Raw genomic sequence first — 234,275 nt, 5'->3', positions numbered from 1 at the left:
AAAGTGGAGTGAGTGCATTTAAGATAATCCCCTGGTGGTAAAGTCAGGATCATGATGGCATGAGACATTCCTCTTTCTTCCCCTTTGATTTAACAACCCATTGGACATCCATAACTGAATATAAGCGCCTCTGCACATCACACGGGGACATCCATCTGTGCACTTGGAAGTCAAAGGAAGCTATGGAGCCAAGGGAGTTATGTGGCGGTGACCTCTCTAGCGGTAGAGAGAGAAGGGGGTAACTGAAAGTGCTCAGCTGCATTGGCTGCAGCTAGAGGGTTCTGTTGCTTTTCAGGAACACCTAGATTTCTGAGGAGACACCTCCATGACTGGGTAGAGGGGAAGAAAAAACCGCCAAAGAGAGCTGAAGGGACATGTTTCCTGCCATATGCCCTGGGATTCCAGCAAGAGGCCCATCCACGGGCCTTTGGGAATCCCCCAGTCTGGGACTGCCCTACCAGACCCTGGGCACACCTAAAGCCCCAAGTGCCAAGCACACATCCTCCCCCCACCCTGCTTCTAGTCTTTAAAAAACAAAACCAAACCAAAGATTTTATTTGAGAGAGAAGATGGGCGTGCATGCATGGGGTGAGGGGCAGAGGGAGAGGGAGTCTCAGGCTGACTGCACTGTGCACCTCCCATGGAGCAGAGGTGGGGCTGGATCTCAAGACCCTTGAGATCATCACCTGAGCTGAGACCAGGAGACGCCCAACCCACTGAGCCACACAGGCGCCCCCCCCCCCCCCCGTGTGTTTTTTTAACACCATCTTCTTTAAGCACACGTCAAACTTTAGCAGGGAGTCACTTCCAGTAAGAAAACCCAAAAGCTAGTGCTATAGCACCACCTTCTGGAAAACAAAAGAAAGGCTTCTAACTGCCAACCTGATGAATTATTAAAATCAAAGCCTTCGGTAAATAAGAAAGGTGTTGCTACTTTAAATGTGGCAGCACAGGCGCATTTCATTGAACACTATGAAAAATCATGGTAACACAGGATCACAAAAAGGCAATGACAATTCTCCAGCAATGGTACCCAAAGACATGGAATACTACAATTTAACTGATAAAGAATTCAAAACAGGACAAAATTCAACAAGCTATAAGGAAATCCAGAAAGGCAATTCAATGAACTTAGGAATAAAATTAATGAACATTAAGAAGTACTTTCCCAAAGAGATTGAAATTCTAAAAAAGAACCAAAATGAAAATCTGAAGCTGACAAACTCATTGAAATGAAGAATGTATTAGAGAGCATTGGAAATGGAGATCAGATGGAAGAGAGAATAAGCAAGCTGGAAGATAAGGGTTTAGAAATGATTCAGGAGGAAGAGGCGAGAGAACTAAGATATTTAAAAGGTGGACACAACCTATAACAATTACCAGACTCCATTAGAAAAGCTAACATAAGATTAATGGTTATACCAGAAAGAGAAGAGGAGGCACAGTTTATAGAAATAACGGTTGAAAACTTCCTAAACCGGGGGAAGGAACTGGATATACAAGAATACAAAGCTTAATAGACTTTCTCCAAGACACATTGTAATGAAACTGTCAAAAGTCAATGATAAAGCCAGGGGAAAAAATCTACAAGGGAACCTCCCCCCCCCCCCCCCACCAACCCCCATTAGGCTATCAGATTTCTCAGCACAAATTCTACAGGCTAGGAGAGAATGGAATGACCTATTCAAACAATCGAAAAGATAAAAATTGCCAGGCAAAAATACTCTTAAGTGGCAAAGTTATCCTTGATATGAAAGAGAAACAAAGGATTTCCCAAACCAGTAAAATGTGAGAGTTCACCACCACTAACACTGCCTTACAAGAAACATCAGAAGTAGATCTTCCAGCTGAAAAGATCTCAATACACAACCTTCTTAAGGTGATCAACAGAAAACTATTTTAGAATAAAAAATAACTGCAGCATAAAGGTTAAAGAGCATTAAAAATGATAGCTATTAAAATCTGGTAACAATTCACAGCATAATGAGATCATTTGTGACATCTAATAAAGTATAAAAGGATGAAATTAGTAAATGAAGATAAACTTTTATCAGCATAAAATGACTCTCCCCCCCACCCCCCCAATGAGATGTTTTATTTAGTAAAACTTCTGGTAACCATAAAGCAAAAATTTAGAGCAAAGACCCAAAACAAAAAAAGGAGACTGAGCAAATCACCAAGGACAAACACCAGCTTACAAAGGTAGACAGAAACAGAAGGAAAAAGAAACAACGGAGAGAGAAACTAGAAGGCAAAAGATAAAATGGCCGTAGTAATTCCTCACATATCAATAATCCCCCTCCATGTAAAATGGATTGAGTTTACCAAAAGGCACAGAGTGGCTGGATAGGTAAAAAACAAAAAAACAAAACAGGGCCCATCTATATGCTCTCTACAGAATACTCATTTCAGCTCTAAAGACATACATAGGCTCAAGGTGAAAGGATGGAAAATGACATTCAAAACAAGTAGAAACCAAAACAAGACAGGCATTGCCTACTTACACAAAATAGACTTCAAGCCAAAAATCCTAAAACTGGCAAAGGTCATATGATGATAAAGAGGTCCATATACCACGGAAGTTTAACAATTGTAAATATATATGCTAACAACTGAGCACCAAAATACATTAAGCAAATACTAACAGATCTTAAGGGAGAAATAGACAATAACATAAGAGTAGGGGATTTCAATATCCCACTATCACCAATGGGAAGATCATCCAGACAGAGAGTCAACAAGGAAGATGTGCAGAAGAGTGGCCTAGTGATCTAAGGCTCTGGGTTAAGAAAATCAACAAGGTGAACAGTGGAATGCAATCATACTTTAGAGCAAATGAACTTAATTAGACATACACAGAATTCATCAAACAACAGAATACACATTGTTCTTAAGTGCACACGAACATTCTCCAGAACAGATCATATGACAGGACACCGAACAAATCTCAGCAAATTTAGATTGAAATCATACTATCTTTTCTGACCACCATGGTATGAAACTAGAAATCAACAAGGGAGAAATGAGAAAATCTATAAATATGTGGAACCTAAACAACATATTCCTCAAAAACACATAGGTCAAAGAAATCAAAAGGGAAAGAAGGTAAGTTTATAGTAATAAACACGGATGTTAAGAAATTAGATCTCAATCTAACTTTATATCTCAAGAAAGTAGAAAAAACAGATTAAGCCTAAAGTTAGCAGAACAAGAAAATAATAAAGACCAGAACAGAAATAAATGAGACCAGAGAAACAAAAGAGAAATGGTCAACTGAACTAAGAGCTGGTTCTTTGAAAAGGTAAAATTGACAGACTTTTAGCTAGATTAAGAAAAAGAAAACTCAAAATTAGAGAGATTACAACTGATACCACAGAATAAGAAACTAATATGAACAAATTATGTGCCAAAAATTTACAGAACACAATACCCATCAAAATATCAAAGGCGTTCTTCACAGAAATAGAACAATCCAAAATTTTTTGTGGAACCACAAATGACCCCAAATATCCAAAGCCATCTCAAGAAAAAAGACCAGCACCAGAGGTATCCTCGAACAACATGGCAGTTAGGGGTGCAGACCCTTCATGCAGTTTAAAATCCTAGTATAACTTTTGACTCCCTTAATACTTAGCCTACTGTTGACCAGAAGCCTTACCAGTAACAGAGTCAAAAACATTTTGGGGCGCCTGGGTGGTTCAGTCGGTTAAGCATCTGCCTTCAGCTCAGGTCATGATCCCGGGGTCCTGGGATTGAGCCCCGCATCGGGCTCCCTGCTCATCGGGAAGCCTGCTTCTTCCTCTCCCTCTGCCTACCGCTTCCCCTGCTTGTGCTCTTTCTGTAATAAATAAATAAAATCTTAAAAAAAAAAACATATTTTGTATATATAGTGTATTCTTTATTTTTTATTTTTAAAGATTTTATTTATTTATTTGACAGAAAGAGAGATAGTGAGAGAGGGAACACAAGCAGGGGGAGTGGGAGAGGGAGAAGCAGGCTTCCTGCTAAGCAGAGAGCCCGAGGTGGGGCTCGATCCCAGGACCCTGGGATCATGACCCGAGCTGAAGGCAGACGCTTAACGACTGAGCCACCCAGGCGCCCTATAGTGTATTCTTAAAGTAAGCTAGAAAAAAAAAGGTTAAGATCGTAAGGAACATACATTTACAATACTGTAAAAAATCCACGTGTAAGCCGTCCTACACAGTTCAAACTCATGTTGTTCGAGAGTCAGTGTATACTAGTAAAGCCATAGTAATAAGAACAGTATGGTACTGGCACAGAAATAGAACAGGAGAGAGGCCAGAATCAAATCCTGGCGTATGTGGTTCACTAATACTCGACAAGGGAGCCAAGAACACCGGATGGGGAGAGGATAGTCTCTTCAACAAGTGGTTCTGGGAAAACTGGAGAAATACATGCAGAGAACAATGGAATTGGACCCCTACCTCACACCACTCACAAAACTTAACTCAAAATCTACCAAAGACTTAAACATAAGACAAGATGCTATAAAATTCCTAGAGGAAACATAGGAGGAAGCTCCCTGATGTTTTTTGGGACATAATGCCAAAAGCACAAAAAAGAAAAGGAAAAATTAACCAGTGGGACTACGTCCAAGTCAGCAGCTTATACAACCTTCATATTTGCATTGACAGATGTTTTGTAACTTTGTATCTATGACTAGCGGTTGTGCAGGTGCACTTCTTCCTTTATGATCCGGGATACAAAATTGAGACCCGTGTGGTTATGTCAAAGCTCTTTAGCCCCCTGTAACTCGTCGGCTCACCCTTCTAGTCTCACGTGCGTACCTCGACTCCTACACACCGGTACCACTCAGCTGCTCGCAGCTCTCCCACGTCAACTGCAGAATCTGGCCTCTTACCTTTATTTTATCCTGCTGACCTGGAACTCTTCTCCCTTATGACTAATTCCAGTTCTCCAGAGTCTAGCATCACTTCCTCCTCCAGGATGTCAACCTCCTCTTCTGCATCCTCACAGCCCTGTGCTCATGCTGTCTCCACTGCATTCACCACACAAGTGTTAGAATAATTCAGACGTCTACCACCTACCTTGGATCATACCCTTCTTACTTAGCCTGGTATTCGTATCGGCATCTTCCACGTAGAAGATCCTTGTATTTGAAATGCACTGCAATAGCACTCTTAGAACAGCATACTCCTCCGCTGTAAACTCTCAGACAAGGAGACTGAGGTATTGGTATCTTCTTGTTTTCAACTCTCACCTGAAGGTATTAAAAGCTGCAGTTGAGAGTCTGACTCCTACCTGTGGGATGGGGTAGGTTTTTAACACCATTAAACTTCTGCTAATTAGGACTGAGAACCACTACAATGAAAAATGAGTGTCACACAGTTTAATGACCTGAAATTCCAACAGCGGTAACAAAAGTTTAATAGTTGAGATGGTGGTTGAGACACAAGAAAATATTTTCCATGTCACTAGAGCAGTGATTCCTTGGGTCTCTGCACTCAATGTTGTGAATTCAATGAAGATACAAAACTGCACACGCAAGCAGAAGTTTACATAAAATTTTAGAACATTCACAAACAGATCCAAATCGAAGGAACCTAAATCAAGAACTCTGTAAAAAAATCAATTCAATTAAGAGGCCTAACAAGCTTAGTGCCCAGACAGGCACCACATTTCATGCTGATTATACCCAGATAAAATCCCAGAACGCCCATTTGGATCCCAGGGGAGGCATAAAAAGGAATCTCTTTAACATGTGGTTAATGTGTTCATTAGTACTCTTTAGAGTATCTTATCATATGCCATGAGACAGTTCAGTCTTGTTGGCTTTAGTTTCTGTGTAAGCATGAGATAGGCAAATTATGTAATACCATATATTCTTCTTGTTTCTCAAAATATGTTAATGTCCTATTTAGAAATGCATTTTTTGGAGAGCTTATAACAAATAAAGCCTTTATTAACAGGCTGTTAAGGAAAATTTCAGTGTTTCCTTAAAAAAGCTGCTTTATTGACTTCAGTGGCAAATTTATAAAAAGTTCACGTCTTGATCTAAGCAGAATTATGATTCACATTATTAACATAATGACAGTTGCACGTGTACAGTTAATGCACTCATACTGTACACCGAGAACATGTCCAAGGGGCAAGTTTCAAGATTAACAACCATAATGCCTTGAACTCAACAGCATGATTACAAACAGGTATTATTTAAAAAGGACAAATGTGTATGCTCTACAACATTTCCTCTTCTCTCTTCATTCTAAAAGCTCATTTACTTCATTAATAATTTATACTTTAAAAAATGCTTTTATAATTTTTGCAGTGAATGGACTTAAAATGAATGTTTGAGTCTTTAAAAATTTTTTAATGACTGATAACATCAATACAAGTGTACTTAATACTGATCAATGTCTGAAATGTCAAAAAGAAAAACAAAACAATCCTCTTAAATATGTATAAATACTTTTAAATATAGAAAACCTCCATCAATAGTCGAGACAAAGTATATTTAATGGTTGTGCTGGAAAGGAGAAAGGGGCGATTTGTGCCAGGGGAAGATTTAAAGATTTTGTTGATTTTGATAATTTAAACCTAATTTTACTTAGATATGTAAGGAACTATTAAAAATCACACCCACAAGTAAACAACTGGTAATTTGTTTACAAAGTGCAGTATTTCAGTACAGCAAATTCATCTCAAAGAAGCAGAGCATGTGGCTTCCTGGCCTTTAAACTCCCCTGGTTTCCATGTAGATGGTTTAACATTCAGTCATGATGCATAACACAAGAAGCCTGTGTAGTGAAGCTTGGGCCCCTTAACACCGGCCATTCATTAATTCCAACATAAGAGAGTATGAGACCTGGAGAGTAAATTGTCAAAATCTGATTGATGAGGTACAGATTATCTGAATAAAATTTATAACCTGGTACCAGTCAGTAATCCCAACATAAACTATTGCTTTGTAATGAACTCTGTATGGTTTGCATGTCCTTCAATAACTGAAGATTTTTCCTGCTTTTTTCACCAGGTCTCGGTTTGGCAATGTCCTTCTTGTTTGTGGTCCCTGTGATTCCAGAAGAACGACTGCTGCTGTTCCCTTCTTCATCAAGAGTCTTTCTGGTGGTTCGCAAGTCCCTCCTCGGCTTCTCTACCTTCTGTTTCTCCAGCTACAACAAATAACCAAGCCAGGGAAAAAGGAGCATTCAATGAAAACATTCTCTTCTGACAACTGGTATTTTTAACTCTCGTACAAACTAAAATGCAAATAATATATTCTGGGTTTATTGTTTTAAAGCCTTCCAAAAACCTATTGTACCAGTCATTGAACACTCAGTGTGTAAAAATACAATGTGACATACAGACAAATGAACAAGAGTAAACACATCAATCCTGGTGCTGTTTCAGAAGGCAAGGCAGTGTTGCCAAAGTGCAGAATAGAGTGAGAAACAAGAGGGTTTGGGGGAAGATGTCACAGAAAAGACAAAAAATCTGACATGGTAAGTGAAGGATAGGATAGATACTAAAGGTGAAGAACAGGAGAAGAGTGGGTCTAGAAACTAGTCTGAGGGGTAACGAAACATACTCTAGATGGATGAAGAGATGTAATGGTAATGTATTAATACAAAAGATTTTTAATTATTTTACTATTTTAGAATAATTTAAACCAGAGAATTTATTTTTAGAGAGCGTAATACTTGTACTTTAAGCTGCTGCCAAGTTGGTGTTCCATTAGAGAGAATAAAGTTAAGTCTAATGTACAAGAAACAAATTAGACCATTACTCCTACAGCAATCATTTGCTTATATTTATTCCTCTTTTTTAAACGTGAACTTTACAAAAAATACTTAAAAGCTCAGGTTCTGGAGTCGAGAAGACCCACGTTTGCATGCCAGCTCTGCATTTACCAGGGGGCTAGTATGTCCTTGCACAGAAGTTACCTAATTTCATTTTAGCATATGCCTACCTCCCAAAAACTTAGCCCAGTTTCCCTATCTATAGAGTAAGATAATGCACCCAGTTCACAAGGGTTCCATGAAAATTAAATAAGAGGACATATTCAAAAGCACTTAGCATCGTGCCTATTACACAGCCACCAATCAGTAAATGTTAGTAAGCCTGTTCTGCTCCCAGTCCTTCTCCATTTCCATCAGTGGTACGGCCACACTCTCCATCCAAATGATATTCAGCAGCAAGTCGCCCTGATCTTTCTACTTCTAAAACACACCTCCAATCTGTCGCTTCTCCCCCACTGCAGTCACTGATGACCTCTGACAGAGAAGAGCTTCACCCTGCCCAGCTGGTCTCCAGCCCACTCCCAGCAGTCACAGCAATGTCTTAAGCCACGAATCATTACGTTTCTCTCCAGACGAAAACCCTGGAGTGTGCCTTCCCACTGCACTTAGTAGGTATTAAATGGCTGCAACATAAATATAACTGAAAATTTTTTTCACATATTTATATCTGACTTATTCCTTTGGAAATCAAGAATTTCCAAGTGCTTTCACAAGACTTAGGTAAATTTAGAACCATTTAAATTCATCACGGAAGTTAAGGTTTGTTCATATAAAGATAAGAATATTAAATATATTCAGTATTTGAAAGACATATCCTCGATGATAAAATCTACTCTCACAGATTACAAGATGACGTCTTCCTTCCTAGCCCATTGAACACCAATTCTTAATAATGAAGGGACCGAATTAGTGTCTACAGTAACGAAATGCTCCCTGTAGCTCCCTAACTGTGATACCCTTCTGTGTCATCAAGGAAAAGGGTTTTTTGTTCTGCCTTGTTCTTGTTTTTTAATCATTAGAAACAGGAAAAGGGAAATTGAGCTGGAGTTACCTGGGCTTGGTATTTTCGAACTTTAGTTATTTGGTTGGCTTTGGCCTCCATCCTCCCCACCAACGCCTCCAGTTCACACTCTAAGTTGTCTTTCAGTTCAACAGTTGGGGATTCTTGGATAAGTTTCGCAAGCTGCTGGTGATCACTATACAAAAAATAAAAGCAGGGCTTGGTTAAGTTTCTGGTTTCATGGTTAGATCCACCACAACCCACTCACCATGGGACCACTGCTCTGTGCAATAAAAAATGACTCAATTTCTTAAACAGAGCAACAAGATGGTTTAAAGGTTCAAGAAAGGCACTGGAGGCAAACGCAAAAGGACTCCTTAATTTCAAAGACCTAATTATTTATATTCCTACCTCCCCCAGAATAGTATGCATGTAAAAAGGAAAGCCCGGAAAGAAAGGATCTTGTTCCTCAGATACATCCAAACTTATCATTTAACTAAACTCAATGTATATCAAGCTCCTGAATAAGGAAATAAAACTTAAATGTAAACCTTGGTCTTGAAAACATTTAACAGTATTAGAAAAGGGAGAGATTTCCCCCAGAACAGTTGTATTTGTTAAGGTCCTAGTAACTTACTCAGTGGTTGGTGCAAGGACTGTGCTCAGGTATTTGCTGAACAAATTAGCAATTAATGAAGTCACTGAGAAGTTAAAATGAAGTTTTAGAACTATAATTTTTTTAAAAAAAGATTTTATTTATTTGAGAGGCAGAGAATACAAGCAGCGGGGAGGAGCAGAGGGAGAAGCAGATTCCCCGCTGAGCACGGAGGCCAACGTGGGGCTCAATCCCAGGACCCCGGATGACCTGAGTCAAAGGCAGACGCTTAACTGACTGAGCCACCCAGGTGCCCCTAGAACTAAATATAATTAAAAAAAAAAACCCAAAACTAAAACTCACAAGCTCATTTGCCCAAATTCATCTTGTAAAGTCTGTAAGACTTCTGATAACTCTTCATTAATGCTGTTGGAGGAGGAAGGCGTTACTGACAACTTCTTACTTTTACCACTTCGTGAAGAACCTTGCTTTGTCAAAGGAACATTGTTGACCACTCGATCATTGCACAGGGCTTTACTGTGTTGCTTCATTAGATGCAAGACATGCTGAACATTGGCTACCACAGCATGGCTAGGACTGGTGGACTGAAGAAAAATGAGAATTAACTGAAGCCACATCGTCTGAATCTGTTTTCCTGTTTACTCCCTAAGCGGAGTAAAAAGACCCCCACCAATAGAGAGGCTACGATCTAAATCTCCTAGAGTAAATCCAGATACCAAGTCCCATTTAACCTCTGAAATATCCCCAATCCACCTCTTAGTCTCCACCCTACTGTCTTTCCCTTGCAACCACTTCTATTTGCTACAGGAAGATTCCATTTGGCCTCCCTGCCCCCAGTGTGTTCAGTCTTTAACTCCATAGTGCTATCGGCTCTCCTCCTAAAATATTACTCTAATAGGAGTATCAGGTTGTTCTGCTACTTGAAATATTTGATGTTAAGCCCACTAACTCTAATGTCCAAACTCCTTAGCATAGAAAAAAGTCTTCTATCATTGAGCTGCAACTGATACTCCCTGGCCTTATGTCCCACCATCCCCTAATTTCTCTGCTTGCTTATTTTAATTTTATTAACATATAACAACGTGGATGGAACTAGAGGGTATTATGCTAAGTGAAATAAGTGAGTCAGAGAAAGACAAATACCATATGATTTCACTGATATGTGGAATTTAAGAAACAAAACAGATGAACACAGAGGAAGGGAAGGAAAAATAAAGTAAGATGAAAACAGAGAGGGAGGCAAACCATGACAGATTCTTAATTCTAGGAAACAGAGTTGCTGGAGGGGAGGGGAGTGGGGGTAACTGGGTGATGGGCATTAAGGAAGGCACGTGGAAGTAATGACCACTGGGTGTTGTATGCAACTGATGAATCACTGAACTCTCTCTGAAAATCTGCATTATTTAAATAAACTGTATTTGCACATACCATTTCTTTTGTGTGGCCAACACTTTTACCATTCCTTAAAACCCAGTTCAAGTATATTAACTTTTAAAGACTTCCTTAAAACCTCCAGGTAACGAAATGGTCCAATTAAGGAGTCCATTCTCAGATCAACTACAGCATTTATCTCTATCATAGTGTTTATCACAATATATTACAATTGTGTTTGCATATTTATTTCACCTACTAAATAGTGTATGTACTTCCAGGTGGTAGGGACTGTTATCACATTCATTTCTCTATCCTTAAATAATAAGATGCACTAAGTTCATCCTTGTCACATAAACAACCATAGGAAAAACCTGGTATCCTTCTCAAAATTTCCAGTTTTGAATATTAAACAATAATCTCCATAAGCTATTTCAATTTACAAACAGATGGCTGGACTAACTTGGCTCCATGAGCATCATCTTGTTTAAAATGCAGATTCCTAGGTAGCACTCCAAACTCAATCAGTGTGGGGTCAAGGCTTGGAAATGTGTATTTTTAAGTTTGCCACTTGACTCTGACCAGCAGGTTTGAAAACCACTATGCTAACGGATACTCTCTTTTATCCTACTTTCTATTGTTAGGTAGCAAACTGAATCCAGCATTATATATGAAGAAGTATGTATACCATATCCAAGTCAGGTTTGTTCCAGGAATTCAAGACTAGTCCAATTATTTTAAAAAATCGATCAATGTAATGTAGCATATCAACAGTAAAAAGGAAAAATCACATAACCATATCATTTAATGAAGAAAAGCATTTGAAAATATCCAGCACCCAATCAGGTACTCTCAGCAAAGTAGAAACAGAAGGAAATTTCCTCTTTAAATAAAGAGCATTGACAAAGAACCTACAGCTAACACCCTATTTACTGGTGAGACTGAATGCTAACGTTCTCCCCCCACTTAAGATCAGAAAAAAAGGCAAGGATGTCCACTCTCATCACTCTTGCCTAATGTAATACTGGAAATCCTAGCTAGTGCATTAAGGCAGAGAAAGAAATAAAAGGCATGCAAATTAAAAAGAAATAAAACTGTCCCTATTTACAGATGACATGCTTCTCTACATAGAAAATCCAAACCAATCCAAAATATAATTCCCAGGACTAGTAAATAATTCAGTGAAATCACAGAATGTAAGTTCAACATACAAAAACTATACTAGCAATGATCACATAGAAACTAAATTAAAACTAAATACAACTTACACTTGCTCCAAAAAAAAAATAATGTGAGTATAAATCTAATAAAACAGGCATGGAACCAATATGCCGGAAACCACAAAATACTGATGAAAGAAATCAAAGATCTAAATAAATAAATAAATAAAAGCTATACTGTACTCATGGTCTGGAAGACTCAACATAATAAGGACATCAATTCTCCTAAGCTGATCTATAGGTATAATGTAATTCCAATCAAAATTATAACAAGACTTTTTTTTTTGTAGACAGACAGGTTTATTCTAGAATTCATATGAAGAGTCAAAGAAACTAGAAGAGCTAAAACAATTGTGAAAAAGAATAGAGAAAAGAATCACTCTGCCTGATGTTAAGACTTATTATAAAAAGCCACAGTGATCGAGGCAGTGTGGTATGGGCAAAGAGGTAAACACCTATATGGATGGAACAGAATCAAAAATAAACCTTGACCTAACAAGCCTCTTACAGTATACAAAAATCATTTCAAGTAGACCACAAATTGAGATGTAAAATATAAAACTATAAAATATATATGAAACATAAGTGAAAACCTACAGGATGTCGGTCCTGGCCAAGAGTTCTTAGACTTGACAGCAAAAGCATGATCCATAAAAAAGCAAAAATCAATTAACTGGATTTCATCAAAACAAAAAGCTGCTCTGTGAAACTCTGTAAGAGAAGAAAGACTGGGAGAATATACTTGCAAACTATCTATCTGACATATGACTTGTATCAAAATACAGAACTCTCAAAACCTAACAGTAAAAAAAAACAAACAAAATAACCAACCCAATTAAAAAAGGGCAAGAAATGTAGATAGATATTTCATTAGAGGATATATGGATGGTAAATAAGCACATGAAAAGAACAGGACTACCATCATTAGTGTAATATAAATTAAAAGCACAATGAGATATCATACTCAGCAAGCAGCTAAAATAAAAAGTGACAATATTAAATGCTGGTAAGGATGGGGAAAAACTTCATCTCTTGGGCATTGCTACTAGGAATGAAAAATGGTACAATCACTCAAAAATAATTGGGGAGTTTAAAAACAAAATATACACTTACCATACAATCCAGCAATCACGTTCCCGGACATTTATCCCACAGAAATGAGTACTTATGTCCACACAAAAACCTGTACACAATGTTTATACTGGTTTTGTTTGTGAACACCAAAAACTTGGAGCAACCCAAAGGGCCTTCAATGGGTGAATCATTAAACTGCGGTACATTCACACCATGGGATATTCAGCCAAGAGAAAGGAAGGAACTATGGATACACACAACAATTTGATGAATCTTGGGATTTATATTGAGTGAAAGGTCAATCTCAAAAAGGTAACATCCTGCATGAGTCCCATTTTTGAAATGGCAAAACTAGGTATGGAGTGGTGGTTGCACGAATATAAATGTGATAAAATCACACTGACCTAAACCCACACATGTGTATACACACGTACACACCAACAAGGACATGTGAAACTAGAGAAATGTGAGTCAGGTCTGTGGATTGTACCAGTGCTAATCTCCTGGTTGTGAAACTACACTACGTTACGTAATGTACCTCCGCTATGGTACACCAGATGAAGGTACATGGGACCCTTTACTATTTTTGCAACTTCCTATAAATCTAGAATCATTTCAAAATTAAAAAGTTAGTCTATGTTTTTATCAAGATGATTAAAATTCACCTACAATTAAAATGGTTTAGATACATATTCTGCCTTGCAACTCTGCAGTCATCAATACAACCTTGATTATCAAGAACCAAATTCATTTGTCTCATTCACAATTTAAATGCTGATACACCTGGTATTCATTTAAAGTGTGAAAATATGTATGTGAAATCACTATTCTGCTTGTAACTTGTAATATGTATTGGCTATACTAATTGCCTATGTATACTTTCAATAAGCAGTATATAGTTTTTAAAATTCCTTTTCCTGTTATTTTTCTGGTTATATTTATTAATGTAATTTTTTATCTGTTCAATCTATAATTTAAAACTCAGGATGGGTATTTTATGTCTTTTTAATTTCATTTTTCTAGTAATTCATTTTTATTGCATTTTACAAGTGTACTGGTCTACGACAACATATAATTAAAAATAAAAACTGATCCTTCACAATAGAGAATTTGAGGAACACTTGGCTAGGTGACAGCACATTCTTAGCTATTTGAATAATTATTTTTTTATTTTTTTTTTTAAAGATTTTTAAAAATTTATTTATTTGACAGAGAGATAGCACAAGTAGGCAGAGCGGCAGGCAGAGGGAAAGGGAGAAGCAGGCTCTCTGCTGAGCAGGGAGCCTGATGTGGTGCTCGATCCCAGGACCCTGGGACCATGACCTGAGCTGAAGGCAGACGCTTAACGACTGAGCCACCCAGGTGCCCCAATTTGAATAATTATTTTTTTAAAGGTTTTATTTATTTGAGAGCGTGAGCAAGTGAGAGAGCATAAGGAGCAGAGGGAGAGGGAGAAGCGGATTCCCGCTAAGCAGGAAGCCCGATGAGGGGCTCAGTACAAATAACTTCAGAAGGAGTTTAGTTGAAAAGCCTGGTCTTTGAGCCTGTCCTGTTTAACCTTTGTATTAATGAATTCAATGAGAATTATCGAAGACAGGCAGTTAAATTTGGAGATAACACAAATAATGAACTAGATTCTAATGTAATGTGGGATAGGGTGAATCTATTCCTATAGAATTTCATTTACTTACAAATTCTGTATAAAATAATTAAATCTACAAGTATAGGGCCTACAATACAGAGGCTAATGCAAAGATTCAGGAAAACACCCGTTATTTCAGTTGACTGTAAAACTAATGAGAGGGAGCGACGATGTGGCTTCCCCCAGAACATTAATATGATGCTAGGTTGAGCTGACAGACTCTCAAAGATGACAAAGTCTCTATTTTGTGCTAGTCACACCACATTTAGAAAGGAAGAGAGTGATGAGGAGGTAAAGAAACTCATAAAACACATCTGGAATAGCTGACGAAAATGGAAGTGTTTATAACCTAGAATAGAATAAGGAGATGAGAATAAAGTTATTTTCACATAACAATTTAAATAAATATTTAAAATTTCCCTAGTCAAGGGCTCATTTGTTCTATGTGGATCTCTGAGAGCAGAAAAAGAACAATGAGAACTTACAGTGAAAGATTTTAACTTACTTAGGAACTTTCAAATAAAGTGGTCTAGAATTAATGAGGTCTCATCAGATGTATTGAAAAAAAAGTATTTATTTTAGAGAGCAAGTGGGGAGAAGGGAAGGGGGAGAGAGAATCTCAAGTAAACTCCCTGCTGAGTGCAAAGCAGGACTTGGGGCTTGATCCCAGGACCCTGAGATCATGACCTGAGCTGAAATCAAGAGTCGGCCGTTCAACCAACTGAGCCACCCAGGTGCCCCTAAACCAACACAGTGTGAAGCATTTATTCGAAATGACCCAGTACTTGCTGATATTTGACAAAATTACCATCTCTACATTTAAACACTCAAGGAACAGAGGATTCAAGTCTATTTCTGACTGCCTCTTGGAGAATGAGTTCCGTAAGTAATATGCATGTGAGGACAAACAGTATGTGATTTCTATTTATTTAAATATCTACCTATATTTAAATATAAATGAACAAGATTGATACTAAAAACCCAATGCTACAAATTACTATTTCCTATTTCATTTACTCCTATCTGCAAACACCCCTTCTCCAAACCAGGGTGTCGGATTTTGTTCATAACCTTCCTTGCACATATGCTTTACCTGCTTTAAAGTCCCCCTTGTCTCTTCTCTGCTCCCCCAATCCCATAAAACCTTCTTCTATCTCTTCTCACATCACTATGATCCATATGGCAAAGGGACAGAAAAATGTTTTCAACATTTATAGGCATACAGGTCTAAGAGTTGATTCAATTCAAAGAGCTAGGTTGTAAAGAAAACAAAAAATCCAGACTTTGACCAACTCACCTTTCCAGCTACAAAAGGCATATCCCCCAAGCATAATCTATAATGTGGTTGTGCAGCAAAATAGTTCCTAGAACCTTTCTGAATGGAAAGGAAAGAAAAACAAGTTTACTCACATGATGATAAAAGCTGACCATACACAACTAACCTGAAATTTCAGCTTACTGCTGGGCTACTACTTGCTTTATCGATACTGGAATGTTCTCGAGCTCCTAATAATACTTGACAACTTGCATCCTAGCCTACGAAAGGCTAGGAAGGAAAAAATAGTACCTGCCAAAACAGCAATTACAGTCTCAGTAAAGAAACAGAGTGTGTATGTATGTGATGTATGTATAGTTACATACACCTAAAAACATTTTAAGAGTAAAAAGTCGTTAAAGCAATACTGAATAATAATTAAGATTTGTGTAGTGTTTTGCAGTTCTAAAATGCTTGCATATATATTATCCATCAAGGTAAAAATTTATATGTAGTTATTACTTATCCCCATCTTCCCAATGAAGAAACTGAATGAAAGAGATCTCCTTATCCAAGGTTGATGTACCATACTGTTTTAGGAGTATTTTCACATAAATTACGCTAAGTAATAATCAGCACTTTTACTTATTGGTCCCGTTTTTGTACCTTTTCTGGTGGTTTTGACTTCTTTTTTTTAACTCTTCTTGCATTGGGAACACATGGAGTTGTCTTATCTTCAAAGATAATTCTATTTGTTTCTAGACCAGTCTGCAACTAAGAAAAACAGGACAACATAAAGTTAATGCTATAGAAATAAAAGCTCTTATTTAAATTTGAGATTTGCCATGTAAAGACCTGTAAAAACCTTATAGTAGTATCTGACTGAAAAACACATCATAGCTGTGTAACCTGTCTTGAATCAATCTGTGAATCAATCTGTCAACATTTGCCAAATATTTTAAATCAATACAAGTCTCTCATTTTATCTTTCAGTGCTATGTTATTTTTTTTTTTTTTAATTTTGGAACTCTTTAGCTCCATTATTTGCAGTTGTTCCATAAAATACAGACCTAATGAGATAAATGCAATATATCTAACTCCAAACCAGTGCTTCAATATTTTCTTCTTTTTTACACATGGCAACCACATCAGTGCCAGACACAAAGCAGTTGGAGAGCAAAATACATTTCTTCCTCTTTAAAAAACTCATACTCTTACAATTTAAGACAAAGAAATCCGAAATTTATGTCCAAAAGAACTGAAAGGTATGTCACAGCAAATGCTATTATGCCCTTTTCTCTAGAAGCTTAGTGACTACATTAATTTAAAAATAGTTTCCTATGCATATGGTAGAAATTCCATAACTAATTACTAGGGATATCAAACAAGAACTGGTGCCTTCCCTAAACCAACTTACAGATTTCCTTAAAACAAAAAACAAAAAACAGTTGTGTGTATTTGTCTACAATAGTGGTTTTCAAACCAGCCTGTGTATCAAAATCATTTGGAGTTTATGAGAATCATTCAGAATGTCACGATTTTCTCTGCACCTCATTGTTTTTTTTTAAAGATTTTATTTATTTTTTAGAGAGCGAGTGAGAGAGAAATAGCATGAGAGGGGAGAGGGTCAGAGGGAGAAGCAGGCTACCCACTGAGCCGGGAGCCCGATGTGCGACTCGATCCCAGGACCCTGGGACCATGACCTGAGCCGAAGGCAGACGCTTAACCATCTGAGCCACCCAGGCGCCCTGCACCTCATTGTTTCAAAAAGTACTTTAAAGTTCCCCAGGAAATTATGATGGAGCTGGAACAAACACTCAGAATCAATGGATTAAAGAAATAGAATACTAATAATTCCTACAATGACTGCATTCATTAGGCAGATGCCTACCTCAGGAGCATCTACATTCCCACACATCTAACAATGCTTTATATATAATAAACTGAATAGATAGAATTCATTGAACATAAAATTACTACTCTGGAATACCTATTAAGCCAAATGAGTTTGACTAGCATAAAAAAAACAATTTTTTTGAAAATTAACTTCTAGTTTATTTAGTTCTTCCTGGTAGTGGTTATCTATTTTGTGTGGCAGAATTTTACCATTTTAAAGTACTTTTGTTGTCTTTTCTCTTGTTTGATCTCTCTAATACTAGGAAGATATAATATGAAGACCACTTAATCAATGTTAAAATCCAAGCTCTGAATCGTTAAATATCTTGCCTGAGACTGCGAAAGTTAAGGTTAACTTAACTTGGGGGTGCCTGGGAGGCTCAGTCGGTTAAGCGTCTGCCTTCGGCTCAGGGTCATGATCTCAGGGTCCTGAGATGGAGCCCGGCATCCGGTTCCCTGCTCACTGGGAGTCTGCTTCTCCCTATCTCCCTCCTCTACACCTTCCCCCAACCATGTGCTCACACTCTCTCAAATAAATAAAATCTTAAAAAAAAAAAAGCTTGACTTGGAACCATGTACAATCCCTGGTCATTGTTATTCCACTATAATAGTTTTCACTATCAGAACTCAAAATCTTTACTGAAACAGAATTCAAAACCTTTACTATATTATCAGTAATAACTATTTGGTCCCTTCTTTATGCCTGAGAAATGAAAAAAGAAAGCGAAAATACTGTAAATTAAAATTTAAGTTAATAAAATAATGAACTTGCTTAATTTTTATTTCATGTACAACAGAGCTCACCACCACAATGTATATAAAGCACAATCCATGAGTTTGCATGTTACAAGTGAGGAAATGGAGACACAGTAAAGTGGCCTACCCTAAAGTGGAATGGGCAGAGAAACCAAGTAATTTCAAAATTTGTTCGTTATCGAAAATAAAGTCACATGACTATGTATCTCAGCACACTGAAGCAAAAAATAAAATAATAAAAACAAAAATATACAAATTGATCAGAAGGTAAATATTTGAGAAAGAAAATACATCAGGTTTAATAGAGATTATGTTAACTCAGTGAGCTCTGGGAAGTAATGGAAGAAGTAGACAAGACGACAAAGATAACAGAATGTTTACAGTCCTGCGAGCCCATACATGAACTGAGCTCAGGAATCCGCTGGCATCAGACCACAGCCTGAACTGCAGAGCCGCCACTCCTAACTGTTTTGGAATCAAGACCTGCTTCTTGTGTTAATATGATGAGAAAAGATACATACACATTTATAAAACTTAAAGACTTTGAAGTGGGAGGGCAATATATGAGAGGTATTTGAATAAATAAGCTCTTAAGAGAGTCGTCAGTTACAAACAAGGTGTTTATTTGTAAGACTTACTGGGTACAAAAGTATTACTGTATCTTTTAGAAAGGCAGTTCTGGTTGGTATACATAAACTCAGTGTTTCCGTGACTTCAAACTGCCTCACCTATTCCATCCGGTAGCCAGTGCATGGGATAAAATCAAAGACTAGGAGCAAACAGAGCTCGCTTTCCTTATATGGTAGCTTTTGTGAATTAGTATGGGTCACTAGCTATTGGGATAGCCCATTACCTCAATTTCTGTCCTGGTGTTTTGAGGCCACCAAGAAAAAGGAAAATGTGTAAGAAGAAAATTACATGATGGTTTTCAAACATTTCCGGTAGTGTCCCATGTGAGAAATTTTACATGATTAAGTATCACCTTATTATATGTACTATATCTTTGATGTTTGTTAGTCTGTTAATTTTTTTAAAACGCTGATTGAAACCCCACAATTTGAACAACTCTAAAAACTGCTCAACTTTTACTCTGTAAAAATATAGGTTTGCAATTTTCCATACCAGGCTATGTCTGACAATTTATATATTGGGCTATTCCAAAATATAAATAATCTAAGAAGCCCACATTTAATCTTTTGTTTATATATAAAGAAAAGTATGAAATATGAGGAGCCTACCTGCTGACACTGCAACTTACCTGAGCTGCCTTAGCTTGCATACGTTTCCTTTCCTGTTCTTCTTCATGGAGTTTTGCTTCCAACTCTTGCATTTTTTTCTAGTGATAAAAATATTAAAAGTGGTTAGTGAAAAGACTTAGTGTCTTTATGTAAAATTTTAATACAGCAACATAGTAATCCGCTATAAAATTTTAGCACAGCAAATATATGCTTGTTATTTCACTCCAGTAATGACACTGTGCTTGCCAATAACCACGACATTCTCCTTTGTGATTCATTATTAGTCATTTGTGAAGTAGCTGTGAGGCAGTTGAACAGAATTATGGGTAAAATCTATGGCCAAAGAACACAGCTCTGTATGAAGGAATATAGGATACATGGAAGCTAAATTGGGAACTTAATCTCAGTGGTATTAAATACTTCCCAAGTGAATCAATTAAAACTAAAGAGAACAACTTAAACCAAGTAATTCAAGCCTTAAGGATGATCAAAAACATTTAAGCTTCCAACATTTTCAAAAAGAACTACTTCCTTATGTACATCAAGATTATAAAATGTGAACACTTTCTCCAAATTTACATTTTTGTCCTTTAAAAATTCCTGTTTCTTTGCTACAAGGTCACTTTTCTTCCTATGAATATCCAGTATTTTAAAATGATCAATTTTACAAAAGAACCAATATCATGCACTGATGAGTAAAAGAAACATTCACTGACTTCTGCCAGAGCCTGCATTGTGGTAAGTTTGTTATACTCCTGTTCCAGAAGATCCAACTTTTCAAGCTGGCTCTGCACATGTGTTTGATCATGTTGTCGTTCTCTTTCGAGGGAAACCTGGGGAACAGTATTAAACACAGCATGATAATTTGACAAAACAAAAAGTAACTGACACTGGGCATATACTATATTTGTCTGGCCTTTCATAGAAGTACTTAGATACTACAGAGATTCTAGGAGAACAATATTAAGATGAAACCACAGGGAGAAAACAAAAAAATACAAGTGGAATCCTGTTCTTACCATATACTATTATAATATTTGGGTCCATGTACTGAGACTTTCATTACACTCTGAGATAGCAGGGATTTATTAGATACATATAGACTAATACTTTCAATGAGTCTGGTTCTCTTACACAGTTAATCTCTTAATTAAGGTAATAATTATGTTTTTTGTATCTATCATTTATACTTCCTCTGAATTCTATGCAAAACATCATTATTTTTTTATGTTTAGTGTCAAGGCTTTGAAAAGACTACCATCCGACAGTCACAGAGTAAACCATTAAACTAGGCTAAATTGAGGTCTATTAGTAAAAAAAAAAAGCCAAAACACTAAGTACCTAAATTTTTAAACAGTATATCTTCATCTGTAAGACTATGGCAATAAGTGTCATACTAATAGAAATTTGAGTAAGATAAAGTAAAACTGTAATTTTCCCAGGAATTTGTGTGAACTATCAATTCCCTCCAATCCACCTTAGTGGATAGTTACTGCCCTAAAAAATACACTGTTAAAAATTGGCATAAATCATATTTTATTTCCAGTATTGGAACCATTCTTAGGAAATGGGCTATTTCCAATCATGTGGCAGATTGAATGGACTACCCCCTTCCCCACCTATAAATGATTCAAGTAATTTCAGTCTTGGGCTGTTATACTGTTCAAAAGCCAGAAGCTGTCAAAGCTATATGCAGAGGATATGGCAGGGTGTGTGAAGGTCAGCCAAAAAGGAAACCTCTTTATAGCTATGCTGAAGAAAGAAATCACATTTTCCCTCAAAGCTTACACTAGTTGTTTCTCAAGATGAACTACTGGTACCGCTATCAGTGATCATGATAAAAGGAGAAATGATTACAACAGAACCAAGTCTTTACTGAGAAAAAAGATCTTTAGGTCAGTCTAATTTTCCCCATAACTAACTGTTCCTGAAAACGAATCTGTGATGTACCATACCTGTTTTTCTAAGACAGATGTCCTTTCCATTTCTGCATGCTTTATCATATTGCGCATGTATTCCAACTGTTTTTCTAAAAGATTACACTTACTTTCTGCAGCTAACAACTGAGAGGTCAGTTCTAAAAAGAATACGTAAGAAAAGCAGAAATTAGCTCACTCATGGAACAGCTGTAACAAGCTATTTAATGGGAATTAACTCTACTGTGTATACAACAAACACTTTCCAGTAGCTCTAGAAGCCTATTCAGGTGACCTAAGTCATTCTCTTCCTATATGCTAGGTCCAATCTGTCTTGAATTCGGTCAGTAAATATAATGCAGGACCATCAGGATGTGCTCTTCAAAATGCATTTGAGTATAATGCAATTCTGGAGTGCCCAAAATTCTGACTACTAGAAAATACGAACATGAAATTGCTTTTAGAATAATTTTACAATACTTATTTTGTGTATTTCATTTTGTATTTTGTGTTATTTGTAGGTTTCATTTCCTTCATAATTAAACAAACCTTGATTGTGCTTTGACTCCTCATTCTTTGAATTCTCTCTTTCTTGTATCTGTTCATCCAATACTTTCTTATATTCAATTGTTTCTCTAGACAAGGTTTTCACACTTTCTTCTGCCTGAATCCTTTCAAGTTCTAAGCGTCGAATCTTATCTTGAAGATTCTTCAGAGCAGAAAATATAGCTGCCAAATCCAAACATGAATAATATAAATATATGGAGAAGGTTCAATGAAAAAAAAAAGAACTGATCTAAATAAAAAATAAAACATGGGTGGGCCCAGGGGAGAATCACTCTTTGGGAAAAATGAAATGCTAATTACTGCCACATAATTGTTTTTTTAAAAAAATCCATTTAAAGACATATTCTGAGTCTCCGAAACACGTTAGAGACTCAAAAACCAAATTACGGTAAAGATTTTATAAAATGGTAAAAATATTTAGCTAATCATACAAAATTCCTAACTGTCCAAGAGTACATTAACTACCAATCCTTCTTCTGTTTCATTAATAGGATCACATGCAGAATCCAACTGTAGAGTGAAAGATCTCAAGCACAAAAAGGACTATTTTTTTAAATCTCAATTTTTCATTATATAGGAAAAATTCTAATTATTCTTTAAACTGCCCCCCCCACCCAAAGTTTCTGATTATAAAAGTAATACACATTCACTATAGAAAGCACAGGAAAATACAACAAAAAGAACTTACACTCCTACTACCAAGAGATAATGACTATCACTTTTGGCTACTGCTTTCAACCTTTTTTGATATGCATAAAATAAATTGAGATCAAAATTTATCTAAGTTTTCTTTTTCACATTAGCACTATCAAACTGAGCATTCCCTCATACAATCAGATAATCTTAAAAGATTACTTCCTCATAATCAATAATTAAAAACTGAAAAATTAAGTTGCTGGATCAAAAAATACCCATATTTGAAAGGTGCTTGAAACAAAGTACCTTCATAAAAGGCTGTATCAATTCATACTTTCACCAGATGTATGTGTCTTTGGCAACATATACCACTATTAATTACAGTATTTCTGTTATGATTAAGAAACAAAAGCTACTTCTGGTTATTTCATTTTGCATTTCTATTAAAAGTTTATATATATAATTGGTCAATTTTCTTTTGAATTCCTTAAGAAAAAGTCCCCCCCATCACTTTATTATTGGTCTTTAATTCCAGAAAACATAGCTGCCAATTTAGATGTTGTCAGTTTTGATATAAAGATGTTCTCATTTTTCATATCATCATAACAATATTTCACATCAAGTTCTTTATTTCTTTATATAGGTAGAACATTCTTCTATAACTTCAAGAAATATAAACTTTATATTTTCCTTTATTGTACTTAAAGTTTCACATATGTTTACATTTAATTCTTTAAGTGAAATAAAAGTTACTTTGGTATTGAAGGAAGAACTTTAAATGGCATCTGTATCATATACCAAATTCACACAGGTATCAATACATACAGATGTAATTATTACACACACATACCTGAAACCACAGTTTCAGGACTTTTATTCTGATTTATTATTATTGTTCTAGTGTTTTAACTATTAAAACCTTATAAACATCGATACAGCCAGTCTCCCACATTACAGAAATCTTTAAAACATTTAAAATTTGTTCTTACCAATTAAATATTCAGAAACATTTCACCTAAACAATGACTTACATGAAACGTCATATAAACCATATAATATGCAGGAAGAACTGTCATCTTGTAAAAATCGAGGCTGCTTACTCAAAACAAGGTATACTTTTCCGTTTATTAATGTAATTCATTCATTCACCAAATTTTTAGGGCCTAGAATGTTATAGGCCCCAAACAGGAGACTGATACATTTTATAATATAGCCAGCTTATTCTATTATGCAATGAGACTACAGTGTAATTAGAAAGAACACAGACGGGTGCCTGGGTGGCTCAGTCGGTTAAGCGACTGCCTTCGGCTCAGGTCATGATCCTGGAGTCCCGGGATCGAGTCCCGCATCGGGCTCCCTGCTCGGCAGGGAGTCTGCTTCTCCCTCTGACCCTCCTCCCTCTCATGCTCTCTGTCTCAAATAAATAAATAAAATCTTTAAAAAAAAAAAAAAAACACGGACATGAAACACATACAATGTAGAAACCTGAAAAATCAATGGAAAAGACTATGAGAAGAGGAAAACAGTCCAGATTTAAGATTAGTATTTAGGCTAGCTCAGTTGGTAGAGCATGTGACTCTTGATCTTGGGGTTGTAAATTCAAGCCCTGTGTGGGGTATAGAGATTACTTTAAAAATAAAAGATTAGTATTTAAAGGAACTATTCTCTAAAAAACCTGGAGAAATTAGATAACAAATGTAATAGGAGATGGGAAAATTAATATACGCCTTTAAATGTCAGTTCAGGTCTTTTTTTTTTCAAGATCTATTTATTTATTCCAGAGAGAGAGAACATGGTGGGGAGGGCAGAGGGAGAAGGAGAAAGAAACTCAAGCAGACTCTGCTCTGAGCACAGAGCCTGATGTGGAGCTCGATCCCACCACAAGATCATGACCTGAGCTGAAACCAAGGGTCAGACACCCGACCAACTGTGCCACCTAGGCGCCCCATCAATTCAGGTTTTTTTTAAACCTCTTCTGAACTACTAAAACTTTGTAATACCAAACATTCCTTGCATTCCTTAGATTATACCTCATAGTGAATGCTTTTGCTAGTATTTTATTTCTGCATTTACAGTTATTAGAGCAATGAGCTGGAACATACCATTTTATTTCTGTATGTCAGCAAATGTAGTATCAAAGATGTGCTGGATTAACAAAAAGACCCAATATGAGGTATATGCTCTCCTTTTCTACATTCTGGAATGGCTTTTATATCATCAAATTATTTCAATGTTTCTCAACAACACAAAAAAATGGAAAGATATACCATGCTCATGGATTCAAAGAATTGTTAAAATGTCCCTACTGCCAAAAGCAATCTACAGATTAAATGTAATCTTTATCAAAATACCAATTGGTATTACTCACAGAACTAGAACAAATGATCCTACAATTTATATGGAACCATAAAAGACCCTAAATAGCCAAAGCCATCTTGAGAAAGATAAACAAAGCTGGAGGTATCACAATCCCAGATTTCAAGATATACAACAAAGCTATAGTAATCAAAATAGTATGGTACTGGCACAAAAATAAACACACAGATCAATGGAATAGGATGGAGAGCCCAGAAATAAACTTAAACTTATATGATCAGTTAATCTGTGATAAAGGAGGCGGGAAAAGACAGACTCTTTAGTAAGTGGTACTGGGAAAACTGGACAGCTATATGCAAAAGAATGAAACCGGACCACTTTCTTACACCATACATAAAAATAAACTCAAAATGGATTAAAGACCTAAATGTGAGACCTGAAACTATAAAACTCCTAAAAGAAAATATAAGCAGTAATCTCTCGACACTGGCCTTAGCAACACTTTTATGGATATGTCTCCTTATGTCAGGGAAACAAAAGCAGAAACAAACTACTGAGACTATATCAAACTAAAAAGTTTTTACACAGCAAAGGAATCCATCAACAAAACGAAAAGGCAACCCACTGAATGGCAGAAAATATTTGCAAATCATGTATGCTGATAAGGGGTTAATGTCCAAAACAGACAAAGAACTCCTAAAACATAACACAACAAAATCCACAAATAATCCAATCAAAAATGAGCAGAAGACATGAATAGACATTTTTCCAAAGAAGACATACAGATGGCCAATAGACACATGAACAGATAGATGTTCAACATCACTAATCAGCATGGAAATGTAAGTCAAAACCACTATATCGCTTCACACTTGTCAGAACAGCTAGTACCAAAAAGACAAGAAATGACAAGTGTTGACAAGGATGTGAAGAGGGATCCCTTATGCACTGCTGATAAGAATAAACTGGGGAAGCCACTGTAGAAACATTAAGGAGGTTCCTTAAAAAAAAAAAAAAGAAATACCATATGATCCAGTAATTCCACTACTGATTACCCCAAAAAAAACCACACTAATTTGAAAAGACACATGCACTCCTATGTTTATTGCAGCATTATTTATAATAGCTAGTCTAAGCGTCCATCCACAGATGAATAAAGATGTGGTATACACAATGGAGTATTACATATTCCACATATATATACATAATGGAATATTACTCAGCCATAAAAAAGAACGAAATCTTGCCATAGGTGACAACATGGGTCAACTTAGAGGGTTTTATGCTAAATGAAATAAGCCAGAAAGACAAATACTGTATGATTTCACTTGTATGTAGAGTCAAAACAAAAACAAAAACAAAACCCTAACCAACCAACCAACCAACCAACCAACCAGAAACAGACTCATAAATACAGAGAACTGGTGGTTGCCAGAAGGGAGGGGAGTGGGAGATAAGGCAGAATAGGTGAAGGGGATTAAAAGATACAAACTCCAGTTATAGTAAGTCACAGGGATGAAAACTACAGCATAGGCAGCACACCCAATAATACTGCAATAACACTGTATGGTGACAGTAAACTACACTTATTGTGGTGAGAAGAATATAATATATAGGACTGTCAAATCACTATGTTGTATATGTGTAACTAACGTAACACATATGTCAATTCTTCTTCAATTAAAAAATAAATTCTTACAAAAAAAATTATACAGCAGACCTGAACCTTGGTTACCCTCTGGAAACTAGGCTCTTGGAATGTTCCCAAAGTTACTAATTAATAAGGTTTTGTATGTCTAAGGCACTAAATCCTGCTGCACAAGTCTGCCTCGATTGCGTAAACAAAAGTGTTTTATGGTGAATATCATGACTGTTTGTGTAGGCGCCAAGTGTTTGTGTAACTAGCTCCAAATAAAAGCCGTAATGTCTGAGCCTTAAGTGGGCTTTTCTGGGCAGAAACACTACACATGTCATGCAGTTTATTGCTAGAAGAAGAAGTGTTTTTCTCTGTGACCCCCATGAGGGAGAAATTTGGAAGCCTGCATCTCGGTAAGCCTCAGCCATAATTACAACCACTTCTGAAACCTGTGAGTCTTCTGAGTTAATCTCCCACCATATAGGTGGTCCTGAGGTTCCAGAATATGAAAAAAAATCAATGTTGTTTTCAGATTCCACAATGCAACTAAATTTTAAGAAACCACTTGCCAAGTTTTGGTATAATATCAAATAAAAATATCCACAAATTGTTGGGAAGGCTATTAAAGTATTACTTCTTTTCTACCTACATATCCGTGTAAGGCCAGATTTTTTTCACATACTTCAATTAAAACAATTTATTAACACAAATGGAATGCAAAAATAAATGAGAATCAAGCAGTTTTCTATTAAGCCAGAAATAAGAGATTTACAAAGTATAAAACAATGTCACTCTTAGCAGTATATTTTTTAAATTTGGAAAACAGTTATTCTATTTATGTAAACATGCAGTGGGTTAATTAGGGTTTCCTGAATTAAAAAATTGGAGAACCAGTGCTTTAGAAGAACAGATGGGCAGTAAATTGTTATCAATACCTAGCACACTAGCTATAACTTGACTTCTCTCACTGGTCACAATAATGCTGAGCTTTTTCCAACAGGTATGACACAAATTTGTAATAGATAGGTCAAGATGTTTTCTCTCTCAGCTCTTACAGGGGCCACGAGTGGCCTGGCACAGTGGAAGACCCCAGACTAGTTCCCATCAACCCCATCAGTTTATCTCCATGTGTTGTACATGTGTTACCATTTCATTTTCCACGTGGACTAGGATAAGTGAAAGGTTTAGAAAGCACTGGCCTAGCAGAATTGCCTCATAGTTATCTTGCTTCAAATGTTCACATTCTGCACAATACTGTCACTTGAAATATATTAAATAACATGAACAACGGGTTAAACTTTTTTGGATTGACATTAGTTACCATTTTTTTAAAGGGTTCCAAGGGGGAGGGGAAAAATGGGGTCCCAAGGACAATACATTTTTTGAAGGCAGTAATAACTTCCAATTTCTTGCTCATCTCTTTTCTAAAACTCAAAATGAATATGAAAATGAGAATTACAAGAAACATAGTTTAATTATCTCTTTCCATGGCATTAATCAAACTATATTTTCAAAGTGATTATTAGATAGCAAAGTGAAACGGTAATTTATCAAATGAAAATATATTAAACTAGAACTAAAGAATAACAAGTTTTTTTTTACTGTATTCGTGCAATAAAAGCATTTATTACATGTAAAGAAAAAAAGTTTATCATACAGAGTATCTATTCCAATTAAGACTTCACTCATTCAAATGGAAGTCTGGTGTTTTGCACAAATATCTATATTCAGTGCTCAACTTACTAACTAGAAACCGCTTATTTACAGGATAGAGTGTCTCAAAGATAATGATAATAAAGAAAATACTAATTAATTCAATTGTTAATAAATCAAGTAATAAAATGCTACTCATCTGAACACAGCAGCTAAAGACTTTGGCAATTCAGAAAAATAAAAGTTGTATAACATACAAACAACATATGGTAAAGAAGCAAAGAACAAATAACTGAAGCTCACTGAATAAAAATCTGTTAAGATTTAGTAATAATTTATTTAAAAAATAAGCACACACACAAAAATAATCATGCAACAAAGTTCTAGCAGGAATACAAGATCTAGGAATTAAGGTATCAATCCTTCCACTACAATATTATATCTAGGTCTGATCTTTCCTTCTATCTAAAGAAACTTAAAAAAAAAAAGTTCAGAGAAAATTACTAAAGAACGAAAAGAGTAAGTTAAATGGGGCGGATTTATTCATAAAGCAGAAAGTCAGCAAATGTCTACCCCAGCGTGTTAGTGATAATGCTACATTCTGCTTGTGTGTCACTACTGGTTTTAAAGAACATGTGAGAAAAGAGGGAAAAAGGAGATGAAGAGGAAAGTAAACAAAAGAAAAAATAATGTGGAAAGAGTAAATCAGCATCTCTTATCCCTTCAGAGCATGGTGTTGTGAACCATTTAAGCAATGCCTCCAGATATTCATTATGATCCATTATGCTTTTATAGTACTTTCTGTATCAGTCCAATGATATCTACCTTCAGTATGGGATGGGCAGACAAGGAAACCACTACTCGCTTTACCCTGACAAAAAATGAAGGCCCAAGTGAGTTTAGAAGAGACATCTGAGGAGAGCAGGAAGAGGTATGTTGGGGAAGCTGGTAGAGAGGAAGACTTCTCAAAATAAATAATACATAATGTGGATTTTAAAGAGTACAATTCTACAACAGCAAGATTTCAATAGGAGCGCACTGCATGAGAAAGACTTATAAGCTTGACATGGCTGGTGTGGCAGCCAGAATGGACACCCAAGGATACCTATGTCCTAATCCTTCAAACCCTGAATACCTGCTATATGGCGAAAGGACTTTGGGAAAGGACCCTAAACAGAGAGATATGAAGCATGAAAGACACGTGACCCACCATTCCTAAAGGGGGCCATAAAGAAAGCAAAGGAAGGAATGTAGACAGCCTCTAGGAGGAAAGACTGGCCCTGACTAAAAGTCAGCAGGACAATGGAACCTCAGCTCTATAACCACAAGCCAAAAATCTGAATGTGCTGAGAGCAGACTCCTCCCTAGACTCTCTAGTAAGGAACACAGCCCAGTCAACACCTTGATTTCAGCCTCATAGGACCCTAAACAGAAGACTCTGCTAAGTCCATCCAGATTTCTGACCTACAGAAACTGTGTGATGACACATCTGTGTTAAAGTTGCTGAGCTGTGGTACTTTGCTAAGGCAGCAAGAAAGCTAATACAGATGGCAAGTTTTGGGAACAAATATATTTCAAAGTAGCCAGGGCAAAGGATGTGTGGGTAAGGAAGAACAGAAGAGAAGATAGGGATGAAGTTGGTAAGGCAGGTGGAGTCCAGATTTAAAAAAAAAAAAAAAATCTAGGACTTTGTTATGTAAGCCATGGAGAGGTGTTAAAATTTGTTTAAAGTAGGGGAGATGATAGCAGGAATGTTGTTTAAATGGGGATGAGAGGGAGACCACAGGCTAAGCAATTACTTAGGAGTATATCACAATTATCTATGCAATAGATGATGAAAGTCTGAACCAAAGCAATGAGAATGAAGAGAAAGAACTAATACATCTTTGGGATAATTCAGAGGCAAAAATACTGATTTTTGGTTCCTGACTGATATTGCATATGACAGAGCAGTTATAGATTTCTCAAAGTATTTAGTCTTGATGATTTGGTGAACAATACTGTTTAACAATCAGTGAACAAAAGAAAAGTGCTGTATTTTGATGAGGTTAAAAATAGATAAGGGGAAATAGATACTCTTCTTTTTTTTTTGAGAGAGAGAGTGAGCATGTGTGTGAGCAGGGGGGGTGGGTATGGTAGGGGCAGGAGACAGGGAGAGAGAGAGAATCACGACCCTGAGATCATGACCTGAGCCGAAATCAAGAGTTGAATGCTTAACTGACTGAGCCACCCAGGTGCCACTCCATTTTAAAATACATGAAAGACACAGGAGTTTTCAAGTAGTGGATAAACAAACAAACAAAAAACATCTATTTTGTTAGGCTCTATTACCTCTGCTGTTACTTTCCGGATAGGCAAATGTAGGCTTATTTGGGGAGCGTCGTAGATCACTATTAAGGAAAGGCTTATCAGGTGGATATACTACATATGGAGATGAGGAATGGCGAACCATACTTCCATTAGACCTTGAGGGTTCGACTAAGATGTTCTGAAAAATAAAAATATAGAAATTACCTTTCAAAATTTTAAACTGCAAATAGGATGTAAATACACACACACACACACAATTTGTTCCTGACTGAAAATTGTACTGCTTATGTTCCACTGATAGAGACAACATAAAAAACAAAGCCCACTGACCATACACAACAGAATTCAATCATTATTTTAAAATTTTCAAGTGTTTCTTATGTGTCTAAATATAGCCATATGCCAGACACTATAAAAAGGAAATAATGTTCAAACAACTTGAATAGAAATGCTGCACAGAAATACTTAAATATGATACTCATAATAAATTTAATGTTTTACCTAAAAATATGTAGTGTAAAATATACATTCAGAAAAGTAAATATTATCTTTTTACAGTATCTGAAACTGCTACAAAATGACTGAATTAATCTCTCTCCAATCAACTAATTCCTGAATATTTATCAAATGTCCAAGAGTCTGTGGTATACAGAAAGGTATAGTTCTTGCTTCAAAAAATTCATACTTAGGAAAAAGAGGTAGGAGGGGGGCAATTAGAAATATCAAATACCCAAATACAAAATTTTATTTCCACACAAACACCATTCTATTATGAATGAGATTCTGTTCAATTAGGGATTATGTTCCACATGATTTCAGTTGCAGGGTATCCTAACTGTGGCATTTTTTTAGTTGTAGATGACTTCCTATCGGTAGATAGACACCTGGAGTGGGGGAAGTAATGGAGAAACTGAAAGCTAAGGTGAAAGATACAACTGGCTCGCTGTTCAAAATTCTCATTTATTTTTCTTATTCAAATAACCACAGCAAAATAAGTTCTCGACTCTTACCTTTGGAGAACTATACTATACAGCACAGAATAATCTGTGCCCAGAAAAGTACAAAGGGACAAAGAATATTTACAATAATGGTAAACAAGCTCCTGGAATAAACAAAGGCAATCAAGAAAACCACACTGTATCTAAATCTTATTAAAAATCAAAGACTGTTTCCATGTAAAACCACGCAATTTTCCAATTGATTTAAGAAAGCAAATACAAAACACAAACTATGGCTATGAAAACTAAAGAAGAGAGAAAAGACTTGGAAAAGATAGGGGTAAGTCTGAAAGTGGTACTCAAGTAAATCAATGTTAAGTCAAAAGTCAAAAGTATGTTCACATGCAACCGGACTAAGAGTTGGCATTTTTCAAACTTTTTGACAAGCTGACATCAGGTTTTTGGAGGTGGCTGGAAAACAGGGTGAGTTTTCAATTCTTAAAATATATTATACTGCCAAAGCTCTTACAAAGCACCATGAATTATCACTTAGCTTAATTTCAAATATGATTCTTCACAGAGAACCTTAGGTCTTCATACAACCTCCTAGAATCCTATCATTTAACAACTACCATTCAAAGTAACTGGCTAGGAAGTATTCCTTATCAACATATACGTATGAACAAAAAACACCTGCAAATTTACGTAAGATTTTCAAAACAATTTTTATTAGAATTACTGAATACTGCACAGATATTAACAGGACTATGCATAAATAATTTACTTTCAAAAAACACAAACCAAAACAAAATGAAAATAAACCATCTTCATTAAATTCACTGCCTGCTAGCTCTTGTGTAACAGTTCAAAATTTGTCCTTTTCGAAACATTTCTCCAAAGCCAACAGATACATGAAAAGATGCTCAACATTCTTTAGTCATTAGGGAAATGCAAATTAAAACCACAATGAGGGGCGCCTGGGTGACTCAGCTGGTTAAGCGTCTACCTTCTGGCTCAGGTCCTGATCCCAGGATCGTGCCCCACACTGGGCTCTCCTGCTCAACAGGGAGCCTGCTTCTCCCTCTCCCTGCTGTTCCCCCTGCTGTGGGTGCGCGCTCTCGCTCTCTCTCTCTGTTAAACAGGTAAATTTTTAAAAATTGCTTTAAAGCCACAATGAGAGATCATCTCACACCTGTTAAGACTAACCATCATCCAAAAGACAAGAGATTACAAAAGCTGGCATGGATGCAGAGAAAAGGGAATCCTTTGTGCACTGTTCGTGGAATTGTAAATTGATACAGCCACTATAGAAAACAGTATGGAGGATCCTCAAAAAATTAAAAATAGAACTACGATATAATCCAGAAATTCTACTTCTGGGTATATATCCAAAAGAAATGAGAACACTAACCTGAAGAGATATCTGCACCTCCACGTTCAGATCATAGCAGCATTACTTACAAGAGCCAAGACATGGAAGCAATGTGTGTCCACTGATGGATGAATGGGTAAAGAAGTTGTGGCATATACAATGGAATATTATTCAGCCATTAAAAAAAAAAAAACAAAAAACACAAGAAAACCTTACCATTTGCAAAAGTGTAACTGGACCTTGAAGGCATTATGCTAAATGAAGTCAGACAGAGAAAGACAAACACTGTATGAACTCACTTATATGTGGAAACTCTCCAATTTCTCATTAATTCCACTGCTAATGCCCTGGTTTAACACCACTGTGATCTGTTGTCTAGACTGCATTAATAGCCTCCTAATCACTCTTGTCCACATCCCCTTAGCCTGTCTCCAAGTATTAATCGTTATGATTGTTTTAAAAAAAAAAGCATATTAGAGTAATACCCCTAATTAAAACCCTATTTTACAGTGCCAGACACTGTAAAAAGGAATAGATTTCCATCACAAAATAAAATCCAAAATTCTCACCATGACTTGCTTATTTGAGAGAGAGTGAGCATACGAGTGCATGTGCATGCACATGAGCAGGGGGAAGGGCAGAGAGAGAGAGGGAGAATCTCTAGCAGATTCTGCGCTAAGCGCACAGCCTGACGTGAGGCTTGATCTCACCACCTGAGATCATGACCTGAGCTGAAATCAAGAGTTGGAAGCTCAGCTGACTGAGCCACCCAGGTGTCTCCTTACCATGGCTTTCATGGCGCCACATATCTGACCTCAGACTAATCTGACTTCATTCCCTCCCACTCTTTCTCCACACCCCTCTGCCCCCTCATTATTTCCCAGCTATACTGACCTACTTTTGGATTTCTAAAATGCACAGTACACTGTTTTCTTTTCCTACGTTTATCTGCCTGGAAAGCTCCCTTTCTCACACCACTCAGTCATCTGCTCAGAAGTCTTGTCAGTAAGACTTTCTCGGACTATTCTACCTAAAGTAGCACCTTTCTGTCACTCTGTCGCCTTTATTCTTTTTTAAAAATGCTTATTCCTACTTGATATATTTAGTATCTCTATGCCCTGTGGAATAAAAAAAAAAAAAATGTTTTTGTCCTTGGTTCCTGACACAGAGATTCAAAAATTCTGGGAATTTCTTAAGTGACAGATGTCTTTGTTATACCAAGAGTGGGACCCCCTAGATAGCTTCAGGATGAAGGCTGGTAGCCAGAAAAACCAACCAAGTTATCAGCATTAGAAATTTCAGCCCCACACCCTGACCTCAGGAGAAGGGAGGCGCTGGAGACTGAGTTCATTTACTAATGGCCAATGACTGAATAAATCATAAGTACATGATGAAACCTTCATAAAAACTCTTGAACAATGAGGTTCCAGGAGCATCCAGAGTGGTCATGGAAGCCCCTTTATATCTTGCCCTATGTGTCTCTTCCATTAGGCTGTTTCTGAGTTGTATCCTCTATTAAAAAACAGAAACAAAAACAACTAACTGTAAGCATAGCTCACTTCCCTGAGTTTTGTGAGTCATTCTAGCAAATTAATAAATGTGAGGAGAAAGGGTCATGGGAACTCCTTCATTTATAGTTGACTGGGCAGAAGTGCAAAAACCTACCTTCAGGACACCTGGGATTAAGGTGGGGGCCGTCATGTGGGAGCCAGCCCCTTAAAGTGTGGGGCCTGCACTATCTCCAGCTAGTCAGCAGCAGAACTGCATTGATTGTAGGACACCCAGTTGACACAGGAAAATTGAGTTTAAGTTCCAATAAAAACACTTGATAAAGATATTTAATAAATCTGTTGAATGTCTAATACAAAGCTATAATCATCAAGACAGCATGGTACTGGCACAAAAACAGACACATAGATCAATGGAACAGAAAACCCAGAAATGGACCCTCAACTCTGGTCAACTAATCTTCGACAAAGCAGGAATGTCCAATGGAAATAACGCAGTCTCTTCAGCAAATGGTGCTGGGATAATTGGACAACCACATGCAGAAGAATGAAACTGGATCATTTCCTTACACCACACACAAAAATAGACTCAAAATGGATGAAAGACCTAAATGTGAGACAGGAATCCATCAAAATCCTTGAGGAGAACACAGGCAGCAACCTCTTCAACCTCTCAGCTGCAGCAATTTCTTCCTAGACACATCGCCAAAGGCAAGGCCCTTGCAAGGGCAAAAATGAGCTATCGGGACTTCATCAAGATAAAAAGCTCTTGCACAGCAAAAGAAACAGTCAACAAAACCAAAAGACAACCGACAAAATGGGAGAAGATATTTTCAAATGACCTATCAGATAAAGGGCTAGTATCCAAAATCTATAAAGAACTTATCAAACTCAACACCCAAAGAACAAATAATCCAATCAAGAAATGGGCAGAAGACATGAACAGACATTTCTGCAAAGAAGACATCCAAATGGCCAACAGACACATGAAAAAGTGCTCAACATCTCTCGGCATCAGGGAAAGACAAATCAAAACCACAATGAGATACCACCTCACACCAGTCAGAATGGCTAAAATTAACAAGTCAGGAAACGACAGATGTTGGCGGGGATGCGGAGAAAAAGGAACCCTCCTACACTGTTGGTGGGAATGCAAGCTGGTGCAGCCATTCTGGAAAACAGTATGGAGGTTCCTCAAAAAGTTGCAAATAGAGCTACCGACGACCCAGCAATTGCACTACTGGGTATTTACCCCAAAGATACAAATGTAGTGAACCGAAGGGGTATGTGCACCCCAATGTTTATAGCAGCAATGTCCACAATAACCAAACTATGGAAAGAGCCTAGATGTCCACCGACAGATGAGTGGATAAAGAAAATGTGGTGTGTGTGTGTGTATATATACAGACACACACACACACACACAATGACTAATACGCAGCCATCAAAAAATTGAAATCTTGCCATTTGCAACGACCATAGGGAAAGAGAGGAAAAAATGAAACAAGACGAAACCAGAGAGGGAGACAAACCATAAGAGACTCTTAATCTCAGGAAACAAACTGAAGGTTGCTGGAGTGGAGGGGGGTGGGAGGGAGGAGGGGGGTGGGAGGGAGGGATGGGGTGGCTGGGTGATGGACACTGGGGAGGATATGTGCTATGGTGAGCGCTGTGAATTGTGTAAGACTGATGAATCACAGACCTGTACCCCTGAAACAAATAATACATTATATGTTAATAAAAATAAATAAATCTGTTGAATGAATTAATTATATAATTCCTCTGCAAAACAGGAAAAACTGCACATTGTCTACAAAATTGAATTATTCCATTCAAGTATATAAATTATAAAATTACATATATTTATAAAATATAAATTACAAAATATAATTTCCTTTATATCAAACAACAACAAAGAGCACAAATGTCATAGAGAGACTGTGCAGAAAGGATTAATATAGCAGACATGCGACTGCTATACTTAGAGATGTCTGCTTTCAAGGCTGGTTCTTGGCTGGCATCTGGTAACTTGAATTTTGGGAATGTTCCAACTACTGTCATCGTGACTGTCAGCAGTCCTCCGGACCAGCCCAAGGTTCGATGATTTGCTAGAAGGACTGATAGGACTGAGCATATAGTTATACTCATCTCTGGGATTTATTACAGCAAAGGGATACAAAGCAAAATAGCAAAAGCAAAAGACCCATGGAGGTGAAGTCTGTAAGGTATCAGGCACAAGCTTTCAAAATTCCTCTCTAGCTGCTTACAGGATATGCTTAATTCCTCCAGCAACTAATAGCCACAACTGTTGTGAAGTGTTTTTATCAAGGCTCCTTAGACTCAGTGGCCAAGGTTTTCACTGGGGACTGGTTACATTCCTGACTCCCAGAAAGAAAGCTGGTGTTCAGCATAAACCACACTTTACACACAGTTTAGGCAGAGTGAGGTACTCATCATTTAAAGTTTTATATTAGTGTATGAAATTGTTTACCATTTAAGTCCACAGCTGCCTATCAAGAGCTAACCCTGCCAACAGACCTTTCTCAAGATAGCAGCCATCTCGGGTGCCTGGGTGGCTCAGTTGGTTAAGCGACTGCCTTCGGCTCAGGTCATGATCCTGGAGTCCCTGGATCGAGTCCCGCATCGGGCTCCCTGCTCGGCGGGGGGTCTGCTTCTCCCTCTGACCCTCCCCCCTCTCATGTGCTTGCTCTCTCTCATTCTCTCTCTCTCAAATAAATAAATAAAATCTTAAAAAAAAAAAAAAAAAGATAGCAGCCATCTGAGATGACGAAAGATTTCTTCTTTTGTCAAGTGAATTCTTCTTGCTTTCAGTGCCACATGCCATTCAATCATGGGTACCTGAGAACTACTGAAGGGCAAAGGATCTTTCAAGCAGAATTAGGCCCCCCCCCATATACATGCAATATATACATATGCAAAATAAAAACCACCACAAACCTCAAATTTGCATGGTACTTTACAATTTACATTTCCTTTATCTTAGTTGATCCTCACAACAATCCTGACAAGTAAGAAAGTATCTTCACTTTAGAGTTCAGAAAAATGTATTTGGGATTTTTCAGAACACTGAACTCAGATTTGTCAACATATTTTTTCCAAGCATACTCATATTCTCCTTTAGTTATTACAAGAACCACTGAAGGAAGCATAGCAAATATTATTGTCTCCATTTTGTAGGTGAAAAAAACAGGCTAAGAAAACTTAAACCATTTGCTTAAGGTCTCACAGCTATTAAGGGGCCTGAGTATAACTCCTAATTAGTATGCTTTCCAAGACCCCAAGCATTCAATAAATATTTTTCCAACTAAAATGATATGATTCTAAGAGAGACTTTCAGGATTGAAGGCAAAATGTTTTACGTGACCACTTTCTTCCCTGGTAACTTTAGTTCCTTCTTAGGAACACTTATGATTCAAGTATTTATTGAACATATCTGTGTATGGCACTGCATTAAGTATGAAGGATGATAAGAAATGTGTATTATTTGCCTTCTTTTCAAATGGGATGAGCAACATGGCTTGAAGAAATCCGGTATATAAAAACTTAAATACAATTTAGCAAACCATACATACTCAACTATATAGAAAAAATAATACAGTATGTTCAAAATGGGGTTATTCCAGGAATGTTTAAAACTGAATGAACATTAGAACACCCATTTCACTTTAATGTGAAAATCCATATGATCAACAAATGCAAAAAAGTAATCAATAAAATTCAGTATCCAGCCATTATTAAAGAACTATTTTCTTACAGTAATAAGAAAATTTACCAAAAAACATGACAACATATTTAATGGTACAAATTTAAAACATTCCTTTTAAATTCAGGAACAAGGCAAAGAAATCTGCAAGGCAACTTCTAGTCAAAGTTGTGCGGCATTTCATAGCCTGCATATTAAGATAATGAAAGGAAGTAATAAATGCTAAGATTGTAAAATTTCACAGGTTATGATCATCTAAATAGAAAATACCAAAGAATCCTCAATTATTAGAATTAGAGTTTAGGACAAATTGCTGAGTAAAATTAATATGAAAGAATGTATAACAGTTCTGTATAACAGTTAGAAAACACAACTTATGAAAATACATAAAAAATAAACTAAAAATAAATTTAATAAATGATATACAAGACCTGAAATTATAAAATTTTACTGAAAAATGTTAAAGTTAAAAAAAACTGGAATAACAAGACACAAGACTCAATATCTTAAAGGCATTGGTTATTACCAAACTGAACTGGAAATTCAATGCAGTTTGAGTTGAAATTCCGACAGCAGATTTTATAATTTCTATTAAAGAACAGCAAAGGATCGAGAATAGCTAACACTTTTCTTGAAGGAACAAGGAACAGGCAGGTACTCTCTTAGAAATGTAAGGGAGAATCCTTAATACAGTGAGTATAGATACAAGGAAAGACAAATACAACCATGGAACAAAGAGCCCAGTAAAACAAACATACACATACAGAAATATATTGATAGCTAAAAATGCAAACCACTGGGGAAAGATAAATTTAACAAGTAATGTTGGAGAAATTGCGTATCTTAAGTAGAAACATTAAACTAGATCCCTACCTCACAGCACACAAATTAACTTCACGCATATTAAGGACTTAAGAGGCCCCAACTTTAAAACTTGTAGGAAAAATACATAAGAATTTCATTAATGGCCTTTGCTACAAGAATTTCTTAGCCAAAAGCACTAAACAGAAAAAGGAAAGACTAATAAATTTTACCCCATGAACATTAGGAGCTCCCAACAAAAGAGATCTTAGACAAGTGAAAGACAAGCCAAAGAGTAATTAGAATACAGCATTAACATCCAGAATACATAATGACTACAAATCAGCAGGAAAAGACACACCGATTAAAGACAGGCAAAAGACACAAGTATCCCACAGAAGAAAAAAACTATGAGTAAAGTTATGAAAAAGTGAAAGGTGCATCTTCTCCACTGATCAGGGGCTGTTTCTAGCTTACACCCAAGAACTGCTAACCATTCACGCCTAGGTTATTCTACCACAGCAGCATTTATCAAACTGAACTGCGTAACAGCCTCATTACACGCAGTTTCTCCCCAGTGTCTGCTCCTTCAGCGCAAGGATCCTGTCTCATTCACCGGCATAATCTTGGCGCCTCCAATATGCCAGGCACTCCGCTTTAGCTAAATGAAGATATAACGGCTCTCACTTGAGCCTCCCCCCATTTTCTGCCTATTCCCAATGTGGCGGATCCCCAAACACTATGCGCTGACATTCCAATTCGACAAATAGTAGTGACTGAACTGGCTGGTAGCCCCCGAGAGGCGAAAACAATGTTTAGGTTCAGCTCTCCTTGTCGCCTCTCTAGAACGGCATGTACACGCTGCACAGTGACACCGGAGGCGGAAAGCGCGCGCTCTGGGTACAAGCAAGAACAAAGTCACTGGGCATATGCGACGGGAGCCACTGCAGGCACAAGCAGCAACGAGTAAGCACTCGATACGGAGGACTCTTCAACAGCTGCCAATTAAGTCAACTTGTGAGCCTACCTGGTCTCGGCGAGTTTCCAAGAGGGGCCGTTACACCCACGTGACCAGAGCTGCACTGTTTTCTCAAGGGCAGGGCGTGGGTAGACACCCTAGCGAATCCTGGCAAAGTTCGGCAACCTGCGCCGCTAGGCCGGAAGGTGAAGGGAGCAGAGGGGATGGACGGGCCAGGCCTGTTTCGAGGTGAGGGTGCAGCCTCCACAGAGGAGCAGTGAGCGTCCGGGAAGCAAGGGGCATTCCCGGCCGTTCCCCAGGATCGGGTGAGGCTCTGGGCCCCTGCTTTGAAGGGTGAGGAAAAGCAAAGAGGCGCCAGGACCGAGCCTATGTGAACGTCAGCCGCTTCTTACCGAGATCTGAGAACCAGAAGTCGCGGAGACCGATGCCGCCATCTTCCTGCCTACCCAGAGGGCCTCCGCAGCCCTGGGGGGGTCCGGGTTCTCGAGCTCCTCCTCAAGATTCGAGAGCCGCCCACTAGGGGCGACCCTAAGCCGAACCCCTGATGGAAGGGGGTTGGGGTATTGGTGCCGGGTCTAGAAACCCCTGCACACCCCCCCACAGGGGCGCCCACGCTCACAGTGCACTCGGAAAAGGCAACACGTCCTAACGGACGTCTTGAGTAGCCAATCAAAAAAGCGGACGTCTTCCGGTAGTAGGAGAGAATCCGCCTCTTCCCTCGCTGATGTCACAAGGTAGCGCATCGCTGAAACTGCGGGGGCTGCTAACGCTGCCGACTACCGCACGGCTCTGAGGGGGACTCTACAAAGGGGCGGGCCACATCGAGGAGGAAATGTTGGCCATGGGTTGTGATGTCTCCAGTGGCAATGGAATAGAATGACTGAAACAATAAAAGCAAGTGCGAAGTTCAAACACTCCATCGGTTCCCTTGGACTAAACGCCGGAGAGAGCGTGAGCTCGAGTCGGAGACGCCTCTCTAGGTGAAGTACTTAGCTTTTGACCAATAACAAATAGAATGTGGAGGGGCTTTGGTGACTTGGTCCAATAGAAGTCAAGGGAAAAAAGAGCGGAGGCAGAGAGTAAACCTTCACGAACACTTGCCCAATTGCATTGGGGCCTTCTCACTCAAACCTGGGACTGGCTGCTACATACAGGCTCTACGGGGGCCTTTGGGCGGGGCGAGTTTGAAGCGGATTTCGCGCGCTGAAAGCGTCGGGCCGTCATTGGCCAGCAACTTCCTCCCTTTGTGGGAGCTCCCAGCGTAGCCGGGGTTAGGGGTTGGGAGGAGCGACCGAGTGACGCAGTAGCCTTCCCAGCCAATCAGAGATGGGGAAGGGAGGCCGAGAAGGAAGCGGATCCACTGCCGCGCAGCTAAACCGCATCGAACTATCCTCATCGTCTTCCTCCGCCGCTATAGGGGCCTAAGCGGGAGCGGCCTGGACGGCGTCACTGAGAGGGCTGGGGGCGGAAGTGGAGGCGGAGGGAGACGGTACAGACCGCAGGGCCGCGGACCTTCGCGGCGAGGCTCTGGTGGGCGCGAGGCAGGGGAGGGGGGAGGAGGAGGAGCCCGCGGCCCGGGCGGCGGCGGCGGCGGCGGCGCCCGAGTTCCCCGTAGGGCCCCGCCTCGGAGCGGGCGGCGGTGGAGGAGGAGCAGGATGGCGGCCTCGGCCCTGTACGCCTGCACCAAGTGTACCCAGCGCTATCCCTTCGAGGAGCTCTCCCAGGGCCAGCAGCTCTGCAAGGTCCGTGGGTGCTGGGCGGCGGGCGGGCGGGTTTCCTCGGCCAGAGCCCGAGGGAGCTGGGTGTCCTCTGCACTGCAGCCCGGCTCTCTTCGCCGGCGCCTTGGGGGCTCTGAGCTCTTTCTTGCCTCCTCACTCGGGACCCCTTTATCCGAGGACGTGGGCATCAGGTGGGAGGGGCCCCTGAGGAAGACAAAATTCTGTTCTCTTCCAGGCGCCCAGGAGGGGGCCGGGCCCCACCGACATTCAGGGGTCTCAGGGGTGGGGCTGAGTGAGGCGGCACCTGTCTATGCCGCAGAGACCCTGGGGTGGAGATGTTTTCATCTCGGTTTTCTGCCTGGACTGTTCTCTCCTTCCACCGGGAGGCAGGGGACGGTTTTTGCACTTTCTTGCTAGGAACCTGAAGCCGCAAAGCTGATGGCATCTTTCTTCCCTGTCCAGGAAAGCGAAGCGACTGGTTTGGGGACAGAATGCTCTATGATTTGGAGCTCCTCCCATCCCATTAAAGCCGGGATGCTGTCTGTGAGCAACGGTGCAAAATATTAAGTAGTTTCACATTTAACCAACCCTTGAAATCGGCCCTGACAGCTTTCTTATTTGTAGCATACCCCCCACATCAAATAAAGACAAAGACACCTATACCTTCCCTAAGAAAATATGCTGTAATTGGCCACTTATATGATAAATTACTCAATTGTTTACGTTGAGGACAGGTATTATTGATGTTTTAGGAATTTGACTAGGTTGTGTAATAATTTTCTACCAGTAAAGTGAAATTTGGGACTTTGAGATAGATACTAATATATTGTCTTATTACAGGAATGTCGGATTGCGCATCCTATTGTAAAATGTACTTACTGCAGATCAGAATTTCAACAAGAGAGGTTTGTATACTAAATAGTTTTTGATTGTTAAAGACACAGTTGTCTGTAAGGAAAAACGGGGGGGGGGGGGGCGTTGTAATCCTGTATTTGTGGTAAAGTATTCTTAAGTATGGTTTAGTGTCTTAAATTTTAAGTTGTAAACCTTTTATATGTGGTGGGAGAGACCATGTTGACAAATAATTAATGGCTGTTTTACAGCTAGACTTCAGTTTACACATGAGGAAATGGAGAATAAATTATTGCATGGAAAATACGCAGCCTCGCTGACTAAAAATGCAAATATAAAGTTACTATTAAGCTGTAAAAAATGACAAAACATTAGTGCTGACATAATGTTACCAACTATCTTCCAAGTGAAATCTAGTAACTTGTTACCAGTGGAAGAACAGCACATACTTTTTAACAGGCTGATTCTTGTTAAAAGATCAGGGCATGTTTAAGTGAGTAGTAGCCTAAGGAGAAGAACAAATAATTTCTTCATAAGTAGATAACTGGCATCATAATAGTGGAGAAGGTCCAGAGGAAGGTTAGGTAAGCACTGAGATGTAAAGCTGTGAATAAAGAGTGGCAAATGTGAAGATTTTGGAACTAAATAGGAAACATTAGGATTTTTGTTTTGTTTTGTTTACCAAAAGATACACAATAAAAATGTATAAAAACATTTATCATTTATCTAAAGTTAATGAAAGAAGAGAAAATGTGTATAAGAGACATCCCTAAAAAGATCCTTGGTCTATATTAGAGGAAATTTTAAGAACCACTAAATAGTCAAATATAAACTGTATTTGCTTTAGTTCGACAGTGTGCTAATTACCTCAGAAAGCTATGTAAATTTGATCATCTATATTCAATTTCCTTTTCAGCAAAACTAATACAATTTGTAAGAAGTGTGCTCAAAATGTGAAGCAATTTGGCACAGTAAGTATGTCTTACATTTTTATTTCATGTTATTGTTACTAGTCAGTGTTTTTCACAAAATGGACTTTTAAAAAAATCTCTATTGTTATGTCCTTAAATATTCAACATGTTAAGATATTCCGGGAAAGGAATTTTCTGTAGACAGACAGAGGATGACAGCATTTAAAAACAGTCATATTATGTGCATGTTTTGTGTATATTGAATTTCAGTGTGAAATGTATGATTTTATTCTTTAAAGGCTCAAATATAACAAACTAACTCCTGGTTATGGAGAACCCACTTATCTATAAAGTTTGCATAATCACACTCCCCTCCACCCCCCATAAAGTTTGCATAATCACACTCTCTCCCACCCCCCAGGACCTCTAACAGTTTTTATATAGTAGTACAGTTCAGGCATTTATTCACAAAAGTCATGACATTATGCTAGTATAAATTTTTTCTCACATGTATATGACAGTCATTATTGGTATAGTACAGTCATGATTAGTTAAAGTGCTGGCCTTAAGGTTCTGTAAAATCCTGAATTGTCTTTTGAGTATCAAAGAAAATCAAGCTATGTTTGTTATAGTTTAGGTTGAATATGCTTGTGCCAATTCTTAAGTTGAAAGCTCATGTGTAATGTATATTCTTTTCATCACCTATACCTGTATATGATAAAAAGTTAAATTTTTTTTAATGAAACAGTAATAAAAGTAATTAGGATGTTAAATTATTTCATGCTCCTAAATACTGGATACATGAAACTTTTCTATCAGTGTGTACCTTTATTTTCATTCTTTGAGACCTTTTTCACATGTAGCTTTTATATAACATACTATCCAATCATAAATACATTTCTCATGATCTTATTTATTTAATAGAGTTAACAAAAAGTTGCGTGACTCTAGAAATAAATGTTAGTAAATGAATAAGAACATGATGAATGTCATTAAATATGACAGGGTAACATACTTGACAGAAAATTTTTTTTTTCTGTTTCCTTAATTAGTTCCAGAAATATGTCTGTATACAGGTGTATATTTTATGCGGCAAATTTTTATTTTTAAATGTCTCAGTTAAAATGTATATCTGCTTTTCAGCCTAAGCCTTGTCAGTACTGTAACATAATTGCAGCATTTATTGGTACAAAGTGTCAGCGTTGTACAAATTCAGAAAAAAAATATGGACCACCTCAGACCTGTGAACAGTGCAAACAACAATGTGCTTTTGATCGAAAGGAGGAAGGAAGAAGAAAGGTATTTATATTATGATATCTTCTGGAAATTGAAACACACAGATTGGGAGTTATTTTAATGAATACACTACTGCTACATGATGTATCCTTTGGATCCCTGAAAATGGTTAGATGGAAGTGCAGGAACAGTGCATTTTCTCTGTTTGCATCACACATTTATGTTGATCAGCTGAGATTACTGTATTTTAAAAAAATATTCTGTGATAGCTGTTCTGTACTATTTGGTTATCTAACATTTTGTTCGGGAGAATTACTAACTGCTTTTAAATCCTTTCAGCTACTTACCCTTTTGCTGGTTACTTGAAGTTGCTGGTGTGAAAAAATACCTGATGGCACATTAACGTGTATAATTCAAAGTTAATCTTGTGCCTTTTGACTTGGGGCTCATGTTTTCAACCATTGTTTGTTTTTCTCTACGTACAGTGACTTAAAAAGTGTGTGTGTGCCTGTGGCATTCCTCTGCTGATCAGCATTCACTTCACATAGGCCTCCTGTTGTCTGTCAGTTTCAGTTGAGTTGGAGGATGACTCTCTCTTTGAGAAGCTCCCCCAGGTTCTTCCACAGCAGTATATGTCCCCTAGTTGTAAGACCTGTCCCTCCAGCACTTCTTGTGTGAACAAGTAGAAGAAAGAAATTTAATTTCATTTTTATAGGGTTTTGTCTTAATTTTGGAAAGAAGTCTCCTTTCCTCACCCTTGACACATGTACAGTTGATCCTCATTATTCGTGGTAGATAGGTTCTGTAAAGTTGCTGCGAACACTGAATTAGTGAATATTGAACTATTGCTTCTAAGAGGGCAGTATAGGATTAGATTCTTGCCTCTGTTCACAACATGGTAATCTTTCGATCAATACTTAATCTTGTTTTGTGGATGTTTCTCTTCAGAGACATCTTTTTTTTTCTTTTTTTTCAAATTTTTTATTGTTACGTTAATCACCATACCATACCACCATTAGTTTTAGATGTAGTGTTCCATGATTCATTGTTTGTGCATAACACCCAGTGCTCCTTGCAGAACATGCCCTCTTTAATACCCATCACCAGGCTAACCCATCCTCCCACCCCCCTCCCCTCTAGAACCCTCAGTTTGTTTCTTAGAGTCCATAGTCTCTCATGGTTTGTCTCCCCCTCCGATTTCCCCGCCTTCATTCTTCCCCTCCTGCTATCTTCTTTTTTTTTTTTTTCTTAACATATATTGCATTATTTGTTTCAGAGGTACAAATCTGAGATTCAACAGTCTTGCACAATTCACAGCGCTTACCAGAGCACATACCCCCCCTAGTGTCTATCACCCAGTCACCCCATCCCTCCCACCCCACCCCCTACTCCAGCAACCCTCAGTTTGTTTCCTGAGATTAAGAATTCCTCATATCAGTGAGGTCATATGATACATGTCTTTCTCTGCTTGACTTATTTCACTCAGCATAATATCCTCCAGTTCCATCCACGTCGTTGCAAATGGCAAGATCTCATTCCTTTTGATCAGAGACATCTTAATATAAATTGTTGTTTGATCACATTGAAGTCATGGCTGACAGCACTATATGCCTGACGGAACTTATCCGAGATACGTATTTTTTACATAAGGCATATCACAGCCTTCTTGCGCTAAAGAACACTATACATCACTTCAGCACTACACTTGGGGACCATTATAAGCAGTGGAATCATCAATAGAAAGCACAGATGCAGAAAACATGCCACTAAATAGACCGTGAAAAGGACACTTGTTTGTGGTGTAAGAGTGGAAAGAAGACGACCGCGGAGTGTCACCTTGTTAAACTTCTGCAGGGATTGTTTGCTCTCCGGCTACAGAAATTTTTTGCTACTGTGTGCGTGTTCGTGAATGATCATGAAAGCACTGCAAGTTGATTTGGGGGTTATAGATAAATTTTAGCAAGTAGGTGGTGAATTTGCAAATGGGCAACCTGCCAATAATGAGAATCAAATGTATATGTCATTCAAGGTCTCCTTGTTTCTATAAACTAACAGTTTTCACTGTAGTGGGAATTACTTTGTGATTTTAGTAATTGCACAGTGACTTAAGAATTCAGGCTGGTGCTTAGTAAGATTCTTTGAAGTATGTCAATTTAGGCTTATTTCCCAGTAATAAGAAAACAAACTTTTCTCTCCAAATTAAAAAATGCCTCAAAACTAATGGCAGTCCATAGATCATCCTCACCAATTTCATGACATACCAAATGAGCATTTTCCCAGGTTTCATAATAGTCTAATTTTATTACCATTTTGCAACGATCTGTGTATGTGTGCATGTGTGTGAGAGAGAGCGCACATGTGTGTGTGCGCCTACGCTAGAAGTTGAATAGTTTATTTTTCACTTAAACTCAGTTTATAGGTACATTTAATTTAATACAAATATTTTCTTTAAAAAGGTTGATGGAAAGTTGTTATGCTGGCTCTGTACTTTATCATACAAGAGAGTTTTACAGAAGACAAAAGAACAAAGGAAGAGCCTGGGATCTTCACATTCAAACTCATCTTCTTCATCTCTTACCGAGAAAGACCAGCATCATTCAAAACATCACCACCACCATCATCACCATCACCATCGTCACAGCAGTAGTCACCACAAGTAAGTACTTTGAAAGCAGGGTTTCTAAAATCCTCTTGGCAATTTAATGCCAAGTATTGCTGTTTAACTTTTTGCAAATACTATTTTTGTGCAAGTCTAGTTTCTGTTGTACATGGTAAGCTTCTTGAGTGTTTAGGGCCTTTTCCCTACTTTATTCAGTATATAGAACACCTTGTTTTATCACATTTTTGCTTTATTATGCTTCACAGATACTGCATTTTTTTACAAATTGAGGGGTTGGGGTAACCCCGCGTTGAGCAAGTCTGTAGGCACCATTTCCAACAGCATTTACTCATGTTTCTGTGTCACATTTTGGATTCTCACAGTATTTCAGACTTTTTCCTTATTAAATCTGTTATGGTGATCTGTGATCAGTGATTCATGACTTGCTGAAAGGTCAGATGACATTAGCATTTTTAAGCAATTTTTTAATTACTTTTTTAAGGTATGTAATGCTCTTGCACACTTAATAGACCATAGTATGGTATACACATAAGTTAGGTGCACTGGGAAACAAAAAATGTATTTGACTTGCTTTATTGCAGTATTTATTGCATGGTCTAGAACCCAACCCACAGTATCTTTGAGGTAAGCCTGTATAAAATTATATACCTGGAGTGTGTTAAGCTGTTTACCATAAAAATAAAGAATAGTACATTTAGGGAATTACATAAAATTTTGATCATATGAAGTAAAAATACAGGTACACCAGCATTAATACTTCATAGGTTTATGTTATCAGAGTCCTCAATATTCTTTTTTTGTTTAAATAATTGTTAGGATTTTACGTGTAAAAATTGTATTTACAGTTATAAATACAAATTATAGTCCTATGCAGTTATATTTATCAGTGACTAGGATATGTACATTCAGTGTTTTTGTAGAACAGATTGTGAGATTATCATTTGTGATCATGATAGAAGCATTCTAAATCTTGAAGTTTCCAAAAGTGTGAAAATAATCTTTTTTTTTTTAAGATTTTATTTATTTATTTGAGACAGAGAGAATGAGAGAGACAGAGAGCACATGAGAGGGGGGAGGGTCAGAGGGAGAAGCAGGCTCCCTGCAGAGCAGGGAGCCCGATGCGGGACTCGATCCCAGGACTCCAGGATCATGACCTGAGCCGAAGGCAGTCGCTTAACCAACTGAGCCACCCAGGCGCCCCTGAAAATAATCTTTTAAATTAGCAGTACTTTGCTGCTTTTTTAAAAACACATAGGCAGGAATTCTATTCAAATATAAACAACTACTTGATTTTTAAAGTGCCTTGGGAGGAGAAAGTTATATAGTGGTAATATGTGTGTAGCATAAAGTTTTTTGAACTGTGGTTTTAGTCTTCATGGAAAAATCAAGAATATTAAAGCACAAATTAAACACAAAATGGACAAAACAGGGACATGATAACCAGTTTTCAGAAGAACTTGTTTTTCTCCTGAATTTCTCTATGAGTCTTTAAAGTTCTAGGTAGATAAAACATAATTTCATTTATAGAAAATTGATGCCTACAACATTTAAGAACACATTTTTAGAATATAATGTAGTACTAATTAACAAAATTTGATTCTAAATTGTAGGCAAGCACATATTATGAAGTTTTATCGAGGTACTGATGTTTACTTAGCAATTTTTTCACTTGCCTTACCCTGGTGTTGTACTTTCTGCATGTCACAGTGGTGGAGTGCATTGTGACTTCTAATCTGTCTCTTTTGAAGAAATCTTGTGGTGCCTCTGTCAGAATATCCCAAGGAACAAAGGAACATAAATCTTTCTTGATTTTGCCTTTTTAAGAAAAACTGTGACAAAGTAACTATAACAGACCTACTCCTGAAACTCAACTGAAGTGTCCCTTTCCCCTGTTCTTTATAGATAAATTTTTCTTAGTGTGTGATAGGACACAGGGTATGTTTATAAAGATCAAATTCTATGACAGTAACTTAATCTGTAGAAAGAAAAACAGGTGTCAAAAGTAAAAGGAATAAGGATGGTATTGACCTTTAATTTTTTTTCCTTTTTGTTGCTTAAGAAATAGAAATACTGTTTTGTATTTGATGGATATAGACCGTTTAATGAGTAGGCAACCAGTTTGTGAGGTTCTATTGTAAGTTTAGTAGGTTAGAACAGTTATGAGGATGTACATATTGTGATATGTAGTGATGGGTGGAGATAGAGGAGAGCAAAAGCAGGTCAATCGGGATCCGGGAATGGCCACCTCAGAAAGCAAGGATGTGAATTCCAGGTGTTTTTGTTAAGCCATTACTAATGTGATTGTTCTTACTTTGAGATCTGGATAGTGCTGTTAATTCATGTGTGATTATATGGTTTGCTAATTCTTATGATGAAATTTGTAAAAAGAAAGGGCAACTGAATTCCTCAGTAGTGTTGCCATTTATGGCCACAAATAAATAATAACTCCGGTTTATGGAATTACAGCATTTTTCCCCAACTTAGTATTTTATTTACAGCTGATTTTTAAGAACATGGTCTGATTTTTTTTTTCTTGCTTGAAAAACTTATACAGCTGCAATAGTAAATTTTATACTCAAATATATGTACATGTTTTTATTTATTGTATATACACTAGTAATGTATGAAGTGTTTTTATATAAACTCATTTAAGTCTGATATCCCTATAAGGTATAAATTATACCCATTTCACAGATGAGGGAACTAAGGCTCAGGAATTTTAAGTAACTGGCAAAAGGTCACACAGCCTAGGTTTTTTTAACATCTTACATTGTAAAAATATGTGGCGTCTGGTATGCTCTATACATGTTGAGTCAATAAACTAGGGGTTAATGCAGGATTGGCTGATATGCAACTGCAAGAAAACTTGATTCATAGTGAATTATAAAGTCATTATTAGTGTTATGGCATAATAGAAAAGAATTAGTAATACAGCATTTAATTATAAATAAAAGTAAAATCAGTTCTTAATATGAAATTTCCCAGTATTTTCGGTATGTCTGTTCCACAGTACTAACTGAAGAAACATCTAGGGACTTTGGAGAGGGTTCTTAGGAAAACTAGGAATGAAACAAATTAAGATATTTCCTGGTTGAACTTGACACACTATTCTGAGCAACTTGAGTTGCTCTAAAGGAGGAATCTCCAGATAGGATTAATTATTAGGAAGGCCTTAACTTTAAAGATAGAACATTTTTTGTCTGAAATAGTAAGGGCACCCTAAGTATGATGATTGTCATACTTTCATGCTTATATACCCCAACTTTTAGTATGATATTAAATTGACTTTTGGAAAATGATTAAAAAAAGAATTTAATCCCTGTCACTGTACCTTTGTTAGAGAACTTAGTAGCAATTGACTACCAGTTATTAGAATCGAACTTAACAGAATGTGATTAGCTTTAGTTCAAAAACTTAATTGAATATGCATTCTCTGAACAAAAGATTCTAAACATACGTAATTTGAGTCCATTAGGAAGAATGTTGTTAAGCATAGATGTATTAAATAAATGTTGTTGTTAGATGTCATTTATATATTTTTCAGAATCAGCAATCTGAGTCCAGAACAAGAGCAGGGACTGTGGAAACAGAGGTAAATATGTTAACATATTTTCTGAAGCATTTTGAGGCATATTTTTTTTTTAACGTGACATCCCTTTAACTTTGTTACTTATGCTTTTAAAAAATCAATGATATTCGGTAATATTTTAGGGGAAGAAGAATAACATCACTTGGTGCCTCTGCCCTTTTTACTCTAATTATTCTTATTAATGTTTGGTTTCAGCCATAAATCCTCTGCAGCAATTCAGAATGAAACTCCAAAGAAAAAGCCCAAATTGGAATCTAAGCCATCTAATGGAGATAGGTAAAAATGAATTCCTTTAGCGCTACGAAAATTCAAGTTAGTTGAACAGTTACAGTTGATTGCCAGTTATTACTAGGTAAAAGAATAGAAACATGTATCTTCTTCATTGACTTTTTTGAGTCACCTAGAAAAGTAACCATAATTAGTTAAAATTTTTAACTTAATTTTGGCAATAAGCAAGTGGCACTGAACTGTTGTTCTATTTGGGGAATACATTGGGTTTTGAAAAAAGGAGAACAAATCTGAATAGAACATTCTCTTGATCTTAATTATTCTTCAGTGAAACACAGATCTAAAAATCTAATTGTGATGTTTTAAATTGACCTGCTTGGAAAATGTATTTAAATTTAAAGTATTATGAGCGTGAGTTTGTTTTTAGTTCATTAGCCAAAAGTTTGCTGATGTTACTGTACAAATTGGCTGCCTATTGCTTTACACTAGAAGTATTGACCCCCTAAAAGCTAATACTGAATTATATTTCTGCAGGTGTATGTAATGTGTGCCATTAGTAAGGTAATTTGCCAGTTGCATCCATTTCTGTCAGGTACATATTTTTTTGCATTAGCCTTAAGGATGTTTGTGGAATTGTCTAATTTATGCAATTTGAACACCTGCTAATTTTCCTTCTACTTCATTTAACTGTGTTTTACTTTTTTCTTTTTAGTAGCTCTATAAATCAGTCAGCAGATAGTGGGGGAACAGACAATTTTGTCCTTATAAGTCAACTGAAAGAAGAAGTGATGTCACTTAAACGTCTCTTACAGCAGAGAGACCAGACCATTTTAGAAAAAGATAAAAAGGTAAGAACATGGTTCACTGAAGCCTGGTAAGATTTACATCTTGAGTTCTGCTTGAAAATGCAAATTTTATTAGACTTTAATAATTTGGTAATGTTGTGCATGATTCTTACAAGACACATTACAAAAACCAAATTGGAACATAAGCCGTCTAAAGAAGTTAGGTGAAAATGGTGAATTCAAGCACCACTATGGATATTCAGAGATAGAGATAATTCATACACATATTTATAATCAAGTCTTACTCATAATTTTATGAATTATGGCTGAAATAGGTCTTTCAGAATTTTAGTTCTAAGAATTAACTGAGAGCTAGTTAGAATTATAAGTTTTGAACATTAGCTTCCAGTAACCTGTAGCTTAAAAGTAAGCCTAATGTCTTAATTTGGAAATGACATGTAAATGGAATATTATGTAAATTCTTGTGATCTGAGAAAGTAGTTGAGTGTAGTCCTTGACATACCAATCGTGTATTTCAATCCAGATCAAATAACTGGTGAAAAGTAGTGCTATGGAAATGTCCTGTGTGGTGATTAGCAGTAGGTGTCTAAGATCATTTTGTAGGAACTAAGTGTACTTCTGAGGACTTTGTCAGTTAGATTAGGAGTATCAAATATATTGTCAATTTAGTGAAAAGTTCCAACACTTTCTATGTGAACTTGAGCAGAATGGTTTCACATCTTTGGTCCTCAGTTTTTTAAAAATGAGAGTATTAATACCATCTCAGGAGATGGTTGTTAGGATTAAATGGAAATATAAAGTACTTACTACAGCTCCTGCCATGTATAAATGCTCATAGCTGCTATTACTCGTGTTGGGTCATCTTTGAGCGTAGAACCAACTTTTGTACTTGTTTATAGTTGTAGACTATTCTGTAAGTTTGACTTACTTCAAATGCCTTATGCAATAGGAGAACATTAAAAACATTCCTTTTAAAATTATGAATAAGACTTAATTATAAATATGTGTATGAATTATTTGTATTTCTGAGTATCTGTAGTGGTGCTTGAATCTGAGCTTGGCATTTAACAACTTTTGTGTTAAATTTTCCTGTGCCTTGATGGTTAGTGGATTTAAATTTAATATATTTGTATCTTAGTTTAAGCAAATTCAGTATATGAAATTTAGGATTGACATAAGAATAGGTTAGTTAGGAGTGTCTTTTTATGGTTCTTTTTGATTAACAGAATTTTTTGAATTAATGAACTTTTATGGAAATTTGTTTTATGCACAAAATTTTAAAGACATTTCTGTGCACAAAGATTTATCTATATTAACCTAAGTAATCTAGGTAAAAGTTGAATAAAATAGTAAATTTGCTATAAAGTAACAATTCCAAAAACAAGTAGTAATGCATTGTGGAATTTTGACTTTTCTATTAGATTTTTTTTTTTCATAGCATGACTCTTCTGTGTTAGTGCAGTTTGTGAAAGTTTTCTGCTTTTGTTAGTGTTCCTTTAAAAAAAAAATAATGGGAATGGAAATAGGCAGTGTTGTAAGGAAAATAATAATTCTGAGCCTAAAATATTTTGCTACGTATTTGCTCTTTTTTCTTATAATGTAAATCTAAGGCAACCAAGATATTTTCTTAAATTTATTTCACTTTATTCAATGACTTCTAGAGCCAGCCATGTATCCTCTAGTGATCATGAGGATACAAAAATGAATAAATAAATTGGACATGATCCTTATCTTCCAGAAATTCATAATCTGAAGGCAACACACAGTGGAGTGACAAGAATAATTATCTTAGCTGATCTGATGTGAATTGACATTTCAGAACAGGAATTCCTTTGTAATTTAGTAAACAGAGAATTCAGTTATTCTTTGAATTTGGCAAAAGCAAGGGCTTTTATTCAGACAGTAAGAATATAATACACCATGACTTCCTTTCTCTCTTTGCTGTTATATATCTATACAAAAAAAAAAGAACGTGCAAACCTTTAAAGTTTATATATAATGGAAACCATTTAAAAATAACCAGAAGCTTTCTTCTTCATGGTTCTGATAATGAAATTATATAATACCAACTTATTTTTTAGGTCAAGGTCATAAGGATTATGTATTTTTATGTATGTCATTGATATTTAAGAAGAAAATGTAGCTTCCTCAAACCACTGATTTTTTTTTCTTACATTTGTCTAAGTTAGCAAAAATTTTAAATTAACTTTCTTATTCCATGTTGTATTTCTGTGCTTTGTTCTCCATTTTACCTCAAGCCTTAGGTGGTATTAGATACATAATTCCGGATGTAAATTTTAAAGTAAAAGGCAGTATAGCTCATAGTTGATAAAACCACTCCTTTTTGTACTTGTCCAGTGTGAAATTTTCTTCTTTTGTCATTGAAAGATTATTTTAACCTGACACCATTTTTAACATTTACTTTGTTTATATATAATGTGAAGTATGTTGTAATTGAAGCATTTTTCCCCAATATGAGCCATTAAACTTTCCTGTTGGCATTCCAGTTGCCAAACTCTGTGTCCAGTGAAGCCATCTTTAAATTGAAACAGAAAAAGGCATCTTCTCAAAAGTTTTACTGACAGTTCAGTGTTATCTTAACTTTAAAATATACTATAATAAAATAGAATTTCATTTCACAAAACAAATTCTAAATAAGTTATAAAACTTAGGAAACTGCTGACATCTTCCACTTCTATAACGTGTTGTGAATTTACAATGAATGTTTAAAATGATGTGTGCATATATATATTTTTACACATGAGCATATATAAATTTATATGCTTGTTTATCTGTTTCTCAGTTAACTGAACTAAAGGCAGACTTTCAGTACCAAGAGTCAAATTTGAGAACAAAGATGAACAGTATGGAAAAAGCTCACAAAGAAACTGTGGAACAACTTCAGGTAAATGACATTATTTATATGAACTGTTAGGCAAGGAGGGCTGACCTTGCTTAATTGTTAATAATACTGTCTTAGACTGGTATTGGTATCCCTAAATTTTATGTGTATTTGGTGCATTTTCAGCTTCAATTTTGACTTTTTAAAGATTTTTATTTATTCATTTGAGAGAGAGAGTGAGCAAGAGCAGGAGTAGAGGGGAGGGTGAGAAGCAGACGCTCTGCTTAGTGGGGAGCCTGTCACAGGATCCCAGGACCCTGAGATCATGACCTGAGCTGGAGGCAGACACTTAACCGACCGAGCCACCCAGGCGCCCCTGATTTTGACTTTCTACCAGTTCTTAATCCTGCTCCCATTAAAAGTTACTGCTTGAAATCACTTGATAAGGGGATTCAGTATATTAATTCTGAAAACTTTTGCTTAGACTCGTTACGGGGTTTTTAGAGGAGGATACCAGTGGAGTATGTTCAATTGATCATTGCGTGAAAAACAAAAAATTAAAGATCGGATTCATGAAACTAAGGTGAAAATAAGGTCTTTAGTACATTGTGCAATCATTCTTCGTGTTTCTGCCCAGATAATGGGAAGGGAGGTGGGTGTACAAAACCAATTCTTAGGGGCCTCAAGTGGAGGAAATTTATGCTACGTGCAGTGATGAAAGGCAAAGGAGTGCACTTTAACCTTTGTACTGTGATTTTTAAGGTGCCAAATAGGATTCTGTGTGCTGCAGCAGGGAGCCTCTAGTGATCAAGGCCAAGGCCAGCCTCCCAAGATTACTGCAAGGTATATTCAGGAGGATTTCAATATACAGAACAACTGAATGGTGAAGCCAAGAGTCACCATAGTGACAGAGAGGGTAGTATCTGATGTCCGGCATGCGGAGATGGAGAGCATCCAGCAGGGATAGACATTACTCCCTTATTTAAGCCTTTTCTCACCTCAGTTTCATAAATTTAGAAATCAGACCACATTAAATTAATTACATGTTCTGTCGATTTATACATTCTGACATCTGAGGAATTAATCTTTGGGTAACAGGGTTTTTAAACTTTAGTAGTTTTAAGTCTTAAAAGCAAAGAGGATGCATGTCAGCACATAGAGTTTAGACTTCATGGGAGGGTGCAGCTTGGAAAGGAAGAGAGTAATACTGCCCTGAGGTTTTTTTTGTTTTTGTTTTTTTCATTGTAAAACCAGGGTATATGTGCTAGTCCTGCCTTTTGGTTTGTATTCCTCATACTTCTTTGAAGGTGGCTTAAATTGCATGAAATTGTAAAATGAATTTAGGAACCTGAATTTCAGTTACAGCCCTAGTCTTAACATTAGTCTTACAAAGAGTTTTAAAGAGAAACTTTGTGTAGAACCTGGCACATGGTAGGCACTCAAATAATTTGTTGAATGAATGATTTATGGAAATGTCCATCTGCCTTCTGTTGAGAAATTGCCCATATAATTGGGTTTTTGGACATTATCCACCAGTATACATTTGGTTTATGATTTTCTTATTTTTCTCATTCAGTTATTACTGCTGAATGATTACCTGGCAACAGAATCTTCTGCATGATGATCTCTGATTTAAAGTGGTGTAACCAAAACTCTGGAGTAAATCCAGAATTGAGGTAACAGAAAAACTGTGAGCAATACTTAAATTTATGATAAAATTTAGTACAACTCACTGTCCAAAAGAGCAGTTTGTTGTTTTATTTTGTTGTTGTAAACAGAGGGGACCTTCTCTTTGACATCTTAGCCTGATTGGTATCTTAAGCCTAGTAACTCTTCTTGGTCAGTAGCTGAACTGTAATAGAATAGCAACTAATGTTTAGATAGAAGTATGACATTTCTAACATGATTTTACATAGGCTGTCTTACTTGCTTTTTATAATAACTGAGTTCCCACTTTACAGATGAAATGGTGGTCACATAATTAATTAGAACTGACATAGAAACCTACATCTTGTGACTCAGATTAAACTGTACTTTCTCTTGTGTTCCCACCACCTCAGGTCACTCAGGTTTCTGTTCCTTGTTATCTGACCACTTCCTATATCTTTTGTGTTAATTGCTAGAAACATTCTGTTACAGTTGTGTACTCTCTTTTAACTGTAGTCCCTACAGCAGCCATGTACTAGTAGGGTTTTCCATTTAGTTGAGTAAACAGAATTAACTATTTTTCTTACCTTTTTGTTGTAACAATCCTGTAGCAGAAAATTTACTATGTTCTAATAGTTCTCAAAACATTTTAAACTATTAAACCTGGGAAATAAGCAGGGAGCATCACAAGAAAAAATTGTGCAAAATACCAAAGTAAACAAACAACCTAAGTTGTCCTAGCAGAATACCAAATAAAAAATCTACTTTTTGTTTAGGAGTGAAGTTAATGAAGGGGGAAAGGGGATTAAGGTTTGAGTGCCTCTGTGTATCAGCCTCTGTGTTAGGCTAAGTGTTTTATATATTTGATTAGTTCTTTCAACTCCTCTTGAGGTGGTGGTGAGGTTTCTGTCTTACGTATGAGAAAATAGACTCCAGGTTACACAGCAGGATCTGTGTTACTCCAGATAGTCTTTCCTTTAGGCCACTATTTCTAAACATTTTTAGCTTAACTTGTTAAGAATTTTAAATTTTTTGATTTTTTTTGCAGGGTACATAATAAAGAAGTAACATTAGGATAAAAATTTTAAATGCATACATATTTAAGTATTGCATTGTAAAATACATTTTTAATGTACCTAAATTAGAATAAGACACATTTGGACTTATCTGCATTTAACAACTGATAAATTGTTAATTTTTCTTAAGGGTTTTTTCTTACATAATTTATCAGTAAATAGATTTATTAGTGTTGCAATTAGGAGACCGAATATATAAATGCAAATTGAAAATTAGCTGCTAAAAAATTAAAAGGGAAAACTGCTTTCAACACCTAATGTTTGAATTCTTGTGTTTCGTATTTAGAATGTGAAAATTACAAACTCTTTGATTTTTGTGTTTGCTTCTTATTGATGACTAAGAAAAGATAATTTGAATATTGTCAGTACATAAAAGGTTTTGGATAAATATAACTTAGAGATCTGATGGCAAGCTCTTTGAGGCACATTTGCAAACATACCATTTTTTTATGCCCTTCATTAATCTGTATTTTAAAAATTCTGTTAAGATTTCTGTTTTTGGCAAAGAGAATCTATTGTATTTACAAATTAAATAATGTGGCTAACAATAAAAAGAAAACAATTTAAAACTATTACACTGACTAGGACTGGTCAGCTGAGAAATAAACCAGTTGATCATTAAGTGTACTCACTTGACTTACTGCTAACTACCCGGAATTCTCCTTATTTGTCTTCTGAGTTTCTCAAGCTGTTTAATTTTAAAGGGAAAACAAAATCCTATGAAATTCTTCGTGATTTTTCTAGATTTAAAATTGAAATTGGATTTGAAATTAAAACTTTTTTTTTTTTAGAGGGCTGAGGGCAGAGGAATGGAGGGAGAGGGAAAGAACCTTAAGCAGGCTCCATGCCCAGTGCAGAGTCCATCATGGGGCTCGATCTCACGACCCTGAGATCATGACCTGAGCTGAAATTAAGAGTCAGACACTTAACCAACTGAGCCATCCAAGCGCCCCTGAAATTGAAACTTTTAATTACCACCTTATTTAACAACTATTGAATAGAGAGAAATTCTGTCAGGCATTCGAACATAAAAATGGTTAGGTTTGCAAATATGAAATCGTTCTAAGAATATTTGCATTTAGGAGGTAATGGGTATTAATTGGGGAGAGTTTGGTTTAAGAAAGGTGGAGTGGAAATACAAAGCTTTGGAAAAGGTTATGTTTCACGAAACTGGTTTAAGATGGTGTACAGAGAAGGCAGGGTGTTATCTTGCCATACAAAGGCCAAAATTAGAGTAGAAGATGAAGCCCTGAGGTTAAAAAAAAAAGTATTATCTAGATAATAAAAAATCTTGAGACTTGTGAAGGAAAATAAATGGTTTTCCTACGTAAACCAGAGGAAAAATTTTGTTGCTTTTAGGGCAGCACTCAGATTCTAGTCTGTTGTCAACACTCTCCTCATTTTGGCTCAAAAACTCCAAAAGTGTTTGATCATTAATGTATTTGTATATATGGAGGGTTCTTATTACCTGTGTTTCCACAGTTAAGAGATCACATAGGGAGACAAAGGCAGTCAAAATATGAGAGTATTCACTTGAAGGTCCCTCTTTACACATTCCTCTTCACTAAACACTGGTGATTGTTATAGTGCTTTGGCTCAAGGACAGTGTCTTTGGCGGGTAGAACATTTGAATGAAGGGCACATTCAGTTCAGAGCAATGGCAAAGTGAAATTTGGAGTCTTTGAAAAATAATTTCATCCTTTCACAGATCTGAAAACGATGATGTATAGATGTTCAAATTACATCAAAGCCAGTACCTAATTACTGTTATGGCAATTAAAGAAACAAAAATGAGATCAGAGAGGGCATTTCTGATGGATACTTCAAAAAAAATTAGTTGAATAGCATTAAGTTGAGAGAGGGTCCCTTTGGCAAAGTGATAAAGTGTGAATATTTTTGCAAAACGGACCTCTTTTGCTTATTCTATAAATAGGTAAACATCAAATGGAACACTTTGTACAGTTTGTTGGGCAGTATTCCTCCCAAATCATTACTTGAGTCATTAATTATAAAATTTATTTTCATAGTTTTCATTTTATGTTTTTAAGTTAAAGAGCCAGACCTTTTTTCCTTATTTAAAATTTGACCCTCTCAAATGGATTGCCTAAGTTGCCTTTTTTCTAACTGATTGTATCTTTGAACAATAGTTAAATTATATCAACATTTACAAAAGGGGCTGATAAACCAATCTAGAATATTCCTTCTCCAATATCCAGCATTAAAGAGATGAACCTTAATATACCAACTCTTTGATCTGGTCTTAGTGTTTCAATGAAATCTTGTTGTACAAGTGAAAAGAACAGCATTAAATAAGTAGTATTCTTCAACATGACTTAATATTTCAAGCATTTTTCACCTTAAATGTTTTTGTCTCCCACAGGCCAAAAACAGAGAACTACTCAAACAGGTCGCAGCATTGTCAAAGGGTAAAAAGTTTGACAAAAGTGGAAGCATACTAACGTCCCCTTGAGAAAGTAGTTATTCATGTAGTGTTTCTGCTGAAAATGTAAATTTGAGAAAAATTCTGTGAAGCCCTTAAATTCTGTGTAGTGGAGAAATATTTTTGCACACCAGATGAATTGGCGTGTTTCCTATTCACTTTTGTAACTGATATACAGCATTTTTTAAGTTGTAAAACGTTCAAATAAAACTTCAACTGGCTTGAAGTTACTTTTTAATGATTTGCTATCCAGGAACTTTTTTGCCAGCAATAGTATTAAACACTTGTAAAGGAGTGCATGAGTCGTGCTCTTTATAAAATGCAACATGCAATAATAGAGTAGGTGACGGTGTTCAGAAGTCAGAGCAGCAGGGCTTTCGGTTTGTTTTGTTTTTTGTTTTACACTATGTTGATTTCAGATAAACAGTTTTCACTTTAGAAATACAAAAACTTTTAAACAAAGAAAATGGTAAACACTGGTTTTTTTGGTAATTGTGTTTTTACTTTGCATCAACATGAATTTAGGAGAAAATCATGGTGCTTTTATTAAATGAACTTCAGAGTATATGTAAATATGTTTTTAAAAGTTACATCATTAACATTAGTTAGTAAACTAGTATTTTCATTATTGGTATAAGAATTAATGTTTATTGTACAGTATCCAAGGTAAAATGTGTTCTGTTTTGTACAAACTACTGTAGATTTTTACTTACAAGTGCCTTTTTGCCACCTAATGTTTTTATTTATAGGAATGCTGATCTTTTGTACATACAGTTTGTTTTAAAATCATGTTTAATAAATGTTTGTATATAAATGCATATGTACAGAAGCCTATTTCAAAAGGAAATCAGAGTTGTTAGTAAAATGTTTGAGATCGCATTAAGAACTGATGATGCATATAGACTCTAGATGATTTTGTGGTTTGTTTCTGTGTGATATGAGAAGCTGTTGGTCACTGAATTCATTGAATTATGTAAAAATACACCCCCCAAAGATTTAATTTTAAATCATTTCTGATAGAGTAATTTTATTTTTTATGTCATATGGCTTCATGTTCATATTTCTTGAGTTACATGTTCTGCTTTATTTTTCTTTTATAAAAGCTTTTGAAAATTTATAATTTCCTGCAGTGGTCCATATATCTGCCTTTTATCTAAGTTAATATTTATGTACACCATATTTGATTTGTAAGTTTAAAGCAAATCTGGAAAAATTTAAATAACTTAAATCAATCCATGAGTATCTTTGAATAAATTGGAATCTACTATAAGATACAGGCACTATTTATAAGAAAATTATATCAGAGTCTTTAAAATTGTCTATAAAGGTTAAGGTAGGTTGGGATAGGTTATGTAAAGTTATTGACTAATTATTTTCTGATCCAGTGGTTTTTCAGCCTTTAATGGAATTAATCTCCTTAATAAATGCCAGTTCAGACTATTAGTTCAGTTGTAAAGCATCAGGCATTGCTAGATATACTGGAGAGAGTGGAAGAGAGTTCCTTCTCTTAGGAATTTATGGGCAAGGATAAATTTGTTTTAAGTAAACTGTTATTAAATGTATTAGTTTTTAAGTTTTTAAACAATGTTTATGAATGTCAGGTCAAAGATCATCTTTCCTCAGAACACAGGATGATTACAATAATTGTTTTTAACATAACCGATGTTTCAGGAGATGATTCCTGCAGCTTTTCATTATATGTTGATATCAAATAATTCTTTGTCCAATTTGAGAACATTATCTAGGGTAATTTTGAAGTAATATAGCAAAAGATTGAATCAGTCAGACTTGACTTGGAAAAATTAAACCAGTTTATTTTTATGAGCTCTTCATGCAATAATCTTCCTAAATTTAGTACTCTCAACAATGAGAGATAATGCCTTCTTAACACAGATTTTAATGTTTGTGGGATTTGCTAAATTCGTAAGATAGTCATTATCTTTCTTTAAAATTTATAATGTTTTATATTCTGGTTTCATAGCCATTTATCAATCCACAGTGCTCATTATGGTTTTAAAATAAACTGTGTAATAGTTCTTATAACATGTTGGAGCTGCTACTAAAAACCAAGGTGCCCCTTCCCCCTTTTTTAGGAAACAGATTAAAAATTGAAAATCAGTCTCAGTAATTAAGCTTTGTAAATTCCAAGGCTAAAACTTTTTAGGGGCTTCACAGTATTTAGTCCTAATTAAATGCCCTCTCTTTATTCCATGACCTTATTTTATAACTTAATTTTTTTGCAATTGTATAAACTAGTACTTGAGTCCCAGTCCTGGATCTGTAGTGTATTGACAAAATGAGCTGATATTCTTTAAATGTGGACCTGTAAGGAGATACTATGGTGTGCCGTATTGTGCTTTTTAGCCCGTTTTCAGCTATTAATTAGCATTTACCAGTGAGGGTCATTTTGGCCCAAGTTATTTATGTATTAATAGCCTGTGAATATTGCAGTTCTCTTTAGATTGTATTGGTCTAAATATGCATTCTCTGGTGAACCTGATAAGCTGTTCACATGTATAGACTATTGAAATACTGTACTTGTACACATCTGACTGTTGACATTTTGTACTTTTTTCTAAATCCAATATTTCACAATAAAAACTTGTCAAAAGTTTTGTATTAGTTTCCTGTTGCTTCTGCAACAAATTACCACAAGCTTAGTGGCTTAAAACAGCAAAGATTAATTCCCTGACAGTTCTGGAGGCCAGAAGTCCAAAATCAGTATTACTAGACTAATGTCAAGTGTCAGCAGAGCTGGTTCCTTCTGGATGCACTAGGGGAGAATATGTTTTCATGCCTTTTTCAGCTTGTGGAGCTGCATTCCTTGCATTCGTTAGCTCTGCCCCTTCCTCCATCTTCAGAGCTAAAAAATGTAGCATCTTCAAATCTCTAGCTCTGTTATCATGTGGTCTTCTCTCTTTGGTCATGGTATTTCCTTCTGCTCCCATCACTGGGCCAACCTGGATCATCAGGAGTCTTCATATCTCAAATTCTTAGTCACATCTGCAAACTCCCTATTGTCACATAAGGTAACCTCTTCACAGAGATAAGAACGTGGACTTGTTGGGGGACCATTACTGAGCCTACCATAAGCTTCATCTACATTTTCCCAGTATGAGGCTTTAAAATTAACAGATTGAAGAGAACTGGCTGAGGCAAACACATTCAGTTTTGTGACATGTTCATTAAGACTGCTTTCATGAAACAGGTTATTGAGCTATTGAGATATTTCAAAGCAACAGTAAAGCAAATCAAGCTAGATGTAGTTATGTTTTTGCGAACTTTGGAACGTGACTAAAACCATGTTGTTTGATAAAATAAAGACCTGATTCATAGGCCTTTATAGTCTAGTTGGGGAGACCATATACGTGAAAAGATATCTGGAGCTTTGGTATTAGGAAGTGCAATAAGAAGCTAATAGCTTTTAGCAAGGGAATTCTAAGAATTGTGGGAAAGGTTAGTCTAAGTCATTGCTTTCTCAAACTTGAGCATGCATCAGTCACAGGGCAGGATGGGGGACCTCGTGAGGCACATGTGGCTGGGCCTCTGCCCTAATTTCTTGAGTCCATGAATCTGGGATGGTCCCAAGAATTTGCATTTCTAAGTTCCCAGGTAATGCTAATGCATCTGGCCCAGAGGGCACACACTGAGAACAAGTGGAATATAAAAAAAGGCACGAAATATTGAAGGGCTAATGAGTAGAGGATATTTTGAGGAGAACTGGGGAGTGAACTTAGAAAAATTATTTGGAGCTACATTTTAAAGGCAGTTTGGGTAGTCTCCTGGAGTTTTGAAAAGGAAATGACGTAAGACCAGATAATTGAACATGTCAAGAAGATCGTTACGTATCATTTTCTCCAACTGCTTTATTTTGTAGCCAAGGAAATGGAGTGGGAAGTGGCAAATGACTTGAGTATTGACTTTTATTAATGCCCTGCCATTTTCCAAAAGGAAATTGAGGTAGCTTGGTTGAAGTGACTTGTACCTAGACAATTTGCCACACAAAATCAGTATTAAGGAGGTGTGTGTATAGTTGTCCTCTCAGACATAGCCAAGAAGTTGAGGACGATGAGAATCATCAGTTGGATGTCAGTTGGATAGGACAAGCGTATGGGCAGAGAAAAACTTCACTTCTGAACAATGTCTTGGCATAGAAGGTGCAGAATTTGTTTTTTAATTGACAGAGGGATAGTGGATGACAAGCCCACTGGTCTGATGCTCATGTTTGTTACTGCTATGACTGAATTTGGAATTGTTGTGCTAGTCACCACTTTTCAAGAAAAATGTGGTCTGAGAAGTTATATGATTAGAGGGTTGAAAACTGTATTTTGACTAAAATGATTGAATTGTTTCTAAAATAAGGAAAAAAACCAACAACTGTATAGAAACTGGGCTGAGGAATGAGTAGACCGTTCACAGGGAAAATGCAGATGATTTTTACGTGAAAAAATGACCTTACTCGTAATAAAAAAGAAAATTAAAAAATTAAGTATATGGAGTTAACCATTTCTCACCTATAGGTTTTCAGTATTCCAAATCTGACAACATAAAGACACCGTTGTGAGGAAACAGACACTCTCTGACATTCCTGGTGGCCATTGCAAAATAGTCCTATTTTAATCCTGAGTTTTAATAACTGGCAGCATTACATATACATTTATGCTTTGATCTAGCAATCCAATTTCTAGGAATCTGTCTCAAACACACTCTTAGAAAAATGAAAAGACATACGCACAACTCAAAATTACCTGCAATAGCAGAAACAGAAGAGTCGAAATTAAGGGGTTGGTCAAAAAACTTTGGGACAGCTACAGTGGAATCTGTGTAGCCGTAGAATTTACTCAGCCAGCACTCACACTACGTTGTTGAAGCGAGAAAAGCGAAGGAGAAGAAAGTATGCTGTAGCATGTTAAGGGTAGGGCTAACACCCACATACATACACAAAAAGTATCTGCTTATATTTTTTAAAAACTGAAGGCTTAACCCTAATTGTTTAAAAATGGTTACCAATAAGGGGTGGGGGAGAAAATATGTTGGAGGGGACACTGTTAGAAATCAGAGTTTTTTGAACACATGTTTTATTGATTTGACTTTGGAGTCATTGAGATATTTTTACAAAATTATGAAAGTCTTTTAATTTTTTTTACTTGAGTAGACACAATGTTACGTTAGTTTCAGGTATATGGCATAGTGACTTGACAAGTTTATGCATCATGCTGTCTATCCTCACCGCAAGTGTAGCTACCATCTGTCACCATACAACACTGTTACAGTATCATTGACTATATTCCTTATGCTGTGACTTATTCACATAACTTACTCATTCCATAACTGGAAACTCTTATCTCCCACTCCCCTTCACTCATGAAGCAAAAGTCTTAAAAAAAAAAAAAAATGAAACGCATATACTTAAGTATATAGCCAATTGGTGCCATAACCACACAGAGGGTTCTTCGAATTGCCATAAAAAGCAGTAACTTGTACCTCCTTAGTGGGATATGTTCTAAGGTAAAAAAAAAAAAAAACACTGCAAAAATAATTTTATACTGTTGACAACAGTCATAGTGTTGGTGGCAGTGTCAGTATTGTTATTCTGAAATTATGGTGTGGGATAAAATTTTGTGGGATAAAGCAAGTAAATAATTACGTGATATTCTATTATTCCATTTGTCTCTCAGGCCTGGGATTCTTGGCTAAAGAGAAAAGAGATAGGTTTAGCAAAATCTGTGTCCTGTTTTTAATTAGAATTATCAGTATAAACTCGAGATATTTTATCTAAGAAATAAATAGACCTATTTAGCGGGAAAAGTATGCACCATGTTATCATGCCATATAGTAAGAAAGCTATCAAGGACTATTGAGTATGCTCTCAAAAAGACTCATAAGGCAATTGGAAGATTGCACAACTGGAACATCAGTATAGAAAATCGTAACTGCAATGGGTTGAAACATTGAATATGTTATAAATACATGAGTTCAAAATGATACTAAATAGTCATATACACCACATGAGAAACAAAGCACTAATTGCTCACCATTAGAGGATGCTAGTGAGCTAACTCATTGTTTTAAAAATTGGTAAATAGAAAAGAATCAATATTTCCTATGGTTCTCATACAAACTATCGCTGGGTAGGTAAGTAGTAAATGAGGGATACATTCTCTCTGAAAAAGCATTCCAGCTAATAAGTGAAAAAGGAGCGGCAAAATTACAATATCTCCGTTTTGCAACTTCTAATGAATTGATGGGAGTAATAGGCATTATTCATGCCTAGGTCAGCTGCTAAAAATACACAGACACATTCTTAACATCACATGCTTTCTGATTGAGGAACATACCATATTTTTTTCCAGAAAAGAACCAAACCTAGATCTGATCGAACATGTACCAATTTACAGGAAATGGAACAGAGATCATGATGCATGACACCGAAGGCATGCGATTTGGCATATTGTTCTTTCAGTAAGTTGCAAGGGGGAAAAGTGATGGAATGAGGGGGACTTAGGAGATACCAGCCAATCACAATGTGTGGCCCTTGAATCAAAGAAATTTAAAAATGGAAGAAAAATGTTTTTACTCATTTATGATACAACTGGAAATTTAAATGCTTTCTTTAGTGGCATTAAGAAATTACTAACTTTTGAAGTGTGATAATGGTGTAGCCATGTATAATTTTTTATTGAGATATAATTAGCATATAACACCAGTTTCCAGTACACAACATGATAATTTGATATTTGTATAATTTACAAATATGTTTAATTTTTTAAACAGTCCTAGAGACACTTAACTAAAATACAGTGAAATATCGTGATGTTCGGTATTCTTCAAAATAATATAGGGAGGAAGGTGGATGGGACTATAAATCAAAAAGGACTGGCTGTGTGTTGTTATTGGAACTGAGGAATCGGTATATGGCAGTTCATTACACTATTCAGTTCAACTTTATGTAAGTTCTTTCCATAATGAAAAGTAAGAACATCACCACCACCATCACCCCTGCCAAATTATAGCTCACCTTAAAAATACAGGCTCACTATGGGTGCCTGGGTGGCTCAGTCAGTTAAGCATCTGCCTTCTGCTCAGGTTATGATCCAAGGGTCCTGGGATGGAGCCTAGGGTCCTGGGGTCGAGCCCCGCATCAGGTTCCCTGCTCAGTGGGAAGCTTGCTTCTCTCTCTCCCTCTGCCTGCCACACTCCCTGCTTGTTCTCTTTCTCTCTCTCAAATAAATGAATAAAATCTTAAAAAAAAATACAGGTTCACTAAAAAGAAGGAAAAAAACAGGGACAATACAAAAAAAGAGTAGAAATAAAGGGGAAAAAAGACCACCTGCTCATAAATTCTACCGAATTCTCTTTTGTACATTTTCTTCTGACATTATCCATTTATAATGGCTATGATCATGTTATAATATAATTTTGATTCCTGTTTCCACCCTTCACTTCCTAGATAAGCTCATTAAATATTACCTATAAGCCAATGACTCCCAAATTTATATGAACAGCCTGGATTTCTCTCCTAATTTCCCAGACTATATATCCAATGCAGCTTAGCATCTCCATTCAGGTGTCTAAAAAGCCTCTCAAAAACGTAACATGCCAGGGTGCCTGGGTGGCTCAGTTGTTAAGCACCTGCCTTCGGCTCGGGTCATGATCCCAGGGTCCTGGGGTCAAGACCTGCATTGGGCTCCCTGCTCAGCGGGAAGCCTGCTTCTCCCTCTCCTACTCCCCCTGCTTGTGTTCCCTCTTTAGCTATCTCTCTCTATCAAATAAAAATCTAAAAAAAAAAAAAAAAAAGAATTAACATGCCCACAACTGCATGTTCCTGATCTACAACATATTCCCAGCCAGCTCCTCTTGCTGTCTTCCCACCTCTGTTCATGGCAACTTGATTCTAGTTTGTTCAGGCTAAAATCCTTGGTGTCGCCTCTGACTCTCCTCTCTCTCACTCCGTATCTGTAACTTCAACTTCAGCTTTTAACTTCAAAGTATATCCAGAATTTGACCACTTTTCACTATCTCCATCCCTACCTGGTGTCTCTGTTGCCCGCAGGCTGTTCTCAACAGAGAAGCAGAGAGCGAGCTTAGTAAACGATGTCATGTCATGTCGTCCCTCTATTCCAATGGTTCTCAACTGGGTGCTGTTTTGCTTCCTTGGAGACATTTAGCAATGTCTGTAGACATTTTTCATCATCAGGACCTGTGGTTAGTGGTTGGGGGTTGGGGGCTGCTACTGATGTCAACTAAATGGAGGTCAGAGATGCTGCAATACATCCTAAAATGCAAAGAACATCACCCCCCGCCCCCCCAAAAAGAATTACCTAGTCCAAAATGCCAATGGTGCTGAGGTCGAGAAAACGTGGGCCACTCGAAACCCTAAAATGGTTTTTACATCTCTACTCTTACAATGGCCTAAAAAGCTTTGACCTTAACACAAGTCTTTCTGCTACAACAGCTTTTATGGCCCATCAGTGAAGGGGCTATTAATTCCATGAGTTAAATATTAAAGAGGAAATGAAATGTATTGGAAGATTTTACCGTTTTTTACTTAAATTCCTACTTATGCCCACTAGGTGGAGCACTTCGCTGCTAAATAATACCACAGTGCCTTTGCGGAAAGGCTTTGGGAGTCACTGATAGGAGCAAGCATTTCTGTAGCTACCCTTTGTGACAAGTTTTGCTATATACGATAAGAAGCAATTGTTTTTCACAATTCCACCGTACCATTCTTTAGTTCAGTCAGTGGAGTAGCTCTCACACACACACACAAGAGTTCAAAAATGTCTTAAGACAGGTTGTTTTTGAATTCAGAAATATTTTTAAAAGAGTTGCCTAGAGATTTCTGTCTTGAATTTTCACGCACATTTCTCTTTCTCTCTAAAGCCAGTCCCACTTTTGCACTAAGCACAACATTTGTTTGGCCCTTCCCTCTCCTAGTTGTGCAGGAGTTCCTGCACCCAGTATAGGGCAACATAACTTCTAAGTCAGAAGCCCACCGTTTCCACCTGAGCTGTGTCTCTCAGAGAGGTTTGACAGGGACACGCCAGAGATGGACTTGGCTATGTCAACAGCTTGCTGGAGTCCTGGGGTTATTAATACATAGCCTGTGCAACCGTGAATGATGGCCTGGGATTCGGAGTACCCACTGGGCTGGAATGGTAAGCTCTAAGTCAAGCTATTGCATGTATTGCGTGGCTCCGAAATGATCATTTCTTTGTAGATTTTGCTCATTTTTGCACATTTCATGTGACATGGATTTTTCTTTGAGAGGGTGATTAAAGTCTCCCTTATTCCTTAGTAGTGGCACAGATTCTGCCAGGTGTCAGGAACCTATATGAGCTGGGCCATTCAGCTTCTATTGAAAGCTCCTCTTATTATACTCTTAATTGTCAATACGGCTAGAAAAATCATTTCTCCTTTGCCTACAGAACAACCAACCAAACTGCTAATAGAATCTACATTCTTATTACTTTACATCATTTTCAAATTATCGTAAGTTCTTTTCTAATATAAATTTCATTAGTACAAGTTGATGGTTCAAAAATGGCTGTAAGGAATTCAGATACTTCTTTTAGAAATCATTCCCAAGTACTTCTTAAAAGGACTGAAAGGCATTTTATATGTTTTCTTTATATCACCTTGTGATTCCTTGGAACATCATAGCACTGAGCAAACAGGAGCCACATACAAGCCTCTGTTGTCATTGGCTGCCTGCTCCTATGGTTACCAAGATGGGCCCACGATGCCTGATCATCTATGTCAGGAAAGTGGCCTGGTTCCTACACTATAAATATCTGTGTGGCTGTACAGAGTAAAGGGAGGAAAGGGCATTTGTCAGTATTTAGTCTCTCCTTTAAGTAAAGAAATCCGAGGATGTTGTGATACAAATTAGTTTTAAAACATAAAGCACTATATGTTTTGTGTGTTTTTTAAATAACTGTGTTCTCAATCCACCTGTCTCAAAGTACCTTTTGGGAGCATTTGAAAAGGAGTGCAAAGCAAACATTTGAATTAGGAATTGGGTGATGAATTCAGCTGTGCACGCAGATCATTTGTGACAGGACATGAGATTGAAAGTCACAACTGAGACGCCAAGACTCGATAGATAGCAGATTCCAGAGTGAGATGGGCCACCCTTGGGGCCTGGTGAAAAGGAGGTAACTGGAAACCCAGGACACAATTCTTAAACCCCTCACCAACACTGAGGGTCTAAAAAGGTTGAGGATGGTATGTAGGAGAAGGTTTGTTTGGGGACAGCTGAGCTACAAGCCTTTCGTCTCCATCCAAGGAAGGACATTTGGTGTGTAATCCCCCGCAAAAGAGGATCTTCAGTGAGTTCACTTGAAGAGCTTGATATGTTCCCTGCCACTGTGGGGACAAAATGGACTGGTGCCTGACTTCTCCTGCGAATATCTAATACCTGGTAGATATGGTTGGCTTGGCTAGCTTCTCTGATGGCACCAACAAAGGAAATGTTGCTATATCAAGATTAATTTCCATTCTCAGAGATTATTGGGTCAAGGATGTATGAGTAGGATTTTCAGTTGTGGGAAATGTGATTCAGCCAGCTTGGAGCTGTTCCAAATTTTGCCCAAGAGAGCTGCTTTGGGTGTGTAGAAGATGAACAGCGAGGGGAGTCCAGCAAAGATTCTTCATTGAATAGTCAAAGAAAAACCTGGGCTTTAAGGACACACAGTGAGCCATAGGAAAATACCTTGCCCAGGTCGTGGAAAGTACAATGAAAAGTTCCCAGTGGCATGGAAGGAGATCTCAAAAGAACTTTAATGAAAGCACCAACTTGGCCACAGCTACCTGTCCCATCACAAGAGAAGACATCAGCTCTAAACATTTGCCAAAGCCAGAGAGTGAGACCGTCTTATAATAATGACACTAAAAACTCCCACTTTGCTTACTGCCTTTGCATTTCCCAGCTTTGATACTGGCTGGGTCAGAAACATTGGCAAGCTGCAGGAGAGGACAAATGCTAAGGAGGGGGAAAGAAGGATCATGATCTCTCTACCAACTGCAGATGGCTAGCCCACAGCAGTCCTCAGTTGGAGAAGAAAAGACATGTTAACTTTTTTTTTATTATTATTCTTATGTTAATCCCCATACATTACATCATTAGTTTTAGATGAAGTGTTCCATGATTCATCGTTTGTGCATAACACCCAGTGCTCCATGCAGAACGTGCCCTCTTTAATACCCATCACCAGGCTAACCCATCCTCCCACCCCCCTCCCGTCTAGAACCCTCAGTTTGTTTTTCAGAGTCCATCATCTCTCATGGTTTGTCTCCCCCTCTGATTTCCACCCCCTTCATTATTCCCCTCCTGCTATCTTCTTCTTTCTTTTCTTTTTTTCTTAACATATATTGCATTATTTGTTTCAGAGGTACAGATCTGAGATTCAACAGTCTTGCACAATTCACAGCACTTCCCAGAGCACATACCCTCCCCAGTGTCTATCACCCAGCCACCCCATCCCTCCCACCCCCCACCACTCCAGCAACCCTCAGTTTGTTTCCTGCGATTAAGAATTCCTCATATCAGTGAGGTCATATGATACAAGGACATGTTAACTTTAAACTTGTGAAGTTTTCATTAATATACAGGTGGGATAGCTGCCTCCAAAAGTCAGCCCATGAATCACGTTTTCCAGTATTCACATCCTTGGGTAGTCCCCTCCTACACTGACTCTGGGATGGCTCCGTGTCTCCCTGTAGGTAATACAATGAAATGATGCTGTGCCAGGGTTCTGGGCTAGGCTATAAGAAGTTCTGGAAGTTTCCACAGCTGTGTTCTCAGGGAGTCCTTTCTGTAAGAAGGCCATTTGTGCTGGTAAGGCCACATGGAAAGGAAAAGTCTGGAGAAGGAAGGAAGCCACCCATTTCACTCAAGTTTAAGGTCAATCTTACTTCATCTATATCTATACCCAATTCCCCCTAATTATGTTGAAGTGAATCCTAATCATGTAATTTCATTCAAAAATATTTTAGTATGTTATCTCTCAATGAAAAAGATTTGAAAAACATAACTCCTAATCCCATTATCATTGAAAAGTTATAATTTCTTAGTGTGATTAGTATCAGTCTTCAAATTTTCCCAATCATTTTCCATTTGTTAAAATTAAAATCTATGTAAGATCTGTATAAAATTTTACCAGAGTCGAGTATGCAAAAGAAGAGACTTGCCGGGGCGCCTGGGTGGCTCAGTTGGTTAAGCGACTGCCTTCGGCTCAGGTCATGATCCTGGAGTCCCGGGATCGAGTCCCGCATCTGGCTCCCTGCTCAGCGAGGAGCCTGCTTCTCCCTCTGACCCTTCCCCCTCTCATGCTCTCTCTCTATCTCATTCTGTCTCTCAAATAAATAAATAAAATCTTAAAAAAAAAAAAAAAGAAGAAGAGACTTGCCAATAGAGAGCAGTCCACCCCACAGAGATCTTACAAGGCTCAGAGCTTGGAGGTGTCAAGTACTGGGGAGGTTGGGAATGAGGCACAGGGCTGAAAATAAGAAGACTGTTTGAAGGACTCTAGCAAAGAAAAGAAAGTTTGAGTTCAGAACTCAGCCGTATCTGGCATCATGTGTGGCTAGGGTCAGAGGCAGACAAGAAAGCAGGGAGGGAGGGAAGGTCAACATTCAGAAAATCCAGCCACTCCCCTGGTCCTGCTTCTAGGATATCAGAAGCCTGAGAATGAATAAAACAAGATACAAATATACAAGAGTGGAGAAAAGGGGCAAGGAAACCACAGCAGGTATGATATGCCAACAGATACTCTAGAAGGGAGAAAACTGGTTTAGCCAAGTGCCAACAGCTGAAAAGGAAGTGCCTGCAAACAGGGTGCCAACAATGAAGCTTCACTGTGGAGGACCCAGGAAAGGCTGAGGAACTGGAGGCAGGGTGGGGATGGCTTAATGAAGATAGACTGAAATTTAGGTTACTTGAACCCTTCTCCCATCACCACAAAGCCTGGCATCTAGAGGTTTATTTTCCAGAAAAATTGGAACCAAGACACTCTGGACTTTGAGATGACAGGTATAGCCTGGGGTCAGAGTGAGTCACTTTTCTAGCAATAGGGATTCCATTAAATTCTGCACAACGAATGGTAAGATCTCTCAGTCTGTTTCTTTAGCTGGTCTCCCGAATCATGGACAGTCAGTGTACGGCACTGAGGTAGGAGTTTGGGAGGATTTAACTCTCTAAAGGAAACAGGCATGACAAGACCTGGGGTGATTATTAATGTTCCATATAACAAACCACTACAAAATTTAGTGGCATAAAACAAGCTGTTTGTTATGCTAATGATTCTGTGGTCAGGATTTCAGACAGGGTTTTCTCTAATAAAACTTAAGTGGGGGTGTTTGTCTCTGCTTTATACCACCTCAGAGTCTCAACTGGGAACACTCAAACATCTGGAGTGACTCCAATGACTAGGGACTGGAATCACCTAGAAATGTCTTCAACCATGGGTACAAGTGCTTGGTGGGATGGTGTAAAGACTGGGCTCAACTGGGATGGTCAACTAGAACGCCTACACGTAGTCTCCATGCTGATTGAGCTTCCTAACAGCATGGTGGACTGGTCCAGCAAAAACGACACAACCTCCCTGGCCATTTAAGACCCAGCTTTGTAAGTCACATCGTATCAGTTCTGCTGTACTTTATTAGTCAAAGCAGTCAAAACTCACCCAGACTCAAGTGGGCATAGACATCATTTCTCAAGAGAAGGGGTGTCAAAGAATTTGTAGCCAAGTTTTAAAACCAGCACAGATAATCGTGAAAGCAGTAGACAAGTAGTCAGTAGCTTGCCAGGGAAATCAAAACAGAAGCCCAAATTAAAATCAGACTGAGCCCTGGTTAATAAGGGTGTGGCAACAAAAATAATTTTCTGATCCACCTGCTGGTGCCTGAAGCTGCTGCTACCATTACTGGCTTGATCAGCTCTGGCTCAGGAGCTTCAAGGGAAGGGCATCCAGGGCCCTGGAGAGGAGGATCAGGGAAGGTGGGTATGCGGTGAATCTCTGGAGCCCTATCAACCAAAGGCTCAGTGTGGACCTTGTTTGGACCCTGACTCAGGAAGATAACCAGGGAAATTTGAACATTGTTGATACTGAAGGTTTACTCTAATTTTGGGGTATGATAATAATATTATTGTTATGTTAAAATGATGTCTTTTTTTTTAAAAAAAAAAAGAGGCTTTATTTTTTAACAAATGTGCTAAACTAAATACAGATAAAATAATATGATGTATTGGATTTACTTCAAAATAACCCAGTGAAGGAAGGTGGGGGAGATGGGAGTATAAATTAAACAAGATTGGCTAAATAATTACAGAAATGAGCACATGGAAGTTTGTTACACTATTTTCTTTTCTTTTGCATATGGTTGAAAACTTTCGCCATGAAAAATTTTTAAAAATGTACACACGTACATACACATACAAATAGGAATTAACCTCTAGGATGGATTTGCCATATTTATTTATTTAAAAAATTTTGCTTTATTTATTTTTAAAAATATTTTATTTACTTATTTGAGAGAGAGAGAGAACGAGCAGGGAGAGGGGCAGAGGGAGAAGAAGAAGCAGACTCCCCTGCTGATCATGACCTGATCTGAAGGTAGACACTTAACCGGCTGAGTCACCCAGGTGCCCCTAAAAGATTTTACTTTTAAGCAATCTCCACAGCCAACATGTGGCTTGAAATTACAACCCTGAGATCAAGAGTTACATGCTTCACTGACTGAGCCAGCCAGGCACCCCTGGGTTTGTCATATTTAAAAGAGCAACGAAGAACTTCTAATAAACCAAATTTGCATTTACTTATGTTAATTTTTATTTTTATAGATAACAATAGTGTAGCACTTTATATTTTATGAAACCCTTTGACTTTCACACAATTCCACAAGGTAGGCGGATGGTGAACTTAGGCATAGAGAGATAAAGGGATATATTTAAGGTCGTACAGGTAGTGTACGGGGGACCCAAGTCTCAAACTTGAGGTTCTAGCTTCATAACTTGTTGTCATTACATGATAATTTACTATGCAGCAATGGTTCATAACATTTAGAGGTTATGTGATACTTTCATAACCCGATCATATTTAAAAAAAAACCCTCTTCTCAGAAAAATGTGTATGTGCACACATCCAGAAATGTAAGAATTTTCAGGGATGGAGAGATTCGTGGCTCCTAAGAAGAACATGCTTGTTAGTCAGTTATTTGCTGTCATTACCCAGCCTTTGAACAGAGTTCTGGCTTCTTTTTTCATGCAATTAGCTGTATCAGACCTGGTCTCTTGCTTTCTCTCCTTTTCTCTGATAATGATCTATGCACTAAACATGAGGATATCCTCACTCAGCCCAAAATCAGCAGCCCCAGAAAAAGCTATTTTGTTTGGTAATATTTAGCTTAATGCTCCGTGTATTTCTAGGGTATTTCTAGTTCAAAACTCTCTTGATTCTGAGATGCTCTACTATTGAAATGGCACCTGCTCTGGGTAGCTTTTCTCAAGGCATGGAGAATCACACCCTCTTCTGTGTTCCTACAGCACTCAGAGCATGTCTCTATCTATGTTATATCTATATTATAATCTGTATTATATCTATATTATAATCATCTAGTTACACATCTTGCTCCTCCCGGAGACTGTGAGCTCCTTAGGAATGGTAACCATATCCACTCACCCCTAGGGAATAGCTAACACAGGGCCTAGATGTTTCTGAATTAATAGGTAAATTACTCCAAACATACTATTTAACAAATTACTTAAAAGAGTAAAAAATAATAATTAAAAATAAAACAAAATAAAATAACAACAAACTAACCTATAAATACTTACCAGGTGTAACTGTATTATCCCTTGGAAGTCAATTAAGTAGGAAGTGTTTTGAATGCTTCTGTCTATTGCTCTTCTGGAGACTAGAAGTTGAGAGATATATTTTGATTTAGTGTTATTAAAAGTTCCCCAGTTTTATTAACTATCTACCTGGAGATTATTTAAAGACCTGATCTAATTAAGATGTTCACTCCCGAAGACTGGCCAAGAAGCCTTTGTTCCTGCCTAGGCTGATTAGATGTACTCTTTTGAGTTAAACAACAAAGGCAGAACTGTTGTCTCCAGAAGGGGTCTGCTAAAAAGAACAGATGTTACCTTGGTCAAAAGCAATAAACCTTGAGCTAGTCTCCCACCACCACTGAAGTGTGGCCCACAAATATGGTCCCTGAATGGGGAGTTGGACTCTGAACAGATGGCTAATTAGGCAGGAAATTCTGTTGAGAGACATTTTGGAAAGAATGAGGAGCATGATGTACTGCATGGGAAATCCAGAACCAAGAAGGTAGGTGAGGAAAAGTGGAAAGGCAGAGAGATGTTGCTAAAAAAGTGCTAACCTTTTTAATGGAAGTCCTGCCAACATAACCAATGGAGGTTTTCTTTGACCTTTTATTCTTTGCTTTTCCTTAAATCTGTTTAATGATGAAAAGGGATTACTGTGGTCTTTGAAGGGGAAGGTTAAGTCTTTTGTAGATTAATGTGAATTTTACTTAAATCAGAAAACCATTTTGGCTACAGTGTAACAGCAATTAAAATGCAATGTTTGACTTCCACTTCCAAATATGATGCAGTCAAATGCTCTACCCCTGAGCTATACCCCTTCACTTCCAAATATGATGAAGTAACTGAAACTGGACTCACTCTCCCACCATAAACACTAGCAAATTGGACAAAAATACAATAAACCATCTTCAAACTTTGGACAACAGACAGTGCAGAATTGTGATTCTTGAGAGAAAGTAAAAAAAGCAATGTGAGGTCACTGTTTCTTCCAGTTTTCTGTACTTTCTGGATGGAAGCTCATAGAGGGAGAACCCAAGCAGAACTCAGTGGTCTTGTGTTGATGACACAGAATCCTGAAGTTGAGGAGGCTAAGGTAGTTGAGATTTGTAGGTCAGTGAACTGGACAGTAGGAAGCCATGCAGAGAAAGAGCACCAGAAACTTGCATAGAGGTCCACTTGAGTCCATTACTAAATACTAATCCATGCAGAGCATTAAAACTCCTCCCAGCCAAGTAAAGAACCACTAGGGAGCTGTAAAATCAGCAATTTTCAGAGATCATACTTGACTGAAAGCTATTTGAGTTCCAACTAACCAAAGTAGTGAGGTTTCATTTAACATTAAAAAGGAACCCCAGGATGTTCACACTTTAGTCATAGGGCTAAACTAGCCCTAGAGTAAAGACTACTCTAGACATTCCTAAACACTTAAAAATAAACCTCAAAATAATCAAGTTCATCTTTGATTGCTTGCCAAAATGAACAAAACACACTTTCATGGAAGACAACAAAATCATGCAGAGTGTAACAAATCACAGTTCCCAGCATCCAACAAAAATTACTAGACATGTAAAGAAGCAAGAAAACATGAGGCATAACCAGGACAAAGAAAAGTTAGTAGTAATACACCTAACGACAAAGAAGATAGGAATTGACATATAATAGCTTTAAAATTGCTTTAACAAATATGCTGTAGGAATTACAGAAAAAACATGAAGTTAGTGAGGAGAGAAGTAAAAAATATTTCAAAGAAAACAAGTGGGATTTCCAAGAATGAAAAATCAATGTCTAAAATAAATATGTTGGGCACCTGGGTGGCTCAGTAAGTGAAGTGTCTGCCTTTGGCTCAGGTCATGATCCTGGGGTCCTGGGATCGAGTCCCGCATGGGGCTCCCCGCTGAGCAGAGAAGGGAGTCTACGTCTCCCTCTACCCATCCTCCCTGCTCATGCTCTCTCTCTCTTTCTCTGTCTCTGTCAAAAAAATTTTAAAAAATCTTAAAAAAATAATAAAATAAACATGTTACATGTTGAAGGTAACAGAAGACTAGATAGTGTAGAAGGAAAGATTAGTAAAGTTGAAGATGTAGGAATAGAAACTGTCCAAATGGAAACAGAAAGAAAAAAGACTAAAATAAATGAATACAGCCTCTTGCAATCTTTGCAAGTAGTCTACACACATATAATTGGAATCCAAGAAGAAAGGAAGGCAGTAGGGTAAGTCTTTGATGAAATAAAGGGAAAACATTTCCAGCTTTGATAAAATCCATAAAATTATAAATCCAAGAAACCCAACAAATCCCAACCAAAATTAACAATCAGATAAACAATTAAAAAAACCCCACCAAGGCCTCTCTTAATCAAATTGCTGAAAATCAATGATACAGAGAAGATCCTAAAACAGCTAAAGGAAAAGAAAATTATTCCATAAAAGAGAACACAGATAAAAATGTCAAACTTCTTTCCAGAAACAATACAAGCCAATACATAATGGGAAAACAGATTTAAGCTACTGAAAAAAGAAAAAACAAAACAAAACAAAACAAAAAAAATGCTGTTAACCTAGAATTCTATATTAAGCACAAATATTTTCAGAAATGAAGGTGAGAAAAAGATTTATTCAGACAAACATAAACAGCACATTGCAGATTGTGTATTTTAACCCAACTGTGTCAATAATTCATGAAATGTAGTTGGACTAAAGGCACTAAATAAAAGACCAAGACAGTCAAATTGGATTAAAAAAAGCAATACTCAACTCTACAAGAAACCCACTTTAACTATCAAGACCTAAGTTATAAGTAAAAGATGAAAAACTAATAAGAAAAAAAAAAATCAAAAGAAAGAGAGAGAGGGTCTACTAGACTGAGAACAAGGAATACTATCAGGATGAACAAGGACATTATCTAGGCTTTCACTTTAAGAAGATGCTATTGAATACCACAGAGGAAATAACCCCAACATAAACAAAAGAAAATAATAGATAAAGTAATTTTTTATGGCTGATTAATATTCCATTGTATATATATACCACATCATCTTTATCCATTCATCTGTTGATGGACATCTGGGGTCTACCTCTGAAACAAATAATACATTGTATGTTAATTAATTGATTTTTAAAAAGAAGGAAACGGAAGTAATTAAATAGCAGACCAGCAGAAAATCAATAAAACCAAAAGCTGATTTTTTTGAAAAGGTGGCTAAAATTGGTAATCCTGTAGCCAGCCGATCAGAAAAAAAAGAACATACAACTTAAAAATATCAAGAATAAAACAGGATTTATTACTGTAAATTAAAAGGAAAAAAGGAAATATTATGAGCAACTGTATGCTAAAAAAATTGAGAACTTGGATGAAATAAGCATTTCTTGAATAGCACAAATTACCAAAACTAATGTAGATAAAAGTAGAATATTTAAATAGCCTTGTATCTATAGAAAATAAAGTTAAAGTGTAAAGTTAAAAGATGTCCCACAAAGAAAACTACAGATTTGCTAGATTGCTTCATTGGTGAGTTCCACTGAACACTTATGAAAGAAATAATACAAATTCTACATGAACTTTTTTTGAAAACTGTAGAGAAGGAAATACTTCTCACTCTCATTTTATGAAGCCAGTCTTACTCTGATGACAAAACCAGACTAAGACATTACAAGAAACTGGGTGCCTATCCTAAACACATAAAGAACTCTCAAAATTCAATAATAAGATAAAGAAAGCCAAGCTGAAAATAGGCAAAAGATTTGAACAGCTATTCCACCAAAGAAGACATACAAACAACCAATAAGCACAGGAACAGATGCTCAACATCACTAATCATCAGGGAGTGAAAATTAAAATACAATGAGATATAATCACACACCCACTAGCATTACTAAAATTAGAAAGATTAGCAATATCAAATATTGGCAAGAATGTGAAATAACTGGAACTCTTGTAAATTACTTATGGGGATATAAAATGGTAAAACACTTTGGAAAACAGTCTGGCAGATTCTTACAGAGTTAAACACAAAATTCCCATAGGACTGGCAATCATGCCCAGGGATCTACCTAAAAGAAATAAAAGCATATGTCCACATGAAAAGCTGTCCATAAATGTTCATATAAGCTTTATTCATAATAGTAAAAAAAGTGCAAACAATTCAAATGTCCATCAACAGATGAATGGATAAACCAATTATCCACACATTGGAATTACTACTTAGCACACACACAAAAATACCCACTGGAACATGTAACAGTATGGATAACCCTTAAAAATATGTTGTATACAAGAAAAGACACAGCAAATTTATAGAAAGTTCTTGCAATGGCAAAACTCACCTACAGTGGTAGACGAGTTGTTGCTTAGGACTGGGGTAGGGATAAATTACTACCATCCGGCACAAGGGAGCTTTTTGGGGTGATGCAAATGTATTGAAGATGTTGGTATTTGTATAGGTGTATCCATTTGTCAAATCTTACTAAACTGAACACTTAAAAATGGGAGCATTTTATTATATGTAATTTATACCTCAATATAGTTGATTTTCAAAAAGCCATTTTTCATTGGGGAAAAAGGAAGGCCGCTATGACTGGTCAGCCGGTGATAATCATCCTGCTAATGATATGAATTTGTGTTATACTGACTCGCTATCCAAGCCAGGATGTGGCTATAGTTCTCTTGGTACAGCTGTGGGAGGTTTACGTGGCTAAAATTTATCATGACATCTGGATGGTGGAAGGTAGGAGTGAAAGACACCAAGACAAAAGAACAGGGAAGACCAAAGTGCTCAGGTCTGCCATATGGTTAATGGTGTCCTTGACATCACTTCAACTAGGTACCAGAGAGATCTGAGTAGGAAGCAAGGCCAAAGGAAAATATACTATTCCTTGCCAGGCTGCTGGGCCCTCAAGCTTTATCAGCCTTGTGAGAAGTGGATACTAAGAGGTGCAGAAAAGGGAACAGCATTAAGGGAGGGCAATTTACATGGGAGCAAGTGTTCATGAACTTGTTACTACTCTACTACTTGTCCTTCACATAGAATTCCTTTTGTTTTTAGAGAGGGAGAGGGAGGGGGAGAGGGGAGAGGTAGAGGGAGAAGGAGAGAGAGAATCTTAAGTAGGCTCCAAGCCCAGCATGGAGCCTGAGGCTGGGCTCGATCTCATGACCCTGAGATCATGACCTGAGCAGAAATCAAGAGTCAGATGTTTAACTGACTGAGTCACCCTGGCACCCCCACATAGTAATGGTGCAAGTTTGCATTGTGTTTACTGTGTACCAGACATTCAATAGATAAGTAGGTAGATAGATAGATAGAGATACAGAGATAGGTAGGTATAGGTATATAAAATCTATTTACTCATGACAACCCTCATTATTATCCTTGTCTGATAATTCAGTAATGAAGATACAGAGAGGCTAGCTAACTTGCCTAAAGTCACACAGCTACTAAGAGGCAGATCCAAGATTGAATCCTATACAGTATGGTGCAGAGTCTGTGCTTTCAATTGTTATATTATTCTACCAGTTGTACTCTGAAGTTATCAGCATTTCAGAACTATTCCTCACAGATAGACTCAAGCAAAGAGGGCCTTCACCTCCACCTTCAGACTGAGAAGTGTAAAAAAAACCCAACCAACCAACCAAAAAAAACCTTTCTCCGTCTTTCTCGGTCTCTCTCTTTCGTCTTCACTGAGGGTAACTGCCAATCACTTTATCTTTTGTTTAACAGATATATGTCAAGCGACCTCTATGTACCTGGTATTATGCCCATCCCTGGGGATTCAGAAATAAGCACAAGGTAATCCTTACTTTGGAAAGACTGGACATCTTTCCAAGATAAGTTGGTGAAAGACACCTGCCAGACTAGTGTGTCTATGTTATCAGGAGACTGTCTGCACTTGACTAACTGAAGGTCACACCTGGGCATCCCTGGGGGTCCTCTTAGCTTTACCATTAAGAAATCTGAAGCCATAAAATGATTAGGGTTGGCCCACTTTTAGAGGATTAATGTTCTAACAAATTAGGTGATTTTGCTCAGCTTGGCTGTTGAGGATAACATATTGTGAATTTACTGAGCTCATCTGTGACCAGATTCCTCTGCAGGGTAATTGAAAGTGAATGGAAATGGCTATTTATGTATTCTCAGCCATTAGATGTCGCTTTCATCTCTGATTTCGGTGGCTGATGAGTCAAAATATATACTGAGATCACTGCTTGCGGGTGGCTCTTTGCATGTTCGATTAACAAAAGCCTGTGCGCAGCACTGGTCGTGAGAAGGCAGATGGAGAAGAGAAGCTACACTGTTAGGCTTCGGAAATGACTCACTGGTCAAATGGGGGCTATATCGGAATTAGATCTCATTTTTTTAGGGTTTGATGGTCACCAGGGGTGTGTGTGGCCATCGGCTAGATTCACAGTCTGATGGCAAAGTTGCCTAAAGTTTTTGCATGGGATGTTAAGAATAACTTTAAAACCCACCACAAAAAGAGTTCACGGTGAAATAGATTTAGGAATTCCTGTATTGAACAAATTTCATGTGTGTCTTTAGTGCAGAGCCCCAAGGGTACATATGTGCATTGCAAATTTCAAAGAGCAGGAGGTAATACAACTGTCAAATGTTTAGAAGGAAGCCAGCATTCATCAAGCACCTATGTATCTATTATGTTAAATGTAATACACACTAAATGTTGTACATAGATTACTTCAATTAATCCATATATCTATGTATCTTTATTTTCTGGAATGATGGCCCTGAGGTGTGGCGTGCTCAATAAACTTTCCTAAGATCATAATGAGCAAGTGGCTTTGCCGGGATTTGAACCCAAGCAGTTTGGCTGCAGAACCCATACTCTTGATAATCATGTTCTATTTTCTTCCTTTTTCTAAAGAATATCTTGCTCAGGCAGAATCCCAGAGATCACACTTTGAGAAGGGCATCTCTAGGATAAAGATACCAGTTATTCCTGGGATGTGCCCCAGCTCAGGGTCAACACACTAATGATAGAGTGGAGACAAGGAAACACAGAGCCAACGTTAGACACTTTTCAACTCACCCTAGCTTGATCCTATTCCCTAGAGTTCTAAGTAAAGTAATGACTCCTGGACTTTTCAGTGAGAGCTGACTCCCCATTTTCCTGAGCATTAGAATTGCCTCTAGGTCATTCTTCACATTTCTATTCAAGCATCACAAAATCCCTGACAATATTAGTTCATTAAGCTTACTCACTTTTGAGTGCATATCATGAGCCAGGCCCTCTGCTTAGCTGTGGCATTCAGAGCCAATTCAGGCATAAATGCAGGAATCTAACAGACATGCAAAGCTGGCTTTGTTGGGAAGGCTGACTACGCACTGTGGTTTAGAAATGGCATCTGCAATGGGCCATCTAAGACTTTACTTCTGAATTAGGCAGACTTACTCACCCAGGCCCTGGAAGAGTATTAAAACTCCCTTACTCTGCAGCCTACCCCATACACTTATACCCCATGATGGTGACAGTACATCTGGGCGTCCTGAGGGCAGGCTGGCCTGAAAGGGCTGTGTGATTTCTTCTCCCACATTCCCAATGAAGTAAGCAGCCCAGGAAGGGGTGGAAGAGGGTTTTGAGAGACATTAGAAGTTCTGAGGAGGGAGGGAAAGAAGGCTCAGGAGTCAAGCTGACCAAAGTAAAGCTGTTTTGGTCTTAGGCTGACCCTTAACCTAAAAGTCAGCAGGTCCTAAAAGGAGTCACAAGACCTAACTGTGACTCAACTCATGGACCACCACAAGACCCAACTCCTTCCCATAGTAAAAGTCATAAAGCCTGAATGCTCTTAAAATTGCTCCCTGTGGGTAATTCTACAACCCTAAGACAAAGGAAAAACTAACCTTCCAATGTAAGTGACATGCCCAAAGTTCAAGAGTAAGCCCCTCCCTATATGGTTAAATTAAAAAAAAAAAAAGAAAGAAAGAAACTTATAGAACCCTTTGCTAGAGGCAAAGAGGGGTCCTCTTCCTTACCCGAGAGGAGAGACCGCTACTTTTTCTATGAAGTGGTTCCCTTCTTACTTCTATACTTAATAAATCTTTGTCCCTTTTCCTTTCTTTTTTTTTTTTTTTAAGATTTTACTTATTCGAGAGAGCATGAACAGGAGGAGGGGCAGAGGGACAAGCAGACTCCCCGCTGAGCAGGCTTGATCCCAAGATCCGGAAATCATGACCTGAGCCGAAGTCAGATACTTAACCAACTGAGCCACCCAGGGGCCTTGTGTCCCTTTTTCTAAATGGCTTGCTCTTGAATTCATTCTTGCACAAAGCTAAGAACCTTCTCGGTGATGGGCCTAAGGCCCCCTCCCTCTCAGGGCCTCAGCCCGTCCAGCATCAGTTCCTCCATGTTTTTCTCTTCTGAGGAGGGGAGCAGACATTCCTGTTCTTCTCTGGCTGGAAACAAGTGGGAGAATAAATGTTCTCCCAACCTGGATGTTAGTGACAGGAGATAAAACAGCTAAACACATCTCTTGAGGAGCTCAGGGCTCAGGGGAAAAGACAGGCAGACTCACAGACACATGAAACACTGTGAAATGAAAGTATGTATGCATGAGGAGGGGATAAAGCAGAAGGTTTATAAACCACTGGTTTATCTGTTATGTGAAAGTCTTCAAGGTAATGCCACACAGGAGGTATGCTTTGGGCAGGGGAGATATGCACAGGTCAGGGGCCCCATCAGAGCCTTGTACATTGCAGGGGAAGAGAAGAAGAGAAGTGTGGTAATAAATGGGTTAAGAGTCTCAGAAATGAGTTGTGGAGGGGCTCCCTCCCAGTCTTTCCTTGCTTCACTATTTTGCCCAGAGTGAGTATGTCTTTTATTAAGATAGGCTTGTATCCATGGAAGTTCACATGAGGTCCAGGGAGTCAAATGAAAGTTTTAGAATTGAATTGGTAGAGCTCTGACAGTGGTTGGACTATTTTGACGTCAAAAGACACGAACCAGTAATTATTCTATTTGTGAAGGGAAGATGGAAAGATCGAGTACTTAGAGATAGAGAAAGCCAAATTAGTTCTAATGAAATATAATGGATATAGAAACCAGGGTATCTTAATATGTCGTTCTGCTAAATCAGATCTGGAAATTAAAAGAGTCAAAATCACTATGCAAAATTCTATTACTTGCTCGAATGGGAAGGGAACAAAGCTATTACTTGCCAGTATGAAACCCCATTCCAGAGGAAAAGACGTATGTCTTCACCAACTGTTCCGAGGACAGGGGACATTTTCTACCCTTCTCCTCAACCCCAACTCAGCAGCTTCATCCTACTGACTCTGTGTTACAGTGCATTTTTAAAAAAAGATTTTATTTATTATTTGAGAGAGAGAGCATGAGCAGGGGGAGGGACAGAGGGAGAGAGAGAAGCAGGCTCCCTGCTGAGTGGCAAGCCAGATGTGGGGCTCCACCCCAGGACCCCAAGATCATGACCCAAGCCGAAGTCAGACACTTAACCGACTGAGCCACCCAGGTGCCCCTCTACAGTGCATTTTTAAATCTCTAATAGTTGTCACTTAACACACAATATGGTTTGCTTCTTTATTGTATTTCTTATTTGTTGTCTGTCTCCCTCACAAGGACAGAGATCTTTGTTTATTCCTTAATGTATCCCAAGTGCCTAGAAGAGTGCATGGCAACTATGGGTCTTTAAACACTTCTTGAATGATGAATTCTTTGCCAGGTTCCTCCGAGGGACCAAAATGGTAGCTCTATGAAAACAAGGGAAAGTGGTTCTTGACAAAAAGTGTCATTTGAGAGGAAGAGTGGGCAGTGATAGATCATACTGGGGTTCTGAACCAGAGAGGAAGACAAAGCACTGAAAGGGAAACCAGAGCTTGGTCATTTGGTGAGAAAAACCGCCTCTCAGGAGGTACTTAAATAAGAAAACTACTACCAGAAAGTTGGACTTACAGAACTAAATTTTCCCCATCCTTTCTGGCAATTATTTTAAGATAAAGATGTTCAGGTAACCTCTGTTTCTTCTGATAAAGATTTAGTCCACTTTTAGTATGGAAAATATTGGTTTGCCTGTTTAGAGGCTTGCCAGACCCAGGTGAGCCCTACACATCTGGAATATTCTGGGCGGTAAAGATTCAGTAACATAGCTGGGTGTGGTAAGTGAGTTTGAGGGTTGTCGTTGAGCTGCAGCAGCTGGGAAGGGATTGAAAATCGTCTGTGTTTCTCCTCCTCTAATCCTGTAATTGTTTTCTCTTCTGAAGACTGGGTTAATTATACAGTGGCTGTTTTAGGTTGCTTCTGACTACATAATATTTGTGGCCATGTTTTTTCTTCTGATAAAAGGAAGGCTCATTCTTGGGTCCCTGAAATAAAAAGGAAAACAGTAGTCAACATCTGTACAGTAATGATCACAAACTTTATTCCATTAGATTGTCACAATGACCTTGTGGAGTGATACCATGACTGTAATGATTTTATTTCAACTAACCTGGGGCTCAGAGTTGCCAAGTTCTTTGTCCAAAGATGCACAGCTAGGAAAGTGCTCCAAGGCGTACTCGGACCCATGTCTTGGAACTCAAAATCCTGGGCACTCTCTACTGCTTTTAAGTTATCAAAGTACTTTTGCAACAATGGCCTAATTGTTAGTCTTGTCATAGCATCCTGCCTAGAAAATTACAGACTTAAGAAGTATATGAACACTTGACCTTTAGGGTCACAATCTTTTTTCAGACATAAATTTTTTTTATTGTTGAAATAACTTCACAATGTCAAAAAGAAAAAAAAGCCATATCTTCTGATTTTATTTACTAGTTTCATTTCTCTAAAAATATACAAAGCTTTGAGATTAATGTCAAGATAAGACCTGAAACATTACTGTCTTTTTTTTTCCCCCGATGCTGCAACTGGAGTCCAGAAATAAAATGAAAACTTCTAACCTCCCTTTTTTGGCTCATTTCCACCGATCTCTATGCCATAAGAAACCAAAAGAATAGGGCTGCTGTGTGATGGAAACTGAGACCCCCATTTGTAAGTTCTCCTTGAATACTGATCTAGTCTAGTAATGTTTCATCATTAGGTAGTCTTTCCTCCTCCCTCCCTCCTTCTCTTCCTTCCTTCCTTCTCTTCCTTCCTTCCTTCTTTCCTTCCTTCCTCTCTTTTTCTTTCTTTCTTTCTTTCTTTCTTTCTTTCTTTCTTTCTTTCTTTCTTTCTTTCTTTCTTTCTTTCTTTCTTCCTTTCTTTCTTTCTTTCTTTCTTTCTTTCTTTCTTTCTTTCTTTCTTTCTTTCTTCTTTCCTTCCTTCCTCTCTTTTCTTTCTTTCTTTCTTCCTTCCTTCCTTCCTTTCTTTTTCTTTCTTCTTTCTTTTCTTTTTCTTTCTTTCTTTCCTTCCTTCCTTCCTTCCTTCCTCTCTTTCTTTTCTTTTCTTTCTTTCTTTCTTTCTTTCTTTCTTTCTTTCTTTCTTTCTTTCTTTCTTTCTTTCTTTCTTTCTTTCTTCTTCTTCTTCTTCTTCTTCTTCTTCTTCTTCTTCTTCTTCTTCTTCTTCTTCTTCTTCTTCCTTCCTTCCTTCCTTCCTTCCTTCCTTCCTTCCTTCCTTTCTTTCTTTCTTTCTTTCTTTCTTTCTTTCTTTCTTTCTTTCTTTCTTTCTTTCTTTCTTTCTTTCTTTCTTTCTTTCTTTCTTTCTTTCTTTCTTTCTTTCCTTCTGGAGGGCATAAGCCCCTTCCCCTTGCTTATGTTAGTACATGCATATACTGTTCTAGAATAACACCATATAGAGAATCATTCACTCTGACCGAAATTTTTGAATGTTTTCCAAATTCTGCAATATCTGTTTATTCTAGCTTTGGCCCAAAGCTGATTGCTGGCCTCAGATCTATTCCTTGCACTTCCCCTGCTTGACTGGGCTGATCCCTGTGGGCTGTTTCCCAGGTTCATGTGGCAGCTGGCTTCTGGGTCAGTGTGGCCAACAGGAAGCTGTGCAGGAGAGTGGAGGGTAAGAGAAATGAAGATGCCAGGGTATCTCTCTTTATTCCTCTCTTTCTTGTGGGTATCTCTGGCTGAGCTATATATTTTCCATGGAACTAATTCCTGTTTGACAGGCCTGCCTTGAAACCAGCTTCTGCTGGACAACCCTGACATCAGGGCTCTGGTAACTTTGCTTCTTCCCTTTATCTTTTCAGCCTAAGGATAGTAGTGGTTCCATGACAGTGGTAATTTCCGGATTCCCTCTCACGATTCCATTTGGCTTCTCAGCTCTTTCACCACCTGTACAAACAACTGTTTCAAATACTTTAAGTGAATTGTATTTTCCTGGTTGTACCCTGACCAAAACAGGCACTGATAATCACGTGAAGATTTCTGAGACAAGCAGCTTTGTTAAACTATAATAGTAACAAACACTGACTTACTTGATGACAGAATTTGCTTACATTCTGAATGAGTTCACATTTACTGGATCAGTAAAAATTGAATGGGTGGTGATTCTTACATAAATTCACTGTTATTTGTAGGGCAAAGTAATCACTTCTTTTTTTTAATTAATAAACTTTATTTTTTAGAAAAGTCCTATGTTCATGGCAAAATTGAGTAGGAAGTAGAGAGTTCCCATATATCTCCTGTCCCCACACATGACCATTAGTTTTTTCCTCGAAAGAACCCTAAATTTATTTATTTATTATTTATTTTTTAATTTAAATTCAATTGAAAAAGCTTAAATTAAAAAAAATCTTACTACTGTTGTTCTATTTGTGAGGGCTTATATTGAAAGGGCAAAATAAATGTAGTTTTCTAGAAATTTCTGCCTGGTAATATGGTAAATAATAGCTACTTCCATGTAGTGAATGCTCTGAAGAGAAACACAAGCCATGAATCTATTCAGCTGAAGGAATTCTGGAAATGGACTATATGAGTGATTTCTGGGTTGTAGAGAATGGAGAAGAGAGTGGAGATGAGGTTAGGTGCTGCTCATAAGAGAGGGCAAAGAAGTCTGAGACTTCCCTCACAATCAGGGGGTATATGCTTGGGGCAAGGGATGAGGAGAGAACCAATACAGATACATCTAGACACATACAGCAGAACCCAAGCAGATTAACTCCTGATGGGTGAAACATTTTAGTAACTCCACCTGAAGACATTGAGGTTTTGGCACAAGAGAACACCTTGCATGTGCTGAAGAAAAAGGTTGGGAATTCCATGAAGAGCTCAGATGGGATGGAAGTGAGCACTGAAATTCACTGGGAATAATTCGGCACTGTCTCAGCAGCTTGGGAGACCTTAGAAGTCACATAGAGTAGAGATGTCCTGACAATTTGAGAGACACCTCAGACATTGTCCCCTTCTTTCTGAGTCCTTCCTTTCTTCCTTCCCTCTAACAGTTATTTATGAGTGTCAACTTAAGTATCAAGCCCTGTTCTAGGCAATGGTGACATATTAATAAATAAAAGAGACCAAAAAAAAAAATCCCTTGTCTTTAAAAGAAAACAAAGCAGTCAGTCAATATGGTAAGTTATAATTACATAGTATGCTAAAGGGGAAAAGTGCTATGGAGATATTTACAGCTAGTGAGAGTGTTAAGGTGGGGTAGAGGATAAGGTGGGACTGGTTAGTGTAGAGTTCATTGAGAAGGTGACTTCTGGTGAAGAGTTGAGGAAGTGAAGGAGTGAGTCATTAGATACCTGGAGGAAGAGCATTCTAGGTAAAGGGAACAACAAGAGCAAAGGCCAGAAGGCAAGAGTTGCTTCAATAAAGTTAAATATATATCTAGCTTATGACCCAGTAATACTACTCCTAGGTATTCACTCAAAAGAAACAAAAACAAATGTCCAGACAAAACTGTATACTAATGTTTATGTTTATATCAGCTTTATTCATATTACCCCCAAATGGAAAACATCCCTTATATCCAAGAGGAGAATGGGTATATGAATTGTGGTATATTCATACAATGGATACAATGCAATACTACTCATCAATTAAAAAGAAAGAACTATGAATACATGCTACAACAGGAATGAATCTCAAAAACATTGTGTTGAATCAAAGAAGCCAGACACAAAAGAATATATTGTATTTGATTCTATTTATATTAAGTCTAAGAACAGGTAAAACTAAATCTATGGTGGACAGAAATTAAAGTGTTTCTTAAGGGCATGGGTAAGAATTGACTGGAAAAAGATGTGAGGAAATTTTATAGGAGATAGAAATGTTCTAGATCTTGATTTGTGTGGTGTTTACGTGGGTATATATAACTGTCAAAACCTCATGAACTGGACACTTAAGATTTACACATTCTATAGTATGTAAACTATACTTCAATTAAAAAAAAAAATGTGCCAAGAGTGTTTGTTAAGGACAAGCAGGGAATCAGGGTGTTTGGTGTGGAGTGAGTGAAGAGGAATGTAGCAGCAGAGGAGGCCAAAGTAGAATGGGGGATGAAGCTGATCATATAAGGCCAGCTAGGCCATGGTAAGGCCCCTGGCTTTCATTCTGAATGAAATAGGGACCATCTGTCAGATTTTGAGCAGAGGCATGAAACGATCTGATATAGGTTTTAACAGGATCACTCTGGTTGCTGTGTTGAGAAAGACCGGAAAGCAGGCAGATCCATTTGAAGAGCATTGTAATGATCTGGGTTAGAGCTCATGATGGCTTGGATGGGGGGCAGCAGTGGAAATGGTGAGATGGATTTGGATCTTCGATACAATTTTGAAGGTAGAGGTGATGGAACTTGTGGAAAGACTGGATATGGGATTAGAGAGGAAGCAAGGAATAATTTGATTTCAAATTTTGGCTTGAGCAATGAGAAAGATGAAGTTGCATTAGTTGAGATGGGGAAGACTGGAGCAGGTTTTGTGGACATGTGAAGTTTGGGATGATGATGGACCACCCAAGGAGAGACAATGATTAGGCAGTTGGATATTGGGAGTTCTTAACATACAAAAGTTACTAAAAGTTACCAGACTGGGTGAGGTCAATAAGGAATCAAGTGTGAATAGAAAAAAGAGGTCCAATGTTATTTGGATGTCAACCACACTGAAGGGGTTGCTGACCCATGTTTGGCTGGAAAGGATATGCCACCATAGGAAAGGGATGGGAACCTCATCAAGGGCAGGTACAGAAGAAGACACAGTTTCTTCTCCCTTTCCCTCCTCCTTGCCTCAACATTACAGGAGAATTAGGAGATAGGATGGGGAAGGGTGAAGAGGGGAGGAGTCAATAACCCTGTTATCCTCAGCCTCCTCTCAAGCTTCTAGGGTCATGAGTTTAGCCTGTGCTGGGGAAAAGAGGAGGAGAGCTTTGAATCAAATTTGAGATTGAAGCTAAGTGAATAGCACTGTTTTAAGATCCAAAATGTGACTTTTTTTTATAAATGCCTGAAAGTGGCTACAAAGCTATGGAACCAGAATAAATTACCTTAAGGGAGCCTGCTACCCAGCCTGGGAAATGGCCTGGATTGGAAAATTGTGTGGGGTGTTCATGAGAGCATAACTAGTATTGGTTATTTGGGTTAAAAAAAACCTTTGATGTTGATATCCTGTGAGTTGAGACTGCTCACAAAACTGGGTATGTCAGCATTTGATACTATGAGATCTGTGAGAGAGTTCTGGGCATTAATTGCTCATCTGTAAAATACGAGGTTGGACAATATGATAATCTACAAGGTCATTTCCAAATCTCAAATTTTATTACTTGATTTAAAGCACTTAAGATCAGTCGTAGCAGACTGGCTGGTGCTAAGCCAACATTTTGCCAAATAGTGATTTCTTTCTCTTTGAAACTACATTTGTGATAGCAGAGTTTGACCAAGTGAGTTACAGTGAAACTAAAGAGCTTTTTTTTTTTTTTTTAAGATTTTATTTATTTATTTGAGAGAGAGAGAATGAGAGAGAGAGAACACATGAGAGGGGATAGGGTCAGAGGATGAAGCAGACTCCCTGACGAGCAGGGAGCCCGATGCGGGACTTGATCCAGGGACTCCAGGATCATGACCTGAGCCGAAGGCAGTCGCTTAACCAACTGAGCCACCCAGGCGCCCCGAAACTAAAGAGCTTTTTAAATCCACTTATTAAAATACTTTTAAGATTCTGCTTTTAAGGCAAGCATTACCAATAATAAGGAGCAATGTAATTTCTATCTATATGCAGAGCAAGCATATCAATGAAATTTCAGTTTATGCAGACACCTGCTTTACTGGGTTTAATGAGAATCTAAAAATAAGAACTAATGTCCTATGTGGAAATAAACACACTGACAGATTTGTTTGACACAAAGAATTCCCAACATTGAGGCACATATAATTCCAACTCATGTTTTGGCCTCTGTAAGCCCTCAAACAGCTATCTTCCAGCAAACTTAATGATGGATGTGTTGCAGAAATGATTCCTATAATTCTTCCACATTAGCGTAGAAATCAGCTAAGGTTGCAGAATGCAAAGCAGTGATTTTAACATAAAAAATTTATTCTAATTTTCCTCTTGGGAAAACCTTGCAATTGAAACACATTGGTTTTGAACATATTTGAGGCCTGTTTTGCAACTGTAATATACAAATATTGAAAATTAAACAGCAACTAAGGATCATGGTATCTCTGTGACTATGTCTGTTACAAAAGAAGAAAAACCATCTGAAGTTGACTCTTGGAATTCATTGCTAATTTTCCAAAATTTAAAGGATCAATGGAATTATCAAAAATAAGATTTTGGGGAAGCCAGGTGCATCATTCCAATGGAAAAAGAGCACTTAGTAAGATCTTATCTGGACAGGTACTGACTGACCAGTTGACTGGGGTTTTCATACAGATGGAGGCATCAAATATAGAAAAGGTCGTCTCATTCACTTATTTTTTCATTTAGTAGGAACTGAGGTGAAACTGTCAACTTTATCTAGGCAGTAGTAAAGTAGTATACCAACATGTTAATTTCAGTAAAATGAAAAAAACAGTTAAAAGTGTAAATTTAATAGTCCTTATCCAGAACATTGAGGAGTTGTTATTGTTTACCTGTGTTACAAATTTTTCTAACTTTTGTTTTTCTATATATACTTTAAAAATTCTAGAAATACTATTTTCTCCAGAAACAAAAAATGTGGGTATCATACATATATATGTATAGTATATAAGTTTAGTACTATGTGTGTATGTGTATGTATGTATACATATATATGTATGTATATACATACACACACATAATATAAAGCATACCATATTGCATATGAGCAACTGCTATGTACAAGTTCTTCACATGGTTCCTCAGAGTAAGTTGTGAGATCAGTAATAGCCTTACTTTACAGATAGGAAACTAAGGCTCAACAAATCTAAGAAAACATTTTAAGGTCATGCAGGTAGTTAATGGAGGTAAAGATCGATTCTTAGTCTTTTTTATTTTGTTTTATTTATTTATTTATTTATTTATTTATTTATTTATTTATTTATTTATATTTTTGATTTTAAACCCATACTTTTCACTCTGCTGTGCTATCCTCTTTCTGCAAACTTGCTAAAGAGGCACTGCAAATCTACAAAGAGATGAATGAGAGGTGATTATTTCCTTTACCAATGAATTTACTCTAGAATTTTTTCAATGATCAGTGTTTAAAAGATCATTTGCCTTTATATGCGGTTCATTGCAACATACAGACTTTTCCAGAATGTATTATGTAATATAGACATGTCTTTTAAAATGAATATAATAGGTGTGTCTGGTTTCAAAAGATTTTTGTTGCTATAGTCCATATGTATTACTTCCTGATATCCTGCCTAATATCACAGGTAGAAGTTCTTGCTGAGGATAGAAATGATACTGAAAGGATCCCATGTATGTGAGGCATCAGGATTGTCACCAACGACAAAGGTTTATTGAGTTCTTACAGAATGTCAGGAAGTGGGCAAGGGCAAACAAATGTACAGAATAACTTCTATACCATCAAGTACCATGAAATAGTCTGGTTCAGAGGCAGTACTCAGAGAACTCTATAGATATGGAGATAGAGAGATATTCACACAATTATAGTGATGTATGCACGATGTTTCCCAAGCCACACTAAGTGAGAGGTAAAATGAGAGGGTCAGAATAGCAGTGCAAATGCCGTATTTCTATGGTTCTGTCTCATTCACTCCAGACTCCTTTAAAAACATTTACAGATTCCTTCTGAGTTATCCTTAGAGTGTTTCACCATAATGCATATACCCAAACACCACCATTTTACTTCTTTCCGGCCCCAGCTTGACTGCCTAGGGTAAGGTCCATTACCAGATTTCCCAATGCCAAAGAGCAGATGCTGCTGCCCAGGGCGCTTGCCTTGGTTCCTCCCTACCTCCCACTCCCTGCTTTCCTCAGTCCTAAAGCTATTTGACTGTGCCAAAGCCACTGATGGGGGAAGCTTTAGTGCAGAAATCTCACATTGTGTTCTCCACTGGCCTGTGGAGAATCCCTCTCTCCCTCTCTGTATCGCACCCCCGGTATACATGTGACTCATGTCCTCTGCCTTCTCCAGTCTGTGGGCAGCAGTGCAATCACGTTAGCATAATGCCCAGAATTCGCTGGCTTCTTTGCCCTCATTTATAAAACTGTAGGAATTTGCCAATCCCCAGCCCTGCCTGAGTCTTTCCACTTAAGTGAGGGAATCCTTGGTGAGCATCTTGGAGCATGCAGAAAGAGGTCAGTTCAGATTTCTCTACCCACTGTGTTCTCTGTGGAGATGTCTCCTCTACTCCAGTCTCTTGCTCTTTCCTTCAGACAAAAAAGAAAGCCTCCGTGCAAAGAGTGTTTAAAAAGAGTCTTTGTGATCATGAGCCCTACACATGTGATCTTGGATTCTCAGCAGCACAATGTCCTTGTAATAAATTCCTATGTCTTGCTTTAAGCAGGCTGAAGTTAGTGTCTGTCATTTCTGACAGAAAGAATTGCAAATGATCCAGGTGTCGAAGGAAAGGTGATATGTTTGTCTCTGAACATAGTTATTTTTTCTGTTCTAAATCATCCCAGTTCTTGGGCGCCTGGGTGGCTCAGTCGTTAAGCGTCTGCCTTCAGCTCAGGTCATGATCCCAGGGTCCTGGGATCGAGTCCCACATTGGGCTCCCTGCTCGGCAGGAAGCATGCTTCTCCCTCTCCCACTCCCCCTGCTTGTGTTCCTGCTCTCTCGCTATCTCTCTCTCTCTGTCAAATAAATAAATAAAATCTTAAAAAAAAAAAAAATTCTAGTTCTTTAGAATTCCCACAATTGTCCAAAATACTCCATCACTAATTATATGCCATGGAGTGAATGAGGCTCTGTCCAATTAATTACTTTTGTGGGCTTGACTCTTTTTTTCTGATGTGATTTGTTGTCTGCATTGATTAATTGAACAGATTGTTAGGTAATTTCATTTTCCTCTGATATTGCAAAGTTTAACATTCTCGGTCTCATTTATTTATGTTTATAAACAACTAAATTGAGAAATATTCTTTTTATTGAGGTAAAATTGGTATATACTATTATATTAGTTTCATGTGTACAACATAATAATTCGATATTTGCATATACTACAAAGTGATCACCATAATAAGTTCTTTTGATAAACAACTCTCACTGCAGCTGTACTTCAAATAACATGGGGCCTAGAAAGGACTTACAAAGCCTTGGCTGTAAGTCAGGAAACCTGCAGTTTGGTGCTGGGTCCACCACTTATTTGCTGTATGACTTTAATTCAGGTCCTCAGTATCTTTTAAAGTATTTCAGCATTTATGAAACAGACCAATGACATAAGTTTTATAAAAAGGCATTGAAAAATATAGAGGCTATAAAATGTGGAGTATTAATAATAAAAATAGTAAGCAAAAGGATATTGAGAGTTTTATCTCAGTTTCTCTATAGAAGATAGGTATGCAACATTTTCTTATTTGAACTCATTTCATAATACTTTTGGAAGTACTATAAGAAAAATATTTCATATAGTATTCAAGCTAAAATTGCTAGAGAAATAATGATGTATTTGAATGAGTTAAGATTTTTGGTAGGATAAAGTATATATTTATGAATTCATAGAATGAGATAAAAATATGTATTTACATATATTTACATCAGAATCTTCTTTGTAGTATTTTTAATGTTTGGTACAGTGATATCTTCTTCTCTAGATATACTACCATCAACCTCATTAAACAGTCATTAACGCTTCCAGATTTTAGGATGGGGTGAGGGGAGGCAAGGACAATATTTAATCCTATGTTTGCTTCAGGGCTGGTAAAGTTGTTAAGATACCCAATTCCTCAGTAGGTGCTAGACATCATCATCTGAAACAGACAATGAATTTGGTTTTAAATATATTTGTATGACTTCTGATGAGAGCTCCCCCAAGGACATCCTCTGATTTGAAGTTCCAAATTGTTTTCTACTTTCATTTCCATCCTAACATTTGCAGCATTATGTTATGAACAGCTATTTGTATGTTTGTTGAGCCCTTGGGTTCAGTTACAGTAGCTGTGGTAATACTAATACAATACAACATCACATATCCTGAATGAGTGTGACTAAATTATCCAATATATAGAAACATCTAAAAGAGTGTGTTTCCATATGTTTAATATAACTTAACACGGATTTGTTTATATCAGGTCAGTTAATGTAAATAGAATATACCACAAAATATATTACACTGCAGCTGCCAGGTTTCATTTTTAGTCAGTAGAAGCACATGAATCCTGTATGAATTGTCGAAAATTCTGAATTAGTGATATACAAATTAATAAGATCGCATCACCTAGATTTTAAGTTCAAATGTACTGTCTAGTTTTTCCTTTCTCTATAGCATATTCCCTGCTTCCAGAAATAAAGCAGCTTCCTTTCGCCCTCTGCAAGATAAATCGAGTTTCCTTGTGTGAAAGCAAAGCAACTAGAAAAACAATTTTTTCCATTTTGGGCAGCTCTGTTGAACTATAGCGTCATTGCACAGCAGGATTTTACAGATCAAAAAGTCAGGTGTGGAGAGACAAGAGTTCTCAAGAAGAGAGGGGCAAATTAGGGGAGAAAGGGGAAACTGTACCTAACAAGCCTATAGTTTGTGATCTAAGAAAAGTGAAGATGTGTTAGACTGGTGTGAGGTTCCAGCTAAGCTGCTGGAAGTAGACAGTAAATGTGGTTGGCAATTTATACAATCACATTTAACCTTCACATCAACTCTGAAGAGTAAGTATTATTATCTAAATTTTACTGGTTAAAAATTGTAGGTCAAGGAATTGAAATGACTGATGAGAGACAGAATGTGGAATGCGATCCCCGATCTTCTGATTCTGATAGATCCATTCATGCCCTGCTTACCCCCACCCTCTACAGAGTCCCCTTTGTCATCAACGAAGTGCTTGTCGGCTGCGTTAAAACTGAGGATTCTAGAGGGGAGGGGAGGTGGGAGGATGGGTTAGCCTGGTGATGGGTATTGAGGAGGGCACGTTCTGCATGGAGCACTGGGTGTTATGCACGAACAATGAATCATGGAACACTACATCTAAAACTAATGATGTAATGTATGGGGATTAACATAACAATAAAAAAATAAAAAAAAAAAGGCAGCCTGTGGTTGAGGTCCAGAGTAAAGGATATGATGCTTCTCTCTTTGGGATCTGTCTCAGGACATCTTTACAGACTCTGTAGCCATTCTACTTAATAAAATCCTCACAACGTAGGTGCTGTCTCTCCCTGTGTATTTGCTGAATGTCATTGCTTCAAATTAGACTATAAGCTCCCTGAAGGCATGGGCCAGTTTTGTTTTGCTCACTGTTGATACACAGTGTAACACAGTACAATGCAAGAGTATAGCAACATTTGCTCAAGGTAGAATGGATAATTTTTAAAATAAAGCTTTAGAATAAAGTGTTTAGATTTACATAATTGTAAATATAGCAGTCTTCCCATATACTTCACATCCAGTTTCCCCTCTTATTAATATTTACGTTAATATGGAACATTTGCCCAATTATGAACCAATATTGATAAGTTGTCATTAACTAGACGCCATATTTTATGCAGATTTCCTGTGAAATCGTTACTTTTTTTTGCCTTGTTTTTACCAAGTGTCCTTTTTCTGTTTCAGAATCCCACCTACATTACATTAGTAGTCATGTCTCCTTTTATCTGTGGCAATTTCTCAGATTTTCCTCGTTTTGAGGACCCTGATGATTTTGTGGAGCGCTAGTCAGATATTTTGTAGAATGTCCTTCAGTTGGGATTTGTCTGATTTTTTTCTCATGGTTAGACTGAGTAATATATCTGAGAGGATGACCACAGAAGTAAAGTGCCATTCTCACTGCATTATCTCAAGGGCACGCATTATCAAAATGACCCCTCACTGCTGATATTAACCTTGATCACCTGGCATGAGGTGGTATTTGTCAGGTTTCTCCGCTGTAAAATTACTCTTCTCCTTTCCAGTGTACTCTTTGGAAGAAAGTCACTGCATGCCCCACACATAAGCAGTGGAGCATTGTGCTGTAAAGGTGGACTAGCTACATAAATTATTTGGAGTTCTCTTGTACAGGAGATTTGTTTATTCATCCCCATTGAGATATTCAATCATTTATATCAGTGTGAACTCATGGATATTTATGCTTTAAGTTAGAATCCGATGCTACATTATTTTGCTTACTCAAATCAGTCCAAACTTTGCCATTGGGAGCTCATTCAGTTGGCTCCTTTATGCCTTTGACATATCCCCATCTGTTTGGTTTTAAACAGTTTCTTACATTCTGGCATTACAAGATGCTTCAACGGTATCTTGTATATTTTCTGCCCCAAGTCCCAGAATCAGCTGTTTCTCCAAGGGGACATAGTTTTTTTTGTTTGTTTGTTTGTTTGTTTTTAATTGGAGAATGATATTAGAAACCAAAATCTGGACAGTAGATGTGCTCATTGGGATTGGCTATCATTGCTTCAAAGTCATCTCCGATGACAGAGCAAGGAGATATATGTGTGTACTCTTACTGGAATTTATACACATATCTATAAACATTTCTATAGGTAGTCATCTGTATCTATATTAAACTAAACATTAGTTTATACTGATGCCTCCAACGCTAACTCATAGATCATTCTAGGCTCCTCCTACTGCTTACTTGTAATCTCCGACTCCAGTAGTGAGAAACCTGGCTACCACCCTCTGCTATCCATTTACTTAATTGTTGAATTCCAAAATGCATGTACAGTGGTTTTAGAATTGTTAACCCAGACTTTGTGGGAAACAACTTTATCAACTGGAGTACATGTACAGTCCCTTTTGCCTTTAGAGTTGAAGACTCCACTGATTTCCAAAGTTATTTAGGTCAGCACCCTAATTCCTCACAATATTCAGTGAGGTTGTTCATACATTATAATATGTTTTGATTCCTTTGTCGCATTCTGTTTTCAATACAGATCCCTTGACCTCCAAAATGATTTTTAAACATTTGCATACATTAAGATTGCACTTTGTGTTGTACTATTCTATATGCTTTGACAAAGGTATCCTGTCATGCATCCACCATTACAGTATCATACAGAATAGTTTCACCACCCTAAAAATCCCCTGCAGTTCACCTGTTCAACCTATGATCCACCCTACCCCTTACCTGAACATCTAGCAACCACTGATCTGTTTACCATTTTCATAGTTTTGTTTTCTCCAGAATGTTATATAATTGGAATCATACAGTGTAGCTTTTTCAGACTGGCTGTTTTCACTTAGCAATATGTATTTAAGATTCATTCATGTCCTTTTGTGGCTTGATAGCTCATTCCTTTTTATCACTGAATAATATTCCATTGTATGGATATACCAAGGTTTGTTTATCCATTCACCTGTTGAAGGGCATCTTGGTTGCTTCCAGTTTTTGGCAATTTTGAATAAAGCTGCTACAAATATTCATGTAAAGGTTTTTGTGTGTATATGTGTTGGGGCCCAACATGGGGCTTGAAATCAGGATCCTGAGATCAAGACCTCAGCTGAGATCAAGAGTCAGATGCTTAACAAGTTGAGCCACTCAGGCACCCCTGGATATGTATTTTCAAATCAGTTGGGTAAATACCTATGAGCACAATTGCTGCTAAGACTATATTAGTTTTATAAGAAACTGCCAAACCGCCTTTCAAAGTAGCAATACCATTTTGCATTCTCACCAACAATGAATGAGAGTCCTCTTGCTCTACATACTAGGCATTTAGTATTCTTAGTGTTTTGAATTCAATAGTTGTGTAGTACTCTGCCTTTGTTGTTAAATGGATGTATTTTTCACAGAGAGGTTATCATTCACTCACATCTCCCCTGAATGCACAATTTACAGATCATCTTCTGGACCACACCCTTGTTTTAAGCTAGTAAGTTGAGGGCCAGTGACTTGGCAAAGTCCCAGTGAAGTTTGGCAGAAGAGAAATCATACCAAGGCTATCCGTGTGATCATTGCTCTTCTTCTTCTTTTTTTTTTTTTTTTTACAAGAATGAAGCTAGCTTTGTTGGGTAGAATTTGAAGAACTCCCACCGGCAAGAGATATTCTTTACTAAGTTATGAGACTTCAGAAATACAGGCAGGAACTACAGGCACGAGCAAATCTTTGTGGCCAGGCACTTAGGAGAGCTCAGGTAATATGGGGCCATGTTATAAGGCTGAGGCAAACAGTCATTCTATGTCCTGTTAGCTTTGTACGAAGAAAAATGCAACTTCCTGATCCTGTGCCTGTATCTTTTCAAAAACCTTCAAGGATTAAAGCAAATCTTTGGGACACTGGAAGGAGAAATATACCCTCCTATCTATTACTTTTGCTGTTTATACAACAAAAAAATGGAATAAGAACATTTGCAGTTTACCTAAACTTTTTGTCTGGATATTAGAATCTTGACTGCAAAACCCAGTAAAGTTTCATCCCAGTCTAGAAATCTTTTTTTTTACCAATATCTGGGGGGAATTCTCTATCTTGTATTTTATTAAGAAAATAAAAGAATTAGGGCGCCTGGGTGGCTCAGTTGGTTAAGCGACTGCCTTCGGCTCAGGTCATGATCCTGGAGTCCCGGGATCGAGTCCCGCATCGGGCTCCCTGCTCGGCAGGGAGTCTGCTTCTCCCTCTGACCCTCCTCCCTCTCATGCTCTCTGTCTCTCATTCTCTCTCTCTCAAATAAATAAATAAAAAATCTTAAAAAAAAATCAAGAAAATAAAAGAATTAATTGAGAGTTAACAAATCCATATCATGAAATTAAATGATTTGAACTTTACAGTTAGTTGAGCACAATAATTATAATATATAACAAACGAAAAATCCTGTTCCAAGGAACCGGTGAAACCCTCTGCCAGATGTGACCAAGGAAACAATGCTGTTTTAGGTCTTTTTCCAGGGCTTTACTTGCTATTCTGCTGTGCCTCACAATGCTCACACCCCAGACTCTCTGTGCAGATAGATTACTTTCTTCATGGGTTTTACATTGAATTGCATCAATTTTTTTTTTTTTTTGTATTTCTATTTGCAATTGCCCAAAGTTCAGATGCAATGTCTGGAGTGCAAAGATGTTTATTATCTCTAGCCATCTTTGTCATGTAGTTGCCCAGCTACAATCAAAGCTCTGAAAGATACTGGATTCATCTCTCTCTATTTCTCTACACCATGATCTATTCTGTCATGATGGCCAGGACATTGGATTTTTGCTTTGTGAGGGGATGAGAGTTTTGCCCAAATAGATATGACCTGAAAATGTTCCCCCAGAGGCACAGAACGTGTGGATTCTTTAGATTGATCAGTTTCCTGGTGTGGCACTTGGAGTGGGTGCTGCCAGTGTTATTTCTGTCTGTCTAGAATTGGCGGGGGGAAGACCCTGGGAGCCAGCCTCTTAAGAGCAATACTTTCCAAAAGTAAAGTAGGCTAACTCTGTTAAATTACTTTGGGATCTGTAATTTCTGTGTACTTGTGTGACCTGAAGACATGAGATAGATCTCGGAAGCTTGGCTACAGGATTTTCTGATTTTATTCTATTCCCTTTTAACAGATGGGGGGCTGAGATGGTAACAGTTGCAAGGGGTTCTCCTCCAAGAATCTCACTCTGCTTCAAGGTTCTCAGGTCCTTTCTCTTCAGCTTCCCTTTCTATGTTATTCCTCTGAAGACCCTCAGACCCAGGTGATCTAGAGTCCCACTCATATCACCACACAGAAGCCGTGATGTGGATGCAGGAAGTAGGATCAGTAGAAAGCGTCAAGAAGAAAGTTCTTGGAGGAGGAGGAAGTGCTTACTTATAAGATGTGTTTTAAGAGGCTCTAAAAATCCTTTTGACTCCTTTACCCAAATATTTCCCTTCCTGATTCTGCTGAAGTGCTTGGAATTCCGCAAATTTATCTAATCCCTTGGGCTTAGGCACTAAAGTCTTTGTAAAATGCAGGTGCTGTTTAGGTTCAGGAGCCATAAAGAAATTTAACTCAGATTAATTTATTGGTTAAACTGTAGTAATTTAGCAAGGGAATGGGATATTCTTGAAGGAACAGAACATGAAGATGGGGAATCTGTTGTGGGAAGAGGAGTGTTTCTTACCTTTGGTGGTTATAGACTCCTCAGAGAATGTTTCAAAAACTGTAGAACTTCTCCCCAGAAACATGTACATACTGTGGAAGGGACTTCTGTAGCCAGGAATGTTCAAAAGTCAAAACTAGAGACAAAATTTTGCTTGCAAAACCATTAAATAGCCTAAGAGGTATGGTGTAAGTGGTTTTAAAATATTTTGCTATTCACTAATTGTTACACATATTGAAATTTGATTACCATTGATGTAGACCAAAGGTGGAACAAAAAGAATACATATATTCCGCTGTCTCGCCTTTCACAACATTCTGCCTTTGAAGAACCTCTTAATCTCTGGAGGAGAAGGGGGGACAGGTGTAAATTCTAAAGCTTGCCTAGGAGGCATAGTCCATTCTGATTTTTACTCTTCAGCCACTGTAACCTTAATACATGATAATAAATTGGTTTGTGGTTGAAGATTTAAAAAAATTAGTGGCAAGCTTAGGTTCTAAAGTCAGAATAGAAATTACATTTGTACAAAATGGCTCCACTGTACACAGAAAACTAACACAGAAAATTTGGAGCATTTGTTATTTCAGGTGGTTGAGAGGGCAGGTCGCAGAGCAGCTGGGAAGGGGTGGGGACTGAAGGCGAAGAGAACACTGTAGAGAAGAGAGAGATGGAGAGGACTGTGTTAAAGCCCCTCTACTGACCTCCGATTTGTCCTTCGACCAGCCCCAGCCGGATACCTTTCTCTTTTTTAAGATTCCCTTTGCTCCCTCTTCTGTATGCTCCTCTCCACACTCCTTTCTTTCTTTCTCCTATATGTTCCAGCACTCTCCTCTGGCCTTTTAGCACTCAGCAATGAGGCCCTCAGGAAGTTGGCAGTTGGATAGGGGAAAGCATAAAGCAGCCTTACCACTACATCCCTGATTCCTCTGGGATTTATTGTTATTAATTTTCTTATGCAGTTTTTCTGTGAGGCAGCTGTATTTTCAGCTGGAGAAAAGTTTGTGACCTTAAGGACAGAAAAAAAAAAAAGATGCCATAGGGCGCCTGGGTAGCCCAGTCGTTAAGCGTCTGCCTTCGGCTCAGGTCATGATCCCAGGGTCCTGGGATCGAGCCCCGCATCGGGCTCCCTGCTCCGTGGGAAGCCTGCTTCTCCCTCTCCCACTCCCCCTGCTTGTGTTCCCTCTCTCGCTGTCTCTCTCTCTGTGTCAAACAAATAAATAAAAATCTTTAAAAAAAAAAAGATGCCATTTAGAAAGGGAGTGGAGAATTTTGAAAGTCAGGATTTCTTTAAATAGCATCAATCTGTAGCCAGTTGCCATCTTTTTTATAAAATCTTGCCTGGCTGAATAGAAGGTAGATAGCCATTCTCTCTGGTCTGATGATTTCCCATTTCTTTTTTGGCACAGGGTAATGAACAACAAAATTCCTTAGTGTCTGGCAAGACCATTCATTTATTCCCCCTTTAAGCAAGTCCAGAAATCTGTTAGTTGGGAAGTTAATTTGTGGTTTAGGAACTCTGACCTTTGCAAAACTACAATTTCTATTGGTATATGGAAGGACATCTCTACCTCTGGTCTATTTCCTCATTTGATAGAAAATAAAATAGAGGTCATACGATTTAGTTTATTTTTTGTTTATTACCAAGATCAAATGAGGTAGTATATATGAAAATCCCAATCATAACTTAGCACATGCAAACAGCTCTGTACATGTTAGTTATACTTTCCTTCTCTAGATGAATACTCCCATACTCCACATGTTTCTATTTCTATCAGAACCCAGTGCCCACTACCCAGAATCCTGGTAGGTGGCAATAAAAAATAAGACACATGTATTCATGTTCAAGCTCCTGGGAGCTTCTAAAGGTGGGCATGGAGTAGTATGCAGCTAGCTTGTTATTCATTATGGTAGATTCCTCCACCTTTAAGTTATATTTCTCAGGTTAAAACTTGACCGGTGTTACAGAAATATAACCCCACCTGATTGAGATAGAAAATTTGTGCAATCCATAGCAATGTTATCTAATCTGAAAACGACATTATTTTGTAGTCAAGCAGCTAGATTTTTAAATTTCTTTTTCAAGTGTAGTTATGCTGACACGCAAGCTCCATGAGGCCAAACATTTTTGTCTGTTCTTTTCATTGTAAAATCCCAATCACTCAGTGCCTGACAGTGCCTCACACATAATGCGAACTCAAAAATATTTGCTTTTTTAAAAAAAAATTTATTTGTCAGAGAGAGGGAGTGAGTGAGTGAGCACCACAAGCAGGGGGAGGCAGGCAGAGGGAGAAGCAGGCTCCCCACCGAGCAAGGGGCCCGATGTGGGACACTACCCCAGGACCCTGGGATCATGACCTGAGCCGAACGCAGATGCTTAACTGACTAAGCCACCCAGGTGATCCTCAAAAATACTTGTTGAATAAATGAATGAATAAATAAATGAATGATCTTGTTCAAGCAGTTTAATGAAAGAGCCAATCTAGGCTCTGCCACTCTAGAATATCTGAGAATCTCTATTCTTAGGAGTACTTAGAAAAACATGTTTTTGAGAGCTTAGTATGTATCTGGCATTGTGTTGGGCCTTTGGAATTTGATGGTTAACAAGATAGTCATGCTGCTTGCAATGAAATGAGCATATACTTAAGCAAAGAAGAAATATTGTATTACAGAGTGAATACTAGAGGATTGATTTCATGAAAAAGAAGGTGCAGAGTGTCTTGGTGCACTGCAGGGGGGCCCAGCATGAGAACCAAGGCAATATTCTCAAAGCAGGTGTTATAGAACATGAAAACATCTTGAAAAGTTAAAAAAAAAAAAAGTATTTCAAATGGCAGGCAGAATTAGTAAAGGCCCTGTGATTAATTAGCTGGATCTTTCCTGGTGCCCGGTCTCTTTGGTCTCTATCTTGGGATACAGAGGGAGAAGCGTAGTTACTGCTGCAGCATTTCCCTTGTGGATATGACCTTGAGATGCAGCTGAAGAACCGAGCCCAAACAGGACAGCAAACAACTTGTTCTAAAATTCTTCTTTTGAGGAAACATCTGTCTCTCTTTCAGGATGCCAACCATCACATGGGTCTTCCAGCTTTAGCATATTTTTCAGCCATCTGCCATGTTTCCTCCCACACACATGGGCTTAGTCACTGCACACAAACACACACCTCTGCCCAAACTTCAGTATCAAGCTTTACTATGAAAGACTGAAAAATCTCCTTGGAACCACCTTAAAGAGTCATAACCCATGCAGATTTTTTTCAAGAGTATTGAGTAGCTACTTTATTTGTAATATATTTATCAATTTTAAGCTCTTTTGAATGTAAAGGAAAACACAGGAGAGAGACTGTTTTGGTTTTTTGGTTATTACGGTTTTCCCTTAGAGTCACAGGATGGAAGAAAGCCTGAGATGTCCTTTGGTTTCACTTCCTACTACGCAATCAGGGAGCCCACTCTTACATGAAACCTCTAATTTAGTATCTCCTCACTTTTAAGTCAACTGGGGGTGGAGGTAGATGAAATTCTGTAGGTTCCTATGGTAAATTATTCCAGAGTTAATAAACCTATTTTCAAAAATTCCTTTTACCTTTAGCTAAAGTATCTCCCATTGCCTCTGTGAATAAGTGTTAAGTTTCTGTTGTAGGACTCAGTATAGTTAAGAACTAAGATCTGGGTTCAAATTTGACCTCTGCTTTAGATGAATTGTGGGATTTGAGACCATTATGTGACTATTTTGTATCCTAGCTGTAAACTGAGGAACATAGCACTCATCTCTGGAGGATATATGACCTTGGCGCATTGGTCTAATTTTTCTTACATGATGAATTTTGATAAATAGTGATTATTATTATTACTTTGTATAAAATATCTAATAAGAATAACTTTGGGAACAGGAACTATTTCTCATTTGGGTTTGTATCATTCACAGCTCTTTGATAATATTGTGGATATGATAGAATTATATATAAATGATTAACAAAAAAGTAAGGTAGTAAGTGTAGGAAACAACTCGCTTTTCTATTAACTAGCTCCATGACAGAGCAAATCATTTGCACTTCTGAACCTTGGTTTCTTCATTTGTAAAATGGTTGTTTTATAAACAACACTTTGTAACTGAATATTTATGAGTATCTATTCTGTTCTATCCGAACTCCAGAAAAGGAAGTTCTTTAGGCAAAATTTCTGGACCTATGAATTATTTCTTATTAATAACCTGATTTAAAAAAAAAAAACCTCTCAGATGTTTCACATAAGTACATTTAAGAGCATCTTTGAGAAGAGGTATTAGAAACATGGTCATCTTTTCTTGGTTAGATTGAAGAGAAAAGAGGTAAATACTGAGTTCCTGTTCATTTTGGTTTTACTTCATGGACATCACAGGACCAGTACTTAATGGTTTTTTCACTGGTTACCAAGTGAAAGTGGAGGTGGGGGAAAGAGGTGAAGGGCAAACTCTAGAATGATTTCATTTCATTTGTTGTTCCAGTGACTAATGGCTTCAGCTTTCTCCCTGGAGTGTTTCCAAAGCTCTTTGCTAGATGTTCACCTTGACTCTGCCCAATATTCTCAACCTCAGCTAAATGAAACTGCATTTTATGACAGCATAGAAGCTGAAGAAATGCAGCTTGTAAAGCCTGGGCATAATTCTACTTAGAAAGATAATGATAAACCCATACTTACATTAATTTAGCTCCACTGATTTCTTTCCTCAGAATTTTAGGTAGATCAGGGATAGAGGTTTGTGATGGGGAAAAAGGGGATAATTCCTTGGTGGGGGATCTTAAATACTCTTTGGAGTTTCCTTTTACACCTGGCTCTTTTCTGGGGTTCTAAAGGTTCCAACATGAATATTAATTTTAAGAAAATGAATTTTTTTTGTCGGTTTCACCAAAGGCCCCTATGAATTCCCGAAGAGCACAGTAACCTTCAGTTAGGTTAATAAACCATGAGGTGGAGTATGTCAATCTCAGCATAATCTTCTCATCTGATCCACTAAACTGCAAATTTTATGCTGTTCCCAGTATATATGCCAATGTTGACTATTATACATATTAATAGTACATAAATATTAGTGATACATAAATAGAAAAATGTAAGAAAGACTATATTCCTAAGAGTATAGACTTACAGAAGCCTAGTTATGTGGTGGTATTTTACATTGGAATTATGCAATATTTATTTATTTTGATGGATAAGTGACATTCCTTAGATTTTGGGTAGACTACCTCATAATATGAGAAAATTATTTGTCCAACTTCAAGTTAATTGATAACATCAATGAGAATAAAATTCAGGTTAGTTGGTACAGTTTCATACTTTGCTCTATTAGTTCTAGATTCATACTTTTATATTCAGCAGTTTATTTTGTGCCAGTGACATCAACAAAAAGAAAACCAAACCCAAAGGAAATTTCCATGTTAAATCAAATAATTGTAAAAGAGTTATTTCTTCTTAGCTTTCTAAATTCTATGCCAGTGATTCCATCAGATATAGAGCAAAGAGTCTTTCCTTTGAGAACTTCCTTTCCCACAAACTGATTAAAATTATACAAGCCAGGAAATCCTTTTAGCACAAACCAGGGCAAATTGATATGAATAAAAATAAGGTAAAATGAAAACAGTGGGTAGAGCCTGATATATTTATTTGATAAAATATCATAGTTATAAATAGCACAATACAATTCAGATTCCACCAACATTTATTTAATAACATTATCATATATCTCATTTAATGTTTATATTAAACTTGTAAGGTAGCTCTTACTATTCTCTCCTTTTCCCGAAGAAAAGGAAATAGATGCAGAGAGAAATTAAATAATAGCCCCAAACAAGTACTTAGTATGTGTGGGAATCCAAATTTGATTCTCGTTTTATCTGACTGTAGGCCAGTGGTTTTTCTCATTTTGCTCATTTCTCATCCTTTTCTCACTTAGCGAATCTGATGATTCCTGCCCATCAACAGCAGTGTTCCTCTCTGGGGTGAGAAGGAGGAAGATTTTCCCTGGGGGCCCATCAGAATCTATGTGTGGGATCATATATGTAGTTTGGAAAAGATGCCAGAGATAATTCTACTTCCTTATCACCTGCCTGGATTGACATACTGTACATTAACCCACATTGCACCATGATGGTTTGATTTTAGTCTATTGACTTTAGAACTTCTTTCAGCTTTTCTATTTAATAGCTCTGTAGAAAGGGTTCCCCACCCCCCAGATTTACCAGGCAATTACTTTCATGGAATATTTCTGGGTTAGCATATTTCCTTCTCCCAGTAATAAATCTTGGATTATATGGGTCAAGGAACTCTTACCATAGAGTTAGATTAAGGTTTCATTAGGATAAAACATCAATTCAGAGGTTACTGCATGAAGCTAGAAATCTCTCTTCTGTCACATCTTTGCGTTTCTCATGTAATCAAAGTCTTTGACTTTGCCTATGGTGGCTTAATGAATAGGAATCATTCCACTTAAGCTCACTCTGATACCCAAGGCTCAAATGCTCCCTAACATACTTCCAGGATGGGGATTTAATTCCTTTCACCACCTCCTACCTGCAGGTCCTTTATTTCCTGGCCAGAATTGTATCTAGTTTTCCTTGAGGCTCTTCTTCACCCCTCCTCTATGGTACTCTGGCATCTCAGCCAAGCTACATCCATTCTTTATATCCTATTGTGTGTTGTACTGGTTGATTTTTTCTTTCTTCACAGTCTCCTCCAAGGTATACTTGTAAAAACAAAGCAAAACCTAATAGCAAAATGAAGTGGTGAGTTTTGTGATATTGGAATTGGGCATAGGGACAACACAATATTCGAGCATTAGGGCCGTGGCACTCACTAAATGGTGTCCTTAGCCCTCTGGAAATAATATCAAGTTGGCTGAGTTTAATGTTCAGTCTTTAGGACTGAAGCTGTATGTTCATAGTTTCAGTCTTTTGGACTCACTCTGCTTGCTAAAGGGGACGTTTCTTCTTTCTCTCTGTGTTGGTGGTTTCAGTATCAAAATGATAATCTTTCAAAATTATTGGAACAGCCTTTGCAGGTTTTACCTGAGGGAAAGGAGCTGTTACTTTTCATACAAAGGCAGCTGCAGAAGCCAAACCATGGGAGGACTTTTCACAGCTGGCCTTGGTTGTTCTAAAACTCTTATTGGAGCACCTGGGAGCTAATGAATCTGCTTCTAACCTCAGAAATTAAGTGAAAAGAGAAAGCTGCCTATTTTACATATTAATCTCCATCTTTCTATTACTTTCAGTCTGTGCTGTCTGGGCTCTAACATTTGTGGACGGTGGAGTAAGTGAGCCCCAAAATGATATAATTTCAGGAGCAGATGTAATTTTCAACCTCTGTCAAGATATCTGACATCTTACCCTGAGAGATTCATGCTTGTGGGACTCTCTTCCAGAGTCCCACATAGAAGTGTAAACACCATTGGGAGATACAGTATTTTAAGCCTAATGCTTTTTTGCACTTAAAACACCTTAAGGCAATGTCAGTCCACACCTGAGGGATTATTCATTGACAACTGGCTGAAAGCAAAATAATAGGAAAAACAGAATCAGTATGCCAGGAAATGGTGCTAAAAAACAAAACAAAACCAAAAAAACCACCTAAACAAAACAAAGCAGGGACAAACTTTGACAAGCTCACACCTTTCTTTGTTCTCCATATGTGGGTAATCAGCATTCCATTGCAAGAGGCTTTGGCACATCCAATTGTAGGACATATATTATAGGTCGTGTTAGAAATTAACAATAGTGAACATTAGTCTCTAATAGTGGACAGACTAGTGTACATATTAGAATGTGGAATACTTTATTTCTCAGCAACCAGTGAAAATATAATCACAAAGTTGGATGTGTATTTGTCTCTTGAGTAGATGACTGGTATTTTTGTTTTTGTTAACTAGTTACTCGTTTGGATATTTGTGGCCCATCTCCCTTCCTTGGAGAGATCAGAAGGGCTTCCCTGGACAGGATGGGAAGGAGAGAAAAACCTTCTCTCAGTGTAGAGAGTATGTGGACCTAGACTGTGACTGCTCAATTGGGTCTAAGAGCACGCTGGCCAGACTATTGGGGGATGTCCTACTGTGTCATCAAATCAGAAGTGACCAGAAGTAGAAGTTGGGAGAAGAGTTCAAACAGAGAAGGTGAGAGCAGGGGGAGCAGATTGTCATCAATGAGTTTTTGGGACAAACGATATACATTGAGGAATGAGGCCTAGAGTTGAATTTTTACACATTCCTGCTACCCATTGCTTGGTTGGCTGGATCTGTTCCTTGGGCCTGGTATGGGATGGATCTATTCTTGTCAATTTTCCATGAGTGTGTGTGTGTGTGTGCGTGCGGGTGTGTTTGTGTGTGTGTGTGTTGAGTACTTCCTGTGGTCTCCCTGCTAGGCCTTGTGAATATAAATACCACCACCAATTATGCTTACTATTAAAGACTGTGATAAATGCTTTGCACATATTACTCATTTTGTCCTCACAAATATCCCATTAGGGGAATGTTATCTTTATTTTACATATGAAGAAACAAGTCTAATGATGTCAGGAAACATGTCCAAGGCTACATGGGACTTAAATGGTAGAGACGGAAATTAAACTCAGGTTTTTTCTTTCTCTAAAATTTACGGTTTTAGCTACTATAGTTTAGAGCTGGCTATATCCTTAACATTAATGAAAACAAAGAATTCAAGAATTTCCATAGCATGGCTGGGTAATTAAAATTAAGCTCTTTGGCTTATAGGATAGTGAGGAACCCTCAGAAGCAAAGAAAAAATTACTCATTCTTTGGTTTTACTTATACTCACCCCCATCCTCCTGTCTACTGTGCTGTGTGGATAAGGGAATACAGGGTATGTGGTTAAAGACTAAATTCAGAGCTCTTTCACAAAGATAAACTCCTATGAAGAATTACACAGGGGGCGCCTGGGTGCCTCAGTCGTTAAGCGTCTGCCTTCAGCTCAGGTCATGATCCCAGGGTCCTGGGATTGAGCCCCCGCATCGGGCTCCCTGCTCAGTGGGAAGCCTGCTTCTCCCTCTCCCACTCCCGCTGCTTCTGTTCCCGCTCTCGCTGTCTCTCTCTCTCTGTCAAGTAAATAAATAAAATCTTAAAAAAAAAAAAAAGAATTACACAGAATATAATGAAAGAAGTTTTGGAGAAGAAATGATGCAATAAAGAAAAAGTTCCTGTCAGGGTCAAGGCCCTATTCTTGGTGCCATGTGACATGGATAAATCTCATGTCACTGCTGTCCCCAGGAACTTAAAAACCTGCTGGCAATGTCATCCCAAAGCATGAGACTACTTATAGGACCAGGAAAGAATTACATAACAAAACTTGTAAGAGGTGCTACTAGGTAGTTTCATTGATAAATAATTGGTATTGACCATGTGTGGCATGAAGAACTGCAAAGACTGACAAGAAAGCTTTCATGGAGAGAGAAAAACACTCTTAACTAGTCCTTGAAACATAGACAGCTTTGGGCTAAGTGGTGAGGCCAAGGTAATGGGAGTGGAATGGGCAAAGCCATGGGAAACAATATAGGACATGGTGAGGAATCCAGTCTGAGGACTGGTGGCAGATAAGGCTGAGAAAGTGTACTGAAGCAGAATGTGTCAGACCATGTATCTGGGTAGTAAGAAGTAATCTAAAACCCTCCTTCTGAATCTCCAATATACTCCTCTTTCCAAGCTTCAAAGCTGACCCTTCCTTCTTCTTTCTTTATCCTACAGTCCAAGACACACTTGTCCAATTGATGCGTATACATACTGGAAGTGGCCCTGGGCTTTCAAAGTCGTGGGCATTTGGGATGCTTGGCCTCGAGGAAGTAATGGTTGTGAGGAGAGAAGTGGGGCAGATACAGTAGGTGGCGCTCTCTGACCAAGACAGGAAGAGCCAGCACCCTGAGACCAGGCAAGTGGTCTGGTATGGTCTGGTATTTAAGCTCCACCCTTCCTTAAATCTGGAGTGAGGAGCTTCCCAACCAGATAAAGGTATCACTATGCCTTGGTTACTATTATTTCTTACAGCTCTTAAAGACATTTTTAAAGCTCATTTTGGCAGATGAAACTGAGAGTTGCATTAAGAGCTCTTGATATTCTGCTCAGATGTCAAGTAGATGGTAGTCTTTCAAAGAAAAACAACTTGCATGCCCATCGAAGGTCTACTTTCTTTCTTTTCTAGCGCTTAGGTTTTGTATGGTATTACTAAACTTTATGGCAATAGATAAATAAATAATCAGTAATTACAGCCCTTTCTCAGAAGTGTGAAGAAAGGTCTGTTTCTATTGGAGATGGATCTTGGCAATATTTAGAATAGAAGGTTCAGTGTAGGTGGGGCATGAGGTGTTTTCATTGGTATGTTGCTAGGGTAACATGTATTCTGCGGCCTATTCTTTGGCCCAGTGGAAGGAGAGTGCTGGGCTCAGGGCTTGACACTGAAAAGGGACTCAGAAAATAGTAAATTAAACATCTGCTCTCTCCATATTTTGTGTTCAAGAAAGTAGGATATTTTATATTTGTCCACTTTTCCTTCACTTTTTATCCCCCTGAAGCTTGCAGCAAAAATATCAAGGGTTAAGTGGAAGCATTAGGGCCACCTAGGGCGGCCTTGTGACATTCTGTTTTTCAGCATCAGCTGATTTCCTTTCCTTTCCTGTTTTCCTATTCTTCTTGTAAATGTGATGCTCTCGGGCGATGATGACCCCACGCTCTTCCATTCTACTGCTTCTGTGGCCTCATCATTGTCCACCACCATTAAAACAACCCTGTTTCATGCCTGTGATAACCTAATATTTCAATTCTTCTTCACTGTTGTGACCTCAAAGGTTTTTGAAGTTCATAATTACATTTGTACTTATACAACTACTTGACCCAATTCTAGATTTGGGTCAAGTTTAAAATATGTTCACTGTATTCAAGACCCCTTACTTGTTGACACACAGATGTTTGCATAGACTCTAAGAGCTAAAAGTAGTAATCATCCCTTTCCCCCAATTACTTTTTAATATTATGCTCACTTTAACAAAGGGAGTGAAGAATTTCAAGCCTATGTCAGGTTGGTGAAGGAGATGATTTGGGGGTAGGTAGGTCATTTAGTTCTGTCAAATCACACTGTCTTTGAGGAGACTTATATATGGCAACCAGATCTCTTAGGGCCCTTTTTCTGCAGCCCTGTGATCTGCCAGTATGTAGAGTGGCGTACCCGGATAGAAATAATCCTGCGGAAGCAACATTCCCCAGTGGTTGTTGCTAATGTTTGTTTACTCTAATCACCCGAATCTTGGTTTCGATTGTCCATTGGGCACATTCAGTCCAGCTCATTTATTCATCACAGAACTTGCTGTGGAGTTTCACACTGGTTCTTATAATGAACGCAAAAAGGATTAAATGAGGATAATTAAACCCATATCAAAGAATGTGCTACGTCCAAGTTCTGAGTGGTTAACAGCAAATGCGCACAGGCACATGCACACGTGAAACTACAAATAGTATATACTCAAGCAATCACAGGGTCTTAACTCATTAGAGAACTGGTCATAGACTTAGCCTAAGGGAAATGTCTATGCTCGATCCATGTATAGGTCTCCATCTTTCCTCCTACTTTTCATCTAATTCTAGGACATGATTTTATTATCTTCTATGTGGCATGCTAGTCCATGTTTCTCAGAGGTCTGCATTGGGATGGTTACTTCTTGAATCAGAGTTCTTAAACTATTGAGGATTCTTAGGTTCTGGCTGCAACAGCTTCAAGTTCACACTTTAAGATGAGTTTCTGTCAGCTGTGTTTCTTCGGTTCTAATTACTCCTCTCCCTAAGTACTGCTGCTGGGTCTGTGTAAGGCTGGAACTTCTGCAGATTTTTTTTTTTTTTCCAGTCTGTTCATAGCACTGGACACCTGGGAATGACTTAACTCTCTCTTATGCCTCGCTTCATTTTTTTCGGCCCTCTCACATAGTGGAAACAGTGTGTATGGTTAGATACATAACTTTGGCTTTTATTTGAGGAAAAAACAACATCCAAGTCAAGAGCTACCCGGAAGGGCGCCTGGGTGACTCAGTCGGTTAAGCGTCTGCCTTTGGCTCAGGTCATGATCCCAGGGTTCTGGGATCAAGTCCTGCATTGGGCTCCTTGCTCAGCGGGGAGTCTGCTTCTCCCTCTGCTCCTCCTCCCTGCTGGTGATCTCTCTCTCTCAAATAAATAAATAAAATCTTTGAAAGAAAAAAAAAAAAGAACTACCCAGAAGTCTTTGCCATCATGAACGTGTCATTAACTTTAGGCTAATTCCTCCATCTTTTTAGTGTGTATGGAGGTCTTTAACCATTTTTTGCCCATTCAGTTATGCAACCTGAGATCTTTCTTCGTCCTTGGGTACTCATCCTCATTCTTGTCTTAGGGCCAAGACAGCAAGCAGTGGAGACTGGCGCACTCTGCTGAATGCTGTGGCCCTTTTTCCAAAGGGAAAACAGTACAAAGAAAACAGGCAGTGTTGCTAAAAGCAACAAGCTGTGGATAGTGGGGCAGGTCAGAGAGAGAAGAGCTTTTTCCCACAGAAAGAACACAAGTCCTGAGAATAGCCCATCCCTTACAAACTCTTCTCTACCTTAGTGGCTGGTTGCTGAGTACCCGGGTAATAGAAGCCAGTGAGGTTTCAGACTTAGCCTGTCGCCACCCATGACCAAACTGCACCAGTCTTCCTACTTTCTCTCTCTGAAGGCTGTGGTTGAAACTAAGGTGGTCACTACTGTTTGGGGTTGGGGTTTAATTTCTGAACTGAATTGGGGATCACAGAGTCGCAGAAGGACTAAGGACAGGTTATAGTTTTTGTTGAACTGTAAAATGTGTTTATCATTTATCTCCATTGTTTAAGAAATGCCATGATTCACATTGAGGTGAAGATGTGTGTGTTTGAGTGTGGGTTTGTCTGTGTATGTAAGTCTGTGTATCTGCGCCTGTGCATGTCTGTGTGCATGTCTGTATTCACACGACTCCTTTCTCAGCTATTAAAGCCTTACCGTGATTCACTGCTTTCTCCCCCCCAACAACAACAGTCATTATGTATTGAATTAACTGGAAATAACAGATAGCAAGGCTTTATTTTATTAATACTATAAATCAGTAGTACCAGAAAGATGTTGGCTTGGTAGGTCTGAGCATTTTAGTCTTCACGTTTCCTAAAAGTCGGAGGTTTTTAAAAATTGAAAGGGTATTGACTCTGGAACCTGCGATGGCTTTTCTGTTTAGGAGCAGGATAGATGAGGGGGGATATTTTTAAAAGCCCTCTTATAAACATGTTTCTCCTGGTTACTGCCTGAATGAGTGGCTTGAACCTTTGGTTTTTTATGGGGAAGTTTTTCTTTATTGGAGTGAAGGAAGTTAAATGCCCTGAGAACGGAGACTACTTTGTGCAGCACTTAACCCAGCAGCACCAAGGTGCTCAGGATGCATTTGCTGACGAAGTGATTGAAAAGTCAGCCCTAATCTGCTGCTCAACTCCTTCCTCTATTAATAAGAACAAATGTAATCCTGGCACACAAACTGTAATCTGGAAATGGGTTTTAAAAATCCACTCTACTGAATAAATGGGCCATTAAAGCCCATCATTATCAAGGTTAAGAAAGAACATTAGATGAGGTCGAGGTGGGAGCTGAAGGGGAGGGGGAGATGTATTTAACTATTTCAAGATATTGATAGAGGAAAAAAAAATGTTTGCCTCTAAGTTTTGATCTGTCTAATATTCTTAACGGCAGCCTAAAATATCATAATGTCTGGAAATTGTCAAGAACTGTGAAGGGTTGAGATTCTACCCTACTTGTAATCTAATACATTAGCCTGCTACGGCTTCATAGATACTGGCAGAAGACACAAGACTTCTGGGTCAGAGACAGATAACTTTATTACTCAGAGAAATAGCAGAGCATCAGAATTTTCTTGTGGCAGTTTGCTGAGCCCCAATTCCTACAAAGGGACACAGAGAGGCCCAGGTGCCACCTACATATGCAGTAGGTTGGATGGCAAGAGAGGAACCCTGAATTGGGGAACCCAAAGCCTTACAATGGATAGTAAGTTGGCCTGTCCTTTGCTTTGGAAGGAACACTATATATTCCAAAGCTACTTTCTATACAAACTTCCTTGATAAGATAGTCCAAAACAAAGGGAGTCATTGCCTCTGCTCGTGAGATGTGCAGAAACATGAGAGTCCCATGGAGAAATCGTCTTGAAAGAATGTGGTATCCATGCCCAACGTGTGTTCTCTCTTTTCTACTGCTATTTCTAGGCCACCATCTTAATTGGAATGCAATGGTTCTCACTGCCTCCAGTCTCTACTCTGAAGCTGGGCTTGGAATTCCCTGGATATCTTTATTTTCCTTGAGACTGAACCATTAAGGAGTCTCAGGGATCTTTGCAATCAAGAAAGTTGACAAATGAAATAGGTCTCTGGTAGGAGGAAATAACTTATTCTGGGGCCAATAGTGACACATGATGGACCTAGACACAAGGAGGAGAGAATAAATAGGAGAGGAGAGAATACAATGTGGGAATGATGAGCAAATGAAGGATAAGAAAAAAAAGGGAGAAGACATTTCCCTTCGTAATGAAAGGGCTCTGTATTGTGGGGAAGGAGAAATAAAGTGAACAGTTATATGACAGAGATTGACAAGCACTGTTTATGACAAGCAGACTGGAGAGCAGAAAACAAGAGAGAAAGAGAAGGAGAGAAAAAAAGGAGAAGAGGAATATCTAACTGCATTAATTAAGATTTTTCCTTGTGTATATTCCATTCCAGTAGAATCAAGGACAATTATTTAGCTTCTGTTTATGAAAAGTAAAGCAATGAGTCATAGCATACTGGTGAGGCTAAGGCCCCAGAGGAAACTGTGTGGGTAGCAAAGAAATCAAGCTTTCATATATTGAACTAGCTGCAAAAGATAAAGATGCTTGAAAAAAAAAGTCACTCTATTTAGTATAGTGAACAATTTAAGGAAACTTGAAGAAAACACATTATATAAGTAAAAGGCGAATGTTTGATGGCTTCAATTTACCAAGAAACTTAAAATAATCCAGAATTTTCTATAGGTGAGAGTGGGGACTCTACCAGCACGAGATGACTTTGATTGTGAGTGGTGCCTATATCCACAAGGCATCATCTTGACTGAACTTCTTAATCTTCTCAACACACATCCAAGTAAACCTCTTTAACAGCAGAGGAATCACCGGCACAAAAGATAAACAACTTGCTCATCAGTGGACCAAAACATGAACCAAGTCACCTGACTCTGAGCCCAGATTTTGACCAATAATGTTAAACTGTAATGGAAAATAATGAAGTAGAAAAGCGAGGAAGAATACAAGTCAGTTCTTTCTCTCTTTGCTCCTCTCTAAGGTAGTGGGAGATCATGTAACACGTAGCTGTTTTCCCACTGACTCACAGAACTGCTTCATACAAGGAATGACAGCAAAGGCAAACAGATGTTTGAGTGAAGGGATTGTGTTCTTCAAATGGGCAGATGAGCAGCCTACCCTTGGGATCTTTCTTCCAAAAGGACCTTGGTTTGTAAAAGACAGAGAAAAAGAGCTTTCTAAAGAAGTTACCCTTAACAATATTTTTGGGTTCTTACATTCTAAATTGTTTTAAAGCAGCTGGAATTCTTCATGAAATACTGTGGTCTTTCTTATCATCATTCAAATGATTCAACCTGCCATACTGGAAATTTGTTGAGCTTTAGGCTCAGCTTTCCTGAAGAATAGCTACATGGTCTTGTACAAGTCCTGGAATCCATGGAGAGGATGAGATAATGGGAAGAGAGTCAAGTCCTAGACAAATGAAAGCAGCATCCCCAATCCATCTTTCTTTCCTAAGGAGATGATGACTTATATTAACCCTGTCCAGAAAAGAAACTCTAGCCAATTTTCTTTTTTCTCCAACCACCAACATCCTACCACTGGTCTTATCTAGCATAATGCCATTCTTCTTCTCTTTTTTTCCCTTCTTCTTCCTTCCCCCTACTCCTCCCCCCTCCTCCTCTTTCCTATTCTCCTCCTCCTCCTCCTTCTTATTCTCCTCCTCCTCCTCCTTCTTCTTCTTCTGTTTCCTCCTGTAGAGTGTAAATATTACTTTTAATCTTATGTATTGTTCAGTGATTATCATTCTATTCTGTGTGCTTTCCATGTATTGATCCTATAAATATTGGCTGTCACAGAGTGTAAACTCTCAAGGGCATGGAATCTGTTACTATGAGCACTGTCTACATAAGTGACAAACACAAATAGGTGTTGGAAAACACTTTGTGTTACCTTGAAGACAAGGTTGATGGTGATAATGATGGTAGACTCCTTCACAGTTTACTAAAACTTACTAAAGAAAGTGGTAAATTTATTCCCAAAAGCCTTAGAAAAAAAGCCTCAGATACAGTCAAAATTATGGAGAGAGAGCAAAAATAGGGGGAAAAAAAGGAAGAAAGAAAAAAGAAAATGGAGAATGCCCTAGACTTGCCCTTTTTAGTGTACGGAGAGCATTTCCACTTACACATTGCATCATTATGCGAAATTCAACATGCTTAAACCAAACTCTCTATTTTCCCTCTCAAAGCAACCCTCCTGATTAGCGTCCCTATTTCAGATTTATTCTTACAGCTTTCTAAGCTCAAAACCCCTGAGTCATTTATTACTGCCGCCTCTTCCATACACTCATATCCAATCAGTAATCAAGTCCTGTTGTTTCTGCCTTCAAAATAATTTCCATATCTTTCCCTTTCTGTTACCATGGATACCATTGAATCTCTCTCTCTTTCTCTCTCTCTCTCTTTTTTTTTGCTTCATGCCTGGACAACTGCAGTAACTTCCTGAGTTTCTTGGCTCCAATCTACCCTGCATACAGCTGCTGTGGAATAATTTCTTTTGTCATGTCACACTGCTGTCCAAAAACCTTCAGTGTCTGCTCACTGTTGTCCTTTAAAGTCCAAATTCTTTAAAGTAGCTTGCAAGGTCTTCAGTAGTCTGACCATATGTAAATGATCCCTGTTAATGTGCATCATGCCTTTGTGCAAAATTGAGAAGGCAACCCCTTGTGGGCTGCTTGGAGAGCGAAGCAAGACTTTGTGTGAACTATAAAGGGTGGTTGCATACTCAGGGTGCATCCTCTCGGCTGTAGGGCACAGTGCCCTTGGAGAACAGGGTGCAGGCTGTTCTTCAGCCCCCAACCACTCAGAAGCCCTTGCCAGTCACAACCTCTACGGCATTGGCAGGGTCCTGCAGCCTACCTGTTCAACCTGCTTTGTCTGAGCTCCTAGGCTCAGGCCTCCTCTCAGACAACTTTGTTTTCCTTGAACATGTTGTTCTTAATTTTACCAGCGTACCTTGACTCATGTTTTTTGCATTTCCTGAAATATAATTCTGCTTCCTCATAGCTGGATAACACCTGATTACCTCTCAAAAATTACCTTCCATGTTACTCCTCTGGGAAGTTATTTCTAAGTCCACAGTTGAAAAAACTGACCTTCTTTGTTTCCATCACACTATGCATATTCAGTCATAGTACGAACAGGTCAAATTTGGTAACCCACAACTGAGATGGGCCAAAGTCTGTACTTTTCGGTTTTTAGTAACTGATTTCATCTTGCTCTGGAGTTTTCATATCTGGCAGTGCTGGAAGACCTTAAACTTGCCCATTTCAAGGTAGCTCTGTCTCTTTTGGATAATCAGACACTGCAAATGCTCTAACTTCTCTCTCAAGGGAGTTGATGGAGTCTGAGCAGGGGAATATTTGCATGAAGTAATGGTGTCCAGGAAGAGGTGATTTACATATTGTCCTCCTTTGCTTCCTTCTGGGCCTGTGCTTTAGCATCTCTCACCTGGTCTCTGGAAGTCAGCCTCTAATCACATTAAAGCTGCCATGGATCAGCAGCTGTTATAACTTGGTTCTGCTCTCTAGAATGGGTGCCACATAGTGATTGTTCCCAAAGAGCTTGGCCATTGCCTCCTGTTGATTAGGCCCCATATTGGCTCTTGTTACCGCTTCAGATCCCCAGTGACTCTGTTCCATCCCCTGTTTGGCCTATCTTTGCCTCTAACAAGTTCACAGCCAGCATTTATGGTCCACATCCCATGAGGCCTCCAGAAGTTTCTGAATTCTTCCTACATCATATAAGCACCATACCAGCTGTGCCATTCCGGAGTCAGGTGTGCCATCGTAGGCTCATCTCTGCAGATGCCTCCTCCACTCTTCGCTGCAAGGCCAGCTTGGACAGCCTGGGAAAACAGAGCACTGGCATGGATGCTCTTGATTTCTGCATCAACATGTTGAGGGGTTCTGTGACAATCTCTACTACTGCAAAATATTCCTGTCTCCACACACACCTGGCTGCTGTACTGGGGATATATTCAGGAGCCCATGATCGTTCTCTCCATTATCTGGTCTTCTTTAGATCTCCATGTCTGACCACTGTCCCTCAAGTCAGAAGTTCTTTCCACTTCCTTCTTACCACTTAAGTGGGTGGCAACTTCCTTCAAATTGTAATCCTTGTATTTCTCTCTATCTAGTGCTTATAATAAAATTTTAGGTTTCAAATTTTCAAGTTTTGCTCCTCGTATGAAAAGGCAAGCTGATGAACTTTATGAATACCTTTATTTCTGAGTAAATTCTGACTTTCATTACTACAGTTTTGCCGTGGGCTTCAAGATCCCCTCTCATTAACCAAAAACTGAACAGTGGCTCCTTCTTTGCATTCTAGTTAAAGCAAGAAAATCCTCCCAGAGGTGACAGTGTATCTGGTTCCACATCCCCAGGCAGGGAGTAGCACACAAATGGTGGAGAAGATGGATGAGCATCATTTTGGAAGCTTCTGGGTTCCCAAGCAACTAGGTCCTACATTGAGTGGTAGATTTCTCAGACTTGTCAATGGGTCTTCATAAGTGTGAGGACTAGTTAAAAGCTATGTTGCTTTAGGCTGCCTTTAAGTGAGAGCCATAGTGTCATTTTTATGGAGCTGGCCAGGAGTAGTGCTGGTATGCAGAATGACTAGGTATTCAAGGATTAGGAAGAGAACAGTATAAAAATGATCAGTTATTGAACTCATACTGTATGCCAGGCTCTTTGAACAACTTTGTATATGTTAACTCATTTAATCCTTACAACAGCACTATAAAGTGGCTTCTATTATTAACTTCATTTTACAGATAAAGACATGGAGGTGCAGAGAGGCTAAATGGTTTGTCTAAGGTCACACAACTAAAAGTAGCAGAGCTAGGATGTGAACCCAAGGAGTGTAGCTGAGAATTACACTTGACAATCTTACTCCTGCAATTCAAGCAAAACATCTGTGCCTAAATTCAAACTGTTGTATTATAATCAAATGGAATAAGTCTATTTTTTATTTCAGGCTTATAGTCTTCAAATCTAGAGGAGAATCTATTGACCAAAAGGAGAAAAAGCTTGTTTCAAGTAGCAGATGTGCAAGGAGGGTCCAAAAGGAAATCCCCCCCCCCTTTTCCCCCCTGGGAAAAATGCACTACTACACCGTCATAGAAAGATTGCTTTCATAATCTAAATGATTTTCAAGTTTTATTCAAAATAAATTTTTTTTCCCAAATGAAATCTTATAAAGCAGTCTAATAAGTAAGATAGATCAAAATGAAGCCACAAAGCTTGAAGCTGCAATGAGGACTCAGAATCTCATCAGTCTACCGTGTCTCCCAGCCCGCTCTTCACCTGCATCCATGTCACTGAGGAACAGATGGGCTCTATAAAGCATTTGACAATTTCATCATACCCCTTCTATATATCAGGAACTTTGTCACATTTTATTATAAAATTTAAAAAGAAAACATACAAATGGCTAATAGACACATGAAAAAATGTTCATCATCATTAGCCATCAGGGAAATCCAAATCAAAACCACATTGAGATACCAACTTACACCAGTTAGAATGGCAAAAATTGACAAGGCAGGAAACAACAAATGTTGGAAAGGTTGTGGAGAAAGAGGAACCCTCTTACACTGTTGGTGGGAATGCAAGTTGGTACAGCCACTTTGAAAAACAGTGTGGAGGTTCCTCAAAAAATTACAAATAGAGCTACCCTATGACCCAGCAATTGCACTACTGGGTATTTACCCCAAAGATACAGATGTAGTGAAAAGAAAGGCCATATGCACCCCAATGTTCATAGCAGCAATGTCCACAATAACCAAACTGTGGAAAGAGCCGAGATGCCCTTCAACAGATGAATGGATAAAGAAGATGTGGTCCATATATACAATGGAATATTACTCAGCCATCAGAAAGGATGAATATCCAACTTTTATATCAATATGGTTGGGACTGGAGGAGATTACGCTAAGTGAAATAAGTCAAGCAAAGAAAGTCAATTATCATATGGTTTCACTTATTTGTGGAACATAAAGAATAGCATGGAGGACATTAGGAGAAGGAAGGGAAAAATGAATGAGGGGAAATCGGAGGGTGAGATGAACCATGAGAGACTATGGACTCTGAGAAACAAACTGAAGGTTTTAGAGGGGAGGGGGGAGGGGGCATGGGTTAGCTCAGTTGATGGGTATTAAGGAGGGCACATATTGCATGGAGCACTGGGTGTTATACCCTAACAATGAATCATGGAACACTACATCAAAAGCTAATGATGTACTGTATGGGGACTAACATAACATAATAAAATAAAATAAAATTAAAAAAATTAAAAAGTTGAAGTATTATTAAAAGAAAGGGCTACTTTTCAAAATATAGTCAGTCTGAGACTCACTCTATGGTGAGTTGTTTGAACATATATACACACACACACTTGGTAGATAAACAGCTATGAGGATAGGATACTTGACCAGGTATTCAGATCAGTTTTCGTTGAGAAAAAAAGAAAGAAAAAAAGAGAGAAAAAACATTGGTTTTTATCTCTTGTTATGATTTCATTTTCTTATATTCATGGTATACTGAAACATTCAACTTTCTGAACAAAAATTTTGGTCTCCTACGTTGTCTAATAATGGGAAAGAGTATTTTAAAACCTAAACTGTCTATATATCCTATTGCATATGGTTGGCAGTTTATATATCAAGTCAGAAAGATTGAGTTTTGAATCTTTTTTTTTTTTTAAGAGACAGAGAGTGTGTGCTAAAGTGAGCAGAGAGGGGAGGGACAGAGGGAGAGAGAATCTTAAGCTGGCTCCATGCCCAGTGGGGAGCCCAACTCGGAGCTTGATCTCATGACCCTGAGATCATGACATGAGATGAAATAAAGAGTCAGATGCTTAACCAACTCAGCCACCCAGGCGCCCCAAGTTTTGAATCTTTATTTCATATCTGTGGATTTGGGGCAAATTATTTGACTTCCTTATGCCTCAGTTTTCCCATTTAAAATACGGGATAACTATAGTATTTACATCTCTTAAGAAGGTTCTAAGTAAAATTACACAAAGGAAAAGTGGCATAGGACCCAACCCATAGTATTAGCTATTATTATTATTATTACTAGGCTGGCAAAAATAACATCCTTGTCTTGGTATCACTTTTCAACTATGGCCAGCTCTCAATGGGCAATGAATAAAGGACAATTCGTACATGCATGCATGTATTCAAGTATACTTGTTGCACTGATTGGTGCTAGACACTGTGTTAGATACTAGGTGTACAAGGTCAGTAAGGCCCATCATCTATTCTCAAGGAGTGTATTCTAATGGTGGAGGGAGAATAGACCACTATCTACGGTAACTGTGAAGAAGGTAGTGCCATCAGTTTACACATGGTGAAATGTTAATGGATAAAAGGAGGATACCTAAATGCAACCATCATTAGAACAGGTTTTTAAGAGGCTAAGATTTGAAGAATGAGTTGGTGAACTATGGACAAAAGGAACTACATGTCCAAAGGAATAAAGATAAGAAACAGCTTGACATATTACTGAATTTGTAGTAATTTAATACGTCCCAAGCAAGAGGTACATAGAGAGAGGATGATTTGGGGAGTGTGGCAAGTGCCAGATCTTGTAGGGTGTTGCATGCTAAGAAAAAGATTTGAGCTTTATCTTGAAAAAAATGAAGGACTATTATAGAAGTTTAATCAAGGGAAATTATATTATCAGCTTTGCCTTTTAGAAAGATCACTCTGGTGTGGAGAATAAATTGTAGTGGGACAAAATGAAAATAGGGTGACCAGTTAGGAAATAGTTAAGAAAAGAGTTAGGAAACTATTATTATAATCAAGTATGAAGTGAAAGAGCATAAACTAAGGAATGACAGTACATATAGATAAGGACAGATGTAAGAGATATTTAGGAGGAAGAAACTATTAGGATTGGCTACACTGTTAGATTGTGGCAGGGATGAAGGGGAGTATGGACAACACTTATTTTCTTCTACTTTGGGTGACTGAGTTAGAAAGACTGATATTTATCAAGATAACAACTGTAAGAAAATGTGCAAATCTGGTAAGGAGAGAATGATTGGATGTAATCACTTGGAAGTCCTTTGGGGTTTCTAAGAGTAACTGTCCCCTAAGACATTGTATATATAGATCTCAAACTTAGCCAAGAGGTATAAGCCAAAGAATTATGTTTGGAGTTAATAATACGTATATAATTAAGAATTGAAATTGTGAATATAGGTGATAGTCTTCAAGGAGAATATATAAAGTAGAAAAGCTAGGGTAATAACAGAGCCCTGGAGGACAAAAAATTTAAGAATTAATTAGTGATTGTAGAATCTACAAAGGAGACTGGGAAGAAGCAGCAGGAAAGGTAAGAGGGAAACCAGATGAGGACTGGGTTACAGAATCCAAGGGGAAAGTAGTTTCATAAAAAATAAAGTAGCCTGGAGCATCAAATGCCACGAAGGTCAAGGAAGAGAAAACTTTTGGAATGTCCATTAGAACTGGGAACTAAAGGAAGTTGCTGGTATTTTGGGGGGAGGTAAAATCAATGGAAGAACCAAAGTAGACATTCGTTGAATATCTGTAACAAAAGAAGAAATGGAATGGGAGCTTATGGAAAAGAGGGCCTGAGGTTAAGGAAGGGATTTTTTTTTTTTTAGCAGCTTAAACATCCATTTATTATCTCAGATTTATTATACAGATTTGTATATGAGAAGTGTGTCATAACTCAACTGGGCTTCCTCCTTGGGATCTCCCAAGGCTAAAGTAAGGTGTCAGTTAGGCTGGTTTTATGTGGACAATCTGAGGAAGAATTTCCTTCCAAGTTCTTTTAGGAGTGTTGGCAGAATTAAGTTTCTTATGGCTATAGCACTTGGGTTCCTATTTCCTGGTTGAGCCCATCCTCCAGAGGACATCTGAATTCCTCACCATGTGGTCCCCTCCATCTTCAAAGCAATGGTGAAATGAATTCTTTCATGCTGCAAATCTCTTTGTCTTGTTTTTTTTCTCTTTTCTTTTTCTTTTTTTTTTTTTGCTACTAACTTGTATTAAAAAAAATTTTTTTTAATGGTGGGAAAACACACATAACACAAAATTTGCCATCTTAACCATTTTTAAGTATACAATTCAGTAGTGTTAAGTATATTCACACTGTTGTGCAACCAATCTCCAGAACTTTTTCATCTTGCAAAACTGAAACTCTGTACCTTCTTAAAAACAACTCTCCATTTCTCTCTCTTAGTCCCTGGAAACCACCATTCTACTTTCTGTTTCTATGAATTTGACTACTCTAGATACCTCACATAAGCAGAATCATACAGCATTTGTCTTTTTGTAATGGCTTATTTCACTTACCATAATGCCGTCCATGTTCATCCATGTTAGAGCATATGTCCGAATTTCATGGGGAAGGGAATTTTCCAGGTGGAAAATGTGAGCAAACAATGTACAGAGTAGGCCACAGGAGAGGAACCTGCTTGTTTGTTAAGACTGGAGGAATTCTGCTTAAATTCCTACTATCTGAGAGCCATTTATTTGATCCTCAAGGTCTTTTGTTCTTTCAATCTCTCAGGGAAAAAGCAAATATACCTGGAGATAAGTACAGCTTTAAACATCCAAGGATTGATTAGTTGCAATTGGTCAAAATCTAGGCCCTCCAAGGAATGAGAAGCAGGTAGTGACCTGGAAAGGGGAACAAAGAGTTTCAGGAGAGGATGAAGAAGAGGTGAAGACTGGTGAAAGGGACAAAGGTCAGACTGGTGGTCGGAAGCCATCCTTAAGAACCCTACAAAAGTCATATAGATTGTCTTAGAAGGCAAGTTACAACCTTACTGAAGAAGATTGTCAATTTCATTTCGTTTAGTTTAGATGGGTATCGATACTGCCTGTGTTTTAAGAAGACACGGATGACAAAGGGAGAGAGCCCAGAAAGAGCCCCGGTGAGTGGGAAATCAGACTGAAACTAATACTTCCGTGGACAAGTTTTTCTCAGGGTAGGTCAGTGACACATGGAGAACTGGGAAGGACTGTGTTGGAAAGCTGGGATAGCACTTTGCAAAGGGCCCCTCAGGGCCTCATGAGATTCTTTATATCTCCAGCTATGACCTTTTGTATACCCAGTTGCCTCCTTGACAGCTCTATGAGCTGACTAGAAGGGATCTCCAAGTTAACATGTGCAAATGCACGCGGCATTTTCTATCTCTCCCTTAAACTCATGCCTCTCCTACTCTTTCCCAGTTCCGAAAGTGTCACCAGGATCAACCCAGCTGTTTAGGTAAGGTTCTAGAAATCCTTGTTACCTTCCTCATGCAATCTATCAGCAAATTCTGGCAGCTCTATCCTGAGAGCCATTTACTTCTTCCCATCTTCACTGGACTACCCAGTCCAAGCTTTATTATTTCTCACCTGAACTATGCAATTGGCCTAACTGGTCTTTTTTTTAAAGTTTTTATTTAAATTCCAGTTAGTTAACATAAAGTGTAATATTAGTTTCAGGCATACAACATAGTGATTCAACAATTCTGTACATCATCTGGTGCTCATCATGACAAGTGCCCTCCTTCATCCCCATCACCTATTTCACCCAGCCCCCCACCTTCCTCCCTTCTGGTAACCACCAGTTAGTTCTCTAGAGTTAAGAGTCTGTTTCTTGGTTTGCCTCTCTCTCTCTCTCACTCTTTTCCCCCTTTGCTTGTTTGTTTTGTTTCTTAAATTCCACATATGAGTGGAATCATATGGTATTTATCTTTCTCTTGACTGACTTATTTCACTTAGCATAATACACTATCTCCATTCACATTGTTGCAAATGGCAAGATTTATTCTTTTTTATGGCTGAGTAATATCCCATTGTATATATACCACATCTTCTTTATCCATTCATTAGTTGATGGACACTTGGGCTGTTTCCATAATTTGGCTATTGTAGATAATGCTGCAATAAACATCAGGGTGCATACATCCCTTTGAATCAGTATTTTTGTATCCTTTGGGTAAATATCCAGTAATGCAACTGCTGAGTTATAGAGTAGTTCTATTTTTAACTTTTTGAGGAACATCTATACTATTTTCTAGAGTGGCTGCCCCAGTTTGTATTCCTACCAACAATGCAAGAGGGTTCCTCTTTCTCTACATCCTCACCAACACCTGTTGTTTCTTGTGTTGTTGATTTCAGTCATTCTGACAGGTGTGAGGTGACATTTCACTGTGGTTTTGATTTGCATTTCCCTGCTGATGAGTGATGTTGAGCATCTTCTCACGTGTCTGTGGCCTGACTGGATTTGCTGCTCCAGTTTTTCAGCGTTAGAATCAATAATTCAGCCTCAAATCCTTTAATGTCTTCTCACTGCACTTGGGATGAAATCCAACTTCTCTGCCATGAGCTCTGCACCCTGTTAACCTTTCTGATCTCACCTACTATTTTTCTCTTCTCTCACCACTTTCCAGGAGCACCTGACTCCTTTGTATTTCTCGAACTCCCAAATTTGATTCTTCTCTTAAGGCTTTTCTTCCCACGTGTAACTCTCTTCCTCCAAATCACATCATCTCTGTTTCATTGTCATTCTGATCTCGGCCTTCGAGAGGCTGCCTGAATCTAAAGAAAGCTTTCACCTCAGACCTACTGTGGTACACCACCCTCTTTTAGTTCCTTCATAACCCTTTCACTATCTGGAAGGGTCATGTTTCTCTGTATGCTTCTCATTAGAGTGTAAACCCCAAAGAGAAAAGATCTCGTCTATCTCGCTACTGCACTCCCATAATGCAGAACAATGTTTGGTACAAAGTAGGTGTTCAGTAAATATGTGTTGACTGAGTAGGTGAATCCTTTACGTTGCTGGTGGATGAAACAGATGGCAAGCAGGGCACCCTGTTTTCAGAATGGATTTCTGCTCTTGTGAAAAGATGAAAGAAGAACATATTATTCAACGAATTAACAATAACAGTTCTGGATCCTTCCGGTTACAGGGTAAATGTGTTTGAAGGTGAAAACAATGTGATGTTGATCTCTCTTCCTGGCTTTGCAAAGAACCAGGAAGATGAAATCAGTGATTTCAAAATGAGTCACTGGAAACAAGTGGGTTTCAAAGAACACACCTTGAAGTTAAACCAGGTGCCACTGAGGGAGGAAGAAAAACATGATAATCTTTTAGCCTTTGTAAACTTTTAGCAGTTCTGTGTAGGTTCATCAGTTAAAATATGTGCATTGAAACATGGGCTATAGCATCCTCAAGGAGTCAGTGATCCTGGGTAATCATGATGGCTGTTTTCCTGATAGCTAATGGCTGACTTGTAATTGCTGTGGCTGATTGTTTTAAAAATGGAAAACGTACTAAAATGTTCCCTTAATTAAGGGAGGTGATGGAAAAAACATGGGCTTCAGCGCAGGATAGACCCGGGCTGAGTCCAAGTTTTACAACTAAAAAATTCTGTGACGTTTGGCACATCACAAGCCTAGGCTGCAGGCTCTTTAGGTGTAAGATAGGACCAATGGTAGCTCATGAGTGTATTCTGTGGATGAAATGAAGCAATGATTATAAAAACATTCTTATACAAAATAAGAATTTCAGAAATGATAAAGATTATCAATACTACTTGTGAAACATACTCTTTAGGGATATCAAACCACACATATCATTTTTGAAGGCCTCATTGTCAACATTATAAATAGATAATTTCTGTGTTGTCTTGTTAAAATAGCTATAGGTGCATACACATGAAGTGTGGGCTGAAATCGTGTCAGGACCACTGGCAGCATTCAAATCATGCTTCCCTGAAAATGACTCTGATATCAGATGGATTTGACTCCTTTGTTTCCCTTCTCATGAAATTCAAGTGAATGTGGCAAATTTATGACTTCCAGGGAAGCCTGCTTTGGCCACCTCCCTGCAAAATGAATGAGTTCAGTAAGGGCTGTTTTTCCACATGTGGACTTCGGATCCTCCAGAAAGGCCTCCTTTCTTTCTGATGATGTGTTCTTTTGACAGGCTATAAGGCAGTGTTTTCTAAGTTTCTTCCATGAAAAGCTGGACTTAAGAAATGTCCTGGTGAAGAAGGATTCTGTGATGAAATACATTTGGGAGTTAAATTCATAGAGCACAGTGACATCTTCAGGAAATGTCACTAGAAATGTCTTAGAGCTGGAAAAAACCATTCTGATGTGCTTAAACTAATGTCTGTTAAACTATTAGACTATATATCTTTAAACATAACACCTATTAATAAGAAATTTGCTTGCTACAGGACACATTTGAAGTAATACTGCTATAAGAAAATGCTACATTTCTTAACAAAATAATAAAATAAAATAAATAAACTTAATACAATAAAACCATCAATACCTTCAGGGTTGTCCCTGGAAGGAGAAGTTCCTATGGGGATGAATGAGACATCATTCTGACCCCAAAGTTTCATCACCTTTGGGAACATTCTGAAATGTGGGGGCACTTTTTTTTCCTACTGTGATCTTATGTGCACATTTACATAGAAAAAAGCATTCCTTTATTATTTTATTTTTCTTTTATATTATAGTTTGGGAATTATGTTGATTTCTTTGTTTATACATGTAGATCAGTTATATTATCTCTGAATTTTATTTTAGGGTAGCAAAGGAAGGGTTACAAAATATTTGTTCTAGAAAGATGTTGCTGGTTTGGTGGGGTGGAACCACTCATTTAGGTGTTTCTTACTTATTTTGATTGACCTTCCACACAGGTATGAGGTGTCAGGAGGTCCTCCTTCTTTACATTTTGTCTAAACATGGATAAAGCTACTTTCCTCAATTCCACTCAGGCCTGACTCAGGCTTGAGTAAAAAGAAATAAAAACAAAACAAAACTCTGTTACCTGATAAAGGAGAAAAGCAGGGAAATAATTATGGAGAGTTGGAAGGATCCCAAGTAGGAAGAATCTAAACAATCTGGCCTATAAGGTATAATGCTACAGTGTCTTGCACGATCTACCCCATCCCATGTATGCCCCAGAGACAGAGAAAGGACAGACCCCAGTCTGTAACTTTCTAGGATGTGGCTCAACTCCATGTTGATTATTAGTTTTTAAATGTGTCACCCAATAAACACTTTCTTAGAAATCTACATCCTCCAAAGCCCAGGCCAGGAAAGAGACACAGTGGTTTACTTTCCCCCTCATATTTGTTAGAACTGGGTTCAGTGTTTGGGGGCAGAAAACTCAAATATGGTGGCTTAACTTAGAACATTTCATTATTTCATATAAAAACTCTGGAGGTCAACATCCAGAGTTGGTATAAATTTGTTAGACCCTCTGGCTTCCTCTGGTTTACTTCTCTGCTATCCCCTAGGGATATTGTGTGTATTCCAAGAGGTCTGCTGAAGCCTCAGTTGTTACATCCATATAACAGAAACAGAACAGAGCAGCCTACAGAAAGGAGAAAAGAGAAGAGAAAATCATGCCTTTTCCCTTGGAGGACGCTTTTCGGATTAGTTTGCATCCCATTGGCCAAAATTTGATCATATGGTTGTAGCCGCAAAGGTGACTGGGAAATGTAGTCTTCATTCCAGGAACCCATAGCTCTGCTAAAAATCAATGGGTTCTTTCATAAGTTTGTTTTGTTTTGTTTTGTTTTTAAACGCAAAATCTCTGCCATCTTGTTCTAGAAGAGTCTCCAGATTTGTTCTGGATTCCATGTTTCCAGACTTGCCTCTTCCTTATGTGACCGACTTTAGGAATGACATCATACACTCAGGTGTGACCAGCCACTCTTACAAGTCTAACTGGTCATGCAATGCCTTATTTTAACACAATAACATTCATATGGTAGAAAATCATCAAATACTTTAATGGGGTAGGAAGAAATGCTTTCTCATGTGAGCACAATTAATTTTTTTCTCTGCTTTCTGTGTCACTAATAGCGAAAACATCTTTGAAATGCTTTATTTTGTTCCTCCACTTGCAGTTTTTCTGATAAGATGTGATTTGATGAATCTTTTCCTCCAACTTTTATTTAGCCTTTGGATGCCATACTTTGGTTTGAGACATCAAAGTTAGTCCTTATATAAATGTACATGAGGGGCATCTGGGAGGCTCAATTGGTTAAGTGTCCGACTCTTGATTTTGGCTCAGTTCATGATCTCAGGGTTATGAGATCAAGCCCCATGTTGGGCTCCATGCTCAGAAGGGAGTCTGCTTGAGATTCTCTCTCTCCCTCTCTCTGCCCCTTGCCACAGCTTCCCCTTTCCTGCTCACTCTTGTCCTCATAAATAAATAAATAAATAAATAAATAAATGCACATGATTATGTCAGCTTCAATTATTCATAAAACATTATGATTTTTTATTGAGCACTCAACCAGAAATAGGGTAATTAGGATGTTGTATGGCTGGAAACTAGAGAAAGTAGTGTAAATTCCTTGCTTTATGAAAGGTGCATCTTACCGTATTTCTGCAGTCTTAGATGAATCACTGTAGTTTCTTCTTCTGAGCATCAGCATCACAGCAGGTAAACAGTTTTGTCTTGATTAACTTGTGTATTTTATAGTGTTCTTCTTGCTTTTCAATGTAAACTTTAGGTCCTCAAGTTCTCCAGCCTTTAACAGTCCCTTACTCTGAAAAATTAATGATGATGATGATGATGTAAGCATCCTTTCCATAGGCACAGAAAATGCAGGATTTTATCATCACTCCTCCCCACATATTTCTGAAAAATCCCCAAAGAATGCCTATATGCCCCACGAATCTGTCCTTGTTGTGGCTTTCCCCCTCAGCTGATCATTCTGTTCCAGATGACTTCTCTGTTCTCTATCTTTTGCTGTCTTGCAACAAAGTCTCAGGGTTGCTGCTGCTTTCTTTGCACTGATTTGTCCCTGTATGGACACAGGCCCTGTCCTTAATTCCCCAAAGCATCGATGAGGTTAACAAAGAGTGACTGATGGCTTGGGAAATACAAAGAGAAGGGAGAAAGGGGAAGATTAAAGTTTTTCACCAGATATTGCTATTCCTGGACCACCCCCTGCTCATTGCCCATCAGAGGGGAAATCCTGTCTTGAGTAACTTTCTCATCAGGCCTTTAGAAGTTACCTCTTTCTCACAATAGTGCCTTTGCCCATGCCCCTGATCCCCACCCCATCCTCCCCCGCCCCTAACAGCTGTGCAGACAACCGAACAAGCAAACATTATGGTCCAGTATAAGTTAGAGCAGCTGGGAACATAGTCTATTTTCTCTTTTAAGATCATCAAATACATTGCAGATTTGTGCACTTTGCTTTTCATTAAAAAATAATGAAATTTAAATCAAGGAATGGCTTCACTGAGATGCTAAACTTTTGTTTACAATATGGTGCCAGCAAAGTTACCATTAAGTCTTAGTTCCTTCTTGATGCAGTGAACAGAAAACACCTTCACTGACTACTGAGTCATGTACTGGGTGTCATGCCTTTGATGAGGACCCTGGATGTTTCAGTGAGTATGGGGTACAGGGCAGGTGACTGTGGCTTCTCGTCTTTTCCAACCCCATCTCCTATGATCTCCTATGTTCTGCTGGCACTCTCCTTTGACCCCCTTCCCCTTGCCCAGGTTCTTACCTATCCTCTCCCAGCGGGCCTTCCCATGGTGCCAGCAAAGCTGCTCCTCATCTGTGTTGGCACTGCCCCCACAGTCCGTCTTCCACTGCCGGTGCACAAGGACATTGTGATTTGGTTAACAATGATTCAGGATATAAAGCTAGCTATAGGGGCACCTGGGTGGCTCAGTGTTTAAGCGTCTGCCTTCGGCTCAGGTCATGATCCCAGGGTCCTGGGATGGAGTCCTGGGTCGGGCTCCCTGCTCTGTGGGGAGTCTGCTTCTCCCTCTCCCTCTGCTTCTTCCCCCCCACTCGTGCTCTCTCTCTCTGAAAGAAATAAATACAATCTTTAAAAAAAATAAGTAAAATTAGCTGTAAAGAAGAAATAAAGTTTTTCTCTGGAAAAGAGAAAACAAGAAGGAGTGGAAAAAAGATTGTATTAGTTGGGAACTTTTTGATTGTAAGTAATGAAACCCTAACTAAAATTAACTTAAAGAAACAAGAGATTCATTGGTTCATACAGCTAGAAAGAATGAGGTACAACTGGCTTTCAGGTCAGCTGGATACCAGGATTCTCTCTTTGCATCTCTTTTGTCTCTGCTCCCCTTTGCCTGGTTGGTTCTCTTCTCTCCTATGGTAGATAGATTTTCTCCATGCAAATGGCCAAGGTAGTTCACATGATTTATTCATTGTTCCAGGCCCTTGGCTTAAGGAGAATTTTCCCAGCTCAGTGACCATAGAGGAACAGAGGGACCGTTCTCTGACTGCTTCAGTGCATATAAATCACAGCGAAAGAAGCAGATTTGCTCAGCTAAGGTCATGAGCTTATCACATTGCTATAACTGGACTATACCTGGCCTGGCCCGTGTCACTTGCCCACTCCTGTGACAAGTGGTGTGTGTATGTGTGTGTGTGCACGTGTGTGTGAAACTATAATTGGCAGCCCCCCAGAATCACATTGTTTTTTGAGGGAGGTAAAAGCAGTTACACCCCCCCTCCAAACAGTTCCCTTTAAAGGGAAAAATAGATGTTTAGCAGGCAAAATAACCGACATTCACTATAGAGGTGAAAAAAATAATTAAATCTTTCAACTTTGGGAACAAGGTAGATGCAAAGTAGAATATTAATACAAGAAATGCAGGAGGAAAAAGGACAAATTTGTAGAGAGGATATGAAATTAAAAACAATGATCACAATGGCAAAAGTATTTGAAGATCATCCTGAACATTTGAAGTTTTTAGGCATTGGAGAATAGTTAATAGAATATGCTATTAAAAGTAGGATAAACTAAAGTTTGGAAATGATTTGAGGGCTAGAGTAAAGTTTACGGATAGAAAAATAAGTGGTCTCAGGTGCCTGGTTTAAATTTCACCTACTTGTTGGTATAGAATGGCATTGAATGGATTTCCTGGAAGACTCAAACTTCAAAGTGGATTTGCAGTGAAAAGAAAGAAGGAGCAAAGGTGGGAGTTTTGTCTGGGAAGATATGCGGACATGCCTTCAAAGCTTTAAAGAGCTGGAACGTGCAATGGTGACCTCAGCCAGAATTCCTGCCTGTGACCCAGCACAGCCAACCACAGGAGCCTGAGTGCCAGAGGAAATTTCCAGAGAGGACATAAAGCAGCCTCATCTGGATGGAGGCTTGTACCAATGTCAGGAATTACACAAACAGTACAATACAGGGAAGTGTGGCCTATGTTTCGCACCAGAAGGTCCAAAAGGTCATGGATTATTCTTTCCTTAGGAAAATAAACAGTTGGAAATCAAATGAGGTAAAAGGAAAATTACTCAGTAAGAACAAAGCATAACTTCTTTAGGGTTCCTGATTCAGTAAATCCAACGTGCATAACCTCTGGAAAATTCAAGACTGTTACAAATACCACCCCCTCTAACCCCCTTTAACTGGTGGAAGGTGCTGGTCAGGACCTTGACCTGCCTTCACAGTATAGTCAAGCAACCTGCATCTAGGCTGATAAAACAGTGCACAAAGATGACAAGAGAGTGGGTTTCAAATCCTAGACTTAACCACTTGGCTATGACCTAGTAATCTAATGGTCTGAGCCTCAGTTTGCCCATTTGGAAATGGGGATCCTGGGATAATGACCTAGATCTCTTATTTCTAATCTAGCGTACTTTCCCCTAAATAACAACATTTTTCCCTTTAGTAGGGTAACTGTGCAAACCAAATAAAAGAATACTTGAGAGCAGTGTATAAAGAGTAGACAGAAAAGAGGATGGACATTGATTGAGCATATACTGTTATCCAGGTATTTGGGATACAGGACCTGCCCCGAAGGGTGTGGTAGACAGTAAGGGCCCCCCAAAATTCCGCATCCTCATCCTCCCAATCTGTGACATCCTCCCAATCCCATCCCAATCCTCCCAAAAGAGATTTTGTAGATGTGGTTACGTTAAGGAGCTTAAGATGGGAAGGTTTTTCTGGATTATCTGGTGGGTCTACTGTAATCACAAGGGTCCTTATAAGAGAAAGAGGGAGGCAGTAAAATCAGAGTCAGCGAGAAGGGGATGTGAGAATGGAAGCAGAGGTCTGAGTGATTTGAGGAAAGGGCCATGACTCAAGAAATGTGAGCAGCCTCTAGAAGCTGGAAATGGTGAGGAAACGGATTCTTCCCGAGAGCCTCCAGAAGGAACACAATTTTATCAACACCTTGATTTTAGACCCATAAGACCAATATTGGACTTCTGGCATTCGGTACTGGGAGACAATACATTTTTGTTGTTTTATGGGCATTTGTGATGGCAGCAACAGTAAGCTTACAGTGTATGAGATGAGGAAATCCACAGATAGAGAATTTTAATTCAGTATGATAGATGCTACGACAGGGCATTCACAGCATCTTGTGGAAGAAGCAGTGCCCCTCACCTAGTTTGGGATTATGTGGCAGGGCTGCTCAAAGAAGACTTGATGATGGCATCAAGTTGCTCATAAAGGTGGCCTTTCTCTTGCTATTATCAATGTACCCCTCTCAGTTGTTTTCCCCCCATCAATCAATCAATATGATCCTAAATCTGTAACTTAAAAATTTTTGTTGTCTACCTTGGCTTTTTCTTTACAACTGGATTGCTTCTTTTCCTCTACAGATCAAGTTCCTTGACAGAGTCGTCTACAGAGCTGTGCCCCCTCCCCACTTCTGTTTCATTCCTCCCAGGGCTGCTCTCTCCAAAGCCATTGGTGCCCCGTAACTATCAAAGCATTCCAGTCCAGATTTTTCTTGACCCTGCTGAGTACTTCCTCAATCTCAAATGCTCTTTACTTCTGTTTCCAGTAACACTTCTCTCTCTTCTCTCTCCTCCTACAACAAAATGTGTGGGGGGAATTACACATGGGTCGGGGTTGCCGAAGCATAGAGTATGGGAGGCGGGCAGCAATGGGTCATGAGGCTGGGGAAGCAGTAGGGCCTTGCATGACTCGACAAGGTGCTTGTACCTTATCATGTAAGCAATGGGGAGCCATTGAAGGTTTTGAGTAAGAGATAGGGGCAGACTTTATTTTTAGAAATGTCACTCTAATGACATGTAGAAAACACTCTGAAAGGAGCACCGTCTTAGGGAAGCCTGTTAGAAGCTTTCCTCACATGCAAAAGGAACACAGTAAATATTGTTGTCTCAGGGTTGTGTGATTTGAGTAACAATTGGAAGAAATGCCTTCAAAGACCACACAGGGCTGTAAAAACAGTGACTATTTTGTTTTACCAAAATGTGATCTGTTACTTCTCAGGAAATACCATATATTCCTGTTTATTTTCTTGTATAGAACCATAGAACATTAGAGCTGGGAAGTGTTTGAGCTGAAAGGAATCTTAGAGATCTTGGATGATGCAATCACCTTATTTATACATCAGAACTTGGGGCTCCCTTCTCTTATCCCTTCAGAGAAGGGAGCAGTCCCTGAAGCTGGAGCGAAAGAATCATATGCAGAGGGACCTTCTGATTGGAACAGGTGCTTTGATTGAAGGACACTCCAACTCAAGCTGACTTCACAGGAAGAGAGCCAGGGTCATAGATACCTCCTACTTCACTCTCCCTTCTCTCTCCAATTTCTGCTGGGAACCCAAGGACAAGGATGCCCACTGATGTCATCTAGCAGGGGGGAGGGTGGAGAAAAGTGGAGAGTGGGTATAGATGTCCAGCACAGAAACCATGCCTGCCTAATTCACCTGTATGCCCAATGCCAGGTGCAGAGCCTATGATGTATAAAAAAATGATAATAAATAATGATAAAAATAATAAATAAAATGAATTTGTTTCCTAGTATCTGTTTTATTCCGCTTTCCTTTCCCGATTCTCATTACTTTTAAGTGGGTGCTATGGAGATTTGCCTAATTCAGATTAGTCTGAGCACCTTTAAGTGTATAGGCCTTCCAGGCATCTCTTTGCTTGGGGAACAAGAACTGGATGGGCAGTGACAATACATCAGGGACAAAACTAGAAAAATATCTCGACTCCTTAGAAAACAATAGCTGGCATTTAACTATTCTGGCATTATACTGGATGGGGAGGGAAGTGCCCGACTGGATACAGAGTCAGGATGCACAAGCTTTGTATTGAGGAAGAAAGGGACTGGCTGCCATCACTCCACCCACACCTCTCCCCCAACAGTGAGTCCACAGTGACAGCTGAAGCAAGGGCCTGGGACACTGATATGAATCCAGATGTTCAAGATGGCGGACCTGCTTACCTCTGGATTATGCAAGGCTAGAAATAAACTTTTATCTTACTTAAGCCACCATTTGTTTCTTTGTAACAGCAGCACAGCCTGGATCCTACCTAAGGGGGAGAGCTTAGGGGATGAGGAGACTGTCAGAATCCCAGTACTGTACTTTTCGAGTTTGACGGTCTTTAGAAGAGGGATTTAAAAATAAAGAGTGAGCGAAATAAAAGCTGTGTCACTGAGAGTCACAGCATGAACCTAAAAGGATGCAAATTACTATTTATTGCTCTGCGGTCTCTGGATCTGGAGGAAGCATTTCCTGGTGAAGATGGCATGGGCATTCTCCATGGGACAGCACTGGCACCCAGCTGTCATCGGAGCATTTGGGGGTGTAACCTTGGTGACCCAGCATCAGGAACGCGGCATCAGGTGGAAATGTACAAGAAGCAGGTGGCAGATGGTGGGATACTTGGAGATGGTTTATTTTGAGTAGGAGGGTGTGGTTTGGATGTTCACTGAATAGATTTTGAGAAAAAATTACTATATTACTGATCTTACGACTCCCCTTGTACTCAAGAGTGATGGCCCTGGGAATAACTATTACTTTGCCTACTTAAGATAGAAGAGTTTTAGGCCCAAATCAGATTGCCATGCTTTGATATGAGAAAGCTGATACGAGGGAGGAAAGAAGAAGCCTGAATGCCCAGAGAGGCTTCACTGGTCACTGGGGGAAACAGACTGTGTCACTAGGAACTCAGTTTGCTCAGTGCCTCAGATTGGACCAGGCTCTCGGGCTTAATCAAGATAATAGAACTCTCAGAGGTAGCTATGTAAATCGGAATTTGAATTATTCATTTATAAAGTAGCTATTTCTTTCCAGTTTCTGGATTTTATAGAACTATCATCTATGCCCCCTGTTCCTGGTATTAAAGTACAAAAGAAGTTGAATTACTATATTTCTGTAATTTTTAAATGTTACTGATAATTAGATTACACCATGGATTAATTACCACTGTTTTTTAGAAAACAACCATTTTTTTGAAAAACCAGTACTGTATTAAGTATGCTTATTAGAAGATATTTCTGAATGTTATAAACAAAGAAGTGTGGATATATATACATCACTTCTTAGAAATGACAAAATACTGTAATGATCCAGAGGTTCTTTGATGAGCACAGTTTCAGAGGAAAGCAGGTAGACATCCAAACTGGTGGTTCCCAAACTAAAGGACCTATGGTGACATTTGAAAAGGGGAGTGAGAGGCCTGCTTTCCTGGGATAGCAAGTAAGGCTTTCCAGGAGGAGGTGGGATGCATAATGTTGAAAAAAAAAAACATGCAATTTGTAATTATTTAGATTTGATTCTAGTTATATATATAATTAGTTTTAATTTTAAGTTACCCTAAAGGAGAGTGAAGTTTAAAAATTTTTTTTAAAAAGAAATATTCATTAATTCAATAAGTATTTGAGTATCTGTCACATGTCAGGCACCATGATAGATGCTGAGGACACCATGATAAACTAGATAGCCTCTTCTTGGATGGAACTGACAGCTAGTGATAAAAACCGAGATACTCTAGTCCAGACCCTGGGGCAGCTCAAAGAACAGTGACACCACCATGTCAGAGAACATTCTGGTGGCCCTGTCAGTTTCTCCACTCAGAACAATGTGGAACTAACATTGACTCTCTGGCCTTCCTTTTTCTAGGCTCCATGTACACCATCTTCTTTGTGCCCACACATTCTCTCTTTAAAACAAATAAAAATAATAGCATTGATTAAGCTTCAGGTTTTTTTCTTTTTTTTTTCCCCATGAATACAGCTATTCACTTTCCTGTCCCTGATCTTTTGCTTGCAGAACATAATGTTTTATAGAGTGTTTTCTAGAGATAACAGATCAGATCCATCAAGAACTGATTTATTGGTGTAACCTTCAGAGAGAAGCCTTATTTCCAAGCTTTGGTGGGCATCTCAATGTCACCTCAACTTCAAGGATAGACTATGCCAATCACCATCAACTACCACTTTATTGAGCATTCAGAATGTGGCCAGCACTGTGCTAGACGTGCAGGATGCAAAGATCAAAAGGATATGGTTCTTAGTCTCTAACAGCTCAAGGCTAAGGTACAGATGCAAAAAATGACAACTAGTCTAATGAGCTTATATGCCAAATCAGGGCCATAGACAGGAAACACTAAAGAGTTCTGTGGAAGAGACCTGTAGGTTGCCAGGATTTCAGTAAAGATAAGCTCCTGTTTCTTTTCATTTAACTCCTTAATGTTATTTCCTTCACCTACAAGTTAAAAATCTATCCAGTCCTACATATTTGGACCAAGCCTACCCTTACAGCTTCACCTTCAACCTTTTACCACTATCCAATGAATTCTTTTAGCTTGGAGTAAATTTAATCTCTACCCAAATTGGCTCTCAGTGAAGTAAAGAAGTGGTTCTTGAATATACAGTGCTAGACACAATGTGAGAATATTGTAATATAAGGCATCTCTTCCTTCTGGGAAGTTTACAGTCTGACTTAAGGTGATGAGATGGGAATCCTGAAGTTAAGATATAGAATAATAGAAAACCTAGAGTTAAATACTAAACTTTGGAATGCAATTAGGGAAACTCTCCCAACCTTGCTATTGATACGTAGGTTTTCACTTACCTGACAAAAGCAGATGTTTTCCATCACCAGTAGAGTGAAAGACAGTTCACAAATCCAATGGAACTTTGAATAAAGTGAGTCTGGGCAAGGGAAGGATTGGTTTAGTCATTTTTGCTCATGGGTCATGGCAGCTGATGACTAGAAAATAGCTGTCTCAGGACTTAGGCAAAGCTGGGGAGGGACTGCTCTCCTGTGGTCCAGATAATGCAGGCCATGCCATGTGAGTCCTTCCCCTCACATACTTAGAGCTCAGGTGTGCTGTCTGTCCACTCAATTGGTCAGGAGGGCAGGGGCTGAAGCAAAAGAAAGTGAAAGTGGAATCACCACTTATTTGCCTATACTATGTTCTAGACAGTATATGTATATGTACATACATATGTACAGTACATGATTAATATTTTACTTACAATATCTCATCTTATTTTTATAAGAGTTGATGCATACTGCCATTCCCCTTTTATAGGTGGGAAAAGTGAAGCTCATGGAGTTTGAGTGACTTGTCCCAGGTCAAATGCTAGTCGCTCGCACAGCTGAGAGCCAAACCCTGACCTCACTTATCTGACTCCCAGGTCTGTGCTCTTCTAGGCCTTACTCAGAGTGGATGCTGAGGGGATAAGGGCCTCTCATGCAGCAACTGCATAGGCCATGTCCCCTAAGGAGGGGAGAGGTCTTGCCTTCTGCAGTGCAGAAAAGAGAAGGATGGAAACCATGTTTCTGATTGCTTCCCTATGGCCTGCCCTGTGTTTTTTAGCTACAGGTTTCCGCTGGCAGAAAGTATCACCGACATGCACCATATTTGCAATGAGAAATTATTGGTTCAACTGAAGTGAAGGCAGTGAGACAGCAGAATACAACATCCCCTTCTATGTTGTATGCATGCAATAAACAGTGAACAGAAAAAAAAATCTCAACATGCCCAGATGATGAAACAGCTGGAGTTCATCAAGGCATTCCAGTGGAAAACCCGTGAAACTGCAAAAATTCTGTTTAATCCTCACTGTCACCTCTTGCCCCCTGCCAGTAACTCTTGAAGAATAATGACATGAAAGAGATTTCTTGTTTTTCTCACTTTTTACCAGCACTCCCCAGTGAAGACTTTTCCTGCCTTCTACTTCTTCCTGATGCACGGTGGAGGCAGAGATGTGAAGTAAAATAAACACAGATAAAGGAATTAAGAGGCCTGGATTCTAGTCCTAGCTTGCTGGTAATAGTTATATAATTCAGGCAACTATTGCTTCTCTGACCTCCATTACCTCACTGTCCAATGAGAGAATTTTTCTATGAGAACCAGCACCAATATCCAACAGCGTAGAAATTGAAATCGAGTTTAGGTGACCTCATCCAATAGGAAAGATGCCCAGATAGCACGGATTTGAACATGGCTGAATGGCTTACACAGAAGCATAAAAAGCAGGAGAGAGTGGTAGAATCATTTCTTTCCTTCTCAAGGGCACACCCAATAATTATTTTGCTGATTGTTCCCTATTCTTTGCATGGTTTGACATCAGTTACCTAGTTATTAAAGAATAAAGCTAAAAGGATGTGGGAAGAGGAAAGCATGCACTTCTAGGAGATGACAAGGAAATCTTTTACTCTGGATATTTAATAGAAATTTTAAAAAACAAGCAGGTAACGTAGAACTTTAATAAAATAGGAGAATATGAACAGACATTTCTCCAAAAAAGGCATACAAATGGCTAACAAACATGAAAAGATAGTCAATGTCATTATTCATTAGGGACATGCAAATCAAAACTACAATGACTTATCACTCCACACCCACTTGGATGGCTATAAAAAGTGGAAAACAACAAATGTTGGTGACGATGTGGAGAAATTGGAACCTTCTGGGAAGGGAATGCAAAATGGTTCAATCACTGAGAAAACTAGTTTGGCAATTTCTCAAAAAAGTTAAACATAGAATTATCATATGACCCAGCAATTCCACTCCAAGGTATAGACCCACAGAACAGAAAACTGAGACTCAAACAAGTACATGTACATAAATGTTCACAACAGCACTACTCATAATAGCTAAAAAATAGAAACAATCCAAATGTTCACAAATGAATGGATGGATGAACAAATTGTGGTTTATACATATAATGAAATATTTTTCAGTCACAAAGAGAATGAAGGTTGATCCATGCTATAATGAAGATGAACCTCAAAAACATTATGCTAAGTGAAAGATGCCAGACAGAAAAGGTTACATATTGTATGTTTCCACTTATATGAAATATCCAGAAAAGGTAAATACATAGAAACAGAAAGCAGATTGGTAGTTGCTAGGGGCTGGAGGGAGGGAGGATTGGAGAGTGACAGCTTAATGGATACAAGGCTTCATTTTGGGAGTAATAAAAATGTTTCGGAACTAAGTAGAGGTGGTGTTTGTACAACATTGTGAATGTACTAAATGCTGCTGAATTGTTCACTTAAAAATGATAAATTTTATATGAATTTCACTCCCCTCCCCCCAAAAAGGTAAGAAATGAACATGTCTTCACAAAGGGAGTTCTTTATTATAGCAAATCTACTTTGATATAATCCCATATGCTTTAAAATCCCTTCCATGTAGAATTTCAGGGACTCAAAAGAGGTTAAAACTCTTAAATTGAAAGTTAGCACCACTCCATATATCTGAGATAATCTCAGAATAGATCAGGAATATGCTGATTCCCTGACAGTTATGGACCTGCTCATCATATACATGTATCATTTTCAACACCTATTTTAGTAAACAATCCTGCAGCTTTTCAATTCTATCACTCCCAGTGGTCTGTCTTCAGGTCCTTTTTGTTTCTTCATCCTTTTTCCTTTAGGATTGTGTTTTTTGTTTTGTTTTGCTTTGTTTTCCTTCTGTGCAAAGTTGTGTTTTATATGATGACTGGAGCAAAACAAACAACACAACACAACAAAATAAAAAACCCGCCTCTGATGGTGAGCTAGGAAATACCTCGGGTGGTGAGGACTGAGTGTAAAGGAAGGGAATTGGAGTTGGAAAGCACATGGAACAGTGTCCAACACCTGACATTGAAGAAGACCATAACTCATGCAGTCCTGTGCATACAAAACTCTGCTAAGCCCCACCAATTCTGACTTATTTAGTCTAAGGGTTCCTTATTTTTATTAAATCCCACAGTGAATTCTCAACATGACTGAAACATTCAGTAGAGAGATCTTGCTTTGTAACCCAAAATTGGACCATCTCAGCTTGGGAACAGTCTGTCCGAAGTGCAGCCGGTTTGGTCACGCACTCCGTTCACCCCCTCACTCTGACCTCTTAGTGTGTCTGAACTGTACGGGCACTTTCTTCTGTGGAGTTTTCAGTGACCACATCAACTGACCCCAAGCAGTGTGCAATGTTTAGAAATGTTTTTCTCTCTCAAGTCAGGTTTCCACTTTCTTGTTAAGTACAATAAACCGGCCCAGAAAATGCTTCCATCAAGCCCTGTCTTTGATTCTCTGGGGTTTCAGTGCAGTACATTGTGTTGCTTATGACATCATGGTCTCCATGGCAACACCCCAATGAGACTTTTCATGGTCAAAAGAAAAATAAATGCAAAGAAATTTCTGCTCAATCTTAATAGCCTTGGTTATTCATTATTGAGAGCAAAGGGAGTAGGAAGAATTGGATTGTATTACTTCAGGCTAACCACAGACATCTGAAGCCAAACTTTTACAACTCCCAATCAGTAATCTCCATTCTTCCCCATTTGTTTCTTACTCTCTCCATAAAGTGTATGGTAATGGAACTCTTCTGAGGCATTCTGGATACTGAGAAGTGAAAGAGAAGCTGACTGAGAACATGGAAGAGGCCCCAGCAGGCAAGAACCCAGGATTAAGACCCCTGCCCCATCATGGTAAACAGGTTTCTGACTAACTGTGCTATCTTTAGCTAGTCAGTCAAATTCTCTGTGCCAGTTTCCTAAGGTGCTGAAAAGAAGGCAGTGCTCGTTTTACCACCTTGAGAACATACATTGTGAGGATAAAATATCTGATTTCTTAGTATCTCAGATTATGCATTTTTAGAAACCAACTGGCAAAAAATATAATATAGTTATCTTTCATAATCAATTGTGCAATACATTTCAATCATGATGGTTGCTACACTTATAACACTTTCTAAAAGAATATGCCTCCTGCTAAGAAGGGACTTAGATAGCCATATGTAATGCTGTGTAACCCTGCCCCTGCCATAGCTAGATGTAACAAATCCATAATATGGCCTAATGAGAAGAGGAGATGGACAAACCAGATTCTCCTTATCTGGAATTTGCCTTGGAAGATTACTAGAATCAGGATCCAAAACTGAGAGTATAGGGAGAGAATAGTCAGGAGGAAGGGTCAGGGCCAAAGGACACTGTGAAGGTAGTAAGCAGCAGCAGAAGAATCAGGATACTGGCAAAGTTGATTTTATAAGGTAGCACATACTGTGAGTTCAGTAAAAACTATAGGGAAAGGATGAAAATGTTGTTAGTTGGTAGCAAGAGAAAAATAGTGTATGTTGCAGAGGGAAATAGAAACCAGGAGATACCACTTATTCAGCAAACTTCAGCTGAGTGCCTATTGCACAATGCTGAGCATTGGGATTCAATAGCAACACAGACACAGTTCTGATTTCATGAAGCTAACAACTGAACCAACTATTATTTTTAAAAAGATGTTCTAAGTACTCTGATTGAGAATATATGGGGTACAGTGGGAGCACTAAGTTAGTCTGGGCAGTTTAAGAAAGACTTCCCAGAGAAACTGGCATCTTTGAATCTTAAGTCTGCCCTATGGACAAGTGGGGATAATTCTGGTAAGAAGAGAGAGATAGTGAAAGAATATTTCAAACTACTGAGAAAATATATGAAAAGGTTTGGTAGTGAGATGTCAACAGTTTTCCAAGACCAAGACACATGTATTTCTATAACTAATTGCATTCTCTTAATCTTTGCTTTGAGCAAAACTTTGTTCCTCTTAATCTGTAGGTTGTAACTAAAGCAAATAGCTACAAGACTTAAGAGAGTTCACATGAAGCTGAGATGTACAGGGACATATAAGACATGGTCCTGCTTCTAAGAAGCTTAGGGCAGATGAGCTATCAGGAACAAATAAGAGAATTAGTAATGACATGCGGTACTTTACAAATGCCAAGTTAGAAGTAAAGACAGCAAATGGTATATGAATTCAAAGGTGGCAAATCATAATTTTTATTTTTATTTTATTTTTATTTTTTTAAAATTATTAAATACAAACTTCTCTTAAAAAGCGGTATTTTCCTGTGGTTACCATGGGATTCACATAAAACATCTTGTAACCATCTATTTTATGACAAAAACTTCAATTGCATATAATAACACTCCACTTTTACTTCTCTCCATCCTCTGTGTTATTAATGTCACAATTGACATCTTTTCACATTGTGTACCCACTAGCATATTTTAATAGTTATTTTAAATAATTTTCTTTTAACTTTTATACTAGAATTAAAAGTGATTTACACACTGCCATTACAGTATTAACAGTATTCTGTATTGTATATATATTTACCTTTACCAGTGAGTTTTATACTTTCATATGCTTCACATTTCTGTTTAGCATCCTTTTGTTTCAACTTGGAGAACTCCTTTTAGCATTTCTTTTGAGGCAGGTCTAGCGGTGATGAACTGCCTCAGCTTTTGTTTGTCTGGGAAAGTCATTTTTTAAAAAGATTTTATTTATTTATTTGAGAGAGAGAGAGTGAGAGAGAGCATGAGAGGAGAGAGGCTCAGAGGGAGAAGCAGGGAGCCTGATGTGGGACTCGATCCCAGGACTCCAGGATCATGACCTGAGCCAAAGGCAGTCGCTTAACCACTGAGCTACCCAGGCACCCTGAGAAAGTCATATTTGAAGGAGAGTTTTGCTGGGTATAGTATTATTGGTGGTAGTTTTTTTTGTTTTTCCTGTCAGCACTTTAAATATATGATACCACTCCCTCTGACCTGCAAGGTTTCTGCTGAGAAATGTGTTGGTAGACTTATGGGAGTTCTGAAAAGGAAATTAGTAAAACAATCCCATTTATGATAGCATAAAAAGGAAGACATTTAACTAAGGAGATGAAAAACTTGTACACTGAAAATTATAAAACACTGAATGAAATTTAAAAATACACAAATGAGGAAACATCCTGTGTTTATAGTTTTATGACTTAATGTTGTTAAAATGTTTGAACTACTCAATGCAATTGACAGATTCAATGGAATCCCTATCAAAATCCCAAGGGCATGTTTTACAGAAATAGAAAAAAACAATCTTAAAATTTATATGGAACCACAAAGAACCCTGAATAGCCAGAACACTCTTGAGAAAGAACAGAGATTGAGGCATCACATTCCTGATTTAAATATATATTACATAGCCCCGATAATTAAAACAATATAGTACTAGCATAAAGATAGACATATAGACCAATAGAATGGAATACAGAATCCAGAAATAAACCTATGCATATATGGTTACCTGATTTTCAACAGGGTGCTATGAATACACAAGAGAGGAAGGAGAGTCTCTTCAACAAATGATGTTGGAAAACTGTATATCCATATATGAAAGAATGAAATTGGACCCTCATGTTATACCATACACAAAAATCAACTCAAAATGGATTGAAGACCTGAACTTAAGACCTGAAACTATGAAATGCCTAGATAAAAACATAAGGGTTGGTGAAGATGTGGAGAAACCGGAACCCTTGTGCACTGTTGTTGGGAATGCAAAATGGTGCAGCCTCTGTGCAAAGCAGTATGGAGGTTCATCAAGAAATTAAAAATAGAACTACCAAATGATACCATAATATCCACTTCTGAGTATTTATCCAAAAGAATTGAAATCACGACTTTGAAGAGATTTTTGCTCTCCCATATTCATTGCAGCATCATTTATAATAGTCAATAAGTGGAAACAACCTTTCAAACTTCTATCAGTGGATAAATGGGTTAAAAGATGTGGTATACACATGCAATGGAATATTGTTTAGTCTTAAAAAAGAAGGAAGTCCTGCCATATGTGACAACATGGATGAACCTGGAGAATATTATGCTCAGTGAAATAAACCAGTCACAGAAGTACGAGTATTGCATGATTCCACTTATGTGATATGAGATATCCAAAATAGTCAAACTCAAAGAAGCAGAGACTAGAATGGTGGTTGCCAGGGGCTGAGAGGAGGGAACAGTGTGGAGTGGCTATTCAACTGGCATATAGAGTTTCAGTTATCCAAGATGAATAAATTCTAGAGATCTGTTGTGAAACATTGTGCCTATTGTTAACAATACTGTATTGAACACTTAAATTTTTGTTGAGGATAGATTTCATGTTGAGTGCTCTTACCACAATAAAACAAAAAAAGAAAGGAAAGTGTTTGGCCTGTGTCAAAGTTTCATTTAAGTGATTAGTGGAGGGACCATCAGAATGACAAAGCTAGTTCAATGAGGATATGAGAAACTGAGACTTACACAGTTGGTGGAGATAAGAAGAGTGAAATAAGATTACTGAAGTCAGGTAAAAAACATCTGGACCCTAATCAATGGTTAGTCAAAGTGACACTTCTCAAGAAACTCACATGAGTCTCAGATGGGCCTTATTATGACACGAAAGGTCACACAATCATCATTTTCCCTTATTTTCAAGTTCTGGATAAATTTTCCTCAACGTTGCCTCTGCCATCACAAATAAATGGAATATTATTCTAAGTAATGCATGCATGCACATGTCCTCACACAAAAAAGCTGATCTCATATTTTTGTGCTAAGATTAATTGTACTTTTTCTTAGTTAACTGCCTTCTAGAGTTTTTAAAAGGTAATTGAAATTAGACATTGGCTTAATATATAGCATACACATATAGCCATGACTCATACCTTAATGGTTCAATAATTTATATTATTATACCAATTCAGTGGCAGCTATTACATGTAATCTCAGAAGCTATGTCTTCACATTGTATAGGTTCTGTTCTATTTGGCCTAATTCACTTATGTTAAGTGCAGCAAGAAGTGTTGTATCATAGCCTTTTTGTTGAATTGTCAGCAAAACTGGAGAGAAGCTCACCTAATTAATTTGTCTGGAAGTTACCTAGAACCTAGGGTTAGAGTTTCAATAGCCTTTAGAGTTTCAATAGCCTATAGAGATTTTTTTTTTCCTACCCCTTTTATTAGCCTATCTATTCTGAGGCTAGGAAACTGAAACTAAGAAATTAGTCTTCACCAGGTTTTACCTGCAGTACTATAATTGCAAATGAATTCCTCCTTCTGCAGTCTTCCCCCAATTCAATGAGACTTGCGGCCTGTCAGGAAGAAATCTTCTTTACTACCAGCTGCAAGCCTTAGATGTCCTGAGAGGGCTTTGTAGATATTGATTCCACATAAAAAGTACAGCTCTTTCTCCTCAGTGATGGGCCCTTTCATGCATGATTAAATGGAATTTATTCTCCAACATGACATCACCAGCATGGCTTCGGTTGCACAATAGATCTGTCCAGCTATATCCTGGCATAAGAACTGATTCTTAAAAATTCTGCATAAATAATTACAACACCATTAAAAGTGAAGCGTCTTAGTTCCAGTAGTTGTAATAATAACTGTTCACTATCTTGAGTGTTTTGTAAACAAGGCAATCACTCTCTTATGTATTTTCTATAAAATCATCATAGATTATGCCAGAGACAAAATCTATACGATAGTTTGCTCATTTATACACGAATTATGATTAGAAATTGTAAAATCTGAACTTAATAGGGTCTTATTTTTTCCTTGTCAAAGGTCAGTTGTGATCTTTATAAGCTTAACTAAACATAAACACATTCTTTTGGATTTTAGTAATTGGACACACCATCTTCCTTAGGTCCCCTTGATGATTCATTAGTTTACAACCTATATTTGAATTTCCCAGAGAATACTTTGGCTTAATTTTGAGGGGCCACTGGGAATAAAATACATTCAAAAAATGTTTCCTTTTAGTTTGCACTGGTATAGCCTATTAAACTGAGCATTTGGAACAGAACAAAAGGAAAGAAAAAGGGAAATCCTGCAAGTTCATCATAAAACAGAACATTAAAAATACTACCAACAACACTTTAAAACAAATAACCACATGTAGGGTTTCCTCATTGATTTTATTCAGTCCTACTTACTTACATTCTGTTGCGTCTTGGGTCAACTACTGTCTACTTTCATAGAGTTGTCTTCTTTTTTAAAATTAAAAAAAATTTTTTTTCTTTTTTTTCTTTTTATGTTCAGTTAGCCAACATATAGTGCATCATTAGTTTTTGATGCAGTGTTCAATGATTCATTAGTTGTTGCGTATAACACCCAGTGCTCATCACCACATGTGCCCTCCTTAATACCCCATCCCCCCCCACCTCCCTCAGTTCTGTAACCCTCAGTTTGTTTCCCAGAGTCCAGAGTCTTTCATGGTTTGTCTCTCTCTCTGATTTCTCCGCATTCACTGTTGGTGGGAATGCACGCTGGTACAGCCACTCTGGAAAACAGTATGGAGGTTCCTCAAGACATTAAACATAGAGCCATCCTACAACCCAGCAATTGCTCTACTAGATATTTACCCCAAAGATACAGATGTAGTGAAAAGAAGGGGCACCTGCACCCCAATGTTCAGAGCAGCAATGTCCACAATAGCCAAACTGTGGAAGGAGTAGAGATGCCCTTCAACAGCCAAATGGATAAAGAAGATGTGGTCCATATGTGTATACAATGGAATATGACTCAACCATCAGAAAGGATGCATACCCACCATTTGCATCACCATGGATGGAACTAGAGGGGATTATGCTAAGTGAAGTAAGTCAAGCAGAGAAAGAAAATTATCATATGGTTTCACTCATATGTGGAGCATAAGTAATATTTCGGAGGACCACAGGGGAAGGGAGGGAAAACTGAATGAGTTGTCTCCTTCTGGATTCAAATAGTCCTATAAATCCTGAGTCAGGCCCCTGGTAAAATTTGGTGAGTACTGCTCATGGTGCTGATGTCAACTCATCCCTGAAAGACTACATTCCTGAGTCTTTTGCCTGCAGCACTGGTAGCTAACAATGCCTGTTCTAGTCCTCACCTCCAAAACCCTAAGGTGATTCTTCTTTATTATTTCTTCTAGAAGGCCTACTTTCTGGCCTATAGCTAAAAGCAAAGGCCTTCATGCAAATAGGAGAAGCCACCCATTAGTGACAAAAATGCAAGTGTGGGGTATACTTTCTGAAGAAGGGAATGAGGAAAGCTCTGGGAAGACAGTGTGTAAGCTATGTCAATCAAGAAAGATAACAGAGTCCTGAAAAATAAAAAGATAAAGACTCAGAAATAACAACAGTACTGAAGCCTCAGGTATGAAATGGGTTGGGAGAATTACTCGTCAAGAAAAAGGGAAGTGAAAGAAAAAGAAGGTAAGTAATGATATTGAGGTCATTGTACTTGGAAGAACCAGGGTTAGAGTTTGTGAAAATAGTTTTGGATTTGTTGGAGAAATAATTATATAAGCCTAGGAAGACTATATGCTTAGAGATAACCTATAAACATTAGGGAAATTAAAAAAAATATTTCGAAAGGGGGCTGTTCAATAGCAGGGAGACAGGAGTATTTCCATTGATTGTAGCTTTTTTTTGAGAGAGAGAGAGAGAGAGTGAGAGAGAGAGAGAGAGGCAGGAAGGGCAGAGAGAGAATCTCAAGCAGACTCCACACCCAGCATGGAGCCGGATGTGGGGCTTGATCCCACGACCCTGAGATCATGACCTGAGCCAAAACCAAAAGTTTGATGCTTAACTGACTGAGCCACGTAGGCACTCCAGTTGTAGCTCTTTTGAACAATCCCGGAGATGGGTTTGTTCACTGTGTTAGTGTCAACTTGAAAATTACTGTGAAAAAAGACGGGAAAAAAGCCATATCCATAAATTACTACTAAATAAAGCCATGTGGACTGCTCATTCGTTTGAAGGAAACTCATTAGTTCCCAAAGTAGCTTTTAAAGTCATTTTTAAAATATTTTCTCTATCCACTGTCCATTTGGCTGTTTAGCTGTGACTAGAAATGTGGGTAAGTATCCAATTATTGTTTTTCTAGGTGAAAATCAATGGACTTGGAGCCAGTTTTAGTTTTCTAAAATGAGAACAAATTTAAAAGAAAGCTGAACATGAAAGACATGTTCATCTTTTTCCAAGATAATGTTTACTGGGCCCCTCAGGTGTGTGCCCAGAGAAAAGAACAAACACCATCTCCCGTCTTTTCTTTTTGTAGAAACTCCACTAAGGCAGGTAACCTAGCACCTGTTCGTGCCCTACTCTTAAGTTTATTTCCATGTTGGCAACTTTGTTCTTCTTCTAGAAGCCCTCAAGTGAATGAGCTCATCCTAAATGCCATTTAACTGCCAAGATCTAACTCCAATTATATTTCCTCTGCGAATGCAGTTCTACCTTTGGCTTTTCTGTATCTATCTCCCTTTTACAGTCTAAACACAGTGTTCAGAGGATGTTCCATGGTGCCCAGCATTTCCAGGTAAAATGATGCTTTTAGGTCATATTAAAAGTTAGAAACTCTCACATGATAGTGATTGTAAACTTATGTGATGGAAAAAATTCATAGAATGAGTGTTCCCAGTCTTTTGCCTTCTTCTGCCTACTCAGAAGAATTGTGGCTTTGTTTGATCACTTTCTTTCCCCAACCCTCCAGGTTGCCCGGTGAGTTCTTCTGGGATTTTTCAAATCAAGAGGAAGAGAGGACAGGCTAAGGAATAAGGGCACTTAGCCTAGGTCTTGGAGGAGGAAAGTATGTGTCTGGAGGGATAAGAATAGTGGATGCAAGGGGGCAACTGGGTGGCTCAGTCGGTTAAGCATCTGCCTTCAGCTCAGGTCATGATCCCAGGGTCCTGGGATCGAGCCCCACATCAGGCTCCTTGCTCAGCGGGGAGCCTGCTTCTCCCTCTCCCTCTGCCTGCTGCTCCCCCTGCTTGTGCTCTCTCTGTCAAAAAAAAAAAAATAGTGGATGCAAGGACCAAAAAAAGTTAAAGAAGTATAACTTCAGACTTAAATCTTATTTATGGTATCCAAAAATTCTAATAAAGGTCTTAAATAATTTTGCTTGACTATATCCTTTGACTACAACAAAATTTGAGGACTAAACTTCATGGGTTAAAGTTTTATAACTGCTCCATTTGGTATCAGTTTATTAAGAGAATACATGCTACCCCAAATTAAGAACACTGTCTTGGAATGAGGAGAGATGATGTAGGATAGATTTGCAAGACAGATAGAGGTTTGATTCCCATTCTGCAATTTATGGATTGTGCAACTTTGGGCCAATTGTCTAGATAATCTAAGCCTTGAATATCTTGAATATTTCACTTTATTATTCTGTAAAAGGAAAATAATAATAACAATGATGATGATGATAGTACCTAACTCATAGATTAGTTGTGAGGATTGAATAATGAATTTAAAGTGCCTAACACCAAGTAAATGCTCATTAATATTAACAACTATTATTACTACTACAATCAATATATGATTACTCCCTTTTGGAAAGAAGAATGACAAGAAGGGGATTAATTAGTTTAACTGAAGTGGTTCAAGAAAGGCTCTTCAAGGAGTTACTTCTCATCATATTAAATTTTCATTCATTTTCTACTTTCAAAAATTACATGAAATATGCACATTCATGATAGAAAAATCATAAAATATAAAAAAAGGAAAGAAGGAAAGTCATGTGAAACATCACCTCTAAAAATAATTTTTATTAATGTTTTACTGATATGCTTTCAGATTTTGTGTCTGTGTACTTTTTGATTGATATTTGTTTGAAAAATATGATACTATACATATTGAGGATACAATAAATAAAAACACAGGATATAATATATATAGGATACAGTACATATAATGTTTTACAAACTGCTTCACTTAATAGGTTGTGAGTATTCTTTCATGTCAATACCTATATTTTCATTTGAAATTTCTGTATAGTCTTCACTTTCTTGGATGTTTCATGATTTATTTAACTAACACTGAAGGTACAGTTTTGAGCTGATTCCTAAATGGGGAAACAGAGGCCATCACATGAAGCTAAAGTTAGAGAGAATAACAATTTCCAATGCTCTAATATGGGAATGAACTTTTTCAAAGGACCAGAAGAGAGCCAGTGTGAGGCCTGGGTAAGAAGAAGGTATCAGAGGTTACTGAGGGAAAGAATGTTATTATTTTTCTCAATCAATCCAATAGCTATGGGAAGACTAGAATGAAGGTTGGAGGCTAGGAAGAGTGGGAACAGTGAGACTCCATTTGGAGGCTCTTGCAGTCTTCCAGAAAGAGAATGATGGTAACTTAGACCAGGGTAGAAGCTCTGCTATTGTCATCTTGAAATTCTTAATATTTTATCATTGAACTTGACTTTTGTAAAAGAAAGTTTGATGGGAGAATGGACCATGCACCTGAGCAGAGGAGATAAATGCAGTACATGTGTCCATCACTACTTGCTGTCCAATTTGCCAACAGAATTGCAATACCCCATGAGCACAAAATTCTGGTGGGCTCACAATACATAGGAATTCATTAAGACTCAGAGCAAGTACAGGGTAAGTATGTCACATCTAAGACTGAGTAAGCAGGGGCACTGACAAGAAAGCTTGCTGTTTGAACCAAGCTTTCCATTTGAACCAGAACTTACTTCAAAGGCAGAAAGAAGGCAGCGGTGATTTAAGAAACATGAACGATCAAGGAACTCTATCATATCCTATTTTAATTGTGTTACTTCCTGTTATTAGCCAACCACTTACACTGAAAATGATGACAAAGAAGAAATGAGGAAGGTAAGGTAGTCCATAGTTCCTTTTCCTTTCCATCACTCCTTATTCATCAGTAAACTAAAGGTAAAGAGCATTGGTAGACTGTGCACGTATCAAGAAGTGAAATAAAAACAGTTGAGTTAGTTTTGTGCAGTGTTTCCACTATTCTGATGGAAAGAATGAAATACATATGTATAAACTATGAAGTGTTTAATTTGGGTCATTATGCATACAAGTTAAATGATCTTACTTTGTACTTAAAACTTGCTTTGCACTATACATACATATTTGTATTTATATACAATTTATATTTATATACAATAAAATATGCAATTAATTTAAATTTTAAAATCTTTATTTAGAATGGCATTAACTGCTATGGAGAAAAGAGCAAGAAGGAGGGGCTGAGTCTCGGATGTGAGCTTCACTGAGACATTGAGCTAAGTCCTGCAGGAGGTGAAGGAGCACATCATGTGCATATCTGAGAGAACACGGCAGGAACAGTCTGGACTCAGAAGAGCAACCCGTAGAGCCCTGCAGAGCCCTGCAGAGCCCGGACCACACAAATATCTGTGACCACGTCACCTGAGGGAATAGCCATTAGCCTGTCTGGAAAACAGCAAGATCTGTGAGTTAGAGCAGAGTGAGCTAGAGGGAGCGTGGTCAAGAGGAAATGGGAAGTGAAGTGATGGGGGAAGATGGGGCATGTATGTCTTGACTGTAAGATCTTGGCTTTTACTCTGAGTGGGATTGGAATCACCACAGGGTTTGGGGCAGAGGTATGGAAGGAATGAATGAAGATAATGGATTGAAGTGCCGGCTCTGGAACTTCCCAGCCATTGGTGGATAGGTATTTCTTCCAAGCTTTACTTTCTTTCCCCTTTCAAATGGGGTTAGTGATTATGCCCGGCTCAGAGTGTTTAGAGAATCAGGTATGATACTCTGCATGAAGTGCTTAGCACAGTTTGGCCTGTGCTAAATTCTCAATAAATACTTATTATTAACGCCGTTGTGATGGTAAGAACTCAGGAATAATAGTATTTTCTGTAGTGTGCATTTAATATTTCCCAAGAATCAGGAAAATTGATCGATCATATTAAAATGGTTCTTACTTGGGTAAGAATGACCGATATCCGTTAACCATTTAGAATTATTTGCCACTTTAAACCAGATTACCTATTAATACCCTCAAGTTAGAGTATGTTATAAAGTTAAAGTTATAGTATGTTTCAGGAAAGCAAAAATGTTAAAACAATTTTGGGAAAACACGCGACTAGACTACAAGGCCTGCATTGATCAGGAACCGTCCTGTAGTCTATTCCTCCAAACCAATTCTTCTTTTAACCTTCTTTCCTTTTTTTTTGTTTGTTAAAGCTGCCGAGAGCGGGCTCCTTCCACCGCTGTCAGCGCATGCTCAGTGAGGAAAAGAGCTTAAGAGCTTCGTGTCCTCAGGGCTTGATTTAGGAGGCGCCCCATGTGAGGGCAGGAGAAGGGTCCCGGTCCTTGCCCCAGTGTCTGAAGGGGGGCTGTGCCGCAGGGCCTCCCGGAAATTTTCCATGAATAGTGCAGAACCTTCATTTTCTGGACCGTTCCCTCGTGGTTTATTCTCTACTTCCTCGGGTAATATTTTAACAAGGATTATTTTACAATAGGGTCTGGTCTTTAAGGTGCTTGGTGGGTGGAAATCATGCTTTCATGTTTGTTAATGGACGCAGGGTTGTTTTGTGCGAGAAGTCCCCCGCACAGATTCAGAGAGAGGGGAACGCGAGAACAATCGTGAAAGGATTAGACAAGATATGGGGACCATCCAGTCCAATGGGCTGGGGGACACAGGACGTGCCTGGCCAAGGCGGACAGAACCCCAAGATATAAGGGAAAAGTTTAAATTTATATACATAGTTTCATTAATTTTTAATGTTTAATCTGTCCTATAAAGTGAAAGCATTTGAAAAAATATTGAATATGTAAGGAGGTGTATTAACACACATTATTTTAAGTTTCAATATTTTAAGTTTGTCAAAATCACAATTTATCATATTTCTGTTCTTCTGGCTTTAAATTAAGACAAATATCTCATAATGTATTTAAAATATACTTCTACACTTATTTTGTTTTCAAATGAGAATATTGTCTTGTTTGACATTTTCCCATAACAGTGACAATATTAAATATTTTAAAATATCAGCTCTTTGAAACATCTTTTGCAGGAATCTACACAAGCAATTAATCATTAACAAGTGTTAAAGGGCAATAATAAATCCAGGCCACTACTAAATTTTAAAAATGTAATAAGAAAATATCATGAATCAGTTTTAGATGATCTAAAAGGAATAGTGATTTTAAAAAATACCAAAAATTGCTGCTTAAAACCATTTAAGATGAAATATATTGGGACACCTGGCATCTGCCTTCAGCTCAGGTCATGATCCCAGGGTCCTGGGATCGAGTCCCACATTGGGCTCCTTGCTCAGCGGGGAGCTTCTCCCTCTACCTGCCACTCCCCCATGCTTGTACTCTCCCTCTCTCTCTCTCCCTCTCTCTGGCAAATAAATAAAATCTTAAAAAAAAGATGAAATATATTAAAACTTAAACCTTCAAAATATTGAAGAGCCAAGACAATGGTTGCTTTTTGTTAATTAGATACATTCATTGTACACATATTTTCTCTCATTAAAGAGGCAAAATTTGAAGACATTTAGTTTAATTTTGTGTATGTAAATTCAAAAGGTGAATTTAGGATATCTATAATCTTATTTTTGATATAAGCCTCTTTTCTTTTATTGAAGTAGAGTTGACATACAATGTAACATTAGTTTCAGGTATACAACATAGTGACTATACAACTCTATATATTATGCTACGCTCACCACAAGTGTAGCTACCATGTGTCATCATACAAGCTATTGACTATATTCCCTATGCTGTGCCTTTCATTTCTGTGACTTATTTATTCCAAAACTAGAAGTGTGTTACCTCCCACTACCCTTCACCTGTTTTGTGCATCTCCCCCTCCCCTATGGCAAACCATCAGTTTGTTCTCTGTATTTATGGGTCTGGGTTTTTTTTTTTTAATTTTATTTATTATTTATTTATTTATTTATTTATTTATTTATTTATTTATTTATTTATGTTAGTCGCCACACATTACATCATTAGTTTTTGATATAGTATTCGATGATTCATTGTTTGCTTATAACACCCAGTTGCTCCATGCAATATGTGCCCTCCTTAATACCCATCACTGGGCTAACCAATCCCCCCACCCCCCTCGCCTCTAAAACCCTCAGTTTGTTTCTCAGAGTCCATAGTCTCTCATAGTTTGTCTCCCCCTCCTATTTCCCCCCCTTCATTTTTCCCTTCCTAATATCTTTTTATTTTTTTAACATAATTTAAATAATAATACATTATTTAACAAATAATGTATTATTTGTTTCAGAGGTACAGGTCTGTGATTCATCAGTCTTACACAATTCACAGCACTCACCATAGCTCATACTCTCCCCAATGTCCATCGCCCAGCCACCCCATCCCTCCCGCCCCCACCACTCCAGAATACCTCAGTTTGTTTCCTGAGATTAAGAATTCCTCATACCAGTGAGATCATATGATACTTGTCCTTCTCTGATTGACTTATTTCTCTTAGCATAATACCCTCTAGTTCCATCCACGTCATTGTAAATGGCAAGATTTCAATTTTTATGATGGCCTCATAATATTCCATTGTATATATATATATATATATATATACCACATCCTCTTTATCCATTCATCTGTTGAGGGACATCTTGGCTCTTTCCATAGTTTGGCTATTGTGGACATTGCTGCTATAAACATCGGGGTGGACGTACCCCTTCAGATCCCTACATTTGTATCTTTGGGGTAAATATCCAGTAGTGCAGTTGCTGGGTTGTAGGGTAGCTCTATTTCCAAGTCTTTGAGGAACCTCCATACTGTTCTCCAGAGTGGCTGCACCAGCTTGCATTCCCACCAACAGTGCAGGAGGGTTCCCCTTTCTCCGCATCCCCGCCAACATCTGTCCTTTCCTGACTTGTTAATTTTAGCCATTCTGCTGGTGTGAGGTGATATCTCCTTGAGGTTTTGATTTGGATTTCCCTGATGGCGAGTGATGTTGAACACCTTTTCATGTGTCTGTTTGGCCATTTGGATGTCTTCTTTGGAAAAATGTCTGTTCATGTCTTCTGCCCATTTCTTGATTGGATTATTTGTTCTTTGGGTGTTGAGTTTGATAAGTTCTCTATAGATTTTGGATTCTAGCCCTTTATCTGATAAGACATTTGCAAATATCTTCTCCCATTCTGTCGGTTGTCTTTTGGTTTTGTTGATTGTTTCCTTTGCTATGCAAAAGCTTTTTATCTTGATGAAGTCCTGATAGTTCATTTTTGCCCTTGCTTCTCTTGCCTTGGGCAATGTTTCTAGGAAGAAGTTGCTGCGACTGACGTCGAAGAAGTTGCTACCTGTGTTCTCCTCTAGGATTTTGATGGATTCCTGTCTCACATTTAGGTCTTTCATCCATTTTGATTCTATTTTTGTGTGTGGTGTAAGGAAATGGTCCAGTTTCATTCTTCTGCATGTGGCTGTCCAATTTTCCCAATACCATTTGTTGAAGAGACTGTCTTTTTTCCATTGGACATTCTTTCCTGCTTTGTCTAAGATGAGTTGACCATAGAGTTGAGGGTCCATTTCTGGGCTCTCTATTCTGTTCATTGATCTATATGTCTGTTTTTGTGCCAGTACCATACTGTCTTGATGATTACAGCTTTGTAATAGAGTTTGAAGTCCGAAATTATGATGCCACCATCTTTGCTTTTCTTTTTCAACATTCCTCTGGCTATTTGGCGTCTTTTCTGGTTCCATACAAATTTTAGCATTATTTGTTCCAGCTCTGTGAAAAAAGTTGATGGTATTTTGATAGAGATTGCATTAAATGTGTAGATTGCTCTAGGTAGCATTGACATTTTCACAATATTTGTTCTTCCAATCCATGAGCATGGAACGTTTTTCCATATCTTTGTGTCATCCTCAATTTCTTTCATGAGTATTCTATACTTTTCTGAGTACAGATTCTTTGTCTCTTTGGTTATATTTATTCCTAGGTATCTTATGGTTTTGGGTGCAATTGTATGGGTCTGTGTTTTGTTTATTTATTCATTTGTTTTGTTTTTTAGATTCCACATATCAGTGAAAGCATGTATTTGTCTTTCTCTGACTTATTTCACTTAGTGTAATACCCTCCAGGTCCATCCATGTTGTTGCAAATGCAAGATCTCTTTCTTTTTATGGCTGAATTATATATATATATAAAATCACATCTTTTTGTTCCTTTTTTTTTTTTTTTTTTTTTTTTAGGGAAAGTGCAGGGGAGGGAGGGGGCAGATGAAGAGGGAGAGAGAGAATCCTAAGCAGGCTCCACACCCAATGCAGAGCCCAACGCAGGGCTTGATCTCACAACTCTGAGACCATGACCTGAGCTGAAATCAAGAGTTGGACGCTTCAAAAGCTAATGATGTATTGTATGGTGACTAACATAACATAATAAAATTGAAAAAAAAAAAGAGTTGGACGCTTAATGGACTGAGCCACCCACGTGCCGCTACCAATCTTTATCCATTTCATCTATCAGTGGACACTTAGGTTGCTTCCATCTCTTGGCTATTATAAATAATGTTACAATACACATAAGGGTGCATATATCTTCAAATTAGTGTTTTCATTTTCTTTGTGTGAATATCTAGTAGTGGAATTACTGGATAATATGGTATTTCTATTTTTAATTTTTTGAGGACCTTCACTCTGTTTTTCATGGTGGCTGCACCTATTTACATTCCTATCAAAAGTGCACAAAGGTTCCTTTTTCACTATATCCTTGTCAACACTTGTTATTTCTTGTCTTATTGATTCTAGCCATTCTGACAGGTGTAAAGTAATATTTTATTGTGGTTTTCATTTGCATTTCCCTGATGTTGAGTGATGTTGAGCATCTTTTCAAGTATCTGTTGGCCATCTGTATGCCTTATTTTAAAAAATGTCTATTCAAGTCCTCTGCCCATTTTTAAATCAAATTATTTATCTTTTGGAGGGGTTGATTTTCATAAGTTCTTTATATATTTTGGATATTAATCCCTTATCAGTTATATCATTTGCAAATATCTTATCCCATTTAGTAGATTGCCTTTTCATTTTGTTGATGGTTTCCTTCACTATGCAAAAGCTTTTGATTTTGGTGTAGTCCTGATAGTTTATTTTTGCTTTTTTACCCCAGGCCTGAGGAGACATACCTAGAAAAACATTGCTAAGGTCAATTTCCAAGAGATTACTGCCTGTGTTTTCTTCTAGTAGTTTTATGGTTTCAGGTCTCACATTTAGGTCTTTCATCCATTTTGAGTTTATTTTTGTGCATGGTATAAGAAACTGGTCTAGTTTCATTCTTTTGCATGTAGCTAGTTGTTCAGTTTTCCCAACACCATTTATTGTAGAGACTGTCTTTTCTCCATTGTATATTCTTGCCTCCTTTGTTGTAGATTAATTGACCATATTAAGTGTGGGCTTATTTCTGTGCTCCCTATTCTGTTCCATTGACCTACATGTCTGTTTTTATGCCAGTAATATACTGTTTTGATTACTACAGCTTTGCAGTATATCTTGAAATCTGGGATTGTGATACATCCAGCTTTGTTTCTCTTTCTCAAGATGGCTTTGCCTATTGAGGGTCTTTTGTGATTCCATACAAATTTTAGGAGCATTTGTTCTAGTTCTGTGAAAAATGCTATTGGCATTTTGATAGGGATTGCATTGATTTTGTAGATTGGTTTGGGTAGTATGGACATTTTAACAATATTAATTCTTCCAATCCATGAGCAGGGTATGTCTTTCCATTTGTTTGTGTCATTTTCAATTTCCTCCGTCAATGTTCAGTAGTTTTTGTAATATAGTTCACCTTCTTAGTTAAGTTTCTTCTTAGGTATTTTATTTTTTTTGGTGTAATTTAACGTGGAATTGTTTTCTTAATTTCTCTTTCTGCTACTTTGTTACTGGTGTATAGAAACAACAGATTTCTGTATATTAATTTTATATCCTGAAACTTTACTGAATTCATTTATTATTTCTAATAGTTTTTGGTGGAGACTTTAGGGTTTTCTATATATAGTATTATGTAAACCACAAATAGTGACAGTTTTACTTTTTCCTTACTAATTTGCATGCCTTTTACTTCTTTTACTTGTCTGATTGCTATGACTAAGAGTTCCAGTACTTTTGAATACAAGTGGCAAGAGTCAACATCCTTGTCTTGTTTCTGATCTTAGAGGAAAAGCTCTCAGTTTTTACTACTGAGTATGATGTTAGCTATGGGTTTGTCATAAATGGTTTTTATTATGTTGAGGTATATGTTCTCTCTAAACTCACTTTGTTGGGGCACCGGGGTGGCTCAGTTGGTTAAGCATCTGGCTTTGGTGCAGGTCATGATCCCGGGGTCCTGGGATCGAGCCCCGAGTCAGGCTCCCTGCTCAGTGCAGAGTCTGCTTCTCCCTCTCCCTCTGTCCCTGCCTACTTGTGCTTTCTATCTCTCTGTCAAATAAATAAATAAGATCTTTAAAAAAAGAAAATAAACTCACTTTGTTGAGATTAATCTTCCTTCTTAAATAGCTGTATTGAGACGTATTTAGCATAAACAGCTCATGTTTTATTTACGCTCATGTATTATTTGAAATGTTTTGACATGTTAAACCCATGAAAACATCATCACAATTAAGACCATGAACACGTGTCACCCCCAAAAGTTTCCTGTGCCCCTTGGTCATCCCTTCTTCTCCTCCTTCCTGTCTCCTATCACCAATCACTGGTCTGCTTTCAGTTACTACAGATTAGTTTACATTTGCTAGTAGAATCATGTAGTATGTGCTCTTTTTGTATGGTTTCATTCACTTAGCATAATTACTTTGAAATTCATCCATAATGTTGCATTCATGAATAGTTTGTTCCTTTTCATTTTGAAGTTGTATTCCATTGTATGAAAATACCTTAATTAGTTTATTCATTCTCCTGTGGATAGGCATTTGAGTTGTTTCTAGTTTTGGGATATTACAAATAAAAACTGCTACATTTTTATATATAAAATACATTTGACATAAGCTCAGTGAAAGCAAATAACTTACTCCATGTCACTCAGTCAATAAATGACTTGCTCTAAAAAAAAAGCCTTAATTTTAAAAAGTTTAATTGGGGTCTTTTTAAGATCTTTATTTACTTAAATTTTGAACATCTGGAGAACAGTTATAACAATTGCTTTAATGTCTTTCTCTGATAATGTCTTTCTCTAATATTTGTATCATTTTAGATGTGTTTTGATTGGTGGCATTTTCTTCGAATTATGGGTCATATTTTCCTGCTTTGTATGGCTGGTGATCTTTGATTAGATGCCAGATATTATGAATGTGACCTTGTTGGGCTCTCAATATTTTTATATTCCAGTAATTCTTCTTGAGTTTTACTTTGAGATGTAGTTAAGTTTTGTAAAGAATTTGATCTTTTTGAGTCTTGCTCTTATGATTTGTTAGGTGAGTCAGGAGTGGAGATTGGTTGAAAGCTAATTATTCCCCACTACTGGGGAAAAACCTTCCTAAGTATTTTGCCCAATACTCCATGAGTTATGAGTTTTTTCAGCCTTGCTGGTAAGCATTTAGGCGTAATTCCCAAGCAATTTCCTCTAATCTTTCTTAATGGTTCTTTCTTCAGCTTTAGATAGATTCCTCACATGCATGTACTGTATGCACTGTGCTGAGTACTGGAGGGGGCTCTGTAGATCTCTGGATGCAGCTCTCTCCTCAGCTTTTCTTTGCTCTAAGAACTGTAACTGTCTTGTCTTCCTTGGACTCTCAGCTTCATCACTTTATCTCAGGGAGACCACTGGGCTCTGCCTAGGTTTGCCCTGTCTGCTCCTCTGGCTGGAAACATTCTCTAGGAAGTAAGCTTGGGCAGTTGTAGGTTTTTCCTCATTTATTTACTGTGTCTAGGGGATCACTGGCCTTTGTTGACTAATGTTAAATGCTTGTATGCCTTCTTAAAAATGTGTACATGTATATTTTGTCAATATTTTAAATTGTTTCATGTGTGTGGGGCGAGGGGGTGAGTTCTATTCCTGTTACTCCATATGGACTGGAAATAGAAAGTTTCCTTTAATCTTCATATACAGAATTTCCTTAAGTTTTCAAGACTTTTAATGCCCCACTCTCATCCATTTTGCCCTAGTTTTGTACACCTGACTGTGCGTTTCCTTCTCGGTGTTTTTACTTTTCAGTGGGTGATCACTCTCAGAGAAAATTTATCCTTTTTTTAATCTGGAATAGTATTTAAATATATTAACCTGATTTTTAAATTCATTCAATATGTGAATGTTTTCCAGATTCTTCCTAGGCCACGTGACTCTGTTCTGGAAATCTCCTCATAATTCATCTCACAAGCAGGTATCTTATCCACCTAACCCCTAAGAATTAACTATTGGCTTTTAAGTTTCTAAAGTTAGGAAATGTGTCTGTTCAGCAAGAAAATTTGGTGCCACCAGTTACTAGCTGAGCAACATGGAGTAAGTTATTTTCTTTCACTGAACCTCAGTTTGTTTGTTTGTTTCCATTGAGACAATAACTTCTCAGAGTTGTTATGACAGTTAGATGAGGCTACCTATCTAAAAGTCTCTAGCACCATGCTTAAAATATAATAGATGCTCCATAAAGGTTAGCTTCTCTCTTTATTATTTTGCCACTTTCCTCCCCCTCCTACTGCTTTCTTTCATTTATCTTTCCCCCTATGGAGTATCCTGAGGGCATCATCAATACTATCTATAGTAAGAGATGACACAACAGAAAAGGTGGCTTTCTCTAGGTTATAGGCAGGAATTCTGAAAAACATACAAGTAACAGAATCACAAAGAGTCAGAATTGAAGAACTCCGAGCTGAAAAGTGAGTTGATCGGACCCCTAAAGAAAATGGGGGAGGTGCTTTGGAAAGAAGTAGCTCAGGGTAACTAAATTTATAGGTTTGTTGGGTCTCAGATTAATGGCTATCAATTGATATTTTAAAATACAGTCTTATGTTGAGTCTTGTTAGATAGTAAACTCTGGAGCTGGAACTGGCAAACAAAAATGCAGATGCAATTCTATATTCTTCCTCATTTCTAAAAAAGCTATGACTTCTTATGTAAAGAAGTTCAGGCAAACATTGATTTCAGATGGAATTCTTGCTGTGTGTTTACTGTTTTGAGGAGCCCATCTGCTTAATCCTTACCATTAACAGTGCCTAATTTTATGATGTAAAACTGGTGTTGCAGGCAAGTGGGTAGCAGACCTACAAAAGTGGGGTCCATATGTTGTGCTGTGGGCGGTGGATGGGAGCTGGTTAGGAAAGGAATGATGAACTCTAGTGTCAGACTGCTCGGATAGAAATCAGGCTGTTGATATCTTATGACCGGGTATTGTTCCTTTGAGTTGATCTCTGGGATCCGTGCCAGAAAAATAAATGAGAACCAGAGACCAAATTAAATATTGCCTGATCGTTATGTCAAAGACAAAAGCAGGAAGATAAAACTCTCAAAGCCAAATCGATGCAGGACAAAGGGGAAATAATGGCAGTTGTAACCTTAGTTTGGAACTAAGAAGCAGAACAGATGAGACTGAACTTGCTGACCATCTGTTCCGAAGTAAGGGGGGCCTTACAAAGTGCCCTGGACTTGGGGTCTGCTGATGGGCTTTCACATCCTTGCTTGGCTTCTTATCAGTGGAGTGACTTGGGAGAGGTAACCTGTTCTCTCTGAATTTAAGTCTCCTCACCTGTTAAATGGAGATAATGATATTCTTCCCCCCTTTATTCCAAGATCAACATACTTGTCTCTAACAACTTTACTTGCTTGGCCAACTGCCTCCCATTCTTAGCAGCCATCCTCCAGCCTCCGTGTCTCTCTAGAGTGTCCTGTCCTTGCTAGATCCCTGCCCATGACAGGCATTGCTACTTTACTTCTGCAGGAAAATTCAATGCAATAGCAAGAATGCAGGATTCTTACAAAATCAGTCCAGAGTTCTAATCTGTCCTCTGGTCATGGACAACCTTCCAAAATTACGTACCTTTCCTGGGCCTCCATTTACCCAAACTCACAGGGTTGTTGTGAGGATTAAAGCCTTCACAAAGTACTTCATACAAATCTGACACACAGTAAGAAATAGCTGAATAGGTATTATTATTGTTTTTGTTAATATTGTCTAAGTATACATTTTAAACATTTAAAAACATATACAAATGTATATTGAGCACATGTCAAAGATTTGTTTAACTCCCCAGTGAGGGAAGTGGCAGGATGGTAAAGGGGACTCTGACAGAAAGAAGTCTGTACAGTTGGTGAAAGAGAGAATGATGGAATGGGATTGTTAAGTCACGTGCAAAACTGTTAATGATGTTGGAGCCAATAAAATGGCTCAACTCTGAGGTTATCGGTTTTTTTTGCTGGGCATTTTCTGTTTTTATCTCCACTGGGCATAGATACCTCATAACTTATCAAGTGCTAACCAATTAATGCAAGTATTAAGTCGATCTAAACGACAGCCCGAGAGAATCAGGAGACTCAGGGCAGCCTAGTTAGAAAATGCTCTACTGTGATCACGAACACTCTGGCAGTGGTGTTTTGACCTTATTTTCAAGTTTGGGGTAATTCTTTTTGCTTTGGGTTTGGTCAGTGAATCATTGGCCAGTATGAGACCTTGGCCTTCTGGGACCTGGACTTTGGGGGTTGAGCTAAGTTTTCTCACCCTTTGAGCCTTTGGAACCAAATTAAATCAGCATAAGAATATCTTTATGTTTGCAACTTGTAAGGATGTTGGGAAAGGAGGGAGGGAAAAGAAATAGGAGATTGGAAATGAAATGGGTTTAATTTTCATTTTCACATGGGGTGTGACCTCTTTATCTTGGGTATTTAGAAATGGGGCAGGCTTCACATTTGCAGCAGCTGTCTGCATAGAAGCACAAAACAATTACATTTATGTCTGACCAACATATTCCTTCACCTCAGCAGTAATCCTTTCCTCGCTGTTCTCTTCAGACCAGTTTCCTGTTTGTTTTATCAGTCCTTTCATTTCCCTCATTCTTTATCTTTCACTAATCTTCCCCTCCTCCTTTCCTACCCTTCCTGGATCTTTATATTTACTTCCAGTAGTTTTCCCTCTTTTTCTGTATGGCCCTTTTTTCTTGGCATGGTTGAAAGCAGAAAAGATGTGTTCTTTTCTCTCTCTCTCTCTGATTCTTTTCTCTTGTTTGCTTTTATAATATCTCACCCCCCACCTCCCAGCTGTTTCTTTATCATTACCTGGGCCCTTTGCTCCCCAGCTTCTCCTCTTGGCCATTTTACACATTCTGAGGCCTTAGCTAGAAGGAGGACAAAAGAAGCAAAATTCTTAAGATACATCAACATATGTTTTGGAGAAGAATCTTTAAATATCCTTTATTCCTGGATGCCTTCTTGGTCACATTTAATAAATTAAATAAATAAAAATACTTTTAAAACTGTGAGGATAGGGCGCCTGGGTGGCTCAGTTGGTTAGGCGATTGCCTTCGGCTCAGGTCATGATCCTGGAGTCCCGGGATCGAGTCCCGCATCGGGCTCCCTGCTCGGCAGGGAGTCTGCTTTGCTCTCTGACCCTATCCCCTCTCATGTGTTCTCTCTCATTCTCTCTCTCTCAAAATAAATAAATAAAATCTTTAAAAAAAAAAAAAAACTGTGAGGATAAAAAACCAAACCAAAACAAAAAACTGTAAAGACAATGATACTACCAAACGTTTTAAAAGAACTAATTGTTTTCCTAAGACTGCCTCGCTAATATAAACATTTTCACTTCTATATTTTCCTTCTGTCTTTGTCCTCTGATGATTGCAAAAAGTATTCATCATGTACATATATTTTTAAAACCTCTTTATCGGGACGCCTGGGTGGCTGAGTCGATTAAGCGTCTGCGTTTGGCTCAGGTCATGATCCCAGGGTGCTGGGATCGAGTCCCACGTTGGACTCCTTGCTCAGCAGGGAGTCTGCTTCTCCCTTTCCCTGCCGCTCCCCTTGCTTGGGCTCTCTCTCTCTCTCTGACAAATAAATAAATAAATTAAAAAAACCCCCAAACCTATTTAAGCTGTGGCATAGATGCATGAGCATATCTTGCAGGTGTAGTCAGGAGTAGTTAAAGGTTGGCAATCTATAACCTACAGGGCACTGTGACCTTTTGTGTGGGAAACACAGGAAACTGTCTGTCCTCATGCAGGGTGTCACAGTAATTGAATTGCCTTGCTCTGAACATGTAGTCAAACTGATACGGTTCTGCCTCCACAAGTAGACAATCAGCAACGGACTTGTTTTCCAATTCATTTGGCGCAGAAGGACAAGCTAGTTACTAAAGGACATTCTAATAAATGAACAAAGAACGTCCATTGTGTGAATGAAAAGTGGCACGTCTAGTATATCAGTGAGACTGTGAGATCTGAGTTCAAGTCCTGCCACTTGCTGGTTAGTAAATCTTGAGTAAGCCAGTTAAGTTCTCCAGGTTTTAGTTTCTTCTTTTGTAAAGTGGAGATATTAATAGAAATATTAATCACTATTTTTGAGGATATTATATGAATAAACTTATCAACAAAAATATCATATGTTATATACATCTTGCAAACAAGATACAGGTTACCACAAATGCTCAGGAACTGTTACAAATCTCATCTGACCATTGGTTTTCTGTTCATCAAGAACCTTTAAATGGACAAAATGAAATTTCAAGCTTTGTTTCAAGATCTGTATTATTACTATTTTTTTTCCATAATCCCATCCAACTTACAAGTGGATATCTGCTGGACAACTAGAAGCAATTAAAACAGTAACTAATTAAAAACATGTTACTGACATAGGAATAGATTGATAGCTCAATGAGATAGCATGAGGTTGAGAAATAATCCTACATTTATGAAGAAGTTTAGTATAGGATAAAGATAACATTTCAGATCGGTGGGCATTTGTATGAAAATATACCCTTGCATGAAGGATGAACTCTCCACATTTTCTGCCAACATTTTTTAAAGAAGATCCCTGATTTATGTTTTAAAATTTTACTAAATTATACAGCATGGTGAGTTGACTCTTCTTCCTAAATTCTGAATGAAATTACAGAAAAGATACCTTAAAATCAGTACACCCATAACAATGCTGAAAAAAGAGTGCTATAGGGAATAGAAATTTAAAACAATATTTGCAGGATAGAAAGAAAATGGGATCAGATTAATGGAGACAACCAAGAATGTCTAGATGTCTTAGGTAAAGCCCCAACAAAAACGAATCCAAAAATGGAGGGAAAAATCAGAATCATTGACTCAGGAAACAAAGAACTTTAGAACATTCTAATCTGGGGCATCTGGGTCGCTCAGTCAGTTAAGTGTTTGCCTTCACCTCAGGTCATGATCTTAGGGTCCTGAGATTGAGCCCCACGTCGGGCTCCCTGCTCAGTGGGGAGTCTGCTTTTCTTCTCCCTCTGCTCCTCCCCTGCTCCCTGCTTGTGCTCTCTCTCTCACTTTGACAAATAAATAAATAAATAATTTTAAAAACCATTCTAATCTACTATCATTAGAGCCATTTAGGAGATTATTTCAGCCTTAAAATAAAAACAGGCTGTACTGAAGAAGAAGAAATAAGAAATAGTTCTTGTAAAAATCACGATTGCTAAATGTTTTTCAACAGAAGGCTTGGAGATCAAAATATGGACCTAAAAGATGAAGATGGTGAAATCTCTAAAGATGTAAAGAAACAAGAAAAAAAGAAAAAAAGAAAATCGTGAAAGAAAAATGAGAAGGCAGGAGGTCAGATGCAGAAGCTCATTAGCTATTTATAGTATTTAAAACAGTCTGATGCTCCTGGGAATAGACTGATAGATTAATGTGGCAGCATAGAGTTCAGCAATTGACCTGCATTTATATGGAAATTTAAATATGATAAAGGTGGCATTTTAAATCAGTGGGCATTTGGGGGAAAGGGTTCACTGGCCTCTGGGAGCATTGTCAGGTCTCCGGCTTTACTCCCAAATTATTTGATTAAATGCAGAACTGATGCAGATCTGCCAGGTCTCATGACCAGTATTTCAAATTTGTAAAATTTTAATGTTTATTTCCTTCTATCCTAAAAGTATATTTCTTCTCCTAAGACAAGAGGGAAATGAAGTAGAAGGCAAAGGCAGGTCTGCTCTAGCAGGTGTGTGTGTTGGGGGGGGAGGGGAATAGAGTCTTGGGAGTTTTCCCACTCCTGCCCACTGTTCTGCTCTGCTGAAGAACTGCAAGACAACAGGCACTCGGACTCCACTCTCCCTCTTTTCTAGCTTTTATCTTTCCTTGAAGAGAAGATGGGTCTGGCTCCATGAATATTCCCCCAGACAACTTACATAATACTTAGAAGCTCAGAGATGCAGAGTGCAAAATCAAAGAAAAGGGCATAAGTTTGTCTCAACCATTTTGTGAGCTGAAAGCAGAGAGGAAACATTGTTTTTTTTTTTTTTTTTTTTGTCTTCCTATTTCCCTGCACATTGGAAGGAAAGGTGAGAGTGTGACGCAGTGCTCCGTCAAGGGACTAGAGCCCACCAGTTTTCCAAACTAGAGTGTGCATGCTTTCCACAGCAATTAAAAAAAAAAAAATTGTGTTTAATTTGAAAATAATCTAAACACATGAATATAAGGACATTCCGAGCCATCACACGACTTCCTGAGTCCTGCCACACAGTTTCGAGTTGGCTTTTGTGCTCATAACTTTATTGGCTTCAGGTAGAAAGGAAAAGAACAAAGAAAAAAAATTAGTGTATTAGTGAAGGCCGATGGCATCAAGACGCAGGCTGTGAACAAAAGTTTCATAGTAGCTCAAATAAAGAACTATGTCGGGAACATAAAGTTCCCTCAGAGTGCGTAATAGCACCAGCTGCCAAACCTAAAAGATCGTGCCCTGGCACTCAGTACCTGAGTCCCAGAGTAACGGGTGATTTTATTTCAGCGAAGGAACATCATCTGTCATGTTACATTAATAGAGTTCATTTGAATTATATTGGTTCTGTAAGGCTACAGTTGTGTGAGCATAAGGAATTTATATCCAGGTTTAGGTTTGTACATATTTAAAGAGCATTCCAATAAAAATAATTTAATTAGAAGTAAAAGTTAGAGTCATGGGTACCAGTGTTTTATTAGCCAGGAAACTGGCAGCAAATGTGATCCAAGCTAGCTGACCCTCCAGGCCACAGAGGTTGCTGCACGTGGTTGAGCTGGAGTAGGATCAAGGGCCCATGTGACTTGGCCTCTGTTTCTTCCCAAGACAAGCCGCTGTAGGGTGTCCTCTTCAATTTCTAGCCAGTTCTTTTTCATGTTTTCATTTTCTCTTCATGAATAAGTCTCTCCTTCCGTGGTGTTTACGTAGTCGTGCATCCTCCTCAGCAGAGGAGAGAATGAGATGTTCTGGAAGAGCAGGGCCTGAGGCTCTCTCTGAGAGAAGGTCTTTAGTGGCAGCTGGCTTGTAGTTAGCTCAAAACAAGGTAGCCCAGGTGGAACATAAGCTCCAGCCCAGACAATGGAAGAGGGATGAAAGTGGAAATAATCCCAGCCATCCTGTTGGCAAGACTAGTGCTCCGGTGGAAATTATGACCCCTCTCACCCAAACGAGAGTTGGCAAAACAATTCCCTTTAAGCAAAGAGCTCAGGGCTCCTGCAGCTCTTACGGGGTATCAATCAGGTGGAAAGATGGTGCATAGTTTGAATTAAACTGGAAAAACAATATATGAATTTGTGATGAGAACATAACCATTTTAAGCAGGTAAAGAGCTTCTGAGTGCTGATTAGTGCATTCTCCCCCCTATAGTCACATTATAATTGCTGTGGTGTGAATGTTTGTTTCCCTCCCAAATTCGTATGTTGAAATCCTAAAGTCCTAGAGGTGATGGTCTTAGGAGGTGGGGCCTTTGGGAGGGGCTTAGGTGATGAGGGTGGAGGTCTCACCAATGGGATTAGTGTTCTTACAAAAGAGACTCCAGATCCCTTGCCCCTTCCATCGTGTAATACACAATGAGAAGGCAGCTATGAACCACGTAGAGGGTTTCTCTCTCTCTCTCTTTTTTTAAGATTTTATTTTTTTATTTGACAGAGAGAGAGCACAAGCAGGGTGAATAGCAGAGGGAGTAGGAGAAGCAGGCTCCCCACAGAGCAGGGAGTCCAATGCGGGGCTTGATCCCAGGACTCTGGGATCATGACCTGAGCCCAAGGCAGACGCTTAACCGACTGCACCACCCAGGCGCCCCGAGGATCTTTATCAGAATGGGACCATGCTGGACTTTGATCTTGGATCTCCCAGCATCCAGATTGGTGAGAAATAAATTTCTATTGTTTATAAGGCCCTCAGCCTGTGGTATCTTGTCATAGCAGCCTGAACAGATTAAGACAATGATAGAAAGATTACTTGGTGAACATATAATCAGAACCAGGGGAGTTAGCTGGATTTTTTGTCTAGTTTGATCAGAACATGATGGACTGACACAGCCACCTCCATCCCAGGGATGCAGACCTAGAACACAGACTTCATAGACCCTCCCCTCCTGGACAGTGGTTGAGTGAGCACAACCAGCTTTTGCTCCTCTGTTATTTTTTGATACTTTTCTTTCTGAACAGTCCCCTTCTGATTGATGCATTATTTCTTTAAATGTACCAATACCCAAATACCCTAAATCTGCTTATAACCAGGGCTCGCCGGCCTGTCATTTTTTAAAAAGATTTATTTATTTATTTTTAGAGAGAGAGAGAGAGAGAGAGTGCATATGTGAGTGGGGAGAGGGGCAGAAGGAGGGAATCTCAAGCAGACTCCCTGCTAAGCATGGAGCCCCACGTGGGGCTTGATCTCATAACCTTGAGATCATGACCTGAGCGAAATTGAGAGTCAGATGCTCAACCACGTGAGCCACCCAGACCGCCCCTGGCCTGTCTTCATTTTGAAGGCAACCTTCTACAAGTCAGCTTTGAGGAACAGTGTGTTGGTTTTGTTTTTCTCTCAGAAGCTTATCTTGTTAACATTATTTCCAAGTTCTTGGCATCTCATTGTTGCTTAGATATACCACTTGTTTCTTTCTTTTACTCTGTGCTTATTAAAAAGAAAGAAAATTACCCTTGATACATGCATGCTATGGCATCCTTAGAATTTCCATATAGGAAGGATGTGGGATCTGTGATCACATGGGGGTGATGGGTAGAGGACTCCCCTGAAGCTGCTTTTGGAGGACAAGCACATTACTTAAGCACAGAAAATGTATTTATTTGATGGTAGCTTGAAGCTGTGTTTACATAGTAATCATGTCTTTACTTGGGTTGGGTGTTTATTTGGAGTGATTTGGGTGATGGGGCTGATAAGGATTGTGGGTATTTTTGCTTCCTTAAGCCACCCCTTGGTTGCTACTCAGAGCATGGTTTAGCTCCTCAGTGTGGATCAGAGACTGGCTTTGCAGTATTTTTGGAGATGGAGTTAATTAATTGGCTCTCTCCCAGAAAGCTCAAATTACTTGTTTCACTTTTATATTTACAGACATCTATTTGCACCTGTGTGTATTTTGTGCCCTAGTTTTGCAAATCTGCAAATCACCAACTTTGCCAGCAAAAGGACCACTTTCTTCTGCAGATATCCTCTTTACAGAGAATAAACAGGCTATTCTCTCTGTGTTGGCACAGTTCTATTTTAACCCCATGCAATGCAGACAATGCAGACAATGCATTCAGGCATCTCTCGATTAATTCACGGTAACTGCAACCAGTCTCTCCTGCCCAAGTTCCTCCTTGAATTCTGATAACAAGATCAAATTAGAAGGGGAATGTCATGGGCAGCAATGTAAGTGACTAAAGACTGCAAACATGTTGCGGGGGGTGTGGGGCAGGAGGGTTGGATCCATGTGTGTTCCCTTTAATTATACTCAAAGCCAAATATAAATTATATTAGTAGTTGTTTGGGGGATCCATGGATTTTCTTTAACCCATTAACATAGTGTATGAGTTCCTATTGCTGCTGTAACAAATTACCATGAATTTAGTGACTTGAAATAAAACAAATTTATTATTTAACAGTTCTGAACAACAGAAATCCAAAATGGTTCTCACTGGATTAAAAGTTTTGGCAGGGCTGCATTCCTTCGAAGGCTCTAAGGGAGAATACATTTCCTTGACTTTTCTACCTTCTAGAAGCTGCACACATTCCTTGGCTCACAGCCCTCTTCCTCCAACTTAAAAGTCAGCAGTGTTTGGCTGAATCCTTCTTCTGGTTTCTTTTTGTTGTTGTTGTTTTTTAAGATTTTATTTATTTATTTGACAGAGACACAGCGAGAGAGGGAACACAAGCGGGGGAGTGGGAGAGGGAGAAGCAGGCTTCCCGCGGAGCAGGGAGCCAATGCGGGGCTGGATCCCAGGACCGTGGGATCATGACCTAAGCCGAAGGCAGACGCTTAACGACTGAGCCACCAGGCGCCCTATGGCTGAATCCTTCTAATGCTGTCATTTCTGTGGTTTTCTTCTGTCTCCCTCCTTCCCTTTTAAAGACCCTTGTGGTTGCACTGGGTCTGCTTGGATAATCCAGGATCAAATCCCTATTTTAAAGTCAGCTATCTTAATTTAAATCTTAATTTATTTTTTATTTTTAATTAATTTTATATTTTTATTTATTAATTAAATTAAATCTTAATTTAATTTACAACATTAATTCCATCTACAATCTTAATTGCCCATTTGCCCGTTTGTAAATGAATGTATTTATATGTTCCAGAAATAAGGACATGGACATCTTTCTTGAGGGGACGTTGTTCTGCCTATCACATGTGGGAAGTCAGTCTCTAAAAATTTCAGTACGAGGACTCCTGCTTTCACACCCTACCCTAAATGTGGATCGATGTCTCTGTATGTATGAGGACCCCATAAGTGTGTGATAGGTGTGCATGAATCCTCCCACTAGGTTTCTTCCTACCAGAGTAAGCACCACAGTAAGGTGCCTTGTTACCAAAGGCAGCCATTTTCAGTGTTTGATTTGGGAGTCACTGAAATATCCCCTTGCCTTTCTTTGTTTCTCTTCCTCTCAGATCTGCCACAAACTTGTGGAATTTTTTTTTTTAAGATTTTATTTATTTGAGAGAGAGAAAGAGAGAGAGGAGGGGCAGAGGAAGAGGGAGAAGCAGACTCCCTTCTGAGCAGGGAGCTGCACATGGGGCTCGATTCCAGGACCCTGGGATCATGACCCGAGCCAAAGGCAGATGCTTAACTGACTGAGCCACCCAGGTGCCCCAACTTGTGGGATTTCTGGCAGTTACCTGATTACCTGGTAAGATACAGGACATGTAAACTAGATACATTTTGAGTTGAGGGTAAACAAAGAAAGAATTTGGGTCTTGGGACATTGGGGACACAAGGTATGCAGGGTAGAAGGGGCTACTTCATTAGAGGACAGTGTGCATGGGCTGCAGGAAATCCTGTTCGTTCATAAGTTCAACAAATAGTGCTCTGATGCAACATGGTGGAGTTTCAAAAGTGAAAAAGATATCCAGGAGCTTTCCTCCCAGACATTAGTGTAGGGGCATTCCATGGGATACCGTGAAGGTGAGTGCATTTATTTTTCCATGTTCCTGAGTTTAGTTCCTAAGTCCTTGTTCCTTCACTTTGCATGTTGCTTCTTCACAATTACACAGAACTTTGATTCTTGGTTACAGGCTTGCCATGGAACATCATGGACTGACTTGGGTAGTTCAAGTGGATACAGTATAAGGCCACCTTAGCTTATATCAGTGTTGTGTAAACCATACAAAATATTGTTATTATTGTCATAATTATTATTTTGCTGGTACTTTATTTTGAACACTTGCTCTTAGTGATGTATAGATAATTCTTTGTTGTAGGAGGCTGTGCTGTGTGTTGTAGGATGTTTAGCAGCATCTCTGGTCTATACCCACTAGATGCCAATACATCATCTCAGTTGGGACAAACAAAAATTTCTTCAGAAAATGCCAAATGTCTCCCGGAAAGCACAATCACTCTCTGCTGAGAACCACTAATGAGTAGCATACAAACAGAAATATGCATAAATCACAAGTGTACAGCTTGACTAATTTTTATGAAGTGAATACACTCATGTAACCTCCATCCAGATCAAGAAATAAAACATTGCTAGCACCCAAGAACCTCTCCTTTTAACCCCTTTTGATTATTTCCCAGCCTCACTCCTCAGGCTTCTCTTGCTATGGATTAGTTTTGCCTGTTTTTAGACTTTATGTAAATGTAATCGTATAGTATATACTCTTTAGGTCTGTGAGGTTCATCCCTTGTGCTGCATGTTATAATAGCTTGTTTATTTTCATTGCTTTATACAGTTCCATAGTGGTCATACTACAATGTATTTATCCCTTCTCCTTTTGAGAAACATATGAATTATTTCTAGGGTTTGGCTATTATGAATAATGCTGTTGTAAACATCCATATATATACATTTTGGTGAATTTCCGTAGTATATATGCCTCAAAATGATGCTTGGATTGGGTGTGTGTACTTCTAGCTTTAACAGATATTGTCAACGTTTTCCAAAGTGGTGCTACCAATTTTTATTCCTAGTAGCAGTGTTTGAGAATCCACTTGATCCATCATTGCCAATTACTTGGTATTTCATTTTTTTAAATTTTAGCCGTTCTGGTGGATATGTAGTCTTATTGCATTGTGATTGTTTGCACTTCCCAAATGACTGATAAGATTAAGCACGCTTTCATATGATTGTTGACCATTTTCATATCTTCTTTTGTGAAAGAGTGTATTCAAGTCTTTTGTCCATTTTTTGTAATTGGGTAGAAAATGATACCATCAGCTCCTGTGATTATGAATCTCTTTAGAAGTTTTATCTTTCAGCTTAAATTAATAAAGTAATAATCTGGTCTTGTTCATCTCTTTCTTGTGAGCTTCATTATATGTGAGTGCATTCACCAGTCAAAGCTTCCCAGTGAAATTGATCAAATGGAAGCCACAAGCTGGTCAAACTAAGGATGGGTCTGGAAGCCAATCCTTCCTCCCTTCCTCCTCTTCTTCCTTCTCCTTTTTCTTTTAAACCACAGAATCAATAGGCAGCTAGCCATAGCTAGAATTTTCTCATTTAATACCATAGTTTAATATATGTTGGATGGTGCCATAAATGTTTTCCAAGATGTTTATTAATTGGATTATTTTATGAACTAATTTGCTGCCTTACTTAATGAAGTAAGAATTTAATTTTAGAGAGTCTCACAGACAAATGGACAAAGACACAGACCTACTCTTTTCCTTCATGCCAATTGTAAGAGCTGTATGACTAGTATTTTCCCTTTACAGGGGCTTTTGGCCATGTTTGCTGGTATGACATCACATGCAAAATAGAGCCTAAATCACCTTCCCTACTCTCTGGCTTCCTCCCAAAACCAGAGCCTACCCCTGGGATATTCTCTTTCCACATTCATGCATCACCTCTTCCTCTTGCCCTTATTACACAGTCATCCAGCACCCTGTGTACTCCTTCCACCTCAGGCTGAGATGTCATCACCTTCAGATTTGGATGCATGCAATGTTTGGATGAGCAGGCTCCAAGGAGCATTTCATCAGCCCATGCTGTGCTTGGTGCCACCAAAAGTAGGGTCCCTGCCAGTGATGCATACTTAGGCTAATAGCCTGTGGGCAGGTGATGGAGGACAGTCATCAGAAATTGGCAGGAAACAAGGCTTTTTTTGAGCAAAACCATTAAGTAGAACATTAATCAAATATAAAGAATCTCAGAGGCTCCAGAAATATGATTGTGTTGTCATTTCTATCTTACAAGTAGAAAAAAATTTAAAGAGGTGGATCTCAAATTCCCAAGTCTTTGAGCTCCACTCTTACAGGAACAGGAGGAAGAGATGCATCAGGGACACTTAGGGCAAATGCACTGTGCTACCCACCTTAAAACTCTAGTTTCAAGTCCTATGTTCTGAAACAATGAAGATTACGCCAATTCTTCTTTCTAAATGGCAAGAATGTATTAATTTAAAGTTGGTGATCATGACTTCCCTGAGTCTTCAAATGAATATTTGAAGATTGAATTGGAAATAAGTTCTGGTGTTCTTTGGCCAATCAATGAAACAATGAAATGTATGAGGCATGAGGTAAGTTCCCAGGATTATATAGATGCCAAGGGGGTTACAGAATAATAATAGCCAACACTTGCATAATGCATACTTTGTATACCCTTTGATGTAGGTACTATTGCTAAGGGAGCCACAAAGCTAGGATTCAGATCCCAGCATTCTGGCTCCCTACTCTATAGTCTTATATTAAAACTGCCTCCCTATAGAAGGAATAAGAGGTAAGAATTCTCCTTCATGGGATATTACACAGGAGCAAATGGTTATGTCCTAAGAGAGATTATGGTCTGGGCTGAAATGAATAAAGAAGATCAAGTGTGAGGGAGCCAATCCTTGGAAATTGTGTAGGATTTCAGTGGGTGCATGGGGAGGTGAAGGTTTAGAAGTGTTCTGGGAAAATTGCCATCCCTGCCCCACTAATTGCCAGTAGGGCTCATCAAGAATTGTGACAACCAAAAGCTTCACATATTTGCAAAAGCCTACTTGTTGAGAACAGCTGAGTTACATGTACAATGGTTTACAACAGTAGGCCTCATCTGAAGGGTTGGTTAAAACACAGACTGTTGCTGGGGCGCCTGGGTGGCTCAGTCGTTAAGCATCTGCCTTTGGCTCAGGTCATGATCTCCAGGTCCTGGGATCGAGCCCTGCCTCAGGCTCCCTGCTCAGTGGGGAGTCTGCTTCTCCCTCTCCCTCCACCTCTCCCCACTGCTCCTACTCTCTCTCTCTCTCTCTGTATCTCTCTGTCTCAAATGAATAAATAAAAAATTCTTTAAAAAAAAAAAACAAAAAAACCCCACAGACTGTTGGGCCCCACCTCCAGAGGTCCTGCTTTGGTAAGTTTGGGGTGAGGACTGAGACTCTGTACTTGTAACGCATTCCTAGGTGATGCTGACGCTGTACAGACCTCACTCTGAGAACCACTGGCCTTGAAGCAGAAGCCAACAAGACATGAGAAAAAGGAGAAGGGTACGGGCTGAGGAAAATAGAAGACAAAAATAAAGAAACAGAATTGGGCGCCTGGGTGGCTCAGTCGTTAAGCATCTGCCTTCTGCTCAGGTCATGAACCCAGGGTCCTGGGATCGAGCCCCTCATCGGGCTCCCTGCTCTGTGGGAAGCCTGCTTCTCCCTCTCCCACTCCCCCTGCTTGTGTTCCCTCTCACTGTGTCTCTCTCTGTCAAATAAATAAATAAAATCTTTAAAAAAAATAAACAGAATATTATCTAATAGTAACAGCCAAATTCAGTGACAATTTGTTCTGAGTCAGTACTGTGCAAGGAACTCCACATAGATTATCTCTTTTAATCCTCACCACAAATTGTAGATGCTATTATTATTTTCAGTTTACAGCTGAGAAAACCAAGGATTCAATACATTTGGAAATTTTCCAGGTCATGTATCTGTACATTGAAGTCCACACCCAGTCAATTCTAGGGTGCAACCACTAGCCAGACTGCTGTGCCACAGGTCTCGAAGGGATTTTGATGCGATACGTTAGGAAGTGCATAATCTTTCAAGTTTCTAGTCAGTGATGTAGCAAGAAAAAGTGATAATTAGGGTGTATTATTCTGGCACGATTATGAAGAGCTTGAAGTCTGAGAAGATAGCTATGCATTTATTATAGCAATATTGGCATGATAAAGATTTCAGGGACAGAGTTTTGCACACTATTCCTTTTCAAAGTGAGTGACATGTCAAGTGCCACCATCAGAAATTTCATTAAGACTGGATTTTTTTTTGTTTGCATAGCTAATGTTTAAAAATACGGGTTTTTAATTTTATTTACTTATATATATATTTATTTATTTATTTAATGTTAGTCACCATACAGTACTTCATTAGTTTTTGATGTAGTGTTCCACGATTCATTGTTTGTGTATAACACCCAGTGCTCATTGAAATACATTTGGAATCAGAAGGCTTTCACCTCAGACCTGCTGCTTACAATTTATTCATTTATTCAGAAGTATTACTAAAATCCACTAAAAATGGCTATAAATTTTTTTCTTTTGAAAACATTTATTGTCAAAATATTGAAAGGGGTCCTCTAAGCAAAGAAAGAGCCTGAACGTAACATAGGCCAGAAAAGACTAGAGACAATATACAGTAACAGTCACCTTACAGGCAATACAATGGCACTAAATTCCTATCTTTCAATAGTTACGCTGAATGTAAATGGGCCAAATGTCCCAATCAAAAGACACAGCGTATCAGATTGGATAAAAAAAAACAAGACCCACTGATATGCTGCCTGTAAGAGACTGATTTTAGACCCAAAGACACCTCTAGATTGAAAGTGAGTGGGTGGAACACCATTTACCATGCTAATGGACATCAAAAGAAAGCTGGGGTGGCAATCCTTATATCAGACAAATTAGATTTTAAACCAAAGACTATAATAAGAGATGAGGAAGGACACTATATCATACTTAAAGAGTTTATCCAACAAGAAGATCTAACAGTTGTAAATATCTATGCCCCTAACATGGGAGCAGCAAATTATAAAAGCCAATTAATAATAAAATCAAAGAAACACATCGACAACAATACAATAATAGTAGGGGACTTTAATACCCCCCCTCACTGAAATGGACAGATCATCTAAGCAAAAGATCAACAAGGAAATAAAGGTTTTAAATGACACATTGGACCAGATGTACTTCACAGATATATTCAGAACATACCATCCCAAAACAACAGAGTACATATTCTTCTCTACTGCCCATGGAACATTCTCCAGACTAGATCACATTCTAGGTCACAAATCAGGTCTCAACCAGTACCAAAAGACTGGGATCATTGCCTGCATATTTTCGAGCCACAATGCTTTGAAACTAGAACTCAATCATAAGAAGAAAGTTGGGAAGAACTCAAATACATGGAGGCTAAAGGGCATCCTACTAAAGAATGAATGGGTCAACCAGGGAATTAAAGAATTAGATTGCTTTTGCCCAATGTGTGATTGTGTCAACAAACTGAATTTAAGTAAACCCCAACAGATGGGCCAAATGCAAAAAAAAAAAAAAAAAAAAAAAAAAAAGAATTAAAATTCATGGAAACCAATGAAAATGAAAACACAACTGTTCAAAATCTTTGGGATGCAGCAAAGGTGGTCCTAAGAGGAAAGTATATAGCAATACAAGCCTTTCTCAAGAAACAAGAAAGGTCTCAAACACACAACATAACCCTACACCTAAAGGAGCTGGAGAAAGAACAGCAAATAAAGCCTAAACCCAGCAGGAGAAGAGAAATAATAAAGATCAGAGCAGAAATCAATGAAATAGAGACCAAAAGAACAGTAGAACAAATCAATGAAACTAGGAGCTGGTTCTTTGAAAGAATTAACAAGATGATAAACCCCTGGCCAGACTTATCAAAAAGAAAAGAGAAATGACCCAAATAAATAAAATCATGAATGAAAGAGGAGAGATCACAACTAACACCAAAGAAATACAAACAATTATAAGAATGTATTATGAGCAACTATAAGCCAGCAAATTAGACAATCTGGAAGAAATGGATGCATTCCTAGAGACCTATAAACTACCAAAACTGAACCAGGAAGAAATAGAAAACCTGAACAGACCCATAACCAATAAGGAAATTGAAGCAGTTATCAAAAATGTCCCAACAAACAAGAGCCCAGGGCCAGATGGCTTCCCAGGGGAATTCTACCAAACTTTTAAGGAAGAATTAATACCTATTCTTCTGAAACTGTTCCAAAAAATAGAAATGGAAGGAAAACTTCCAAACTCATTTTACGAGGCCAGCATTACCTTGATCCCAAAACCAGACAAAGACCCCATCAAAAAGGAGAATTACAGACCAATATCCATGATGAACATGGATGCAAAAATTCTCACCAAAATACTAGCCAATAGGATCCAACAGTCCATTAAAAGGATTATTCACCACGACCAAGTGGGATTTATCCCTGGGCTGCAAGATTGGTTCAACATCTGCAAATCAATCAACGTGATACAATACATTAACAAAAGAAAGAACAAGAACCATATGATCTTCTCAATAGATGCAGAAAAGGCATTTGACCAAAGTACAGCATCCTTTCTTGATTAAAACTCTTCAGAGTGTAGGGATAGAGGGTACATACCTCAATATCATAAAAGCCATTTATTAAAAACCCACAGCGAATATCATTCTCAATGGGGAAAAACTGAGAGCTTTCCCCCTAAGGTCAGGAACATGGCAGGGAAGTCCATCACCACTGCTATTCAACATAGTATTAGAAATCCTAGCCTCTCACAAACAATGAATCATGGAACACTTCATCTAAAACTAATGATGCAATATATGGGGATTAACATAAGAATAAAAAAAATGCCTAAAAAAAAAGAAGTCCTAGCCTCAGCAATCAGACAACAAAAAGAAATAAAAGACATCCAAATTGACAAAGAAGAAGTCAAACTCTCACTCTTTGCAGATGATATGATACTTTATGTGGAAAACCCCAAAGACTCCACCCCAAAACTGCTAGAACTCATACAGGAATTCAGTAAAGTGGCAGGATATAAAATCAATGTACAGAAATCAGTGGCATTCCTATACACCAACAACAAGACAGAAGAAAGAGAAATTAAGGAGTCGATCCCATTTACAATTGCACCCAAAACCATAAGATACCTAGGAATAAATCTAACCAAAGAGACAAAGAATCTGTACTCAGAAAACTATAAAATACTCATGAAAGAAATTGAGAAGACACAAAGATATGGAAAAACATTCCATGCTCATGGATTGGAAGAACAAATATTGTGAAAATGTCTATGCTACCTAGAACAATCTACACATTTAATGCAATCCCTATCAAGATACCATCAACTTTTTTCACAGAGCTGGAACAAATAATGCTAAAATTTGTATGGAACCAGAAAAGACCCCGAATAGCCAAGGAATGTTGAAAAAGAAAAGCAAAGCTGGTGGCATCACAATTCCCGACTTCAAGCTCTATTACAAAGCTATCATCATCAAGACAGTATGGTACTGGCACAAAAACAGACACATAGATCAATGAACAGAATAGAGAGCCCAGAAATGGACCCTCAACTCTATGGTCAACTGATCTTCGACAAAGCAGGAAAGAATGTCCAATGGAAAAAAGTCTCTTCAACAAATGGTGTTGGGAAAATTGGACAGTCACATGCAGAAGAATGAAACTGGACCATTTTCTTACACCACACACAAAAATTAGAATCAAAATGGATGAAAGACCTAAATGTGAGACAGGAATCCATCAAAATCCTTGAGGAGAACACCGGCAGCAACCTCTTCGACCTCAATTGCAGCAACTTCTTCCTAGACACATCGCCAAAGGCAAGGGAAGCAACTGCAAAAATGAACTATTAGGACTTCATCAAGATAAAAAGCTTTTGCACAGCCAAGGAAACAGTCAACAAAACCAAAAGACAACTGACAGAATGGCAGAAGATATTTTCAAATGACATATCAGATAAAGGGCTAGTATCCAAAATCTATAAAAAACTTATCAAACTCAACACCCAAAGAATAATCCAATCAAGAAATGGGCAGAAGACATGAGCAGACATTTTTCCAAAGAAGACATCCAAATGGCCAACAGATACATGAAAAAGTGTTCAACATCACTCGCCATCAGGGAAATCCAAATCAAAACCTCAATGAGATATCACCTCACACCAGTCAGAATGGCTAAAATTAACAAGTTAGGAAATGACAGATGTTGGCGAGGATGCAGAGAAATGGGAACCCTCCTACACTGTTGGTGGGAATGCAAGCTGGTGCAGCCACTCTGGAAAACAGTATGGAGGTTCCTCAAAAAGTTGAAAATATGACCCAGCAATTGTGCTACTGGGTATTTACCCCAAAGATACAAACGTAGGGATCCGAAGGGATACGTGCATCCTGATGTTTATAGCAGCAATGTCCACAATAGCCAAACTATGGAAAGGGCCAAGATGTCCACCAACAGATGAATGGATAAAGAAGAAGTGGTATATATATACAATGGAATATTATGCAGCCATCAAAAAACCCCCCAAATCTTGCCATTTACAATGACGTGGATGGAACTAGAGGGTATTATGCTAAGAGAAATAAGACAATCAGAGAAAGGCAAGTATCATATGATCTCACTGATATGAGGAGTTTGAGAAACAAAACAGGATCATAGGGGAAGGGAGGAAAAAATGAAACAAGATGAAACCAAAGAGGGAGACAAACCATTAGAGACTCTTAATCTCAGGAAACAAACTGAGGGTTGCTGGAATGGTGGGGGGTGGGAGGGATGGGGTGGCTGAGTGACGGACATTGGGGAGGGTGTGTGCTATGGTGAGTGCTGTGAATTGTGTAAGACTGATGAATCACAGACCTGTACCTCTGAAACAAATAATACATTATATGTTAAAACAAAACAAAACAAAAACCCCAAGATAGTAGGAAGGGATAAATGAAGGGGGGGAATCGGAGGGGGAGACGAACCATGAGAGACTATGGACTCTGAGAAATAAACTGAGGGTTTTAGAGTGGAGGAGGGTGGGGAGATGGGTTATCCTGGTGATGGGTATTAAGGAGGGCAGGTATTGCATGGAGCACTGGGTGTTATACGAAAACAATGAATCATGGAACACTACATCAAAAACTAATGATGTAGTGTATGGTGACTAGCACAACATAATAAAATAAAATTAAATAAAAAAACCATTTATTGTCTATCATTTTGTTTTGAGGTGACAAACCAAACCCAAGTTAAATTTTTCTCATTGGCTGCTTTTTAGAACTTCTCTTTGTCTTTGGTGTCCTACAGTTTCATTTTGCTATATCTAGGTATGGATCTATTTTTATCCTACTTGTATCTGAGTTGATGTCTTTCTGGAAAATTCTTCATTGTTATCTCTTCAAATGTTGCTTTTTTCTTATTCTCACTGTTATTTCTGGAATTCTGGTATATTGGACTTTCTTGTCCTGTTCTCTAACTTTATTAATCTCTCATATTTTCAATAATATCTCTCTTTTAAAAACATTCTGTATAAGTTCTTTTTTTAAAAAAATATTTATTTATTTATTTATTTGAGAGAGAGAGAGATTGAGAACATGAGCTGGAGGGCAGAGCAGCTGAGCAGGGAGCCCAACACTGGGCTCAACCCCAGGACCCTGAGATCATGACCTGAGCTGAAGGCAGATGCTTAACTGGCTGAGCCACCCAGGCGCCCCGTACAAGCTCTTTGAACCTGTCTTCCTTTCAATAAGTCTCTCCTCACCTGTTTCTAATATGCTAAGTAACTCATTCATTGTTTAATTTCATTTGCTTTATTGACATTTTGATTTTCAAATTGTTTTTTCTTCAGATCAGTTTTTTCTTTTATAGTCTCTTGTTCCTTGCTTATATTTTCAGACCTCACTTTTTAAAGCATATCAAACATTCTTATTTTATATCCAGCCTCTGATAATTCCAATGTCTGGAGTTTTGCCTGTCTGATTCAGCAATGTTATTTCTTCTGGCTCTTACTCATGGTTCTTTGTTTACCTGTGTATTTGTAATTTTTGACTTCCAGCTCATATCCCTTGGATCATCATGTGAGTATTTTTTCAGGTCATGTTGAAATTAAATTCCTTCAGACAGGATTTTATTTTGCTTCTTTTTATCACCTGGGGGTAGGCACTAAAATATAGGACCATTTTATATCAAAAAAATTTTTTAAAACTTTTTTGACCACCCAGAAAGTTTTAACTTGTGCCAAGAACCTGTGTGAGGGCTGGCAAATTCTTAAGAGATTTTTTTTTCTAAATTAGTGCCAGAGTGAAAAGAGATGCTTCCTTGCTATCTACTTCTTAAGGGAAATTATATCCTGAGGATGTCTTGGCTTTATATGAGGGCCTACAATTAGGCTTTCTACTTCACGTGTGCCCTTGGGTTTGTCTACTTTCTTCTGTGCCTTCTACAATCTTCAAAACATATGTTCAAGTTCATCAGGGACAAAGCTAAATTCTGTACTTGCTTGCCTTCCCCCTCCCCACATTGCTTTATTTTTGGCCTTGACGTATTACATACTTTCTTACCAGTTTAGTGGTGCACTTAAAATATTCTAAATACACACATACATATTTTAGCTACTTTCATAGGAAAGGTTGTTCAGGATATCAGATTATCTAGTCTGACGTATAGCAAAAAATGCAAGCCCCATGGTAAACTGAAAATGCGTTGCACATTATATTTAAGAGGAAAGTAGAAAAAACAGTCATTTTTACCAAAAGGTGTCATTAAATAAAAATGGCAAATGAACTCTCTGAGGACAGAAACGATTTATTTTTATTTGTATCTTTGGAGCTGGCTACTATGCCTAAGATATAAAAGAGCTCATAAATAATGAATGAATAAAATATTCATAAATATTGGAATAAAATATTGGAAGCATTTATATTGCATTTATATTGCATTGGAGGCTTCAAATGATTTGATCAGTATAATTCATTATTAAATATATATGAATATATGCTTAACTGATTCCTAAATACTCAGATACCAATATGTACATGTATATAATACTATGCATATAATACTATATATATAAAATAGTGTAATATATATGCATACACACACACACACACACCCCATGGGTATTATACTAAATAGTTTTTACATTCTAACATAGTCCCAGTTATCGCTAAGCCTAGCATCTCTCTGATAAACTGTCAAGCACTAAACTCGAGGACCCCCTGGTTTTAGTGCCTGCCCACTCTGATGAACTATCAGGCAGCCCCTATTAACAGGCAGGAACATACTTGAGCAACCGTGATGGGAGCTAACTCATTTCAGATTCTGAATTCTAAACTTGACCTTCTTAGTCTAGGCGGTGAGTCCTTTACCTGAGTCAGTGTTATCCATGGGACTTCACGTAGCCCTGCCTCTGTGAACAGAGGAGGAAATGAGAGTTCCTGCCAGTGGTACTCTCTTGACAATTAAGGAGCTCTGCAAAAACTTGGCAGAAAAGGGAGACGGAAATAATAAGAGTTTCAGATTTCTGTTAGGTCAGGTTCTGAGGTGTACAGCTAATTTTTGACTGGCTGGCAATCTGTGTTGTAGCTAACTAGACTAGAAAAATATGTTGCTTTGAGATCAGGAACTGCTTTGTCTCTTTTAAAATAGAATAATGTTTAGACAGACATTGGAATTACACAAAACTAGTTTGAAATCCTGGCTTTATCGTTTCAGTATCTTTTTGTCAACAAGCAAGCTACTAACCCTTTTGAGTATTTATCATCTGGGAAGTGCAAATAATAACACTCATCTTACAAGATCGTGTTAAGGCTTTAAAAAAGGTAATGCTTATAAAGTGATCAACTAGTGCCTCATACAGTATAAGGATGCAATAAAATTTAGTGATTAATAATGGCTATTGTTTTTGTCCTTCTAGAAGCCTGGTGTGGTACGCTTGTTGCACATTAGGACACTTACTAAATGTCTGCAAATTAACTAAAAAAGCCAGTCATCTTTACTTGTTTAAGTGACTGCTCACATTGCCTCCCTGCCTGTGCCTTCACCATTGGGAAAACAATCAGGATGAATCTTTGGGGAAAATAAAGCCATAGAGCGACCTATTCTTATCAATCGCTGAAGAACGTAAGTGGTTATTCAAAGAAGAAAGCAAAAGCTAGTTTCTGGTCTCATCAAGAGGCAGAAAAATGTCCGAAGCACATGCTGCTGACCTCACCCTGGAGCCAGCCATGTGCATCCTCTCTGCTTGGCCTTGGCAAAGCTTGTGTGCTTCCATTGAGTCAACACGCTGGCATGCACCCTGCCGCCGCTGCGGCCACTACCCACATCATCTCTCTCAAGAAGTACTGTGGATTCTTGCCAACCTCCAAAACGTGGTGAGAGATAAAGACTGAGTTTCCAGAGGGCTGGTTTTGTGGCTTTGGTGAAGGTCCTTCCAACTATTTCTTTTGTTTGCCTGAGGAACTCCCACCTTGCCTCTAACAGTTGAGCTTGTTCTCAGAAAGAAATATGGAGTCCTAAGAGGCAATCTCTGTAGACCTTCAAGGAGGCTGTGTGAAACTGGCAAGGACCAGCACAGAGCAAGCAGAGGAATGTTTCTATGGCTAGGGTTACAGGGATGTAGAGGTTTTGTGGTCAGAACACAAAACCATTAATGGAGTTATAGAATTTCTTTCAAAACCCACTGTCTTCTCCCTTCCATATTTTTAACGTGATTTGTGACTTGAAGCTAATTACTGAGATGATCTGAATTTCAAGGCTTTCCTCTAGAGGTTGAAAGTAAGATACTTTTTTTTTTTTAAGATTTATTTATTTATTTGAGAGAGAGAGAGTGCGTGCACACTCGGGAGAGGCAGGGAGAGGGAAAGAGAATCTCAAGCAGACTCTGCACTGACTTGGGGCTCCATCTCATGACCCTGAGATCATGACCTGAGCTGAAACCAAGTCAGTCACATAACTGACTGCACCACCCAGGCGCCCCTGAAAGTAAGATATTTCTGCAGAGGCATTTTTGTTTTCCTGCAAGATATGTTCACGTCATGTACATTGCTTTTGTATTGTATAGGTTTTTGCTGTGTGCTCTAGTATTTTAGAGCTTCCTACAAAATCCTACTGTCCAGGATAGTGGTGTAAAGTGGTCTGCTTAATCAGAGGGGGATCTTTAATAGGGTTACATAGAGAATAACATGGTGCCCATGATTCTGCCCACTGTTTTCTTCTTGAACTGCAATTAGGAAATAACTGTTCCAACAAAAGTAGAATAAAATATTCTTCCCATTGTTTTGTTAGAGCAGAAGGTGGTACTCAAAGAACCAAGTGTTGTCAGAGCAGACAAGGGACAGTGATATGGGGCTCTTTCACCTTCTAGCTATGTGAAGTTGGATAAGTACTCCATTTTTTGAATCCTCCTCCCTTAATTTTATATGCCTTATTTTGCTAGTTAGGAATACCAGTACAACATTGAATAGCAGTTGTGAGAGCAGACATTTTTTGTCTTGTTCTCAAATTTAGGAAGAAAGGGTTTTTGAAGATGTCTTTTATCATATTATTCTAATTCCTATTTCAGAGAACGGATTTTGTCAAATACTTTTTCTGTATCTTTTTTTTTAAATTTAAATTCAATTAGCCAACATATAGTACATCATTAGTTTGTGATGTAGTGCTTAATGATTCATCAGTTGCGTATAATACTCAGTGCTCATCACATCACGTGCCCTCCTTAATGCCCATCACCCAGTTACGCCATCCCCCCATCCACCTCCATTTCCACAACCCTCAGTTTGTTTTCTAGAGTCAAGAGTCTCTCATGGTTTGTCTCCCTCTCTGATTTCTTCCTATTCAGTTTTCCCTCCCTTCCCCTGTGATCCTCTGTGCTATTCCTTATATTCATAGAATCACCTAGTTTTCCCTTGTTGGTTTGTTAATGTGGAAAGTTATACTGACTGATACTAAATATTAAGCCAACCTTGCATTTCTGGGATAAACTCCAGTTGGTCACAATGTATTCATTTCTATATTTTGGCAGATTTGATTTGCTATGATTTTTGTTAAGTTTGTCTTCATTTATGTTCATAAGGCATGATGATTTATAGTTTTCTCTTCTTATAATATCTTTGATTTTGGTGTCAGTGTGATGCTTTTATTTTCTGCATAAGTTTATATAGAATTGGTATTATTTCTTCCTTAAATGTTTGATAGAATTCATTATCACTAGTGATGCTATCTTGGGCCTAGTGTTTTCCTTGTAGAAAGTTATTAAATACAAATGCAATTTATTTAATAAATAGGCTATTATTTAGATACTCTATCTCATCTTGAATGACCTTTGGAAATTTGTAACTTTCAAGAAATTTTCCATTTTATCTCAGTGGCTAAATGTATTGGCAAACAGTTGTTCATAATATTTCTTTGTTTTCCTTTTAATGCATCAAGATCTGTGGTGATATTTCCTATTTCATTCCTGATATTGATGGTTTGTGTTATTTTTTTTTTCCTCAGTTCCACTAGAGGTTGATCAATTTTATTGATAATTTCAAAGACATAACTTTGGTCACATCAGTTTTCTCTATTGTCTTCTGTTTTCTATTTCTTTGATATTTGTTTTTATCTTTATTTTTTTGCTTACTTTGTTATTTGCTTCTATTTTTCAACTTTTTTATGATGGAAGTTTAGATCACTGATTTAAGATCATTCTTGTTTTCTAATATAAGCATTTAAAGTTATAAATGTCACTCTAAGCACCCTACCAATTTTATGTTGTGCTTTGATCTAATTGAATTCAGAGCATTTTCAAATTTCCTTTATCACTTTTTGTTTTACCCATAGGTCATTTAGACGTGTGTTATGTGATTTTTCTAATATTTGGAAATCTTCCCAATATCTTTTTATTAGAGTTCTAATTTAATTCTATTGAGAGAGAGCAAAGAAAATCATATTAAATCAGTAAGATTTCAATTCTTTAATACATTTAGATAATTGATGGATATCTGTTTTATGTCTCAAATAAAGCTTACCTTGGTGTTCATGGTCTATGAGGAATTATGATAAAGACAAAAATTTTAATAAATTTTATTTTTTCAAGTAACATCAAAAATGAAAAAAAAAAAAAACCCAACTAGGGTACATTTATAATTGTAAATGCTGTGTTACTAAGTATATTCCTGATAGGAGAGTTTCCATTTCTACCAGATTTTAAGGAGACCCACATTTTCTGCTTATAATTTTTTGTGTTTGATGATTAGAAGAATCTTCACAGACTAGCTTCTGTTCCATACATTTCCAACTTTGTTTCTCTTCCACTCTACCTATATTTTTGATGTCAGGCACTGTAAGATACATTTTATATTGCAATACATCTTGCACCTTTGTATCATGATGCCAGATGAGTTGGCACAGCAGGTATAAGGAGTATTTCTGGAAGGCAACTTGGGAGAGCTAGAAATAAGTGTATATGGAAATGACAGTGAATTACATAAATACTGAATTAAATATATTGCTAATTTAACTTCCCTTTTTCTGGATACTAAAACTCCCCATGGTTACTCTCATGCTACCTGATGATAGTGAAAATGTGAAAGAAAGAATAGTGGAGATTGTGAAAAGCACAAGCAACACGTTAGACAGACATTTCATTAATTTTTGAGTTAGTACTTGTGCCTTACTGTGTGTAGCAAGCTGGGTGGTCTTCAGAGAACATTATCAATATTCAAAGAGATTTAGCTATTAATTTTCAATGCTTCCTCTGGGTGAGGAACTTGATATACACCAGCTATAAACATCCCAATAATTTTGAAAGGGAGAATCATCTCTATTTACTAATGTAGGAACAGAGACTAAATAAAGGTATGCAGCAAGTCATGAAGGCTCATCTTAAGCATAAATCACTTATGCTTTATGCATTTTATGAAATTTTGACTTTTTCATATTTAAGTTTCAACAAATATCATATTTTTTAAAACGAATATGATATTCTTTATCTAATTTCATTGGTTCTTAAATTATCCTGTCCATAATTTTCCAAGGACAACCAAAATCTGAGCCAAAAGTATATTTTAGCTTCAATTCCTAATCGAAGTTCTATACATTTTTGAAATATATAGAATTGCCAGAGGACTACTGATTTAAAAATTGTGGATTCACAAATTATGGATATGGAGCTTTCTTTGTGGATGTTTACGAAAATGTATTCAATTTGTTTAATGGGACTAGAGCTATTCAGCTTTTCTGTTCCATTTTATGTCAGTTTAGTAAATTGTGTTATGTAATTACTATGCCCATTTCATCTAGACTGTCAAATTTCTTGGCCTACAGAATAGTGCTTTATTTTTCTTTTAATATGTGAATGATCTGTCGTGATGTATGTACTTTCATTCATTCCTGCTATTAATACATTGTATTTTCTATCTTTTGTTAGTCTTATTAGAAGCTTATTAATTGCATTAATTTCTTCTGAAAAACTTATTTTTGGCCTTGTTAGTTTTGTCCACTGTTAAACTATTTTTTATTTCATTTATTTATGTTGTTACCTTTATTATTTACTTCCTTCTACTAATTTTTAGTTTAATTTGCTCTTCTTTTCCTACTTTTATCAAATGCAATCATAAAGCATTAATAAGGAAAGGAAAAGAAAAAAGAAGGAAGGGAGGAAGAAAGGGAGGAAGGAATGAAGCAGGGAAGGAAAGAAAGAAATTACTAAGGAAGAAATAAAATTATTCTATTCACAGAAGGTACAATTGTTTACATAGAAGTTCCTGTGTAAAAACAAAGAAAAAAGTTTCAGAGAACAAATAAATGTGTTAAAATATACATAGGAAGATTAGAAAATAAAATTGATGAAATCTTTCAGGAAACAAATATAAAGGCCAAAAAAGAGGGAAACTAAGTGAGAAAAGAAAAAATAAAAGATCAATTCTGGAGGTCTTTCAACTATCAGCAGTGTGAGAGCAAAGAAAGTAGAAAGGATATCAAAGAAGTAATACAAGAAAATTTCAAAGAACTGGAGTGCCTAAGTCTCCAGAAAGGTCCTACTGAATTGAATGCCTAGCATTCTTCTAAGTTAATTGAAAAAGTATAAAAAAGTGTGTGTGTGTCTGTGTGTGTATAAGTATATATATATATGTATATGTATGTATGTATATAATTTATGTGTATGTGTATATATATATGTATTTACACATATACAACGACACTTCACAGAAACACAGGCACATACCTATACATCTACACACACACACAAACACACATATATTCCAAGTTGTTGAAAAAGTATAAAAAAGCAAAAAAAGAAGATTCTTTATACTTTTCTGTCTTTCCAATTAATTTTGAAGAGTTTATATGTATGTGTGATATTTAAAAAAGAATAAAAAAACAAATAAATATATATACACAAGTATATTTTATTCTTTAATTTTTTATACTTTTTCATTTGAAAGAGTGTATATATGTGTTTGTATGTCTATTAAAAACTGCTATTTATTACCTAATGTAAGGCCAGACAGAAATTTAGGAGAAAGCTTATTAATCAGTGAATGGAAAGAGGGAACATACTAATGTTTATTTAGCAGCAGGAACTTTATCTATGTATTTTATTCGACCTTCTCAATAATTCCATGAGGCAGGTATTATTATCCTCATTTAGAAACATTAAAACACAGGTAGTGTTGTGATGAGCACTGGGTGTTATATGCAACTAATGAATCGTTGAACACTACATCAAAAACTAATCAGGTACTATACGCTGGCTAACTGAACATAGGAAATTAAAAAAAAGAATGTGTCTATGGTAAAACTCTCCTTATACATATATACCTTTATGTATTCATTTCTAAGTGATAAATAAATGAATAAATAAAATAAAATAAAACACAGGTAGTTAGGGGTGCCTGGGCAGCTTAGTTGGTTGAGTGTCAGACTCTTGATTTCAGCTCAGGTCATGATTTCAGGGTTGTGGGATGGAGCCCCACGTCAGGCTCTGTGCTGAGCATGGAGCCTGCTTGGGATTCTTTCTGTCTCCCTCCCCCTGCCCCCACTCTCTCTCTCTCCCTCTCTAAAAAAACCCCCAAAAAACCCCCCAAACAAACAACAAAAACCCAAACAACAACAACAATAACAACAAACCACAGATAGTTAATTATCTCTTATCTAGTGTTTTTGACTATTATTTAGCATAACTTAGGGTGTTCAATATATATAAAAGGGATATTGGAATTCCCTTTAATCATCCATTCATTAAAAAAATTGCTTACTGAATTTCTACTTTAAGCCAGGCAGGGTTGACAGAATTCAGCTCTGTACAAGACGCAGCCCCTGCACCTAAGGTGCCTCCAGCCCTGGGGGTGGGAAGAGAGTACACAGGCCATCCAGTGTGGCAAGTGTGATGGGGGAGTGCGGTGTGCAGGGGTGTACACAGGACAGTGCATATTTATCCCAGGCGTCAGAATTCATGAAGGCTGCCAGGACAACTTGCTGATACAGGAAGGATGCGTGGAAGAGAGGGGCTGGTGAATGCGGGGAGGGGTGGGATGTGATGGAAGTGTTCTGAGCAGTAGTATGGAGATATTGCAGGAGCCTCTGATGGCCTGACATGTTGTCGAATACTTGTTGGAACATGGGTGAGGAGGCAGAGAAGCAGTTATTGGATGGAAGAATAACTGGGGAACATAATTCAGTAATTACTGTAGGAGCATGAGATGAGAGTTATTGACCCAGAAATTCCCTGTAAAAGGTCTTTCTCTGTCCTTTCAATTCCCAGAGACAGATTGTGCTGATGTTGCAGGGAAAATGTGTGCTTTTACCCCTCATATCTAAGTAGGTCAGTATTTGCTAACACTCAAGGAGTCTGCATTATTTCCTCGTCGACTAGAACATTGTGCTAATGAGGAGCAGGTCATAGGTTTAATCCCCTTATGGGCCTCTTAGCTTTGCTCTGTTCTGTAGGCAGACACAGCACCCCTCACCCGGGGGCTTTGCTTTCTCAAATGCCAGTTGCTAGCAAGAGAAACCTGATGAGAACTTCTGGACAGATTAGAGAAAACTCATCCCCACTCAGCGCCTCAGAGGGGCACAGTTTCCAGTGAATGTTCCACTGACGGTGCATAATCAATGTAATTGTGGTTTTCTAAGAATGCTTAAAACATTTAATGTTCCTCCCATTAAATTCTTAACCTCAGCTCAGATTACAACCAAGTAGCTGCAATCAGCTAATATTCTTCTCTTCTTTCTCCTCTTTAGAGGAAACTAAGAATATTTCCTTAACATCTAGTGAATTGGGGTCTTATAATTCTGTAGCAAAAGGGCCAGAGATACAAACCCTCATGCATAGAAGTTTAAGCCTAAATACCCATATATTTATTAAGCAATGGCTTTACGTATGATCTGTAGACCCTGCTCTGTGCTAGGCATCTAGAAGTAAAAAGGATACACTAATTAACATTTATGGAATATGGCCGGTGTGCCAAGCATGTAGCTAAGCGCTTTACAAGGATTATTTCATTTAATGCTCAAAAGAGCATGTCAAAACTCAACTGGCCAAACCCTCCCCAACCTGTCGCCTTCCTCTTTCCCAGGAGGTTAAGAAGTATGAGTGGGTGTGGACATAGAAAAAACACTATGGTCAGAAGTCCTCCCAGAAATTTCCAGGAGAGAATAGTCTGAATAATTACAACTACAACCAATATTTATTGCACACTTAGTGTGTGGCAGGCCTCTTTTCTGAGCAGTTCATATCATTCAAATTCAACTTAGTTCTATGAAGTTAGGTTCATAGAATATATATAATAAAATATGATAAAATAAAATATGATAAAATAAAATAAAAATATGAAGATATTTTTATCTATGAGCAAGTTGCGGCAAAGGAGGTAAATCTAAGTTCACATGAGAAATAAGTGACTGAGTCAGGATTGTTGACAAGGCATTACCTTAGTTATACTGAACAGGCTTTATTGTGCTGATTTGCTATTTATATATATATATATAGTTTGGTGATGTGTCTATTCAGATCTTTTGCCCCTTTTAAAATCAGGTTGTTTGTCTTCTCTGAATTGCAGAGGCTTTTCAAAAAAATTATTCTGGGTATAATTACTTTATCAGACATATTATTTACAGTTTTTTTTTTCTGCCAAGTCTCTTTATCTATCAAAGGCAAAATTTAAATATTGTTGAAGGGCAATTCATACCTTTTTTTCTTTTTTAAAGATTTTATTTATTTATTTGATAGAGAGAGACACAATGAGAGAGGGAACACAAGCAGGGGGAGTGGGAGAGGGAGAAGCAGGTTTCCCGCTGAGCAGGGAGCCTGACGTGGGGCTTGATCCCAGGACGCTGGGATCATGACCTGAGCTGAAGGCAGTCGCTTAATCAGCTGAGCCACCCAGGTGCCCCTGCGGTTGATTTTTCTTCACCATGACCATGCTTGAATTGCTCGACATCTCTATTGAAAATCAATTGCCAAGGAAAAAAAAATTCAGTTGCTAATATATGTGTGGGTCTCTTTCTGGATTCTCTATTCCGTTCCATTAACCAATACCAAACTATCTTGATTGTTAGAGCTTTATAGTAAATCTTGAAATCAGGTTGGCTAAGTCCTCCAACTTTGTTCCCTTTTTAAAAATTGCTTTGGTTATTCTAGATCTTTTGCTTTTCCACATAAATTTTAGATCAAAATGCAAATTTCTACAACAAATCCTTGCTGAAATATTTTGATTGAGATTGGCCTGAACCTACATATCATGATGTAAGAATTGATATTTTAATAATTTGTGTCTTCTAATCTATTATCTTGTTTATCTCTCCATTTATTTTGATGTATTTTCTTATTATTCTTGTAATGTCTATAGCACCTGTGGTGATAATCCCATTCTGATTCCTGATATTGGCCACTTTGTGTCTTCTTCCTTTTTCTTTCTTTCCCTCCTGCCCTCCTACCTTCCCTCCCTCCCTCACTGTTTCCTCCCTCCCACACTCGCTCCCTCCCTTTCTTTCTCTCTTGTTTTCTTTCTTCTTTCATTGTCTAGCTAGATGTATGAAAATTTTATTGATATTTTAAAAGAATAGCTTTGATTTTGTTAGTTTTCTGTAATGTTTGCTTTCTATTTCATTGATATCTACTCTTAACCTTTCTTTCCTTTTATTTATTTTGCTCTTTTTTTCTAGTTTCCTAAGATGGAAACTTAGTTCATTTATTCTAGTTTTTTAATGTAAGCATGTAAAGCTTTAAGTTTGCTCTTACACTGCACTTTAACTGAGTCACATAAATTTGGATATGTTTTATTATTATTGCCATTTACTTAAAAATATTTTCTAATTTTCCTTGTGATTTTGTCTTTGCCCCATGAATTATTTAGTACTGTGTTGTTTGATTTCCAGATATTTGGGGTTTCCTAAATGTCTCATTGCTGTTGCTTTTCGTTTTAATTCTATTGTAGGTTGTGGTGGCTAATTTGATGTGTCAATTTGTCTATACAACAGTATCCAGTTTTTGATCAAACATCAGTCCAGATATCGCTGTACAGATATTTTTTAGACGTGATTAATATTTAAATCATTTAACTTTGAGTAAAGCAGATTATCCTCATAATATGGGTGGACCTCACCTAATCAGTTTTAGGCCTTAAGAGAAAAGGCAGAGAGGTCCTCTAAGTAAGAAGGATTCTGCCTCCAGGGGGCCTTCAGACTTGAGACTGTACTATAACTCTTCCCTGGTCTCCAGTCTGCTGGCCTACCCTGTAGATTTTGGATTTACCAGGCCCCACAATCATGTGAGTCAATTCCTTAAAATAACCCTCTCTCTCTCTTTATATATAAATATAAGTTATATATATGTACATGTATATATATGTATGTTTATATTTATGTATACACACACATACACATTCTATTGTGTCTGTTTCTCTGGAGAATTCAAATACATGGGTAGAAGACATACTTTTTTATTTTGATCCTTTTAAATTCATTTTATTTTTTAAATTTTATTTATTTGAGAGAGAGAGAGAGCAGGCAGAGGGAGGGACAGAGGAAGAGGGAGAGAGAGAATCTCAAGCAGCTCCCTACTGAGTGCTGAGCCTGACATGGGACTCGATCTCACCACCTTGAGATCATGACCTGAACTGAAACCAAGAGTCCGATGCTTAACTAACTGAGCCACCCAGACCCCCAAATCCTTTTAGATTTATTGAGACTTGTTTCATGGCCTAACATAAGACCTATCTTGGTGAGTGTATCATGTACTCCTGAAAAGTATGTATATCCAACTGTTGCTGGATGTAATGTTCTGTAAATATTAATTTGGTGAAGGTAGTTCACAGTGATGTTCAGATCTTCTTGATCATTACAGATTATTTTGTCTAGTTAATAGAAAAATTTCTGTGACAGCAGTGTTAACAGTATCTTACTATAATTATGTAATAGTCTATATCTCCCTCAAATTCTGTCAAGTATTGTTTCATATATTTTAAGATTCCACCATGAGGGGCATAATTTTATACTTTTTATGTCATCCTCAGGGATAGTCCCTTTTATAATTTTAAAATCTCTCTTTATTTTTAGTAATACTCTTTGTCTTAAACTCTGTTGTATATGCTATTAATACAGCCACTCCAAGATTGGTAGGTTTGTGGGTCACAAGATATACATTTTTCTTTCCATTTACTTTCCATCTATCTGTATCTTCGTATTTAAAAACTGTCTGTTGTGGGAAGAATATAGTGAGTCTTACTTCTTTATGAACTCTGTCATTAATATTTAATATGTTTTTATGTGGTTCAATTTAGGTCTATCTTTTATCTTTTTTTGTTGGTCACCTCATCGTTTGTTTCTTTTCTCCATGTTTTCTTCCTTCTCTTGGGTTATTTAAATTTTTTAGTATTCCTTATTAATTTATATGTTGGCTTTTAAGCTGTTTTTGTGGGTGTAAATTTTTAGTGGTTGCTCTAGGGATTACAGTATCCCTACCTAAACTTCCACATCTACTTACAGTTAATAATGCATTACATCATTATTAACTGTAGAAACGTGGCAATCATACATGTTCCTTTATATCCCCCCACTGGCCTTCATGTTACAGATGTCCTATGTATTACCTCTACATAGATGGAACACCCCATCACACAATGTTATAATTTTTGCTTCAGTTCTATGTATCTTAAAGAATTGAAGAAGGAAACAGTCTTTTTTAAAAAATTAAGACTATTCAAAAAGAGAAAGACATGTATCATATGATCTCACTGATGTGAGGAATTCTTAATCTCAGGAAACAAACTGAGGGTTGCTGGAGCGGGGGGTGGGGTGGGAGGGAGGGGTGACTGGGTGATAGACACTGGGGAGGGTATGTGCTCTGGTAAGCGCTGTGAATTATGCAAGACTGTTGAATCTCAGATCTCTACCTCTGAAACAAATAATGCAATATATGTTAAGAAAAAAAAAGAAGAAGAAGAAGGTAGCAGGAGGGGAAGAATGAAGCAGGGGAAATCGGAGGGGTAGACGAACCATGAGAGACGATGGACTCTGAAAAACAAACTGAGGGTTCTAGAGGGGAGGGGGATGGGAGGATGGGTTAGCCTGGTAAAGGGTATTGAGGAGGGCACGTGTTCTGCATGGAGCACTGGGTGTTATGCACAAACAATGAATCATGGAACACTACATCTAAAACTAATGATGTAATGTAGGGGATTAACATAAGAATAAAAAAAATCTAAAAAAAAAAAATTAAGACTATTTTTAGAGCAATTTCAGGTTCACAGCAAAATTGAGGGGAAGTTACAGAGCTTCCCCTTATTCTTCCTGCCCCTACACATGCACAGCTTCTCCCACTATCAACATCCCCACCAGAGTGGTACTTTTGTTACAACTGATGAACCTACCTTGACACATCCTAATCACCTAAAGCCCATTGTTCCCATTATAAGTTTACTCTTGTTGTTATACATTCTGTGGATTTGGACAAGTGCTTAATGACATGTAGCCACCATATGGTATCATACAGAGTATTTTCATGGCCCTAAAAATCCTATGTGCTTTGCCTGTTCATCCCTCCCTCTCAACTCAGATCTTCTTACTGTCTCCATAGTTTTACCTTTTCTAGAATGTCATCTAGTTGGAATCATACAGTATGTAGCCTTTTCAGATTGTCTTCTTTCACTCAGTCATATACATTTAAATTACCTCCATGTCTTTTTATGGCTTGATGGCTCATTTCTTTTTAGCCCTGAATAATATTCCATTGTTGGATGTACCACAGTTTATTTATTCATTCACCTATTGAAGGGCATCTTGCTTGCTTCCAAGTTTTGGCAATTATAAATAAAGCTGCTATAAACCTCCAGGTGCAGGTTTTTGTATGGATGTAGGTTTTCAACTTCTTTGGGTCTATATCAAGGAGTGTGTGATTGTATGGTAATGGATATTTGATTTTGTAAAAAAACAAACAAACTTCCAAACTGTCTTCCAAAGTGGCTGCACCATTTGCATGCCCACCAGCAATGTATGAGAGTTCCTTTTGCTCAACATCCTTGTATTTAGTGTTATCACCATTCTGGCTTTTGGTTATTCTAATAGGTATCTAATGGCATTTCATTGTTGCTTTAATTTGAATTTCCCTGATAGCATATGATGTGGAGTGTCTTTTCATATGCTATTTACCTTCTGTCTGTTTTCTTTGTTGAGATGTCTTTTAAAGTCTTTGCCCATTTTTTAATTGGGTCATTTGTTTTCTTATTGTTGAGTCTTAAGAATGCTTCGTGTATTTTGGATAACAGTCCTTTATCAGATGTATCTTTTGCATATATTTTCCCCCAGTTTGTGGCTTCTTTTTTCATTTTCTTGACATTGTCTTTTGCAGAGCAGAAGTTTTTAATTTTAATAAAATCCAACTTATCAATTATTTCATTTGTGGCTGGTGTTTTTGGTATTGTATCTAGAGTCATCTCCACACCCAAAGTCATCTAGGTTTTCTCCTGTGTTATTTTCTAGGAGCTTAATAGTTTTTGTGTTTTACATTTAGGTCTATGATTCATTTTAAGTTAATTCATTTTAAGTTAATTTTGTGAAGGGTGTAAAGTCTATGTGTGTGTGTGTGTATGTAAATATATATATTTCTAATCTGCTGTTAATCTCATCATCCACTGTATATTTCATTTCACATATTGTATGCTTCATTCCTAGACAGTTCATTTGCATCTTCTTAATATCTACCATTTCTTTATTCATTATATTCATGTTTTCCTTTAAATCCTCGAGGTCTTTTTTTTTTTTTAAAGATTTTATTTATTTATTTGACAGAGAGAGACACAGCGAGAGAGGGAATACAAGCAGTGGGAGTGGAAGAGGGAGAAGCCCGCCTCCCGCCGAGCAGGGAGCCCGATGCGGGGCTCGATCCCAGGACCTGGAATCATAACCTGAGCCGAAGGCAGCCGCTTAACGACTGAGCCACCCAGGCGCCCAATCTTCGAGCTCTTTTAAGATTTACAATAGTTCTTTTCATTTGATTAGATGCTTTTGATTAGATGCTTTACATAAGCAACTAATTAATTTTTACTTAAATGGGCATTATTACTCCTATTATGCAATTAAGGAAACTAAAGCTCAGAAAGGCAAATTAATTCACCCTAGGTCATATAGCTAGTAAGTAGAAAAGTAGAAATTAGAGCCCAGGATTACCCAATTTCCAAGTCTGCCTTCATAATTACTATTCTATTCAGTATTAACTTTTTGTTAACTAATTGTTTAAACTTGAACAAGTATTTTACTTCTGTGGACCTCAGTTTCCATGTCTATAGAATTAGAGATCATAACCTACTTCACAGCATTGTATATGAAAGGTACTTTTCCTCTGAAGTTATTTTTGCTGCAGTTGAAAGAAGGAGTTTAAATTTAAGTCAGAGCACAGCCCAGCAGTAGCAGAGCTAAGTGTGTGCATTTGGATAAGTGTGGCATGGAGGAAGACAACTCATTGCAAGGCTCTTGTAAGTCAGGAACGTGAAGACGTAGGGACATTCCTTATAGAGGCCCCTGGGTAGGAAATAAAAAGGATAAATACCTCTCCTTCAAAAATATGCCTGGTACTGCCTGGATATATCTGAGCAGCTGTAGTTTTTGATCATTTTCCTAATATAAATTTACCATTTTGACCTGAGTATAGTGTGAAAAAAGACTGTTGCACTTTGGTAATCTTAACCTCTTCCAACATTCCAGATGGTGATAATGATCAAGATGGCATCTGTTGGAGGAAGCTTTTATTGTTTAAGATAAGGATTTCTTCCTAGGTTTATATCCCTTCAGAGCTCTCTCTATGGCCAGAGAGTTCAGTCTGTTGTCCCTGGGTATCTAGGATACCTTAATGAGTTCCATGATAGATAATTTCCTTTTTTACTTTTATTTATTTTTTGCTCTTTGAGCAAAAGTCAATAGAACCACCCTAGGCAGCAGTCTTGAAAATGCATTCAGAGTTCATTATTTGCTTAATAATAACTCTATATAAGTATATTGCTATGGATTCTATACAATGGACCCAGAGATACACAACATGAAGTATCTGCCCCTAAGTGATTCACAGTTTCATAGGGAAGACACAATATAAGTTAAAAATGGATTTAGTAATAGGTATAAGCTACAAGGTGTGGGAAGATCCAAAACTGGGTATCCCTTACCCAACTGGTAAAGAGATAGATAGACAAGATAGATCACAGGGAGGGCAATGCTTGACTAAATTCTGAAGGATGAGTACAAGCTTATCAGAGCTGGAAGTAATGGCAGGGAAGGAGGTTCCTAGCAGAGGGAGGGGAGGCATCCATGAAGGCTTAGAAGTGTGGTGCATGTAGTGTCTCTGGTATCTGTAATTTGTTTTGACTGGGACTCAGGGGAGATAAGACAGGACAGGTAGGCAGGGTTCATACCAGGAAGAGGCTATTATGCCTCTTGGTCACAAGCGAGTCTAAATGGGAGAGCGTGGGTGAGGAGGTATTAATTCATATCCACACTGGAAAAACAACTCAAAGTACAAGGCTGGTTGCTGACAAATCAGTTGCTTCAGATTTGTATCTGATCCCACATGGTGGGGGGGTGGGGGCGGGTGATGCAAAAATACTGATGACCAACTGGGCCTAAGCTCTCAGACAGTGAGGAAATCTGCTGAGTGGAAGCCTTTGGAGTCTGACTCTGGGATAAACAGCTTTGCTCAGAGTTCTGTCCTCTGAGTAAACAGTGGCCTGCTTCTGAGGGAAGGTAGCCCCGCTAGAGGTGGATGGTGTTGGCTTCCAAGGTAGAAATAGCACTGCCTGGGCTTGTGCAGGCTCCTGAGTTCAGGCAGACCGCAAGAAGCTGCCATATCCAAAGAGGTACAAACATGGTGGAAAGAGCACTGTCAAAGGCCAAGGACATGTCTAAAACCAAGCAGTGTAGTAAAGTGGGGGAATTTAGAGCAGAGGTCCCATACTTGATATTCCTTCCTCAACTTGCTAACTATAGCTATCAGGTGCCAGGCTTTGAGCTGAGTACTTTCCTTGCAGAAAAATAACAATAACTGACATATTTTGAGTACATGCTTTGTCTCTTATACAGCTCTAGATGTATTCTATATCGTTACTCATTTAATTCTACCTTATGAGTGAGTTAAAAATAATATTTTCAAGTTACAGATAAGGAAACTGAATCTCAGAAGTAAGGTTTGCCTAATATCACACGTATAGGAACTAACTAGTGGATCTGGGATTTGAACCCGGATTTTTACTATTACTCTATGAGAAAAGCATCTTTATCCCTGATGTGTAGATAGGACAACTGAGGCTCAGAGTAGTTAAGTGAGTAGTGCATCTGGGATTGACCTCAGCCTCTGACTCCAGTGCTGGTTGCCTTAGCCAGTGCACTCCACAACATGTCTAGAGCTAGTTTCTGTCTCCACAGGACTCTTTCTTGGTTGGAGCAGTGTCTAGACCTGAACTGCATAATGAAACTGGGCTTTAGGGAGGTCTAAACAGACCCTCTGAGGAGATCATATATATGTCCCCCCAGAGAACAGAGGGTGCTAGCTGCACAGTCAGTGTTAGCCAAAGAATCAGCAACATCCACGAGGCAGGAGGCCACCACTTTGGGCCCCAACTACCCCATTCTCACAGCTAGCCTCAAACAGAAGACAAGTTAGGCCTTGAAAAGAGAAGGAGCAAAAGTATTTCAGACATAGGCATGGATTGCACTCTGCCCTATCCCCCAGGGAGTGGGAGTAGGACGAAGCATGGTAGAACAGTTCCTCTCTCTGTAATCACTCAAGCATGGAGGAGATGTGGGGAAAAGATAGTGAGTAAATTAGTTTGAGTTGGGAATTGCAAACTGGACTACATAGACTTTTTATTAAAGAAGAAAAGGACAATTTTGGAGTTTGCTCAAGGCAGACTTAAGGGAAAGGAAAGGGAGAATCCTGAGAGCTCTGTGACAGCAAGATATAAAACTGTTTTAGGAGATGGTTCAATAGACTAGATATATCCGTCATCTACCACTTCAAATATTCCATCATGGCCTGACCTTCCCATCATCTGGTACTCTCACTTTACCTCTTTTGTCCTTAGAAGAATACTAATAATTCCAATCCCAATGTCTGCTACTATAGCAGTGCTTTTTCAACTCATGGTTGAAAGCTGACAGTTGTTATTTCTCTAGGATTCAAACTATGTTCCCCTACTGAAACAGATATTGAAGCAATCCAAGATCAAGGCACAGTGGCTGTGAAAAGCATAGACCAAGTTTCAGTAAAGCATCAATAGCATCATGAATCAGGCTCTAAACATCTCCAGTGGATGGATTCCATAACCTTGTTGAACTGGCTTCCTAAGACCTTTCTCATTCATCATGGACCACGTAGAGACTGTGAGCCCTGTGTCCATTAAACAATTGGGGGAAACAGGCTGCATGTCCTTCTACAGAGAGACTGGATATCCTGGGTTTGGGAATCAGCATCTTATAGGGCTGGGGACAGAAGTGAGTAGCTGAGGCATGTGCCTCTTCTTGAAAGGCACAACCCTGAGTCAACCTGTCTGAGATTGTTCTGCCATGGTGGATGGAGCAGAAATTATGGTGGATACTCGGGAAGACCATGGAAAGGGAAGCAAATAGCTCCAAGCTTTTGGATTGAAGTATTTGTTGAAAGTTTAATTCATGTGAAAAAGTTTGATTCCACCAGACCTCAGATGTCTCTCCTGATAATGGAAAACTGAGCATACTAAGTCAGGCCAATGCTCAGAGCCATGTTGGGACCTCTAAAAGAAGACCAAAGGTGAGCGTGGGGATAGCCAGTGCACCCTCTACACTACTTCCCCTGCCATGGACACCCTTATGGGTTGCTCCTCATGGTCTAGAATTGATCTATCATCTAAGAATGAGTACAAACTTCATATAGTTATAGGAAATCATTATCTTAAAATATCCAAGATGGTCAGTTCATGTATTTATACATTCATTTGCTCAACAAATATTTATGCAGTACTTCTTATGTGCTATGTACCTGAGCTTAAATCCCCAAGTTCTCAATATTTCCAGTCCCCTTGGGAAATGGCAGGAGGAAGATGTCTCAGAAAAACAAAAGCCTTTACTCAAGCTGCAGAAAGGTGGGCATGGGAAGTGTGACAAGCAAAGTCACAAATTTTAGGACAATCAAAGACTTCTTGGAGAAAAGAATATGAAAAAAAGATGTGGCTTTCATTTTGTGTTCCTATTTTTCTGGGTACTCAGATCACAGAAGCATGTCAGGTTTGGGTGTGGAGACTGTTGCGTGAAGCAGATATCACCATATACTCCTTTCAATACTTGCTGGGAATTAGTACATCTGAATGGGGTTTTTCACATGTTTAATGGGACTGAAATGTTGGGGGACCACAGACTATTTGCATTTTATAGCAACAATAGTTCTTATTATCTATCTAGATGAAAAATTTGATTTTTATGTTGTTTCAGAACAAGATAGAAGTGAAATTTTATAATTTACGTACCTATTTCCATGTCTCTTGGATGGTTCCAGCACATTTCCAACATTTGAAATACCTTTTGGTCTGAAATGTGGTGGAGGTTGGGGAGAGAGGTTGGAATTTGAGAAGTGCAGTAATAGCTTTAAGGAAGAAATTGCTCCCCCTCATGCTCTCTCAGCCTATTTAGTGAAGCGATTTGGACTGCATTTTGCTTTTAGCTCCACTCTTGTGTAGGTAAAGAAATTACTGCATGAGCTCACCCTTGGCCCCCAGCCCCGGGCTATCATGCCAGTAAATCTATGATAGTAGAGTCAGCACACCAAATATCTTTATCTTTATTCTAATCTCAAAATGAACTGGACTCAGAAAAATTTCTTTGTCCATATTATATCCTTTCCATATCTTTATTCTTAACCTTTCAAGCTAGTGAACCTTCCTCTGAGGCACTTCTTTTGTCAGGTTGGGGAGGGCAAGAGAAGAGAGGAAAAGGGGAAGAAGGAAAAGAAATTAAAATCTGCCCTAACATTCTCAGATGGGACTGCCTTTTTCCCGTGGGTTCAGGGGCAGGCAAGACCCACTGGACAATATTGTATGAATATATGTGGATCTTTCCAAGCATGTTTTTTTGTACTATATCCATAAGGAAGCACAGCAAATATTTGTTATGACCTTGAGCAAAATACAAGCCAGAGCCCTTTTAATGATGTTCTCTGTGCTTCAGGACCCTCTGCAGTATCTCTGGCCTGAAGTTTCACTTGCTGGAGTTGGCGGTTTGTCCTGCATAACAGCCCTACAACCCTCGCCCTTGTTCTCTCTCAAGCAAATGTGCCGGACAGCATGTTTGCTTTGCCCACGGCCTCCCCACAGGACAGCAGCTCTGGTTCTTTGCTCAATTCAAGCAACTTAAATGAAACTCGAGCACTCAGCAGAGCCCCACAGAGCAGCACAAGAGCATTCTGGTTGGGGTCCTAGCCTGGCCCCTCCCTTAGCTCCCCACGCTCACCCCTCCCCACTGGCAGCTGCAATGGAAATGCCCAATGGGAGCTGTGAACTCTCCTTTATTCACAGTTCTGGCTTGGAATCAAGTTGCTGACACCAGTGACACCTCTCCCGAGGGAAGCACTTGGAAGCAGTTGGCACTGGTCTGCCTGAGGAGATACCATTACACGTCCTTTAAAAAGTTGAGACAATAAAAGATCATGTCTGATTGGGGAGGTGGGACCTGAAGGGCATTAAAAGTGAGGGATGATTAAAATGGCTGGAGAAGATAAGGGAAGAAAAACTTGGATAGGGATGGAGAGACTCAGGTCAGGAGTAATCTTCGATGATACTCCATGTGGCTAAGGCACCCCACACGGTAACTCCTGCCAAAGCACTTGTCCTCAGGACTGTAATCTACATCTAGACCAAAAGGTGAACTCCTCAGGCTTACCAGTTCAACTTCATATGGGCTTACCCAGCATAAGTATATCACTGAAAAAGTACTTAATGCTTGTTGACATGAACTGAAGTGTCAGCATGAGCAAAGCTCATCAGGGACAAGAGAGAATAAGACAGGGGAGAAATGGGGATGAGGCTGGAGGGGAAGTGGGTATTTTGTCTTCCTGCAGGTCTTGTAGCTGAACATTTTGGGTAGTCAGCAAAGACTTCTGAGAACCTTTGCATAGGCTCTGCTTTAGGTGCAGGAGGTAAGATGGCAAATGTGACCTTACTAACTTCCTCCTCCTCTTCTCCGTACTTATTTCCTGAGCACATGGAAGCCAGGAGACTCTCCCATCTATCCACCACCAAACTGATCACGCTGCCTGCATTCAGACCCACATATTCTGTCCACTTTCCTGTTACATGCAGAAATGATTTCGGCTGCTACAGGGCCAGGCTCTCCTCTTGGCACTGGTTCCTATCTTTTTTCATTCACTTAAGGACTTTGCTCCTGCAAAGATCCTGAAATTATCCCCCCTTTCTCCCACATTGAAAGTTTCTCCCTCTAAAGAATCATTCTCATCCACATAGAAATTGCTTTATTACCTCCCATCTTAGCTGTTGATCCATTTCTTTGTCTTTGTTTATAGCAAAGCTCTTCAAAAGAGATATGATATATGATATGATATGATATATCTGTATCTATCTCCTAACCTCCTATATTCTCTTTAACATTTGTTCTCCAAACTCTATTGAAAATGCTCTGGTTAGTGTCATCAATGATTTCCATCTCGCCAAAACCAACAATCTGATCATATCATACCTTGCCCAATTTTTAAACCACTCTGTTCATCTTTGCTGTTCTTCAAAGCTCTTTCCCCTTGCCCACTTGTTACTTTCTTTCCTGAAACCTGTTTCCCTCAGACCTTCACCAGGCTCTCTCCCTCACTTCAATAGAAATTCTGCTCAGAGAAGCCACCTTGATGTCCTAGTGGAAAATAACATCTGTCACCATCCCCTGTGTCATCCTCAACCATCAATGCTGAAATTATGTATTTATTTGCAAACTAGTTTATATATAATTCCTAGTAGACTCCAAGAGCTTAGGGACTTTGTCAGTCTTGTCCCTTCTGTATCCCCAGCACCCAGACTACAGTCAGCCTTCAATGAATAGTTGCTGAACGATGAATGAATAAAGGCACAACCCTGCCCCTAAGGAGCTCATGGGGAGCTTGGGGATAGTGATGATGATGACTACATAATACTAAGTGCTGTATATATACACAGATATCTAATCATTTAATCTTCCCAATAACTATATGAAGTTCAGAAGTAGGTGGTATTATGTCCACTTTATAGACAAGGAGACAGAGGCTTTAGAAGTATTCCATAACCTATAGAGGATTATACAACTGGTCAGCACGAAGAGCTGCAACTCAAGTACATTTGAGTCCAGAGCCATTCTCTTCAGCCTTGAGCTTTTTTGACCTTGCAGTCTGACAGCATGTGAAAAAGTCACCCCATCTGTTCAGGTTGCCTTAATGTGGATATGGCAGTTCTGCCTACTTGTGAACAGTGAACACCCGTTTATGCTTGCTTAGTTGAAAAGAGTGCTGACTCAACTCATTTTGCTATAAAAGCAGTCTCTGTGCTACAAGCCAAAATACACAGGGTTGGTAAATATTTTGTACTTGGTTACAAGCAAGGACCAAATCCAATTAATGTTGGCTCAGTGTGATATGGTTGTTCACTAGTTTTAGAAAATATGTAGGTAGGTTCAATTCCAATGTGAAGACATTCCTAGGTCATGTTTCAGCTGAGTGTCTGAGGAAATTAAAACCTTTGGATCCATTTGGGCTTGTTTCTGAGTTCAGCACAGTTTGTCCCCTGTCATGGTTTATAGTCAGGTTTGGTGCACGGCCCTGGCTCTTGGATTCCACGGTCTGGTTTCCTCTAGGCCTATAACCTATCCTGGAGAATGTGGAAAAGCCCCAGGAAAGCTCTGCCCAAGACTGTGTGTGTGGAAGTGATCTTAACCTGGATCAAGCCAACATGATAGCCTTCTTCCTGACCAGCCACGTATGTAATTTTAACATTTCTAGCAACCACATTAAAAAAATAAAAAGAAACTGGTGACATTAATTTTAATAATAGATTTTATTTAATGAAGTATGCCCCAAGTATTATTATTTCAACATGAAATCTATATAAAGAATTATTCAACCTGGTCTGTATTTTACACTTACAGCACATCTCAAATTAGATCAGCTCCATTTCAAGTAGCCACATGTGGCTAGTGACTACAGTATTGGACGGTGTATCTCCAGAGAGTAAAAATGGATTTTTATTTTTTCTTGATAAAAATGTAATTATTATTAACTCTGAATATGCCAGACACCTGACATCTTTGCTTGGGAAGGGAGGTTAAAATCTGCATAGTTTTATTATTCACTGATACTTGAATCTTTTCAAAAGTATCCCCTCTAAGAAGTCATTCAATATCTGCTTATGCAGTAATAGGGAACTCATCCCTCTGAAGTAACTTATTCCATCTCTAGCCATCTCTTATTATTATAAAATTATCCTTTTTATTGAGCTGGAAATTGTCCCATTAGTATTTCTTTTGTGATTCAACACTTCTGAGCCAGAGAGAGTGAATCTGATTGCATTCATGTGACTGTTTTTATATTTGAAGATGGCTAGCATGTCTTGTTAGGTCAATCTTCTCCAAATAAATTGCTTTATTGCTTCCATCATTACTCCTGATGGTTTCAAATCTTCTCAACATCCTGTCTCATGAACAGGTTCCAGATTATCAATGTCTCTCTTAGAGTGTAATACCCAGATTTGAACATAATATCCACGTGTGGGCCCACCCCAAATAGAGTGAGACTCTGAACTCTCAGTCCTCCATATTATACTTCTACTACACAATGATCACAATTCACTGCTGACTATACTGAGCACCTTGGCCACAAAACACTGAATTGTGGTTCTTGTGCACAACCTCCTCATGTTTTTATGTGTACAGTTATACCTGGACCCAAGGGGATACCATAAAATGGGCATGGCCCATGTATCACCAACTCTGGAGAGCTGGGGAGAATAAAAGTGAGGAAAGTGACTCAAGGGATGATATGAGAAAATTTTTTAAATTATTGTTCTTTCTTTTGTCTTTATAATCTGAAATACCAAGATATTTTTGACTACATTATCCAGTGTACTAATGAGCTCTTTCAGCTAACTACTCATCATTAGTACATGTTGATGAGTAAGTTTTTATAATTTCATACAAGTTGTCAGTAAAAATATTGAGCATGTTATATCCCAACACAAAGTCTTAAACATTAGGGCTTCACTAAGTGGTACCTTTTGGGTACGTGTGTTCGACCAGTTTAAAACTACCTAATTTCCATTAAACTGGTCTGTATTTCTCCATTGTTATTTCCAGGCCTTACAGCATATTTTGTCACTCTCCTGGGACTGTCTTTTCCCCAGCTTTGCCTGGAAAATTTCTGCTCATTCTTTGTGTTTTATTTTAATTGCCACCACTTGTTTCACGTTAGGTACCATTTCTGTGGGCTCCTACAGTGTTGTATACTGCCCTTCTCATAGCAATGACCACACTTCTTCATGATTTTCTGTGTATCTGTCTATATCTACTGCTACATTGTAAACTGTGTTGGGAAAGGGATTAACACTGTTATATCCTAAGTGTCTAGCACAGTATAAAGTAGATGTTCAGTAAATACATTTTGATTAAATGAATACATCCTCATGACCACATGTGGAAGTAATTATTATCATCCTCATTTTACAGATGAGGCCATTGAAACTCAGGGGACTTAGTAAGCTTATTAAGGCACAGAGTGGCTGGTGAAGATGTGGTTGAAGGGCCACGATTCTGATCTGGATCTAATGCTCTCATTATAAAACCAACTACATATTCCTTCGATATACTCCTGGATTTCTGAAATTCCAAATGATTGGTTTTCCTGGAGATAAGACTTAAAATATGAGTAAGAGAAAGAGAGAAGGCACACTAGACTGACCTTTGGTAACACTAAAGTATTAAATACTGATGCGAGATGATCTCGCAGCAATAGATTATGACTTGAAGGGAGAGTGAACCTACTTTTCTTGTCATGCAAGTTTACAAATCACTTTTTGTCAGTCCCTCAGTTTCCCTTAGTAAATGCTTGCTGATTATTTCACTCCCAAGTAGTTAGAGGCCGAAGGTGTCCATGTTTTGTTCTTTTTCCTGTGAACCATCATATTCATACATTATTTATTTATTTTAAATAACTTTAATTGTTTTTCTGCTTATAAAAATTAGACAGGTTTATTGAGAAATTCTGAAAAAATATTTTTTAAATCATGCAGAAAAAAATTTATACCTAACCACATATGCCTTTTTTCTTTTACAAATAATTATGCAGTTTCTCTAATTTAGGATCAATTGCTACATGTTTTTTTTTTACTTAATACATTGAGAATTTTCCTATGTCATTAAATATTCTCTGCTATGAGATTTACCCTATATATGTTCCATAAATACATCTAATCAATTTCTTTTTGTAGGTATGTAGGGTTATTTCCAGTTTTAGTCTCTATAAATAATATGGCAGTACTTATCCTTGGACATTAATCTTTGCACACATGACTGATTATGGAGAGATTTTTTTTTCCTTATCTAATTGGTCATATGCTGTGCCGGCCTTATTAGGATAAGAACTCCCCAGAACTGGGCCCTCACTTTAAAGTGCTTATAGGATTTTGACCCTTGGCAGTAATCAGATTGAAGCAAGGATTAAAATTTCTGACTCCTGAATATCTAGATTAGATTTGGCTGCTTGGGGCTCCTTCATTGCTCTCCCCATTTTCCTGGGAGCTGAGCTCCAGGGTGGGGCTGAGAGGCCTCCCTGTTTTCAAGCTGGACTCCTTATCTCTGCCAGAAGCACCACCCCGTGCCACAATGCCAAACTAAGGAAGAAGAGTTAGTTTTGAGAATGAAGACAAGCGGAGGTCATCTCTGTCCCAAAGGCAGAGTGAGAGAGAGAGAGAGAGAGAGAAAGCCCAAGTGAGCAAATAAGCAATATGCATATATACCCTCTTTTAAGTCTTTTCTTTTTCTTTTTCTTTTCTTTTCTCTCTTTCTTTTTTTTTTTTTTTAACCCAAGGAAGGAAAGAAAAGCAACTGCCTCAATTAATACAGCCCTGGGAGCAGACTGAGTGAGCCTGATCTGAACCATTAGCTTGTCACTCTGCTGCCATTCTGACCCTTGTAGGGTCCAAGAAAATGCATGGATGAACTCACTGGGTTGAACAACATGCTCAGTGTCTTGAGAACAAACAGACTTTTCTTTGGTGTTAGTTACAAACATCTTTTCTTTCCACTTATTCAGTTCAGTTCTCCAAAAAGCAAGGGCTAATCTCCTGTGAAAGTTCAGGGGAAAGGCATGACACAGCTCCAAGCTGCCTTAGCCACATGCCTAGGGAAGGCAGCTCTTAGCCTTGGAGGGGCTCTGACTCTGTCCTGGCCCACCTTGCCCTGTGTCTGGGAGAACAGTTATTGTTTGGAGCCTTAGTCTTCTCATCTGCAGAATGGAAATAGGAGAGGTCCATCCAATTAACTACACTAAATTTAGAGTTCTTTTATTTTGGGTGGATTCATTCATATATATATATATATATATATATATATATATATATATATATATATATATATATATATATATATTTAGCAGTGATTTATGCCATGCACCAAGCTGGATACTGAGGATACAATGGCACATTTCTGCCTTTGAAGAACCTCGTTAGTGGGACTCCCAGACAGTAAATGCATAATTACAATGCAATATTAAAGGGACTGTGACAGGAGAAGTACAAATGACGATAGCACTTAGCATGGCCAGTAATGCAGGCTTGGGTAGGAAGCCATTCAGGAAAGGCATCCTTATGAAGTTGGTATTGACACTGAATCCTCATGGGTGAGTGAGTTAGCTAGTCAAGAGGCAGGGATGGTTACAAGAACTTACAATCTAGAGAGAGCCTGATTCCTTTGGAAAACAAGAGAGGTGGGCATGTATGAATGAAGCACTCTGGGAACTGGTAAGATAATGATCAAAAGGGCTGGAGCCAGAAGAGGAGAGCTAACTGGACTGGGCTGACTTTAATTTATGCATAATTTTTTGGATAATTTTATTTACCAGGAAAATCTGTGTTATAACACATGATCAGAGATTACAATAAAGATATTAGGACAAAATCCATATGCTCAACTTTTCTTATATGTTACCTTTCCTTGAACCCCAATCTTTACCATTTTATGATTCTCATCAGACATACCTTACTTCTTTCTGTCCTTAACTGTATGTCTGAACCTTTTCACTATTATCACTATACCCCAATGACATTGAAAAATGTTACAGAGGAGAATGTGGTTTGTATGCCTCTATGTGCAACCCCTACAATTTGGGGGCAATTTACAAATCACAGCATACCAAAGAGCAGCATGTTACAAGGAGGACATTCTAGTGCAGAGATAAAGAGACTTTCCCAAGGTCACATGGTTCGAGCAATGCTTGCTCAGCACCCACTCCACACCCAAGCCCAGACACAGTACATGATAATCGGGCATGTGGTAATCTTGTAGAAAACATGTACTGGTTCCTTAATTGAAGAATATGTTGGTATACTTGAGATAGGCTGACAATCCAGACATATCCATCCAGACACGATCTATTCAGAGTGGGTCTGTTGAAAGGCAAAGAGAGAGCCCAGGATAGATGAAGGTATGTGGTTATTAATGTTTTTAGTTTGATTAAGTAAGATCAGAAATTTTAATATTGCCAAGAGGTTATTAAAATTAAAGAATGACTTCATTTTAAAGAACCACACAATACTTTCTCTTGATCATTACATTCTTTCTAATCAAGTAATTTCTCTCCTTGAGGAAAGCATTTGGGAACAGTGACTGCTACAGTAGATTTGGTCTCTGAGCTTCAGATTCTATGTTACCTGTCAGCTTGTGTGCTCTTTGCAGACTAGGAAGGGCAAGAAATGACAACTTTATTTTAAAAGCTGTTTCTCCTGGATAGAACTCAATCCACACGTGCACCCACAAGCACATACACAGGGACTGTTAAACAGCTTCAAAGCGTTTGTGCACTTTGCTCCATCATTCAGTCTCTCTTTCTTGTATCTTCCTTCTCTCACTGTCATCTGACTATATAAAACTTAGAAATATGCTCTAGTATCACCATCCTGGGTCAGTGTTCCCTTGAATCCTCTAGCTACTGTCTAATTGCTACTCGACTGTCTCATCCAGAGTTCCAGAATGGAGCCACTCCTCAGCTCATTGTAATCCAGCTTGTACACCCAGTTTAAAACTTGACAACTACTCCATTTCCTCACCTGCTACACTCAGTAAAACTTCTAGCCAGCCCATTTTACTCCTAATGCTTTCTTGAATTCATTGCTCTTTCTTGTCTTCCCCTCTGCCACTGTCTTAATTCAGGTTCTCATCATCTCTTGACTGGACGATTATAAAAGTTTCTAGCCATCTCCCTATAATGCTGCTTGATAGTCGTTGGACAGTTGGAATCATTTGGATCTTGTGTATTTTGTCAACAGTCATAAAACCCTGTTATACTCCTGGTGTCCAGGCCAAGGTAATAACAGCCCTGTTTAACATGTGACTATAAAGTAATAAGGGAGGTTCTTTAAGATAGTCATGTTAGCTCAAATTTAATTAATTCAGCAAATATTTATTAACCACCTATTATGTGCCAGGACTGATCTAGAGCTGGGAATACAGTGGTGAAGAAGACAAAGATCACTACATTTGTATCTTTGGGGTAAATACCCAGTAGTGCAATCACTAGGTCATAGGGTAGCTCTATTTTCAACTTTTTGAGGAACCTCAACTTGAAGGTCAACTCATTTTCAACCAAGCAGGAAAGAATATCCAATGGGAAAAAGACAGTCTCTTCAATAAATGGTATTGGGAAACTTGGACAGCCACATGCAGAATAATGAAACTGGACCATTTCTTATACCATAACAAAAATAGACTCAAAATGGATGAAAGACCTAACTGTAAGACAGGAATCCATCAGAATCCTAGAGGAGAACACAGGCAACAACCTCTTCAACCTTGGCCTCAGCAACTTCTTGCTAGACACTCTCCAAAGGCAAGGGAAACAAAGGCAAAAATGAACTACTGGGACTTCATCAAGATAAAAAAACTTTTGCACAACAAAGGAAACAGTCGACAGAACCAAAAGACAGCCGACAGAATGGGAGAAGATATTTGCAAATGTCTTATCAGATAAAGGGCTAGTATCCAAAACCTATAAAGAACTTATCAAACTCAACACCTAGAGAACAAATAATCCAATCAAAAAGCGTGCAGAAGACATGAACAGACACTTCTCCAAAGAAGACATACAAATAGCCAAGAGACACATGAAAAAATGCTCCACATACTTGGCATCAGGGAAATCCAAATCAAAATCTCAATGAGATACCACCTCACACCAGTCAGAATGGCTAAAATTAACAAGTCAGGAAAGGACAGATGTTGGCGGGGATGCAGAGAAAAGGGAACCCTCCTGCACTGTTGGTGAGAATGCAAGCTGGTGCAGCCACTCTGGAAAAGAGTATGGAGGTCCCTCAAAAAGTTGAAAATAGAGCTACTGTCCGACCCAGCAATTGCACTACTGGGTATTTACCCCAAAGATACAAATGTAGTGATCCGAAGGGGCATGTGCACCCCAATGTTTATAGCAGCAATGTCCACAATCACCAAACTATGGAAAGAGCCCAGATGTCCATTGACAGATGAATGGATAAAGAAGATGTGGTATATATATATATATATATATATATATATATATATATATACACAATGGAATACTACTCAGCCATCAAAAAAATGAAATATTGCCATTTGCAACAATGTGGATGGAACTAGAGGGTATTATGCGAAGCGAAATAAGTCAACTAGAGAAAGACAATTATCATATGATGTCACTCATATGTGGAATTTAAGAAACAAAAACAGAAGATCATAGGGGAAGAGAGGGAAAAATAAAACAAGACTAAATCAGAGAGGGAGACAAACCATAAGAGACTCTTAATCATAGGAAACAAACTGAGGGTTTTTGGAAGGGAGGGGGGTGAGGAGATGGGGTAACTGCGTGTTGGGCAGTAAGGAAGGCACGTGATGTAATGAGCACTGGGTATTATCTAAGACTGACGAACCACCGACCTCTACCTCTGAAACTAATAATACATTATGTTAATTAATTGAATTTAAATTTTAAAAAAGACAAAAAACAAATAATCTCCAAGGTTAGAGTAAATAGAGATTCTTAAACATATTTCTTTGCTGTTGTTTTGGTCTCACTAGGCTGGGTAGGCCTGGTCTATCTGTAGATATTTGTATGAGGGACACACACTAAAATAAGAAACAGGTCCAGGGTAGTTAGTTCCCCTAGAAATACACGTGGACTTGAAACCAAAGTGGATAATTGCTGTGCAGGAACATGTTTTGAGTTTTGCCTCTCCCAGAACCTTTGAAAAATAGGACACAGTGTGTAGCCAAATCCTCAACACCCCTGGGTTCTCACATCTCTACTAATCCCATCCAGATACATTGACTTTCACATAGTGGATTTCTGGTTCCAAGACTTGTCCCGGATGAAAACAACTTCTAGAGAGAATTGCTCTTCAGTGAGCGGCAGCCTGCCCGATACTCCCACAGCTTCACAGTCACCCCAGAAATTTTAGGCTTGACCCTCAACCTTCCTGTTTCAAAAATACTCACTTTATTTAAATGTATGATGAGTCTACCTACTGAGAAAGCCTGGGATCAGCCGGGCTTGAATCCCAGCTCTGTCACTCACCAGACATGTGACTGTCACCAAATTACTTAATCTCTCTGAGCCTGTTTCCATATAAGTAAAAGGAAGTTAATACTAGTGTCTGCTTACAGGGTCATTGCAAGCATTAGACAAGCTGATGCAAGTAAACACTCATCAAAGTTCTGACACATACAGCCTCCCAATGAATTAATGAATGCTAGTTGTTCCTATTATTATTATATCCTCCCCTTCTTTGCTCTCTCAATAGAAAATTACCAGACTGGAGTGACTGAAATCGCCTCCAGATTGCCTGAGTTTGTTCAGAGACATTGGATTGGTCACGATTGCCCTGGAAACCTATTATCTTGCTTCTTTTCTTTAGAGGAAAGTGCCAAACCAACACTTGGTGTAAACTGTGAGGGGATCAATATTGTAGAGGAAAAAAAATATGTATCCCAGTTTTGGTTTTTTTTTCTAGTTCATGACCTGCCCCATTTTCTTGTGATTTCTACTTTTACCTTGTCAGATACAGACTTCTGTAGTTACAGGACCATATTTTCTAAACTACAAAGAAGAATCCATGGTCTCACAAATACAAGTGTTTTCAAGTGGGCAACATGACTCAGTATTTTAAATTGGGACTTCTCTAGACAAAATGTAGGACATATGGTGACCATACCCATAGTTCTCAAAGCCAGATGCTGACTGGCTCCAAGAGAAGAAAACCAAAACAATCAGAAACCTCTTCTATTTGCCAAAGCAAATCTTGTGTCTCTCCCAATGTTATTCCTGTAGATATCTTTGTTTGAATTGGGTCTGTTCACCAGTTCCATTTCTGCTACCATCTCTGGGGATAAGGGAAAGAAAACACCTTCATGTTCACTCATGTGAGCAAGGATTTCTTTTTTGGGTGGATTATAGAGCAAAGGAAATTGGAAAACCTTTTTTTATTTTATTTATTTTATTCTTAAGGTCCCCCCCCCCTTTTTTTTCCAGTTACAGAGTCTTCTGCTACAGCTTTTCCATCTGATCCCTCACTAAATAATAACAATCATAATAACAACACTAATAATAGTAAAAGTTACTATTATTAAATGCATACTGTGTAATAGGTACTTACACATTTGCTCTTAAGTATGAACTTGCACAGTAGATAACATTGTCCCAGTGATTGAAGAGCATAGGAAACTTGTCCAGTTCACACAATTACTGAGTGCTGGAATTGAGATTTGAACCCCAAAATATCTAACTTACAAATTTTCTCCAATCTGTGTGTTGCCTCTCACAGACTGCCTTTCAGAAATGAGATTTAGATTCAGTGAACATACTGAGCATCTACCAGGTGCTGTGCTAAAATACTTAGTAAACTATTTCATATCCTCACAGCAACCCCATGAGATAGGAAATGCTATCACCATGTTTGAAGGCAAAATACCAAGAGGTTAAGACATTTTCCCAAGGTCGTCTAATCTGTCATTAGTGGATCCAGGAATCAAATGTACCTCCTTTGTTGTCGTTGTTCTTTTGATTGCAAGTTCAAAACTCTTTCTAAATCCTGATATGGCCTCTGGTAACAGAAGTACAAAATGGAATATATTTAGAAACGTGAACACTGGAAGGATATTGAACGAAGAAAGCAGGCATGAAGGGAGGGGTCCAATTCCTTCACAGAGACCTACCCCTTAGGATGAATGAATTTATCTTTGGTAGGTCCTGGGTACAGAGCTGGGGAGTATAGAGGAGAGCAAAAGGGACAGAAAATTAGGGAAAGGAACACCAGATACCGTCTCAGTATTACTTAAGTCAGCATGTCGAAGGCCATTGTCATTTTAAGTGATCTGCATTTTAACCAAGAATATATTTTAGAAAAAGCTTCAAGTGACTATCTGAATTTTTGAAGTAGAAACACAAAGTAGAACCAAGAAGCAGAGAAAGAAATTGGTATCAAAAGGGTAGATGTCAGAAGATAAAATAATTTTGATTTTAATCTAAGAAACAGAGTACTTCTTAAGTGATTCTGCTATAAATGAGAAAAAGAGCAAAACATTAAAAGTTAAAATCTTAAATAATTTCAAGCTGGGATTCTAGAGCTATCCCACACTTCCAGTTTATCTTCTCCAACATTCAAGTTGCTCAAGTACATTCAAACTGGTGTGGATGGAGGAAGAGTGGGGGAAACAGTAACATGCCCGTTGTTCATTTTGACCTCAGGGTTCTTACTTTTTATTTTCTCAACCAATTCCCATCAATACCAGTTAAAAAGATACTTAGTGCATGCTCTTCAGAGTAAATATGGAATATAGAAAAGTTAAAGATCAAAACAAAATCTCACACAATCCCACCATCCTGACATTGTTAAGATTTTGCCATGTTTCTAATTTGTTTTTCTTTCTTTTTTTAAAAGATTTTATTTATTTATTTATTTATTTATTTATTTATTTATTTATTTATTTATTTAAGTGAGACTGAGAGAGATCACAGAGGGAGAGGGAGAACCAGAATTGCCGCTGAGCAGAGAGCCCAATGTGGGACTCCATCCCAGGGCCCTGAAATCATGACCTGAGCCAAAGGCAGGGGCTCACCCCACTGAGCCACCCAGGTGCCCCTGTTTTTCTCTCTTTGATTCCAAAATTGAGACTATTAAAAATATGCCTTTTTTACTGAAAGCATATCATAAGCATTTTCCCATGTCAATAGTGTTTGAGGACATGGATTTTAATCATAGTAATAAACATGCATCTACATAATGTAGTGTATTTAAGCAATCCTCTGTTGTTGGATATTTAGATCAATTTCAGATTTTCACCATTATAAACATGCTGTTCATCTTTGTGCATAATCAGTCCATGACCTGTACCTCTTTTAGCATACCCTGTGTTTGGTGTTTCTCAGCTTTTTTTCCCCCTCACAGACATGACTGATGGTATTCATATGTGAGACTTCTCATAGAGTTATGACTTAGACTTACCTAAGCTTATATCCAATTTCTAGTGTTTTAATTAAATGTAATAACTTTAACATTTTTCTTCCCCTCAAGAAAGCATAGAAGAGTGGTGCAAAGGATTTCCATGAGTCCGCTATATTTTATAAAATAACACTGTTTAAATTTCAGTACTTTATTAGTAGTATAATTTATTTCAAGCATATCTTATAGTTGATTGTACCACCTAAATGGAGAAATACTGTTTAGCTGGACTTAGCAAGCACCCTGTACTCCCTAAATGACTTCGCATGCATTTTCTCATTGAAGACACCATATATAGCTTTGATTTCTTTCTGTCTTTAGGAATCAACGGACTCATAGTAGTAAGTTGTAAGCTGTAGACAGAATTAGGTCTTCATTTTGAGAAGGGAGTAGTGTAAGCTTGGGAAAGGCTGAGTAAATGTAAATGGATACTTCTTATCCATCCCCATTCCACCCTTAGACAGAGATTCTGATGCTGTTTTCCTGGAGGTGCCCCTTTCCCATTGTCCCTGACTCTAAGCCACTGCAATATTCTAACCAAGCCTTTTTGTTCTCTCAGGTCAACATCTGGGGTCTGAGATTCTAGCTAATTCAGCTACCTACCTCTTCAGCTTTGAGTAAGGCCAAGATGGATTTTAGGTTGGGAGACATATGACCATTTAAGAGAACCGAAGAGTAGATGAGTTGTGGCACATGGGTGGTAAATTGATATTCTCTCCTCCAGGAAAGGCATTCTAATTGGAATATTTGTAGGATGTGACCTTTCCACAGTCGAGAAGAGCACTATCATCTAGGTGTGGTACTGGGAAACCAGCCCATTTTGATGGGTCTGAATATTGCATCTTAGAATAATCTAATCATAGGTAAAAAGCATTTGCCTGCTGGAAGCTTTTTAATGCTGTATTAGTTGACCCCTTTGGCTGCAATGATAGCACTAACTCTTGAAGTAATATTTTAAAGGGAATTAATTTTGTTCATTAAATCAAAGAAATTGTATAACAACCAAATTATGGGAAGGACAGGGATGCAACCGGACAAGGAAACAATTAGACCCTAGAGACATAGATCTTGTCAGAACTCTCTCTCCTTCTCTCCAGCTCTCCTGCCTTCTTTCTCCTCCTCTCTCTCCAACTCTCTTTTTAAAAAAGATTTTATTTATTTATTTGACAGAGAGAGACACAGCGAGAGAGGGAACACAAGCAGGGGGAGTGGGAGAGGGAGAAGCAGGTTTCCCGCCCAGCAGGGAGCCTGATGTGGGGCTCGATTCCAGGACCCTGGGATCATGACCGGAGCCAAAGGCAGACGCTTAACGACTGAGCCACCCAGGCACCCCGCTCTCTCCAGTTCTTACTTGGGCTTCTTTCCTCACAGGAACCTCATTCTGTGTCATTGCAAATTAGTTTAGCTGGAAACATGAGACAGAGTGGTATTGGTACTTGCAGGTTTTATATTTACAGTTTCTACCTCTCAGGAGGACTGCCAGACTATTCTACCACCTCAAGTCCAAAAGCATAGGGAAAAGATTCATTGGCTAGTTTGGGTCAGGTGTTCATGCAAGGACAAATAAATTGTGAGCAAGGAGATGCCATAAGAAATATGTTGAAGGAATTGAAAAGGAAACTTTCTCCTAGAAGTGTTTACTTAATCAGGCTGCATGGAAGCCTTCTATTTTCAAATATTTTGCTGAAAAAAGGAGGAAAAAGGGGGTTGAAAATGGAGGAAAGGGGAAAGGAAAGAGAGTATTATATGATCCACATTCCAATCACTTATTTTTCCTGTGGTCATGAATCTCTTTCTTCCCTTAACATTCTTGCACTGAGTTTCACAGAGAGAGACCAGAGGTCATCTTCTCTAGCTTAGGAAAGCAGGAGCAGGGTGTGTTTTGCAGGGTGTCAGTTTTCCCTGGTGAGTTCCTGCTGCAAAACAGCAGAATTGTTTGGTCTTTCCCACACCCTGGCATTCAGCTGATGGCTACCTTCTACTGCAGCAAATTGAAAATTGCACCCTAATGGGAAACATATATATAAGCAATCAAACCAAGTTTTTATTAAATGAACACAACACTGGTTGGTATTCATTTAAATAATTTTCTGGGGTCGTCTGTAGACTGTGTGTGTGTGCTAAGAGTTTGCAAAGCATGTCACACTGTTACAGAATTCTCAGCTTGCCACACAATTCTGTTTACTGCAGAATCTGGTGAACTTTGGAGGGTAGATGGGATACTCTGGCCTTCAATGTCAATTCACTGGGGCATGTGATTATGAAAGAAGAATGGATATCCTAAAATTTATTCCTTTTTTTCTCATATAGGGCAAGGTTCCATTGTATGCCCTGATGGTCAGGAATTACCCAGAAAAGCCACAGTGTAAAGAAGCAATAGACACTGGAACAGGCACATTTACTGGTCTGCCCCATTTATACCTGAGGTTTCAACATGAAAAGTGGTAGTTGACATTCACAGTGTTTCCTAAAGAAGCACCTTGCCCAAGTCTATGCCAAGTCAAGTAGGTATGACCTGGATGCAGGGCCCTGATCAGCTTACTTCTAGATCTGTGTTTTGAGTTCTAGGCTAATAAAATTTCTTTGTTTTTGCTTTTACACTTGGTGGAGATATCAAACTCAAAAGGCTACAGATGCCAGGTAAGTTACATAAAAAACGTTTTTGAACAAGGGCACAGCTTTTTACCCTTCATCCCATGTTTTATCTTTCTTTGCAGTGTTTGAACATAGAAGGGACTTCACAGCATCATTTTGACAAAAACCCTGGTTCATGCTCTTTCAGCTACACCATCTACTCATGGTTGGGATGCCTTTTCTGCTGTATTTCAATCCATCTCATTTGCAGGGACTGAATTTGTTAAATTCCCTGCTGAAATTCACATAGCATATGTCTATAGCACTCTTTCACTCTCTTGATCTAGCAGCACCATGAAGGGAAGAAATTACATTAATGTGGTATATATATATATATTTTTAGTAGACTTATGCTGTTTTCAAGCAATCAGCACTTTTCTTTGCTGCACGCTATCACAACATCTATTTAATAGTTTGTTTTAGAATTTTGCCAGGAATTAGTAGTGGCCTACCTTTTCTGAGATTATCCTTCTCCTTTTTAAAGTTAGGACAACATGTACCTGTAAGTTTTTGAAACCTCATTTATACTCAGTTATTAAAATGATAGTCTTACATCCTGGGCACAAAACTGGAGGGAAAGCTAAAACGTGTAAGAACAGCATCCAGACCCAGAAGGATCTTAACGAGTGAAAACAATGAACCCAATTTTGTGAAAAGCATTTTAGAAGAAATAAGCTTCCATATTTAAGCAAAAAAAGATAAGAACTATGAAAAGAAATCAAAGATCTTGATTGTGCACTATTAAATCTGTTAGATTTAATAGATGCAGGGGAGCTCCCCAAAGATGAATCATATAACACTATTCTCAGATGTGGCCACAGAGGACAAAGAATAAGAAAGAGCCCCCTGGAGCAGAACATGGTACCAGCTAGAATGGCTGTCCAAGATCTCACCCTCTCATTTCCCTGCATGCAGGGATTCCTTGCTAATTCTAACTGTGTGGGATACGCTGTGGACTCGTAAGTCTTGCATATTGTCTTACTTTCTCTCCTTTTCCAACTAGGAATTTGAATTGTGAATATCCTATTTTCCCTCCATATTGCACTCTCTTTTTTTTTTTTGAGGGGGGAATATATTACTTAATGATGGGTTATAAGTCCATGAGAAGCCACATCTGGCCCTGCCCTAAAAGAATGTTTGTCAGTTGGAGAATCTCAATTTACAGCTAGATGTAAGAACTAGCCATAACTGAGTGTTTCCTATGGCAGAGAAAGTATGTTCAGCCTATGAGGTTCAAGGGGGACTGATTCTTCTTCCTCCACCCCCTCAGTCCCTAGGGATGGATGTTTGACTTAGGACTGATGGACCAGAATTCTCCATGCTCACAGCCACAGTGACTGGTACAACAGATATCTGTGAGAGACACATCAGCTCCATCACTTTCCACAGGGCCTTGGAACCATTGGACTCGGCTATGCCTAAACAACTCTGGGGGACTTTTCAATTAATCCATTCTTAAAAATCAAGATAATTGAGCTGCAAGCTGTGACTTGCAACTGAAAGGTTCATGACTAATACTCAGTTTCTTATACAGGAAATATTTCCTAACACTCAGATTTGGACAAGAACGGGATGGACTAGTTTGAGTGGGAAATGCATTTACTCACTGTCCAAAGGGGAACAAATCAAAATCTCACCCAGTACTGTATCTAGCTCTAAGTGTTGTGCCATTTTCTATCAAGGCCCAATATGGCAACTCTTGGTGCTCAGAGATGTATTTCCAAGGGTTCCTAAATGAGAAAGAATGGATGGGAATGATCCTTGGGTAAACAGTCAATAGTGTGTGCCATGCCATTAAGCAGAGACTCTTACAGAGACTATCTTATACATTCTTTTAGGTCCCATTCAAAATTGATATGCCCTATTCCTATTAAATAAAAATAGAACAAAATAAACTTAAAAAAATACTTTTCCTAGTTTATTTTTCTTAAATTATATCTTTTTGCCTGTTCTGTCTCTAAGGTTGGCAGGTAGTTGCTCAAGCCCCCTTTGCCATTGGACATTAATCTATCGTCACATTATAAAGAAGTGTTGAAAATTTCAAGCTCGATATAAATTGATATAGCATGAATTTATCTGATTTGGGTGAGAATTACTGCCATAGAGTACAAATTTTTGTTGTGAGGCATCTGTGTAAAGACATTTTAATTCCTGGAGCAACTTAGACAGCAAGAGGTTGAACATTTCCTTCTGTTACTCTTTTATAAAATAATAGTCATAGTGCCTGTGGCTTGTGAAGTTTTATGGGAAGTCATGAAGAGAAGCTGTAGTATGAAAGGATGCTTATTAAAATGCTACATACATTATGTATGAATCTGCACTTTTTTTGACCTCCTCTCCTGGAACCGTCCCAATCCAGATTACCCCAGGCTGCGCTGTGAAACTCGGAGAAAACTGCAAGCCTTTTTAATTGGGGCATTAGGAAGTTTCAAAACACCAGTTCAAGAAAGCCTCTCAAGGCTTTAAGTTTCTCAAAATATATAAGCCAAGTTTTTGTGCGAATGCCATCTTCTACCCTTAGAAAGACAGCTGCAGTCAACATTGGGTATGTCAGGCTGGCGGCCTGTCAAAAGCAGGGATTGAAAGCCTTATTTTAGAGTCTTTATGGAACCAGCAAAATTAGGAAAATAATACATGTGTGGTAGAGGGTTCTGCTTTTGGATTTACAAACTGTAGATTCTCCACTTATTAGCCTTAACAGACATAAATGAATAGGTGGTTGGTATAAAGGGAAGATAGAAGTAACATGGAAAGAACAGATGCTTTTTTCAGGCACATTTAGAATTCTCAGAACCAGCTGGTTTGGAATTCTGGAAGGAGCCTTAATCTTTTGATCTGGTGAAAGGCATCTTTGCAGCTTGAAAGGCTGAGAGACAAAAGGGGCCTCACGTCTTCTCTAATAGCTGAAAGCTCCCATTTGGTGAGAAGGGGATGGTTTAAATCAGGCATGCAAAAATAAATTACTGAACCACCCACCTCTTCTCCTACTCAACTGCCTGAGCCAGGAGTTCAGGCTGGCAAGCACTCGTACTCCCCACCACTCAGAGAAGATGCAACTACAGTAGGGATTGTTAGTAGTGGTAGAAGGGCAGTGAGGGGCCAATGTTTGTTGCATGTAAACATGCCCCACACTCGGGCAATGGGAAAATGTTTCTTGGAGACCTGATAACATATGAGTCAAAGACAAGGATCCAATCTCTGAAAACACAGTTTAGAAAAAAAGCATTTCAACTTTTCTGAAAATCCAAAAGCATATTTGACCTCATTCCTAACATCATTATCTGCTCTTTCATCATTATTTGTCTGAATTTTTATATACAGCTTATATCCTGTTCTAGGTTAACTTAGCAAAAGGACTCTTAGAGAAATTCATTCCATTTTTTTTTTCAGTAAGAATTACTGAAAATGCCAGGCCTTATGCAAGGTAGCTGGGACAGAAATTAATCAACTCATGTCTGCCCTGAAGGAATTTAGTGTCAAAAACATAAATACAAAAATTAGTGACTGATGCTACCGGTTTTTCTCCTCTCCTTTGTCAACTCTTGCTACAAATGATAGTAAAGGAATAGAAAGAGGTATTAATCCACAGGGACAGAAACAACAGAAGAGACAGTGGCAAGTGAGCAAATTCTTGGAATAAAGAAAGCAGACAAGAGAGAAGTAGCAGATTGAGAGGAATGGAGGAAATGATAGCCCAAGGGCCTGCTGAGGGGATATAAAAGGAAGGGAGAGGTTTGCCAACAGGTTGTGACTCATGCACATTGGGGGATGGGATGTGGGAACACTGTACATGACCACCAACCCTACTTTAAACTCATGACCACCAACCACCGCTTTGAAATTTTCAATATTGTTAGCCTTGGATGATGGCTAGTAACATACCAACTGAATTCCGTCCATTCTAGGCACGCTGGAGAAGAGACAGTAGGGAAGCAGATGAGAAAGTTCATTCACTGGATTGCATGGCAGAATGCACCTGTCTCCATTTGTATGTAAACTGAAAGTGAACTGATTGGGCTTCCATCTTCCAAGTGTCCCATGGTTGCAGCAAGCTGTAGGGTGGAAAGAGGATTGTAGAGAAACATGCTCTCTTGTTAGCGCAGAACAATTAGCTAAGTATAAGTGGGAAGCAAACCAAATAGTGAGGGAGTTTCTGTTGTTTACCTCCTTTCCAATTCTGGACTGTAGTTTCCAAAGGCAACCAGAAGGCAGTTTTGCCCCAAGAATTTTCAAACCACATAAACCATTCCAAATTCCCCTTGATATGCCCCAGCTACCCATAATTTCCCAAGAAAACAGCTCAGCTTGCTCTGCTTCTAGAAGTCATGATGTATATCAGCTTTAAATGAAAAGGTACACTCCCACCCCATGAGCCTATGGAAGACTCTGACACCCTAAGATAAAGGGCCCATAGTTTTGCTTTAAATTTTCCCTTGTGGTCCCAACCATAAAATGGGAAATTCAGTGAGGACTGAGAGAAGCTTGTTGGAGCTCAGGGGAGAGATGAGAACTGGAGACACAGGGTTGGAAGTCCTCTGCAAGCCAAACCATAGGGGTAGAGGGTGGAAACTCAATAAGAAATGGGAAAATGAAGCCAGTTGGTACAGACAACATTTTCAAAAACTTTAGTTGTGAAGGGGAAGAGCAAGATGTCAGGGGTGTACATGTGAAATTGAGTCAAGAGATAGGATGAGAAATCCTCTATCCAGTCTTCTTTTATAATACAGACTACTGACTACTGAAATACATAGATAATTTATGATAGGCCTTAACTTCTTGTTCATACTTACTTGGAAAAAACACAACTTTGTTTAAATCCAACACTCTACTTTTTTCACACCAACATTCATGGAGCTCAGCACTGCCATAGAAAAAAACACAGAATCATAGTGATAAATTTCACTTTAGTCTCATGACTGTTAACCTCAAAAGGGTTCTTAGTGCTGCCCAGCAATCCGGCAAGCCCTACTTGATTCACTCTCCCTCTCTTACACATGACTGTTCCGTGCCCTTTCATCCCTCCACAGACTTCCATCCCTTTCCCCCCATCCTCACTCTCAGCTGATGACCTGGCTTCATGTTTCACCAGGGAAAGAGAAACAATTAGAAAAGAATTTCCACAGGCTCCAGACCACATCTCCCTTTTGGCATATATGCCAGTTCTCTGGTTACTCTAGATGAACCGTCTAGGTTCCTGTCCAACTCCCCCTCTTGAGCTCAAGATCCCATTCCATTCAACCCAGCTCCACCTTCAAGCTTCTCAGGCTTTCTTCCGACATCAAGCATCTAAAGGGGTAAAGCTTGTCACCTCAGGGTGCCTTCTGGATCGGCATCTATTCTGACAGCTTGGTGCCCATGCTATGCCAATTGTTAACTATTTCCAATATTACCCCTGAATATGGCTCCAGTTTATTTCTGTAGCTCCATCTTGATTCATCCTCATCTGCATATTTTAATCTCCAGCAGTGTCAGACTAGTTATATTCCACCCAAGCTATCTGGTTTCCTTCCTGTGTGCCATTACTTTTGCAGTGTCTTCTGCTTAGAATGATATTCCCTATGCTCTACTTTCCCTCTATGAGCCCACCTTCCAAACTTTTCCCCTTCATCTGGCTAATTCCTCAGCAACTGTAAGGTCGAGACCTCAATCATTCATGCACTCATTCATTTATTCCACAAATGCTGGCCAAGTTCATATTAGGCATCAGGCATTATGCTAAAGTATTGGTGAAGCAACAGTGGCAAGACAAACACAGTTTCAATTCCTCCAAGGAAACTTCCAGACTCCCCAGACTGGATTAGGTTTTGTTTCTTTGAGGTCCTTTAATATCCTTTTCACTAATTTATCCTACACCTCTCTTATATAATATAAATGTCTGTTTTATGTTTTGGTCCCATCCAGTAGATATTGAGTTCGTTGAGACTGAGAACTGTGCATTATTCATCTTTATTTTTTTCAATGTAAACATATGAAAATGCACAATTTTAATCATCAACAGTGAAAAATCTTTTGGACAGTAAGTAAGAACAATGAATAAGAATTTAAAAATGTATATCCCACACATGAAAACAACCCAAGTGTCCATTGATGGACAAATAGAAAAAGAAAATGTGATATATATACAGATGTAGATCATATATCAAATACACAAATTCAGAAAACATGGTGTCTTGTATATCTCAATTTCTTCTGTGGAACTTCTCTAAACACTGTCATTGCTTGAATCTGTTAATTCTTCTAGGTGTATTTGTTACTAATAAGTTTTATAATTTCTCTGAACTTCAGTTTCTTAACCTGTAAAATGGGGAGTGCTCTTCCTTCAAAGTTCTTCAGTGAGGATTAAATAATGTAAGTGCAATACTTGGCACAGTATCTGGCACACAGCTCTTGCTTAATAATTGTTAGTTCCTTTCCCCATACTCAACAGCTAAAGCATTTGTCCAAAACTTATTAACCAATCAGTAAGCTATTTGTGAGTATTTACTTTGGTTGGCATTATGGCCGTGATGGATACAGAAGAGCCCATTAAGATCCTTACAATCTTACTGGAAAGTTTTAGGACAAATAGAGGACAAATAAATGCTACACTGAGTGGAATGCTGAAGAGTCTTAAATAGAATTTAGGGAAGAGAAATAATAGAGAATCAGTGAGATTTGGCTAGAATAGGAAAAGATGGTACTAGAACTCAGTGGGAAGCCGTAGAAAAGTATCCTAAGAGAAGAATGAGTTTCATTTCACTTGCCTCTTCTACATATTTGGCTGTGATGAGAAGGATGATGAGACCCAGCTCAGGTCCTGAGAGAAAGAATCCCCTGATTGGTTATTAATGTCTGCCGTGACTATGCAATGGGCTTCCCCGAGAACTGATGTAAGCAGCCTATTTACCAAGATTGCCCCAGAGCATTGAAGAATGGTGAAGAAAGAAAACTATTCTTAACTGTCCCCTTCAGGGCTTATCCATCTTTTATTATTTTTGGTACCCTCAGACTCTGGCTTATAAATCACCTCACTCTCTGACAGCCTGGTTGGGCAGGACTTGCTGCATTCTGGAAGCTTGGCAAGCTTGCTGTCACAGTTCTTGCTACTTACAAAAGGCAAGAGTTCTGCCTGGTGAAAAGCTAAGGCTTTGAGTTTGTCAGTGGCCTCTTGGGAAGCACCATTATAAAGTATCTGACTATTCCTGTCCCAAATATGCCACATTCTGAAAAATGATGCCAAGAATGTTAATCCCAAGAAGGCTTCCTTGGAACTCTTCATGTGAAACAAACTGGGTTACCTAAAGGTAGACGGTGACTGTTATCAAAACTCCATGCTGATAGGCCTGGAACACTGGATATTCTGCCATCTTTTGAATCCTGTCCTAACAGTCTCCCAAATCATGTTGTTGATTAGGAAGCCTTTGTGGGGACGATCAGGCCACCTCACACACAGCCAGAGGGCATCTCAGAGTCTTATTTAGCTCTGAACCACAGTGGTAAAGGGAGGATCTAAATTAATCTTTTTAAAAAGTTTTAGAAGATTTTCTATTTCGAGATCTTCTTAAAAGATACTTATATTCTGTGAGGAGGACAGTTGGCCTTCTGAGAAAATGCAGCAGAAAATGAGGTCACAGACCTTGTTACATGACTTTGCAAAGAACTTACATTAATTCATACAAGCATGTATATCCTATGTGTAGGGTCTACAACATATCATATACAAGGAAAGGACTATGTTCCACTTGACCCCTTACAGATGGCAATCAGTAAACGATTTATTCAACATACTATTAGGAACTCTCAAGGTGGCCTACTACAAGTCACCACTCCCAAGGTAAACCTATAAAGAGGAATGGTCATTGTGAAAAAAAAAAAACTGCTGAATTGCTATGGGGACAGACAGAAAAGAATGTCTGATGTTCAGCAAGGAGGTATGCTCAAGCATGTGAAAGTACAAATTTACCAGGTGGATGTTGGGGTAGGGTGGGTCTACGTTCCAGACAGAGGAGCAGCCCATACAAAGGCCTGGGTGCGTGATGGAGCCCAGCTGGTTTGGCAAGTCTGGAGCAAAGGGTGTAGCGGGAAAGTTGTGAGAGATGGGAGGCACAGGCCTCCCATAGATAGTGGGAAACCTAGAAGCCTGCACGTCGTTGTAGTGGTAGATGGCTCTTTTTCTTTTATTCCCTTTGCCCTGCCTCCATTCCTCCTATTAGTAGTGTCTTCAACATTATAATGACGGCTGCCTAGCAACCATTGTTCTTTTTTGAGTAAGAGCAACCCAAATTTTCCCTGTAGAACCATCCATTTCTCATTCTTCTACCAGGTGGTTTGGGTGCAACTCGGTCTGTTTCCTTGCTGTGTGGGGGAGGCTTGTGACCCAGAACTAGCCAATCAGAACATGACATTTTTTGGCCATTGTAACCGGTGTGGGAATGCACATGTGACTCAGGCTAGATCATTAAGACCTAGTGCTAGGAATTGTGCTGCATTTAAGGAGAAAGGAGCACTCCATAAGTCACACTACCCTCATTCCATTGAGAATGTGAGCTGAAAGATGCAAGCCTGGAGCTACTGTTACTCATGTTTACCACCACTCAGAGAAATGACCTGAGAATGAAACCAATATTGAGGATAACAGAGCTGAGAGATGGAGAAAGACTAACTGCATATATTTTTTGAGCACCTGGGTCTTGCTATGTTTGAAATCACTTCAGCTCCTTGTTTTTTTCAGTAACATGAAATAATAAGCCATTTTTACAATTAGGTACCTGTTACTTGCAAATAGAGTGGCTTCTGAGACCCTAGTTCCTGTCACTTTGGTGACTCACTGTGCCTCGGGGCATTTATTAACTGGATTTGACTTAAGGATCTGAGTCTTGGAAATCCTTACCTGCTCCAAGGAGCAGTGCAGTTATTCAGATAGGAAATGTTGGCGCTGCTATGGCTCCAAATACCCTTAATTACTCTGACTCCCCACCCTACATGTGTTTTTTGATAAATGTTTTCCAGGCATGTTCATATGGAAAGAGAATTGTCCAACTCTGAGCTAGAAAGTCTACCTTCAGTGGTGAGGTCGCTCTTGAGACGTCATCCAGAGCACAGTAGCTCAATGGGTCCTGCTACTTCTACCACTCCCTGTGGCAGGTCACCTTAAGTTTAGGTCTCTGATTTCCTGGTCCTATCATAAAACACACTCACCCACTGGTTGACAGCAGTTATCATTTAAGTCTCTTCAACCACTGTAGCTAAAGAGGTTAGGAGGCTTTGGAATCAAACCGAACTCAGTTCAAGTCTGGCTTCACCAAATATTTGCTAGTTGACTTTGGACAATTACTTAGCTTTAGTTTCCTCATCTCACATAAAATGAAGCTAATAATTAATACCCAACTCATAGAAGTGTTTGGATTAAATAATATTTAAACAACAATGATGACAACAGTATATCAAGCCTGTAATTCAAGTTTGCAATAATCTGACTTTCACTTACTTTACCAATCTTTTTTTGATTGTCCTCCCCCACCCCATACAAACTCAGTTCCATCAACACAGACCCAGTCATCATGCTTGAATGTGCTTTGCACAGCTCCCATCATTGTGTCTTTGGCTCTATAGTTCCTTTCACCTGGAATGTCTTACTGTCCATCTTCAAGACTCAACTCAAATTTACCTCTTTTATAAATCCTTCTTTTACCAGGTCTGCTTCCTGGAGAATTTCTGGTTGAATACATCCCGTATTGGATTTTTGCTTTCTCTCATATCTTACATTCCCAACTATGTCCTAAGCTTCTTTGTACCCTCCCTACCCAGTTTCTTACACATAGATGGTACTCAATGAATATTTGCTGAATGCTTTATCTTCCTCCCAGTCGTTTGTTATTGGGTAACACTGAAATTCTAATAAGTAAATTTAAGAAGAGGACCTACCTCCCCAGCTCTACAACTCCCACAAAAGTCTGTATAGCTTGAGTTAAGTCCTGTCTTCTGCTTTTGAATTTGCAATTGGAAACATATGGTGATTTGGAAGCCAGCCATTTTTTTCTTTCTTCTTTTTTTCCCCCTCTCTCTGAAGAAACTTTTAAAACCTCTCTATATATGTCCAGAAATGGCAATAAAAATGTCAAGAAATTATAATATTGCTCATTGCAACACACACACACACACACACACACACACACCATTGCTGGTGTGTTTACCAAGTTCCCAGTTGAAAAAAACAAGTGCTAAAAAAAAAAAAAAGTGCTAATTTTAGATTTTCGTTTTTTCCTTTAAGTCATAATAAGAAAAATTACAAACATCAACTGAAACCCCAGTGCACAAAACCTCTTAGTCATACCCCCCAGGCACTTACAAAAACCAATTTTCAAGAGAAAGGATTCTAATTCTTAGCTCATTGAATCATGAATCCTGCTGCCCTGATGAATAGAAGGAATTGAAAGCACCACCAGTGGAATCTTGTGGTCTAGTCTTGGATGGGGAAGTAAAAAATGGGAGCTGTGTCTTGCATGTTGTTTTCTAACACATTCCTACCTTGCTAGAACCCTGTAGTGCTTAGGACTCCTTCTCAGAGAGTCCTAAGAGAGAATGAACAACCTAATTTCTCATTGACAGCAATGCCAATCTTTTGACATCTCAATAATCACCAGGGCAATCAGTGGTGAATCATGTATTGAGATTTTTACTTCACATGGGAAATCACCAACTGGTACAGATGAGTTCTTATTAACAAAACTCTAACTTTCTAAACACTCTGGTAATAATTATACCAATTCTCATTGCAGTAATGGAAGACAGAGTGGGAGAAGGTGGTTGAGTGTTTCTTGACTGTCTTGCTTTCTTTAGGTGGGATTCCTGACTCCTGGACCACTAGTGTCTCAAAAGCAATGTTGCCTCCTTCAGAACCATCTCAAGGAACTGACATCTTCAGGTCCTTAACGTTTGTTCTCCCTCTTCCCTGCTCCCTTATAAGCATCAGTAAATGTTTTGAAGCCAAGGCAAATAGAACCTTCAAAAATAATGTCTGTGTGTCATGTGATCATTGGTCCTTTACATCTTTACTGGAACAGGCTTTTTTTTTTGTAATCACTGAGTCTTCAGTGATGAGTCCTCTATTGTCAGCCAAACCATTATTCAAGAACCAGTCCAAATTTCAGATTATTTGTGAGACCTTCCTTGATCACCTCAGTCCTCTGGGAGCCTTCTCTACTTTTGGCTCTTTGAAAACTTATTGATTATATCTTCATTTGTTATTCCTATGAACTTCTTTATTTTTCATGTGGGCAGACTCCTCTAAACAAACTGGTAGTATCTTGTCTTATTTTAGTGTGGTGTTTAAGGGAACCCTGAAAGCAGACAATCTGGGATCCAACATGGCTCTGCAACTTGCTGGACATGACATTGAGCTAGTTACCTAATCTGTGCCTCACTTTTCTTATCTATAAAATGAGGAAATAATAGTATCTACCTTACAGAAATATAATGAGTATTAAAGGAGTGAATGGATGTGCAGTGCTCAGAACAGGCCTGGGAAATAGTAAACATTAACTAATGTTATATATCAAGTCACTCACTACCTCCTATAGCAGTCTATACCACAATCAATTCATTTAGCTAAGAAATATCTATTATGTACCTACTATATTTCAGGAACTATTTTAGATGTTAATAATGCAGGAGCAAATAGGATTGACAAAATTATCCCTCATTACTATTTAGATAGAGAGACAGGTGATAAGCAAGTGAACAATAAAACATAGCAAAATATAATATAACATAATAGGATATGATTTCAGGTAATGATGTGGGTTTTGAAGAATAAGCAGGATAAGGACAAAGTGTGATGAGGTAGCAGTGTGAGCCAGAGGGTAGGGGCTGGTTTTGAGTGATCAATAAGCACTTAAATGTCAGATCTGGAGAAAGAAGTTCACTGACCACTCATTGGAAAGCTCGAAGCTGTGCACAGCAAGTCCATTTCTGAAGGTCAAATTGGAAGACTATGAAGAATGAAGCATAATGGTAAAGTTGGCTAAATCTGTCCTGGGCAGCACATCTCCTGACGTTATTTATCCCTTCTCTTTAATTCTACTTCTTTTTTTAAATTAACATATAATGTATTATTTGTTTCAGGGGTACAGGTCTGTGATTCATCGGTCTTACACAATTCACAGTGTTCACCATAGCACATACCCTCCCCAATGTCCATCACCCAGCCACCCTATCCCTCCCACCCCCCTCCACTCCAGCAACCCTCAGTTTGTTTCCTGAGATTAAGAGTCTCTTATGGTTTGTCTCCCTCTCTGGTTTCGTCTCGTTTCATTTTT

At 38.3% G+C, this 234,275-nt stretch overlaps 2 protein-coding genes across 11 annotated transcripts; one reads left to right on the top strand and one right to left on the bottom strand.

The window, feature by feature from the left end:
- Positions 1 to 5,358: 5,358 nt before the first annotated feature.
- CEP57 (centrosomal protein 57) lies at positions 5,359 to 40,924 on the bottom strand. Of its 2 annotated transcripts, none has more exons than XM_045894655.3 (11): positions 40,598 to 40,924; positions 30,905 to 31,061; positions 22,315 to 22,494; positions 21,805 to 21,926; positions 20,566 to 20,682; positions 19,870 to 19,947; positions 16,626 to 16,733; positions 16,002 to 16,079; positions 9,740 to 9,981; positions 8,833 to 8,977; positions 5,359 to 7,154 (listed from the first exon to the last, which is right to left on the bottom strand). In XM_045894655.3, the coding sequence occupies exons 1-11, from the start codon at positions 40,637 to 40,639 to the stop codon at positions 6,921 to 6,923; spliced, it is 1,503 nt and encodes a 500-aa protein (XP_045750611.1). In that variant the 5' UTR covers positions 40,640 to 40,924; the 3' UTR covers positions 5,359 to 6,920. The 2 variants fall into 2 exon arrangements, with proteins under 2 accessions (XP_045750611.1, XP_045750613.1); XM_045894657.3 differs by lacking the exon at positions 40,598 to 40,924 and adding an exon at positions 40,254 to 40,574.
- Positions 40,925 to 41,674: 750 nt separating this feature from the next.
- Positions 41,675 to 148,000, top strand: FAM76B (family with sequence similarity 76 member B). Of its 9 annotated transcripts, none has more exons than XM_045894654.3 (11): positions 41,723 to 41,947; positions 42,764 to 42,828; positions 43,692 to 43,746; positions 44,830 to 44,985; positions 47,379 to 47,578; positions 51,087 to 51,134; positions 51,327 to 51,407; positions 52,072 to 52,207; positions 54,969 to 55,070; positions 55,770 to 55,850; positions 60,111 to 62,785. In XM_045894654.3, exons 1-10 carry the CDS (start codon positions 41,861 to 41,863, stop codon positions 55,809 to 55,811), a joined length of 972 nt encoding a protein of 323 aa, XP_045750610.1. In that variant the 5' UTR covers positions 41,723 to 41,860; the 3' UTR covers positions 55,812 to 55,850; positions 60,111 to 62,785. The 9 variants fall into 9 exon arrangements, 7 of the variants coding, with proteins under 7 accessions (XP_045750606.1, XP_064433246.1, XP_064433245.1 ...); XM_045894653.3 differs by lacking the exon at positions 60,111 to 62,785 and adding an exon at positions 56,584 to 56,682; XR_010407027.1 differs by lacking the exons at positions 55,770 to 55,850; positions 60,111 to 62,785 and adding exons at positions 144,407 to 144,529; positions 147,167 to 148,000 and having other exon boundaries at positions 41,724 to 41,947.
- Positions 148,001 to 234,275: the final 86,275 nt, after the last annotated feature.

The sequence above is a fragment of the Mirounga angustirostris genome, unplaced genomic scaffold (genome assembly GCF_029215605.1).
Source record: "Mirounga angustirostris isolate CCGP_5_RB_7025 unplaced genomic scaffold, mMirAng1.0.hap1 SCAF_13, whole genome shotgun sequence".
Taxonomy (NCBI): domain Eukaryota; kingdom Metazoa; phylum Chordata; class Mammalia; order Carnivora; family Phocidae; genus Mirounga; species Mirounga angustirostris.
The sequence above is the reverse complement of the archived record's forward strand: the minus strand, read 5'-3'. Positions and strand labels throughout refer to the sequence as shown.

Excerpts from the sequence above, each read along its gene's own strand:
- FAM76B (XM_064577175.1), top strand. The coding sequence starts at position 41,861 with ATGGCGGCCTCGGCCCTGTACGCCTGCACCAAGTGTACCCAGCGCTAT. Across the intron at positions 43,747-44,829 it reads ATGTGAAGCAATTTGGCACA|CCTAAGCCTTGTCAGTACTG; the intron begins GTAAGTATGTCT and ends TCTGCTTTTCAG. Across the intron at positions 52,208-54,968 it reads TTTTAGAAAAAGATAAAAAG|TTAACTGAACTAAAGGCAGA; the intron begins GTAAGAACATGG and ends TCTGTTTCTCAG.
- CEP57 (XM_045894655.3), bottom strand. The coding sequence starts at position 40,639 with ATGGCGGCATCGGTCTCCGCGACTTCTGGTTCTCAGATCTCG. Across the intron at positions 31,062-40,597 it reads CTTCTGGTTCTCAGATCTCG|AACATCTTAGTCGAACCCTC; the intron begins GTAAGAAGCGGC and ends TTTATTTTTCAG. Across the intron at positions 21,927-22,314 it reads GGAGTCAAAGCACAATCAAG|AACTGACCTCTCAGTTGTTA; the intron begins GTTTGTTTAATT and ends TATTCTTTTTAG.